We start from the raw sequence: 254,423 nt of genomic DNA, 5'->3' as shown, positions 1-254,423 counted from the left end.
GGGAGCCGAGACCTGGAGATACGGAAACTTGTCGCGGGACACGCTGTCTGCGGGGCGGCCCTGGCATGTCTCAGGAACAAGGTCGTATGTGTCCCCCCTTCCCCACGCGGGCTGTGCTGACCGGAACCAGCACCGATCCCCAGTGTGCGTTCCGAGACCTCCCGGCCCCCACCCCAGTCCTCCCAGCCCCAGCTCACCCCAGGGCAGCTTCTCAGAGCCAGACCCTCTCACGGATCCCGCATCTTGCTTGGGCCGCGGGTGCAGAGACAGCCCTCAGGGCACCTGGGCCCAGCAAGGTGGGCATCTTGGAGGAGGCAGAGCAAAACCAACATTCTGGTCGAGAGCGGGTGTGACAGACGTGGCCACCAAAACAACACGGCTTCTAGAAACCACAAGACAACTGTCCCTTCGATTCCCCAGATCTGCTGATTTGCCTTAAAGCCACATTTGGAAACCTGCCTCTAGGTCCCCAAGGCCATAGCCCCCCATTCTGCGGGGAAGGGCGGTTCTCTGTCCGCAACATCGTCCCTGCTTCTGCTGGGACGGGCCCGAGCCTGTGGGCCGTCTGCAGGCACCACGGGGCCTCCCGGCCTCAGCCGGCCCCGCGGTAGCCCCAGTCCCACCCTGGAGGGAGAGGTCTCACCCAGGGTGCGTTGTCTCTGGAAAATGAGCGCGGCCCGCGGACCCTGTGAACGGGAACATTCTCTGGGCCATGCGCTAACCTCCACCGCGGGGCTCCTGCACGCCCAGAGCCCTGAGATCCCACGCCTGGGGCTCCTGTTTGCACCAGTCTGGCTCCTCGTGTCCGACTGCTGCTTCCACTGGAGACAGACATCAAAGGTGGGGCGCCCTGATTTCATAAAACACTAAACCACAACATCTGGAAGTTAAGAGAAGAATCCGCACTTCCCAGTCCTCCTGGGAAGAGAAGAAGAATTATGTTTTCATCCCCCGCTGTGCGAGGCGCTCTGGTTTGAAGGCCCTGGGCGCGGGCTACTCTGCCACCTGCTGTCCAAAGTCCCCAGGAAGAAGTACTGCACACCCACGGGCACCCAGCCAGGAGCCTCCGTCCCCTGTCCCACGACCAGCGGTTTCTGATGGGACCCTGTCATCGTTCGTGTACAGATGGGCCACCTGCTACAGCAGTCGTGTCCCCCAAACAGATCCGTCAAGTCCTAACCCCGGGCCTGTGAAAGGGGCCTCGTCTGGAGGTGGGGTCTGCGACATCAGACAGGTTCTCGTCCAACGTGACCGGTGTGAGGAAGAGACGCGGGGAGACACACGGGGGAGGCGGCCGTGGGACCCCAGAAGAAAAGCTGTCGGGATCGGCTCCAGGCCGAGGGAGGCCGAGGGCCGCTCGCAGCCACCAGTTGCTGGGAAAGCCAGAAAGGTTTCCCCGACAGGCCTCCGAGGGAGGGCAGCCCGGCAGGCCCCTGGGTCTTGGGCCTCCGGGCTGCAGAGCTGAGGACGAGTCCTGCTGTGTTAGCCCCGGGGAGTGGCAGGTTGGGGAGGCCGCCCGGGAACCCTGCACCAGCTACGGGGCTCCTTACCCGATGCCGGCTCCACCCTCCCCCTGTGGTCCCCTGAACAACGGGCCCGCAGGGCGCCCCCCTCACCCACCAAAGGCTCAGGCACCCTGGCCAGCGTCCTCTCCTCATACCCGCTGCCGCCGCCATCCTGAGAAACGCTGGGCCCGCCGTCTCACGGGCGCTGGGCCCCCGCGTGCCCGGCCTTTCCTCCCACGACGGAGACTCGGGCTTGCCGCTGGGCAGAGCGTTCTGTTCTCTCTGTGGCTCTCGGTCCCAGCACCGCACTCGCGGCCCACAGCGCCCGGACGTCCGGCTCTCGCTTTCCCTACACGGCCTCGCTCCGGCGGGGCCCCCGCGTGTCACCCCTCCAGCCGCTGGGTCCCAGGCCGGCTGTGGTACGCGGAGCCGGGAGAGATGGAGAGTGGCCGACGCGCCGGCTGGGCAGGGAGCGGGGATGACGAGCGAGGGGACTTCTTCCCGAGGCTGGGCTTGGCCGCTGGGAGTCGAGTCGAGGCACCCCGCACCTGCTCGCCAGAATCTTAAAGTTCGGAGAGGCCCTCCGCGGGGCTCAGTCTCCGGTATCCTCGGACAGTCTCAAATCCACACTACCTCCCGGCCACGTCCCTGCAAGCAGCTCCCACCATGGGAACGGGGGGCCTAGCACACGTCCCGGTGACAGGGTAGGGTGAGGGCCAGCTCCAGGGACCACCGGCGGTCGCAACTCCCGGCCCTCGGTGACCCGTGACCGGCTCTCGCGATCTCGCGCGCCCCTCTTCCGAGGTGGACCCTCGGTGGCCAGCGAGAGGAGCCGCGAGCATAGACGTGGCTCATTCAGGGGCTCTCCGGCCACACCGCAGGCAGGGGCCCCTGAAACAGCCCAGGCCCACGCCAGAGAACACACAGGTTAAGACAGTCATTCCCGAGATAACAACCTTTTTCCAGCAAGAGCCCCATGATCTGAAGCCTGGGTTTAGTCAATGCCCCCAGCCGGCGGTCAGAGCACTCCGGGCCTTCACCTGGTCCTCAGTGTGACTTAACGAGGAGGACTCATTATGGGACTCATCAGGTCCAAACACAGGAACTCTGGCTGCTGGCGCGGGTGCCTCCCTGAGAGGCAGCGGGGAGGTTCGAGGCCTCCTGTTCCGGACGACGGCCCTCTCTCCGGGGCCCCACTGGCCTCGAATGCCGCGTGGTGCGTGAGTTTAGCGAGGCTGGTCCTGTGCTGTAGCATCCTCCGGGCCCAAGGCTGGGGCTGAACGATCGTTCTGTAAGCAACGGAGTGAGCCCGCCTGGCCTCACGGAGACGGAGCTGCAGCTGTGGCTTCAGGGCCTGGACTCGGGGGTGCCCACCACGGAGCTGGCGGGAAGGCAGCCCAGTCGGGCATGAGGAGCTGGCTGGGGCCGGGCTGTGGCCAGGAATCGGTGTGCGGTCCATGCCGGTGACACTGCGTTTCCTCAGGTTGAGTGTGTGGCCTAATAACGGGGCCCCCGGGAGAGCGAGCGGTGGCCCAGCCCTTCCAGCAGGACAGCCCGTTGCCAGCCCGGCCAGCCGCACAGCGTCGGTAAGGGTTGGGCACCTCCACAGGCGTCCCAGTCTGGGCTGGGGGGTGATGGATCTAACCAGGGGGTTGCTGAAAGGTATTACAACCTGGGTCGAACGTCCCAGCATCAGTGGTCGTACCTCAGTGGTCCCAGCGAGGTGTCATTACTGGTCAGTCACCTCATCTGACCACCCCTGCTGCTGCGGGTTAGAGGGACGGGGGAGCCCCCACGTCATGGCCTTTGAACCCTCATCACCGTCTAGGGGCTCTGCTTCTCCGACGGGGGCAGCCTGGCTCACGTGGGGCCGGGACAGTGCGGGTCGGGCCAGAGGCGGCGTCTGCACACGCCCGGGGCATGCGGAACCCTCGCTCAGAGGAGCGGCCAGTACGATCCACTTGCTGGGCCCCTGTGAGCTGGCGATTCTGGCCGATGGCCCCGGACTCCTCCAGCATTGCCCTGAGTCGGGCCACGGACACATAGGACCGGCTGTCCCTGCACTGACCAGGTCACTGGACTTCAAGGGCAACCCAGCATCCTTGGCGTCTGGGGGCTGCCACGGCCCCCGCCCCGGCTGCTGCAGCCACTGAAGCGTCACTTGCTGGGGCTTATCCCCAGGCTGGGGCGTCGTCTTCCTGAGGGGCCAGGACGGGGAGAAGAGTGAGGTCACCAAGGCTCCGGCCGGCCACCCCGTGTGTCTTTTCACATACCCTGACCCTACAAAGGCTTGTTTGGGATCACCACACCTCGGCTTTGCACTGCCGGAGCCGTGGGGTCCGTCCCTGTAGAACAGCCGCCGGCACGCAGGGCTGATAGCTGGGGCCCGTGAGGGATTGCCCGCCAGATCGCAGGCTGCTTGGTCTGTCCCTGTCGCCGCCCAGACAGGGTCGGTGCTGGGTAGAGCAGTAACGACAGGCCGTGTGGACATGTGGACGGACGGACGGCCTTGACAGAACTGCCTGCACTCCAGGCGGCGCTGGCCCCCACAGGCTGCAGGGGCCACCCCGGGGACAGGGGTGCAGGTGTCTGGAGCAGCTGCAGGCTTCCCCACAGGGCCTCGTAGTGTCTGCATTTCTGGGGACTGTGGGCTGCTGGACAGGGCGCGCCTCCGCTGCGAACAGGCGTGCCACATGGCCAGCGTGGGGCCCTGCGCCACAGCGGAGGTGGCCACTGGAAGATGGTCTCGCCCCCGCACTGGGCAGGCAAGTCCCCACCACGCCAGGCAGTTCATTCGCAAGAGGCTCCTGGAGGAGCGCCATGAGCACAGCTCGGGGCGGGCGCTCCACAGGGTCTGTGTGACTCCAGCCCCTTCCAGAGCTGCCATCAGAGTCCTCGGGCACCCCCTGTTGTCTCGGCCACGGCGACCAAACCGTACCCACTGGAGTCCTGGACGGCCTAAGCGCGAGGCAGCCCAGCTGCCACGATGCCCACAGCTCGAACCAGCTCCCCTGGCCTTTCTCCCCGAGGCCGCTGTCGGCCCCCGCGCACGTGCCCCGGCTTCCCCAGGCGGCATCAGGGACAGAGCGCCCACAGGTGGGGAATAAAAGTCCTCCCAGGCCCCCAAGTCCCCCCCAAGCCTTGCACCTCGTTCCTGTTCTTAGGGCACAGGCAGGCCAGCATCTTCTCCATCACAGATTCTGGGGACGTGTACATGTCACCTCACCGGACAAGTTCCCGAAACTTTATGGGGGTGCCTGGACCCTGAATGTTTGTGGTCCATCATGGCGACGTGTTCACGGTCCAACCTGCCCCCTCACAGATGCTCCAGCCAGGCCCGCAGAGCGTCTCACAGGTGACCACTGTGTCATCGATGAAACGCGCCCATTTCAGGAGTGTGGGGAGGGAGAGAAGGAACAGGCGGGTGGCGTGGGACTGGCAGGGAGCCTTGGGCAGGCACCGGAGAGACCTCGGTTCCGGCCCCTCCGGGTGAAGACACGTGGGCTGCGGCTACCAGAAGCCGGTCCTCCTGGGGTCTCTTCCATGCGTCTCCGGGAGGATGAAGCCCGTGTGCAGAAACACTCCTGCAAAGCAGCGGAGAGAAGCCGTGACCGTGTGCGGAGGAGAGAGCCCGGAGGGAAGGAAGAGCCGTGGCCAGAGAGGCGCTGAGAGCTGGCTGCGGCACTGACCGGTGGAGCGCGGCGCGCCGGGCACGCGTGTCTTAAAGTCACTGCGGCTGCCGTTATGCCTGGACACAGTGGATCCTTGGGGATTTATAGAAACGTAGCACAAGACAAGTTCGGGTCTCTTCTAGCTCGACTGTGCTTCCCGGGGAGTCAGCGTGTCCGTGAGCCTCCTTAGTGGGGCCTCGCTCTGCGAAAAGGAGAGAGAACGCATCTTTGGAGATGGTCCAGGGACCTCGGCAAAAACCCCAAACTTAGTTCAAGGTCAATAAGACTTATTTTCGAATTTGACTTTTGGGGTCTGAGGTCACTGGGAAACAATACCATTTAATCAAAATGATAATGAAAGGCTTCAAAGGCAAATCTAGAAGGTTACACGGATATTAAAAAACAACTGTTCTACTGGAGAAGACTCTGTTTTCTTGAGCAATCACAGACCCGATAGAGACAGTAGGAGGCCCAGGAAACAATTGTGATACAACACAGAAGCCATCTTCCTGGCAGATAAATTCAGAGGCTCTTATTTTTTTTTTTTAAGATTTTGTTTATTTGTTTGAGGGAGAGAGGGAGCACAAGCGGGGTGAGGGGCAGAGGGAGAGGGAGAAGCAGACTCCCGGCCGAGCAGGGAGCGGGTCTCAGGGCTCGATCCCAGGACCCAGGACCCAGGACCCTGAGATCATGACTGAGCCGAAGGCAGACGCTTCACCCACTGAGCCCCCCAGGGGCCCCAGGATGAATTCAAAGGTAAGGAAAAACCTTTCACAATCCCATCAAGAGAGACCAATAGTCCAAGGAAACCTTGTCCTGTTACCAGACAAAAGAAAACTTGCAATTTTATATACGTACATTATCGATATCAAAGCTGCTTCTGTAGGACAGTTTAGAAAGCCCCTTTACAAGTAAATTCGGGCAGCAGCCTCGGACGTCAGGAGACGTCGCCCGCCTGGAGCCCTCATCTGCAGACGTCCGGAGACACACAGACACGGACGTCCCGGGGTCACTCGGGCTCAGAGCCCCTGAGTCCGGCCGGGTGTCGCGAAGACGGAAGGCGTCCGGTACCTGCTCTCACAGCTGAACCTTTCCTAGTGCGTGTGGGGAAGACGCTTCAGATCCGTCTTTGCCCCTGAGCTGCTGTGGCCGGCGAGGGGGCCTCCGAGGCGGGGTCCATGAGGTTGAAGCCCCCTTCCCCTGCGGGGCCGGGCGACGGTGGGCAGCGCCCCAGTTATCCCCGGGAGCCTCCATTTCGGGCACGATGAGATTTACAACGTGAAGAGACAAGAGAACGCCGTTTGCTAGGGGTCTCGGCGTCTGTTTCTCTGGTCCTGGAAGTCTAGCGTAATGAGCGCGTCGAGTTCTCCGCGGTGCCGGCGTCGGACAGCCCGGGCACCTCCGTGCACGGTGGGTCACAACCCTCTCCCCCTCACGGGCCTCACTTTCTCAGGGATCCCACCGGTCAGCGTCCCTCTCGGGCTCCGTCGCGAGCGCCGGGACCTCCGTAGGTGGCGGCTTGTGCCCTCTAGCTTTGCCAGACCGAGGGTTCTCGTCTGCTGGCCGGAAGCCAGACGTGGTGCGTGCCCCGCACAGCCTCCCCTCTGCTCCCTGCCCAGCTTTCTGCCCAGACCCTCAGCCTCTAGCTGGGCCTCCCTGTCCCTCTAAAGCCCCCACAGGGGAGGCGAGTCCACCGCACAGCCCCAGGCCTCCCTCGCCAGCCGCCGTGCACGCCGCACCCCTTCCCCAGTGCGTGGGACCCACCGCGGATCTCCGAGCCTCCTGCACTCAGGAACCCGAGGCGGCCCCCAGGCGTCTCACGGACGGGTCCCTTCCCCACACAGAGGTCAAGGACGCCCGCGCAGGGCATCTCTCCTGTCCCTCCTGGTACCCCCATGTCTCCAGGGCAGGCAGAGCGGGAGAAGGAGGGGGTGCTGCAGAAGGTGGGGCGGCGGTTTCTGGAAGGGGTTGACTTCCCTGCGAGGCTTCTCCTGGGCGCCACCAGCCAAGGAGATCGCCACACCCTCTTGACGCTAAAGTTTGTTCAGGGGCCTTCCCGGGCTCCGTCACCACACCGCGATGACCTCAAGGCTGTGGTCCTGGAGGCGGCTCCTGCCATGGGAATGGGGGCAGAGTGTGTGTCCCAATGACAGGGCAGTGTGAGGGGCAGCTCCAGGGTAACCTGCGGTCACGTCCTCTCCATGACCTCCTCGGACACCTGCCCTGCCAGTCACCAGTCCCTGTCCCGCCACCGCCTCTAGCCAGACTGGAAACGCAGCCTCAAGGACCACCGCTCTGACAGTGCTGGACACCCTCCCCCTTGACCTTCCGGACACACCAGCAACGCCCAGCCCTGCCTGTGACAGTCCCCTGTGACCCAGGGTCTTCTGTCCTCTGGCAGCCTACCCTGTTCACTCCCAAGTGGGGTTAAAGGCTCACCCCTTGCCACCCTTGGCAAATACTCCCTCATGGGACCCGCTTTCCCGTCTCCCTTGTCCTGGACCCCAGCGACCCAGCGACATGCCTATTGCCGGATCTCTAGTCCCTCCCACGCCCAGTGGCTGCCGTGTGGAAGGGTTCGGTGCAAAGCCCCGAGGCCCCCAGCCGCCCAGGGACCACCTAGCTCCTCCCAGCGCCTTTACCCGAAGTGCCAGCTCCCCCTCCCCACTGGAGAAGAGAGATGCTCGTCCTGTCCCTGCCAAGACTCACTCCTCTCCACCTTATCTGTGAGCAGGGAGTGTCCTCCCGCCCGAAGCGCGCCCCAACCCCTGGGTCCCGGGTCCTGGTTTCCGTCGGGCCCTTGTCTGCCTTCCCCTGCCCTGCACGGCGCTTGCCGGCCATCCCCACGGGCTGAGCCGTCGGGGTACAAACGCTGGCGGAGGGCTGTTCAGACAGGTCCCCTCTGTCCCAGTCAGCCCCTGTAAGCCTCCGGACGACGACCTGTGAGCCAGGTTTTGTCTGTCCTACTTTCCAGATGAGAAAGGGAGGCGGGAGGTCCAGTGATGGGTCCACAGTCAGCCCTGAGCACGTGCCGACAGGCCAGAACTCAGAGCCAGGGCCGGCGGGGCGCTCGGGGCTGGTTGTCCACCCCCCACCCCCACCATGGGAAACACCTGCCCGCTGGCAGCCTCGTCCCCTGGACTTTGGCTCCCCTTCCCAACCCCCACGCTGGGGAGATGCCCCTGGAGGTCACTGTGCCGGGAACCCACTGCTTTGTCACTGTCTCAGTGGAAGGGCTCCCGTCTGTCTGCCCCCAGCACGGGACCCCCGGCACGGGAGCAGCCCGTGGGGGGTGGGAGCTCGGGCTGGGAACTTCAGGAGGTCTTAGCTTCTGGCTGATGCGTGGCCTTCGAAAAGTGACCACCTCTCTGGGACTGTTTCCTTCTCCATAAAAGGGGGAAACACTGCCCCCCATGCATGCGTGTTGGGAGCAAAGGCAGTATTTGCGCACATACGGGCACTTGGGACCAGCATGCATAAGGGGAACCGGTGAGACTGACGGGGCTCGAACCTGGGCCCGGTGGGGGGCCTGGACACACCACAGACATCTACTCATTTCAGCCTGCCAACAACCACTGGAAGTAGGAACGGCCATTACCCACACTCAACAGAGAAGGAAACTGAGGCACACAGAGAGCTTCACTGTGCCAGTCCTCGTGGACAGAGGTAAGAGGCGCCAGGACCCTGCAGGACCCCGCAGGACCCTGTAAGAGGAGGCCCAGACAGAGGGCCTCCTGAGTCCCTGGCTCTGCTGTGACTCCCCTCCATATGGAGAGGGGACCCAAGAGAGGGGTCAGAGGACACTGGCCCAGTGGCTCAGTCCCTCCGGGGCCTGATTTAGGCCCACCCCACAGGGACTGGGCAAAGAGGCTCCACCCGGCTCTGGCTGCCAGAGCAGAGAGGCTCTCTGCCACCTTCCGCCAGGGACAGGGCCCAGAGAGGGCGTCATGGGCCCCGGGGTCAAGAAAAGGCAGGGGCCTCTGTCCCACCCGACCTCAGCAGGCCCGAGCGGGTAGAAGCACTGTGCTCCCCAGGTTGGCACACCCACTCGGCATGTGTGAGATCTCTGTGTTCTTCCAAGGAGCAAGCCATGTAAACTCTTCCAGTATGGACAGAGCAGGCCGCTAGACGGGAGCCCCAGGGAGGCAGTGGGAGGCAGTGACTTCATGGTCCCCCCCCCCGGGGGCCGGCTGCCCCAGAAAGCAGGTGCCGGGCCTGGACTCTTCCTTCCAGCCCACAGGGACCCGCAGCCTCATTATACAATGTTCTTACTGCGGTTTCACCTTGGGGAGGGGGGGGGGGGCGGCCTCAGTGGCTCTGGCAGAAACCTTGTAGGGCCAAAAACTCTCCCCACCCCCCACCAGTAGGAGTCGTCCCTCAGATGACTGGACACAGCCTCCGTTGCCCTGGCTATGACCCACAACCTCTGGAAACAGAAAAATCCCAAATCCCCCCAGCGGCAGTGCCCGGCGCAGGTGTCCCCTCTGGGCCTGCCCGCTCCCCCAGCCTGAGCGTGTACTTGACGGACGGCTCTGGGCCTGCTCCCTCCTCCCGGCTGTCTTTATTCAAGCGCAGAACCCCGTGTCAGTCTCTGGTGGGGGATCCAGGACCCACGCCCTCCCACCGCACCAGGCAGGCTCTCTCCACATTCTGGGGCACCCAGTCTCTGTCGAGGAGGACATCCCGGGGGGGCGGTCAGTGGTGTTGAGGACCTGCTGTGGGTATCCCTGCAGCCCCCTTCCTTGGGGGAGGTCCTGGGGACAGAAGGTTGGGCCATCCTTGAGTTGTGGATCACCTGTGAGCGCCTCCACTCTAGGGCCCAGCCCGCCCCCAGCCCTCTCCAACCTGGGGGCGCACACTGTGGTGTGTGGCCATCCCGGGGCGCTGGAGAAACTTAACTCTGAAAGTGGCTATAAACCCAAGGCGCGAGCATCCGAGCATCCGTAGAGGCCAGCGCCCGAGCTCTCCTAAGGGGCGGGCGTGGGCACGTGCATGTCGCGTGGGTAACTGGTGCTCCAGGATGGACACAGCAGGGGTGAGGCCAGACAGCTCTGGGGGTGGGGGGAGTAAGTGGGTGGCACGCGTCAAGGCAGCGGAAGTCCCAAGTGACCTGCCGGGTGGGGCTTTGGATGCACAGCCCCTGGGTTCCCCGAGGGGGACGGTGATGAAGACGGCCTGGGGCTTGACCTGGGCCAAGACCACGCCCTGGGGGGACCGCAGGGCAGAAGCCGAGGGTGGCCCCGCTCCGGCCAAAGCCGCCGCCCCAGGAAGAACAGACGCAGTTCTAGGGTCTGGCGGACTAGAGCGGGCCTGGGACGCTTGGGGGCAAGAGTCCTGCTCTGACCCTTGAGTGGCGGGGCAAGCGGCCTGGGCCTCCGTGTCCCCTCCTGTGAGGGCCGCGTCCTGGGAGCAGGGAGGCCGCTGCTGCGCGGTCCGGAGCGGCCCCCCCAATAGCTCCGCGTCCGGGGCGCCCGGCCGTGCGGGCCTCGTGGGCAGCGCCTCCAGCACCCTCGGCCCCTCCTGGCGTCGGGTCGCGTCGCGTCGGGGGCCGGACCGCGGGCGAGGGGGGCGTCGAAGGGGGGAGCGGGGGGCGGGGCCCGGGGCGGGGGCGGGGCCTCGGAGGGGGCGGAGGGAGACGGCGGAGTGAGGGGCGCGTCCGGGCACGGAGACCGCACGGCGGGGGCGGAGCCCGCGGGCCGCTCGCGGGTAACCGGCGCTGGACGCCGCGCGCACCCTCCGCGTCTCCTTGGCAACCAGCCGCGGGGCCCCCCTCCCCGTCGCGTCAAGAGGAAATGGGCGAGCGCGCGGCGTGCGCTTCCGGCGCGGAGAGGGGCGGGAGCGATTGGGAACTGGCGGCGGGAAGGACCAATCGCGGAAGACGGCTGGCGAAGAGCCAATTGCCGGGGCAGGAGGGGGCGGAAGAGGGCGGAGTCTGAGGCGGGACCGACGCGGCCGAGCCAACCGCGGTGACCAGGGGGAGGGCCGGGGCGGGGCCGGCGCTGGGGCGGGGCCGGGGCCGGGGGCGGTAGCGGCGGCGACCGGACTGCGGCCTCTTCCGGCCGGGTCTGGGGTCTGCGGTGCGGAGCGCGGGTTCGGGGTCCGGGGCGGCGGCCGGCCTGGCCATGCTGCAGCTGCGGGACTCGGTGGACTCGGCGGGCACGAGCCCCACGGCGGTGCTGGCGGCCGGCGAGGAGGTCGGCGCGGGCGGCGGCGGCGGCGGCGGCGGCGGGGTCGGGGTCGGGGTCGGGGGGCGGCCGGGCGCGGGCACGCCGCTGCGCCAGACGCTGTGGCCGCTCAGCGTCCACGACCCCACGCGCCGCGCCCGCGTCAAGGAGTACTTCGTGTTCCGGGTGAGGCGGGCCGGGCGTCCCGGGGAGGGGCCGGGCCGGGGCGGGGGCCGCAGGAGGGGCCGGGGGCCGCGGCGGACGCAGCGTGACCGCCGCCGCCCGCGCAGCCCGGCACCATCGAGCAGGCGGTGGAGGAGATCGGCGTGGTGGTGCGGCCGGTGGAGGACGGCGACATCCAGGGCGTGTGGCTGCTGACCGAGTGAGCGGGGCGCGGGGGCGCGGGGCGCGGGGGCGCGGGGGCGCGGGGCCGCGCGGTGACGGGCCGTGTGCGGGCAGGGTCGACCACTGGAACAACGAGAAGGAGCGGCTGGTGCTCATCACGGACCAGGCGCTGCTCATCTGCAAGTACGACTTCATCGGCCTTCAGTGCCGGCAGGTGGTGCGCGTGGCCTTGAGCGCGGTGGACACCATCTCCTGCGGGGAGTTCCAGTTCCCCCCGAAGTCGCTCAACAAGTAAGTCCGCGAGCGGAGCCGCGCCGGGGCCTCCGCTTCCCGGCGGCCTTGGGTCTGCACCTGCGGGAGCCGCTGCGGTGGGCGGCGCGGGGGCTGCGGGCGCGGGGGCTGCGGGAGCGCTGGAAGGAGAGCCGCGAGGCTGGCGGCGAAACGGAGCAGACCAGACCCGGCGTTCTTGGGATGGGGCCCGCCAAACCCAGCACTTTACCTCTGGCCAGGAAGGGGGGACCGGGTCAGGTCTCGCCCTGCTCTGGCTGAGTTCTGACGGAAAAAGGGTCGTGTGTTATGTCCATTTACACATGTCCCTGCAGGTTAAAGGTAGAGCAGTTAGTGGCCCGTGTCAGGAGGGAGTGATCGTGACCCTTGTGCAGCCTCGACTGCAGTCGGGTTGGGAGGCTTGGGCTGTCCGCCTCGAGCCCGCTGCAGAGCCTGGGTTTGGGACGGCAAGCTGTGCCTGTCGAGGGTGCCAGCAGCGAGAACTTGGGGACAAAGCCCTTAAGTTGCCGGCCTGTCGTCCGTCTGCTCAGCCGCCCACAGAGTCTTCCCGTGGCCCCTTAACCTGCGGTAATCGTGGGAAGATCGGGGTCACCAGTTCTCCGTCTCTCGCGTCCAGAGTGCGCGGCGCGTGCTGACTGGCGACCGCGGTCACTCCCGGAGCCCGGAAGTTCTCTGCTGGAAGCGCCGCAGGTCTTGTCGGTGGCCGTGGAGCAGCGTCCCAGTGTCCGTCCCCATACCTGACCGGGCTGCGGGGGAGCGCTGGGGCCGGCGGAGTGAGTTCTTCGTTTCTTCTCCGTAGGCGAGAAGGTCTTGGGATTCGCATTCAGTGGGACAAGCAGAGCCGCCCTTCCTTCATAAACAGATGGAACCCCTGGTCCACCAATGTGCCCTACGCCACGTTCATCGAGCACCCGATGGCCGGTGCGGATGAGAAGACTGCCTCTCTGTGCCAAGTAAGACCATAAGAGCCGCTTCCCAGCTGTGATGGCAGTGTTCTCACGCTGCCCTGCTCACCGCGGCGGCCACATGTGGCCGTGGAGCATGGGAACGGTCATAGTAAACTGAGGAAACAGATTTACAAATTTTAGAAGGGTTAGCTTACGTTTAAATAGTCCCATGTGGCTAGTGGCTCCTGGTCAGTGGGGCTGTACAGCCTGGCCCCTTGTGGCCACCATCGCCTTGGAGGAGGGCCTAGCGGGGTTCCAGGCAGTCTGTGTTCACCAGGAGAGGACACCCTGGGGCCCTGGTAAGGCCATAGTTGGACGCCGCTCGGCAGCCGTGCACCGTGGCCTCCTTCCTGGCCTGGCAGGTGGCAGAGGGATTAGGTAGGTCCCGACTGCAGATCTGCTGTGACGTGCGGAGGGCAAGGCCCTGTGCGGCTCGTCATGTGTCCGCATGGCAAGGGACTAAACAGAGAGCCACATCATGAAGGTGCTGAGGGACTGAGGCTGTGGCTGGAAAGGCCGCTCACGCAGGGGCAGTGACGGGGGCTGGTGCAGAACTGGGTGGGGTTTTCCTGGTGTAGATCGCTGATCAGCAACATGTTTTCTCTCTCTTTAAAGTTGGAAAGCTTCAAAGCTATGTTAATCCAAGCTGTCAAAAAAGCCCAAAAAGAGAGTCCTTTGCCGGGGCAAGCCAACGGTGTACTGGTCCTGGAGCGTCCCCTCCTCATTGAGACCTACGTGGGACTGATGTCCTTCATTAACAATGAAGCTAAATTGGGCTATTCCATGACCAGAGGCAAAATAGGCTTCTAGACGCTGCCACAGGCAGACATGGGAACTTGGGGCGTTGGACATGCCGGCTCTGGTGCCCCTGCAGGGTCGGGGCTCTGAACCTTTAGGGGTCTGAGCGCGATTAGAATAGTCAAATGAATTCTATGCCCTAGCTGGGTCGTGGACATCTGGCAATAGGAGCTACGGACAAAAAGGAAGCTAGTTGTCCCTGTCTTGGCCGGTATTTTGTCTTCTAGAACCTGTTTCTGTGCTTTTCCTGGAGTGTCTGCATTTGGCTTCTCGTGGTCCTCCCCACCCCAGCGTGCTGGCGTGTTAATAAATGCGTGGTCCTGCCGGGACCTCCCTGCTGGCGCTGCGAGCCCCAGGCCAATGCTGTGTGGACTGCTCCGTCCAGGGAGGTCCCTGACCCCACTGCCCGTAGTTGCAAATACCTTTCTATTTGGTGTCCAGTTTTGTATTTTGAAATTTCATCCGTTTTCTTAAAGCTAATTGCAGAACAAGCCAGGCTGCTGAACTAAGCGAGAGACAGTCTGCCTCGCGCTGCCGAGTGAATAGCTGCTTTCGTGTGAATACGTGTTTGACCCAAAGCCACGCTTTTGTAGACTTGTACTGTGTAGTGCCTCTGGCATCCTTCCCAGGCCCGGAAGTCCGCAGGAAGTCATTTCGAGACAGTTCATTAATTTGAGTCACCTTCTTAGTTCTTTGCAAACAGTTTGACGACCCTGCCTAGTCTAGGTTTGTCTTCTCGTTTTCGTATTTAAAATGGGGGTCGCTTCCTTTGCTTTTCAAGATGCCCTTTTGAAAAAAGGGATCGTATTAGTCTCCTCTCATACGCTGCTGACCCCGGCTCGGTGACCACAACGCCCACGCCGACCCAAGGCCGTCCATTGGCCCTGATGACGCCTGAGCCGCGGCAGCCAGCAGAGCGTGTCCAGGTGGGAACCGCAGCACGCCGCCCACTCTCGCACCTGCCCTCCGCTTGCTGGCTCGACTGGGAGCACGTGTCCCCGGCCTGAAGTGCCGGCTCACCGTTTCTCCCTCCCCATCCACAGCTCTGGCGTGGCTGTAGTTGGCATGGCTGGGACCCAAACGCAGCAGCCTGTGCGCATCGAAAGGCTGCCTCCACGCCACCTGGGCCTCGAGCCTTCGCTTTTGGTCTCGTAGTAAAGACATTTACAATTGAACAGATGTCTTTCCTTCTTTGAAGCTGTTCGCTTTGAAAGCCTGCCAACTGGCTGTGCACATTCGGGTAAGGAATTCCTGTCCTGGTGCAGCTTGCTCAGAGAAAAACCTAGAGAGTGGCGAGCAAACCAGCCTTGAGCCTTTAGCTGGGCTGACGAACCCAGGTTTGGAAGCCTGCTTCCTGCACTGGGGCTTCTCCGTCCTGGCCGCCGTCAGACGCACCTGGACTGAGAGGTGGCGGGAACTGCTGTGGACAGAAGGCCAGGGGGGACTCTCTGCAGACCTGACCGTGACCCAGAGGCCCTGGGGCCTGCGTTCCCTGCCTCCCCCTGTGGCACCGCCCTTCCAGTGCTCAGGGCTCCCCTCCCTGCACTCCAGAACACGGCCCATGTGAAGCCCAAGCCCGTTCCCCAGAAACACCACCCAGTGATGGGGAATTGGGGCCCCAGAGCAGAGCAGGTGTCCACCTGAGGGAGAAACGGGGTCAGTTCCTTCCTGTTAGTGACCCCAAAACCTGAGACAAGGAGTCCTTCCCATAACCAAACCTTTCATGGACGCAAGCCATCAGCCATTTTATGAATTAGGAAATACTTACTTTAAATAAAAATTATTACCATACATATTTACAAAAATGCTATAGAAAAATAACAGCAAATCGTTTCCTGTGGGCCACCGTGGCTGGAGCAGCACCCAGGGAAGCCCATCCCTTCTCTGCAGCCGGCACATGCCAGCCGTCCTGCCTCGGTCTCACCAGGACCCGGCTGTGCACACGGCCTAGGTGTGGTCACCCGGCCGTCCGAAGGCTGTGCCAACTCTCTCCTCGGTCTCCAGGAAGCACAGACAGAAGTGGTCCTTACTGAGAAGGGCCAGTGAGTCCCCGCTGAAATGCCAGCACAGAGAAAGCACCTGAAAGTCACCTGGAGAAAGACAGGTGGCCCGAGGGTTAAAGGCTGAGAGCAACACCACACTCCATGAGCAGAGGACAGGCCCAGAGAGACCCAGCCACAGCCCCAGAGCAGCTCGGGGGGCCTTCTTACAACCTAGAGACACTGCGAGCCCCAGGCCACTGCCAGGGAGTGCACGCTGGGGACGGGTGGTGACGTTTACCCAAAGACACGGACAGTGACCCTCGCTTCACACTCAAGGCAGTAATGCAGACGAGCCAGGCTGTGCCCGTCCGCTGGAGTCCCGCCTGTGGCTGGCCAGGAGGAACTCCGAGGAACGCTGCACTCACCTTCCCCGGGCACCTGCACCGACACACAGCCCGCTGGCGACCACAGGTACACCTTGTTGCCGCCCGTGCAGATGGCCAGCCGGGGCTGCTGTGGGTCCCACTGGAAGGAGCGCACCGGGGACAGCTGCTCAAGCACCACGAAGAGTTTCAGCTTCTGTATGTCCCAGATCCAGACGGCGTTCGGGACGCTGTCTGAGGAGGGAAGATGCGGCAGGTGCCCGGTTCTTCACCGTGCCCCAGAGGCTGGGCCACGGGACCCATGGGCGCCGCTGCTCTGGGGTCTTCGTGGGCCGCACACTCCCCGCCCCTCCCTCCAGGCTCCCAGGCCTAACGACTGTTTCTATGCCCTGAAAAACCATAAACACCCTCCCTGTCTAAAACGGGCCCTCGGCCGTCCTGCTGCCTGGACCCTGTTCTTCACCAAACAGGACAGGGCCAGCAGTCGACCGGCTGCTGCTCTGCCAGACAAGGCCTGCGCCTCCAGAAGCTTCCGTGGGCGTGCCGTCCCAGCACCAGGGAGGACGCAGTACTCTGGGAAGCCTGATACCTGGTTTCTTCTCCTCGGCTCTGAAAGCCTGGGCACCCAAGGAAACCGGGAGAGGCCTGGTGCAGGCCTGTGGCCACTGACCATTCCTTGTCGCCAGGAAGTAGTTGTCCGGACTAAAGGCCAACGCTCCTATGCCGACTTTCGGGTTTGCTCGGTCAGCAACGGGCTTCAGAGTCTGTAAGGAAACTGGCACCGAGGCGATCTCGTCTAGAACATTGGAAGAGGGGATGCTGCGGGGTAGTCGTGGCGTGCACATCTGAGACCCCACCCTGGCCGCCCCCCCGGCCCTCGTGCAGAACAACACCGGCATGTGAACACGTCAGGCAAACGCCTATGAAATCGGGGCTCACCTGTGCCCCGCGTCGAGGCAGCAAATGCACCTGCAGGGGGGTCCGCAGGGCAGAGAAGCCTGGCCACGCGGGGCAGGGGTGTGTGGGAACTCGGGCCTTCCCCTCAACTTTGCTGTGCACTTAAACTACTCTACGGGAAAGTCTTAAACGACGTTGTAAGACCTGCAGTGAGAGGTTGTAAGAGGAAGAGAAGGCCGGGGGCGGGCAGTGTGCTCGCTGGGTCCAGGTCGCCCCACTGGGGGTGCTGACGGAGCCCGGCCTGGCCACTGCTCCAGGGCCCCCTCTTGTCCTAAAGCCTGTGTGACGCCGCACAGAAGCGGGGACCCCATGGCCGAGACCCACAAGCAGCCCCGTGGCTGCAGGCCCCCGGACGGACTGCTCCCACTCCTCTCTCGCTGACCGGGGGACATCTGCCCAGTCATTAGGGAACTCGCCCTCGGAGCCCAGCTGTCCAGCCTGGGTCCAGCACTTAGATGCAGTCGGCAAACACCTCCCCACGCTCTACCGCTCCCTGAGTGAGGGCTGCTGGCTGGGAGGGTCACAGGGAAGGGAAAATATACCTAAAGAAAAAAAAATCAATGTCCAGGGGCGCCTGGGGGGCTCAATGGGTTAAGCCTCTGCCTTTGGCTCAGGTCATGACCTCAGGGTCCTGGGATCAAGTCCTGCATCGGGCTGTCTGCTCGGCGGGGAGCCTGCTTCACCCTCTCTCTGCCTGCCTGTCTGTCTACTGGTAGTCTCTCTCTCTCTCTCGGCCAAATAAATAAATAAATAAAATCTTAGAAAACAAAAGAAAAGAAGAACATGGATGGCCCCGGCCCTCTGCTGCTCACATTTGCTCTCCGTGCTGGAGGCCGTGCCGGCCGCTGCCCTGGGCGGGGGAAAGGCCAGGCGGCCCAGCGCCAGCCGCGGGTTCTTCTCGGCTTCCTTATACACCACCTGGAACACACAACAGTCTTGCTGCCTGCCCGCTCGGCAGGGGCAGGAGCACAGGCGGTGACAGCACCTGATAATGGTGACGCCTGACCTCGTGGCAGGGGTGCCGTTCCTGGGGACAGGAGGGACCCTGCCCAGCAACACCCGCTCCCTCGTGGGGTTCTTAATGCCTTCCGTGTGTGCTGGCAGCGTACAAACCTGCATCACGCGGCCGGCCGCTCGGCCAGCACGCACAGGCGTTTCCCAGGGGGCAAGGCCCAGGAAACAAGGGGGCATCTGCGGACTGAGGCCTGACAGGCCCGTGCTTGAGGAGGTGAGGAGCCCCGGCCTGCCCTACAGCTTTAGAAGGCGCTGGGGCTGTGGCTGGAAGGACCTGCAGCACACCCTTCCAGGGCAGTACGGCCGGCCCGCTCAGACTCGGCCTCTCACAACCTTGCCCACACCTCTAGCCCAGTGCCTCCACAGGGCCCCGCCTGAGCCTCACTTCCCCAGGTATCCCCCTCTCTTCCTTCTGTTTTCACTCATGTTTCTCATCTGTGGGCAAGTTCCCCAAGGTCAGGGTCTGTCCGCCCCCTGCTGGGCTGCCCCTGCCCCCAGCACCTGCCTCAGGACCTTTGCACTTCCTGTTTCCACTGCCTGAACCGCTTATTCCTCAGATCCTGTATCACTTCTTCCTGGCATCTGACGCCGTAATCCCTCAGCACGCTGCCAGTCCCTGCCTGCTCAGGGACATCCACTCCCTATTTTTCTGGTCTGGTTCTCCAGCCCTAGATGCTCAGTGCCTGCAGGTGGGAGACCCTGGTTACAGTGCTGAGAGCAGGGGCAGCTCTGGGACATCTGGGGAGGGGGAGGGATAGGGCAAGGACACTCTTTCTAATCCTGCGAAATGTTACAGTGACAGATGTTTCTAGCGGCGCCTCCATTAGGCATCTGTCTTCAACTCACGTGATCCTGGGGTCCTGGGATCGAGCCCCACATGGGGCTCTCTGCTCAGCAGGGAGCCTGCTTCTCCCTCTCCCACTCCCCCTGCTTGTGTTCCCTCTCTTGCTGTCTCTCTGTCAAATAAATAAAATCTTTATTTTTGAAAAAAGAGAGAAGGGCGCCTGGGTGGCTCAGTGGGCTGAGCCTCTGCCGTCGGCTCGGGTCATGGTCTCAGGGTCCTGGGATCGAGCCCCGCATCGGGCTCTCTGCTCAGCGGGGAGTCTGCCTCCTCCTCTCTCTGCCTGCCTCTCTGCCTGCTTGTGATCTCTGTCTGTCAAATAAATAAAATCTTTAAAAATAAGTAAATAAATAAATAAAAAGAGAGAGAAGAAAAACAGTGACAGAAGTTTCTAGTGATGTAAGTGCCTGTATCACACAACGAACAGTGTGAAGAGAAAAGCACATTCTTCTACCTCCCTTCCCCACATACTGCCCTGATGGAGGCCTGCATTCCAGACTTACTATTTTGGGATTAGTAACAGTTGCTGGATGCCCAAACTCTGTGATCATTTTCCAAGTCACGTGATTAAGAATGCGCACCTGGGGAGAGAACGTGCGTGTGAGGCCCCCGCCTGCGCTGGGCCCTCGGCGTCCCCACGTGCACTGCTCTGTCCTCACCTTCCCATCGTAGCTTCCCACCGCCAGGAACTGGCTGCTGGGGCTCCAGGCCACCGACTTGACGCCCAGGGACCACTCGTAGGCACAGTAGGCAGACAGGAGCCGGCCGTCCAAGGAGTAGAGCAGGACCTTGTACTGAAGGAGACACCACGGCAGCTGAGCCTCGCGCTGACCTGAGCCCGGGAAGGACACAGACACCTGCCAGCGGGACTCGGACAGCGGGTGGGACGTTGGAGAGAAGACAGGACCTCCCCCGGCCAGAGGTGACAGTGGGGTCCTTGGCCACAAACGTAAGGACTTTGTGGTCCAAGGACTACGGCTCCACATCGGAGCCCAGGAGGCTAACCGGGCCACCGCGGAACCTCAGGTAAACACAGGTCACAGCACTTAAGTCACAGAGGTCTACCTGGTCATCTTCTATACCTCCAGACAGGTGTCCCACACCGCCAGCACACAGCCGTTTGGGGCCCACTCAATCCCTGCGAGGTCCTGGGTCTCCGTATCAAAGTGCTTCCAAAGGCAAGAGGGAGAAACATTACTTTTGAAAGTGTTTCCTTAAACAAAGGCACAATTTATAACTGAGGTTTTTATTTTACATGTTTAGTATTTAATTTCTTTATATAGAAATGGACAAGAGTATCTACAGCTCTGTCCTTCCATAATTAAAACCCTGCCGGAGCATCAAGGAGGTCCCAGGCGGCCAGCACGCGGCTACAGCCCGCTAGGCAGGACGGGGCCCAGCGCGGCCCCTCCCGCTGCCCTCCCCGCGCTCCCCCCCCCTCCTCTTCCCGCCTGCTCAGCCTCACTCCTGCAAGGCCGACTCAGGCAAGATCGGGCCAGGACCCTCCACGCCCAGTCAGCGAGGACTCCTTGGTGCTCTGATGGAATGGCCATTCCTATTCCAGAAGCTTCTCTGCACCTGGCCTCCTGCAGATGTAAGCCCAGCCAGGGCAGGGCTCTGTGCCCTGGGCTGCCCGGCACCCCGGCACCCTGGCATCTCGCCCAGAGCAGGCACTCGTCCTCCTCACACAGCAACACACACGCAAATGCCACTACACTAACAAACGGGAAATGGCTCCCAAGGACGGCACATCAGGTCCACCGCACACCAGGTGGGCCCATGCTCTGCACTGCGGAGAGACGATGTCACACTGTCACCCACTCTCCTGAAGGGGCCCCGGAGCTGCCAGGAATCCCCGTCTCGGCCACCCCCGTGCCCGCAGGATCACCGAGCAAGCCCTACCCGCAGCAGCTGCCAGTCGCTGCAGACGAAGATGCTCACGTGGTCCTTGCAGTCCCGCCGCTCAGCCAGCGCCAGGTAGCGGCCGTCCCGGGTGAAGGAGATCCCTGCCGAGAGGAACAGGGCCTGCTGTCCGCGGCCGAGCAGGAGGAACCACACCTTCGAGGAGGGACGGGGCATGGGAAGGGAAGTAGCGGCCGCGGGAAGGGACGGGTGCACGCAGCCCACAGGAGAGTCACGACGCAGTGACTGTGGTCCAGGCTCCACCGCCCGCTGGGCTGTTCTGCAGAACCCCGCAGACCCCGGGCCGGGACCTGCGAGAAAACCCGGGAACTGCGGAACGTTACTAAAAGGTGCGCCTCACACCTCACGGGACACGGGTCGTCACGTCTTTAGAAAATAAGTCACAGGGAATTCTACCGGTTTAAAGTCGGTTGTCATTACACATTGAATTTTTACTTTGAATTTAACTACTTGGAAGAAGTGAACTTAAGCAAAGAATTTGGAAATAGACTTTGGTTGAAAATGTTAAATTTCTAGTTCCGTATGAGCTCAAAAAGCCCTGGGCCACATCTCATGCGTCGTGAGCCAGAAGAACACACAGAAGACTTTGCTTCCACTCAGGAAATGTATTTGCCTTCCGCAGAGACACTGAGATCCAAGTTATACAGATAAAAACGAACGTGCAGTTGCATTTCATTCAAGTTCCAAACTGCTAATGGCAACAGAAAAAATGGAACAATATTCAAATCGTGTAAGGCTTCATTCTGCTCGTGCATAAGACTGCACGTTCAGGAAATGGTGCCGCGAGCTCCTGGCAGCAGCGGGACAGGCGTGCAGCACCTTCCCGAGGTCACCTGGCTGCACTTCCAGGCATGGTGACCACAGGGGTAGCCGCCAGAAGGCCTAGAGGCTTGAAGTTCAGAACTGGGGTGGGGGGGTGCTCCTGGGAGGGGCATGAGCTGAAGGCACCTGGGCCCCAGTCCTCCGACAGGGAAGGGGACCACGTGTAAACCCTACTTCTTTGAGGTCCTTTGATTCTACCTCGTCCTCTGAGACACACGTGGGACGTCACAGACGAGGCATTAGCAGGTCTGGGTGCAGAGGCAGAGGGCTGGCTACGCACGGACACGCTGCCAAGGCTACGTTTGCCCACAAAGTGTCCATGATAAAGAGGACACGCGCTCCCCGGACCCCACGCACGCGGAAAGGCTTCAGAGCCACTCCGGCCACTCACCCTGCTGACAGGCTTTCGGGTACTTGATGTAAGACACAGACTTTGTGCACAAGGACCAGACAGTTATCCGCAGCTGTCGAGGAAAAGGGGAAAGAAAACAGTGTCGACTTAGCAGTTTCCGAGACGGGCTTCAAGCCTCCCACAGTCTCCCACTCCATGGCCCGAGTAAGCCGTTTGCTGCAGAATTACAAACAGGTCGGGCAGCTGAAGGGGAAACGGAAGCTGGTCTGCAGCGGAGCGCACCTCCTACTGCCAGAGGGTCTGCTTGAGTCCTTAAAATTGTAGCTGAAGAATTTTTTTAAAATCTGCTTTCTGGGGTGCCTGAGTGGCTCAGTGGGTTAAAGCCTCTGCCCTCGGCTCAGGTCATGATCTCAGGGTCCTGGGATCAAGCCCCACATCGGGCTCTCTGCTCAGCGGGGAACCTGCTTCCTCCTCTCTCTCTGCCTGCCTCTCTGCCTACTTGTGATCTCTATCAAGTGAATAAATAAAAATCTTTTAAAAAAATCTGCTTTCTTTTTCTTTAAAACGGGGCAAAAAGATTACATAACGACACTGATGTGATTCTAACACTCTGATGACCTAAGCCACATGTCTTTCTCGGACGTGCACCCGCTTTCTCACCACCGCGCGGTTTCACAGCAACCATCAGTGACAGGCGCCTGCGCACTCACATGGAACTCGGTGGTGTTGAGGATGTGGCGGCCGTCCGGGCTCCAGCACGAGGCCACCAGCCCGGCCGAGCCCTCGTCAATTCTGCAGTGCCATTCCGGCTGCTCCAAGGACCACACCTGCGTTTGCAACACACACAAGTGAGCAGAACCACAGCAGATCAGCACACGGACCACGTGGAACCCAGCTCCAGACCCAGGGCAACTTTCCCAGTGTTTCCTGAGGGGCCGGGGCCTGACGGCAGCATGAAGCCACACCGCTGGGTGACCTCACTGGGCTGAGTTTTAAACAGGCTATTCCCTTTGCCAGCCCTACGAGCTCCTTCAGGAGACGCTGGATCTGTACACCACATGTGCGCTTCCCAAAACCCACGAAGTCCACGTTCAGTGTCTCTGTTACGGAACGCTTTCTGTTACGGAAGTCTATTTGGTTACAAATTAAGAAGATCGAAGTGTTTTCTTGTTTTGAAAGTACTTAAACCATTAAAACTAATAATTTTAAGACAAAACTAGCTTTGACCTACACTGCCCTTCCCCCACCCCCAAACCATGAGGGCAACAGAGCGTGATCGCCCTGTCCAGGCCGCGCTCTGGGAAGGCCTCGGGGCTGCGGGCCCTGTGGGCAGCGCACCTGCACCAGCCCCCGCTTGTACATGGCGCACAGGATGAACCGGGAGTCCGCCGACCACTCGGCGTGCTGGATCTGGTCCAGGCACGTGTACAGCTGGAGGACCTGGAGGGTGTTCACGTCCCGGACCACTAACCGGTACTGCACACAGGAAGCCTGCAAGGGAACAGAGAGGCCTCCGTGGTCTACAGTGTAAAGCCAGGGGCCTTCAGAGCATCTGCGCTCCGCCCCCCCCCCCCCATGCAGGAGCTCCCCTTCCTCCTCTCCCTTCAGACGGGTCTTCCATCGGGACCGCCTCCTGTTCCCGACTGCATCGCCCGCTCCAAACAGAGAAGCCCTCCCACGATACAGTCGAAATATACAAGCTATGTCTGAAAACTGAGACGTTCCAGGGTAAAGTACTCTGTTAAAACTCTCCACTTGAGTTATTTTCTACTCATGTCCGCGTGGGATGAGCACTTCTGTGAACTAACCAAGGGCGCTGCTGCTCGAGCCCCGCAGACAAGTCACAGGGAGTGAGGACACAGGTCTCGGGTCCTTGCTGAGAAGGCCCACTGAGACTAAGGATGCTGTGCAAACGCTCGCTGACTTCGAGGGAACAGAGCATACATACTGGCCTCTGCCCCGGACTCTGGCTCAGAACTCCTGGGAGCCCCTTGAAACCTCCTGGGTGACGGGAGAATCTTTTCATTATTTTTTTTTAAACTTTATTTATTTATTTGACAGAGGGGGAGAGATCACAAGTAGGCAGAGAGGCAGGCAGAGACAAAGGGAGGAAGCAGGCTCCCCGCTGAGCAGAGAGCCCTATGCGGGGCTCGATTCCAGGACCCTGAGATCATGACCTGAGCTGAAGGAAGAGGCTTAACCCACTGAGCCCCCCAGGCGCCCCAGGAGCATCTTTTGTTCTAATGAAGCAGCTCTAGGTGGGTTTCCTGGTCACCAGAAATACTGGCCATGGTTAGAAGCTTGGAATTTTCAGCCCCGTCCCATCCTCCAGAGAGAGGAGAGGGGCTGGCAATGGAGTTAACAACTGATCACGAGGAAGCTGCTGCAAAATGCCAACGGTATGGGGGTCAGAGAGCTTCCAGGCTGGCGAACACACCACACAGGGAAGATGACGCAGCCCACCCCCACCCATGGGGACCGAGGCTCCTGCACGCGAGGCCCTCCCAGACCTTGTCCTACCCATCTGGCTAGTCCCCTGTATCCTTTATCGCGTGCTTTAACAAGCCAGTGTTTCCCTGAGTTCTTTGAGTACCTGAAGGGTCTGTCGGGAACCTGAAGGCCTGCCACTGTGGCTGGCCTCTGATGTGGGGTGCCTACTGTCCACCTGTGGGTCTCCAGGTGGATCGTGCCAGAACTGACTGGAGATGTAGGACACCCCACTGGTATCCTGGGGGCTCCAAAGAGATGTGTGGGACGACACACAACTACGCTTTCCCAGCCCAGGAGGGAAAAGCAGGGCCATTTTTCCTACATTCCCAATACTGACTAGGAAGATGTGTAAGTGTCAGTGCTGTTTTCCCGAACACGGTTTATGGCCATTGTTGTTAATAATGCTGTATCTAAGCAAATAATTTGAATTTACTTATGTGCTGACTGTAGATTAGATTACAACTTAGCAATCAAGAACTGATTTTTAAATGTTAATGGCTTCCGTCTTATCCTTATCAATGTCAAACTAGATTACTGGTTTGTGTTTTATGAACTTTCATCTTAAAAAGGCCTCATGAGGGACGTCTGAGTGGCTCAGTGGGTTAAGCCTCTGCCTTCAGCTCAGGTCATGATCTCAGGGTCCTGGGATCAAGCCCTGCATCGGGCTCTCTGCTCAGTGGGGAGCCTGCTTCCCTCTCGCTCTGCCTGCCTCTCTGCCTACTTGTGACCTCTGTCTGTCAAATAAATAAATAAAATCTTTTTTTAAAAAAAGGGGGGCCTCATGAGTTTTCTTTGTCAAAAGGAGACGGGAGGGCAATTGTGGATCAGAAGAAACAGGGGTCACAGTGCAGCTTTCTGATCAGTTACAATTAACCCTTTATGAAATGCAACATCTGTATCGACACTTATGAAACTGTTGCAAGTTATCTGTCAAATCTGTTGCAAGATATTAAAATGGCAACACAGACCTACTTTCTTTAGGATTTAGGATAGACCTCCAAAGAACAGAATTCCAGTAACATTATAATGGAGTGTCCTGCAGTATTTTCACCAAGGCAGAGAAACCACAGGACAAAAAAAAGGAAACAAAGTAATACAGTGTTTCTTTCCATAATTTACTGGGGTTTTCAGAAATTATTTTTAAAGACCTAATTTATGGGGGGCACTTTGAGTAACATACCAAGGCTTCTGGGGTGAATTAAGCAGAAGACTTTATGTATGTGTTAGCTGAATGCCGGTTTACGTGATTTAGAGTAACACCTCTACAAAGGAGTTGTGTTCTCAAAGACCTAGACAAACACCAGGAATGTCAGTAAGTCTCCATCTGAGAAAGAACCATGGGGCATGGTTCAGTTCAAACACACAACTAAGCGCACTTTTATAAGGCATGATCTTTTCTTACTGGATTTCCAATGTCCAGTATCTTTCCGCTCCTGCCTCCCCACACAAGGGTCTGAGGGTATACACTGATGATACTGGCCTATTTCAAAGCTTACATTGCCCGGATGGAGTCACTCAGTGAGTTCAGCACCATTCTGTCACCCCAATAATGAACAATAATAATAATAATAATAAGTCCTAGAAGCTCAAAGGAGTGCAGACAATGCCGTGTGTCGGGACACAGACTGCTATTCCTCCCATCATTCATCTGGCCCGGGGCAGATACAGGTGAAGGCGGCAGGAAAAGACCAAGCAGCTGCACCACTGCACCCACCATTGCACCAGACCAGACCACAGCCGGCGGAGTCCCGAGTTTGCCTTACGTGTCAGCCGGACAATGAGCTGATACCTCGGATCCGCAAATGGGTGAAGCAGGACTGCCGTTGCCTGCCCCTGAGGGACGAAACCGAGGCAGGGAGGCTGGCACCTGCCCAAGCCGGGGCTCCTGCTTGGAGCATCTGCCCAAGTCCTCTGCCCCGAGCCCCTGCACAACTATGCAGCCGGGTCACCTGCCCCCCACTCGGGGTATCTGCCCGGTCCCCCGCCCAGACCCCAGCCTGAGCCCCGTGCCCCAGGGCCCCTGTTCCAGGCATCCGCCTGGGTCCCCGGAGCGAGGCCCGTATTCGCGGACCCCCGAGCTGCCTCCCCCCGGGCCCCGAGATCGCTCACCAGGTATTTGCCGTCCGGGGAGAACTTGCAGAGCAGGCTGGAAAGCTTGAACACCTCAGAGAAGTTCATGGCGGCCGCCTACCCCGGGGCCCGGGAACGGCAGACCAGCTCTGCAGAGCCGCCTCAACCGCTACCTCCCGGCCGGAAGTGACGGAGGACGAGAGCACGGCGCAGCCTATCAGGGCCCCGGGTGCCCGCGCAGCATTGTGGGGCTTGTAGTTCTCGCAGTCCCGCGCCTCCTGGCGCCGCTTCCCGCGCAGGCGGTCCCCTCCCGCGGGGGTGGGCGGGGCGGGGCGCAGCGCGTGCGCTCAAATTGAATTTCAAACAACGCATCATGTTTGCGGATAAATGTCTCCAAAACCGCACGGGACACACTGACACTAAAAGAGTCCCCGCTGTCTGAAGTTCGGGGACGTCCCGTTGGACGGCAAGTGCACCGACAGCGACTACGCGGGCACAGTCACACCGACACGCGCTCGCCTAAGAGACGCAGTCGTGTGCACACGCGCGTGCTGTTCCACGCGTGCGGTGTAAGTCCGCATTCGTTTGCTCTCTGAAGCTGCGTCGGCCGCCCTGCCTGTCGCGAGGCCCTCGCCCGCCTCGGGTGGCACCGGGATCCGGGGAGAACTTCGCGGACGCGGGCTCCGCAGGGCCGGGGCGTGCACACCTTCCGGTTCTCCGCACGCGCGCATTTGGACCCGCGCACAGCAGAGGGACCGGCCGGAGGCCCGAGGCGGGCCGGGAACCTCGGCAGGCGGGGCCGCGCGCACCTGCGTCAGCGTCGCGCACCTTGCTCGCTCCCCAGCGAGCGCCTTGACCTCTCGCCCTCCGGGAACCCCTGGTCCTCCTTCCCCGAAGAAGGCTTCCCGCAGGCCCTGCCCAGGCCCTGCCTGCGCCTCCCCATCCTCCCGGGGCGCGCGGAACCGGACACGCGCCTCGACCCTCCCTCTGGGAACCCAGACCCAGCCTGGCTCCCCCCAACGCCTGGGTGCGCACAGTCCCCCCGCCTGCCCCCCGCGGCCGCCCCCCAGCTTCCTGGAACAAACCCGTAGGGGTTGCGTGTTCGCGTCCGGGTAGGCGGTGCCAGCCTGTTCTGTCCCGGGCCAAATCAGTCCGTGCTCGTGATTCCTCTTTGTGTCCCCAACCCCCGCGCCTTCCAACCAGGAGGTGAGCCGCGAAGGTGTGCAGAAGTGAGCCAGGCGCGCCAGGTGAGAGGCGGACCCTTGCGGCCGGAGTACCCGGTCTGCACCAGCCCGGCTCGGACGCAGTTCCACAGACGACACTGCCGTGAGGGTCACGCAAGCCCGGGGACGGCGGTTCGGAGGCAAATAACAGGTCGCGTGAGCCCCAGAACGCAGCGCACAGCAGGGGCCTGCCGCCGAGAGCCTCTCCGAAAGTGACACGCGCGTGGGTTCTGCGGCCGAAGCCCCGCCCTGCGTGGGTTCCAGCCCCTGGAGCCGTAAATGTCACGGGTCCGAGGGAAGACTTGCCCTGAGGCGGGTCTCTGCGCGTAGAGAGCAATTCCAAGTGCACAATCCACGTGTCGCCGTGGACACCCCCGCGTACCTGCGAGAACGCAGAACAGAAAGCGGCGCCCAGGGCCAGCAGGCCGTGGCCAGGGGAGGGAGCAGGGTGCGGGCCGCGACCTGGGAGTGTTTGCGTCACAACCTCCGCCCAGGAAAGCCGTGGGCTGGGGCCAGGGTCTCTTCCAGAGGGTCCCCGACGTTCTGCAATGCCGGGCGGGGCCGCGATCTTGGGTCGGTGACAGTGTAGACGTCGCGCCCTCCTCCGAGTCCCCCTGGAGCCACCCGGGGGCAAACGGCCCCACCCAAACCACCCCTCCACCCCCGGCCCTGTGGTCGTGACCCTCACCCCTGTTCCCCGCAGCTAGGGCAGACCCTCGGCGGACCAAGAAGGCCCTTCTCCTGTTCCTTGGAGTCTGAGCGCCCGGCGCACGGAGGGACCCAGCGCCGGTTGGGGGAGGGAGGGCAGCCCCGGGTGCCGGGAAAATGCGGCGTCTAGGCCAAAACAAGGCTTTAGGACGCAGAGTCTGCTTCTCTCCGCCCTCGCTCCCGCGCGCCCTTACCGCGCCCCCAAGCCGGCGGAGGGTCGCGGTCCCCGCTCGTCGGCGGGAGAGCCCCCGCGCCCGGCCCGCGTCCCCCCCGGGTTAGGCGGCCCAGCAGGCTGCGCCGGGTCCACGCGCGCCAAAAGGCGGCGGGAAGGAGGCGGGGCAGAGCGCGCCCGAGACCCCGACTCGCGCTCGGCCAGCTGGGGGGGCGGGGCGCCGGCGGCCACCTCGGCCTCCGCCCGGCCCCGCCGCCCGCGCTCCTCCCGCCGCGCTGAGCGGCCCGCGCTGCCTTCCCGCCCGGCCGGCGGCCCAAGGCGCTAACGCCCGCGGCCGCCCCTGCCCGCGGCGCCTCCCCTCCCCGCGCCCATTTAACCCGCCTGGGCAGCCCGCGCTCGCCCTGCACCCACTACGGGGCCAGCGCCCGCCGGCTCCGGCGTCGATGCCCCCGGCTCCGACCGCACCAGGTAGGAAGCGCGGCGCGGCCTGCCAAGGCCGAGAGCAGGGCGGGGTCGGGGGGGGGGGGCACTGGGCTCCGAAGCTAGGAATTGCTAGGAGGGAGGCAGCGTGCAGGCGCAGGGAGAGTGGGTACCGTGGGGTGTCTCTCCCGAGTCCAGCCGGCTCCTGGAGGTTGCGCCGGCGGCAGGGAGCTGGCAGAGTTCAGCCCGGTCAAGAGATGCGGGGTCCTGTCCGAGTGCCTTTGGGGCCAGGAACAGCCGCGCTGGGGCTGGGATTCCCCAAGGCCTTCTCCAGCTGACCCCTGTCCACCCCAGCTTCCGAGGGAAGGCGATGGGGAAGAGGCTCGGGGGGAGTGCAGGAGCGGGTGGAAGTTGGTGGCGGTGCAGGTCGCAGAGGAGGTCCTCCCCGCCTCTGCCCACTCCGTGTGCACCCAGGAGGGCTGCGCAAATCCTGCGGTGTTACTCCCCCACTCTCCAAGGCTGAGCGAGACTCAGGTTCCCCTGGATCAGCAGAACTGGGCACGACCACCAAGCCAGCTCTGTGGAGTCAGTGACTAAGGGCTCCGGTTCCAGAGGGCCACCTCCAGGTGGTTCAGAGCTGCCCCCCCCGCCCCCGTGCCCAGCCTGTCTTCTGAGTGTGTCCAGGTGGAGAGAGGAGGGGCAGAGTCAGCCTCCCCCACCCCGGGGAAACAGCACCTCCATCCTGCCTCCTCTCCTTCTCCTGGCCTCAGCCTTTGGAGGGAGGAAGCTATTATTACCTTCCTACTCAGCTTGTATTGTCGCCTGGTCCCTAAGTGGACATGCAGAAAGCATTCACATGTGACATAAATAGATGGGTGACAGGTAGACCACTGTCAACCAGCAAGGGGCCAGGAGGCCAGGCATGGCGAACTTCTGACCAGAGGTCAGTCGGTCCAAATGGACTGTGTCTGTTTATTAAAGAGCTGGACATTTGGGAACGTTCGCACAACTGGCTTTGTTGCTGTCATTGTTGCTGTTCATCTGTTTAGCCGTAATACTTAGCTTCGGAAGAAAATGAGTGAAGCGAGCTATATCGCGTTGTCCCGCGGAGCTGACTATTCTGTCCGGCCGCCTGGCGTCTGATCTACTCATAGAAGCTAAAAGGACATTGCATTGAGGACAAAAAGACAGGATGTCTGAAATTTTGCAACGCACACATTTGCGGATTGTGCGTGCGGTTTTAAGAGTCTCATGCTCTACCGACTGAGCTAGCCGGGCACATGCGTGCGGTTTTAAAAGAGATTGAAGGGCTGCGCCTGCTCGGTCATCCGGTGGTCAGGGCTGCAGGTGAGCTGGTTTGGCCACTGCTACCTGGGCCCTGGCCCCAGAGCGCTTAGGCACCACTCCACTCGCTGACCTTCCGGTGAAGGCTATAGGGAACAGGGCAGTGTCTCCAAATCCGGAAGGGTAGCCCATGGGAGAGCCGGTCTGGTACAGACGTTAAGCAGGTAGATGTGGGAGTCAGGATCCTCAGGTCCAGATCCCCTCTTCTCCACGGACAAGGCCAGGCCTGGCATCCACTAACTGGGCCCAGAGGGACGGCTGTGGTCCTCGGTGCTGCTCCTGAGTTGGGAAGCTGCGGGGCGGCCACAGGTCTCCTCCTCCCCGCAGAGGGAGTGGCTGACTTGGGGGCAGCAATCTGCCCAGGGCTTGGGCGGACGCTGATGGCCCCAGTCCGGCATGGTAGGGAAGATGCCTCCGATCGGGATCTATTTCTAGACTATGCCCCACCCACATCCAGGAGTGGATTTACAGCCTTGAACACATGTAAGGGAGGCAGCTAAAATGGAGGCGGAGGCGGAGAGGCTGAGGGCTTACGGAGAGAGGCGAACGTTCACCTCGAGGTTCTGACACCTGAAAGGGAGCTCATTTTATTGGTGGGGGAGTAGAAGCCGCGTGGTCATCCGCATGGGAGACAGTTTCAAGGGGAGTCTGTCCTCTAGATACTTATATGAAAGTCGTGGCCAAAACAAAATAACGGAGAAAAAAACCATTGCACACATAGTGAACTTTGGGTTTGCAAAGAAGTAGAAGCATTTTCCAAGTGTGTTTATTCTATCCAGCCCCTGTGAAAAGGGAGGGCACACCTTTATTTCCTAGTTCGGGCATTTCTGTGGGAAGGCTGGGACAATATTTTAAAATCTGTCATTTTCTGGTGACTTAACTTCATACAACAAAAAAGGGGAAGAGACAGAGGGGCGGCTAAGTAATGCAGCAGCACTGCCTTGCTCTCCTGGGGGGGGGGGTCTTCCCTCCTAGTGGGAAAAGCTTTCTTGCCGACCCATCCCCCCAACCCTCACCCAGTACACTGTGGATCATTTTCCCATTGCTGAGGGCATCCGGTCCTGCCCAGACTTCTTTAACAAACACAGAACACACACCTGTAATTAGCAGCATCTACCTGTGTGTTATCAAAACACACAGCAATGTCGCCTTTGAAAAAGTTTGCCTTCTTAAGTAAGTTATGGGAGACTCCTAGAAAATCTTTTCGTCGTGTGTTCTGTAGCGGAACATGGGTTCTGGTTTAGAGATGCTTCCCCTGCTCATTGGGGTTCAAGTTAAAGACAAGTCATAGGTCTGAGAGATGAGCACAGCGGTTATAAACGTTTGGTCTGCCCCCCCCCCCCCCCCCCCCCCCGTCTCTGTGCACTCTCTGGCAGAGCAGACATTTGCTCATCAAAAGCAATCTTCCCCCCTCTCCTCCCTGGGACGTGCTGCCCTAAGTCAGAGACCAGAGAGAGAAAAAAAAATCCAGCCTAACAAGTGTTGGCTAAGCCCCTCTGGTACCGTCCCCTCCCTCCGTGGTGGCTCAGCCCGGTACTTAGCTGAACCCTCCGTATACTTGTTCCCAGTAACGTTCCCAACAGCCCACAAAGTAGATGCTGAGGGGAGGGAGGGGAGACAGCCTGTGCACTTGCCCAAGGTTAGAGCTGCAGAGCGCCTGAGCAGCGCCCCCCCCCAACCCCGTGGGACCAGAGCCTCCTGAACAGGAGACACAGCCCAGCCCTGGTCCTGGGAACTATCTAAAGCAGAATGTGGAAGTTCGGGGTGTTGTAAACTTGAATGGGGAAAATGGTGCCTCCTGCGGTGTTTGCCGTGAGTAAATGTCGGTGTCCCCTTTGCATGTGGATGCAGGCTGCAAGCCCCGCCTCAGGGGTACGTGTGACTTCTTCTCCAAGAGGAATCACCAATATTTTCATTGTGCATGACCATTGCAGCAGAAATCTCAATATTTCGTTTGTGCTTGTCTCCAAGTTGAAACTGAGTTATTAGACCTGTTGGGGACCTTGTCGATTTACCTGTAAGGAATCGTAGGCGGAAGTAGATCGCAAACTTGCTTGTAAGTCCTTTGATAGCTGTGTTAAGTTTCCTGGGGCGCCATAACTCACTGGCCACAGGGTGGGTGGTTTAAACCACAGAAACGCTCTCCGCCTAGGGACCAGACGTCCCACATCACCGGGGTGTGACTGCAGGCCGGCATGCCTGGGGCGGAGCCAGCACCAGTCAGGACCCTGAGCTCCCAGCCCAGATCCCAGCTTGGCCTCGCTCAGCCTTGGGAGTCTGTATGGGAGCTCGGGTCCCACCCGTCTGCCTCCCCACACTGTGCCCTATCTCACTAGGGAGGCTCTAGCCTTTCCCTCCCATGAGTTGCCGCAGGAATACACCGGAACCCTGAGGGCACACACAAAGCACCCAGGAACTCCTGCCTCCTCCACCAGGCAGGCATAGAACACCTGGGCATTGCCCGGCCTGCCAAGGTCCCTAGCCAGAGTGCAGGGGCCCAAGCGTGCAAGGCTGGGCTGGGTACCCTGTGTAGGGGGCTGACAGGCAACTCGGAGTGGCTGCATGTGGCAAGTTCCTGTCCCGGCTGTCCCCACCCAGTGCCAGCTGGCAGAACCACTCCCAGTGGCCCTGGGTGCCTGTGGGGCGGGGGCAAGGGGTACTAATTGCTCACCTGCTGCTCCAAGGTGCCGGGCCCTGGGGGGAGGGAGGGAGCTGGCAGCTGGGGAAGCCTTTGGCTAATTGGGCTGGTAGCTTCCCCTTGGAGGGGGTTGCATTGGGTCCTTTGAAGTGTGCAGGGAGAATGCCTGCCCCATTGCCTGGGATTTTAGAGGTGACTTTCCTGGGCTATGTTTTCTCCATTGTTCTGCACGACGACGTGAGCAAGACCCAGGGGATTCTCCTTTGCAGGCTCAGGGCTCACCTGGGCGGTGCACGCTCCAGGCAGGCTGTGTGGGGACAAGGAGGGAGGGTGGCCGCGGGACCCCGACGTGGTCCTGCCCTCCTGTGTGGGGAGACGGGGGTGGAGCGGCTTGCAGAGTGTGGGCTGGCCGGGGACACGGGTGTCCCCTCTGCAGAGGAGGGCACAGCCTTCACTGGCTGGCATTGGGGCCACCAGAGAGAAAAGTGCATTCCCCGTCTAGAAAAGGGGAGCAGCCGGTTAAATGAAGAGACGTGCCGCCGCCAGCGCTTCCCCAGGAGGCCCAGCAGTGTGCGCTCCGAGGACGTGCAGCTCCTCTTTGGGGTTAGATGGGAGGGAGCTCCTCGCTCTGACCACCAGGATCAGAGACACTCTGAAGGGCAAGCTCCCCTTCCCCGCGCTGCTTCCCCGCCCCGACCACGCACGAGAGCCCCTCATTAGCCCTCCCCTTCGTTTTCTCTTCTGCCGGAGGAAGGCAGGCCCCGACTTGCTCCGGGCTTCTTAATTTTTGATCAGGGATGCTCCTCGACTAATTACTTGGCAGTAATGAGGGAGGAGGTGCAGAGCGGGGAGCGTGTCCCTGAGCTTCCCCGACAGAGGTGCAAATGTACGAATGAGGCACCGGTAAACACGACGCTAATTGGATTAATGTGGAAGTGATGGATTCTGATAAAAATAGCAGAAAAGACGATGGTGAGATTGAGGTCAGTGTAAGTCCACGCACACTGTCCAGTCTCCCTCTGGTTGTTTTGGGGTTGGGAAGCCTGAGATCGGAAAGTCTCCTCTTGAGAGGAAACTGTGTGGGTCAGTAATTGGGGGAGCGCGGTCCGCGAGAAGGATGCAGCGTGGGGGGCCGCCCCGTGAATGGCTGGGGACCCCGGCAGGCTGCACTTTCAGAACTTGGGGCTGTCTGGGCCCAGGGTCCTTCTGGGCAGCAGAGCCTGGAGGGGTCGCCTTCCTTCCTTACCGCAGAGAAAACCCCTCCGGCCCCTTCTCCGCGGGAGCTGCCGGCCAGTGGCCCAGGGCCCAGAGGCTGCGGTGTGGACTCCTGCTGTGCCCTTTCCAACTTGCCCAATGTTTTGCATTTCCTCGACCAAACTTCACGATGGTAAAAGGTGACAAAAGTCGTGGTGAGGGTGGCTAGCTTAGGAATCATCCAGAAGTAGACTCAAGGAGAGGCTCCTGGGAGCTGAGGTGAGCACGCCTGGTCCCAGAGCACCACGCCCGCCTCCTGGGTGTCTCCTGGCCTGATCTAGGGATGCCATAGGGTTCCCAAAACTAAACAGAGGCTCACCATGCCTTATCCCACGTCCCCTTTAAAAGAGTCAGAATTCAGACTTCAAAAAAATGTATTTTAGAAAAGTAACACAGTACCTGAATCCTGTATTTTAGGACACCACCGATGGGTCTGTGGGAAATACCACACAGACAAGCTCTCCCCAGTTCCTACAACACAAGGGGATTTTTTTCTTAAGATTACTTTTTTATTGGACACAGAGAGAGAGATCACAAGCAGGCAGAGAGGCAGGCAGAGAGAGAGGAGGAAGCAGGTTCCCCACCGAGCAGAGAGCCCGATGCGGGACTCGATCCCAGGACCCGGAGACCATGACCTGAGCTGAAGGCAGAGGCTTAACCTACTGAGCTACCCAAGTGCCCCCGCATAAGGGGATGTTGACCCTAAATGGGCAGCAAGGGTCACGGAGAGCTTAGGAGTCTGTCCCAGAACTAAGGAAAATCTAGTTTTCCGAGCTCTCTGGATTTCAAAATTCACCAAAAGAATGCAGAAATAGGGGGCACCTGGGTGGCTCCGTGGGTTAAAGCCTCTGCCTTCGGCTCACCCCGAGTAGGGCTCTCTGCTCAGTGGGGAGCCTGCTTCCCCCCTTTCTCTGCCTGCTTCTCTGCCTACTTGTGATCTCTGTCTGTCAGATAAATAAATTAAAAAAAAAAAGGATGCAGAAATAGGCCATATTTCACTTAAGACTCTATTTGTGCGTTCACACAAGATCGCTGCTTATGGGGCACCTGCCCTTCCCTCGTGCAAGCGCGCCCAGGGCTCGCCAGACCTTAACCCCCACCACCCCGCCCCCACCACCCCCTAGGGTCCCGAGCAGCTTTCTTTGTTCTTAGGGGTGGGGATCAGTCTGGTCTGGACAGTGGGGTGGGGGCTGGGAGGCAAGAGGGCCTGTCCTCTCTGGTCACTCCTGCACCACCGGGTCCCTTGGCGTTTGGAACCGTGCCAGCAGGCTTGCCAAACGTGGCAAAGCTTTGGCCCACTTGGTGCTTGGGGGACACAGGCCCAAGGACTGTCCTGGGTGGTGAGAACAGAGACAGGCACAGCCCAGGCCGCTGGGCTCCGCAGTGACGGAGCCTCTGATCTCGGGGTCATGAGATCCACCCCACACTGGGCGTGGGGCTTGCCAGAAAACAGAAAGAAAGAGTAGAAAAGAGGAAACACAGGCTGCAGGAAATGTGTGTGTGCCCTGGGCGGCTCGGGAGGTCCTCCCCGTGGGGCTTCATTCCCAGGGCTCGCCTCACTCACCGCTGGTGTTGTTGAAGCCGCCTGACCTCGAGCCTTGCTCTGCTGATGGGCCCGAGGGAGGGGGTTTTCTCTCGGGCCTGCACCGTAGCCCGTTTCTGACCTGTGTCGCACGCAGGGGAAGCATGTGGTGGATCCGTGGTCTGCTGGCGGGGTGGCTTCCTGACTCGCTTTTGGGAGCCCATCCCTGGGTGGGGCTTGGGGCGGGGGTCTGAGGAGGGACCCTGACAGGAGTGAGTGCAGCCAGACCCCACTGGCGTCCCCCCACCTCCCCTCACCCGTGGCTGAAGCCAGGCGACCTCTGGTCTCAGAGGGGCGCGTGCTGTGTCTCAAGGAGCAGGACCGGGAGCGCTTCCTGTGCGGGGACGAGCAGCCACCCGACGCCAGCTGTGGTCGGCGTCCCCGTCTCCAGGCCAGCGTGAAGCTCGGCGTTGGCTTGGGGGGCCCCAGTGGCTTTCGCTGACTCCCAGCGACAGGGTGTGTCCCTGGGGTGTGTCCTTCGCTGACAGGGTGTGTCCCTGGGGGCTCCCTAAAGCTGCGGCTCAGAGCCTAGAGTCACGTTATTTCATGTGACAAAGGGACCTAGAGGTGACGGTGAGCCCCCGCGGGGCCCACGCCATGGCAAAGGTCCCGGTGAGCTGGAGCTTGAGGGCCGGGGTCAGAGGCGTAGAGGGCCGTGGGGGCAGAGGCCACGGGGCTCTTCCCGTGCTTGGGAAGTTTGGAATGTGGTGGCAAGGCCTCCTGTCACGCTGAATTACCTGAATTATCTGTCCATGCGTGTGCCCCGTGGGCAGCAGAAACACAGCTGAAGGTCAGCACTTGCCTGGCCGGACCCAACACTGAAGAAATCGGCTCCGCACTTGTTCGGATCCTCGGCGGACAGATCGCGGGTGAATGGGGCGACCCGTGGAAGCTTCTCCAGCCGGAGGACAGTCTGGGTTGAGGCTGGGGACAGTCGCGGCCTATGCATGCGTCCGGGGGTTTCTACAGGGAGCAGTGGGGCAGAGGCGTGCACGCGCGGGAGGACGCCCCGGCTCCCGCCCCGCCCCCTCCCCGGCTCCCGGTCTGCTTGGTGGTGGTTTGGGCCTGTCACCGGGTCACTGTGCGGAGGGCATGGTATCGCCTGCCGGCCTCAGGGCTCCCGGCCACGCTCCGCCCCGGCTGCCCTGGCTCCAGGCTGGCCTCCCTGCTTCCTTGGTTCCAATGTCATTGCCTAGGCGACCAGGACGCTGCTGCCACTGCCTGCCTGCCCAGCCACAGGTCGTGGGCCTCCCAGCTGCCTCCCCTCCACGCCAACCTCGACCCTTGGGGCCCGGGCTCCCGCCAAGGTAGGCTTGGGCTCAGCCTGGCCCGCCTCTCTCAGGCCTGAGCTTGGGGTCCCGACACCACCTCCCTGCCGCACAGCACAGCACAGCAGACACCCCTCGGGCCCCCCCAGAGATCAGAGCCCCTCCCCACTGTGCCCCCCACTCCAGCACCCGAGAGTAGGGGGGCACAGGTAGCAGACAGGCCAGCGCAGGGAGGCCATGCCCGGGCTCCTCTGATGGTGCTTGGGTGAGGAGGACCAGGCATGGTGGGGCGCTCCGTTATACCCCACCTGTTCCCGGGGGGCCCGGGCAGGGTCCGGGCTGGGTGGGGGCAGAAGTTATCCTGGAGCCTCCACCCACGGGCCTGCTGGGAACTGCCCACTTCCTGCCGAGGAAGACGCCACTCCCTAGCTTCTCGGGGTGGGGGGGGGCCTTCGTCCAGGATCCGTCACCTGCACGGAGCCCAAGAGCCTGTGCTGACCCACCCCTCATCTTCGCCCGGCGGCCTCCGCGGAGACCGGGACGGCAGGGCCCGTGCCCTGTGTCTGTCCCCTGCCGCCGCTGTCCTGCCCTCGCGGCTCGGCTCCCGAGGTAGGGATCCTGGGGGCCCGGCTCCCCTGCAGGGGACGGTGATTACCCTGGGCTCCACGTGAGGAAGGCGGAGGGAGCGCACCCAGGTGAGGGGTGCGGGGTGCTCCGCGGTCCTGTCCCCTCCCGTGTGGGAGCGCTCGCATGTGCGGGATGCAGGCTGACCCAGTGATGACTCTGTCACAGCTATGGACGGCCCCAGCCAGCCCAGGGCTCCTGCCAGCTGCCCGTGTGTAGCTCAGTCGTACGTGGGGGCTGTGACCATGGCCGCCCCACAGGTGGGAAGAGAGAGACCCCCACGTGTGCGCGAAGCTGCTAGCGGCCGGAGGCACCGGGTCTGGAGCTGGGAGGAGGTTGCTGAAGAGGGCGGCGTTCGGCGGCAGGAACGGGCTTGGAAGGGGTGGTCCCGGGCAGGACCCGCGCCCTCGCTGCCTGCCCCACCCTCAGACCGTCCACTTGTTCTGCCTCCCCCCGCCTTACCTGCACCCCACCGAGGCCTGCCTCAACGACCACCGGCCTCTGGCTGCCGGGCCCATGTGTCTGCCTGGGTGACCTTCCCCTTGGACGTCCCACTGCACCCCACATGAGCTGAACCCTGAACCCGGCTCCCCGAAGTCCATGGGTTCAGAGCTCTTTGGGTGCTCTCCAGAGGGCCTGTCCCTTCTCTAGCCCGCCGTCCAGTCCCGCCTCCCCCTACTCTGTGGGTGCCCACCCTCCCCTGGACCCCAGGCCCAACGTCAGCCTGGGAGACCTCCGAAGGCCACACTGATGTGGACCTTCGTGTGCCCTCGCGCTGACCCTGGCCGTGGTCTGCACCCGTTCAGACTGCCCTTCACACTGGGCGGTGGAAGCAGCTTTGTCTGTCCCCCAGTAGCGGGGGCTCCTGGATGGCGGGGCTGCCTGGTGGGGGCCAGAGCAGACCCCAACCTAGCCTTGACCTTCCAAGCCGTGTGGCCCAGGGCGGGAGACCCACCCTCTCTGTGCTGCTGTAAGACCGTCTGGAGAGAGCAGGGGTGCAGAGCGTCTCCCTTCCTGCTGCGTCACGAGGAGGAGTGAGAGGTCTCCGGGCCGGGGCTGGGACCGAAGGAGCGTGCAGTAGATTCTGGGCACCATTATCAGAAAGACGCCCCCAAGGCTGGGGACAGGGACAGGACGTGGGCAGTGGCAGCTCTGTGGACATTTCTGGAGGGAGGGGGGATGGATGGGCCGACATCATGGCAACTAGGATGAAGTCTTGTCAGCCGCGCGGGGGGAGGGGCTTAGGAGCCCTTGGAAGGGCGACCCCGAAACAGGGCTGCGGAGGGGCGGGAGGAGACAGATCAGAAGGACAGCGGTGCCCAGCAGTGCCTGCAGCCCAGTGGGCAAGAGGACAGTGTCTGCTCATTGGCGCCAGGCCCCGTGGCGACCCCGTCCCAGCCGGTCCCTAAGGTGGAGGCCCCTCCAGAGAGGGCAGCTCCCGGCCCTGCACAGACAGGGACCGGCTGCCACCTCCGTGTGCCACGGGCCTGGGAAGAGCGGCCACGAGCGGCGGGGGCAGGGACCTCTAGCGTCGGGAGCGGCTGGGGGCAGGCGTTGTGAAGGAGGCTGTTGTGACCGGACGCCGGCGTGTCTCGTTCTGCAGGTGCCTTGCTCCTGGACACCAGGGCGGGGCACGGGGTGGTGTGTCTAACGAGCCAGGGACAGGGCAGCGACCAGGCCCAGCCTCTCTCCATCGCGACCCCTGACCAGGGCTTGGCTTCTTCCTCCACTGACCCCTGGTTGTAAGGAACCGTCGGTCCGCTGCGGATTGCTGCTGATTCTCAGGCTCCCGGGATGTGTCGGGGTCAGCACCCTGCTCAGTGTGTCCCTTCTTCCCCGCACACGTGGCTCGGAATAGGCAGTACACCTGTCCAGGCAGTACCCCTGTCGCACTCTACAGAGCAGCAGAGGTGGGCTGTGTGGACGTGTACGGAGGGGGAGAGGGAGCTGGGGGTGTGTGACAGGGCCGAGCTGCCGAGCTGGAGACCATGGGACCGGAGCTGTGTGGCCAGGCGTGACCTGCACGTGGTTGGGGAAGGGACTGGAGGAGGGGCGCCTCTAGATCTGCAGAGGGCAGCGGGGTGGGGGGGTGTCTCGTGGCGGGTGGGGCCTTGAGGTGTTGCGTGAAGAAAGGGGTGGGCAAGGGGTTTCCCAGGCAGGATGCACGGTGTGCAGGCTGGGGAGGGTCAGGCCGGGTAGAGGGCGGGGTCAAGAGCAGGGTTCCCCGAGCCAGACGGCTGGGTTTGACTCTGGGCCCCAACTTGCTGGCTATCCTTGAGCAGGTGAGCTCCCCTCTCTGTGCATGTTTCTACCTCGACAGTAAAAGGAGCAGCAGATTTGCTGGTCTCCCCACCCACCTCAGGGTGCTGTAGCGGCTGGCGATGCTTGGGTGTTTCTTGGTTTACTTCCTCTGCGGGAGCTGGTCTGTGACAGCCCTTTCCTGTCAGGTGTTGGGGTTTTCAATTGTGGGTTCCCAAAACTGCTCAGCCGACTGCCTCTCCCGGCCAGGGCCAGACCCTGGAGCCCCACGGCCGCAGGCGTTCGAAGCCCACGTGCTCAGGGGCGGGCACGTTGCCGTGCGGCTCACACGAGTGCTAAGCCAACCCCCAGACTCACACCCGGACGGCTGGCGGCTCCTAGTCCTCCGCACCGGGCCCGGGTGCCGGACGAAGGCCACCCCGACCCTGCCGGCTGCAGGTGGCAGCCACTGGCCGTGACCGGGGTAAGAGGCTGGCAGGTGGGAAGGAACAGGGCCGGAGGGGGCTCTGAGGCTGCCCCCTGCCCTGCCTCCTTCCCGTGGGCCCTGGCCCGGGAGGGAGGGAGGCGGGGAGGGCAGCTTAATCAGGCGCCTCCAGCTGTTTTCTTATTTCACAAGTGCACCCTGGCCCAGGGTGCAGAGGCTAAATTTGGCTGTCACTGCGTGCCCCCCCCTTGGGCAGAGGGGCAACCGTGAGCCCGCGCAGGGTAACGGGAGGCCCCCGGGCGCGTCCTCCTCACCAGGCCCAGTGGGGCCCCGTCTTTCTGCAGGAGGTCCCGGGCGCAGATCGGGCCAGCCCTGTTCTGACCCCCCCCCCCACCAACCCTGCGTGGCCGGGGCTGCCCAGCACTCCCGTGGCCACGTGGCCTGGGCCACAGGCCGGCGGGGCGGGCAAAGATGGCCGCTGGCCTGGGTCCCTGAGGAGGACGCACTTCGGGCCGTCCGGGCCGCACCCCACGAGGCGAGGGCCACCTCTGTTCTGGGGGGTGATTGAGGCGGCAGAGGCCCGTCGGCGCCGAGGGCCGGGAGCTGGGCCCGGAGCGTCTGGCGGGGACTCCGCTGGGCCGGGGACAAGCGCCCTCCCGCAGCTCTGCCCCCTCGGTCCTCGCCTGCCGGCGGCCGGAGCCGCCACCCAGGTAGGGCCCTTCTGGGCGCCAGAGCGTCCGCAGTCGCCTCGAGGCCACGGGGCTGGTTGGAAGGGGCCCAGGAAGGCCCCGGGGTCCTCTCCTGCGATGCTCCGAGTGTGCTGAGCGCCAAGGGGAGATGGTGGGAAGGAGCCGCGTCATCCCCGCGGGGCCAGAGGAACGGCCGAGACGGAGTGTTTGGGGACAGGGTCAGAGCGGGGGCTCTGTGGGCGGAGGGAGCTCCCTCCCTCCCCGGACGCTGGAATCCCGATGGCCCCGTGTTGCCCTCCCTGCGCTCAGGCCAAGCGTCCGCTCCCTGTCTGGACTCTACAAGCAGTGGGAGCGGGTGGCCGCCGACGGGGGGGTGGGGACTGCCATCCCCCCGACACAGGGTGCTTCCCTTGGTCGAGTGTCGGCAGGTCACAGGAGCCCCAGCTTATCAGGGACGGTGTGGGGGCCCGGGGCAGGTGGAGGGGACGGGCACCATCTGGCCCGACAAGCGGGGCTCTCCTGGGGGCCACGCAGAGGAAGCTGGGCTCCACTGCCTGCTTGGCGATGGGAGGCAGAGAAGACGGTGTCCTGCTTAGTGATCGGGGCGGACAGTGGCTTCCTGGAGGACACTGGGGCCTGGCCTGGCCTAGGAGGACACGGGGGGTTGGGGGGACGTGTGGGGAAAGGTAGGGGCAGAGGAGACAGGATGGAAGGCAGGGACAGGGTACGTGGGGACAGGACGGGGACAGGGGACATGTAAGGACAGGGTAGGCAGCAGGGAGGGGACACAGGGACAGGACGGGGACAGGGAGGGGACACGTGGGGATTGGGCGTGACCGAGGGTGTGAGCTCCTGGAGGCCCTGTCCAGGGCTTGGCCAGCAGCACCGAGAAGCAGTGGTGTGGCCCCAGGTCTCCCCTCCAACTCTGACCCCAGATCTAGAACATTCTCTGTGAGGGGACCCCAGGGATTGGGGGGTGTCGAGAAGCACCCCTCCCCCACCAGGGCTGACGATTAAAATGTTGGCAGATGTTGCCAAGGGGCTCTGGCGGAGACCGCTGGGCTGGGGACTCGGGAATCCCGTGTGTCACATGCAGAAGTTGAAGAGGAGGGGGTTGTCTGCACCTCCACTCCGGCTCTGGGCCGCACGGTGCCCCCAGCCCACCCGAGCTCTGGGGGTCCTGGGGCCTCGCCGGCAGCCCCGCGACACCCCCCGAGTAACAGGAATTTGCTGGAAATTCCTTGAGGTGCGGCAGCGTCAGTAGAGCCCCCAGCAGGGCCCAGCGCCCTGAGAGCGGGGACACCTGCGGCACCCTTTCTGGTGCTGCCCCTGGCCAGGTGGTCCTGGGCCTCGTGGGCGCCTGTACTTCCCACACCACGGCCTCACCCCCCGGGGACCCTGCTCCCTGCGAGGCTGAGTGCCCTTTCCCTGCAGGGAAACCTGCTCTTCCTTAAAGGCCCTCAGGGGTCCGGCCGTGTCCCGCACTTGGACCTCGGTGATGGCCTCACAGACGTTTCCTAGGGGGCCTGTCCCCCGCCCACGAACATGTGATCTTTAAGGTGGTGGGCCGCATTTGCCAACTGTCCTTAGGCCCAGGAGCCATGTTTCCAAATTTAAAATGCGGGTCACTGGGGCCATTGGTGTTTCTGACAAGGGGCTGTCCAGGGTTTCACCTCTGCCGTCCTCAGATGAAACGCCACAGCGGGTCCAGGGATGACCCTGCCCCTGCCCCAAGGACAGAGGAGGGGCCCCTGGTATCCAGGGCCGGTGCCCAGTGAGGGCCCGGTCCTCGCCCCGACGTCAGCGTTGCTCGTCTTTGTGGCCAGCGGGAGCTCCCAGGGCCCATGGGACGGGGTCTGCAGCTCCCTTGACTCGTGGACGCGGGGGCCTGGGCTCTGTGCGCCGGCTCAGGTGGGGGGGGGGCCTCCCAGAGAGACTGGGAGTCATGGAGGCGGTAGCTTCCGGTCTCGGGCCCTGTGGCATCCTGTGAACAGGGCAGCGCAAGTCTCTGGACCCTCATTTTGCCAAAATGAAGATCCTGAGCGAAGTCACCAGTGGAGGCTGCGGCCGCCCTGCAGGTGGACAGGGAAGGGCCCTATGGAGCGGGGGTGGGGGGTGGGGGTGCTGAGGCCCTTTCCCTGAGCGTCTGTCCCAGAGTCTCGGTGAACCCCCTGGTGCCGCTTAAAGTCGCAGACTCCTGAGATCCTGCGGTGGGAGCCCGGGGCGCCCTGGGATGTTTTCCTTTTAAGATTCGTTTATTTATCCGAGAGAGAGAGAAGGCGAGAGAGGGAGAGAGGCGCACACAGGGGCAGAGGGAAGGGGAGAGAGAATCCCAAGCCGGCTCCGCGCTCAGCTTGAACCCACGACCCCCCCAGATCACACCCTGAGCCAAAACCAAGAACCCAGTGCTCTGCCCACCGCCTATCCAGCGCCCTGGGAATGTGCATCAAATCAGCCCTTTGAAGCCGGGGGCCCACTGCCGGGGTCTCAGGCCAGCAGGGAAGTCCCTTCCAGGCCCGTGCCCGTGGCTGAGTGGGGAAGCCCCATGGGCAGGACAGGACACCTTCCCTAACGTGGGGTTCGGTGGGGAGCATGGCGGGTGTAGCAGGACACGTGGGGTGATGGTGACAGCGGCCCTGCACGGGGGCACGCCTGGCTGCGTACTGCTGGAGCCCGCCCTGGGCCGGAGGCCCAGCGGGACACGAACAGGTAAACGCGGGCCACTGTGTCTCTGCGTCCTTCAGGCTGGACCTGCTTTCAGACAGACAGAAGGATGCAGGTAACGACAGGGTCGTGGCAGCTGTTTTGACCGGGTGCCGGGATGGCCTCTCGGAGACAGTGGCCTCCGACCCGAGCCCCAGGTGCTGGGCAGTACCCCCAGCCCAGGACAGTAGTGCGGAGGCCTGTGGGGGACGAGGGCGTGGGGGTGGGCCCTGCAGTCAGGGCCTGCTGGCCACAGCGAGACACTGGGGCCTTCTGTCTACGCCCAAGGGACAGCCCACTGGGGCGAGGGGTTAGGCAGGGGGGGATTGATGTGGGGCACTGCAGGGGCCGGGCTGGACCCAGGGAGGGCCTGGCCTGGGCAGTGGTGAGGGGCGGGAGCCGCGGGCCTGGGGTCTGCCGAGCAGAGAGTCTGCAGAGTCCTTGGAATGCCTCTCCGGCCCTCCGGGGGGCCCCAGGGACTAGGGGGTCACTTAGTTTCCTACTGCCGTCCAGTGTGGCCGGACCGGCTCCCTCTGCCCGGATGGGTTCCGTCTGCCCTGCCCCCTCCCCCTGGGTCAGAGGCGGCCTGAGCCGGTGCAGCTCGGGGCGAAACAGGGTGCGGGCTGAGGGCAGACACACCAGCTGTGTCCCCTGGCGGTTGGGGTGGGGGGACTCTGGGGTCCCATCTCCCTGGCTGTTCCCTTGGGAGGGAGGCACAGGGGCTCGAGGCGGAGTGTGTCCCCTTTCCCCGTGCCGGCTCCGGGACGCTGGGCCTGGGGACATGGGGAGTTTTCCCTTCTCTGCGGCCGATGGGCTAAGTGTCCAGCCCGTGCTCTGCGGCTCCGGGGCTCCCCATACACTACCCCAGCCTCTTCGGTTTTTTGATTCATTTTTTTCTTAAATCAAGGTGAAATTCACGTAACATAAAACTAACCCTTTGAAAGGTGAACCACACAGTGACGTTTCGTAGTCACAATCTGTGCAACGTCCGCCTCCATTTGGCCCCAGAACATGCCGCCACTCCCGAGGGAAACCCCGTCCCTGTCCCCTCCGCCCGGCCCCGGTACTGGGGACCTGCCGCCAGGGCCTGCGGGTTTGTGTGCGGGAGCGTCCTGCGTGGACCCTGACACCTGGTTCCTCGGTCAGCAGCGTGTCCTCAAGGCTCATGCAAGCTGCCACGAGGGGCCCCGCTTCGTTCCCTCCCATGGTCAAGGGACGCCCCACTGTACGGATGGACCGCATCTGTCCATTCGTGCAGGGCTGGTGTGGGCTGTTGGCGTCTTCCGGCCGCCGGGGTTAGATTGGCGAGGTCTTGCTGACCGTCTGCTGTGTGACGTCAGCCAAGTGTTTTCCGTCTCTGGGCTTGGATGGTCCATCAGCAAACTGAGGAAGGGGGTGCCCAAACGGCCTCCTGTCGGCACGCACTCCCCACCCCCAGAGGCCACTCCACGGACAATCCCCGCTCGCCCAGGAAGGGCCCCCCATAGCAGCGGCGGGGGGCAGGTTTCTACCAAGGCAGCTGGCGTTACGCCGCCTACAACGGCCACCACCCGGATTACCGGGTGACCAGCGCCACACCCAGCACTGGGCTCCACTGTGTTGTGGACAGCTTGGCCCAGGGCGGGAGTGACCGCCCCAGAACAGGAGGCACGCCAGCCCACATCGCCCAGCCCTGTTAAAGCCCGTGGGGGGTCAGGGCGCCTGGGGGGCTCAGTCGGTTGAGAGCTGGACTCCAGATTTCAGCTCAGGTCATGATCTCGGGGTCGTGAGGTCAGGCTCCGCGCGGAGTCCGCTTGGGACTCTGCCTACACTCGTATGCGCTTTCTCTCTCTCATAAATAAAGTATAAAAAAACCCTCGTGGGAAGATCGTGCGCTAAAGGTGTGTCTACAGTGACAGGGGTGGGGCGACTGATTCTGAATTCTGGGGAAACACCCTCGGTCACTCCGGTGCATACAGCTGTGCTGTGTGACCTCAGCCGGGCACGAAACCTCTCTGAGCCTGCAGGACAGTTGGTTTGGGGCCAGTGCTCTCTGAACTGCCAGGCCCAGGCCATCCTTGCCCAGCCCGCCTCAGCCCTCGGGCCTCCTGTCGCCAGTGCCCAGCCCAGCCCCTGAGGCCGCACTCCTGACTCGCGGCACTGCTCCCGAGACCAGTGGCCTGGCAGTGGCGGCCCCGAGAGAGGGCCACAGACCCCCACCAGCAGCCGCCCACCTGGGGACGCAGGGACACACAGTGGGTGCGCCCTCCCTCCCCCAGCGGCTGGGGGCAGGCCTGGACTTGCCCGCTGGGACACTGCCAGGCGGACGGCGGCCAAGCTGATTCCCCCGGCCCTTTGCCAAGGACCCGGAGGCTGGCTCAGGGGAGACACCACATTGGCCTTGGAGGGGTGGTAGGCAGGGCGGGCTCTGGTTTCCCTGCCCCTTCCCTCCACGGGAGGACGGGGGCCCCGGCTGTGCCTGCCCCGGCCCTGAGATGGCAGGCCCACTGCGGGGTGGGAGCTGGGTGTGGACGCTCTCAGGAGAGGAAACCCTGGGACAAAGGCTAGCCTATCTGGGCACCCCAGTCCCTGGACATCTGTGACAGGGAGCCCACAGTAGAGTGATCTTGCTCCCGTGACAGCGTCACGGCCTTGGCCTGGGAGTCCCTCGTGGGGTCCGAACTGCTTTTGTGTCTGGCCACAGGGGAGAACCCTAAGAGCGGGTCGGCTGGCTGACTTCCAACAGCCACGGGGCACAGCCGGCCTCGCCCCGGGCTCAGCTCCAGCCCCTGGGCCTGCCCTGTATGGGCCCTTCCCAAGAAGGGGGTGACCCAAGATCTGAGCTGTCCTCATGTCCTGGGGCATCAGGAGCCCCCAGGCCTGGCCCGAGGCCCGAAGACCGAACCTGGAGACACAGTCCATAGTGACAGCGGCCACACCGGTCCCCTTGTTTACTGTGCTCCAGGCACAGCAAGGACTTCCGATTCGAGCTCCCAAAGGGCCCTGCGGCAGCCTTGCAAGGGGGTGCTGTTTTAAGCCCCCCACAAGGGGCGGCTCTGAGAAGCCCTTGCTGCCAGGGCACCCTCCCTGACCTGGGTCTGGAGCCAGGCCTGTCCCTCTGCAAGGTGGGGTCCTGCCCGCGAAAGGGCAGGATGAAGTGGGGGGTGTCCAGGGGTGTCCGCCCTGCCCAGCCCCCGGGGATGCTGAAGCAGGGCATGGCCCGGCCTCCCCAAATCACCAGGGTCCTTCTCCCCTCCTCACAGAGCGAGCCGCCCTCCGGGCTGGGTGCAGAAAAGATGTCCCAGCCGACCTCCACAGACGAGGGGGCCACGTTCGAGCATCTCTGGAGCTCCCTGTGAGTACCGCCTCCAGCCACTGGGCTCGACTCGGGCTGGATGAGGGGGAGGTGGGGCTACTGGCCTAGGCTTTCTCCTGGGGATGTAGGGTACAGAGACTGGGCGAGGAGAGGTCCAGGGGACAGAGCTCCGGTGGGGCCGCCCCTCCCGGCTGGCCTAGCTCTGGAGAGGCTGGCAGAGGAGACGGACAGTGGGCCGAAGGGCAGGGCCCCCAGGAGCCGAGGGCCAGCCCCGAGCTCTGGCCTGGGTGGTCTGGGTCTGATGGCTCTGCTCCTGTCTTCCCAGGGAACCAGACAGCACCTACTTTGACCTTCCCCAGTCCAGCCAAGGAAACAACGAGGTGGTGGGCGGCCCAGAGGCTGGCATGGACGTCTACCACCTGCAGGGCATGACCACGCCTGTCCTGGTGAGTGGGGCTGCTATCTGCGGCCGTAAGCCCGGTCCTGACCTGGAGACTACAGAGTCGGGAAACAGGCACTGGGGGTTTATCAGGACGTTTCAGTGGCAAAGTAGGAAATGTACCAGCTCCTGAAACCGTTAGTGCAAGGGTAGGAATGGATTCAGGTGTGGCTGGATCCAGGTGTAGGAATGGATCCAGGTGTGGTTGGATCCAGGTGTAGGAATAGATTCAGGTGTGGTTGGATCCAGGTGTAGGAATGGATTCAGGTGTGGCTGGATCCAGGTGCAGGAATGGATTCAGGTGTGACTGGATCCAGGTGATCCAACCGCTGCCTCTGTCTCTTGCCCTGCTTCCTCCACAGTGGCTTTGTGCTTAGGCAGCCTCTGGTCTCTGTGGAAGGGCACCAGGCCCCACCGGCATCACCCTCCTTGCAGGGAGGACTCGTCTTTGCTGGTTGGCCAAGAGGCCTGCCTCTCAGCAGTCTGAACATGGTTTGGGGTCCAGATCTGAGCCAGCCTCGTGCTTCTGATGAGCCTGGGTCCTGTGGGACAGGGGCAGGATGGGGTGGAGCGGAGTGGGAAGGGGGACCCAAAGCAAGACTGAGCTGCTGCTTCAAGAGGAGGGATCGGGTGGGGGCGTGCAGGAATCACTGAGGCCCTGACACCCGTTGCCACGTCCCAGGTCCTGCCGCCCCGGGTGTTCGTCTTGGCGAGCAGGCAGGGCTGTGCAAGCCGGTGCACCGCCGTCCTAGGCCCTGTGCGTCAGGAGGAGGTCGCCGGGGGTGGAGCCTAAGAAGCAGGTGTGAGGACCGCTGGGCCCAGGGAGGCCGCGTGCCGCCTGCCGTCCCCAGCACCCCCCTGCAGTTGCCTCCTCGGGGCAGCCCCCGCTAGACCCCAGGCTGCCCCGTCTCCCTGGGGCACAGGGACTTTGCTGCGTCCAGCGTGTCCGTCTCAGGGGACCAGGCCAGGAGCCAGAGCAGTGCTGGGAACCCTGGAGGCCGGGAGGGCCAGGCCCCTCCCTCAGACAGTTGGAGCCCCTCATCCCCTCTGAGGGACCCTGAGCCATTGGCAACCAGCAAGGGCCGTGGGGGCTCCAGGCATGTGCATGGGCCGGGGGCAGGCAGTGGTGAGGGCAGGAGGGTCCCCTGTGTCCTTAGCTGTGTCCGTCGAGGACACTAGGCTGCTCCCACGCCACCTGGGCCGTGGCTGCCGGGTGTGGGGTGTGGTGGGCAGGGAGCTCCAGGGTCCCCGGCTTCCCCCGAGAACCCTTCATACTGGGTCTGAGAAACCTGACTGCCAGGCCCGGGCCTCCTGCCTCGCTCAGACCATCTTGGTGAGAGCAGCTCACGGCCACCCACCCGGGCCTCCTGCCTCGCTCAGACCATCTCGGTGAGAGCAGCTCACGGCCACCCACCTGTCGATTCCCATGTCGCAGGGGTGGAAGCTGAGGCAGACACAGGGGGAGGGTGGGGCTTGACAAGCCGGGCAGCCCCATCCCGGTGCTCCCCAGGGGCCAAGGGTCTGGACCTTTCCCCCCGGTCCCCCTCCTGGACATGAGCGTCCTCCCCAGTGTGTCTGTGATGTCACTGCCGGCTGGTGGTCTGGGGCGCGAGCCGCTCAGACGGCCCCTCACGGAGCCAGCGCCGCGGCTGGACCGACCCTCCTGCTTCTGATGGCGGCGGGACGTACGGCAGAGGCTTGGAAAGAGGCTTCGTCACTCTCAGGGCTGGAGGGCACGTGGCGGACCCCGGGGCACGCGGCCAGTGGCAGGAGGGGAGAGAGTGCAGAGGGGGGTTCTGCCTTTATGTGGGGCCAGGGAGGAGGACCTGGGGCTTGGGGGACTCCCTATCGGTGAGCTTAAAGCCTACGTGTGGCTTTAGAGTGCGGGTGGGTGGGGAGAGCAGGCTCACTAGATAGTCCTCGGTCCGGGTCCCTCGGGGCTTTCTGCGAGGGGGCCTCGTGGCTGGGGGGCCGGGCTCTCCCTCCAACTGGCCGCCGGCCGCGCAGTCATTCCACACGGTGTCTGTTAAGTGGCCGTCTCCCGGTCAGAAGACGACTGCCAGGCACTCACACCGTCCACTCTGCGGAGGGGCAGGAGCTCTAGGGAGGGCGGACCCGAGTGTGGTCTGAGCGTGGGGAGCCGCGCCCCCCAGCCACCCTGCTCACCCTTGAGGGCAGAGGGCCCTGGGCACGCCGCGGTGCCAGTGTCCAGAGGGGCTTCTGCGCTCTGGTAGGCGGAGAGGGCAGCCCCGGGTGCTCCCTGGGTGGGAGGCGCTCCCCTATGTCTGCCCGGGAAGATGTGGGGTGCCAAGCGTGTCTGGGCTAGGAATGGGGGGCTGGCCTCGCAGCGGCCTTGACGGAGCGAGGGTGTGGCCTCCCACCTCTGCAAACAGCAAGAGGGCCGAGTCGGTCAGGTGGGGACCCGCCTTCTAGTAAAAGTCATGCAGGGCCGAACTGCGGGCCAAGCTCCCTTCACAGGGCTGGGGATTCCCTGGAGCCACCTGGTCGACCTCCCGCGGACCCCTGCTTGCCCATCGTGGGCGCTGTGACTGGTCTGGGCCCAGTGACCGAGCAGACAGCCTGCCCACCCCCCACCCTCGCCAGGCCCCAGCACAGCCCAGACACGCATGTGGAGGCCACTCGGCCACCCGCTGCCGGACTATCCCACCCAAGGGCCTCCGTGTGCCCAGGGGCTGGGAGCCAGGTGCGTGCGGGGCTATTGGTCCTGCCCAGGAGCCAGAGGACACAGCTCCCTCCCCAGCCAGCTGCTTGGTCAGTTAGGGTTAGGGTTAGGGTTAGGGTTAGGACGGGGGAGACGGAGCAGCCCCACTCCAGGCTGGTGACCTTGAACAAGAAGCCAGGTCCTGAGGCCAGGCCAGGCAGGGACAAGAAAGCGGTGGTGGAGTCCGGTATCCCTAGGACCGGCCAGCCCCACGGCCACGACTCAGCCCACGGGCCAGGTGTGAAGGCTGGTGCGTACACTGTGGGCCGGCCGTGCCCTGTGTCGCGGGGGACCTGGCCCCCAGGCATGCCCTTGGTCCAGCAGCAAGATGCAACGTCGGCCCTCCGGGGTGGCATGTCCCGCTGTCCGGACCTTGGGTCTCCTCCGCTCGTCGGCCCTGCAGGCGATGGGGCAGATTCCTTCCCATGAGATGAGGGCTTCCCGCAGTCAGACTGCGGCCAGAGAGAGGCCACTGCGGGGCCATGGGATGAGCCTCTCCACCGCTTCCGTGGCCGGTGGCAGAGCGGGTGATGGCCGCCTGAAGGGCCCATCTGTCCTCTGAGTCCCTGCTTGTGAAGCGGAGGCGTCCACGTGGGTGGGGCCCAGCCCGGGCTCCCCCAGCCCTGTGGGAAGGACTGGTCGTTGGCCCCGGACTACCCCCGCCACACCGAGTCGAGCAGTAAAGAGGACGGGCCCCCAGGAGGCCCGCTGGCCCCTGAGCAGGCCTTGGAGGGCCCAGTGCATGGATTCCTGGGGGGGGGTGAGCTCCCTGAGGTCCTGGCCACCAGGATCCCAGCTCCTCGTACAGCTGAGGGGCGTAGAGGGAGGCCTTCGTGGGCATGGGGCACTCTGACCCATCCCATCTCTACCACCTTTTTGCCAGGTGAGGCATGGGGGGTGGTTACTTAACTCCCCAGGCCTCAGGTTCCTTGTCTGTACCTTGAGCCGGTGAGAGCATCTACGTCGTCAGCACGGCGAGGACAGGGGTGGTGGCTGGCCCACAGGCAGCGTGTGATAAAGCTAGGTGCTGTGCAGGGGGAGGCAGGGGGAGGCAGGGGGAGGCAGGGCGAGGCTCCGCGTTGAAGAGGGATCAGGGGCCTGGGAGCAGCTGTGCCCGGGAAGGCCCTGACTCCCCAGGGCCTCTGTGGCCACCCGCCCACGGTGGGGGGGGGGGGGGTCCCTGTAGGAAGAGCCCTTGCCCTGGGCAGTGGCCATGGCAGCCGACCCCACGTGGCTCACCGGCCAGCGCCGGCAGCTCTCCAGTCGCTTCCCCTCTCCTGCAGGCGGAGAGAAGCCTGTTGGGTCCCCAGCATCCCCGGGGGCTGAGGAGTAGTGAGCTGACGAGTGAGGAGGGCAGTCTTGTGGGGTCTGCGCTGGGCCTGGAGGCCCCCCACTGTCCCGGGGATGGGGCCCAGACAGCATGAAGTCCCCCGCCGTGGGTCCTCCAGGTGTCCAGAGCAGGAATCCTGATGCCCGCCCCCCTCGGACTCTGCTGCGGCCGGGTGTGGACTAAGGGCCTGTGCGTCCCCTCTGAGGGCCAGGCTCTCGGGGGAGGGGGCCCCTCCCAGCTCTGATGAGGCATGAAAGGGAGATGGCGGGTGCCCCGCTGAGCCTGGCCGCCCCCCTGCACCTGCTCCTTCCAGCTTCCCCCACAGAGTCTGTGGGGCTCCCTGCCCCCACACACCCTCCCCGAGCCTCTTCCCGCCTCTCCCAGCGCCTTTCTGTGGTGACAGCTGGTGTGGGCAGGTGGGCCATGGGGGGAGGGCGGGCTGTGGCCGCAGGGGCGGCAGGCGCAGCTGATCCGGGCTGGGGCCCACCACCACCTGCCCAGGGCTCAGGAGCCCACAGAGAGCCGCATAGCCGGGCAGACGCCTGGGCTCGAGACCCCCGTGATCACCCAGGGCAGACCTTTCTGGCCTGGGGAGGGGTCACTTCTGCCCAAGGGCAGGAGAAGGGAGGGCACAGCCCAGTGTGGAGCCCGGGAGTAGGTTCTCCGGAAACGTCTGGGCCTCAGAAGGGGACAGGTGTGCAGGGGGGCGGGAAGGGCGCCCGCTCCTCAGGGAGGCTCCGCGGCCCCAAGGAAGGTGTTGGGGTGGAGCTCAAGGCCAGGGAGGAGGGTCAGCTCCAGGACCCCCAGCCTGCCTGCCTCCCAGTGAGCCCCAAGCTCACGTCCTTCTACAGGCCATGGTGGGAGTGCCTCTAGGGGCACAGAGCCAAGCCCGGGCCAGCACCAGGTCCTGGGGTCAGCCCTGTGACCTCCCCTGTGGGGGGCACTGAGCCTGTGGGTGGTCAGGATGGCGTGTGAGGAGTTTGGCTCTGAGCAGGCACATCCCTGGGGCCCTTCTGTTGAGTCCTGTGCCCGAGGGAGGTGGAAGGCGCACCCCACTGCTTCTCCCGCTGCCTTGAGCCTGCGGGAGGGGCCAGTGTGCGATCTCTAGCGAGTTAGAATCAAGAGAGCTGGTGGGGCCACCTCGGAGGCGACCCGGAGGAAGCAGCTGATGACCGAGCGAGGAGGGGGCAGTTCTCGGGACAGAGTCCCCGGCTCCCGGTCCCTGTGCCCTGGACAGCCAGGACTTAGGACAAATGCATAGGACGCAGATGCTGCTCAGGCAGACACTGGGGCTCTGGCCCACATGGACACCTGCTCTCGGTCCGTCCAGGGCCGCAGCCTGGCCCGGGCTCGCTGTGGGGCTGCCCGAGCCTCCTCTGTGGTGCCCCGCAGTGTGGGTGGGCCATGGCCCCTCTGTCCTCTGTGTTCTATGCTCCCACCAGGGCTTAAGGGAAGACGCCTTTCTGGCCTGGTGTCCTCCCTCTGGGCGGCCAGCATCCCTGGGCCAGGCTTGGGTCCCCAGGCCTTCCCCGCGGCCTGAGCCACTCCAGAGCCCTGGCTTCCTCTGCCCAAGATCTCACCACCCACTTGGTGGCTTCAAACAGCACCCGTGGCCTCCCAGTCTCCATGGGTCAGGAGTCCGGCCTGTTTCCCCGTGTCCCTGCTCAGGGTCTCCCAGGCTGCTGAGTGTCATCCGGCCCAGGGCCTCTTCCAGACTCTGCTTATTGGCAAAATTCAGTTCCTTGCACCTGTCAAGCCCAGGTCGCGACTTCCTTGCTGGCTGTTGGCTGAGGGCCGCCGTTCTCAGCTCCTAGAGATTGCCCGCCCTCTGCTGCCCTGGGGTGCCTCTACCACCTGGCCGTGTGCTCCCTGAGGCCAGCAGGAAGTTGTTGGCCCACAGGGAGTGTGTTTGAAGCTAGGACGTTGTTGCCCTGACCTTTTTGAAGGGCTTACCTGATTAGGCCTGGCCCACCTGTATAGTTTTCCTGCTGATCGACTCAGAGTTGACTGGTTTGTAACCTAATCCCAGCAGCTGTCACCGCATTCACAGCACCGCCCGGGGAGGGGGTGCAGGACACGGGCCAGAGTGCGGATCTTGGGGCCACCTTGGGGTGCAGAGTCCACACAGGGTTCCTGTGTGCCGGACTCCTGGGGTCTCTCCCCTCAGGCTCTTCTCTCCTTTGCTCCTCGACAGCTGCGCTTCCCCAGCCCCAGGGCGAGATGTTGCCCTGACCCGAGGGGACACGCCTCGTGAGAGCCTGGGGAGGGGCCCAACTTCACACAGCGCCCTGTGGGAGCGGGGGTCGAGGCCTCCTGCTGCTGTCCAGCGCCGTGTCCTCCGTCCCCCCACCTGCCCAGCCCATGAGGCACCTGCACTTCAGCCTCCTCCAAAAGCGTGAGGACACTGAGGGGCAGGACCGGGCCGGGGGTGGCGATGGGGCTCCCCACCCAGGCCTTCCCATCTTCAAGCATTCGGGCGAAGGAGGCTCTCCGCCGCTGCCTCCAGCCAGAACTTCCAACTGGACCTCTCTGCAGACCCCCTCCTCGTGGTCTCATGATGCATGGGGGGCCCCCGGCACGCTGGGAGCTGACAGCCACGGGGTCCCGGGAGTGGGCTGTGTCTCTGCCTCCGGCTCTCCGTCTCTGGGGGTCTGGGCTGGTCAGCAGATGCCTTGCCGGGCCTTGGCTGGAGTCCCCTGTGCCCCAAGCCCGGGGCTCCCAGGCCCAGGAGCCGGGAGGTGGCTGGGGAGGTGGTGAGAATGGGCTGGCCATTCAGCGCCTTGTGGGTCTGTGAGCTCTTGTTGGGGCCTTGGAACTTGAGTGTGGCACGTCCAGGGTCATATACGTGATTTATCTGTGTAACCGACGCCCTGCCTGCTTCCAGCGAGGATTCTGGCCCCTAGGAAGGGCGTCATGGTGACCACGGCCACCTCCCTGCCAGGCGGGCCTCGGGGATGCAGGCCCAGACCTGGAGGTGGCGAGGGTCTCGGGGTCGGCACACTGTGACGGGCAGGGCCCAGCCGTCCCCCTTCTGGGCCACATCGCTGTTTGCAGGGGCTCGGCCCCTGTGGAGACACGGCCAGCATCAGGGACCAGAGCACGAGGACCCCGCGTCCCCCCGCTTAGTCCACGGCTTTGGGCCACGCCTCAGTGGCTCGTGCCGGGAGCAGGGCTCCCAGCGGGTAGACCAGGGACGCAGTCTCCAGGGTGCTTTTTCTCTCCACCCAGCTTCGGGGTGTCCCCGGGGAACCACCGTGCTCCCTGCACAGGAGGGAGATGTGCTCCGCCCAGGGCTCTGGGGCCACAGTGCCACGACTTCCCTCGGGGGTGGCCCGGCCTCATCTACAGAGGTCTCAGGGGTCCCGGGCCGGCCCCCTGGTGCTCAGGGGGGGAGGCCCACGGCCCCCCAAGCCTCCCAAGGGCGGCGTCTCTGGGGGCAGCCGGTCGTGGCTGGACGGCGGGCAGGCGCTGGCCCCGAGCGCCGGCCCTCCCCGCGCGGCCCCGTGGTGCGGTCCGACACATCGGTGGGCAAGCCGGGGCCTGCCTGGACCGTGATGAATAGGCAGGAGGGACGGAGGGGCGGGCGCCGGTCTTGTTGTTAGATGCGGCTGACAGAGCCGCAGGAGAAGGAAAATGCCAGCGAACGGCCCGCACGTCCCGGAGCATCCCGAGCTCCCGCCCCGCTAGCCGCGGCGCCTCCCCACCTGGCTGCGGCCCGCCCCGCAGTGGGCACCCCCGCCCCGGCCCCCGGCCGCGCAGACCCATGCCTCGCCCCGCGGCACGCCAGCCCCCCGGCGTGTGCAGGCCCCCGCGCACCCACCATGCTGTACGTCAGTGACCCCATGCGGCACTTCACCACGGTAGGGGCGGACCCGCGCCATCCTCCTCGGGGGGCCAGCCGGGGGGCGGGCGGGGGGCTGTTCTCTCTGCTGTCAGCTGTCTGCTGGCCGGGCGCCTGCGGCCGGGGGGGGGCCGCCATCCAGGGTGAGCCTGGGAGGCAGGACGGTTTGGGCAGGGTGCACGGTTGGGGGCTGGTCCTGGGCACAGGGGGCACCCGGTGGGGTTTGGGACGGGCGCCCACTGCCTGGGAGAGGAGGATGGGTGGTTGTCGGCCAGCGCTGGGTGGCTGCCCTGAGATGTGGGGGCTTCTGAGGCTTCCCCGCTTCGGGCTGGGGACTTTGTCCCAGGCTCAGGGGCCACCATCTGCCCTGCCCTGTCCCCGGCTGCCAGGAGCTCAGAGGACCCTGGAGGTTGCCCTTGCCCCCCGGGGGTTGGGCTGTGAGGCTGCCCTCACCTGCTCCCAGGTCAGGAGCGTCCTCTCCTGGGAATCTGCTCCTTGGGTCTAGGCTCAAGGTCAAGGATTTGCAGCAAGCCGGCCTCGGGTGTCCTGTCGCCATCTCCCAGAGAGGCAGGAGCCTGGCGGAGAGGAAGGAAGAGGCCGCAGGTTTGCTTGGTCTCCACAGCCTGCGCCCTGGGGACCTGGGCTCATCTCCAGACTTGCCGGGCCCCCGGGGCCAGCCAGGCACCAGGCAGCTAATTGAGCAGGTGGAGGCTGGAACAAGGGAGGCGGGCAGAGCGGGGCCCTGGCATCTGTGCCCCGTGGGAGACCCAGCAGCGGGCAGAGCGGGGCCCTGGCATCTGTGCCCCGTGGGAGACCCAGCAGCGGGCAGAGGGAGAGGACGGACCACTGGACAGAGTGCAGGCGCTCCCAAGCTGCACGGGCAGAGAACAGGAGCCCGGGGCCACAAGGACCTGGGTTTGCGGCCACCCCTGGAGACCCGCGTACTCTCGGCGGCATGTGTGAGCACACGCGTGTGCTTACGTGTGAGAGCATGTGAGTGTGCCCGTGAGTGAGAACACGTGTGCACGTGTATTGTGCTCACCGCGTGCCGGCACGGGCATGTCTGTGTTTGTGCCTGTGGGCGTGTGTCCCCAGCAAGGCCATGGGAAGAGGGACAGGTGTGTGTGTGTGTCCCAAGACGGGTGAGGGGTGGGCGTGAGGCATCTCTACGGCCTGACCCCGGCCCCGGCTCCGTGCGCTCAGGTTTGGAAACTCCGTCAACGTGAGCTCTTTGTCTGGAACTAGTGTGGGCAGCTGCTGGGCTGGGGAGGGGGCATCTTGCCTCTCTGTCCCCCTTCTGTCACTCACTTGTCACTGACCATTTCCCCACTACATGTGTCACTGGGCTCCACGGCACGCAAGCAGACTCGGACCCCCAGACTCTCTGTGCAGGTGGGGTGGGAACCCGGAGGGGCCGTGTCCCTGTCACTGAGGTTCTCACGCACACAACCCAAGTCAGAACCTGGGCTCTGGAGGCCAGTGAGCCTGCTTGGCCAGCAAGAGGCCTGAGCACACGGGGACTCTGGCAAAACCCTTTCTCCCGAATGAGGCAGGGCTGAGCACGGCTGCTGCGTGGCCTCCTTCCCAGGGGGCGGGGGGTACAGGGCTCTCTGAGGCACCGTGGAGGGAGCAGTGGGCAGCAGAAGGCCACGGGCGTCCACTCTGCGGTAGGGGCCCCTGACCCGGGGACCAGCAGGGTTGGTTCTGTGTCGACCACGGACATCTCGGGTAGGCAAACATCCTCTGAGCAGTGGCTCTGGGGTGTCTGGGCCCCGGGCAAGTGGACGCCGAAGCCTCTGCCCCCGGGGGAGGTGGGCACAGTGACTTGTAGAAGCGTCTGCTTCCTGTTTCTATCCCAGAGGGAGACAGAAGCTTCCCGCTGCGTGTAAATATCCTAAAAGAGGGAGGGGGTTTGCCCCAAACCAGCCAAAACCCCAACATGAACAAATAGGGCTGTTCAGAGGAACTGGTGGGGTCACCTCCCTGCTGCCCCACCCTTTAGGGGAGGGGCGCCCAGCCCAGTTTCCCATGTGGCCCCGTTCCTTGTCCGTGACCGCCATGCCATCCACTGCACCTGCTTGGCCAGCGCCGGGCTGTGGTCCGCTCGGGGCTCTGGGACACCCCCTCTCCCTGCCGTCTTCCCTGTACTCAGGGTCTGCTTCTCCGTCAAGGGCTGAACAACTCCTGCCTTGGTGGCTCCCACGTTCTGGGGCGCTTGGCTGGCACTGGGGGTGGGGGCTCCGCATGCGGCAGCTTCTCCACCTGCACCCGCCAGCGTCCCCACTCAGGGGCCCTTCTCGCCCGCGGCCACGCTGCACACGATCCGGAGCGGGCACCTGCGACGGACCTTCCCCGCTTGGACATCTCAAGATTTCCCATTCGCTGCTCTTGGGGGCTGTCCCACTATTTGCACGTCGGTCCCTGTTCGACCCCCTGGCTCTTTCCGTGCCTGTGCGTTGACTGGGGCCCAGGGCTGTCCGGGCCGCAGACACGGCTGGAGCTGGGAGGTGGGCATCGGAACCTGCCCCCGCCCTCCGTCCGCCGGTCGGGTGGGTCCCTGCAGGCGCGTGCCGTGACAACGCCGGGTTTTGCGGTCCAGGAGCCGCACGGGAGGCCCCAGCACTTAGCACCCCCGTGCCGTGGGGTCCGGTCACTCTCCGTTCCTGCAGACCGCGCGGTTCTGGGCAGGAAGGGCCCCGGTGGGAAGCGCCAACCGTGCATCAGGACGTAGGTACTAAGCGCCTCGGGTGTCCAAGGTACTAGCAGGGGGAGGGAGGAGACGGTGCTGGGGGGATTTTGAGAGGAGCCCCTGCTGCAGTGCTCAGGGCGGCCACCGGGGGGCAGGGCCGAGGCCGCTGCACGGTGCCCCACAGCCCTGGCACCTGGGGCCAGGCGGGAGCAGGGAGGAGGGAGCAGCCGGTTCCGGATGGATCCGCTGGAGGCTGGGCAGGTGCGGAGGGCAAAGGCGACCAAGGTTGGACCCAGGAGGCTGGGTGGAGGGAGTCACCAGCTGGGTATTTGGTTGGGAGACCGTGGGAGGGGAATTTGGGGTGAGGAGTGAGCTCGGCTGTGTGTGGCCGGCTGAGCGCCTGGCAGGGCAGAGGGCGGCCGAACACCGGGGGCAGGTGGCAGGTGCAGATGAGGGGGAGGGGGTCCCGGCCTGGGTGGGGCTGAACGGAGGAAGAGTCACCAGATAGGAGGTGAGAGGGGCCGCCTGGAGCCAGGACAGGGTGCCGCGGGGAACAGAGAGGAGGAGTCGCAGGCGGCAACACGGACAGGCCTCTGGGGACCAGGCGGGAGGGGCTCCTGTCGCAGGATGGAGCCAGACCAGAGCGGCTGGGGTCTGGGTTGCAGGATGGGCTGGTGGCCCCAGGCACCCTCTCCCTGACCTGGAGAAGGGAGAGCACGAGGCTCTGGGGGCCCAGGCAGGGATGGACTGTTCCGGAAGGGGCACACCAGAGCGTGCGTCGGGGGCACAGAGGGCTCACCCCCACTCGGCAGCTCACAGAAATGACCCTCCGCTTGCCCCGGCTCCGGCCCCCATAGCCAGGCTGTGGGTCTGTCCCCGCCGTTCCAGGACCCGCTGCCCCTCTGCAGCCCACCCCGAGCTCCCGCCTGCCCCGTGGGGGGTGTGTCTGGTCTCGGTGAGTGGAAAATTCACTCTTCCTTGCCTTGGCCAAAACCTGGAGCTGTTCTTGACCATCCAGCCTCCCACTCATGAGAAGCCCGTCCGTGTGTCCTGGGACCATGCCAGCCCCCTGCTCCGCTCCACGGCCGACGTCACGGCCTCTGGCTTGGGATCCCAAGGTCCCTTGGCCGAACCGTCCCCCTCAGCCCTTCCTCGGGCAGCGGGTGCTGCTCTCTGGTCTCGGTCTGGAGGCTTCCCTGTGCCCGGCCCGTCTCCCCCGGCGCCTTGCCCGGCTGTGTGTGTGTTCAGCCCAGCGTGAAGCCCTGAGCCCCTACACACGCGCTGCTTTGCCGGCCCCTGCGGGAGGCTGTGGGCCACGTGTGCGAGGTGCCGGCGGCTCCCAGTGCGCCGGAGGCCCCTAGGACATGTGTGGGGAAGGGACGGGCTACCCTCACCGATCGCCAGGAAGCTGTCGGGTAGCAGAACCGGTGGGAGGGGCTTGGGTCGGCCCTTCTGTCCACCCCAGAGCCTTGACTTGGCAAAGCAATGAGCCAGCCAGCGGCTGAGAGCCTCGCTGAGGCGGTGCGTGGCTGTTTCTCCATCCTGGGTCCCGGCCATTGAAGGGGGCACACTCGCGACTCTCCCTCCCTTCATGGCACTTGTCCCGGAGGAGAGCAGCAGGCCCCTTGGTGAGGTCTGGTGTGGGCGGGGCCTGATCAGCGCCTGCAGGATGGACAGACAGACAGACCAGGGAGAGGTGGGTGAAGGATGCCAGAGCAGACGCCTGGGTAAGGTCAGGCTCTGGGGCGCCAGGCCGGGGGACAGGAAGGCCGACTGTCCCCAGCGGTGCTCAGACCCAAGGGGTACCCCATGAGCTGTGCCTCACCTTTGCTGCAGACCCTGGACATCCTGGATGGGGCTGTGCCCTGGGGGTTAAAATAAAGCCTGTGTGTCCATGGGCCGCCCCATGGAGGCCGGCAGGGCACAGCCCAAGCCCCCGGGGGCCCTGTGAGGCTCTCGCTGCAGGCCGCTGCCCCCGTGTCTCAGCGGGGCTGAGTGCAGGGGGAGGCGGGCAGGGATGTCCTGGGGACACGCGCCCCGGCAGCTGCGGGAGCGGGCCTCTGGGGGTACGGTTCTCCGGCGCGAGGTGTGGAAAGTTCCACATGGCCCTGGCGGAGGATGGGGCAAGGCCTCGCCTCCGCCCCGGGTGAGGAGAGGAGACGGCGTTCATGCATATTTTCAGGAGAGGGCGCCTCCCCCGGCACGAGTTCGGTCTTGTTGGCATTTCCACCCGTTTAATCACAGACTCCGGGAGATGCTGTGGGAAGCACCGCGGGACGACGTCCTGCTCCGAGTGGGCTGCTTTCTCCCCCCAAAGCCCGGACGCGCACGGCGTGCCAGTCACTCACCTCCGGGTGGGGGCGCCCCCGAGCCCAGACATGCCTGCCGGAGAGGAGCAGGGGGTTTGGAGTTTCACACTCTGCAGAAGTCTTAGCACTTCTGGGGAGCTGGAGGAGGGGCGGTCGGAGCAGACACCAGGCAGAGCCCTCTCAGATCAAAGGGGTGTGGCTCCAGGTTGGGCCCAGAGCGCCTCCCCCAGTGCGGGAGAGGGGGTAGAGGGAGCCCGCACTCAGCTTCAGCCCCAGCCCCTGGCCGGGAGGGGCAGCAGAGCCGGGAAGCTGCCGGGGGAGGTGGGCTCTGTGTAGGGCCTGGAGGCTGGAGGACAGAAGCTGGCGGACGAGGAAGGGGCCGGGGAGCCTGGGAGCCCCACCGTGGGTTAGGCTTAGGGCTGGAATCAGGGCAGCTCTCTGCCGGGGGCTGCAGGGTGGGACCCTGTGCTGGGCCCTCAGTGAATGTGGGGTGCGCGGGAGCTGGCCTTGGGGGGGCCATGAAGACTGTTCCTCTAGGCTGTTCCCTTGGGGCTGTGAAGGGAGAAGGGTTTGCGAGGCTCTAGGGCTGCACGCGCGGCCGGTGGTGCCACAGGCTTGGGGAGCAGTGGACACAGCCAGGGGGCCTGGCATGGTACCAGTTCCCAGCAAGGCCTGGTGGGGAGGGTCGGAGGGAGGAGAGAGGAGCCCGTGATGCCAGCTGTGTCGTCACCTTCCACATCCGGAAAGGTCATGGGGAAATTTGCTCCGAGTGGCATTTGGGCCTCTTGGGGACGGATGGAGGACTCTGACAGTCGGCACCGGCCGGCCGGGCGTTCCCCTGTGTGATCCCTGTGAGCCCGGCTAATATCCCAAAGGAGAAGAGCCTGGGCAAGGCTGCAGGCCGGCCCACCCTGCGGGCTCTCTGCACGGGGAGGGCCATGGGCTTCGGTGTCCAGGAGGAACTTCCTGGGGCGTTGAGCTCAGCGGGGCAGCCGGGGCAGCCCTTTGCCGCAGGTTCTTAAACCAGTTGACCCGAACCCCACCGGCTTAAACTGCTGGAGTCCACGCGTGCGCGGACTCCGGGTGCAGCCCGGAGATGGGCTTCCTCTTCCTGAGCCTCTCTGAATGCGATTTCTCTCCTCCAGCTTCCTTCCTCGTGAGAACATCGTGTCCGTGATGCGCACGGCGCTCAGCGTCCGTGCTCCCTGACTTGACGTGATCCATGAGGCTTCTGGGCGATGGGCTGGTGGTAGCTCGGGTTGGGGGTCACAAACTGCGCTTTTGACCGTGCAGCGTGTCCATGCCCCAACCTGGTGCTGGTCAAGCTTCAGCTACTAGAGGCTCAGAGCTGGCTGGAAAGTGGACACCCCACGGGATATGAACCCACGAGGGCGTGCATCCTGATGTCTGTTACTCTACCAGGGAAGTGGGAGAGAAAGCCCCAGAACACAGAACACAAGTGGGAGGAGAGCCTGGAAGCTTCTAGAAGGAGGTGAGCCTTGGAAGGCTCTACCTGTGGAAGGAGAGAATGTGCCGGGAGGGAACCAGCAGGAGCAAAAGCCCTGTGGTACAGACAGCAGTATGCAAAGGAGGCTGGGAACGGGGTGCCCCCGGGCGACCCCATGTCACCACCCAAAGGTGCAGGAGCTCTGTCTTTGGAATCTGTGTGTCCTTGCGGCAGGGACAAAGGGGTGCTTCCTGAACTGGGGTTTGAACCCAGTGTCCCCGGCTGCCCCTGTGCGGCCCCACGCGGGGAAGAGGCTGAACAACCTCCCTCTCCCCCAGTCCCCTCCACGAGTGAGTGAGTCAGCCTGGAATGGAGCCTTTGGGGACACACTAAGAGTCGTAAATTTTAGCGACACGGTTTTCTGTCCCCTCCGGAGAGAGCACGTGTGACGCCTGTGAACACCCCTGCCGCGGCCGCCGCACGGTCCCAGCCCGCCTGCATTCTTGCTTTCCCGTCTCAGTCGCCTGGAGTCCGCCAAAGGGGGCCACAGGCGCTCTGAAGTGAGCAGGGCACAAGGAAGCAAGCCGGGCGCAGGCTTTCCGAAACAATTCGTTTTCCGTCCGTGTCCCGAAACCTCATTTGAGCTGGTTTATCAGTTTTATATAAACAAACACGTAACACAGGAATCTTAGGCAGCTGCATAAGCGCTGCTCACAGGAAGGGACAGCTGCCCCTTCTCGAGAAGTCCGGCTGCTGAGCACGGGGAGGGGCAGAGAAGGCGCGGTGCAGGGAGATGGCCTGGCCCCGGGCCGGCAGGCTGGCTGCGGGCTCTGTGGCCGGTTCTGCTGCGTGCTCCTGCAGGACCCGCATTCAGCCCCAGAGACGCCCAGAACAGGAGGGGGGCCGTGGCCCACGCGGGCCTTGGGGTCCGTCCGTGAGTTCCTGGCTCTGTTTCATCTGGCCCAGGGTTTCTGAGCATCCCCTCAGGGCCAGGCATGGCAGGACAGCAGGACGTGGCCTCTCTGGGACACGGAGGTCTCCTGCTCGCCCCTCATCTGTGCCTCGGGCTAGCGCTGGCCTCTGGGCGAGCGCATGAGGCCCTGGGGCAGCTGGGGCTGCCTCGTCTGCGGCCCTTTCATGGTTGGGCTTTTGTGCGGACGAGGAGAGAGGAGTGCATCGTGCACGGAGGGCTTCCTGGATCTGGGGAGTGTCCCGGGCAGGGGTTCTTCCTCCTGATGGAAAGTTGCGGGTTATAGCCTTTCTGGACGCTCCTGATCCCCATAACTGACCGATGGCTTCACCCCTACTTTACAGATGAGAGGTGGAGTGCCGGGCTGGGTCACACAGGTAGGGCGGGGACCTCAGCCCCTACGTCTCCTGACCGCAGAGCCCTGCTCTGTCCTGCTGGACCTGGGAGGTCCCTTCTGTCTCTCTGCTTTTGCCCCAGGACGTGGTCCTTGTGGGCGGCGCTCATCCTGGACCTGGGCACACAGATAGGCCTGTAGGCGGGCCGTGGGTTGGCCAGGAGAGCCCATGCTCTGAGATAGCCAGTCACCAGCTCTTAATCAGCTTTAGGGACCCCCAACACTGGCTTGGCCAGCAAAGGGCGCTGGGAGCTTGGGCTAGGATGTCTGGCCGTGGGGCGGGGCTGTGGGGCTGGGCTGAGCGGAGTTCCCGGGGCACGAAGACCAGTGGGCAGGCCAGACCCTCTGCTGCCTATGGGCTTGGGGGTGCACGGGAGGTGAAGCCTCTGCCTCCCCACCAGGCCCCTGTTCTTTGCCACCCCCTGGGCGTGGGATGGATCAAAGCAGCAGGGTCTGGGGACGGGGCTGAAGCCTGAGATGGGCCAGAGAGTCCCCGCGTGTGAGTGCCAGCACTCTCTCACTGTCTTCAGCTCAGGAGCTAGTCTCTGCTGCGGCTGCTGGGGAGACCCCCCAGCAGATCTGCAGGGGAGGAGGGGACCCCCGGCTGCAGATGCTGCGGCAGGGCCGGGGAGGGGCTGGAGGCCGGGACAGCGGCACCCCGGGGGTTCCCTCGTCCTCTGCCCGGCTGGTCCTCGGGGAAGCATTCTCCTTGCCCCGGCAGTCCAGCTTCTTTTCCAGAGAAGAGCAGGTGCTCAGACACAGCCCAGGTCATCCACGGAGCAGGGGGTGGGGTGGGGGGTCTCCACTCACCCTCATCCCATCCGGTGGCCCCTTCTCTTGGCGGCCTGAGGTCTAAGCCCCTTGCCCCATGCCCGCGTGGGTTTTGAGCCCTGCGTGTGAACACCCGTGAGCGCGTGGCCCCCCAGACCTGCGCAGGCCCGTGCCTGAGCAGAAATGGGCCCACCGGGGATCCTGGCCTGAGAGTAGCTGACCATGGGAACCCGGCTAGCCCCCCGGGCTCATGCAGAGCCGAACACCCTGCGTGTGTCCCGAGGGCAGGTTGACCTTCTCTGCCCTGCACAGTGTCCCCTGCAAGTTGGCAGAGAGCAGCAGAAAGCGTTTGTGGAGCGAAGGGACAGAGAAAGCCTTGGGGAGCCCATCTCCTGTTGGTGGAGGGAGCTCCCGGGTCCTCCCACTGACCCTCCGGCCCCCGCAAAACCATCCCCACCCCCAGCGCCTGACCCGCCTGCCGGCCTCAGAGGCAGGCCCGGCTCCTCGTCTGCCCCGACCTGGAGGGGAGGCCACCGCGGCATCTGCACCCCCGTCTGCTTGCTCGCAGCCCTCCTTGGGTCGGGCCCAGGAGCTCTGCACGCACATGTAGGCACATGTGGGCTGCCTGGGGCCGGGCATGTCCTAATTAGCCCACTCTCTTGGGAGTTCTGATTGAAAGCAAAACAAACCAAAAAAGTCCTGGTTTTGCCCGGGTTTCTCCCGCTGCCATGTGGGTCTCACCCCGGCTTCCAGGGGCCTCTGGTCTGGACGAGCTGCTCCCCAGCCTTCCGTGAGGCAGTGTCGGGCAGGCTTAGGAAGAGAGATGGGGAGAGAATGAGGGGCTGGTCCCCCACGGCCCTCCCCAACTCCATCAGGAAGGAATGCACAGTCGGGGAAGGGAGGGAGTCACACACCGGCCGCGCGTCCACATCCGACACACACCGGCCGCGCGTCCACATCCGACACACACCGGCCTGCGCGTCCACATCCGACACACACCGGCCGCGCGTCCACATCCGACACACACCGGCCTGCGCGTCCACATCCGACACACACCGGCCGCGCGTCCACATCCAACACATGCGCGTCCACATCCGACACACACCGGCCTGCGCGTCCACATCCGACACACACCGGCTGCGCGTCCACATCCGACACACACCGGCCTGCGCGTCCACATCCGACACACACCGGCGTGCGCGTCCACATCCGACACACACCGGCCCGCGCGTCCACATCTGACACACACCGGCCTGCGCATCCACATCCGACCAGCGCGGCCCCCACAGTCGGCCCCACACAGCACCTGGGGGTGCAGCCAGAGGTGTTCCTGGGGGGATAGGACCCCAAGAAGGACTCAAGGGACAGCTATCACCTGCCCAGTGACCCAACAAGGTGCCGCCATCCCCTACTCCCCTGGGAGGGGGGAGTTCCCCAGACACGGGGTCAGCGAAGTGCCCTGGGTCAGAGGGCTGTGTACTCCCGGCTGCGACGGGCTCTCTCCGTTGGCAGAGGGAGGGAGGGAGCCCGCAGCCCGGTCTGGGGCTTGTGTGCGCAGCTCTTCCCCCGCATCTCTGGGGGCCCTGCCTGCTGGAAGCCTGCCGCTCCCTCCTGCCTCGTGGCTCCTGCGCCCGCCCAGATGCTATCAGCCGGCTCTTTTGGTTCAGTGACTAATTCCCTGGCACCCACCTCAGATTGGGAAAGAGTGTGGACAAGTCAAAATCTGAACAACGTTGCCGTCATGGGCCTGCCCCTCATTTCTCCTGAACGGGGCCCTTTGCCCTGCCGGCCAGGGCTGTCCTCCTGTTGGCGATGGAGCAAGGGCAGCTCCGGAGCCGTCGGGCTGTCCTCACCGAGCCCTTGGGTGACACAGGGAAGCCGCTCGCTGCTCACTGCTCACTCCGTGGGGCCTTGCTTGTCCTGGAAGAGAGAGGTCACGGGGACTCTGGATTGGGGAGCAGGCTGGCACCCCGTCTTCCCCAGCCCAGGACCCATGGGGCTCTCAGCTCGGCCGAGCAGGAGGGCCGGTCCGTGCCCCGTCCTCCCTGCTGTCCGCTCCGTCCGTCTCTCCTTCCTTCCTTCCTTCCTTCCTTCCACTTCCGGGCAGTGCCGCTCACCCAGGAGGAGCCTGGAACCCAGGAAGGTGAGGCAGGGAGGGGGGATGAGGCCGGAGCTCCGGGCGCAGGTGCTCAGGGTCCAGCGCCCTCCAGCAGAAGGCCCTCGGGGTGATTTGGCACTTTCCAGCAGTAAAAGGAAACCCGTGGAAACAACGGAATAACGTGCGCCGGGCGTTGGGATGACGCACGTTGCCGTCGGTGCTCGGTGTGAAGCCGAGCGCGGATCCTTCCTTTTTACGCTTCCTCGTGGCACCGAGTGTCCGAAGTCCGGATGCTGCGCGCCCCTCTGGCTCGCCACGGCCACGCTCCATGTGCCCGCGTGGCCGGTGCCTGCGTACTGGATGGTCCCACGCGTGGGGACATGTGGCGGTCCTTGTGAGGCCCGCAGTCCTGTAGGGAGACAGAAACCAGAGGCCAGGACGGGACAGGGAAGCGACGTGCCCTGGGGATGGGGGGCGCAGGGCAGGGGGTGTCCGCCAGCGGGGCCCCACGTGGAATGGGAGGCCGGCTCCTCTGCCGCCTGTCTTGTCTTAAACTGCTTCATGGAGCCACAAGCCACGTTCTGCAGAACACACAACTCACCTATTCAAAGCCTGCATTTCCGCGGTTTAGACAAGGTCCCCAGCTCTGGGCTCTGGTCCCGCACTGTGACTCCTAGAGCACCTTCCTCATGCCCCAAGGAAGCCGGGCTCCCCGTCGCTGTGGCCCCCAGCCCCTCCCAGCCCCTGAGGCCACCGCCCAGCCTCTCTGCAGGGACCCCACAGCAGGTCCCCCAGCAAGAACACTTCTGGGCAAGGCTATGGTCCCCCGGGCTGTTTCATCACTCCTTAATTAGGGGAGGTGTCGGTACCGTTCTGACCGTGGACCTGCCAGTCTCTCCACTTGCCTGTCATTGGGGGGTGCTCCCCGGGGGACAGGAGAAGGCACAGGAAGCTAGGAAGGTGGTGGGGGGCCAGAGCGGGAAGGGGTTCTCACGGTGTCCTGCAGGGGTCTCCTGTCTGGCTGGTGGTGGACTGGGCCCCGCATTTATCAACCCCACCCCCGCACCGAGGGGCCCTCGGGATGGCAGCTTCAGCCAAGCCTGGGCAGGGGGCGGGAGCATCCAAGGAAAGCGCTGGCCTGCCCTCCAGCGGACCCCAAACCAGGGCTTCAGTAACAACGTCACCTGTCACCTCCCTCCCCCACGGGCGTCCCTTGTACTGAGCATTCCGTAGAAGCTCTAAAGATCCTTGTCACTAACAGACCAGACAGGCGGATGTGTGCCTTCCTGGGGGTGCCAAGCGGGAGGACCCCCGGCTGCTGATGGAGAAGGAGACCCCGGGGGTGGGGGCGGAAGCTGCTGAGCAGCGGGTCCCTCCGGCCCTGACGGACACACTCCTGTGCTTCGAAGCTTGCAGGAGGCAGGCGGGTGGAGGGGGCTGCAGGGCGAGATTTCCCTGGGCCCCGAGTCCCCCTACTCCCCGGCTGTCCCCTCTAGGGTGGCTGCCTTGAGGGTGGCTGGAGCCACCTCCTCACCCGGGCAAATCACTCCCCCTCCATGCCTCAGTGTCCTTGTCCTCATCTGGAAAATGGGATAATACCAGTGTCCGCCTCAGGCCCACAGGGAGGATTAAAATAAGCCACGTGGCCATCATGGCCATCCGGGCACAGAGGGAGGGCAGCTTACATGTTTGTGCCTAGGAGCCCCTCTGGCCAGTATCAGCAGCCCTGTACCCTGACCCGACCCAGCTCCGGTGGAAGCCTCCAGATTGGGAAAGATGCCTTCCCTGCGGGCCTCCAGGAGGGATCCGGCCAGTCCTCCCCCGTCCTTTGCTGGGGCGTCCTTAAGCTCCAGGCAGGGACGGACCCAAGAGGGCGGCTGGGGACGCATCCGCAGTGTGTTCCTGGGGGTGTGGTCCCGGGGGAGGGGCTGGGCTCCCAGGGCCAGGTTAGCGCAGAGGCTGTGGGTGGCAGACCCGGGGCCCCACACCCTGGGACCACCCCCTGCCCTGTCTGCCTCCCTGGACCCAGGGTCTCCCTGCTTCATGCTATGCCAGGGGTGGGGGGACCGGCAAGGGGGATTCTGCCCCCCAAGCCCGAGCCCATCTCCCCGCCAGAAGGTCCGGGGCAGGGAGCCTCCCCCACCAGCAGCTGCCCTCCGGGTGTGCTCCGTGGAACCCAGAAACCCTGGCGCGGGGAGGCTGGTGGAGGGGAGGGCGAGGTGAATATGTCAGTTTATCCCAACACAAGCAGTGACCTGTCAGGTTGGGGGGGGACGGGAAATATTTGGGATGACTGCGCTGCTGGCCCTTTAAGGCTCCTGTAACAGGACACCTCCGGCCGTGCTTCCACTCTCCAGCCTGACTGTGTGTCCCCTCCCTCCCCCTTCCCACGCTAGTCCCAGTTCAATCTGCTGAGCAGCACCATGGACCAGATGAGCGGCCGCGCGGCCTCGGCCAGCCCCTACACCCCGGAGCACGCGGCCAGCGTGCCCACCCACTCGCCCTACGCGCAGCCCAGCTCCACCTTCGACACCATGTCGCCCGCACCGGCCATCCCCTCCAACACCGACTACCCCGGCCCCCACCACTTCGACGTCACCTTCCAGCAGTCCAGCACGGCCAAGTCAGCCACCTGGACGGTGAGTGGCGCCCCTGCTCCCAGGGGCATCCGCGGGGTGTGGGGTGGGAAGGGCCGATCGCCCCCCGTCCCCGGGGCCAGCCGGCTGGGCAGCAAGGGAGGACCAGCCAGGTGTCCGCACGGGGCTCCCACCTGGCCCACCACTGCCGGGAGGAGCGTCGGGCAGGAGGCGGGTCTGGGGCTGGGCACTCTGGGCGTGCCCACCCCTCGGACGTGCGGCCAGAGTGGCCAGCCTCCGCGGGGCCCCAGAGGGGCAGACTCAGCTCAGCAGGGAGGTCCGTGGGACAGAGACGGACCAGTGGCATCCCCGCACTGCGGTGGGGCTTGAGTCCGGTCCGGGTGAGAATGCCGTCCCAGGTGAGCGGGTGAGCGGGCACGGAGGCTCGGCTGCCTCCTCCAGGGAGTGCCCTCGGCAGGGAGGTCTGCTGTCTGGTGGCTGACAGGCTGGGGCTTTGCCCGCCCGGCCTCGGGGCTGTCATCTGCGAGCGCCAGTGTGTGACCTGGAAGTCGGGGAGGCGGGGGGAGTCCTCAGGCGCTGTGGACCTGGGTCTTGCCTCGCCCCTGCGCCCGCCCTGCACGCGGCAGCATTCTGGCTTCTTGCGGGGATTCCGTCAGTTTGGATGCTGTGCTCCGCAGCCCCCCTGGGTGCTCTGAGTTTACCTTGACTCAGGAAAGTGGAGGGGAGGGCAAGCAGCGTGTTAGGCAGGTAGGAAGTGCTCGTCCCGGGGACTGGCTTTCCGGGTTGGGGCTCTAGGGTCCTAACGGAGGTGGGTGAAGCTGGGGACGGCAGGGCTGTCGGGGGCCGGGACTCTGAGACCCCCAGGGACAGGCCACAGGCTCGCTGCTGAGACTAGGGCACACGGGGCATTGGCAGGAAAGGCAGCGCGGGGGCCCCTCCAGCTCTCCTGCCCCCACACAGGAGGAGGATGGGGACGCTTGCCAGGACCCTTCCCCCGGGGACACCAAGCAGGTCCTGGCCGTGGGGCAGCCTCACCCCTTCCAGGGAACAGCAGCTCCGTGGTCTCCCCCAGCCTCTGGAAATGGCCCCTGGACAGAGAAGTCCCTGCGGGGCTGGCGAGCACAGAGCAGGGGACCCTGAGGCTCGGCCGCATGAAGAACAGGGTCTCACGACCCCCATTACCCCCACTGCCCCTCTGGCCAGGTTGTGGTTTTCCCACGCTCCTGGAGGGCTGGAGGGGCGTGGATCCACAGGGAGACCCGTCTGGCTCTGCAGGGGCCAGTCCGGGTCTGGGATCCAAGGCCCGGGGGTCCCTGCAGCTCTCTCTGGTTCTCGCTCTGGCTGGGCCCCCCTCCCGCTGACCCATCGCTGGCTGCGGGGCACCTGGTCCAGGGCCCCACCCTCCTCCTCATTCTGGTGTTTCCTTGATGCTGCTGTTGCTCCTTAGAGGGGACGCTGTCCCTACGGCTGGGACTAGTGCAGTAGGAGTGGCTGTGAGCGTCTCCTTAGCCACATGCAGGGCCCGGGCCGGGTGCCCTAGAGCTGGTCCTCCTGGGTGAGGTTGTTGGACAACGGCTATACCCACGGGGGGATTTTCTTATTGCCTGTACGGTTCGGGTCCCCCAACCCCAGATTTGAGGTTTGGCTTTCAGGAGATGCCTTACACACCTCTGGTGACAGGAGGCTCACTCCCTCTCCATGTCCATGCTCATACTGTTTCCTAAGCCCTTTCTCTGGGCTCTCGGGGGGGGGGGGGTCCCAGCCCCTCCCACACCAAAACTGGCACCAAGGCCTGAGCAGCTGGACTCCTAGGAATCTTAGCAAGCCTTGGGGGGTGGGTCCTGGCTCTTTCTCTCTGCTGTTTGAGGATGCTGGTGGGGTCTCTGCAGGGTCTTGGGGACTTGGAGTGCTATAGATGGTCTGAGCTGGTCCTCAGAGAGGGACAGGAGCTGCCCCTCTGCTGACTGTGCCCCTACAGCCTGCCTGGGGTCTCTGCCACCCCCCCCCCAGTTGCTTCCACCCCTCCTGTCAGAGGTTCAGTGTTAGGACTGGAGGGCCCATGGCGGGTCACGGTTGTCTGGCCCCACGTGGCTGCATGGAGTGGTCTGCCCCGGCCAGCCATGCCTGGGACAGGGGTAGGCTTACCTCTACCCAGCGGCTCTGCCCCCAAGCTCTGACCACCCCTTACCCCATCCCCCACCCCCGCGTCTGCTCTCTTGGAGCTGTGCTGGGGGAGGGGAGAGTGAGCTGCTGGTGCACAGCCCCCCCTCCCAGCCCCCATCAGTGCAGGGTGGAGGTGCGACAGACATTGATAATGAGATTTTTGGCTCCTCGGCTCTCTGGGAGCAGACGCCCCGCAGGCTCCTTTCCCTGCCCAGGGAGGGGGCGGGCAGGCTCACGGTGCCGGATGGGGACCACCGCCTGCTCCCAGCTCTGGGGGTCTGGCTGCGCGGGCGCTGCCCAGACTTGCTTCCTGGCCACACGTCTGGGCCTTGGCACCCCGCCCCGCGTGGCCCCCGCCGTGCCGGCCGGCTGGTAACTGATAGATAATTCGTATTTTTCTCAAGTACAATTCCAAACCGACTGTTGCGTTCACTCCTCTCCTCGCTCGGGAAAAACACCCTCTCCGGTCCTCACGGGGACCACAGCTGTTAATGGGGTCTTTGGCCTCTGCCTGGCCGAGGCCCCCGGCGAGTGCCCCCGGCCCCAGGCGGTCCCTCTGCGCCCGGATCTCACACGTGTGCTCCCTGGGCCCCGAGGCCAGCCCTCCGCTCACAGGCCAGCGTGCTCACACGAAGCTCGCACACGAAGTGCCTCGCACACCTGTGAAGCCATGCACGCACTCCATGCACACGTGAGACTACATACATGCACACAGACATGTGTGCCGGGTGCCGGCCGCTTCTGGTCACCACCCAGGGCTCGACAAAGGCCTCCTCCCCCACAGGAGGCCAGGACGGCCTGGTGGCGCATCGCAGAGCATGGGAAGGGTGTGTGTTCAGCCTCCGAGCTTCTAAACCAGGCAGGGTTCAGGCCTCGGATCTGCTGCAGGACTGTGGGCCTGGGTCTGAGAGTGGGCTATAGCCCGACCGGTCCCTGTAGACAAGCGCGCTGGCTCCTGGGACCGCTGTGGACAGGGCCTCGTGCCTAGGAAGCACCCACACGTGGCCGCTCTGGGGTTCTGTACGGGGCTTGTCCTGTGTCCGGGGCTTTGTGGGGAGACACACGCTGGATGGCCAGGGCTGTGGGCGGGGGCTGGTCCCCCAGGGCAATGATGCTCTTCGGCCCAGTGGGCGGTATAGAGCCTGGCCAGGGATGGCGGTGTTCGTGCCTTCGTCCCTGTCTCCAAACCCAGCACAGTCCAGCCTGGCCTCTGGGCCCTGACGGCCACTCCTGTCCTGGGGTCCCCCAGGGGCTGGCAATGACACGGCCAGCCGGTCCCAAGAGTCCTGAGGAGCAGCCAGTGATGGGACATCTGGATGCTGGCCTGCTCACTCTGCTCCATCTCCTCCGGCCCCCGGGTTGGGCGTCGCCAGGGAAGGGGAACTGCCCTCGCATTTTGGGAGGTGTGGGAGGGTCAGCCAAGAGGCTTGTTTGGCTGGAGCCCTGGTCCAGCCAGGCAGTGTGAGGCAGGCCAGTGAGGCTGGACCAGGGTGAGAAGGGCTCAGGGAGTCCCTGGGGGGCTCCCCGTGGCCCGCCCCCGAGTGGCCTCCAGCTGTCCCACACGTGACCGTGGGTGAATGCCAGCCCCTCCGTCCCAGGGGTGAACCAGGGCACGCAGGGTGAACCCCTCCCTCCTGGTGGGGAAGGGTCCCGGGAAAAGCAGGCAGCGGGGAGGCTCAAAGGCTCTCCCCGGGGTTCTTGGCAGAATGTGGCTGAGTCAACACTAATGGATTCAGGAGAAAACTTTCCAGCCCCTCGGAGGTTTGCAAGCAGGAAAATAATAGCGGAGGTGTCCCAACACGATCACGGTATCAATTGCGTTATCCTAAAAGTTTATGGAATGCATAAGTGGAATTAATACCTTTTACTGGCACCAGAAGCAATTACACGAATTTAAGGCCCGGGAAGGGCTCTGTCTGTCGTGGAGACGGGTGAGGAGTGAGCAGGGGAGACTGCACGGATTGCACTGTGGGAAGGTCCCGGGGCGGCCCTGTGTCCTGCAGGCCGGCCGCGGTTCCTGGCCTGAGCCGGGCATCACTTCTCTCTCCATCTGTGTAGCTGGAGCCCCAGGGCCCGGAGGTCACAGAACTTGGCCTTGGAGGCCCCAGTGGGGCCGGGAAGCCCTGAGTCCCAGGGGCTGAGGGGTGCGCCCAGGGCAGCCTGTACCCCTCCCCACCTGGGCTCCCGTGGGGGCCTTGAGGGAGAGCCCCCTGGGGGGTAGGTGTCCATGCGTTCTGATACAATCAATGTTTTATGAAGAATTCTATTTTCTAGGACTGGTTCCCAAAATGGATCTGGCTCCGTAGATTCTAGAATGTCCGTCTGGCAGGGCTGACTGTGACAGGGGCTGACCACCCCCTCACCCCCACCCTGGTGCGCGGGAGAGGCCCGGCCTCCCAGCAGTCATGGTAGGGACACCGAGGCCCAGGAAAGGCAGGAGGGGAGGGGGTCCCGAGCTCTGGCTTTCGTCAAGCAGCCTGAGGGGAGCATCTGTGCGCCCCTGTGAGTGTAAGGGTGCTCTGAGTGAGCAGTCTTCTCCCAGCTCTGGGGACGTCCCGGGACCCCCAGTGAGCTGCCGGGAAGACAGGCTGACCCTCAGAGGCCCAGAGCATCCATCTGGGCCCCAGGGTTCCTTCTTGCCTGCGAGTGAGTGACAGCTGCCACCCCCCAGGGAGGGTCGGGCACCTGTCCTCCCTGCCTGGTGTGGGGTGACAAGTGACCGTCCTCCAACAAGCTGCTCTACGGGACACTCCTGGCTGACCAGCAGAGGGAGGTGTGGCGTGCATGCTGGAGGGGCTGGGGCCGCCACCGGTCCCCATGCCTCCCTGTGCTTCTCCCAGCCGGGCTCCCCAACCCCTGGGCTCAGTAGCCTCTCTGGAGTAGCAAAGCTTCTCCTGGGCATCCTCCCCTCTGGCCCCGGGGGCCTCTGGAGGAGGGTCTTGGCCAAGCAGCCAGGGGAGCTTTTCCATGGTCAGTTGTGGGGGAAATCTATGTCAGGATTTTCTCAGATCCCAAACTTGGAAGCCAAGCTCAAGTTCATGGATCCCAGGCCTCAGAATTCCCATGGCCACAGGCCCCCTCGGCCTCCAGGTAGAAGCCCCTCGGCCACACCTGGGCTTTGTCCAAGCAACCCCAGGAGGAGGAGGGGGCAGGAAGCCTAGGGTGTCTGAACTAGAAAGAGGAGCTGCTCCCTTGAGTGGGAGGGGCAGGCCCAGGCTGCATGTGAAAGACCCCCTACCCCCAGGGGGGCCGCGGGGCTATGACCCTATGGTTCATGTTAGAGCCCGAGAGCCCCCTTGAAAAAGTGGCCAGCACTCTGGGCTTCAGTGAAGTAGACGTTCAGAGGTTGTTGGGGGACCCTGCAGTGGCCATAAGCCCAGGTTCCCCCTGGGGATCGTAGACCTGCCTCCTCCACCATTGCCGTGGGGCACCGGGCACGGTGCCCTCTCCCCACTCCTCATGGGGGGAATGAAGTCAGGCCATGTGGGCCCATCCCTCCTGACACAGGAGCCACTGCACTCTGCAGGGGACGAGACGTTCAGGGGCCAAAACTCTCCTTGCCCCACGTCCATGCCTGGATATTTACAAGGTTCAGTGAAAACTGGATTCCAGCCAACTGTTGTGTTAAACGCTAGAAAATGACCCCCCACACACACACACACATCTGGGGTGTCCCGGAGCTCACTAGAGATGCCACGGGCTCCTCTCCTGCTGGCTGAGTGCAGTTTTAGACCGAAGACACTGCCGGCACGGCTTCCTGGTGGGAGGGCACCTCCTGAACTGAGTTCTGGCAGTGGAGACACGGCCTTCAGCTTCTGTGGCAGGAGGGTCAGAGGCACTCGGGCCCTGGCTCTGGGTCCCCTCCTGAACACCAGCTCCCGCGGTGGTGGCCGGTGGCTGCAGCTTCCCCTCTGACACACCTGCCACTGGAGCCAACCCGCCCCGGCTCTGGGTCCCCTCCTGAACACCAGCTCCCGCGGTGGTGGCCAGTGGCTGCAGCTCCCCCCTCTGACACATCTGCCGCTGGGCCGGCCCCAGTCCCAGGCGATTGGGAAGCTTCAGGACACTGGGGGAAGGAGACGGCCCGTCATGCCTGCGCTCGCCAGACCAGCTCGCCAGACAGTGTGCCCGCGGCAGAGGATCTAGTGACTGGTCTTTGAGCAGAAGATGCTGTGGACAAGGCCAAGCCCTCTCAAAAGGCCACAAGTCGGGGGGGGGGGGGGCGACTCTTTCCCCTGGCAGTCGAGGGGACTCTCTGGGGCAAGCAGAGCCCCGTGTTTGGCCGGCTTCCCTGCTCCGTCCCCAGCCGTCAGCTCTGTGGGCTGGCTCTCAGCCCTGCTTACTGGGTCCTGGCCAGAGTGCTTTCCCTGCCGGGCCAGCCAGTGGAGTGTCTGCCTCCTCCAGGAGGCCAGGACATGCAGGCACGAGCTCTCCAGCTGGCAAAGCTTGAAACCGAGTTCAGAGGCAGAGGAACCCGGGTTTGCGCCTGGCCGAGGCAGATCTCGGTGCTGCAGATGTGGCCACCGTCTGTGCCCTTGGAGCAGGAGGATGGCTCCTGGTGGGTGTGCTGGGGCTTTCTGCAAGCCCAGCTGTGTCCCCGACCACTCTATCCCCAAGGTCCCCTGTTTGGGGCCCAGGGGAAGCCAGATGGCACACCTGGGTTACAGAATAAGGATTGGACGGAGGCCCAGAGTTTCCCACAGTGCCTGGCCCGGATCACTGAGGCCAAGGGCAGGACCCCACCTGTTGGTCCCCTTGTCCCTGACCCCAGGCCAGAGGAAGAAGTGCATCACATCCAGCACCATGTCCAGGCTTTGTCCCCCTGCGCACCTCTGAGTCTTCCTGGACTGGGTCACGCCTGGTGCCCACAAATGGGGCTCAGGGGTCTCAGTGCTGTCTCCCCCTGCTGAGCCAGCAGCTTTCGGAAGCAGCTCTCTGGTGTCAGCGCATGACCTTGAGGGTGGAGACCAGGAGTGTGGACCCAGCGGAGAGGAGGTGTTGGTGTGAGTGCTGGCCTCGAGGGATACCCTGGGAGCCCTTGAGAAACAGGGTAAAGACACCCTGTCTCAGGGCTCACTGTCTGCCGGTCTCTCCTGCAGCTCACACAGTGTCCCCAGAACCCCGGGGCCCTCCCATGCCCTCTGTGCCCACTGCGTCTCTCAATGCCCAGGCGGGGGGGAGGGGGGGTTCCCTCCTGACCTGTTGTCCTCCCAGGCCTTCTTGCCTTCTGCACGGCAGACCTGGTCTGGTGTCCATGCACCTCTCTCCCGGCTCAGCTCCATGCACACAGCTGCCCACCCTGATCTTAGCCCAGGACGGAAGCCACTGGAGGGTGTCCCTCTGCATGGCAGACCTGGTCTGGTGTCCACGCACCTCTTTCCCGGCTCTCTCCATTTCCCGGGGCACGGTACCTCCAGATCCCGAGAGTCCCAGGCTCCTGCCCTCTTGTGTGGGACCTGGCTCTAGGATGTGGTGGGACAGGCTACCTGGCTCCCGAGGGGTGTCCCCGCCAGCGCCACACCCACCTCTCCAGGTAACAGCTTCTGGGGACACCCCTGGACAGTGGTCAGGGTCACTCGGTACCTGCAAAGCCTTGTTTCTGCCTCCAGTTTATCCTCTGGGCTCCCAGCGAGAGGAGCCCCCGCTGTCCAGTCTGTCGGCAGATGCATCTGTCCCCTTGCTGAGCCAGGAGCTCTTGGCGGATCATGGCAGCCTTCTTCATCAGACACGTCTGCTAGCACTGGCTGTGGGTCGGCTCCCCGGAGCCTCCAACCAGGAGGCCTGAGGCCAAGGTGGGGTGTTGGCTGTGGTTTTCCTTGTGCCCAGACTCTCATTGCTTCCTGACCCTGGGGGCTCTGAAGTGGGCTGGGGTGATTGTTACCAGGCTGGCCACTTCCCTGTTGTCCTGTGCAGGCCTCCTTTACATGTATCAGAACCCACCCCGTGCTCCCCGCTCCGTGCGATGGGAGAGAACACAGGACGGGGTGCAGCAATGTAGCTCGTGAGGCCCCTCCTTATCTGGAAAGAAGGGGACCCAGGAGGTCTGTCAATGGGGCTGTGGGCCTAGGCTCCCTGTGGATCTCGAGGGTCGCCCTATGAACCCACAGAGCTTCTCTAGGGAGAGATGGGTCTGTGGCCTTGAGCAGGTCCTCAAAGGAGCCTGTAGCCAGAGAGAGGACAGAACTGTGCTCTGCACACTCCCAGGCACGCACGGGAAGCAGATAAAAGTGGACTATATAGAAAAAAAATAATTAAAAAAAATAAAAGCTCCCCCCCACCGCAGGCTCCATCTTCCAGAATCTGTTGTAACAGATTCGCCCAAGCTGGTTAACGGTATTTGCGGTTTGCAAGACGCTACACGTCCCTGGAAAATGACAGACAACTTATTATCACCTCTCTGCTCTCCCCTGCCCAAACCTGCCCGTGCCGGGCACCCAGCTGCCGGGAGCGGGCGCGAGGAAATTAACGCCACAGAGCTGCCCGCGCCTGCCACCCGCAACCCCCACGCCAGCCCCGCCAGGCCCTGGGCTCCTAGCCAGACTGGGCCATCGCGGACTCTGACGGGGGGAGGGATGGGGAGGGCCCGGGTGGGGGAGGGCGGGGGTGGGCACACACCAGCATTCGGGCAAACCATTTCCTGCAGGCGCAGAGGAATACGCACATCCCGGGGCAGGCAAGTCCAGACGGCTCTGTGTCAACAGCCGAAGATAAATAAGATTTTATCAGCTCAGAATCTGTTGAAACACATCCATCTAGCGGTTCTAGGGAAGGAGAGGCAAGAGGGAGGGCGGGAAAGGAAGTGTCTTTACGTGACCTTTTCTGTACAATAGATGGGACCCAAGAGTCTTCCTCCCCACCTGCCCAGTGCCTGGGGCCCAGGAGCTACCAGGGGAGGCGAGATGGAGCTGTCAGGGGTGGGGGCTCACGCCCTCTTCAACACAGACCTGGTTATCTGAGAAGGCTTTCATCTCTTACAGGCCCCCACCTGGCCCTACCCCAGGTCTGGCCATCCCAGGGCCCCCTCCTGCCCCTGTAGCCCAGCCACACGCTCAGGGTATAGGGAAACTCTATACTCTTGGGCTCAACCCCTGCAGAGATGGGGCTGGTCTGTGCACGTGCCCAAGGACATATCAGCAGCCAGCTGGGGATGGCGGGACAGGACCGGGACTGGGGACACCCCTGTGGGAGTGGGGCCAGGCCCAAGGCCGGGGGTGGCCTTGCCGGGTACTCAGAGGGAGAAGCCGCGCGCTCTCTCCTCGCCCAGCGTCTCCGGCGTCGGTACCGCGGACAGCTCCCGGCGGCTCCTCCCCGGGGCGGGGCGACCCTGGCGCGCCCGTCCCCTGCCCACCCGCGCCGCCCCGGGGCTCGCCGTCTTCCCGGGAAACCTCCGCCCCCAGAGTCTTGACACGAAGAACACCCCTGGGGCACCCCTGCCCCACTGGGCTGCAGGACCTCGAGAGGGGGGCTCGGAGCCCGGGGCTGCACCTGGAGTCCTGCTCCATTCTTTCTGGACGGGGAGCCAAGTCTCCTGACCCTTGTGGGGTCTACAGACCCCTTCGGGGCAGCTGCGGAGGGAGCAGGAGGTCGGTGACTGACTGACGGGGGCCGCTGGGTGGTCGCTCCGGGGAGGGGACTGCAGGGTCTGCACGCCCCTGGGGGCACTCTCAGAACTGCTCGCAGAGGGGCCAGGGACCCTCTCCCGTGGCAATGATCAGGGCACAGAGGAATCCATGGGTATTACGCGTGGTCAGTCAACGCCCCACCAAAGCCTGGGGAGGTTGGTCTACCGGTTTACAGCGTCCCAGCGGCCAAGCACGAGAGCGGGACCTCAAAGGCCATTCTCCCTCTGCTCACCTGTGACTATGACCTGTCCCCCTCCCAGGCCAGGCCTTTCCTCAGTGCGTCTGCCCACTCAGCCCCCACTCAGGGATGAAGCAGGACCCTCTCTGAGGGTCCTCTGTATGCCCCCTGCAGCCCCAGGTCACCCCTCACGGAACACCTCCGTGGGCCCTGCTGGGGTCCCTGCTGACCCTTCAGGGGACAGGGATGCCCCCGGGAATCCACAGCTGCCTCAGAAGGGCTCGGACCCACTAGCCACTAGCTGAGTCCGGCCAGTACCAGGCCGCGTGGTCTCCAGGTGCCTCCAGTAAGTCTGGATCCTCTGCAGCTGGAAGGAGTGCTCAGCCCATCTTCCCTAGAGAGTCGAAGGGCCTGGCAGGCAGGAGCCCGCCACAGCGCTTGCGGGCTTCACCGTGTCATCCGTCGTGCTCAGGAAGGTCCCTGCCATCCAGCTGAGGCTCGGGGTTGCCTGTGGGGCCCTCCTCCACCAGGAAAGTTCCCTGGGTGAGTGCTCTCCTGCCTCCACGATGCTTGCCAGGCAGTTCCCTGCCGGACACTACCTGAACGTTGTGTGAGGGTCAGGGACCCGTTCTGAAGCTTCGCTTGGGGATGGACCAGAGCTGGTGTGAACTGACTGGCACCCAGTGTTGCTTTGGGTTGGGCTGGGCTGTTCTGGACACAGTTTTTGGGCAGGGTGCCAAGCTTATGGCCCATCCTGGTGCTTTGGGGAGTGATGGGGATACTAGAGGTCAGTGGGCACCCCTGGGAAGCAGGGCTGACCCCCACAACAACAAGCAGGCGGCCCCCCACTCCTCTTGTGGCCCCCCAAGCCCACCCTTAGGCAGCCCTGTTTTCCGCTTTCCCAGCCGTGCCTCACCCTTCCGCCTTACAGGGCTGTGTGGAATCATTCTTTCCTGCATTCGAAATAGGTCTGGGGACTCTGCTTCCTCCCAGAGGTGGGGTCTCAGGTATTCAGATATAGGGTGGCAGGCTGCACTGGGCTCGGGGGACCCCAGTGAGTGGGGCACCAGGGGCATCCAGTTCCCATCCGTGATGGGGGCGGGAAGGGCACGTACTGAATTCAGCACCACAGGAAAGTTGAACAGGGCCCAGCACCCCAAGGATGCCATTAGGGAGACCTCAGCCCACGTGTCCCCCCGTGTCCCCTTGGACTCCACTCTGGGGGTGGGTGAGTGTTTCCGGGAGGGAGCCCTGGCCAACTCGTCAGGGGAGGGATGGCTCCCACTGTGGGGCCCAGGGCTTTGAGGGCCCTGGAGTCCCCCTGGTCTCAGGCTGTGGGTCAGCCTCATCGCCCTGCGTTTGCCACCGCTTGTCTTTTGTATACTTGGGAGCTGCTAAGGGTATGAGTCCCTGAGGGGCCACAGTGTCCCTTGATGACCGGAGAGGGAGCTCTGGTGGCCAGTGGGGGTCTTACCTTTGCAGGATTGAGGGTGTCAGGGCCCCCAGCTTCCTTGGGGGCTTAGACCAGCCCTGCCTCTGCCCAGCAGCTCCGGCACCCAGCCTGTGCTGCCCGGACTACACCGTGGTGGGTACAGGTCCCGCCGTAAACTCTAAGCCCCGGTCCATGGTCCCAGTCGGCTGCGATGCAGCACATGGTGGTGGCAGACCCCAGCCGGAAGCCTCTGTGCAGCACTGTCTCCTGGTTCAGTACACTTTCCCTGGCTGTACTGCGGTGGGGTGTGATGGGCAACTCCGGGTCGCTGGAGCTTTGTGGGGGGCGTGGGGATTAAGGGGCAGGAACAGGAAGTGTCCTGCGAGTCAGAATAGGAGCACGTGCCTCCGGGAAGGAGGCATGAGCAGCCTGGATGGGTCCCCAGAAGCCAGTCTGCTTGGAAACCCGTGGGCACCCTGTGACCACCATCAGGGTCATCTTTGAACTCACGAGAGCTGGCCAGGGTCCTCAGGTGGGGGATGTGGTCCCCTGGGCGCTGCTCCTCCCTGGAAAAGGATCCAGAGTGGCAGGGACTGGAGCTCTGAGGTCAGAGGCCCCCACACCAGTGGCCCCTGCTGAGCTGCAGAGCTCAACCGCTGACACGCTGCTCTAGGCAGTTCCTTCCTGAAGCTTCGGGGCACAGGGGCACCCAGCCTGTCTCACACACGTTTTTCATCAAAATGCCAGAAAAGCCTAAGTCTGGGTTTTTAAAAACAAACGTAATGCTGCAGATTCCCTCCTTCAAACCCCTGCGGTCTGGGGGCTGGAGGTTGACCGTGGGGCGAGCCGGGCTTGGCACGGCAGACCCGCCTCCCAGCCCCCACTCCCCAGCAGCTCCTCGCTTCCCGGCCTTTACCGTCCTCGCCCCTAAGAGGGACGCAGTGGTGCTAACCTCTCCAGCCAGAGAGATCCAGACAGGAAGCCCCACTGCGCCCCCTGCACCCCGGCCGGCCAGGTGCCAGCAGGTGGGTGAGGGGTGCCCGGAGGAGGCCCTTGGAGGAAGGATGGCTGGAGGCATTCAGCGAAGGGGCCGGCGGGTCGCCGGAGGACCGGGGTCGGGGCTGTGGACTGGGGGCGCTGAGCTGGGGCTGGGCCTGAGCCCTGCCCCCCACCCCCACCAGTACTCCCCGCTGCTGAAGAAGCTCTACTGCCAGATCGCCAAGACCTGCCCCATCCAGATCAAGGTGTCCAGCCCGCCGCCCCCGGGCACCATCATCCGCGCCATGCCCGTCTACAAGAAGGCGGAGCACGTGACCGAGGTCGTGAAGCGCTGCCCCAACCATGAGCTCGGACGGGACTTCAACGAGGGTGAGATCTCCAGCCCCGGTGCCCAGCGGCTGGGATGCGCCGGGCACCCGGACCAGGGGAGGGCTGGCCTCGGCCCCCGGCTGGAGGCAGCAGTGGCGGGCAGTGCGGGCCCCCCGTTTCCTCTCCCCAGACCCCAGCCGGGCACCCCTCTGAAGCGCTGTCCCCTCCCGGCAGGACAGTCTGCTCCGGCCAGCCACCTCATCCGCGTGGAAGGCAACAGCCTCTCCCAGTACGTGGACGACCCCGTCACGGGCAGACAGAGCGTCATGGTTCCTTACGAGCCCCCGCAGGTAGGCCGGGGCCCCTGCAGCCGGCACGGGGGCTGGGGCCCGGCGGTCAGAGAGCAGTCACGTCCCCTCCGTCTCCTCCGTCAGCCTGCCCAGTGGCCCCAGCGTCTCCAGTCCTGCCAGGGAGCGGTTCCTTGCCCTCACCCACCGCCCCGGCACCCAGTACCCATTTCTGACCACTCGTGCGCAGGTCTAGGTGGGGCCCCCTCGGACCCTCTCTGGCTGTGGGAGAGAGATGGGTAGGGTGCAGGCAGGGTCTGGAGGGAAGGGGTGAGGCCAGAGTGGGAGGTGGGTGGGGTGGAGAGCCCCCCACCCCTGCCCGGGGCTCTGCTGTGACCTGAAGGCAGCAGCAGGTCTGGGGGCTCCTGTGAGGGTCTGGCTGCAGTGAAAAGCTGGTGGTGGAGTCAAGTAGGGGTGGGGGATAGGATGGGGGGGGGCTGGGTCACAGCCCTCCGGCCTGTGCACCGTGTTCCCCAGGGTGAGTGGGCACCGGGACCCCCACCGTTCTTCTGCCTGGCTCTGGCCCCCAGACCACGCTCAAACCTCATCCCTGTACTGGACCCCCCAGGGCCCCCACCCGCCGTCCCCACTCCCATGGGCCGGAGCCCCCAGGAAAGCGGGGCTCTCCCGCCCCCTGGTGGCTGCCGTGTGCCAGCAGTTCCGTGAAAGGCCAGGTTTGCCGACCCAGCGGCTGAGTTTTCTCTTCTGACCCAGGGAGACCATGACAACTGCCCATTTTGTGGTCCTGGGATGCCCAGGGGTCAAAAGTCCTGGGTACATGCCTCGGCTGTCCGCAACTCCCTGGGAAACGGCGCAAGAGCTGGAGATGGGGGTCCACTCGGATGGCTCTGGTCCGTCCCTCTGCCAGAGCAGGGCCGTGCTCCCTTCTGCCCAGGAGAGCCACAGCAAGCAGAACACACACTTGTGCCCACAGAAACCTGTGCACCTGCTGCCCACACCCAGCCTCCAGGGCTTGACCTCCAGTCTGTGTTATGGGAGATGCTGGAGCAACCAGACCGCAGGGCTCTGTGCCGGGAGCCTGCGTGGCGCATGGCGCTCTGTGCACTGCATGGGTGGACGGACGGACGGGCGGGTGGGGGGATGCACGGATGGTCTGGATGGTGGACGAGTAGGTGGGCGGATGGTGGGAGTGGGTGATTTGGACAGACGGATGGACGGACGGATGGCGGTGGACGAGTGCGTGCAGGTGAGTGGGTTGGACGGGTGGGTGGACCGACGGTGGACGGGTGGGTGGATGAGTGGGGGGCGGACGGAGGTAGGACAGGAGGTCGATGCAGGCAGGAGGGTGGGCAGAGGACCACAGGGCAGGGACCACCTCCACCCCGTGCCACCCCAGTCAGGACCCAGCCCAGGAGCCCCCGCCGGTGTGGTCTGGGGCCCGCACGCCGACAGCCTGGCCCTGGCCCCCCGCCCTGCTCTTGTGTGCAGGTGGGGACAGAATTCACGACCATCTTGTACAACTTCATGTGCAACAGCAGCTGTGTGGGGGGCATGAACCGGCGGCCCATCCTCATCATCATCACGCTGGAGACCCGGGAGTGAGTCTGCTGGGCACGTGGGCGAGGGCGGCTGGAGCGGGGGCTTGGGGCAGTGCTGCTGGGGGCTGCACCTGAATCCAGGGCATGGAAAGGGATGGCGCTGGCCCTGGAGGTGAGTTTAAGGAGGGGCGGACCCCCCCAGCCCCACCCCGGGCCACAAGGGCTCCCTGAGCAGGAGCTGGGCTTCGGGAGGATGGCAGGGGACCTGGTGTCTCAGAGCAGCCAGGAGCTCAGGCGTCCCCTCACCGGCTCATCGAGAGCCCCCTGGATGAGGTGGCCGGGGAGGGTGAGCAAGGCTGGAAGGGCTGGAGGCAGGCCCCCGAGGCTCATGGTCCTGGCTGTGCCCCCCGCCTGGCCCCCCGCCAGTGGACAGGTGCTGGGCCGCCGGTCCTTCGAGGGCCGCATCTGCGCCTGTCCTGGCCGAGACCGCAAGGCTGACGAGGACCACTTCCGGGAGCAGCAGGCCCTGAGCGAGAGCGCTGCCAAGAACGGCGCCGCCGGCAAGCGCGGTGAGGCCCGGGCGGGGGCGTGGGGGCGCGGGGGCCGCCCCGGCTGTCAGACAGAGCGGGACAGCCTCGGGGTGCGAGCCACGGGGTGCCCTGGCTCCAGCTCCATCCGGCACGACCCCACCCTGGGTCGGCCCCTCTCGAATGGGTTACTGGTCTCGGGGCCCGTCCACGGTCACACGCACGTGAGGGTCAGCTCGCACCGGGTGGCGGGTATCCTGCGGGCCTGACCTGCGTGTGGCCTGCCTCCCTTGCAGCCTTCAAACAGAGCCCCCCTGCCGTCCCTGCCCTGGGCCCCAACGTGAAGAAGAGGAGGCAGGGGGACGAGGACGTGTACTACATGCACGTGAGTGGCCCTGGCGTCCTCAGGGCTGAGACCCGGGGCTCTGCAGGCAGTGGACGGGGCGCCCGGGGAAGCAGCTCCGAGGCAGCGACTCTGCGGGCTACCCTGCCCACACATGAGAAGTCCTGCTGACAGGGGGTGGGGGGCGCAGACCCCTCCAGGGGACAGTGCGTCAGGGATCACGGTATCTGTGACCCCACTTTAAATGGCCGCCGCGTGGGTCAGAGCAACACGAGCTCTGCCGGGACGGTTCTTCTGTGATGTGACGCTGATTCCACAATAGGCCCCGGGTTCTCCCAGCTCCCTCCCTGGTGCGTGCCCGCCCGGCACCCTGAGTGTGCAGAGCCCCGGGGACGGGGAGGGGGGCACGGTGGGCGCTCACCGGGCTGCTCCTGGGGAACGGGGGCTTCCCGGGCCGCAGCACGCTAGGGGGCTCGGTGAAAGGCCCCCGCGACCCCGCAGGCACCTGTGCCGAGGGTCCCCGTCTGTGCTCAGGTGCGGGGCCGGGAGAACTTCGAGATCCTGATGAAGGTTAAAGAGAGCCTGGAGCTGATGGAGCTGGTGCCGCAGCAGCTGGTGGACGCGTACCGGCAGCAGCAGCAGCAGCTCCTGCAGCGGCCGTGAGTGCGCCCCGCCCCGCCCCCGCCCTGCTGACGGGGCAGGAAGGGCGACGAGCCCATCCTCCCACCCCCCACACCTTCATACCCCGGGGCCCCCACCTGGTGCCCCCTCCTCCAGGGAGCCTTCTGTGCACCACACTGTCTGGGCCTCCCACGGGGGCCTCCTAAGTGTCCACTGACTGGGAGGCGGTGGGGAGGGGGCTCAGCACGGCAGCCCCACCGGCTGGTTCCCGCGGCAGGGCCGGCTCACCCTTCGCTGCTCTGGAGGGCAGGCGGGGGCCGTCCGGCCCAGGTCTGGGTGGGAACGCGGGTGAGGAGGGGGCGCCCAGCACCCGGGCGTCTCAGGGAAATGACCAGGCGCCGTCTCTGTCTGAGCAGGAGCCACCTGCAGCCGGCGCCCTACGGGCCTGTCCTGTCACCCATGAGCAAAGCGCACGGGGGCGTCAACAAGCTGCCCTCCGTCAACCAGCTGGTGGGCCAGCCGCCCCCGCACGGCTCAGCGGCCGGACCCAACCTGGGGCCCATGGGTGAGCACCTGGGGTGCGTGAGTGCGTGGCTCGGGCAGGGCGGGGCCCGGAGCAGGCTGGGAAGGCACAGAGCGAGGGTCCGGCTGCGGACAGGGCCGCCCAGCTCGGGGCCATCGGTGGCTGCCTCACACCGGCAGCTGCTGTCCACGGGCGGGAGGCACAGCCGGGACAGTCCCTCTGTCCATTCTCCACTCTCCACGGGGGAGGTCCGTACTGTGCGCTCTTCCCAGCCGTGCAGAGCCAGGGAGGCCCGACCCGACGGGCCCTGACAGTCCCCACTGCCACCTGCCTAGGCCCTGGGATCCTCACCAACCACGGCCACACCCTGCCGGCCGGCGGCGAGATGAACGGCAGCCACAGTGCCCAGTCCATGGTCTCGGGGTCCCACTGCACCCCACCACCCCCCTACCACGCTGACCCCAGTCTGGTCAGGTACGTGGGCTGCTGCCGGGTCCTGCCACGGGGCCACGGACCTCAGCCCCCCTCCTGCCTGTCCTCGTGCCCATCCGCTGCGCCAGCTGGAGCCCAGACAGCGGCCGGGGAGGGCCCGGGAGGGAGCACCCAACAGGGGCTTGGGAGAGAGCATGAAACCCAGGGGCTCGTGGGGCGGCCGAGGGCAGGCGGGGCGCCAGACCCCACAGCCGAGCGTGTGCTTGCAAGTTAGAGCCGGTCCACACGGCCGTCTCCCCGCAGCTTCCTGACGGGACTGGGGTGTCCGAACTGCATCGAATACTTCACGTCACAGGGCCTGCAGAGCGTCTACCACCTGCAGAACCTCACCGTTGAGGTAGGAGCCCGCGCGCAGGCCGGAGCCCACAGGCCGGAGCCCGGCGCCCCGCCCAGGGCCCGGCCGTCCTCTGCTTGCTCCCAGCGCCCGGTTTCCTGCTCTCACCAAGGGAGGGGAGGCGGGGAAATCCAGGAAAACACCTCTTCTGAGACCAAGCCCGACCTCCTCTCTCACGTCTGGCTTCCTAGTGAGTCAGCCTTTGAGGCGGGGGCGAGGTCAGCTGCGCAGGCGGTGGCTGGATGGGGCCCCCACTCTCCCTCCCCGGGCCCCTGGCAGGGCGTGGCTCGTGTGGCTGCGAAGCCGCCCTCATAGGCAGCGGCCCAGCTGCCTATGATTTGGGGGACAGGCTGTTCCCAAAGCACAGAGAGTTGCCAAAGCCAGAAGGGTCTCGGAGCTGGTGTAGCTGAGTGCCACTTACACGGGGAGAAACTGAGGCCCACAGAAAGCAAGACAGTCCTTGCTGTGCGCCCACAACCACGGTGGGTCCTGGGTTCAGACGGTGCCAGGCTAGAAGCAAAGGACCATGGCCGACCTCTGGGTGGGACAAGAACACTAGGAATGCCAGGGAGTCCCTCCTGAACTGTGAAAGACGCCACTTGCTCGCAGCCTAGGGCTGTCTTGAGCTGGAATGTGTGGTTAGCCAAGGGAAGCTCAAGCCTCGGGAGCCTCAGATCCCAGGGGGCTTCCGGCCAGCAGGGGCTCGGAGCCCCACCCAGGGCTGCGGGCCTGTAGCTTGGGTGAAAGCCCTCCCCCTCCCATCCCCACCCATTCCTGCCCGGGCTAGTTCCGGACCCGGCTTGGCGGGGAGGGCGCAGGGGCTGGGTGGTCTGCTCTGGCCCTTACAGGGCCTGCTGCGGAGGCGCTCAGCCGGTCCACAGAACCCAGGAGCCCAGGAGCGATGTCACCCCTACACGCACATGCCCCTTCTCAGCTCTCCGGGGTTATGGTTACGGACGGCCTGGGCCTCGTGCGTGTGGCACTGGCTGCGCCATTTCTGCCCGGCGCAGTCCACTGCTGGGGGGCGGGGGACTCCTGAGCCGGGGCCATTAACAGTGGCCCGCGGCTCCCGCAGGACCTCGGTGCCCTGAAGATCCCGGACCAGTACCGCATGACCATCTGGAGGGGCCTGCAGGACCTGAAGCAGAGCCACGACTGCGGCGCCCAGCAGCTGATCCGCTCCAGCAGCAATGCCTCCACCATCTCCATCGGCAGCTCCGGGGAGCTGCAGAGGCAGCGGGTCATGGAGGCCGTGCACTTCCGCGTGCGCCACACCATCACCATCCCCAACCGCGGGGGCCCGGGCGGGGGCGCAGGGCCAGATGAGTGGGCCGACTTTGGCTTTGACCTCCCAGACTGCAAGTCCCGAAAACAGTCCATCAAAGAGGAGTTCACGGAGAGCGAGATTCACTGAGGAGCAGAGCTCCGCAGGAGAGCGGGCGCCGAGGGCACAGTGCAGGGCGGGCGGTGGCCCTGGCCTGGACTGCCCGGGAAGCCTGGCTTGGTCTCCTCTTGCTTTTGTCCAAGACCGCCTGTGGAGGCGGGGCCCGCAGGAAAAGGCGAGGCCCACCTCGCAGCACCCTGGACAGCGGGCGTGATGTGCCAGGGCCGGGACCTGTGCTCTGGGTGCTCCCGAAGGCCGGCGTCACCCACCATGGGCCTCGTCCTCCTTAGGGCTCCGCGGCTTCCCAGCGGGATCCTTCAGGACACGAGGATCGCCTCTGCTGACGGACTGCCAAAGTATTTTTCGATGTCTTTTGAGTGGCTCCAGGATTGTATCTAAAACGTGTTTATTTTGGGTCGATGCTTCAGACCCTGTCTCTGCCCGAGGCTGGGCCCTCTGCCGGACTGGAGGGTCCCAGGGGCCAGTGCGTTTGCCACGGTCCCTCCCGGGAGGCAAGGACCCTTCTGGTCAGTGGCCACCAGCCAACACCCACGCCAACACCACTGGCCACAGCCGCCTCCCTTCGGCGGACAGCATGCTCGTCGGACTACTGGAAATTGTCCATATTTGATAAAATGATTCTCTTTGTACTTGGTGGGTCAGCTTTCATTTTATTTTTTGCTTTCATCCTTAATATTCCCTGCAAAGTTCACCCTACATTCCTGGCTCCCCAGGTCTGTACAAACAAGCTGTGCTAGAACAGAGAGCAAGCCAGGCGAGGGTAGCTTCTCGCTCCGACGCTGGACGGGGCGGTGGGGCGGTGGAGGGGTGGGCTGGGTCCACCTGCCGTGTGGCTGCGAAGCTCTCCACATGGGACAGCTCCGCTCTGTTGGCCGCCCTGGCAAACGGGGGGCAGGGCAGTGGGTCACCTTTCTCAGGGCCGCGGGGAGAACCGTTCCCAGGCGGAGGGAGCAGTCGGCAGGAAGGTGCACCCGTTGTGGGGCTCGAGGAAGCCCCGATTGGGGAGGGCCCTCCTGTCCTCCTAGGGGTGGTCCTGAGGCAGGCAGTGGGGCTGTAGGCCTTCACAAGGACCCCCGGGGGCAGCAGACTGGGGGCTGGGGGCGGTGTGGGGCCATTTTCATTTGCAAGGAACCTCATGAGCCTTTGTAGCCAGCACAGGATAGACCGAGCACCGTGTCTGCGGAAGGACATGCGGCCACAGAGATGCCGCCTTGTTCCAGCAGGCAGGAGAAAAGCCAGTGTGTGGCTGTTCCCAAGCTCAGCCGCCCCTGCCGCGCCTGCAGAACATGGGTGAGCCCCTCCTTCCGCGGGTCCCCGCCGACGCCCCACGGTGGCAGGCAAGCCTCCAGGCCGGGGAAAGTGGACACGCAGCCCTCGCTCCCTTTAGGTGTGTTCTTGCTGCCCTGAGCCCCGCGGGAGGCGCCTTTCTCTTCAGGCCGCGTGTTCACGGGCGTCCGGGATTCCAGCTCCGTCCCGCTCCGCACGGGACCAGGAGTGGTGGGAAAGCGCCAGCTCCCCTCTCTCGGGTCTGCCCTGGGAGGAGGGGGTGTGTTCCTTGCTGCGTGGTGGTTCAGAGCCCGGCCAGCAGGGGAAGGGAGCCCCAGAAGAGAACCCGGGCCAGCCCCACCCCGAGCCCACCCTGGGGGCCACCTCCAGACCAGGACTTCGCCTTGGAAAGCCGTGTCCGTTCCTGTGGCCAGTCTACACTGACCAAAAGCATCGTTTGTGCGGATGTGAGCGGCTGCGTCTGGGGTGATGCCGTCCACCCCCGCCCCGCACCGTGCCCTCGAGAGACCAGCTTCCAGGGCTGTCCGCGCACCAGGAGGCTCTGACCCTCAGCCGGGGCCAACCAGGGCAACAGAACCTGCTTGTTCCAACGTGCAGCAGACTCTGCTCCCTAGCCCAGGGGTGCCCTGTGCACATGGGGCTCTGCCGTCTCCCCAGGGCGGTGTGCACTGCACTAGAGGACCACGGTCACGGGCCGCGGACTCAGGGCTGCTGGGGGCTGTGTGCGGCTGCCCCTGCCACCGCTTTCTCATGTCATGCCTCCCCACAACCGCGAGACCGGGAAAGAAATACACTGTCGTGCTCTTGCCTTGGGCGTCAAGGCTGGGCTGGGGTCTGGCAAGTGCTCCTGTGGCCACACCCTGGGGCTCCCCAGCGGTGCCCCCTTGTTCCACCAACCCGCTGGGGTCGGTCTGCAAACCTGGCTGGAACCCGGCTGGAGGGGGCAGGCCCAGGGCTCCGCTGGCTTTGTCTCCGAGGCGCTCCTGTGGGCCCAAGTCCGGCAGGAAATGCCATAGGGGCGCCACCGGGCGCCCAGGAAAGGGCTGGTGTGCGGCAGGCGGAGCCCGAACATCACGAGGGGAGGGAGGAGGTCATCCTCCCGCGGAGCCCCAGGCCGCACACGCCGTCCGTGCTGCCGAGTGAGCACCTTTGGGGGCACAAGGCACGAGAATCAGTTGAGTAAGAATCGGGCCTACCGAGGAGACGGTGCCAACGGTCGGGAGCAATACCGCGCGGGTCTGAAACTCCGGGTCTGCAGAACTCGAAGACCAAGAATAAGCCTTGACGGGGGGGTTTCCAGGGGCGAAGGGGCAGGAGGGACACTCTGGCTGGGAAGTGGCCTGGAGAGGGAGGTGGGCCGCGCGCCCACACGGACTCTGGCCGGCCTGGGCTCGGGCCAGAGAGCACGCTGTGGCCGGGGGGCCTGCGCCCCTCACGGCTCCCCCAGGCTTGGCTACGTGTGAAGTTCGTCGCCAGGGCTGGGGCACAGGGGAGCGGTCATTTCCATGGCCCAGGCCCCCCGCATGCATGGATCAGGGACAGGTCTCAAATGCAGACGGCCACCTCTCTGTTTCCATAGGGTAAAGCACTTTAATGCTCTAAGGTTACAAAACAAAACAAAACAAATACCACCCATTTTTTAATGTAATTGATGCTCCTTCAGGCAGTATTAATGGATCTACTCCAATGATATTAACTTTTTTTGGTAATGTAATCTTGGGAAAATGTGTTATTTTTTTAGCTGTGTTTTGTGGGAAATTTTGTTTTTGTAACATAATAAAGAGCACATTCCGAAGGCGGTCTCTGAGTCACTCAGAAGAGAACAGCACGCATGCGCCAGTGGCTTCCCGCGGGGGGGGGGGGGGGGGGGGGGGGGGCTGTGGCCTGCAGCAGCCCCTCTGGGCAGCTCCGGGGTTTCCGGTGGCGGGAGGCCGTGGGTACCGCAGAGCCGCAAGCTCAGGCTGCCTGGTCCCAAGAGAGACCCGGGCGCCCACACGGGGTTCTGTCGACGCAAAAGCTGCCTGACCTCACCGGCCTGACTTCGGCCTCGGCCTCACGACCCCTCATCCACGGGGCGGCCGGAGGTCTCGACTTCGGAAAGCTCACGCGCGTGCGGGCAGGCCTCTAACAGCCCCCCCGCTGCCTGGAGCCCGGCAGGTTCACGCTTCTCTGCAAAACTTGGAGAGCTTCCGTCTGCCCCTCGGGCCGGAGCCGCGCGGGCCGGGCTTCCCTTGCCTTCTCCCGGTTCTTAGCTTCCTGCCCTTCCGGGCTGTAGGAGACGGGGTGATGCCCCAGCAAACTAGGCCTCGTGAGTCCGCTCAACCTGCGGGGGCCCATCCCCACACTCTCTGGCACTCATGGAGGCAGGGAGAGCTCCACAGGGACCCCACAGGCGGGCAGGCCCAGAGAGGTCAGGAGGGGCCAGGAGGGGTCTGGAGAAGCCAGGGGGTGCCAGCAGAGGCCAGGAGGGGCCAGGAAGGGCCAGGAGGGGTCTGGAGAGGCCGGGGAGCGGGGTCAAGAGGGGTCTGGAGAAGTGGGGGGGCCAGGAGGGGCCGGGAGGGGTTAGGTGTACCAACCGGGGCCCCAGCCCCACCTTTCTGGTTGGGCCCATTGATTCACGCAGGCTCCTCTGAGCCAAACCTGCTCATCCCGTTCCCACAGCTGTTGTCTATCCCAGGCCCACTGTGGAGGGCTGAGCGGACCATGCCCTCACCCCATCACTGGGACGGGAACCCCAGCGACAAGCCCACTGACACCTCTGGACTGGATGGGAAACGAGGAAAGGTAGCGTCTGAGGAACAAACACGGTAACGCTTGCAGCACAAGGTGCTTCCGTATCTTTGTTCAGAAACATTTTTTTAAAGTAGGATAAGAACACCACAGTTAGTCACTACAGATATATAAAAACGTCTCTCCCGTGTCCACTGCATGAGGCAAAAACGATGATCCGGGTAAAAGGACACTGGCTACTCGACAAGGCGTGCGTCCCGGCGACCGGCACGCAGTGCCAAGAGGAGGAGGAGGCCTGGCGGCACGTTCCCTGGCCCCGGAGGAGAAGGGCGTCCACTCCTCAACCCCCCAACCTCCGAGGACCAAGTCTGCACGCCGGCAAGAAGAAGACGGGCTTTGACGGCGCGCCGGGACATCTCCTGGACCTGGAGGAAAGGTGCCCTCCCACGCCTGCCTCCTGCGCAGATGCTTCCAGAGGACTGCCTGGTTCTAAGCACCGCTGCGCTACAACTGCGCCAGACACCCAGGGAACCCTGCAGCCTGCTTCTTGCATGTGACCTTTAGCTTGCAGTGTGCCCAGCCACCTCCAGCTCTGCGCCTCCCCCCGAGACAGCTTCAGCTGCCCCTGCAGAGCCCACCCAGCCAATCCTGCCCTGAGCCCCGGGCCCCACGCTGCAGGGGCTCCTGCCGGAAGCGCCTCCCTCACACATATCCAAGTTCCTCCTGTGAACTTCCCCAACCTTGAAAGGTTCTGAGACCGTGACCGAAGAGCTCTCGGTACCCCTCCCAGCGGGGCCTGGCCGGGGTCTAAGAGAGCGGGGAGAGGCCAGCACCCCAGCCGGAGACGCCCAGGGGGTCTGGAAGGTGCCCAGAGAACCGTGCACCTGAGGACGCGGTGGCCAGACCCGACCGGAATGTGCGAACACTGAGAAGGCACCGTGTGTGTGCAGTGAGCTACAGTCGGCGCTGCACCGAGGCAGGGCCAGGTGCTAAGCACGCAAGGCAGGCATGAGTGGAGCAGAGCACTAAGTCAGGTCAGCAAGAGACCTGCGGGATGACATCCGAGGAAACCCCCAGCAGGACAGCAGAGCCTAGGACAGACGCGTCCAGGCAAAGCAGAGGGCGAGGGCAAAGCTCCAGGGAGGAGCCCGCAATGGCAGCAGATGAGCCGCCCGCTGCTTTGGTTCTCTTCCGCTGGCCAGGGTGCGCCCGTCCTCACCCGCCCCTGCTGCTGACAGGTGACCCGCTGCTCTGCGCGTGCCCTGCCTGGCTGGGATTCCCTCCCCGACATTCAGCTTTGCGACTCAGAGAGTAGAAAAGGGCCTGTCACTGAGGAGGCGTGAGAGCAGAGCGTATTAAAATACTGAATCTGAAAGTCCACTGAACACACGTTTCTGTGTGACGCCTCTTAGCCTTCGTCAGAGCGGAGAGATTCGATACGGCCCCCGTCATCGTCAGAACTCCTCAGACTTTCTGATCCGAGTTTCACATTCCTTTACTTGCTCCTCAAACTGGGGGGGGGGGGGGGGGGGGGCGTCCTGAACGGACCCCCAGCTCTTGGGGGGGAAACACCGCGGTCTGACCTGCACAGAGGGCGCTCCCCAGGGCAAACGCTGTGTCTGGAGGGACTTCTCCCAGCGGCGAGCTGATGACATCCATGTCACATGTCACAGGTGAGCCAACGCTGCCAACGCCGGCAGCCAGCCTGGGGGTTGTTACCGGAGCATCACTGCAGGGCCCTCTGGCCAGAAGGGAAGTGAGGTGCACGCCCACGATGGGGGTCCTCATCTGACTTCCTCAGGAGATCCAGGAAGCTGCTGGGCACAGACCGCTGAAGGCAGAGCCGATGGACCTTCCCCAAGGCACGCCCGGCGGGTCTGCTCCGGTGAGAACTGCGGAGCTGGCTCAGAGCGCCTGGGAGGGAACCGAGCCTGGGCTTGCCCTGGTCCCTGCCCCCTGCACCACAGTGAGAAGCACATCTGGTCTGCCAAGCCCCGGGGCCAAATCCTGCATCAGAGTCTCTTGGGGACCACACCCCTCCATGCCCACCCAAAGCTGGTAAGTTCCAAGGCCAGCAGCCACGCGGCTCGCTGCAAGCAGGACAGTGGCCCGCCACGCTGTCGTCTGGATGCTAACGCCTCAGGCACGTGTCAGTTTTGTAATTAGGTATCTGGCTGTTCACCTGCTCGGCAGCCATCCCTCTTCCCAGATCCTAAGCTCAGCAGTGCAAAGGCCATTCTGTTTTATCCCTCAGTAAACACCCCAGGCCCAGCCCGTTCCTGCGGAACTAGGAACTAGGAGCCGTTTGGTCAAGACACAGTAATGGGACCCACACTCCCTGAGTCTCAGAGAAAGCAGAAGCAGTTCGGAGAGGCTGGGCCCAACGTCACAAAGCCATTGAGGGGCAGAACCCGGCTGGACTGAGCCTGAAGCCTGAGCGGCGCCCGCCCCTCGAGACCCCGCTGCCAGCAGGCGTCTTCAGAACATAAAACACTCGGACAGAAAAAGCCAGTGAACTCTCGCTTCTGGAAATGAGAGATCATTTCGAGACTGCAGGGTAGCTTTTTGGAAAAAAGTACCCTGAGTATGAGACATCGTTGTATGTCCTTGAAAACAAAAGTCACTAGGAGGCTGCTGGGGTAGCATCCGCAGACTGAAGGCTGGCCACCGCCAGCGCCACCCGAGCAGGACAGCGGTCCGCCCGTCCAAAGCAGGTCTCCCGCAGAACTTCCCTTCCCTGAAAATCGCCGGCACACCCGCAACTCACAGCACGGGGTACAGATCGGCCTGGAAATCCCAACCGTGTTTTTCTCTACGGTCACGGACCACCCTCAGGCCTGGCAGCTGGCGCTCAGAGCCTTATGCCTGGAGACAAAAGGGGTCGGGCACGTGCCTTTAACAGGACAGCACAAGGCCCAGAAAAATACATCCACCTCCAAGTCTGTCAGGGCAGATGGGATCTCTATCGGTATTTCTCAAACTTGAGTAACATGCAAACACCTTCTGAAGGCAAAAACTTCCTGCGTTTCCAGCACTGACTTCAACTATTCTGAATATAACCTACATAACATAAAAGCAGGTATTAATTCCTCACGTAACTATTAAACCAAAACTAACTTGTAAAACCAAATCCAAAAATCGCAATATCGCTAAACGCAGAACACGCGCACTTGACACTCTGTGGCAATGAGCAGCCCCGCGGAGAGAACGCCTCCCAGCTGCTGGTGTCCCCGAGAGGAGTTCCCAGGGCCACCAGCTGAGGACTCTGGCCCGCGCCCCCACTCCGCCTTCTCCGTTCCCACCGCCACAGGTGTTCCCCTCACAGCACAACGTCAGGCCGATCAGAGTCCATGTGTCGATGCCGGCGGACGCCACCCTTCGGTCCCTGGAATCACACCACAGGACTGAAGGCCGAGTGCTCGCCCGGCGGTCAGGAGCTGTGACAAGACGGCCATTTGTGACCGAGCACGGACTCTGAACGCGGCGCTGCAAACCAGCAGGAGCTCCCACCTCTGTAACACGGCGGGGTCCCACGGCTCCAAGTGGCCAGGCCGGGGCAGGACCCCAGGGGAGTGGCCTGAGTCTATGCGGCCCCTACAGATGACCAAATAAGGTCTAATATTCTCAGATCACCAAAACATAAATGCGGAGTTAGGAAATGTTTGCAGAAAAATCTTAGATCTCAAAGGACACCCCACCTCGAGAAGCACTGTGGCTCCTTCTGTCATTAAGCCTTCCTGTACCTGACTGGCCAAGAGGTCAGTCCCGAGGTGAGGTGGCCCTCTGGGAGCAGCACTCTGTGTGTCCTTCAGAAACGGCCCCGGAGTGTTTGCAGAATTCCTTCCCATAAGTAATGGTCAGCCCAGTTTCTGAGTAAAAAGGCTATGACTTAAGCGCCCAAGCCTCTCTTACGGAGTACTGAAGAAGTCCGCTTCAGATAAAAGTTGGTGACCTCACGGCCACCGTCGGACGCGAGCACCGGCAAACGGGTGTTACAGGTTTGTGTCCACTCACCCTACGGAGCTCAAGATGGCTTTTGATGTGCTTAGAAATTAGTGCCCGATCATCAGGTCCAGGAAGCCGGAGGGGCTGGGGGTGGGGAACACGCCCAGCTTACCCGGTGAGGCAAACATTACCCTGAAACCCAAACCACGTGAAGACGCCATGCAGAAGCTACAGAGAACCCTCTCATCAACACGGAAACATTCTCACCAGGAATTCAGCAAATGGAACCCAACAATGTATAAAAAGGGTAATACAGCACAATCAAGCGCGCTTCTGGGCGAAGGCAAGGCTGACTGGGTATTCGTTCGTCTGAACTGAGGCAGAAAATGCATTTGATAAAACTCAACATCCACTCATCACAAAGACGCTCAGTGAAGTAGGAACAGAAGGCGAACTGCCTTCTCGTCCACGACCAAGGCCGCCACCCTGCCGGGCACAACACGAGGCTCTTCACATGCCAACTCCACATCACAGGGCAGGTCCCTGCCAGCGCCACGAGACAAGAAAAGGAAAAGCAAACCAGCTAGGAAGAAAGAAGAAAGTCGTCCCTACAGTGAATCAACAGAACATGGGGATTTAGTGACGTCGTAGAATACGATTTCTTACACGAAAATCAATCAGATTTTTATACACTAGCAATGAAACAATGAAAAAAGAAAATTTAAAAAGTGTTAACTGTAAAACTAAAATGGCCAGCTGCTTTTACCGGCAAAGGATAGGTTTTTAGGGGTGCCCGGGTGGCTCCGTTGTTAAGCCTCTGCCTCTGACTTGGGTCATGATCCCGGGCTCCAGGAATCGAGCCCTGCATCGGGCTCCCTGCTCAGTGGGGAGCCTGCTTCTCCCTCTCCAGCTCCCCCATGGCTTGTGTTCCGTCTCTCACTCTGTCGTGAATTGAAAAAAACAAACAAACAAAAAAAAAAAGATGGGCTTCTGGAACAGCCACCTGGGACAAGCATGTGATGGGGAAACCACCGGCAGGTCTGGGAACAGAAGAGAGGTACACTTTATAGGGGAATGGGGAGCTGGGAGGGCTGTGCTAAAGGAAGGGTCCACTGTAGCAAACTGGGAGCTCAGGGTCTGCTCGGTGACGGTCTCTCACTGGCTGGGCTTTGGGGGTGGGGGCGCGAGGAGACCCTCCTTCTTCCTGGGGGGCAGTAACTCAGTATCCGTGTGGGGGAGCAGTAGGGTGTGGGACTGCATTTCGGCGAGGTTTCTCTTTATCAATCTCCACCAAAGTACAGTTCCAATGGCTCCAAAAACATCTGACAAGACGTGCAGGAGATCTAGACACGGACGAGTACAGAACAGTAAAGAAGAAAATCCGCGAAGACCACAGTAAATGCAGAGCCGGGCGGTGACCCTACGGTGAGGGCGTCCGTTCTCCCCTGATGTAGGGACTCAGAGCGATCTCCGTCGCAGTGCCGGCTGCGCACCGTGAGGCCAACGATCCAGAGCAGCCCCAGCAACGGGGAAACGAGCCGGAGGCCTCGCGCCCTTACTGGACACCCCAGATATCCGGGTGCAGTGCTGCTGACAAAGTAGGGAAGCTGATCCGAGCAACGCGGGATGGATTTCTGACGGTCACCTCGGCAGCATCCCAGTGTCTGCCCTCAAGGCAAACGACTGGCCCCGGTTAACCTGCCGCCGGCCTCTGCGGAAGCACAGGGCAGGGCAGCCCAGCATGCCACGCGCCCAGCAGACGGTCAGTAACAATCTGCTGAGCTCCTTCCGCAGCCGACAGCCGTCACCCTTGGGTCTGAACCGGCAGGGGACCCGAGGGGGTCTTGGGGACAGGGGAGGGGCCTGGCCAGACAGGTTGTTCAGTTCACAGAAAGGCGTGGAGCTCGGGCCCTTGTCCGTGTGTGGCTCTGGAGCAAGGGTGTTCATTCCGCGTGCGCTGGGCTTCAGTGAAGCCCGGGGAAGCTCGCGGTCAAGGGCGTGCAGGGAGCATCAGAGCAGTCCACAATCTCCGCTTTGCCAGCTGTCCAGAAACGCGCCAACTTCTACATTCATGGACGTGCTCAGGCGGCAAACAGCCCTACTGTACACCATCCAGCGGGACATTTTCAGGATGGGCTGTGTGTCAGGTTGGGATCACACCCTCCTAAGGGGGTAACTGGGATCCGATCTCCCGAGCAGTTCCGGCTCCGGGGGACAGTCACCGGTGGACAGGCGCCGTCACACCTGGCAGCCAGGCCCCGCGACGGGACAGGCTGGGAGGGCCGGCCCTGCTCCCGCGCTGGCCGGGCTGCACCTGACAGCACCGGGGGGCGCCCGCCATCCTGCCGGACCGCTGCGGCCGCGCGTCCCGAACGCCGCCGGCTCCCAGGGTCCGGCTCCGCTGCCGGCCACGGCTACCTGAGAAGGGCTCAGGTCCCACTCCGCCGGGCGACGGACGCGGCAGGGCCTGAGGAACTCAGCAGGCCTCCTAAGCTCTCCATTCCGGACACCCCAATCCAACTCCGCGGCCACTTGCCCCGCCCCCACCCCGCGTCTCCCGCCTCCGCCCCGCCCGGCCCCCCCCAGGGCGGCTCCCCCAGGGCGGCGCTCGGACCCGCGGGGCAGCGCAGCACAGCGGCCGCCGTCCACGCACGCCGCGGGCGCCGGTCAGGGCGCTCGGAGCACGACCCGCGGCGTCCGCGCGCAGCCCTCCGACCGCCGCTAGCCCCGACCACCCGCTCCCTGCCCTCCTGCCGGCTGCGCCGCGCGGCTACCCCCGGAACAAGCCCCGCGGGGTCCCCTCGGTCCGGCGGGCGCCCCCTCCACGCGCGGCCCGCGGCGGACCCGGCCCCACGCGGCGCGGCCACGTGCGCGCCCCGCGCCTCTCCAGCCCCCGCCCCCGCTCCCCTCGCTGCCTGGCGGCCGGGGCCGCGGCCTCCGCGCATCTGCTCGTCTGACTGTCCGTCTGTCCTTCCCCCGACCCCGGCCCCGCCCGCCCGCAGACCGCCGTCCACCGCGGCCCGCGGACCCCGGCCCCCGCCTCCCCGGGCCACGGCCCCGCGCCGCCGGCTCGCCCCACGCCCGCCGCGGCCCACGGACGGCCGACGCCGGGGCTCCGCGGACACCGCCGGGCGAGCGGGCGCGTCGGGTCGCCGCAGGGGCCGGCGGCCGTTCCCTCCGGGAGCCGGGACCACGGCCGCGCGGCCAGGAGCCCACGGCGCGGGGGCGGCGGGAGGGCAGGGTCCGCAGGCCGGCGCCGTCCCGGGAGCGCGCGGAGGCTGAGGCCCAGGCGCGCACCGCCCCCCGCCGCTGCCCCGCGGATGCGCGACCCCGCCCCGACCCGGAACCGGAAGCGCGGGGGCGGTAGGGCGCCGGGTCCTGCGTGGGCGTGGCTCTGGGCGCGGGGCGAGGCCGGAGTGGCTCTTGGAGGGGCGGGGTTTAGGCGGGGCCTTGGGGCGCGGTCGGAGCGGGGCGGGGCCGGAAGGGCTTCGTTCTGGGCGAGGGGCGGGTGTAGAGGCGGGGCTGGGGAGCTGGGCTCCAGCTGAGGGGCGGGGCTATGGGCGCGGGGCGGAGCCGGGGCCCTTCTAAGAAGGGATTGGTTCTGGGCGAGGGGCGGGACTGTAGGCGGGGCCTGCGGGGGTGGTCGAAGCGGGGCGGAGCTGGAGCGCTTCTGACAAGGGCTGGGTCGGGGCGAGGGGCGGGGCCTCGGGGGGTTAGGGGCGGGGCTCCTGCTGAGGGGCGGGGAAAACAGAAGGTGCAACGACCGCCCCTGGAAACTGAGCGAGCCCCTGTCCGTGCCACGACCTCCCTGGACACGCAGCGCCTTCCTTCGCGCCGCTGAGGCCCGTCGTCTTAGCACGACGCCGGGCCCTGCTCAAGGACGGGCGGGTACCGGCTAAGCCGCGGCCCGCTCGGGATCCGGTACCGGCTAAGCCGCGGTCCGCTCGGGATCCGGTACCGGCTAAGCCGCGGTCCGCTCGGGGTCCGGTACCGGCTAAGCCGCGGCCCGCTCGGGGTCCGGTACCGGCTAAGCCGCGGCCCGCTCGGGGTCCGGTACCGGCTAAGCCGCGGTCCGCTCGGGGTCCGGTACCGGCTAAGCCGCGGCCCGCTCGGGATCCGGTACCGGCTAAGCCGCGGTCCGCTCGGGGTCCGGTACCGGCTAAGCCGCGGCCCGCTCGGGATCCGGTACCGGCTAAGCCGCGGCCCGCTCGGGATCCGGTACCGGCTAAGCCGCGGCCCGCTCGGGATCCGGTACCGGCTAAGCCGCGGCCCGCTCGGGATCCGGTACCGGCTAAGCCGCGGCCCGCTCGGGATCCGGTACCGGCTAAGCCGGGACCCGCTCGGGATCCGGTACCGGCTAAGCCGCGGTCCGCTCGGGATCCGGTACCGGCTAAGCCGCGGTCCGCTCGGGATCCGGTACCGGCTAAGCCGCGGTCCGCTCGGGGTCCGGTACCGGCTAAGCCGCGGCCCGCTCGGGATCCGGTACCGGCTAAGCTGGGGCCCGCTCGGGATCTGGCCTCCTTCCGGGGACTCAGGAGGCCGTCCTGGGTCACGGCGGAGTCACAAGGAAGGTAAAGCCAATGTCCGCGGACGGACTAAGTTCTGCAGGTCACACGTCACCGCGCTGTCCCCAGTACCCACGAGGCGGGCACTGGCACCGGCCCTGACAGTTTACGGAATCAAGTATGGGAAGAAGCTGGAGCGCCCTCCGCGTTTACTGCGTTTCTCTTCCGGGTCCGTGAAGCCAGAAGTGGTGCATCGTTCAGCCCCGCGGTTTTCAAGCGCCTGTTATGCCCCTGGCGGGTTTGCGGCGCCCTGAGGCTGCGGAATCCGGTCTGGAGAGCCTGACTGACATACAGTGTATTGTTCATTCCAGAGCTAGAGTTCAGGGGTCCACCAGGTGCAGGGGACACCCTGTCTCCTTACATCACGTGTCACCCAACTACCCCATACCCCCGCCCCAGGGTTGAATTGTGTCTCCCCAAAATTCACGTGTTGAAGTCCTAACCCCAATATCCATGAACATGACCTTATTAGGAAGCAGGGTCATTGCAGATGGAATTGGTTGAGTTAGGATGAGGTTTACGGGAGTAGGGGGACCCCTCATCCAGGACGACTGGCGTCCTCATGCAAAGGGGAAGTTTGGACACAGAGGCACATGCAGAGAGGACCCGTGCCAAGAAGAAGCCAGGGTGGGGAAGAGGCCTCCCCTCCCCCCTCCACTCTTGCCAAGCCGGGTTCCAGCAAGAATCCTAGACCCGTGTCCAGAGAGTCCCTGGAGCCCTGACAGTGACCAAGTGCCTCTTGCGCGCGCCCCAGTGCCAGGCCCTCCGTCTGAGCGCTCAGCCTGTCCTGAGTGAGACTCCCCCCGCCCCTGCGGTCCCCTCTTAGCAATCTCCACCGGCGACCTCTCCTGCTGCTCCTGGGCTGAAGCCCCCGCCCCCCACCGTATTCAGCGTTGAGTTTCCGTCTCTGCCCCTGCTGCAGTCCTGGAACAGTCTTCCCTACGCGTCTAAGCCAGGTCAGAGCAGTTGCTCCGGAATCCCGCCAGCAGCGGCCCTGCGAGGACAGGCCCTGTGGTCCAGAGAAGCCTGGGTCACAGCGCCACGCGGGCCATCTGGGCGCCTCCGTGGTGCCCTTGGGGCCTCGGGCAGTGCCTGGCGCCTGGCAGACGCTCCGTAAGGGAGAACTCAGCGAGGAACCAGGGGCGTCGAAACGACAGGAAGGCAGGCAAAGGCAGCGGGAATTTGCTTTATGGCTTCCACGGGATCCAGATTGCCGGCGACGCGCACCGGTGAAGCAGGAGCCGGCACGGTGCGTTCTCACCCGTCGCCCCCGTGGTTCGCAGCCTCAGCCGCCGGGTGCTCCCGGTCACCCAGACAGGGACGAGGTGACGCGGAAGGAGGGTGAGGACCGCAGTGGTGAGCGCAGCCGGCGTCGGGCCTCTACTGACCAGGTGCCCCTACACCTCTCTCTCTCTCTCTCTCTCTGTTTCCCAAGTAAATCCGCACAGCGACTCTAGGAGATGGGTACCACTCGCACCCCCACTGCAGAGATGAGTAAGCTGGCACAGAGGAGTGGGGGGCTAGACAGGGACGTGCAGGTCCTAATATGTCGGCGCTGGGGTCTGACCTCCGGCCGCCGGGCTCCAGCCGCCTTGCGACCTCCCTGCCCCGGATCCCATCATCACCAAATGTGCTTTCACAGCTGAGACGGGCTGGGCTTCCTGTGGGACTGTGTGCACAGGGGAGATGTTCGCACACACGTGCGTGTGCACCGTACAGGTAAGGAGGACTGTGGGCAGATGCCCGGAGCCACGTCCACACGGAGTACCAGGCGCATGTCACCGCAGGCTAGCAAATTCACCGACGTTTGGCGGGACACAGTGGGTTGCACAGGTGCTGTTGTCAAGGACTCCGCAGTGTGGGGGTGCAGAAGGTCAGACTGAGGGGGTGAGGACAGTGGTGCCCGTGCCAGGGGTCTTCCCCAGGAGCCCAGGGGACCACCTCTAACCTCACTCAATCCCGGGTGCCTAGCACGCTCCTTGTTCCGGCGGTGACACCCGAGCCCAGCGTTGGGACAAGGGGACGTGCAGGGGAGGGAGTGGGCCGGCTGCTGGGCACAGGCGGGGACAGAGGTAGAGGGAGTGAACGTAAATTAAGAGTGTGTCACACCGGACGCCTGGGTGGCTGAGTTGGTTAAGCAGCTGCCTTCGGCTCAGGTCATGATCCCAGCGTCCTGGGATCGAGTCCCACATCAGGCTCCTTGCTCGGCAGGGAGCCTGCTTCTCCCTCTGCCTCTGCCTGCCACTCTGTCTGCCTGTGCTCGCTCGCGCTCCCTCTCTCTCTCTGATAAATAAATAAAATCTTTAAAAAAAAAAAAAAGTGTGTCACACAAAACTCGCGGGGAGATCACTGCAAGGGAAAGGTGACAGAGTCGAGCGGTGACCGTTGCATCAGGGATACGGGTGGAGAAACGAGGTGGAGTACTTAGAAGACACAAGTCCCGAGACGTGGACAGCTGACCCCGAGGGGAGCCAGTGGTGCAGGTGTGGGCTGCGCACTGCCCCAGAGGGAAGCAGCCCCTCGCACGGCTGAAAGGCTGAGAGATACGCCTTTCTTCCCAGTGAGGACAGGTCCCAGCAAGTTAAGTCGGATGACCCGTGTGGTTGCTATGGAGACATCTGTGATGCCACACGCGCTCCCAGGATCCCACAGGACGTAGAGCTTCCGAAGTTGGTCGTGTCCAGGGCTGTGCCGGGCAGCAGGTCCACGCTCAAGCCCCTGCTCCCCTCGACACCTTGCTCTAGGCAGAGAGGCGCACAGGGGCTATCCGTGCAAGACACCCCCGTTCCTCCCGCCCTGCCCCAAGGATGTTGCCGGTCGGCAGAGCCAGCCCTCCCGAGAAGCAGAGCACGGTGCCCAACCTGATGGAGAAGGGCCTGATGCTGCTCCAGTGCATGGCCAGCCGGGACAACCTGGTCCCGGAGTGGAAGCTCCGCCGGAGACAGCAGTCCCTCAGCAAGTCGGCTCAGGCCATCAGCCGCTTCTACAGGAAGAAGGTGCGGGGTCTGGGAAGGGCGACAGCCGGGCCACGGCACAGCTAATGCGGGGCTGGCCTGCTTCTCGCCCTTGACGGAAGACCTCAGGGCCTGGGCGCCTCACACAGTTTTCCGAGTAGGCTTTGATGATGGACAAAGATGGGCTGATTCCGGCCGTGCAAAGAACTGGCAGCCCGGAAGCCTGGGAGAGAAGGTGGCCTTCCGCCCTAAGCCTTCGGGGGTGGGGCGGCTCGAAAAAGAGCCAAGAAGGGGGAGGAGAGGAGGAGGACGGGACAGAACAGCTGGCCGGCTCCCGAGTCCACCGTGGGCTCAGGCAGACAAGAGTCGGGCCCCAGATGGATGCCGGCAGTTTCTCCAGTGGGAGCGTGTGCCTGTCCTGAAGTCTGCGGTTCCTGGGGACGGGGGCCGAGGGCTGTGGTCGGTGCACATGGCTTCCAGGGTCTTGCTGTCCCCACTCCAGCAGGGCGAGTACAAGCAAGCCCCCAGCCCCGAGGACACCAGCTTCACGGCCAAACTGAATGAGCTGAGAAAGGCGTTCCTCGAGCGCCCTGGCTGCCCTCAGTTCAGCACCAAGGCCACGTCCATGTCTCATTACGGTGAGAGCCGCCCACGAGGGGGCCCCGTGTGGAAACGACCTCCCTCCCAGGAGGAGCGGGCTGACCTTCCCGACCCCGGTCAGCCGGAGCTGACTGGGAGTGGTGGGAACTCCCTGTGCGCGCAGAAGCAGCAGCCGCAGCACGCCCACGGCCGGCGGCAGGGGTGGGGGAAGGAAAGGCTTCTTGCTTTCCTCTTGTCTCTTTCACCAGACTCAGTAGGATTGGGAGCAGGGGAGAGGGAGGAGCTTCAAAATTCCAGAAGCTGCAGGAAAGAGGTCCTGAGGCCAAAGATAGGAACAAACCCTGGTAAGGGGCCCAGCCACCGTCTGGGGTGACCTCACGTCGTTCCGACCTGGGAGAGCAGGAGGCTTTGAGAGCAGCCAGGCACTCAGAGGTCACAGGGGACAGTGGCCAGGCCGGGCAGTGTCCCACGCCTCCCAGTTCCTGGGCCTGCACTGGTCCACGTCCCCACACATGGCCTTGTCCTCAGGGACAGGGACATGGAGGCTCAGCGCCTGTGGCTAGCGATGGGGGCCTTGCTCATGTCAGAAGCAGGAGCCCTGACCTGTGCAGGCCCTGAGCCCCCCTTTCTCAGGGCTGGAACTTCAGAGAGCAGCCAGTATTCCCGGTCCATGAATTCTGGCAGCGTTGGGATGGGCCGAGGGGCCACATTGTGTCTTACACGCAGTCCACGGGGCCCCCGCCACTGGCGTGATTCCTGATGGCTGGGGAGAGATGGGGTCTGCCCCTCTGGGTCGAAGGGCCTTCTGGAGACTTTGGGGCCGAGCCATGTTTCAGAAGGGCACTCGGGCTCTTCCAGGACCTTCCAGGAGGACCACGAGTTTGCAGAGATTAAGTCGCACCTGGGCTGTTCCCGGTGGGCACAGAAATGGCAGGCAGGAGGACAGAGCCGTGGTTCCACTTAGTCGCAGGGTTCAATCCCGTACATCCACGGAGAAAAGTCACCTTTAATCCCACTTGAAGTTTAAAAAGAAAGGAAACCGTCTTCCCTGCCCGGGAGTTCTTGGGAAGATGTGGCCTTCCCTGTCCTCAGCAGGTGTTTCTAACCCTCTGCAGGCTCAGCCACCTCGGCCCAGGTGGCTGAGGAGTTGTGCACGGGCTCTGATTCCTGGAAGGTGACCCAGGACCCGTCCTGCAGCCAGTGGGCCTCGGACACGAAGGTGGACGGTGAGAGCCGGGATGAGCATGGCCCCGGGGTCCTCTCCTTGGCACACAAGCTCTGAGGCCTCGGCCTGCACCTGCCAGGGCCGCTGCTCCCCCCGGGGCTCCCTGATCATGCCCGCATGGGACTCCCTTCCCAGGACCCCCTGCCCGACCCTACGGCCCTTACAGAGGATGCGTCCCTCCGCGAGTAGAACGTGCTGTTCCCACACACAAATGGGCTTGCTTCGGTCTATCCAAAGATGATCTCCGCACACAGAGGTCTGAATGCGAGGAAACACAAATGTCCAGGCCATGAGCGTGACCCCCGGTGTCCTGGCTCCTACCCTCTGGGGGTCTCCAAGGGCTGTTTTGACCATCTCCCTCCCTTTCTCCAACACACACAGGGACAGATGGGGAGGGACGGACGTAGACGGCCAGCAGGAGGAGGTGTGGAGGAGCCCAGCTGGGCAGTGAAGGGTTTCCTTTCGGGGTCTTGCGAGGAGGACACCCCCGTGGAAGGCTCCAGGGCAGCTCAGCCCGCAAAGAGTCTGACACCCATGGCTTCTCCACAGGGTACCTCCTTCCCTTTAGTAAGAGTGCCTGTGAGTTCAACTACTTGCGGAAGAGGAGCGAATCCCAGACCATGAGCCCGGTGCCCAGCAGCCCTGTCCTGGCGCGGAGTTACCCAAAGAGGCGGCTACCCTGGTACATCTCGGTCATCCACGAGAAGGTACGGCCGCGGGCACAGAGCCCTGAGCGGCAGCGCGACCCTGGTGCCCCAGCGGCGTGTCCGGCTTGAGAGGAGGCCCGGCCAGCCCTCTTGTTCAGGTGTCTGCTTAGCTGTCCAAGCAGGTCCCCAGACGCGGCCGAAAAGGACCCCCAGGACCCTCCTTAGGTTCCCACGACTCGGCTCTTTTCCAGACCTTCGGGCCTTCTGGCAGGCCGAGCCGGTGGGGTCTTGTCCCCGCCGGCGAGCAGGGGCCGCACGTCTCATGACGTCACCATCCATACCTCTGACCCACCATTTCCACTGAAGAGGATATATTCTTGGAAAGAGTAGTGATGGGCTCCATGAGCAGAGGCCCGCCTGCGAGGTCACCGGCCGTGATATCACACTCGGCGTCACTGTTGGCGACAGCCCGGCCCGCCGGTCCCCCTTCGGTGTCAGAGTCGCTGTGGCCTTAAAGCGAGCAGTCAAGACGTGGGCGTGGGAAGGCGCCGTCTCCTTCCTGCTGTTCTCTGGAAGAGTCTGTGTGAGGGGAGGCATGCGGCCCTGAGGCCCCCACGGGCCGGGGCTGCCGACTCAGATTCGCTTCCTTGGAAGAGACTCAGGCTTCCCCCTCCCTCTTGCTTCAGTGTAGATAAGCCATGTTTTTCAAGTAATGCGTCTGCTTCATGTAAACTTTCAGATGGATTCGCCGGAGCCTGTGCCCGACGGTCTCTTCAGACCCGCTCCTGGCTGCGGGGGTCAGGGGAGAGAATGACGGGCGCAAGCGAGCGCCGCGCCATTTGGGGCCAACGGTGGGTGCGCGACGCCCAGGCGTGGCTCCGCCGGCCTAATGCCACCTTTACTCCTGACGCTCTGCATCTTCTGACAGACGTCGCCGTTTCAGAAGTGCCGTATCCTGAGACTGCTTTCGGGAACGCCCGAGGCTAGAGTGAGGCGGAGACACGCAGGTCTCTGTCGACCGAAGTTCTTGGCAAACCGCGGGAAGGAGAACGCCCCCTCGTGGGAGGGCCGCGGAGGGGCTTCAGGCTTGGCTGCCTCCAGGAGCTTGGAAGCTGTCCTTAGGGTTCTCTTTCTCTGTCTCCACCTGGTCTGAGCCGGCAGAGGGAGCGCGTCTCCCCTGGTTGCAAGACAACCACCCGCAGCTGGGCCGATGTCCGCTCAGCGGTCTGCCGCGAGGCAGGTGCATGGGTCTGGATCACCATGGCCCCGGGGGAAGGAGTGTGCTTTCTGCCAAGCTATTTTAGCTTAGTCGTGTACATGATCCCGTGCACCCGTGAGGTCCCCGCGGTCCGGCCACACCTGCCCCTTCCCCCTCCCGCCTCCGCCTGGGCCTCTGCGCCCCTGACCTTGCTGCCCCCTCCCTTCTGCCGCAGCTCGTTCCCGGATCCCTCCGGTGGATGCCCAGGCCTGGTCTCCTTGCCTGCCCTGGCCCACGCGTGGGCGGCTGTGAGTCTGTCCTCACCACAGCTCAGCCTCAATACGCGGCGTTGATATCTTGAAGCTGTGGACTTGACTCTTGATCGTGTTCGTTATCGTTCTGTTTGAGCCGTTTTCTCTCTTCCTCTGCGCCTTCTGGTTCTCTGATGCACGGGCCTCCCAGGAGCCTCGCACTTCAATCCCAGATATCTGGAGGAGTTCCGAGTTCCTTTCCTTTCCCTCCTGGGATGGTGTGGTGTCCACCTCCGGCCCCAGGGTCTTCCTTTTCTGTGCTCTCTGTTCAAAGTGCTGATGGCGAGTCCTTGTCTCCCAACACGTCAGACCCCAGTCTCCACCGCTGAGAGTATGAGATTAGAAGGGGGAGGGGCAGAGGGTCTGGCTCCCTGACCCGCCGCAGGAGGTGGCTCTCAGAGGGTGCTGCTGGCTCGGTGCGGGGCCGTGCGGAAGAACGGTGTCCCCCGCTGCGACTGGGGGCTGGCCGGGGCCCAGGCCTGAACGGGAGGTGGCTCGAGCCTCTCCCGGCGAGGATTTGGGCCCTGCCTGTGGGCAGGAGTGGCTGGGATGTCAGGGTCTGCTCTTTGTGGGCTCGGAGATGTGGCTGTGCCGGTGCCGAGAGAGGGCCGGGGGTCTGGGGAGCCCGTGCGGCATCCAGGGGCTGCCCGTGCTTTTGTGCCCAGGATCACTGCCTGCTGTCGCTGGGGGAGGAGGTGAAGCGCCTGTCCGAGCTGGAGCTGCGGCTGCGGAAGAAAGAGGAGGAGGTCCTGGCCCTCCAGGAGGAGAGGGAGGCCTTGAAGAGGCAGCTGAAGTGCCTCCTGAAAAGCGAGGGCCAGGAGACATTTGTGTGCCGGCGCGTGAGGGTGAGTAGCAGCCGAGCCGCAGGCTCTGCTCCCAGTCGCCCGAAGGTCCTGGTGGCCACAGGCCCCTGGCTAAGGCCCCAGCATCCCGGGAGGCTGCCACGTTCTCGTGGGAGCTCAGACCCCTGTGCTAGGCTGCCAGCTTGCTCTCACGCCTGGGACAGGTCATGCCGCTCTCTGGGCTCGCTTTCCGCACCTGTAAGATGAGGGCCGGCCCGTCTGAGATCCTGGAGGTCGAAAGGCCCCCAGCAGCTGAAGTCTCCAGCCCTGGCTTAGCCATGGTCCCTGTGGGCATGGTGGCCCGGATTCACCCATCTGTTCTGGCTGCCGGGTGCTCAGGGTCCTTGCCTATAAAGCAGGGAGAGGGGAGCTGCCCCTCCCCAGGTCTGGGCAGAGGACTGAATGAGGCAGGTCCTGGGGTGGGGGTGGGGGGCAATCGGTCACCTGGTCTTTCTAAAACCTGATTTCCTTCATACCTGGGGATACACCCTGGCATTAGGCCAGGGGCACACATGAGGTGGGGTGGGGCCTCAGATCACCACATAATCCCCAAGATGCCACCCGAGAAAGCTGCCGCACACACGGATGGCATCATACGGGGCGGGGGGCAGAGGTAGCAGGCGTTTGAAGAGGCCTGGGAGCATCACTTGCCTTCACTGTTTCCGGGCCTCTGGGGGCTGTCAGAGAGGCGTGAGCCCACACTGGGCCTGCAGGGACAGGCAGCGGGGCCATAGCAGGCTGGCAGGGACAGGCAGCGGGGCCATAGCAGGCTGGCCCTCCATTCTTGGAACAAAGCAGGGCTGCCCGCTGCTGCAAGGCTGTTCTCTCGGGCTGACCCAGCAGAGCCAGAAACCACACTGTTCCCAGGGCTGCCCCTTGGCTGGTCACCACCCCCCCGGCAGGGCCCATCTGTAGGTCAACACCCACTTTCTCAACAAGACAGTGCCCTTGGGAGGAAGACACCGGGTCCCCCTTTCCCTGGCAATGTGGAGAGGCTACTGTCTCCTTGCAGAAGGACAGGTCTCAGCAGGTCACCTGGGGGAGCTGAGGGCGCACTTCGGAACCCTGGGGCTCATGCGGACTCTTCCAGGACCCTGTGCCAAAGCCCGCTGGGAGGCTGAGCATCCTGAAGACCTTCTTCAGAGATGAGGAGTTGCTGCAGCGCTGGAGGCAGGTGCGGGCCGGCTGGACCCTGGGCGGGCAGGCGGGGCCCCGGGCTAGCTGTCCGGGGCTGCTGCGCGATGCTGGTGTGCTCCCTGCAGCTCCGAACATCGGCCTCAACCACGCCTGGGGGAACCAGATGCAGGGTGGCGGGGCAGCTCCCAGAAAAGGGACTCCAGCCCTCCTGCCCCAGGGAGGCCGGGCAGTGGTGGTCTCCAGAGACTGTCGAGGCAGTGGGCAGTGTGCTCCCTCGCCCCTGCACTCCTGCCCAGGACCCCCTCCCTCTCCCAGTGTCAGGCGGAGTCTGCCCTGATCTGCCGAGGCAAGGACCTGGACAACATTGGCGGCCAAGAGGAAGAGGCTGCAGGCGCGGAGGCAGAGGCAGCGGAGGACGAGGAAGGGAAGGGCCCAGCAGGCAGGAAGGGGGCTGCACCCAAGGAGGGGGGTGAGGAGCAGGAGCAGCTGGAGGAGGAGGAGGAGGTGGTGGAGGAGGAGGAGGAGGAGGAGGAGGAGGAGGAGGAGGAGCTGGAGCTGGAGCTGGAGGAGAAGGAGGAGGAGGAGGACCAGTGCAGGCGGAGCTCCCGCTCCCTGGAGGAGGCTTTTGAGCAGGAGCTGATAGCCCAGCTGGAGGGGTACGAGCAGGTGATCCAGGAGTTCCAGGCAGACCTGGAGATCACCAGGACCAGATACTCGCTCGCAACAGGTGGGGCGCTGGGGGCCCGGGGGCCCCCGGAGGGAGGGAGGCCCAGGGGACTGAGGGGCACAGGCAGGAGGCAGCCGTCCTCCGCCTGGGGCCGCGGAGCCCGTCTGTCTCGGCGTCCCAGCCCCCGGCCCTCTCTCTCCTCCTCCCCACGCCTCACGCAGGGGCCATCGCATCTTTACAACGCCAAGTGGATTTCCAGGAAGCCCGGCTGCAGACGCTGAGCACGGAGAATGAGAGCCTGCGGAAGGAGCTCCGGGAGCGGAAGGAACAGCTACAGGCCATGTCCAACAAGGTGGCCGTGCCCCCGTCACGCAGCGGGCACCAGCAGCCCCACCCACCCCCGCCATCCTGAGCCGGGACGGCCCGTCCTGGGTTACACATGCCCCCTGGCCCTGCACTGTCCACTGGCCCGCACTGTCCTCCCTGGCCTGCTTGGCTCTTGGCCATCTCACCAGCATCCCCGCATGCTCGGGTCCCGGGGTTAAGCACATGCCGGTCCTCCGAGCCCCACCTTTGCTAAGCATTTTGTTTTATCGAAGTTATTCATGAGCACAGCCTAAAAAGTGAAATAATCTCACGGGTTTGTCATCCAACAGGGGCGTGTCCCATCCTGGCCCCTCTCGTGTGCCCAGCCCCCTGGGCCGACTGCTCTCAATTCTTCCTTAGGAATCACTTTGCAGGTCTCCAGATGGCGTGCTTCTAATGTCCATCCTGGAATATTCTCCAGCCTCGCACGGTCTAGTGCTTCCCTCCCCCTCCTGGGGCCCCCAGCACAAGGAGGTCAGCCTCCCGCCAGTGCCGTCCCACCACGATGGGGTGCCCAGGGTAGGGCTGTCAGCCGCTGATGCCCATCTGGGACTCAGATACGGGTTTTGCCGAGCAGGATTAAGGTTTCTTTTCTTTTCTGATCTACTCCTGTGTTTTCACTGGAGCGCATCCTGCACAAGTCTTCTGACGAAAGAATGATTGTGTGTAAACTTGGGGGGCACATATTCTGCTAATGTCCTTATTGTACACATCAATAGAATTTGGTGGGATACCAAACCGCAGCTGGGAGAGCATTTTGCATCCGCAGTGAAGGCACTGCCCGTGCGCCCTCGCAGCAGGGGCTGCTGGGGGAAGCCCTGCACGTTCCCAACTCTGGCTTGCCTGGGATTGCGGTCTGGGTCCGCTGCTGCCTCTACAGAAAACCGCGGGGCTCTGTCTTTGTCCCAGGTGTCCTGAAACTCCTCTCTGGAAGTTTACATTGTTTATTTTGTTTTTTCTTCCCTCTGTCTTGTTTCTTGAACCCTCCTCCTGGAGTCCCCGGGCCCCTGTACCTCCTCCTCTTGCTGTCTGCTCCCTCCTGCTCCCCATCTCCGGGTCATCTGCTCTACTGCCCATGTTCCCGGCACTTTACCCAGTCAACTCCTGGGCTCTGCTTTCTCCCACGGATGGCTTCTGAGCTCTCCCTGTTCTCTGAATGTCCTTCTTTCATTTCACGATTCAGTGTCTTGTCTATCCCTTACGGAACACTCACCATAGCTGGGCTCAACCTCCCCAACCTTTGTAATCCCCTGCAATTGCCCTGCGTCGCTGTCTTGGTGTCTGTCATTCCTGAGAGAGCCTCACTCGTGCCAGAGCTGAGTGGGGTCTCTGAGCACATGGTAGTAAGTTTGTGCTTCACACACATGGGCACGTGTGGGCCGACCGTTTGAAGGTCATCTTGTTAGTTCTTCTGGGAACCTGGAAATTTCTTGCCTAGAATGAGAAGGCCTAGCTACTGGTGTTCTGGGAGCCAAAATGGGAAGACAGCATGGGCGTCCACATTTGGCACCTGCATCCCCCCTCTGGAGCCTGGGGGGTCCACCCTCCCCTGAGCCTGGCACCTCCGCAGCCAGAGACCCTCTGCTGTGCCCCCAACATCCAGCCTCCTGATACGTGACCATGGTGCAGGCTCCCGGCCGTCTGAGGGCAGGGACCGGTCGGCAGCTCTCAGTTTCTGGAAAAGTCTCACCAATCCTCCCCACATTAGACTCCAGTTCCAGAAGCACTGGGATTTCTGAGATTTAGGGACCAGAAGAGTGAGCTGGGCTTGTTTTCGACTCCCGCCCCTGCTGGCTGAGGATCTGGCCTTCCAGGCCCTGCTCTCCAGCTCTCCACGTGTTTGCTGTCTTCCCCTCTCCCCGGCCGGCAGAAATCCCGCCGCTTTCACCGAGCTGAGGCTCAGGGAGAAAAGCTGGACGCGAGCGCTCTGTGTCCTCTTGCGCCCAAGTCCCCTGAGCCAACCCCCGTCTGCCTTCCAGTTCTCCAACCTCAGGGAAGACAAGAAGCTCAAAGAGATGACGGGCATCATCGAGAAGCACAACCTTCTTCTCCGCCAGGTGACCGCCAGGTGACCGCCAGGTGGCCGCCAGGTGTGGTTGAACAGCCCGGTCGCTGTTCTGGCCGTCAGTCCTGACGGCGGGCCGGCAAGACGAGCCGGAAAGCCCTTGGCAGTGAGTCGGGCCCGGCTGCGGCAGCCCCCCCGGGCCGGGAAGCGCGCGCTCCCGCAGCCCCTCCGCCGTCGCTGGCTCCAGACCGACCGGGGGTCCGTGACCGTCGGCTGCCTTTTCTCGGAAGGGGCGGGCGGGGACGCAGGCGACCCGTTTGGGCCGAGGGGCCAACTCCCTGGCCCTCCCCGGCTCCCTGCAGCAAGTGTCGGAGCTGCAGAGCCAACTGGACAAGCAGGAGCGCGCCATCGCGGAGTACGACGCCAAGGTCAGCCAGCTGCAGGCGCAGGTGAGCCAGAACCAGAACCACCTGCAGAGACGGAAGTGGCTGCAGGAGGAGATGCTGAGCAAGAACGAACTGATCCAGCAGGCCGAGCAGCAGGCGCGCGTGGCCCTGGAGAGCGCCCAGTCCCGGGTAGGCCCCGCCCCGCCGCCCCGCCCCTCCGCCCGCCACGCCCCTCCGCCACGCCCCGCCCCGCCCCGCGGGAGGCCACCGCGCGCCGGGTGGGCGGGGCCGTGCGCGGGGAGGGCGGGGCCTCGGCGCGCTGCTCCTCCTAGCCCCGCCTCCGCACGGGGGAGGCGCTCCGGGAACTCCCGCAGGGAGCGCGAAGGGGTGCTGGGGCTCGCACAGCTTGCGGGGTGGCGGGAGGGGGCCCCGAGGCCGGGCGGACCGCGTCCGGCTTGCGCCGTGAGGGGCACGAGGGTTGGGGTAGCCGGCCTGGAAGGAGCGCTCCGGGACGGGCGCGCGGGGCAACGCCGTCTGTTTGTCGTCCTCGGGGAGCGCGCGTGGGTCCGGGCGGCTCCGGGCAGCTTCCCGACCCGTCGGACGGTGCTGGGAAGCCGGTGTTCGTAGCGTCCTCGCTGCTCACACAAGAGCCTGCAGCTGGAGGGGCGAGGAACCCTCCAGCCCCCTGGAGCTGCGCGGGGGTGCCGCTGGCGTGCGGAGAGCCCCACCCCGTGTCGCAGCCCCCATGCTGCAGGCCAGCAGAAGCACAGACAGAGGCGCAGGGCCGTCGGGCCGGAAGGAAATCAGCCAAGAGCCGACCCGATCCAGAATCCAAAAACCAGAAAAGAGAAAGTCCTGTGCCCGGAGGTTTTTGCAGGGACACCTCCCCCTCCAGTGCCTGCTGTGGCGGGCGTGATTGCCCCACTCCCGCAGGGGCCAGCCTCCCGGTGGGTAGCTTGGCAGCATCACCCAGGGCCCCCTCGCTCTCCTAAAACTGTTTGGGATCATCCGGTGGTCCCCCTGCCAGAGTGTGGATGAGCCGTGGTGGCCCCCTCTGGTTCTCCCTGGAGTCTGGTAGTGCCTGGAAGGCCGTGTTGAGAAAGTTTATGGGGCAGGTCTGGGGGCTGCAGGGAGTGGTGCCATGCCGTGACCCATGAGTAACGCCTGAGACAGCCCGGGCCGTGGGGCACTGTGGCTGGACACCCAGGTGACCGTCACCCCTGCCCAGCAGGAGTCACCTTCCAGTACAGGGGGCAAGGCCCCCATTCCCTCGGTAACCCCTACACCCCATAGGGAAATGCTCAGAGCTAGCCTCAATCCACACTGGAAAGAAAGGAAGCCCCCTCCCCACCCAAGATCCAGGGGCTCCTAACACGCCCTCTGTCACTTCAACGCTGTCCCGGGGCAAAGTGGACTGGCCTTCAGCCCTATGGAGGCGGGGCAGGCTCCCTGGAGGCTGGCTCCCACGTGGCACTTCTGCATTGTCAGGGCTTCTGTTCACGAGGAACTTGGGGGACCTGTCTGAGTGCTTCTGGGGCACAGATTGGAGGAGGTGGGCTGGGACACGGCACTCGCACGACGATGCTGTCGGCAGCTAGACTAGACAGCTTTACCTCTGTCCTAGTTAACGCCTGGTTACCGCCTGGCTCCTGGCTGGCTAATGCAAACAGGGTTCTTTCACTGACCCCAAGCACGAACTGTCTCACCCTCCCGAGAGCAGGAGGAAGGGCTTGCAGGACAGTGGGAGGGCCACAGGACAGACGACCGACGGAGGGCCGCTGCTAACAGTGAGGGGCTCATCTGCAGGCAGGGTGTTCCTTGGGGGCACCACAGAGTCTCCCCCCGGGGCAGGAAGGGCCGTGCCAGTGCCCTTGGGGACAGGATGGCCTGGGGACGCTTTGGAGACCTTGTACTGTTTTTTTCTTTTTTTTTTGTACAGGTTTACTTCTTCAATTAAAAAAGAAAAAAGGTAGTAGAAAGTCTTAAAGACTGAGTGCCCAGTGCCCTGGGTCTGGGTTTTGATCGGGCACCTTCTAGCTCACAGGCGGACCTGCGGCCCCTCCAAACACTTCCATTTCCTAAAGCTGTGAAGAGTGAGGACAGATCTACCGTCTGGAAAGCTTCCCTCAGGGGTGGGCTTGACTGGCTCCCCCCTTGCCTTTGCTCACAGCTTGAGAGACTGAGAAACAAGATCATCCAGGCCACCTTCAGCACCTCCGGGGCCAAGTCTTTTGCTACTGAGATCTCTGACAATGACATTCTAGAAGCTTTGCAGGTATCCCCAGCACTGGGCTGCCTCCTGGTCCCTGAGGCTGTCTCCAGGGTGCCCCTTGCTGATCTGTGGCTGGGGACTGAGGGGACCCCCATTCTTGTCCTGGCTGTTTCACCATTCATTGCGTAGCCCGGGATCATCCTTGCTCTCTGCTTGGGGAGAGGGGACCAGATCACCCTCTGGTGAGGCTGGACTGCTCTCAGCATTCAGCTCCGGGGTGCTGTGGGGACGGGGCCAAGCTGCTGAGGTCCTAGAGATTCGCCAGCAGCAGGAGCACCCCCCCACACACCAGCTTCTGTCCTCGTTGGAGGGTGCTTCTTAGGACCTCAGCAGGACCCGGCCATGGCCCCCCCTCCCTGGCCTTGGTTCAGGCTGTCATCTCGCTGACCCCAAGCACAGGCCTCACAGTGGGAGGGCGGTAGGAGAAACAGTGCAGGCTTTGGGGCTAGCAGGAGCAAGCCCCCCACCTCCGCGGGCCTTGGCTGACAAGCGGTGGGCTGCCTCTTGGGTTCGCTGAGCCCTAGAGCCACCCTCTGCACATGGGAGAGAGCCTGTCTGCCTTCTGGGCACGGCGTTGGGGGCGGGGATCTGGGAGAAGAGCCCCCGACTGTCACGTGCTCTGCGCAGGGCCCCGTGGATTCTCCTGAGGGGCCGCTTCTGTCCCTGTGCTCCGAGCCTCCCATGGCATGGCCTGTGCCTCACTCAGCAGGTGCCTATGACCTTCCAGCACCCACATTTCCGCGAGCCCTGATTTCCTTCCTCTGTGTCATGGGGTAGGGCCCTGTAGGGTAGCAACAGCCTGGTGGGGGGACCTGCAAGACGACCTGGGGCGAGGCCTCTGCCGCCCGGCTCCTGTTGCTTGGTGTGGAGTGAGGGAAGGAACGAGCGACGGGAGGAGCCCCCAGGAGCCCCCAGTAGCCAGGAAAGAAGCCCTTCCCCTGCTGGACACCAAACAGTGATGCGCCAAAGCGGGAGAGGTGAGGGAGGGGCCGGCCGTCTCCCTGTGTGCGGGACAGACTCGATGGCCTCTGAGCTCTCTTGGTCTGGGCGGCTCCACATTCTTGGAGGACGTAAGTGGAGCTGGCGCTGCTTCAGGGGAGAGGGGACCCCCGCCCACCTGTGGCAGCCATCTCTTCCCAACTCCGAATTCTGTGGCTTCATCTCGGGCGTGGGCTCAGCCCCGGTGCGGGTGTTTCCAGCCCAGAAGTTAGCAAACACTACAGACCAGAGCTCTCCCCGCTGGAGAACAGAGCCACGGTCCGTGCACACCACTGTTGCGGGCCGGCCGCCCTCGTGGGGGAGAGGCAGGGTCCCTGCAGCCTTGGGCTCATCTCTGTTGCAGAGGATCATCTCTGAGAGAGCCGACTACTACAATCAGCTCAAACAGAAAGGCGTCAGAGTGCCTCCCCTGCAGCAGACAGAGGCCCTGTCCTCCCTGAACAAGTCCAAGAAGACCACCTCCAAGTAGATGCAGCCCGGGCCCCCAGACGCCGCCTGCCCGCCCAGCGGACCTGGGGACCCAGCTCAGGGCCACCCCTGTGTGGCCTGGCCTTTTCGCTTTAGAATTAAACTCTGTCCTTGGCCATGGACTCGGCTCTTCCTTCTCTGGGGACTCATGGGGGCCTGGGGGACAAACACATTGCCCCCCTTCCTGGGGAGACCCCCCCACTGAGCCAGGGCCCACCCCCGAGACCCCGCGGGCTTGGGAGGCCTGAGACTCGGTGCCCATCCGCTCTCCCTCCCCCTGCTGCACAAACCCATGAGGTGGGGGCTCCCCTGGCTGGGGCACGGCTTGGACCGGTTTGGAAGACGGTGGCGGCCGTTTTCGACGCCTGTTCCCGTCACTGCTGCGGGAGTGAAAGCTCTAGGAGGCCACGCACCCTGATCTGCGCGTTCGCCGGGTCTGCGTCCCGCACCTCGCAGGTTCGCGGCCCCGCGACGCGCTGAACGCAGGCACCCGAGCGCGGCGGCTTGTCTCTGCCCCCACCTCCACCCGCCTGTGCACGCAGCCGGCCTTTCCCGCTTCGCGCTCGCCCCGGGCCCAGTGCGGGAGCCGAGGAACAGCGGGGACCCCCGCGCAGGCTCCCCGGGGCGCCGGGCTGGGCCGCCTCGTCGGTCGGAGCAGAGCCGGGAGGCTCCAGGGCCCGCTTCTGCACCAGTGCCCGGCACCCGCGCGGCCCCCTCACCCCGGGACCCCCGAGGGCCCTGCTGCCGGCAGCCCCCTCCCCTGCAGACCCCAGCCCACGGGGGCCCCCCCCTCCTCTGCCGACCCCTCGTCCCCGCGGCACCCTCTCCCTCGTGGTCCCCGCTCCCCCGCAGCCCCGCCTCTCCCCTGCAGCCCCTACAGCCTTTCCCCCGGCAGCACGCGCGCCCTCCCGCCGCGCCCTCCGAACACCTCCGGCCTGGGGTGGGCGCCCGGGTGCGGGCTTCGCCGCTGCCCCGCCCCCGGCCGCCCCGCCCCCAGGCCCCGCCCCTCCCTCCGGGACACGTCTGCGCGGCGCGGGGGACCGAGGGCGGTGGAGCGCGCGTCCGGGGCAGCTTCGTGGTGAGGCGGGCGGAGGAGGTGGGCCTGCCGCGTCCTCCCTGCCGTGCGAGGGGCCGCCCGGGGGTCCCGGAGCTGCGGGGTGGGCGGGGGGCGAGGCTCGTAGCGCTGACCCGGCCGGGCGGCCGCGTGCGGGAAATGTCCGCCGGCTCCTGCTGGCAGCGGGGACACCCCGGCGCCCGCTTCCCCTCCCGCTGCTCGCAGGGCCGCTCACCTTCACCTTTTCTTCATTTTGTTTCTTTTTTTTTTTAAATTTTGAGGCCTCGGGGATCCGCTGCACGTCGGACCTTGACCTGCGGCCTGGGAGGAGGCGGGCGAGATCCACCGGCCGGGCTCTGACCGCCTGACCGCCTTCCTGGGCGCCGGAGTCCGGGCCCCCACGCCAGGACTCTCCCTGCGTAAGCTGTGGGCGCCTCAGGTGCTTTGGGGGAGAAGGGGTCTGAGGTATGCGGTGGTAGCCCCAGAGGGTCCCCAGCTTGGGTGTCTCCAGGTACCGGGGGATGGGGGCTAGAGAGCCAGGCCCTCAGGATCCCCGCTCTGAGCACCTCCCCAGCTTCTGGTGGCTCCGTCCAGAGGTGGCTTCAGAGCCACCACCTAGTCTCCGTCAGACGGGAGTGCTTTCCCCTGCCCGCCGCAGGAGCCCAGGCTTGAGCAGGTGGGGTTCACTCTTCTCAAGAAGCCCAAAGTGGGTGAGGGCTGGTGCTGCAGGGGTATCTGGGTTGCAGTGTGGCTGCTGCAGCTCCGGCCATCGTGCGAGGGCAGGAGGAAAGTGGTTGCTATTTTTTTGGTCAGAGTGAGAAACCGTGAGCTCCGCTGCGCTCCAGCCCTTTGCGGGCCTCCTGGTGACGTGGGAAAGCAAGAGCCAAGGTATTAAGCTTGTCTTCGGCCCCGGCTGTCATTTGGGGTGGCACATTGCTGCTGGGACAGAATGGGGACTCTGCCCACGGGCGGCAGGAGGGGACGTCAGGTGGGCAGCCCCAGAGTCGGCCTGGAGCCCGTTTCCCACGCACACCTGGGGAAGCGCAGCCCACACTGTGCAGACACGCGGCCTCCCTTGGGCCTGAGAACAGCCACGATCTGAGTGGCTGCAGCAAAGCAGGTGCCCCGACCTGAGACGACCTGAGAGGCAGGTCTCGTGGTTCGGAGACAGGCTCCCTTCCTTCCTCCCGCTGGCCTGGGATGGGGGAAGGGTGGACGCAGAAGCGCGTTGGGGGTGGGTACGAACTGCCATCCCGTGAGTTTCTGGGTTAGCCTGCTGTGCCTTTAAGCCTCTCTCCGGGGTTCCGTGGAAGGGGGTCCCTAGCAGGGAGACCCCTGCATCTCCAGCTCCTGCACTCCTGGCAGGCCCAGGGACCCACAGGCTCTGGCTTTTCCTGTAGGCAGTGGCGGGGGGTGGGGGCTGCCCCTGGGTCCGGCTGGAGGACACAGGACACAGCTGCCGGTGCTCTGGACGCTCCAGCCTCCCAGGAAGGGTCTGGCCCGTACCAGCCACCGCCCTGTGCCTTGTCTTCCCAGCCTCTGGAGACGCTCCGGGGCCTTATCAGTCAGGAATGGGGAGGGAAGGCAGGCAGTTACGAGGTCAAGGACCCATGGTTTCGGCCAGGGCGGCCTCAGCTCTGCCAGAGCCCCCTCTCCTCCCCCTGGGTGGGGACAGCCTCTAACATTCCTGAGGGAAGGGTGTGCAGCCTCCCGGGGTTGGAATTCTGCCTTGGCCTCCTCCCATGTGACCCTGAGCAAGTGGCCCCACCACTTGGCGTCCTGGTCCCCTGGGAGGCCAGGTGAGAAGGTGGGGAGGGGGGGAGCCAGCCCACAACCCCCCCCCCAGACCCTGGCCTTCACCGCAGCCCCACCCAGAGCCCCAGCCGCTGCGCTCACCGGGATCATGGGTTACGGGGAGTCGGACACCCGCACGCCTGCCTTGGTCTCCCTGCCCTGAGTGCCTCGGCCCGCCTCCTGCCCCTCCTTCCTCCTTCCGCAGCCCTGCAGCATGCAGCCCCAGGAGAGCGGCATCCAGTACAGCAGGTGGGATGACCGCAGCCAGGACGAGGTCCACGTGGCGGCCGGGTCCAGCGCAGAGGCGCCCTGGAGCTGGGAGCGGTGAGGGCCCACAGGCCGGCGGGAGGAGGCTCCTCGTCCCCCCTGGTGGCTTCTGTGCTGCAGGGCGCCCCACCCCAGCCCCGGCAGTCCCGGCCAGCCCGGGCCCTGCACCTCCCTCGCTGGGGTCCCTCCTGTCCCCCAAGTCGGCAGAGTGCACAGGCCACCCTCCTTCGGGGTCCCCCTTCCCCAGGGCCCTCTCCTTTCCAGCCTAGCCCCCCAGTCTACTCGGGGACGGGCTCATGTGTGGGTGCTTCTCTCCCTAGGATCTCCCAGAAGCTGTGCTCGGGCAAGCTGGGCATCGCCATGAAGGTGCTGGGCGGAGTGGCCGTCTTCTGGGTCATCTTCATCCTCGGCTATCTCACCGGTTACTACGTGCACAAGTGCAAATGAGGCTGCCCAGCACGGACGCTCGGGGCTGGCTGCCCGTGCATGGGGACGTGGGCTTGGACGGGCCGACCCCTGTATGCCAGCACCCTTTTGTGTACAAAGAACCCCATATATACAGTCCTCGTGTACAGAAGACTCTTCTCTCTGGACAGACGCCCCCCTGCCCCCCGCCGTGCTGTGGTCACTGGCCAGCACGTGGGCACACAGGTGCACATGCCTGGTGGCACGTGGCTAGCCAGGACACGCATGGCTGGAAGAGGGGCTCGCTGGAGCTGGGACTGCAGGACCCGCCCCCACAGCCCCTGCAGGGAGAGGTCCTCCCCGGGCGGGCCTGGGGCCCACGGCCCAGTCTTCCATGCTGTGAAGGGGGTGTCCCTCTTGAGGGAGTGGATCCAATGGGAAGGCACTTCCCCGCCAAGGCAGCCATTAAAAGTCTGTTGAATGAAGGATGGGTGACAGCGGCTTCCACCGGGACCCAGGCGCCTGCCTGGCGTGAGGCCAGCTAGAAAGCACTCGGACCACAGTGGGAAGCTTGTGGGAGGGGCCTGTCCTCCCTCCCACTCTGCTCTGGGCCTTGGAATGTGTCTCTGCCTGGCTGGACCTTCTTGTGGGACGTGAGCCCCTGGGGGCAGGCCCGAGGACTGGCCACTGGTGGGACCTGTTCCTGCCTCACCTGACTGGCCTCGGACAAGGCCTCTCGGCTCAGGGCTTCCGTCCAGTCCCCCTGCCTTGTTCCCAGTAGGTGCCCTCTGGGCCCTCTGTTCACCCCTACCTACAGACTATAAGTTCACAGCTCAGGCCCCAAAAACCTTTGCCAGAAACACCTTAGCAGAGTGCTTCCCAGACAGCTGAGGGCAGGAGATGCCAGACAGTCACTGTCCTCTTGGGCCCCGAGACTGGAGGTCACAGGGCAGACATGGGTGTTAGATGCCAAACTGGCAGGGGCGGACAGAGACCCCTCAAGACTGGCCTGCCTACTAGGGATGGCTGCACCATGCCGGTGGCCCCTGGCTCTGCCCACAGGAGGGAGGGGTGCCTGGTGGGCCTGGCCTGGGTTGGGGTCTCCAAGCGTGATGGGAGCCGGCTGTGGGGTAGGGAAGCTGGTTAAGGGGCAGAGGGGCTGGTCCAGTTAGCCCTAGTCTCTGGGCCTCGGCACCTGTCTCCAAGACCCGTTTCCCAGCCCTGTTGGGCCACACTCGAGGACGGAGGGGTGCCAGCCGGCTGGCATGTACCCAGCCTTACCCTGGAGCCACCACTGGGGGCGCACTGGGGGGGGGGACTCGGCTGGGTTGCACAGCCTCCATGGGCTCTAGGACATTGGCAGTTTCCCCAGAGGTGCAGGGGCTGGGTCTCCCCAGGACTAGGTGCAGCCTCTGCCAAGAGCCTGGCCAGGGCGCTGGACAGAAGAGGAGGGCCCTGGCGGCTGCCTGCCCAGCACTTCTGAGGTCACTCTACCCCCACACCCCGCCCACTTCCCAAACGCCCAGCAGGCCTCAGGGCCCCCCGGCCTCAGCAGCCCCAGGCAGAGCCCAGTGAGTGTGTGGGACAGGTCAGACTAGAGGGGCTGGGGGCAGGGCCCAAGCACAGCAAGGAGGGGGCACAGAGCAGGTGGGGGCAGCAAGCACATGTGGTCCACATGCAAGGGGCACTATGGGGAACCAGTCCCGGGACGGTGCCCTTGGCCCCTCCAGCTCAGCCCAGCACTGCCCAGTGATCCCTGTGGGTCCTCCCTGGCTTGGGGGAGGCACCGCGTGGGCTAGTTGATGACAAAAGCCATTAAGACCCGGCCTTCATGCTCCATGCACCCCGAGGCCCAGCAGGTGTCAGGACAGCAGGTGCCGCGGGGCTCCCTGGCGCACGCCCATGTTCCCTGCCGTGGGCCCCACCAGCGCCGAGCTGATGTGCTGGGAGGCTGCAGGCAGAGGCCCTCAGGCCACAAGCCACCTTGTGAGTTGTCTCTGCCAGATGTGGGCCCCGGGGCCCTGGCCAGGGAGGGGGCAGCCCCCTGCTGAGTTGTCAGGCGATCTTTCCTCACACATCTGACTCATGAATGAGACCTGCCGGGGACAGGTGCCCCTGTGAGGGCGTCCAACACCCACTCTAGGCCTGGAGGGTCCAGCAGCCTCCCTGGGCAGAGCCCGTGTGATTGTTAAGTGCCTCTTGCTTTTTGCTGGCAAGATCTGGGCTGGGAAGGGGGTGTTCAGGTCCTCTGTTTCCCCCCAGACACTACCCTGAAATACTGCCAAGGAAGGAATTGCTGGGGAGGGGCACAGATGTTTTTATTAAAGGACTTTTATTAGCGGGCTGGACCGGCAAAGAGGAAGGATGTCTGGTTTCTGGTCGTAAGCTCAGTGCATCCGCACACCTCACACAGGGCTGGGCTGCGTCCGAAAGGCACCAGGCTGGCAGTTCTGCCCGTGTCAGCGAGGTCACAGCTGACGGCATGTGGCCCGCCCAGCCGCAGACCCACGCCAGCCAAACCAACCCATAGCAGTCACTGCCCTGGGAGCCCAGGACGCATGAGATAACAAGCCAGAGCCACCAGCGCAGATGTTGGTTAGGTCTGGGGTTAACAAAACAAAGAAAAGCCACCATCTGGCACCTTCAGCCCAGGGACCGAAGGGAGGGCCTGGAGATGTCCAGAGAGCCCGCTGGGTCCTCGAAAGCAGCCTGGCTGAGCTCTGGGAGAACCTCGTGCCTCTGTGAGCTCCCCTGCTTCCCTGTGTCCGGTTTTGATGGCTAAATGCACGGGTTCAGTGAGCCTCCCGCAAACACTCCCCAAGTCAGCAGAACACACGAACTGTCTCTTGCAGGTCACAGAACGTGACACCGATGGGGTCACGAAATACCAAAAGCCAGAGTCGGTGTTTTGTAACCCAGCCCGGCCACCAAGCAGGGAGGTCAGTGAAAGCCCCTACCCTGCGGCCGGCTGCAGCCTGGGGTTCCAGGAAGGGGCATGCACGTGCACTTGCACACAGAAACACACACACACTCACGCCGTGGTGTGAGGCCCAAGACATTCAAAACTGGAAAGAACCTAAAACAAAACACTGAAGAACCATTCACCGGCCATGTTTTGTGGTTGCTGGCTTCCAACTTCGCCTTCTGCGCACACCCCTGTCTGTCCTCGAGCTGGTGGACGGCAGAATGGCCAGTCCACGGACACCGAGTCCACTACAGGGCGCCGCGTGCGAGCCCCGAGCCGCGTGTTCTGATGTGGGCTGCGCCCTCCGGGCTGCACTGGGGGGGGGGGGGCCTGTGACACTAACCCAGACACGTCCAACCACAAGAGCAAGAAAAAAATGCTGCTGCCAATTCTAAGGTCACCTAAAAGATTTTTTTTTCATAAAAAGAGAACGATTTGGGGCCAACTAGTTAGGGATGGGGCGTCTCTCCACACCTCGAGGCTGCGCCCCCGCACGCTGAGGTTTCCAAAGCCGCCAGATCGCAGAAAAATCCCGGCGCAGCCCGCTGAAACACGCGGTTTAGGTTCCCGGGTTGGAGCTGAAGATCCAGGCCAATCCGTGTGTTTCCTCCCCTGAATGAAGGTAGTGGCCGAGTTCACATGATTTCAGAATGTTTTGAACAGTTAATTCTGATATTTGAGAATTTTGTAAAAAGCCTCAGTAAAACAGTTTGGTGGTGGAAAGGCAAAACGATTCAAGTCCATGGCAACGTGGTCTCGCTGCGGCAGGACGGACTGGCTGGACGGCCGCAGGGGAGGCGCAGGTCTTGCAAACCACCGGGGAGACAAACGAGGGACTTAACGTCCGCACAACTGGCAGAGCTGAGGACCCACGCGGCTGGCTGGCGCAGGCGCCAGGGCTCAGCGGATCACGGTCACATGGGGCGCGGCGAGGCCCAGGTCCGTCTTGGAGGGGTACACCACCTTCAGGTGCCCGTCCTCGTCCAGCACCCGGACCTGCTCCACGACCAGCGTGGTGCTCCCTGCCTTTTCGGCACCTGAGCTCCCGCTGGGGTCCGGGGGCTGCCCGGAGACCGCGTCGGCGTCGGGATCTGAAAGGGATCCGTCCTCTTGATTTTCTAGCGTGTACTTGTTGATTTCTGCCATTTTCTGCAAAGGAAAAATACCATTTCAGAGGCGACCGGGGGTGGGGGCTGCGAGGGGCGGCGGGAACACGGGGGTCCGACCGCGCCTGGGGACCGGAGTGCCGACTGGGCAGGACGACTCACCAGCACGAGGGCGTCCATGACTTGCTTACAGGTCTGCAGACTCGCAGCACTTGTTACTTCCAAAAACAGAGCGGAAGTTGTTTTCTTAATCTTAAATCCGAAGAGTTTCAGAGAAGAATAAAGTTACCAGAGACATCAGCAAATGCTCGGAGGAAAAACCTATGAAAACCAGCGCCACGCAAACCAGGCCCGTCCCCTTCCCAGAGGAGAGGCGGGGACGCACACGCGGTGACTCTCGGTGCAGCACCACGCGGGACAGGGACCCAGGCTCGGGGCCTGCACGGTCCGGGGGTGGACGGGACGTCACCGTGCCGCAGCCACCGATGCAGGGAGCGCACGCGCACGGCCTTACCTTCGTCTTCTCGCTGTTGGTTATCGGTGGGAAAGAGATCACGTCGCCATCCGCGTCCACAAGGCAGGGGTAACTGTCCTTCCCGTCCAGTAAGTGCAGGTATCTGCGGGCAGGAAACGCAGAGGCGTAACTATGGGAGCACCGGACCGATGCCAGCTCGTGAGACGGATCCGTGGAAGGTCACGACGTCCGAGGGCCGGGGAGGGAGACGTGCTGAAGCCCGTGCTCACGTGGGTCCAGGGCAGTGGGCCACCCACACCCTGCCCCAGCGGCGGGGGATGTGCGCAAGACGCTGTTGGCCGGAGGGCTTTCCTGGCGTCAGGTGACCGCATTTGCCCTCCCCCATCCCCGTGCATGTGCTTTGGGCAGGAGGACCCCCGTCCCTCCAGGTGAGGGCCTGCGTGCTTAAGAAAGTCTCATCCCCCCAGAGCAGCGCCTGAGCCCCAGCTCCGCCAGAGCAGAGGCTGTCTGTCACGGCCGCTGCCCCACGCGGAATCCCTACCAGCACAGCGAGCGACGTCCGTGAGGTTTCACTTAACGCCCGTAAGGGCAAGTCGCAAGTTGGGGCAGCCTAGGGGCGAGGCCGGAGCTGCCCGTGGGGCGGGGTCGGAGGGAGGCGCGCTGACCTGTGCAGGCCCGACAGGTTCTGCCTCTTCTTCTGCTTCCTGTGCTCCTCCGCCTCCAGCTGCAACTGCCGCACCAGGTCCTTGGCCTTGACTTCTTTGCGCCCCAAGGGCACGATCTGCGAGGTGGACACCTGCTGGTGAGCTCAGATGGAGACAGGCTCCCCTTACAGCCACCGCCACCACATGACGCCCGTCCTCCGCTCATGGCACGTCGGCTCGGTGTCCCCTCGGCTCCCCCTCCATTCTCCTGTGACGGCGGGGTGAGCACGTGGGGCCCACGGAGGCCGCTCAGAGACCTGACGGCCACACATGCCGGTCCTCTCCAAGCTGGGCTGAACCTTCACCATGCCACACGTGACGACATCTCCCAGGCCTGTGGCCCCTGGAAGGCCAAGATGGGAGGGGCAGGGGCTGGCACCGGTCAACCAGGCGTGCAGCTGGGCACCAGGGCTACGGCGGCCCCCGGGAACCCTGGACGCCACAGGGAGTAACAGACCCGTGGAGGGACTTGGACCACCCAAGCTCACGCCTGTCCACTCCAAACGAGGGGTTCCGCAATCCGTCCACAAACCACAGGGTTTGGTGGAAGCTGAGGAAATACAGGAAACCACTTTCTAATCACTCCCTCCTCCGACAGGCGGACTTCCAAGGAAACTATAAACACGGCCCGTGTGTGACCCGGGAGTGCTCGCCAGTGCCCGACCTGCCTCGGAGCACACGCGCGGCTGCGTCCCAGGAAACTGCAAACAGAGCAAACAGAGGGAGCGGGGGACGTCACCTTGAGGTCCTGTGGTGGGCGGGCGGTATAGAGCAGGGGCCCGCGCACGGCCTGGAGGTCGTGGGTCGCGATGGTGGCCGCCGTCCTCTTCTCACAGACGTCCTCATGGAGCTTTGTCTGCAATGGCAGACCCGCGGAGCTCAGAACCTGTGCGGCCCCCCCACCGCCTCCCTGGCCCAAAAGCATCCTGCGGGTCCTGCACTGGGAAGCCGTCTACAGAATTCCTTCCTTCGGTAAGGGAGGCTCTGAGACAGAGAAGCCTCCCCGAACTGAAATGTGAGCCTCAACAAACGACAACAGGCTTCCAAAGTTCTTCTTGGAAGCCCCGACGTTTGAGCTCTGAACTCCTGGCTGGGGGCGTGGGAGACTCGGACGTGGGGGGAGCTGCGTCACCCCGCGGGCCACGTGCCGGCCTGCAAACTTCGGAGATGGGGCCCCTACTTTAAAAGCTGGGCAAGCTGCACAGGAAAACAAATCAGGATGTTCGTCTAGTGTGGGAACAGCTGGGAAGACATGACCGTTTGTATACCACCGTGCAGGGGACTGTGCAACCCATTCCAGACATGAGAAAATCCCCCAAGCCATCAGAAGCTCGGGAAATGCCGATCTCAGAAACAAGGCAGGACCGGAGAGGCGTCTGCGGAGTAGCAGGCGGCACCCATCCCTGCGACCGAGGCCCAGGGCCGGCCCGCTCCGTGCTCACGCACTGTGACACCGCACCAGCCCCAGGGCCGCCTGCGCCAGCCCCTCGTGGGCCGTGGGCACCCACCTGGGAGGTGAGGAACCGTCTGAGTGCGTTCCCAGGCTTCAGGTCCATGCCTCTCACGACGGCCCCCACGATGAACGGCCGGACGTCCCTGACCGTGGGGCTGACCTGCACGGTCAGCGGGGCAGGGTTCTCAGACACGTGCAGGACCCGGAGCAGCAGCCTGCCGGCGTGGTCCGCCTCCTCCTCCTCCCCCTCGCCACTCTCCCTCCTCCGCCTCTCGCGCCGCCTCCTGCGGGCCTCTTCCTTCTCGGGGCCCTCGGCCTTGCCCTTGCCCCGGCCGCCGCCGCGGCCTCCGCTGCGCAGGTACTCCAGGATGGACTTGGTCTGGCAGCCGTGGACCATCTTCTCCAGCCGCCGGTCCGTCAGCTTGTTTCCCCGGAAATTGACCTCCTTGAGCTTGGGGCAGTCAGCCAGCTCCGCCGGGACCTCGCTGAGCTGGTTGTTGGACAGGTCCAGCGTCTGGGAGGGAGGCGGAGGGCGCGTGGTCACAGCTCGCCCCCCGGAGCACTGCCCCACCCCACGTGGCCTGTCCCCAGCTCCACGCCCAGACTGACACCTGCTACCGTGCCCACGTGGCCGCAGGGACGGCCGCAAACAGCCCCCCACGAAACACTTCCTGCTCCCTGCAAGGTTCCTTGTGGTGACGACTATCCCGACGGACGAAGGGAGCAGAGAAAGGAGCTCGGGACAAGGGACACACGTGGTTACAGACAGACAAGCACCCGAGATGAGAAACAGGTTCCCCACAAAATGGGGCTCACGTTCTTTAAGTGAGTTGGGAAGAACGCGGCGCGAGTGACAAGCGGGACGCTCCGCACGGACACACAGGGCCCCCAGCAGCACCATGCGCTGCGCCAACTCCACTGCCGGCCGCCGGGCTCCGACTGGCCTGCGCTCTCCGCCCCCAACCGTGACCCGGAGAGGGTGCGGCGCCACTGCTGACTGCGCTATGAAGAGGTTCGTGACGCCCTACGGCCCACGCAGAACCTTCCAGCACTGTGAGCGACCGGGCTCTGACAAAAACGCACGGCTGGCATCAGACTCGCCGAGGACGGAAACCACCGACAGCCACCTCGCAGGGCCGTCTCGCCAGAGCCTGGTGGGGCAGGAGGGACACTAATGGAGCGGTCTTCCAGCGCAGGGGCTGGCGCAGGCCCGTTTCCCCTCCTGCTGCTGTGGGGAGGAGGACCGGCCCCCCAGGAAGAGCCCAGCCACCCTCCGCCCCTTCCCAGCATGCCCGAGCCAGCGGCACTCGCGGCCCAGGCGGCGCGGGACACTGCACACGGACGGCCGTTCTGGGCCTCCTCCTGGGCCAGCGGGGCGCCCTGCACTGGCCCTGCTCGGCGCGGCGCAGACCAGGCGGGGGCAGCCGCGGGAGAAGCCCGTTAGCCGGTCAGCTGTGAGGAGCACAGGGGAAGTGAGGCGGCGAGCGGCGGCCGGGGAAGAGTCTGGAGCAGAGGGCGCCTGTGTGCCCGGTGCTGGGGGCGCCTCCCCCTGGCCCTCCCCCCGCCTCCCCCTACAACACATGCACCGCTCGCTGGGCGAGGTCGGCTGCAGCCCGGGGCCTGACCAGGACCGAAAGGCCCAGCCAAACTGGTGACAGACTCAGTCGCGAACTGAGAAGGGAACAGGGGCTCTGGCGATCCAGACGAGGCCGTTTGCTCGGCTGGCGGAGGGGACAAGTCTGAGCCCCACTGTGGATGAGGCTATCCTGTGGCTGCTGAGACGGGGGAGACTCCGCGCAGGGTCACACCAGGCCAGGGCCCGATGTCGCTGAGGAGCCTCTCCCAGAGCTCAGCAGAGAGCGAGCAGCTCCAACAGGCTTCCGTCTCGCACTCAGGACCGGGGACGAAGAGAGGAAGCCAGACCCGGCCGTTGGTCACCCTGGGGGGTCACCAAGAGGCCCCAAGGGGCTGTGGGCAACACGATTTCCTACACCTGTGGCCATTTTGTGCCTCGCCAGGCCTTTCTCCTCACCCAGTGGGGACTGGGAACGGCGGGGAGACGGACGACAGGAGAGCCCTTCCAGGGCCACCATCGGGGCTTGTGAGCCACAGCGAGGGCTGCCGTCCTGAGGTCAGGTCTGGCGAGGCCTGTCCTAGCTCCACCGCACACACCGGCTCCGAGGTCCGCCACGCTTTGGTCAGCCCGAGGGCTCCATCGGGGTCACCGTTGCAGCTGCACGGAACAGGCCAGCCAGGTGGATGCCATGTGCCGGCCGCAGAGGAGCAGCGAGGAGGGGCGGCCGGGGGGGCTGGGCCTCCCCGGCCGCCGCCCCCACCCCGGCGGCCAACAGTGCGAGGGTCCCGGGTTGGGGGGCTTCTCTCAGGGGCGATGAGCACATCGTGGACATCTCAGAGCAGTAAGCTGGGGCAGCGGTCAGAGCCCAGAGGGCCCCTCAGGCCCCGAGCTGGGCCCCGTGGGAATGTGGCAGGGAGGGGAGGCGGCAGATCGGGGTTCTGGAAGCTGGGAGCCCTGTGGCGACGTGGGCACCGGCAGGTAAGAGCAGCGGACTCAGTGCGGGTTCACGCCTGGGAAAGAACGAGAAGGGACCAAGGGAGCGGCAGGAGGAGCCCTGGGGGGGCGGGGAGTGTCCTGCAAGATCGCCGCCTGCAGGAGGGCAGGTCTCTGGCCCGGAAGCCCAGCTCACATCGCGCACGTCAACCCCCACTGCTATGACACACGGAGCGGAATTAACTGCACACGACGCGTGCCCCGAAACCTGCCTGCTGCCCGGAGCCGACTCATAAAGACCCCATCTACCCCCTTCCTGCAGGTCACACAGATGTCTGAGCTGGCCGTGGCCACTGAGTGCCTCTGGGAACACCACCGCTGCGGACCGTGTGCTGGGGAGGGGGTCCTCAATCCTAGCTGTGCGACCCTGAGACTAACACGCCACCTCGGCCACCTCGAGGGGAGCTAGCAACCGTCTTTGTTCTAGCTTCGTTCCAGCGGGCATGCCTGGCGGGGGCACCCAGACCCCACCCAGGCACCGAGCAGCCCGTCACCGCTGTGGCCACGGGGGAAGGACTCCTAAACTGCAGGGTCTGGGCGCTGGACCAAAGTATCACAATCCAAGTGGAACTTCTTTGTGAAGCCTGACCACAGGGGACTCCCACCTGTGAGTGACATGGGTGGCCCCAATGGGTGTGGGCACCGGTGCGTGCGGGAGGAGGGGAGGAAACCCTGGGGACATCTGTCAGCCCTGGCTGGGGTGATGTGAGGGCTGCAATCCTTGGCCAGCCCTGCCCTGGCAGCTGAGCCCCACGGGTGACAGAAGCCTAGTGCAGGGACAGATGCCCCCGGAGAGAAACCCCTCCCCACGTTCTGGGGCCTCCCGTGGGGCGCCCTGCTGAATGGCCAGACACCAGGACGTCGACGGAACCCGGCTCAGTCAGGTGGCTGTCCAGCCGGCGAGGCCCGGCACGGTAAGTACTCCGTTTTCTCTTGGGCTCCCTTGTCCCTGCGCGCGGAGTGGGGAGGAGGGTCAGGCCTTCCCCAAACCTGGGTCTGGGGCAGCTCCCCGGGGGCGGTGGTGGGCGGGCACCAAGGCACTTGTCTCCCCACTCGGGAAGTGAGGGGAGGGACAAGCAGAAGCACGTGTGTGGCTGCTCCGGTGGCCCCGAGGGACCGGGCGAGGTCTCCCCAGGGACGTGGACGGGGCTTGGCTCATTTCACCTGCCAGGGTGAAATGCCTGGCCGCCACTCCAAGCCTGCCCTCAGGGAGCGCTCTTGCGGTCGCACTCTCAGGAGCCCTGAGCCGCCCCGTGAGACGTGGACTAGCCTGCTGGGCCGGGAGCGGCACCAGGACATCCCGGACAGAGCGCAGTCTTCGGAGCATCGCAGCGGAGCCCAGGCCTGACTGCCCGCCCGCGGACCAGCGGCACTCGTGAGCGAGCCAGCCCGGGCGGAGACCCGCTGCGCAGGGGACAACTGCCGCGGTTCTGGCCCAGGCCCGTAGTCCGCCCCGTTCACGGCACCGTTCACGGCTGCAAGGACGCACGCAGGAGCCGGCGGCACGGCCACCGGATGCTGGGGGAGCCCACCCTCCTGCCTCTGAGTCAGTTCTCCGCACCCCAGCCTTCCCACAGCACGAGCAGGGACAGGATGTCTGTCTGCACAGCCCCAGCGCACGGCAACGCGGCTTCCCACTGTTCTCGGGGCACTGCTCCCGGGGGCGTCAGTGCGGAAAGGCCCCTGGAGGACATCGAAACCCAAAGGGGATCTCAACCAGCTGTGGCACCGCACCCTCCGCGACAGACAGGCTCTTCAGGTGGCAGAGATCGATGGAAGCCGGGCAACAGCGCGTGGGGGTTCCGCAGGGATGACACCCGCGAATGATGGTGTCGGGACACGCGAAGGCCACGGACGTCCGTGGTGGGCACATGTCGTAGAGAACATTGAAAATAAACCTAACCGCCGGGAAGACATTCCGGATCTGGAGAGAAACAGAGCAACCATCTTGCGCTCAGGAGAGCCGTCCTCGGCTGCGTGTCTGGTACACGGACCTCCTGGGCAGCCGAGATCGGACAGGTGGGAGCACACGAGGCACACGAGGCAAGCACACGAGGTCGCACGTGGCCTGTCACACGTCAGCCCCAAAGCGAAGCCTCCCGCCCTGGACAACCACGGCGCCCGGCGTCACCGCACAGCCTCGTCTGCAGACGCCAGCAAGCACGAGGCCCTGCGGTCCTCACTGCACACACGTCCCCCCCCCACACGCGCACACACTCAGATCTGTGCAGACGGACGGACCCGCGAGGTCAGTGGACGATACCGAGAGGAACCTCTGTGACACAAGCCCATACTTTACCGCTTCACGACGTCTGCGTTAGAAGGATGAAAACTAGGAGGAACCACCACAAATCTGCCTCTTTAAGGCTGAAAGGGGGCGACGGGGAGGCAGGGCTCGGCGGGGGCCTCTGAGCTGGAGGTGGGCGAGGCCGGGCAGTGTCCGGCTCCCCCAGGCCGCCTGGCCTCACCAGCGCCGTCTGCCCTGCATTGCGCTGGGGCCTGGGGAGGGGGAGGTGAGCGGCCCCTGGACCGTGGGGTCTAGAGGAAAACCCGAAGCACTAGTGGACTGCCCGCAGCCCCGCCGGCCTCTGAAGGACTAATAACCTCCTCCCGGGAGCGGCACTGCGGGACAGCTGCGGCCTCACGCGGAGCCGCGCCTGGGGCCGACCCCCGCCACGATCACAAATGTCTGCAGCCAGAGACACGGACGCGGGGCTCCGCTGCTGGGCTGCTCGCGACCGCGGCCCGCGCCGGCCCACTCCCGCCCGGCTCGCAGGCTGCAGGCCCCGGCCCGACGGTCCCTCCCCGCCGCGCCGCGCCGCGCCCTGTCTCAGGGCCCCGGCCCGCGCCCAGCGGCCGCTGACCTTGAGCGAGGCCAGGTGCGCGATGTCCGGGCTGAGCTCCCGCAGGCGGTTGTCGGCGGCCGCCAGTTCGCTGAGCAGCGGCAGCGCGCCGGGGCGGAAGAGCTCGGCGGGGAAGGCGTCCAGCCGGTTGCCCGTGAGGTTGAGGGTCTGCAGGCGCGGGGCGCAGCGCGCCAGGTCGGCGGGCAGCTCGCGCAGCCGGTTGCCGCTGAGGTTGAGGCTCTGCAGCTGCGGCAGCCCCGGCGGCTCGGCGGGGCCCAGGCCCTGGCCCGGCGGCAGCGCCTCCAGGGCGTTGCCCGACAGGTCGAGCACGCGCAGCGCGGGCAGCGGGCCGAGCTCGGGGCTCAGGCCGGGCCCCAGCGCGTTGCGCCGCAGCACGAGGCTGTGCAGCTGCGGGAGGCCCTGCGCCAGCCCCGGGCCCGGCTCGCGCAGGCTCCCGCAGCCGCTCACCTCCAGGTAGTGCAGCAGCGGCAGCGAGAAGAGCCGCGGCGGCAGCCGCCCGCCCGCCGCGCGCACCCGCTGCTCCAGCCCCGGCCCCGTCAGCAGCAGCTCGCGCCGCCGCTCGCGCTCCGCCAGCTCCAGCTCGGGCCAGGCCTCGGGCGCCGGGGCCGCCGCCGCCGCCGCCGCCGCCGCCGCCGCCGCCATCGCGCCGCCGCTTCCGCCGCCGCTCCCGGGGCACTTCCGGGGCACTTCCGGGGCACTTCCGGGGCACTTCCGGGGCATGGCGCGTCACTTCCGGCCAGGACCGGAAGGGGCGGTCCCGCGGCGGCAGCGTGTGGGAGAGGAGAGTTCCGGGCACGTCCGGGAGAAGGCGGCGGGAGGTTCCCGGTGCAGGGGAAGGGTCTACGCGGGCGTTTGGGGCTGCCCGGGGTTGGGGGGGACGGGCCGGGACCCGCAGCCCGACGGGGTCACCCCTCCCCCACCCCGGTCCGACCCCGAGCAGTGCTGGACCCCCTAACCCGGGTCCGACCCCGAGCAGTGCCGGACGCCCTAACCCGGGTCCGACCCCGAGCAGTGCCGGACGCCCTAACCCGGGTCCGACCCCGAGCAGTGCCGGACCCCCTAACCCGGGTCCGACCCCGAGCAGTGCCGGACCCCCTAACCCGGGTCCGACCCCGAGCAGTGCCGGACCCCCTAACCCGGGTCCGACCCCGAGCAGTGATGGACCCCCTAACCCGGGTCCGACCCCGAGCAGTGCCGGACCCCCTAACCCGGGTCCGACCCCGAGCAGTGCCGGACGCCCTAACCCGGGTCCGACCCCGAGCAGTGCCGGACCCCCTAACCCGGGTCCGACCCCGAGCAGTGACGGACGCCCTAACCCGGGTCCGACCCCGAGCAGTGCCGGACCCCCTAACCCGGGTCCGACCCCGAGCAGTGACGGACGCCCTAACCCGGGTCCGACCCCGAGCAGTGACGGACCCCCTAACCCGGGTCCGACCCCGAGCAGTGACGGACCCCCTAACCCGGGTCCGACCCCGAGCAGTGCTGGACCCCCTAACCCGGGTCCGACCCCGAGCAGTGACGGACCCCCTAACCCGGGTCCGACCCCGAGCAGTGACGGACCCCCTAACCCGGGTCCGACCCCGAGCAGTGACGGACCCCCAACCCGGGTCCGACCCCGAGCAGTGCCGGACCCCCTAACCCGGGTCCGACCCCGAGCAGTGACGGACGCCCTAACCCGGGTCCGACCCCGAGCAGTGCCGGACCCCCTAACCCGGGTCCGACCCCGAGCAGTGACGGACGCCCTAACCCGGGTCCGACCCCGAGCAGTGACGGACCCCCTAACCCGGGTCCGACCCCGAGCAGTGACGGACCCCCTAACCCGGGTCCGACCCCGAGCAGTGCTGGACCCCCTAACCCGGGTCCGACCCCGAGCAGTGACGGACCCCCTAACCCGGGTCCGACCCCGAGCAGTGACGGACCCCCTAACCCGGGTCCGACCCCGAGCAGTGACGGACCCCCAACCCGGGTCCGACCCCGAGCAGTGCCGGACCCCCTAACCCGGGTCCGACCCCGAGCAGTGACGGACGCCCTAACCCGGGTCCGACCCCGAGCAGTGACGGACCCCCTAACCCGGGTCCGACCCCGAGCAGTGCCGGGTCCGACCCCGAGCAGTGACGGACGCCCTAACCCGGGTCCGACCCCGAGCAGTGCCGGACCCCCTAACCCGGGTCCGACCCCGAGCAGTGCCGGACCCCCTAACCCGGGTCCGACCCCGAGCAGTGACGGACGCCCTAACCCGGGTCCGACCCCGAGCAGTGACGGACGCCCTAACCCGGGTCCGACCCCGAGCAGTGACGGACCCCCTAACCCGGGTCCGACCCCGAGCAGTGACGGACGCCCTAACCCGGGTCCGACCCCGAGCAGTGACGGACCCCCTAACCCGGGTCCGACCCCGAGCAGTGACGGACCCCCTAACCCGGGTCCGACCCCGAGCAGTGACGGACCCCCTAACCCGGGTCCGACCCCGAGCAGTGACGGACGCCCTAACCCGGGTCCGACCCCGAGCAGTGACGGACCCCCTAACCCGGGTCCGACCCCGAGCAGTGCTGGACCCCCTAACCCGGGTCCGACCCTGAGCTGTGATGGACCCCCTAACGCAGGTCCGACCTTGAGCAGTCCAGGGGCGCCTGGGAGGCTTAGCCTGATGGTTAAGTTTCTGACTCTTCTTTCGGCTGCAGTCATCATGATCTCACGCCCACCAGGTGTGGAGTCCACTTGGGGTTCTCTCTCCCTCTGCCCCTCCCTGCTCCCACAGTCTCCCGCTCTCTTAAAAAAATAACTAAAAAAGGAGGAAGTTGTCTTCATTTCGGCAGCCCCTAGATCGTCATGCACTGAAATTAAGTTCTCAGTCAAGGATCTGAGCGTGGCGCCAGGCTGCCTCCGGGAGAGACGGGGGCTGGATTCTGCACGTCGCTTTTGATTTTTATCATAAAGCAAGGACAGATGCCTCCGGGCATGGCAGAGGAGTACAGAGAGAGGGCACGTGTCCTGAAGCCATGAAGTGTGCTTGTGTAGGCACGCGGGGCGTCCGTCACGGGATAAGGGAGGAGCAGGGCGTTCGTGCTGGTCACCGTCAGGTGCAGGAAGGGGACCCAAGGGTTATAGGTGTTCAGGGCTCCTCACCTCTGCCCCTGGGGATCATGGGGTCCGGTTGCTTCGAGGCCATTGTGCTCAACAGCCCGGGACCGGGAACCCTGCTGACGTTTTCAGCGGCTCCACACTCGTCCCTTGGGGCTTACAGTACACTTTCTGAGAACTCCACATACATGTACTGAAAAAAAAATACGGTTTCATTTGAGAATGGGTATCACTAACCACATTTTCCCACTTGCATATTTAGTGTATTTAAAAAATATTTTTGTAAGTTTTATCAACTTATTTTATCTATTGAATGATTAATTGCACTCAGTCTTTACGTTTATGAATTTACGGTTCATTCCATGTTTTGTGATTTGTTTATATGTTACTCTAAATGCATGGGCTGTTAGTTGCCTTGGTATTTGTATCATATGAATTGTGAACCATTTTTAGTGCAAATACTGTTTTTATGTGACATAAATACTGATAATGCTAGTATTGTTCTTTTTTTCCTGGTATTGCCATCACTCGTCTTTGTTAAACTTTCTCCGCATATCTTCCAGGTGCTGAGGGCCTTTTGGAAAACCAATGTACGGCACCTGGGGGGCTCAGTGCTTCTCCCTCTCCCACTCCCCCTGCTTGTGTTCCCTGCTCTCGCCGTGTCTCTGTCAAATAAATAAATAAAATCTTTAAGAAATTCTATAATACGAAAGATAGTGTGTTGCATATAAAACTTACTTTCTATCACTAGGGAGTAAACTTGTTGCTACATTGTCACATTTTAACTTTCCACTTACTGGAATGCTTAATGTCCCATTTATAAATATTGTGAAGTAGTTTAAAGTACCTAAAACACGAAGCATTCAGTAACATTCTTAATGGTAGAGTTCATTTTTCTCTAGATTTTAGAAGAAAGTCTAGAAGTTTTCTACAGTCACTTAAGAACTAGAAATCCACTTAAAATAGGAATTTTCATCTTCAAAGAGCAAGTTTGGGTGAAGAGGGAACATTATGCACTGGAGATTAAGCCCAGTTTGAAGAGATGTGATGGGCAGATACTCAATTAGATAATTTACTGGACTGTAGGGTAAGCTTTGTTTTTAGTTTGAAGGTGTTTTGGAAGTTTTTATTTTATTTTATTTTATTTTAAGATTTTATTTATTTATTTGACAGACAGAGGTCACAAGTAGGCAGAGAGGCAGGCAGAGAGAGGGGGAAGCAGGCTCCCTGCCAAGCAGAGAGCCCGATGCGGGGCTCGATCCCAGGACCCTGGGATCATGACCTGAGCGGAAGGCAGAGGCTTTAACCCACTGAGCCACCCAGGCGCCCCTGGAGGTTTTTCTAAGTGTCATTCCAAAAGCGGAATATTGAATGATAATTGGAAGTAATGAACAGGATGAAAAAACCTCTTTAAAGATTACTGTGGTGATTTGATAATAGCATGTAGTAATTGGTAAATTAATAGTATTTGGGTGATAACCATCGGATTTTGGCTTTAGATAGCTGGCAAATCTCTCAACACTGGTGCATTTGATAAAACAACTGAATCTTGACCATTTGAACTTAGTTCTCTGAATAGGCTTTCTTCTTATGAAGGGGAATTCATCAGGCAGCTTGGAACTGTGGCAAAAAGCAGAGGACAACCTGGTAGGCAAACAATGCTGAGTGAAATGCGTACTGTAGCAGCCACAGGCAGGAAATGACTACAGTTGAAAAGACTGGCATTTTCTAAGGTAGGTAAAATGGTCTTTTAATGATACTACCAGGAGCACTGATATGGCCTGTAAATAAGAAACTAATAACAGGTTCTGTCCACAGCTCAAAAAAAAATATTATTAGGAGCCAAAATATTAAAAAAGAAAAGCAACATAGATGTTAGACAGATGGCGTCCTTACAGGTGTGTTGGGCGGAATGACGGCCCCCAGAGAGGTCCACATCCTAATCCCAGAACCTGTGAATGTGGTAGGTTTTAGGGCACAGGGAACTCGGAGTCTCAGAGGGACGTTGCGATGGGGAGATCGTCTAGTGGACCCGGTGAGCTCACAGGATCCTCACCAGTAGAAGAGGAGGGCGGAGACCAAGGACCTGAGGAACGGCCGTGTGGGGCGCGGGGCTGTCCTTGAGCAGGGAGGGAGAGGCCCTGAGCTCGGGAAAGTGGGGGCCACTGGAAGCTGGGATTGTGAGGACTGGATTCCCCTGGGACCCCTGTACCTGGCTGAGCCCTGGTCTTAGTCCTGGGGGCCCTGAGTCCCGGCACTCATGATAGCTTGTCGCCGTGCCAACAGAGCCCTGCGTGCTGTGTTCTGGAACTGGTTCCCTATTTGCACTCCCAAAGCCAGGCCGGAGGCCCCTTGGCCTTTCCTAAGGATGTGTAGAGATTCTGTGTCTTTTGGGCACCAGCTCTTTCTGGGTTGCATGTTGTGAATAAATGTGTTCTCCTGGTTTTCTGTTTCTATAGAGACGTCATGATTGTAACAGAGTCAAATGCTCGATCGTCTAGCTGTTGTGTTTGCGTCTGGTTTCACAAATCTCCACCTCATTCAGGAACAGAAAATACAGGACAGCTCCAGGTCGGTGGCCGCGGGCAGTGTGAAAAAGCAAACTTCTAAAACTTCCAGTAGGAAGAAGACAGATTGTGATTTTTTTTTTTAAGATTTTATTTATTTATTTGACAGAGAGAAATCACAAGTAGATGGAGAGGCAGACAGAGAGAGAGAGGGGGAAGCAGGCTCCCTGCTGAGCAGAGAGCCCGATGCGGGACTCGATCCCAGGACCCTGAGATCATGACCTGAGCCGAAGGCAGCGGCTTAACCCACTGAGCCACCCAGGCACCCCAGGTTGTGATTTTTTTCTGTTCCTGGCCCTGCTCCTGGCCTGGCCCCGCCCAGAATGAGGCTTGGACCCCTTCGGGCTCGCCCTCAGCCTCCCCCAACTGCTGGGGAACCCCTACCCCAGTCTAGGATCACGGAATTTGGGAAACGGGCCTACTCCAAGGGGAGAGAAAGGTCTTTATCCAGGCCCCTGGCACTGGTTCCCGTGATGACCCCACCTTCAGGCAGGACACCACCCCTCCCTCTCTGGACTCCCTCCAAGACACTGAGAGGAGCCAGGGCACCTCTCCTGGGGAGTCTGCAACCTGCAGGACCCGAGCCAGACAAGAGCGTTGCTTGTTGCTTGGGGGCGAGCTGCTTCTGTGCACAGGGAAATTCACTCCATGGGGCATCTGACCTCCGCCCTCCCCACTCTCCCTGCCCCTCCCCTGCAATCCCAGCACTTGCGGGCTCAGGTGGGTGGGCCTGGGGCCTGGGAAGCTGGGTGGAGTTCTGAGGCCTTCTGGCTGGTGGTGGTCCCCGCCTCAGTCTCTCCTCTTCCTACCCCCTGCAGGCACCGGCTAATGCGGGATCAAGGGCTTGGGGGCACCCCTCAGCTTAGGGGCCAGCTCCCTCCCCGAACTTGCAGACCCACTGGCCAGGCTGGGCCTCATCAGCACCTTCTCCTTGGCTCCACTCCTTAAGGGGAAACCGAGGCAGGGGCTACGAGCTGTTGTCCACAGGCCTCCTGGGTCTATCAGGATCCAGAGTTCTCATCTGGGGCCACTGACTTCCAGGGGGCCGGTGTCCCCGCCTGCCACTGACGATAACCTCACTGGTCCTTGCAAGGATTCCGGAAGACCCCAAGGGGGACGCCCTGACCCTGCAGGAGCAGTTTGAAGGTCACTCCAACTACATCCCAGATGCAGGGGGCTCAGCTCACGGCCCAGCGGCTGGGGAGGGGGCGTGGAAGCCCTCCGGAGCGGCGAGAGCCAGGAAGGCTGCAGGGTACCACAAGCTCGGCTTTCGGGAGAACCGACCTGGTTTTTAAGAGCAAACATGCAACGGCACAAAAGCACACCCAATTCCAGCAGCTCACGGAGGGAGGGGCTCCTTCTTCTCCGACACCCCTGCAGGGGTGAGTGGAGCGCTTCTCGGGAACGTGCGCTCTTCCACGCCCACCCTGCGACTCACACGCCTGGCCCTTCCGTCACGCAGGGCCCTGGTCCCCAAACCAGGAGGAAACACAGTGCCGTCGGCTTTACGTGAACAGTATTCGTGGAAGGGAAAACCTGCACATTGTAACTTCAAAACGGAGGCAATTTTATGATTCCCCAGATTGATAAAAGCTTTAAGTCACTCCACAAATGAACAGAGAAAATACTGCCTTTTTGCTCATTTGAAAGCAAGATCTCCGTGCTGGCCGCTAAGTCCCTCTGGACAAGGGGCGCAGGCGTGCGGCCGCACGGCGGGCACAGCGAGACGGTCAGAGGGACACTCCGACTCCACCCGCAGGCACAGCTGGGCGACCACGTCCTCCAAGTCCCAGGGAGCTGACTGTCTTTCACCTTGTTCAGCAGGGAGCTCGTGGCCACGCATCCCCTGCAGCGTGGGGCCAGCTCTGCCCCGTCCCCGCAGCGGACTCCCTGCCCCTCCCACGGCTCCCCCAGCCGCGCCCCTGGCCTTCGCGCCAGAGTGGAAGACACTCCGTTTGCCTTTTAATGGTAAACTTGAAATAAAAGTGACAGAACACTGAGTGACCTTTTTATTATGTTCATATGCTCAGGGTGAGGGGACCCCTAGGCCCTAAAATAACAACAAAAATATATTAGTTAGATATTATAACTCTGGTACCTGAAATAAAGACAAATAGAAAACTATGTTAAAACATTAAAAAGTTGCAAATTCTCATTAACAGTATTTACATGTGTATTCTGGTGCCAAATTTATAGACACATTTCTTTTAAATTAGCTTGATAAAATATCCTGAAATATGAAAATAATAGAAATAAATAGTTAAATATGCACAACATATTCAGGAGTGAAAAGTCAATTATTAATTCCTGTCCCAAATTTACAGATTTATTTATAAATGGCCAAGGGATCTTACAGTTCCTTCCAAATTTTCTGTTTTTTACTTGTGGTTCCTTACTAGTCCGTAGCTCTGCAAGGCTTTCAGCAGCCACGAGTCCCTGCCCGGGTTCATTTCAATCCCACCGCTCGAGTCTTCTGTAACTGGCAGCGCTAACTGGTCTTAAATGCACCTGATTTTGCTTGCCAATCACTAAAATTAAATATCTTTACAAATGCTTTTTCAAGTTACAATATATAGAAATAAGACACCTGTATTTGGAAGTGTTGGTCGGAGAGGAAGGAATGGTTCCTTCACTAGCTCGCGTGACGGAAGCGGCTGGTCCGCGCGTGGAGGACGACGGGCCGCAGGTCCAGCCGCTGTCCCCGGGGCCAGAAAGGCCCGAGTGCCATCTGCCGGCATCCAGGCTCTGCGCTGCCCACTGGAGGTCTGCGTCCTCTCTCCCCGGGCGCTTTCGTGGCTAGGTTGGGTCACTGGTTTTGGTAATTCTCTCGGTCTCACTCTTGCTGCGTACGAGAAGGTATTAGCCTTCCCGGGACGGAGAGTGAGTCGTGCAAATTCACGGTCTCGGACGGACTCAGGGAGTGCACTGCCCCGACAGCTGTTAAGGGTTTTCTAAGACACACTTTGTGGTTTCACGTGGCCGGAAACTCAATATTTATTTACACACTAATCACCCAGCCCACTCTTCATCTGTCACCCCGGGTCTCAGTTGGAAAGGCCGCCGGGCGCTCAGGAGGAGGGGGGAGCACGTCCCGGCTGCACGGTGGGACAGGAAGGGCCAGCCGCCTCGGGCCCCCAGGAGATTCGGCTGCGGGGAGACACAGGGCCCTCCCTGCAGACCCACACCGGCCCGTCAGCCTGGCCACCTGCACGGGAAGCACGTGGAACCGCTCCCCTGCCCAACGGCAGGTGGGGAGCTGGGAGGCGGCTGGACTTCGAGGTCTGGTGTCTTCGTTTGAAATGACGTCTGGTGCGTACGTATCATGGGACGAGCCGAGCAAATGAACGTGGAGCCCCAATTCCAACGCAGACGAGCGAGGGGCAGGCCCGAGGCAGACACGCTGGGTCCGCGGGGCCGACTGGTGACATGCGTGAAGAAGCAGATGCCCCACGCCGGAGTCAAGAGCGGTGCCATGTCTGCCTCTGGGGTTCAAGAGCAGGGCGCTCCGGCCGACACTGTGGGCAGGCGAGCACAGGACCCGTGACAGTCACCTTGTAGTTCTGCTGAGGGCGGCACGCAGGTAACGGATGTGAGCACCCCCGGCGCGGCCCTGCCTTGGAGCCTCACAGTGCCCACCTCAGCTCCTCCAGGGGACTGCCGTGGGGGTGACTGCTGCGGGTGGGGGGACTGCCGCGGGGGGACGGCTGCTGGGGGGCTACCGCGGGGGGGGCGCTGCCGCGGGAGGGTGGTGACAGCTGTGGACCGCGCACTCCTCATGGGCCTCTGGCTGGGCGAGGGGCACAGGGGGCCCATGCCCAGTGACCTGTGACAGCGGGGAGCACGGGCTCTGCAGACACGGTGAGGAGGCGCACCGGGCAGGGGCAGGCAGAGTGCGCCCCGCTGGGGTAAGGCACCCGGGGACACTCATGGTCACCGCTGCTGGGGGGCCACGGCCCGGCGGGAATTTGGCCACGTGTGAGAGAGATGAACAGGCCCGCGGTTTCTGGGGAAGTCTTTATGGGAATCACTGCAAGCACTTGGGAAGAGGGCCTGCCCGCGCGGGCATCTCGTCGGCACCCCCCGAACAGACGGGCGCTCTCCTGTGCGTGCTGGGCTGGGGGGGCAGACGCCTGGCGGCTCGAAGCCGCGGCGGGTCCAGACCTGACCCTGGGACGTAGGTTCTCCGTCGGCCCCACGGCCGGTGCAACAAGTCAGGACCAGCACGGCCGAGAGCCGAGGGTCAGCGGGGGTGGGGGACGGTCACCATATCCAAGGGTGGATTTTAGGAGAAATGGTTCAGTCAGGAAACTTGCTCCGCTCCTTGTGGGGACAAAGGAGGCAGGACGCGTGTCGTGTCACCGCCAAGTCACCGCTTCGTGTAGGTCCTCCCGGAGCTTTTGCCCAGTCCCTTCGGGGTAGGGATCTTGCTTCCGACCTTTGATCCCGCGGTCCCTGCCTTGGCCACGGCTGGGCCTTTACCTGCTGGACACACACACACACACAACACAGGCCCTGCGTTACGAGGGAGACAAGACGTGAACAGAGTGCGAGGCCACGGGGACGCCACAGTGGCGCCTCGGTCCGCAGGTGGCCGCACCGGCCGCGGAGGACGGGCTCGTGAGCCGGCAGAAGAGGACGGAGAAGGGCTCAGGGGAGGAGGAGCCCGACGCCAGGGAGGGACGGAGGACAGCGGGGCCGCTCGCCGGCTCGGGCTTCGGGAACTCAGCGCCGGAAATGAAAAGGAGTGGCTGTGTGACAAGAGCTTCATTTCCAGGCTGACGACCCTCAGGCCGGCCCCTCCAAGTGCCGAGTTCCTCCTTTATGGAGGAGGCTGCTGCCAGGCGGCGTCCGTCACCGGCACCCGGCACGGACACAGCCCAGGACCCACGTCTCGTCACACTCGTGTCAGTGACTCTCTTGCTTTCACACCAAGGTTCCCTAACGTAAACCTGTGCCTCCAGCCGTGCTTCGGCCAGGACTAGTTTTCTAATGAAACATGTATTTTCCTGAAAGGCACTCTAAATCTGACATAAAAGAGAGAATATTACGATTCATGGAACGGGGCATTATCTGTGCATCCGCTATTTCATTTGGCGTTTCTAAATACTCTGGTCGGTGACGGACAAAGATGCCGAGAACCGGGCTCTGTAGCCCGAGGACACTCAGGGCCTGGCATCTGCCGCCTCGAGGACGCCCTTGGGGAGCCTCCGGGAAGGGCAGGACCCACGGCAAGAATTGGTGCGGAAAAGGCAGTTCTGGTCACACAAGTAGCCTCCTCGGCAAGAGCCGGAGCCAGAACACAAGGACTGAGTGCCATGGGGAGAGGGACGCTGCCACGCGGGTGCTGACGTGCAGGAGGGCGCGGGCCTTACCCGGCGGCGGAGCGGGCACCCTGTGCAGCACGTGGGTCTTACGCAGGTTCATCGTGCAGCCGGCCGGGCCCATGAGGTGAGCTTTCCACGCCTGAAACAAAGCAGGAGGCACACGGTGTCAACCAGGCAACCGAGGGACAAGGGAGGCGAGTTCTGGCCAGAGCCGAAACCAGGGGCAGCCACGACCCCGGACCGACCCGGCAGCTGGAGCGCTGTCACAGGAGTGCGCGCCCTTGTGCAGGCCCACGGGGCACAGGGCTGTGAGGGCCTCCAGGAGCAGACCGCAGCCCCGGTTGACACCAGCAAGAAAGCGGGGACTTCGGTCCCTGCGTGACAAAGAGGACTTCTGCCGGCCACCGGGTGAGTCTGGACCGTCCCCTCCCCGCCCGGCCCCACACGGGAACGCAGCCTGGTGAGACCCTGAGCCACAGAGACGTTCTGCTGTGCCCACAACTCCTGACCCCAGAAACCGTGAGCCAGGAACAGGGTGCGGCCACACGCCAGCCGGCACGGAGGACCGGACGCTGAGGAGGCAGAGGGGAAGGAGAGACCTGCCGACTGCCTCACAGCTGGGAGCCAGGAGCCAGGCTGCCGCTCCCCGGGGACTGGAGGGCATGGCAGGAAGAGGGGCCAGGGGCCGCGACACTCAGAGCCGGCACAGCACATAGCAGCCAGAGGAGGGGCGGGTGTCCCAGGGCAGCGTCAGTGCCGTGGGAGGCAGCGGAGCACAGACGCAAGGGCGTGAGATTCTAAAATAAACGGCGAGAGGGAACATGTGCCTGTGCGGACCACTCAGGCACCCTTTAACCAGGCCAAGCCGTCAGAAAGAAGCCGGCCCTGTAAGGTGGGAGGGGCAGGGACAGCAGCCGCTCTCGGTTCCCCCATATGTCCTGCTCTACAGAGCCTGGAACGAGCCAAGTACTTCAAGTCGTCACAGGACTGTTTTCAGAACCCGCTAGCTACGGAAGAACGCACCACCAGCTACGAAAACCGCAGGAGAAACTAAGTTTTAAAACTCGAAGGTGCATCTGACCCGGCCAACCTCCAATTCACAGCAAACGGAGGGGACGAGAGCCCATCGAACGACAGCAGGGGGGGCCACCGGCAGACCCGGCCACGCGAAACCCTGCGGGCCAGCAGCGTCTCCCACTGCGGGGAAAGAGCTGGACGAGGAAGGGCCCGTGTGCGGCGTTGGCCATTGCGCCGAGGCTGGAGGCGTGAGCCCCGCGGGAGCGCGTCCGCACCTGCTGCTGCCGCGTGCAGAGAAGGGACGCGCTGCTGGCTGTGTCCCCGGGCGCGCGAGAAGGCGGCACACGGTGGGTGCAGACGGAATGTGCGCCCGTCATTCAAGCGGGGGGTGGGACGCGAAGCCTGCCCGCGGGCGCCTGTGCTCTGCTGTGTGCTTCCTTACGTCTCTGGCATTTTCTGAGACGGAGGGACACCAGGTACAGGGCTGACTGCGGGGTGCGCGAGATTTCTGCCGAGCGCAGCTGGGTCTGAGCTGTCTCGTGGTGCCCCATCCCAGAGGGCTGGCATAGGGAGAGCCCAGCAGCAGGACACCGTGGTGGACGGCCGGTGGCAGAGGTTAAGGGTGTCGGAGCCGAAGTGGCCGAGCAGAGGCAGGCCTCCGAAGCCGCACTACCTGGTGGCGGATGGCCCTGCCCCGGTGCACCAGGCGGGAGTCCGCGTGGCGGGTAAGGGGGCACAGGAGGACAGCCCGCATTCACTGTGACCTGCAGTTTCCAGGCTGCACCGGGCTTGGGCTCAGTCACGACAAAGGACTGGTGTGCTGTGGTCTGGCCGGGACGCCATCTGGGACCCCAGCACCCAGAGTGTGGAGACTGGACAGAGGCCAAAGCCCCTCGCACTCACCACCCCAGAGCCGAGGGCCCCCGCCCCCGTGGGTCTCCCGCCCCCGTGGGTCTACAGTGCTGAGGGAGGAAATCACCTGAGCGGACAGGTAAGCACAGTAGCCGTTCCAGCAGCGTGGGAACAGACCGGGAGCTCCCTGAACGCTCCCTGGGCCCTAATCACGGCCCGGCCTCAACAAGCTCGCCACTGCAACCCATGTGTGGCTGGCCACCCCCGCGCCGGGCCCTTACCTCCTCTCCCGGGGAGAAGTTCTCATGGCACAGCGGACACCGGTTTGCCAGCTTCTCTGGTTTGGCAGCTGCAATGGCGTCAATGAGACAAGATTTAGTCCCTCCCGTGAGAGCCGTGCAAGCAGCAGGAGACACCTGACCAGACACCCCATCCCCGGCAGGGCCCCTGGGCAGGGCACCGCGGACACGGACGGCACCACGGAGGCGGAGGGCACCACGGACGGAGGGCGCCGCCCGAGCCTGCACTCACGGTTACACTCCTTCGTTTTTATGTGTCTGGGCAGCTCTTCCTTCAGCACGGCCTCGCTGCAGCGGTAACACTTTCCAAACCCATCTTTCCTGTCGCACTCCGTCAGCAAGTGCTCCGTCAGGCTGGAGATCTCCACCACCTGCGTCCGGAAACGCAGAAGGAAGCGCGTGTCTGGGAACACGGGAGCGGGCCGCCCCCGCCGGCCTGTGCCCCCCCAGCTCACACACGCCACCCCAGCAGCCCGCACGGCGGCCGCCATCGTTCCCGGGGCCCTGCTCCGCCCCTGCGTCCCCTCGTCAGGTTCCTGCGCCGGCACTAGAGGCCACGGCGAAGGGTGCGCTGGAGGAGCGGCGGTTAGCTCCAGAGGGCGCGGGGGTAAGCGCAGGACAGCTCAGCCGTGTGGCCTCTGCGTTCAAAGTCCCCACTCCCTGACGTGAGTGAGGACGTGCGGATGCGCGCAGGACCCCAGGAGGAGCGGCAGGAGGCGGAGGTGGATTTCCTTCTCCTCGGCTCTCCTCTGTCATTGAAAGAAAGGCCGCTGCATCAGGAGAGATCCAAATTTGGGGGATAAGAGAATATTTCTTTCTCTTTTTAAGGTTTTATTTATTTGTCAGAGAGAGAGTCAGAGACCGTGAAGGCACAAGCAGTGGAGTGCCAGGTGGAGGGGACGCAGGCTTCCCGCCGAGCAGGGAGCCCGATGCGGAGCTCGATCCTGGGACCCTGGGAGCAGGATCCGAGCCGAAGGCACAGGCTTAACCCACTGAGCCACCCAGGCACCCCCAAGGTAGACAAGGTTAAACTCAAAGGACACATCAGGACGACGAGCAGGCCGGACCCCAAGCGGGAGAGGCCGGCTGTGGGCTCTGAATCTGGCAAGGACTGTGGTGCGGACACATCACCAGTGACCACAGATCAGGAGAGCAAGGCCGGCGAGCTATCTAACTGAAAACACGAGCCAGAGGGCGTCCGGGTGGCTCAGCGGGTGAAGCATCTGTCTCGGCCCGGGGTCCCGGGACAGAGCCCAGCGTCGGGCTCAGCAGCGAGTCGGCTTCTCCCTCCGCCCCCTCCCCTCGTTCTTGCTCTCCCGCTCCCCCGTGTAAACATAAATGAATAAAATGTGTAAAAAACCTCAGCACCGGGAGACTAGAAGGTATTTTCTAGAACAGGACAGCTGAACAGTCAGCAGACAGACAGCCACGTGCCGCACCTCACCAGCGGCAGGAAGCATGGAGGTGGCCCTGGCCGGGGCGTGGACGTGCGGCCCCTCCGAGCACTGCCTGCATCAGCCCTGCAGCCCCGCGGGTGCGCCTGGCCTCTCCACCCCCAGGGTGCACCCCAAACAGAGCTTTCACAGGCGCCTCGGCAGACGGACACTGGAGCGCCCAGTCGAACACTATTCATGGAAGCCTCAAACGGGACACGGCCCGATTTCCAAAAACAGCAGGGCGGAGGGATGGGCCCTGGACTGTCAAACAGAGCCTGCGACAAAGCAGGAAGACCAGCAGGACACAAGATGGTTACGGTTTGTACGGTTCTGTTTGTATCAACTCAAGAAGCGAGCAACACCGACTTGTGGGGTCAGGAATCGGGACGGTGGTGACTCTGCGGGGAGAGGTGGTGGCTTTGAGGGCCAGGGAGCTGGCTTCCGAGACGCGGAGCTCGGGCCGCGCGGCACTGACCTGCTTGCAGTAGCCGCACCTCGTCAGCATGAGACAGTGCTTCCAGTAGTGCAGGTCCAGCCCCTCCTCCGTGAAGGCCTCACTCCTCTCCCCGCAGAAGATGCACAGACTGGAAGAGAACACAAGCCGCAGACGCAGGCTCGGGAGTCGTCCAGGAACGCGCACGCCCGCCCTGGCCGCGGGTCCGCGGGGGCACAGCCTGCTCGCACGGCAGGAGGAGCGGGTGTTGGGGACAAATAAGCTCAAGGTCCCCTCAGCTTCTGCCCTGCCAGCATGACCTAGGAGGACAAGGACATCTGACTCAAAGGGGAAAGTATCTGCGGTCACAGTGCTCGTGTCTGACAAACGGGCTGCTGACGTCTCTGGGGGCAAAGGGGGCCCGTGGGTCGGGAGGGCCGGCGCTCTTCCCTAGGGATGACGGATGGCGGGGAAGAGCCCGTCAGCTGACAGAAGCCGGCCGCGCTCGGGGAAACACTTCCCTGCGCATGGGCCGCGCTAGAGACACGCTACTCACTTCTCCAAGTAGTGGTTGTCTGGGCCTTCCGCAGCCGGCGGTGGGGCCGCTTTCCCTCCTGGTGTGTCTGAAACGAGACAAGACGGCATTTGAAGTAACTTCCTGTCAATGTCTCCAAACGGGTAGTAGCCGCTCTGATGGGAAACACGTTCAGGAGCTACGAGTCGAGGGGCGTCTGGGTGCCCCCATCGGTGAGGGTCCGACTCTCGGTGTTGGCGTGGGTCATGGTCTCGGGGTTGTGGGATCGAGCCCCGTGTCGGGCTCTGTGCTCGGCCTCTCTCCCTCCGCCCCCCCCCCCCCCCCCGCCCCCGGCTCCTGGGTGCGAGCTGTCTCTCAAACCAATGAATCTTAAAACCCCAAAAGCACACTGGGCGACAAGGGTTGTGTTCATCTTCCATCCCCGGCACCTGCTCGGGGACAGAGGCGGCCGCTGCCGGGAGCCCCGTGCCCGGTACCTACCCTGACTGTCCGCCTCCACCGGGGGGGCTCCTTTCCCCTGAGAACAGAAACAGAGAGGTCAGGGACAAACGGCTGCACGCGAGAGTCTGTCCAGGAGAGGAAGTGCTTCTGTTTTCCAGCTTTCCACCAACAAGTAACAGCTCTGCGCGCCGTCAACGCCCAAACGTGTGCTTTCTCCTCACAAGCCCCGCCACGGGCTCCTGCCCTGCTGCTGCTTCCCAGCGGCTCACCGTCCTCAGTGCCCTGGGCTCTGGGCAGCACATGACTATCACCCTTGTCCCCGGATGCCTGGGGCGCCCCACGAGCCCCATCTCCCTAGCTGCCTCCCCGTTCCTGGCTCTCACGCTAGGTATGCTCTTCCCGGTTCTCAGGCTCACAGCCCTCCGTGGGGGTGACCAAGGGTTCGAGTCCTCTCTCCTTGAAGGTCCCAGGACCCAGCCTCTCCTGCCCAGGCTGAGCAGCTGCCCCAGCCTGCCTGGCTGCAGATCGGGCTCCGGAGCCCCCGGCGCACACTGTGGGAGACCACGGACGCCTCCCATTCTCCCCATTCAGGCCAGGCCTCCTCTCACCAGCTTGGGGGCCCTGCTTCCGGGAGCCCTGCCATGCAAGGGCCGGTGGGCCCGTGAAAGCCTCGCCAGGCTAATTTACTCCTGCTTGAGACTCCCAGCCGGCTTCCTGAGTCACCTGTCCCCTCCTCTCGTGTCTGCAGTGGTCTCTGGACACCAGCCACCGGGCTCCAACCGCCCCTCCAAGGACCCTGGCACCCAAGCTCCGCCCTCTCCTCCTCTGGCCCGGTCTCGCCCCACCCCAGTCCCCTGAGGGCGAGGTGTCAGCCAGCAGCCCCTCCTGGAGCCCTTCGTCGGCCCTGGCCGCTCTCACACACTCCCTTGTGTGTCCTCGTCACTATCGGACGCCACTGAAAGAGGTGAGGGTCCCCGACAACAGAGATTTGTCTGTTCTGTGCTCTGGCACACACAGTCCCCAGCGCGCTTGGGGACTCAGCGGGTAACGTGGCATACTAGCGTCCCCATGCTGAGACAGACACCGGGCCGCGAGGCAGCCACCGGTGTGATGGGCCTTGCTCCTCCCGCCAGGCCCCTCCCTGGGTCAGACAGTGTCTGGGGTGCTAAGCGCGCCGGGGAACTCCAATGCGTGGAGTGGGCAGAGGGGTCCCTCACGAACAGCTGAGTGTCACTACGGGTGGCCAGCTGCGCAGGGCTCAGGCCTTCCCCCCGCAGCTCCTGGGCTGCCCACAGTCCTCCCCCGGCCAGAGCTCTGGGAGCCACGTTAGCATGTCTCCTCCTCAGCTCTCTGCACACGGCTATCGTCCCTACAAAGACTGACCATGTCGGGAGCGCCTCACAGCACCCTGGGGACCAACCGGCCTGGTCTGGGGCAGAGGTTGAAGGCCTTCTTGGACTCTTGGTTTCAGAGAAGAGGGACAGTGGGCGGCCCTACACTAGCATGTGAGGGACGGGCTACAAACATGGCTACAGTCTGCCGCATCTGCAGAGAATCAAGCTTCGCATCATAGTAACGGACTTAGGTCACGGCCAGGCCCGGAGAAGAAGACACAGCGCAGAATACGACCCTAGAGCTGGTGAGGGACAGCAGACTACGTGAGGCCGGCACCTGGCTCACACGATTTCGGTGCCGACACAGCAGGCAAACTCAGGGGCACTGGATTTTAGGCAGCAAAACCTCTTAAGAGAGATGGGTTTGTGCGTTTTGCAGGGAGACAAAGTAAACAATGCTGAAAGCCTAACTTTAGTTTCAAGTTTTACCTTCTTGGTGCTTCGAAGAGCTTAGGAAACCTATCAGGAACTTTTAGATCCTTTTTTCTGAAACTCTGGAGCAATCAGATGGTCTAAAAATTCTCTGTCATTCACGGAAGTGTTGGAGCTGGATGGTGGGCCTGGTGCTAACCCCGTGAGGGCACTGAGTGGCACGGAGTGTACGTTTGGATAACATGGGTTAAAACATGCTATGAATATTTTACGGCGATAAAAACAACAGAGAAAGACATCCCAGCACGGTCGGCGACCGTTTGAAGACAGCGCGCTGACGTCCGCGCCCGCTGTGTGCTCTACCCTGTGCTGCACTTTCTTTCACTGTCTCTGCCCCTTGGAGCCGTGGCCCTGGGGAGGGGACAGGACTTGGTTTTGTTCCCGGCTTATTCCCGGAGCCCAGCACCATGCCTGGCACCGAGCAGGTGCTCAGCAAACACGTGACAAATGGAGAAGAAGTGATGAAGGTGCCGGGAAGGCTGAAGGATGAGGTTACCCGGCAGCATGTCCACAGGTTCCTGTGGGGCGCACGTGGCCTCAGTGGAACCCGCACCATTGGGTGCGGGACTCCCTGTGACTCAGTGCTGTGATGGGGAGGGGCCGGTGAGCAGCACAGCCTGGCTGTCCTGGCTAACCCCTGAGAGATCTGTGCTTTAAGTCACTTCAGTTTTAAAAATTTGCTTCCCCACTGGGGCGCCTGGGTGGCTCAGTGGGTTAAGCGTCTGACTCCTGATTTTGGCTCAGGTCATGATCTCAGGGTCGTGAGATCAAGCCCTGTGTTGGGCCCTGTGCTGGGTGTGGAGCCTGCTTGAGATTCTCTCTCCCTCTCTGTCCCTTCCCCCACTCACGCTCTCTCTTCCTCTCTCAAAATATAAATAAATTTGTTTCTTCGTTTGTATAACATTAGAAGTTGGACCTGCTTTGGCAGGCGGCCGTGAGAATCGGAAGAAACATGGATGCCCTGAAGGACCATGCTTGAAGGGCGCCTGGGCCGGGGGTGGTCAGTCATTAAGCATCTGTGTTCGGCTCAGGTCATGATTCCAGGGTCCTGGGAATGAGCCCCGCGTAGGGCTCCCTGCTCAGCGGGAAGCCGCCTTCTCCCTTTCCCCCTGCCTTTCCCCTACTTCTCTTGCTCAAAATAAATAAAATCTTAAAAAAAAACCCCAAAACCACGGTGACTGCATGGTGTGCGGCGCCACCCCCAGGAGCCCCTCCCCCGCAGCCCCTCCTCTCTGTCCTCTTCTTCCCAGTGGCCAGCGCCTCCCGAATCGCCACCACGGCTCCGGGCCACGGCACGCCAGCACGCACTCCGCTGCTCTCTCTCTGAGCCGTGGCAAGAACCCTCACCACGAGCTCCGACCTCCTAGCAGCCTGTGTGGGCACAGGGCGGTCCCGTCACCAGGGACGGGCCATGCAGCACACTCCAGAACCTTCTCTCCCTGCACCCCTGAAACCTCGTGCTCCCTGATGGGCTCCTCCCACCCCCTCCCCTTTTCTTTTGACTTAAGGGCCTGAATGACCAAGTGAACATCCTGAAACTGGTGGAAATCCTAGAAACAGGGCAATCACTCTCTGACCCCCTGGACGACTCTCCCGGAGGCTGAGGACCCGGGACTTCCTGAGGGGGAACAGATCCCTGAAACCTGCCTTCTTCAGTGCATGGAAATCGGATCTTCACTTACAAGCTTCTTTTGGTCCTTTGCCTCTGAGGGAGGCTCGGCGCTACGAAGAGAACTCTGTCCTGCACCTCCTGCCTTTAGCCCCGGAGTTTCCTCTCTAACCATCGCCGGCAGCTCACGCCCTCCCTGGAATCAGTGCCGAATCCCAACGAGCTGACGGACGGTTCCTTTTATGCAACCCGAAGCTCGTTTTTAAAAAGCAACATAGCCTACGGGTCTCATCTACATTGCCCTGTGAGAGGAAAGCAGGCAGGCCGTGTATGTGTCTGTGGGACAGCAGTCGGGGCGTCCGCGAGCGCGTGGGTAGGGGAGACGGTGGCCTTCCCGACCTGGGTGTCGACCTCGGCGTCCTTGAGTGCGGCCAACTGCCCTTGCAGAGCTTTGATCTCGTCTTTCTTTCGTTTTTCAGCTTCTTCTGTAGCTGCTTTCTTCTGTGCCTGGTATGGACATTAGAATAGTAGAATTAGAATAAAATGCCATTAGAAGAGCACTTTAGGGTAGCCTTACCAATCGGGAGAGCGCTATGGCACATGAATTACGTTTCTTACACGGTACGGCAGTTACTGAGACCAACGATACAACTGGGCTCAAACCACCTCGCCCGGCTTCCCCGATAAACGGGCAAAACCACACACGTCCACCCGGCCATCACTGTTCCTGTTCGGGGACGGGGAGACGGAGTCTCCTAGGCAGGGTGTGCAGCAGCCAGGATCTGAGCTCGGGAGACGACCTTCCCCTGGTCTCCTGCACCTGAAGCTCCTTGAGCAATCTGTCGGGTTACTGGGTGACCAAACAGCTTCAACAGAGGATTAAGTCGTAATTCCATAGAAGTTGACTTACCCTAATTTCAGCATCTGTAGGTCTGCCATCGATTTTAGCAAATCCCTCAAAAATTGTTTTATAGAGAACATTCTTGCGCGTGGTGGTGTCGTCTGGAGGGAGGTAGTCCAGAATAAGAGCCCGGTGCTGCTTATACATGTCCAAAATGACTCGAACCGCGGCCTCCCGGACCTCATACACTCTGTGCTCCAGGGCGCTCACTGAAAACTGAACACGGGTCGGGAGGGGTTCTTGTGGTGACGGAGTCTGACAACAGAGTTTATTTTTCCCCAGCATAAAAGAAATAGAGGCGCATTACACAAGTTTGAAAAGGAACAAAAAGACCACCACCCACCGAATTCTGGCTATCACGACACCGAGTTTTTCCCTGTTTGCCTCACACACGCCGCGGAGCTCACGCCGGCTGTACACGCGCAGCTGCGCTCACAGCCAACAACACCGAGTTTTTCCCCGTTTGCCTCACACGCGCCGCGGAGCTCACGCCGGCTGTACACGCGCAGCTGCGCTCACAGCCGACAACACCGGAGCTCACGCCGGCTGTACACACACAGCTGCGCTCACAGCCAACAACACCGAGTTTTTCCCCGTTTGCCTCACACGCGCCGCGGAGCTCACGCCGGCTGTACATGCGCAGCTCGCTCACAGCCGACAAACATTTTCCAGGTCCCATCCTCGCGTAGACGCGTATTAAATTATATATTATAAAATCTCCCAGTCACAGAGAAGAGGAACAAGAACCTTCACGTGTCCACCACCCACGTTAACCGACGTTGTAATCTGGCCATGTCTGCTTCGGATCTTTAAGAAACGAAACACGGCAGCAGAAGCCTCGGGGTCCGGCCCAGACGCGCGCTCACTAGTGTGCGTGTGCGCGTGCATGCTGGGAGCACACGCGGGGTTTTGTCGGATACTCTAAGCAGAACACCGGCTTGTCCTTCTTTGAAACCTCCCTTCTCCCTACCCCACGTTCCTGTCACGGACGTTTGTCGGCCACGCTCCGCTTCGGCTGCTCTACGGTGCGGTGTCACAAGGACCCGCCGCGACACCTTTGTCCCATCCTGCGCTGTCCCTAACATGCTCAGAAAGTCGACCTCTGCCCGTGGGGCTCTGGGCACTGGCCTCGCACTGCCCACCATCTCGGCCGGCTGCAGGCTCCTGGTTCTACCCCGGGCCCGGCCTCCCGCTGCGGCACTGCACCGAGGAGTCCCGGCCTCCAGGAGTCCCGCCCTCTGCAGCTCACCCTCTGCCTGTCCCACTTCTCTGTGGGACAACTCCTCAGCCCCACTGGGGCCTCTGGTCCGCTCTGGACCCACCACTGTCTTCTCCCATCTGTCACCTCCAGGCTCTCCTGCCCCACGTGTCCGTCACTAAGTCACTTCCGGGATCCCTTCTTCCTGTGTAGTCACGGGCCAGACGGAGCGGGCCCGCAGACCCGAGAAGCATGCTGACTGGCCCCGCGCCACACTTGCCCCAACAGGTGCCACGGGCGTCCTGGGCAGCGCACAGTGACCCGACCTGAGGCATTTCTGGTCAGTTCAGCTTCTCGGACGTCAAGGGGCAGTTCCATATGTCGCTCCTGTCTCTCAAACTCCAGTGTCCAGTCAGGCTTCAAGCGGACCTCGTCCGTGGAGAGGATGCACTTTCCCCACTCCGCATGCGCCAGCCCTCCTGCCGCTACGCCAGAGCCCGATCCCGACGGCCACGCGGGGACTCCGCTCCTGCCGGACCCGGGGACTCCGCTCCTGCCGGACCCGGGGACTCCGCTCCTGCCGGACCCGGGGACTCCGCTCCTGCCGGACCCCGGGGACGCCGCTCCTGCCGGACCCCGGGGACTCCGCTCCTGCCGGACCCCGGGGACTCCGCTCCTGCCGCACCCCGGGGACTCCGCTCCTGCCGCACCCCGGGGACTCCGCTCCTGCCGCACCCCGGGGACTCCGCTCCTGCCGCACCCCGGGACTCCGCTCCTGCCGGACCCCGGGGACTCCGCTCCTGCCGGACCCCGGGGACTCCGCTCCTGCCGGACCCCGGGGACTCCGCTCCTGCCGGACCCCGGGACTCCGCTCCTGCCGCACCCCGGGGACTCCGCTCCTGCCGCACCCCGGGGACTCCGCTCCTGCCGCACCCCGGGGACTCCGCTCCTGCCGCACCCCGGGGACTCCGCTCCTGCCGGACCCCGGGGACTCCGCTCCTGCCGGACCCCGGGACTCCGCTCCTGCCGGACCCGACCCTCCTTCCAACTTCCATTTGCTTCTTTCTCCGCTTCCCTCCAGCTGGATCCGTCCTTCCCACGTGCAGGGGACCCAGACACAGCCGCGCCTTCACCAGCCGGCTGCCTTCTTCCACGGGCACAGCTATGCCACGTGTCCCGGGCCCAAGTGCCCGTCCGGGGAAGGGCAGGTGGGAGCAGCCCGGCCCATAAAGACTCCCTCACCACCCCGACTCACTTCGTCTGTTCGGTGACCTCTGAGTCGTGGGAGAAGCTGGTGGTGTCCTAGTGGAAGGAGACACGGGGGCCCGAAGGCCCGCGTGGGGCACAGGGACCGCTCTCCTGGCAAGCTGCATGGGACCGCCCAGAAGTGTGACCGACGCTCCCCCATCTACCCCGCTGAGATGTGTGTTAGCCGCTGCAGCGCACTGGGACGGACGCCAACGCCGGCATCTCGAAGCAGGGCGCTGTGTAATGGGAACAGACCGGTGCGGGGCAGGCTTCGTGTTCTGTGCTGGGGAACAAGGAACTGCACTTGGAGGCAAGACAGAGAGTGGTCCACGTGACTCAGGGCGAGTCAGGAGGAGAAGTGCACTGGGGAGCCGGCAGCGGCGGCCAGGCGAGTGATGACGGGGACCGGACCTGAGGCCAGCAGGGGAGTGGGGGCGCCCGGGCAGCATCTGGGTGTACCCGCAGGCAGAGCCCACAGCACTTGCTGAGCGAAGAGAAGAACACTGCTGCCGTTCACAGAAACAGGGACGGCTGAGACGGAGCAGGTCAGGGGGAGGCAGGCGTCCGTCGGGACGAGGGGCCGACACGGCTTGCCGGAGGAGTCAGGCGTCCGGGGACGGCAGGCGCAGAGACTGTGTCTTCCACGGGTGGGTCACCGAGCGAGGGTGTGTGCACAGAAATGACAAAAGGAGGCCTGGACACTCCACAGTTAACGAGATCGGGAGGATAAAGGAAAACCAGAAGAGGGACCCAGACGAGGCCACACGTGGGGTGAGCGGGGCACGGAGCTCCAGAAGCCAGGGGAGGGACTGTCCGAAGGCATCTTTACTTCAGTGTCTAAATCACACTTTGGTAGAGAAAACACAGGGATGGAAGTGGCCTGACTTGCTCCTGCCTCTCCTGATGGCACATGTGACTCCATGAGGACCCAGTCCAGGCTTCCGAGTCGCTGCACACGTGGGATCCACGGAGACCCACCCCTTCCCTCACGGACGGGAGCGAGCGCGGAGCCCTCGTGGGGGGGCTGCCGGGGACGAGCTGTCGTGAGAGTGTCACAGCTCGGCGTCGGGCCACGCGCAGGCCGCGCCCCGCACTCCCTTCCCACACATCTGAAATTAGGGAGGGACTCCTTGCGCTGGTGCTGGTGGTCTCTCTCCCAGAACGTCCGTGCTAGTCTCGCTGCACCATGGGGCGTCCTCAGGGACTCTGTGCTTCTCTCTTACGGACACGGGTTCTCTGCAGTCTGTCCACCACCGTGGACCAGCGTCCACATGTGTGTGCCGCCCCGCGGCAGAGTGAGGAGCCGGAAGCCTTGTGGTGCCCTCCTCTGCTAGGTGAAGCGGCGGCTACTTCTCTGTAGCCGTTGACGCGTTCGCTCACTCAACAGACACGGACGGACCAGACACCCCCCCGCTCCAGGCCCGTCGCCAGCGCCCAGGCCTCGGCCGCAGGGCACCGGAGGAGCGCTCACCTTCATCACGTTGTCGATGGAGAAGCCCGAGCTGCCGGTGCCCAGGTCTTTCAGAAGCCGGGCCAGGAGGCCTACCCGGCTCATGGCCAGATGGTTCGAAGTGTTGGCTTTTAACGGCTGCACCAAGTGCGACGGGATAATTTGGAGAGCCTTGACTTCCTTGAACAAAGCCATTTCCTATGAAAACCAACATGACTGTGTTAATCTGGACTGGAAGATGCTAGAAGCAGCTCAGTTCAGTCCTTGAGGTCAGCGTCAAAGGAACAAATAGGGAGTAAAATGTGGCGGTAAAATAGTTTATCTCTAATGCGCGTGTATTCTATTTAAGATATAATGATTAAAAACAAAACCCCAAATCATAAAAAAATAAAACATGATCACTCACAGACAAATGACGCCTTTACAAGAAATGTGATCTAAAACTAAAGATTTCACTCCTCACAATTTCCCAACTTCAGGAAAAAGGTTTTCTAGTTTCTAAAGTTCTAAATCAAATGATACCGTGTCACTATTTATGATCTGTCGGCCTAGAGGGTAGCGGTGCACCGTCTCTGGGTGGTGAGACCCCTCTGGGCTCACAGGGGTGTGGGAGGCCCACGGAAGGAGCAAGTCTTCCCATGAGTAAGGTGTTCAGCCTTCGGGCACCGGACGCAGGAGGCGCACTGATGAGAGGCCCAAGCACGTGGGCCGCGACACACCCAGAAATCAGTCTTGGGAGCTCCCGGGTGGCTCAGTCGGTTGAGTCCCGACTCTTGATTTCGGCTCAGGTCCTGATCTCGGGGTCACGGGATTGAGCCCTGCACTGGGTCCCTGCTCAGTGGGGAGCCTGCTTGGGATTCTCTCCCTCAGCCTCGCCCCTCGTCTCCACTTCCTCCTCCTCCCTTAAAAAATACATGAGGAAACGGAGGAATGACACACCCTCCTTTTCAATGGGCCTGTTGAGAGGCGCCACCTCCCCCAGACTCGGAGCCCCACGGAGCGGGAGCCCCTCGTAGGACTGGGGCACCGCGTCACCTCCCTGTCAGTCTGGCCCACTTCCCCCATCCTCCCCCAGAGCTCAGGTTAAAGGAAGTGGGAAGTGCTCTCCACACTGGAACTGTGACCCTCCGAGACAGCGGGAAAGCTGCGGAGTCCTTCCCCACAGAGTGCCGATGGAATCGGGAGGAACGCGGGGACCTGCTGAAGCTGGCGCTCGGGTCTCACTCAGGGTCCGAACCCCAGAGCGCTCTCGCTTTCCACACAACACCTGGCCTGGAGGAGGCACGCCTGTTGAACGAACAAAACTATTCAGACGGAGTCATCCCACAACTATCTCTTTACCCCTAGTTTTCTATTCCCATTTGGTTTTCCACGTCCTTCTGCCGGAAGCTCCCAGCGCGTCCAGAACGGAGCGGCATCCGACGCGTCAGGCTCCCATCAGAGGCGGACTCCGGCTCTCAGAGCACCAGGCGAGCAGGACGGGGGGTCACGAGGAGCATCGGTAACGCTCTCAGGAGAGCAGGAACTGGTAAGGTATTCACACAAATAGCGTCCTAACGGGCCCCTTACTGACTGTTTTGAAGTTTACGACGAAGTTCGTACCTGAATAAAATTCGAGGCGACGACTCGGAGGCGAGCAGAAGAGTCTCCAGTCCTGGTGAGCAGGACGGGGATGGTTCTTTCCACACAGTGAGCGGTCTCAAGCTTACTCAGTTTGTGTTTAGGAATGTACTGCATAATCATCATTTTCAACAATTTTAAAGAAGCCTGAAAAACCTAGAAAAAAGCGGTCAAAGCAGAGAAGTTCCCGGACTGCGCTCCAGCAAGGAAAACACTGACCCCGGTGACAAACACAAGCGTCACGCTGGACCATCCGCACCGCCCCAGAGGCTGCAGACAGCGAGCTGGAAACCACCTGCGGAACGCGGTGCCGCGTCCGGAAGGGGCGTGCTCTCATCTCGCGTGTCAGACGGCGGCGGTGGCCTGGAGGCCGCACCCCGAGCCCTCCCAGCTGTGGCTGTGCAGCAGTGTGCGCCGGGTATGCTCACTCTCACGGCCCAGGGAATCCAGAATAAAGCCAAGCTCCTCAGGTTCCGCGAAAAGGAAAATTGGGAACCGAGCATTTCATCGGTCCTCGGGAGCCGGGCCTCTGCGGACCCTGGCTTCTAGGGCGCGGGGAGGCTGATGGCGGTCAAGGGCAGCGCACATGGCCAACTGAGGACAGACGGCACAGGCTCTTCGCTGACCACGTTTCTTGCTGGAGAACCTTCATGCCTAGTGACACGCTGTGCTACCCCCGGGCCACCCGAGCCCTTGGGGCACCGCAGCGGGGACTCTGAGGGTGGAGGGCACTCACCGGGGTCACTATGTCCCTGAGGGCCCTTCTCACAAGGAAGACCGAGGCGCGCAGTGTGCTCTTCAGCTCTTCCTTCGGGGCCCCGGTGGGCGTCTCCATCAGCCGCTTGTACAGGGCGAGCAACGCGTCCTCCCGGTAGGACCACGTCCTGGAGTAGGCCCCTGCGACCTGCCACAGAGCGGAGGCCGCCCGACTCAGCGGGCACAGCAGCGACACTGCCCCCCCGACACCGCGCAACCCGACACGCCGAGAAAAGTCTCCGCGAACAGAATAAGCGTGTGTGTTTAGGGAAGTGATTTCTCTAACACTGAATGCTGAAGCCTGAAGCCTGTTAAAATACGGTAAGTTCCGTGAAGAGAAATCCTGGGAACGAGGGGAAACCCACTGGGCTCGTTTCTGTGCGGAGACACCTCTGTCTTCTGGTCTCTCTGCCACCATCTCCCCTGGGACGGGCCGGTATTCCGGGAGGGGCAGATGTTCAACCCCAGCTCTGTCAGTACGAGCAGAAACCCCCAGTCTAGAAGGAACATGCATTCAGAGAATCTTAAATTCTAGCCTGTTTCTGGTATTTTATAGAATTAATAATCACTGAAAGACTTCGGCTGAATACGGAGGCCAAAGGGAAGCCAACGATGTCACAAGGCCCAGGGTGCGTCCCTGGACATTTCCTATCAGCGGACCCGCCCGCAGCGCTCGGCCTACCAGGCTTTCTCCCAGCACATCCACGGCGGGGCCGGCCTCCCGCAGGGCCTTCTCGGTCAAGGGCTCCGGCTCTCCAGCGGCTCCTCCTCTGGGAGCCTCGCTGATATCAGTGTCACTCTTTTCAGGTTCCAGGGCGGCCGCTGCCGGCTGCTTCCGCGAGGCAGGAAGGGGCCGCTCGTCGTAGGGCATAGACGGGAGCTACGGGACAGGAAGGGCGGTTGCAGAGCTCGCCGGGCTCCCCGCCTGCTGCCACCATGTCTACACCGCAGGCCTCCTGCTCCGCACGACAGCAGGTGCATCAGATCAGAATAATTGATACGACAGAATTCAGCTGAAAACAGATCACGGTTTCCACACCTTTCTGAGCGCACTGCAGACCCAACGGAAAAGCGACCCAGACTCAGCCTCGGCTGCCACCCAGCACTAGTGACCACAGTTCAGCAGACATGAAGCTTAAACAGTGGTAAAGTGATTATGTTTTCTTCCCTGACAAGACTTCTGTTCTTTTCCTTAGTCTGTGACTTAGAAATAGGTATCAGGCCTCATTTTAAATGTGATCGTTACCTGGCAGATGGATACTAAAGCAGACAGCCAAGCTCACGAGCCTTCCTGTGCTCTGGGTGGACGGCAGTCTGCCACACGCACCCCCCAACCCCACAGAGGCTCGCTGGGCCCCCGCCATGCGATGGGCAACACGGACACCCCACCTCCTGGGGCTTCCATCCCCAGGCCCTCTGACACGTACACAGGTGGCAACCTTTCGGGAAATTAGGCGGGAACAGATTCCAGAGCCCTTTTCTGAGGCAGGTGTCCCAGCGACACTCACAATGGACACCCGCCGAGTTATTAACTGGGTGCGCAGGTGAGTTACTCGTGTTCTAAAATCTACTCTGCTGTAAAACAAAACAAGCTGACACGCAGACAAAGGGAAAATTAGAGCATTTTAGAGCAAAGGATTCAACGTGACTCGGCGTAATGATGTTCCAGAGGAGATGCTCCCAGCGGGGAAGACGGGGCCTTCAGAACGGTGCCCTGGGAGGGCAGCAGCGCCAGTGCCGTCTTCGCCGGCTTTCCCGGCCTCGGGCTGCAGCACCCACCTGCCCCTGCCCACCCAAGGCCCGTCTCCCTCCCCACAGTCCACCGGCCACGCCGCCCTGCACGCCGGCTGGGGCTCCAGCGAGGTCCTCCTTCGGTCCTCGTCCTCGCCTGGAGGCGGGCACGTGACGGACAAACTCAGACTCTTGCTCAGAGTGGGACGCGCTCCCGCTCCGAGGGGACAGTGTGCAGACGTGAAGCTGAGGGCGTGGGGCAGCTCCAGCGCCGGGGAGACTGGGAGCCACGGAAATGGACAGGACGGGCAGGACGAGAACAGCTGCTGAGGACACCGCGGAGCTGCCGAGCCCGGAAGCCTACACGAGCTCTGACGTCCCGAGCGGCCCCCGTCTGAGTGAGGTGCTCTGGGACTCACAGCACAGAAACCCTCCAAGCATGGTAACCACGCGTGACTCGCGTGGAGGTTCTCCTGCAGCCGGTTCGTGCCGGGCACCCTAAAAACACGGTCTCGTTTGTCCCCGGAAACAAACTTTCAAGCAGATGCTTACACATTTGTACAGAGAGGAAAGCAGAGGCTCAGAAGGATGGGGTGTCCCGGACGAACGGCTGATGGGACAGAAGCAGGGGGGCCTGCCACTTCTGACTGCAGACAGGACCTCCAGTGACATGTTACCTGCTGGCTGCGTCTGCCACCACGCTCTGGCGTCAACATTTACCCTCCCCTGGAACGCAGGCCAGGACGGTTCTGTCGTCGTGCACCCTTGGCACCACATGGGTCCTCCCCGTGTGTCTGCTCAATGAACCGCGCACAACCCGAAACCGAGTTACCTACGTGGGTCTTGAGATGGGGGTCTGCGGCGGGCGGTGAGAGGTCCACTGCAGAGTGCTGAGAAGGGCCCCGGGGATGCGCTGGAGGCTTGTCCTGAAGGCAAGGCTCTGCAAACTGGCTTTCTGGCGCACTTTCTTCTTGCGGTAGAGACGGCACTGGCTGTGGGTGGCGGGGACCGGTGGAGTGAGCCAGGGGGTGGAGGGGCAGGTCAGAAGCCCTCCGCATCTGGGGAAAGACGGGACGCTTCCCTCTCAGTGCTGCTGCCACACCCTTCAGGGGGAGAGGGGTGACACAAGCATTTAGGAAGGCAGAGTGACAACCTGCATCCATCGTGCCCCCAATCCTATCCCAGGCTTTCCACTGTGGCGGCTGTGTGCCCTACAGAGCACACCCGGGCGCCGGCGTTGATGGCAAGCCTGGGGCCCAGGTCACCCAGTGTGGAAGCACGCACACACACCTGTCAGCAAGGACGCGGCACGTGGGGTAGGAAGCACCTGGGCGTCCCCAGCCCTGGCGTGGCCGTGTACCCCATGGGGGCAAGAGCAGGCTGTTTTGGGTCATTGCAACATGGCTACTGTGTGCCTGCCACGGTAGTAAACGTCCCAGACAGATGTTCTCGTTTAATGCACAATGTTACCCCATAAATGGGAGAAGGAAACTGAGGCAGAGCGGCTAAGGAAGGACCCTGAGATCACACTGCCAGCAAGGGGGCCACATCAGAGCCCAGGCAGCGTGGTTCCAGGGTCTGTCCTGTCCCGCGTGAATGTGCCATGCGGGTCGCACACCTGCTGCTCTGGGGCTTCTAGAGTTCAGTGGCGGAGCGTCTCCCAGGACACATGGTCTTGACAAGCCGAGACTGTTAGGGTTCTCCTCACACACGCCCCCCCACCCCCACCGTGGCCACTCGTAGGGTATACGTGGGGCAGCTCTGCCCTCAGGTCATCTTACAAACGAGGAGGGCGAGCCGGGGAGGAGAGGCGAGATCCCGGGCCTGTGCCCTCACCCCCCTGCCGAGTCTGCCTGCGAGCGCGCGCCCAGCAGCGCCTCCGACAGGGGTGCCGGAGCTGCCGCCGCCCGTCGGAACCGTGGCCTGCCCGTGCCGGAGCCGTGTGCGCTCCCCTGCACCCTGGGAGGACACAGGGGTCGGTGGGGCGGGGCCGGGCACCCACCGGCTCGGCGTCCACGAGGCTGTGCCGCCGCAGCTGCTCGTACACCCGGCTGCGGAAACGCTCCATCTGCAGCTTCTTCTCCTTGGCCAGGTCGTAGTCCTCTCTCTCCACCGCGCAGCGCTTCTCCACCTCGAACCGCCCGAGCCGCTCCCCGACCTGAAGCACACGGGGGCCCTGCCGCTGCAAACGTGCCTCCGCCCCCCGCCGGTGTGCAGCGAGGCCCGGGGCACGGGGCTGCCGCCCGCCCGCGGAGCCTGCTTGGGGGGGTGGGGGCGCTGCGCCCAGGCCCCGCGACCGCGGCCGCGCTGGCCTGCACTGCGCAAATTCTCGGGGACAGGAGACGTCTCAGCGCGTCTATCCCTTTAGGACGGCCGTGTGGCATCTGAGGACGGCGTCGAGACAAGCTAAGCGTGGGCTTCACTCACGTTTCATCCAGGCGCTCATCCGTCCCTAACTTTATTCTGCTGACCTCCTCGGACCCACACTAGTGTCTAAAGCTTTCAGCGACCTACGCCTCTGCTGCGCCAGTGGTCAGGACCACTGGGCACCTTCTCCCACGCCCGAGCGAAGACCGTCCTCTCCAGGAGCAGTACCTTTTGCAAATCAGCAATAGCTTGTTTTAGCTTCTTGGCGTAGTCGTAGCGCTCCTTCTGGACAGCTTCACGTTTCCTCTCATCGAATTTCCGGATGATCTGGGCTACTTCTGGATCTTGGTACATGTCAAAAGCTAAGTCGTCGAGTGGAGAAATATAGTCAGATTTCCTAAAGGAAAAAAATGAAGATTTTAGAGCTAACTTTGCCGTGGGGGCGAGGGCGGTGGTAGAGAGAGCCCTCTGTGCTCCTGCTAGGGGTTCGGTCGCAGCTGTAGCAGCCCACACACCTGCTCCCGGGGCATTCCTGCCGAGACAGTGGAGGCTCAGAAAAATCAGGAAGGGGCCTCAGGCCACCCAGCTCTTACGGGCAGGCATGTCTCCTGGACATTAGTTAAACAGCCCCAGGGGCATCTGAGCCTTTGGTGCAGTCATTCTTCCGTAAATACTTTGAGTGTGAACTCTGCCCAGCTCTGTTCTGGGCATCAGGGATGCAACCGTGCCCATGAATCCCTTGTAGGCTAGGGGAAAGCCCAAGCCAAAGCAGACTGCCAGGCCCCATCCTCAGAGAGGCTGACTCGGTGGGTCCCGGGTGGTCCAGGCGTCTGCATTTGGCACCAGCACCACAGCGACTGCACCAAGATGCAGGCAGGCTACACCGCGGCCTCAGCTCAGAGGTCAGGCTGCGCAGTATCCCAAGTCCTGGGAGAGCAGAAAGGTCCTCCCAGCGGCCGCAGCGCTACTTAGTGACCCGAGCAGCCCGTTCCTCATCGTCTCATTCCTCCTTCCAAATCCTACAGCGGCCGCAGCTTTCTCCTGGGCCTGACGGCGCAGCGCCCGGCTCAGCGCCCTACAGCAGTGCGAACCGAGGACGCGTTCCAAGTCTCCGCCTGCCGCACCAGCTGCACAGAGTAAGCCAGTCGTTGGCGGTGACGTGGATACCTTTAGATACCGGCAAGTCTCCACGGCAGTATTACTTATCACAAAAGATTCGGTTGTCTAAAAATGAACTGAAACAGGACCCAGGGTGACATCGTTTCTCGGAACGATCACACGTTCCCCCCAACACTTCCGGACTCCTAGAGATCAGGACATGCATTAGAGCAGCTCCACCAGGTCTGGTGGTGGGCTCAGCCTCCGCAGCTCAGAACATCAGTTAATCTCACGAGGACCAAAGAGCAACACACTTGGGTACTGGCACAAGGTTAACCATTTCTACCAGAACACACACTGTACTTCTCAGTCAGAGTTACTTCGCCTTCAAGTCCTAGGGATGAGAACAAAGACTTCATTATGAAAACGCTGCGCAGGAAAACGCGTCATCGTCCAGCCTGGGACGCACAGTTCCAAGGCCTTGGCAGCTTCCCCAGAACAGGTCTTGCTCGACTCACGAACGCCCCCCAGCGGTGGCCCTGGCTGGGCCCCACACACAAGCCTTCCACAGCCCTGCGGAGGAGTCAGGACACACAAACCGCAGTCGGCCTGTCCCAGGGGCCAACTTGATCAGGAACTCGTGGGGCATGTGTGGGGCCGCACTGCCCTCAGCTCATTTAATCAGAGTCCGAGTGACCCGAATGACCCCCACGGGAGACCCTCAGACTGGCTGCTGGGTAGGCTGCCCGCCGTCCGCCGCTGGAGCTTCTCTGAGGGCAGAGCCGAAGAGCTGTCCCAGGGGTGGGGCTGACAGACGGTGGGGACAGTGTGGCGGTCCCCACCCAGACAGGTAAGGAGGGCACTGCTGTTACTGCCAGGCACAGGGAGAGGCTGCGGGAGACCGAGGGCTGCGTAGGGGAGAGGTCACTCTCCTCACCATTTTATACACGTTCAGGGACAGTCCCTACTTCTCAAGCCCTCCCTACTGACAGCCACCCGTGGTAGCCAGGCTGGAGGCCCAGGGAGGCTCCACAGGAAGCAAGACCGTCCAAACCAATGGCAAGGTGATTCACTCTGAAGCCGGGCTCTTGCGCTTGCAGAAAACATGGAGAGATTCTTTCTGCGGTCATTCTGGAGCCACTGGCTGTGCCAAGTGTGCGAGCCAGTGGACAGTGAGTCCTGCTTCCGGGGGAGCCTCCCCTGGGCCTGCAGCCCGGGCTTCACGAGGGCACCAGCCCGAGGCAGGCAGGAGCCACACCATCACGGGGCGGAGGAGAGTGGGGAGGGCTTAAGTGGACATCGGATGACGCTCTAGTGACTGATGATCTGGGTTCACCGATTCCTTCCATTCTTGCCTGTGACGGGGCTGTGCCAATAAAATATCACAGGATGGCAACAGACCTCTCACCCGCACGGAGGAGCCCTCAAGCAGGACGTGAACACACAGGAAATGGAGCGGTCTCCGCTGGGCCATAAATGCAGCTGTGCTAAGTCCAACAGTGACCTTAATCTTTAAGAGTCTTTAAGGCAATCCCATCAGTGGCTTATCTAGTTCCAAACGGAATTCAGAGAGTCTCAAACCCGCAATCCTCTGCAGGTGACTCACACTTCGGCCCCTCTGAGGAGAGTCCTAGGAGCGATGGCCTTGTGGGGAGACTCTTACCCAGTACAAGTTCCTTCCAGAGCTGGATCCTCGCTGTTGTGCCCCAGGTAATGGTCAATCAGCTTCTCTCTAGAGGTCTTTGGGAGAAAAAACTCTGCTTAGTGTCTCAGAGGAAAACAGGAACAATGTGAAACCTGAACCAAGAGGTGGTGTGTGATATAAAGACATCTGCAGGCTTCAAGAATCCTAGTCTTTGGAGACACAGTTAAAATTTTTTTTTTTTTTTAAAGATTTTATTTATTTGACAGAGATCACAAGCAGGCAGAGAGGCAGAGAGAGGAAGGGAAGCAGGTTCTCCGTGAGCAGAGAGCCCGATGTGGGGCTCGATCCCAGGACCCTGAGATCATGACGTGAGCCGAAGGCAGAGGCTTAACCCACTGAGCCACCCAGGCGCCCCGACACAGTTAAAATTCTTGAGTAAAATAAAGCTTAATACGCTACAGCTGCCAAAAATTATCAGCTAGTTAGTCAACCATTTCATAAAGATTTTCACACTTTTTATGACAAAAATAATCAATCCTCTGTTTTTAGGAATACATTTTCTTCTTTAAGAATGAAACTCCCCAAACTTACAATGTTGCTTTCATCACCAAAGTCCGCAGGGTCTCCGATGATATTCACTGCAACCAGAGCGACCTAAGAGAGAGGGAAGCGGGGGAGATTAAGTGTGAAATGCTCGTGGTGACGCACACCTTTACTGCACGCCGTGTGCCCCCCCGTCGCAGATGGGATGACGGGCACCGAAGCGCATTACCTGTGAAATGTCACGTTAAACGTTTATCGTTACTAGTTCTCGTAAACGATGTAAGTTAATGTTCTAGCGCCTAATCGGATGGTTATTTCAACATCTAAAGTACGTTAAGATGGTCACGGCTCACAACCTCTCCGGTTTTAACAGAGCATCGCATGGAACCGTCGCCGCAGAGTCCAGCATGGGGTCCCATCTGTTCCACGTCGGAAAACCGGACAAGGGACCGAAAGCCTGCGCCAGCACGGCTCAGTCTGTCTGGGTCTGTGGCTCCCCTTGAAGGCGGAGGACTCCCCTTCCCACACGCTCCCTCCCTCGAGCATCAGTGCGGCCAAAGTGAGTGACGGTGTGTTACTGTGGGGCCGACAGTCTTCGGGGTTGCGGTCGCGCACTGCGGCGGACCGAGCCATGGAACCGCACCTCAGAGCTGTCCCCAGCTCACATGCTGGCTGTGCAACTCTGGTTCGGGGACGGCCCTCCTCTTACGGGGGCGGGGGGTGCTGTCAGCGGGACGTGACTGAAGACTCTGCTTCGGACACGACTGTTTCTACCACGTGAGTCGTGACGAAACAGAACTGAACGACGAGAGAAAGGAACGGAAAAGTGGCGCAGGAGGCGGGGAGAGACAAGAGTGAGAGCCCGGAGCCGGGCTGCCACCGTGAAACCCCAGCTCCGAGTCCGTGCAGGGGATTCGTCTTGTGGAGCGTTAGCGGGTGTGTCCAGAAGAGCGTCACGTCACAGAAACACCACCAGCTGCGGAGGTAGTTCTAAGTTTTCAAGTGGACACGGTACAGAATTGTAAAAAGCAGCAGAGGATGTGACTTGAAACCTGACATCACCGTCTCACGGCAGATCGGATCCTGTCCCTCACGCGAAGGCCCTGGGTTGGGGCGACCCGCCAGCCTGAGCGCCCCCCGCACCTGGGTCGGCCCGGCGCCCGGCGTGCCCCCTCGCGAGGGGCAGCGGCTCGTGGGGGCACGGCTCCCAGACGGCCTCTCACTCCTCCACAAACGCCAGCAACTTAACCGAGATCTGCAACGCCGCTGGCTCCCCGCGACGCTGTGAGGAGGTGGGTGCGGTCACGGCGAGGGCGCGTCTCACCTGGTTGTATACGTTGTACTTGTTGACGTGGTTCTCGTGAAAAATCAGCTTCAGGAACTGTCCCACCGCATCCACGTAGACGGACTTCAGCTCCCGGGCTTTGCAGCCCGTCTTCTCGTTGTCGCAGAGAGAGACGTAGCTGAAAGGGACAGCACACGCCCGAATCACGCGGGCGGAAAACGTGCGCGCAACGGAACTGAACTCAACCGGTTTCAGTCAAAGTCAAGTCCAGGACGGAAACGCGTGGGGAAAAGCCCGGAAACTGTAGTCTACCCAGCTTTCCGGCAACAAGTTCTGCATCTGAAGAGCAGAGACGGACGCTGCGGTCACCGACAGCGCGGCTTCCGAGAGCGTCCCCGGAGGCAGCGGCTCAGACCCACCCGGGAGCCTGGCCCAGGACTGACGGCACAGGCGGGCCCTTCGCTCCCGCCGCTCGCACATGCAGCGTCAGGTTAAGAGTTCCCGTCACGAGCCTTCCGTGTCACCTACCCGAGTCTCCGGAACCGCTCGGCCTGGTAGGGCACGAAGTACTCGGGCAGGCTCTCGCTGACGTAGAACTCCACCTTGCTCGCGATCATGTACTGGTGGGCCAGCAGCTGCAGCTTCCTGATCCGACACCTCTCCACCATCTGAAGAACGATTTCTTGTGGAAACTGGCAAAACCTGAAAGCAAACACATGGGGTCTCTCGCAGTCCGCGCGGGCTCCCAGCAGCGGGCACGGCGCCCCGCACGCCGCCTGGCCGTCTGCAGGGGCCGAAGCTCCCATTCGAAGTGGATCTGCCTGCCCCACCCCCGAGGGGAATCAAGCTTTGGGCAGCTGGAAAATGGTCTGAAATGAAACGGTGTGCAATGACGTTCAGCACGAGACAGACACACCGTGTTAAGTGGCTGTAGTGGTGGGAAGGGCAGAGCCAAAGCGCTCCGTGCAGGAACCCACCGGTTCCGGAAAGCCACTTGCTCAGGGACTCCGAGTGGGGGTGTCTACTGCGCGAGCTCAGGGGTCTGCAGGAGAAGGCCGCGATGTGCACGGGCGAGCTAGTTCCGCCCCCTAAGTGACAGAGCACATTAGCAGCCTGCATGAGAACGGGCTGGACAGCCAAAGCGCTGGCTGCGGGAGCTGATCATGGCTGAGCCACAGAGCACAGCGCCCACACGGCGGCTGCTACGCGTGTCGAGCTGGCAAACGCCGCATTGTTAGAACAGTGGGGCGCTGAAGGCCCGGGAGGGGGCCGCAAAGGACAGAACAGCTGCCCAGGGCCCAGCGGCCTCGTGGGGGGGCCCACTCCGGCCCACTGGCCAGGCTCCCTCCCCTCTCCCTCCACCACCTTCCCCAGCGGCCCCCGCCTCCACCGAGAATCCACCGAGAAAACGAGAAAACGGGCCTCGAATGGGGCTGCCTTCACTGCTCCCTGAACGGACCAGCTTTCCTGCCGGTGCCCCATCCCCCGCTCCCTCCCCTGGACGGCAGCAGAGCCTGCCTACCCCCACCGGGGCTTTTCCCTCCCCATCACACCCATCAACACACAAACACACTCTAGAAACCCCACTTTAGGAAACCCCTCCTGTGAGCCCACACCCTTCTCAGTCCCATGCCAGCACTTGGTTGCCCTGGCAAAACCTGCGCTGTTCTGTCATGCACCCCCTCCCCAGCCCTCTCCAGGGCACTTGGCCTGTATCTCCACAGCTTACTCTTGCCAAGGCCACCGCTGCGCCCCACGATGCTGTGTGCAAGTGTACTTCCTGGTCCCGGCTTCACGTAGCCCACAGGCCTGAGCCCGTACGACCTCTGTCCAGGCCTGCACTGCTCCTGGGCTGGGTTCCAGGCTCCTTCCCCTCCCTACACTGACCCTGGCTTTAAAAACCTCCTGCTTGTCTAGGAACCTCGACTAGACCCCAGGTCCAGGCCCATCACTGAGCTGGTGACTGCCATCTCCGTGCGGACACCTGAGAGGCACGGGATGTGACAGAAAAACAAACTCCTGGCACCAGCCACCCTCCTCCACCCGTGGCAGCCCGTCTCCTCATCCCCCTGCTTTGCCCACTGGGCAGTGGCCCCAACAGCCCCCGGGGCCCTCGTCACCCACTGCTGCCCAGCGAGTCTCACAGCAGCACGACAGAGAGGAGGGGAGAGCGCACGGGGACACCAGGCTGAGCGCAGGACGGTCTCTGCAGCCGCCGCGTCTAACCGGGAGTGCGCAGGGGTGCTGGGGGAGGGCGTGCGGTGAGGAGGGGGTGGGTGAGCGCAGATCAAGTGGACTCTCACCCCAGAGGTGGGGCTGCCTGGAGTTATCAGAGATGAAACGCTCCTAAGAGATGCGCCCGGGGCAGGAGGACAGTGAGGACAGGCTCGTGACACGAGCCTCCTCAGTCCCCACGGCGGTCAAGCGCAGCCCCAGGTGCATAAGGTATTTGCTGCCCTCGAATGCTGCCCAAGTCCGGTACGACCGCCGGTGAGGTCACTCCGGGCACGAAGACACTTACGGATCCCTCCAAAGTGGTTCAAAGAAAACCATGGACAAAATTTGGAAGTTGTATGTTTTTTAAGATCCTTCAAAAAATGGGTCTAGGACTGTTATTCAAATGTCATTTGAAGAGCTCAAGCATGCATCACAGCTGTCCTTCAGGGACACTAAGAGGTGACAGGACGGTGGGGAACATGAGAAGCAGGGACTGGGAGGGACCACACCGGGACGGGGAGCCGGCCTCACGGGCGGGGAGCCGGCCTCACGGGCGGGGAGCCGGCCTCACGGGCAGGGAGCCCGAGCAGGCCCCTGGGCTCCTGAACACCCAGGACTCTACCCTTGGCGAAGACCGAAGACCTCTCAAAGAAGGCTTACTTTCAGAGAAGGTCACAGAGACATACTAACTAGTATCCCGTTACTGAAGCCGGGGGCATTTGTAAAGGCATACAAATATTCCAGACAATCGCTAGAAAGAGACGCTCTTGGTTGAAGTTTGGGGTTCACAAAATCTCACACAGGAGCACAGCTGTGACACCGGGGGGCCTGGCACAGAACGTGCATGGGACAGGAGACCCAGTGGGCCGCCAGGGAAGCTGCCTAACAGCCGTGTGCAGTCCCTTCTCCCTGTCCTCTGTGGCATATTTCTTAAGTGAAGGTCAGTTAATCTTTTAGGGATAAAGCCCCCCGAAATTTTCTTTAGAAACATATAAAGATGGAAACAACTCAGCCCATCACCGCACAGACAGCGCGTGGTTCTGAGGCCCGAGTTGAGACACAAAGCACAAGTCTCAGAGGAAGGCAGCCCGCCGCCCCGGCCCACGGCCCCAGCCTGGCCCACCTCGGTGACCTCCACCCGCTGACGGTTGGCGCGTGGATCATTAGTTCCCGGGCGCTGAAGCCGTCTTCATGTCCAGAGGAGCTGACGACAACGAAGCCAATCTTGTGAGGCATCCTGGGCACTGGGCTGGGTACAGGACAGGAAAGACTTCTTTGAGACAGAGGAACCCGGTAACCTTTTACAACAAACACCGAATGTGTTGGCTCAGCCTTGCTCAGAGACAAAATCATCCCCAACACACCAGGATTTTCCCACTGCTTTGAAAAAAGCCAGATTTTTGGTTTGAGTGTTTCTCCTAGGAGCCTCTACCTCTACTTAAGGTACCATTTATCTTGACTTTTTCCAAATGTCTGTCCTAAAAACTTGACCAGCGTTGTGGGTTGAATGGTATCCCCTCAAACAGGATGTAGTCCTAACTCCCACCACTGCGGGTACGAGCTTTGTCGGAAACAGAGTCTTTGCAGACGTAACGGGGGGAAGACGAGGTGGTGCTGGAGTAGGTGGGCCCTGCCCGGAAAGCAGGGGTCCGTCCGAGACACAGACAAGGAGACCAGCCCAGGAACAGCCAGGACTGCGGTCCGCACCAGAAGGGGGACGAGGCAGGAAGGACGCTCCCATGGAGCCTTTACAAAGAGCAGGCCCCGCGGACACCTGGAGAGCAGGTTTCTAGGCTCCGGAGCACATTTCTGACGTTCTAAGGCGCCCACTTTGTGGCACTTTGTTATGGCAAAACCGAAGAGTTTTGTTAAGATATAAGCACCAAGTTTTTTACGTTAGTTAAGAAATGACCGTAACCAGTGTGCTAACAAGTTACACAAAAATAAGGAGGAAAGGAGTTTAATCAACAGCACGGTAGCTGCTGGATGCAAACGCGCAGCCCGAGCAGGGAGGGCGCGGCTAGGGGAGCTCCGTGCCGGGGGAAGAGATGGGCACCCGGGGCCTGCGTGAGGCACTCAAACACCGGTCGGATGAGTTTTCTGTGTCATTGCACCCGTCCGGTCCTGGCTTGAGAACAGCACCTCAGTGGCAGTTTCCGCCGGCACTGCTCCCGGGCCGGGCCAGTCTGCGGGGTCCGCGTCCCACCTCAGCGGCTGGTTCAGGGGTGGGAGCGCGGGAGGAGGACCCGAGCTAGACCCGTGTGGCTCCGCCCCCTGGACTCCGCTGGGGCTACAAGGAAAGGAGAAGCCTTCTTCTTCTTCTTTTTTTAAACAAGATTTTATTTATTTGACAGACAGAGACCACAAGCAGGCAGAGAGGCAGAGAGAGAGAGGAGGAAGCAGGCTCCCCGCCGAGCAGAGAGCCCGATGCGGGACTCGATCCCAGGACCCTGGGATCATGACCTGAGCAGAAAGCAGCGGCTTTAACCCACTGAGCCACCCAGGCGCCCCAAGAAGCCTTCTTCCTGCTGAGGCTGGAGCTGTAGAGTATTTCTGGGGGGCGACTGGCGGCTACCAGTGGGGGGGTCTTGCCAGAGAGCAGGCTGACACGGGGAAACAGCTGCCTTGGGAACCCTGAGGTTCAGCCACATTTAAGGCCCAAATTACTTGTAAACTTCTGGTTATTTTCCAGTTCCTGAGCCAGTCAAATCCCCTTCAGCAAGCCAGTTTGAGCTAGCTTTGCGTATCTGCAACAAGAAGAGCCCTCACTAAGACAGAAAATAAAGAATTTTCCAGCACCTTCTCTGGGATAGGCCATACCATCAACTGAAATCCTGAATAGCAGGGACCACAGAAACTTATCCTGCACGATTCTGCTTATCTTAATATCCCTGATGCCTGATCTAGAACGTTCCCTTTCATCCAGAACCTCCAACGACCTACACCAATACATGAGTTCCTGGCTGGTACCTGCCACGGCTTCTTCGAGCGTCTGAACAAAAGCATTACTAACAGAGTAACAGCCCGTTATTAAAGGCGGTAATTCCTGACACAAGCGGGACAGTGTCACACAGAGCAGAGGAACGCGGAGGTAACTGCACTCGGAACATACAGGAACGCAAGCACCGAGAGGGAACAGTGAGGCTGTCCACAGGCGGGCTGCCGAGCCCCACCCGTGCTCCCAAGGGAACGGGATTTGTCCTCCACACCCGCAGCTCCTCCCAGAGCCTGCTTTCAGCCCGGACGTACCCTGCGTCTCCTCCTCCCCACGTCCACCCACCACGAGCCAAGTCCCCTCGGTCCTGCCTTTCAGATGACGGATTGTGACGGAGCCCACCGTCTTCTCTAGAGCATGACCACCACCGTGGCCAGGTCTCTGCACCCGGAGCACCCCCCCAGTTGTCCTGTGTTCCCTCTCAAGCCCAAGCAGGGCCGGCCGCATCCGTGTCGTGACGCAGAGCTCCTGACGGGCTCCTGCCCAGCGCTGAAGGGCCGACTGTGTCCCAACCCACCTGCTCTCGGAATCCCCAACGCCTGCCAACCTCACGTCTGTCTCTCTGCTCTGAGTTTCTCAAATCCTTCGATCGCCTTTAAGAGCAGGGCCCACTGCCTCCGGCCCACCTTCAAGTGAGTGGGCGTCTACTAATATTTTCAACTGCAGGGGACGAGGTCTCTTGGCATTCTAGAACCTGAAATACCACTCGAGTCGCCCGCTCGCGTGTGGACACATTCTCTTACGCCCACTCTGGCTCGCAGGTGGTGCTACCTTTAAAGCACTTACCGTGCGCCGGGGACGGCCCTCAGCCCTAGACACCCGCTAACACCTTCGTCACGGCTCTGACACAGGTCTGTTGTCACAGGACCCGAGAGATGTGGGAACGGAGGCCCCGGGAGGCCCTGTTCGGGGGGAACGGCTGGGAAGCCCCGCAGGCACAGTGCCTTCAGCGGACTGGGAGCCAGGGTCTGATCCTGACCAAACACTCAGTCTAAGGTTCTCAGACTCAGAGCAGGACCTCTGAAGTCCCAACAGAGGCGTCCACGGGATCGCGCCCACGAGAGCCTCCTGCCTCAACAGTTCAATAACAGAGAGCGGGCATCTGGGAGCCCGGCAGGAGCCAGGCCTGGGCGCCGCAAGCACAACCTTTCCGCCTCACTTTAAGCAGCCGGGAAGGATTCCTCTCTGGCCGCCCTCTTCCAGACCCCTGCCACCTGGACCCCAGCGTCCCTTTTGGGAGAGCCTCGGGGGTGTTGCAGGCCGCTGGCCCGGCACCGGAGGACACCGCCGTCGGGCTATAAAAACCACCGCTGACATTTTGGGAAAAATCAAAGCTCTCTGGCAGACTCAGCGATTAGCCAGCGGCCGGCAAGCTGCTGTCCACGACGTCCTGGCTGCCCTGCTCGCCCCTGCTCGGCCTGCGCCCACCGACCGGGCCCAAGGCTTCCGTCGCGCAGGCGGCGGGCGCCGGTCAGTCACGTACCAGGACGGGGCACCCACGAATTAAGCCCGAACACCCCCGCAGCTTGGCCACATTTGGCTACAAGACGAGGAGACAAACCCGCGTCCACTCTTCTCTTTGCGGAGACCCGAACGGGACACGAGCGAATACCGTCCGGTCAGTGGCCGCCGAGCCCGGCGAGACGGGGCCCGCCGCAGGGCGTGCGGGAGGAGCCGGACCCGCACCCGGCGGAGCCACACCCGCGCGCGGCTCCGCCGGGGTCTGGGTCAGCGGAACAGGGAGGTCCGGACGCGCTGACCCGACCCGACGCTGAACGCGGCGCCCGCTGGAGGCCTCGGCACACCGGACCTGCGGCGGCGCTGGGCGGCGCCCGCCCCCGCCGGGCTCCCGGCCCCCGACCGCGCCCCGGGCCCAGCCCCCGGCCCCGACCCCGCCGGCCGCGCCCACCCCGCCGGGCCGCGCATCCCGGGTCCGCGCGCGGCCGGGGTCCGGGTACCTGTCAGGACCGAAGGCCCGCCCGGACCTCGGCGCCTGCACCGTCCCAGGGCCCTTCGCTGCCCCTCGGCAGCGCCTGCCGGAGCTCAGGAGGCGCCTCCTCCGCCGTCCTGTACCCCCGAGCCGCAGCGGCGGTGGCCGCCGAGGAGCAGCCCTGGCCTCCCGCGCCCAGCGCCAGGGCCGCCGGCGCCGCTCTCATGACAACCAGGCCAGCCCGGCCCGGCCGCGCCTGCGCACAAGGCGGAGCCGCGCCTCCGTTTCCCCGGACCTTCTGGGAAATGGAGTCTCTGGGGGACGGCGCCTGCGCACAAGGCGAGGCCGCGCCTCCGTTTCCCCGGACCTTCTGGGAAATGGAGTCTCTGGAAGACGGCGCCTGCGCACAAGGCGAGGCCGCGCCTCCGTTTCCCCGGACCTTCTGGGAAATGGAGTCTCTGGGGGACGGCGCCTGCGCACAAGGCGGAGCCGCGCCTCCGCGCTCCCTGGCCTTCTGGGTAATGGAGTTTCCGGGGCACTCCGCGCGCCCTCGGTCCCGGCAGCAGAGGCCCCAGGTCGCGGGACCCCCGCCGCTCGGCTGATCTCCGCGGCGTGCGCGCGGACCCGCCGGCGGGGTCGGAGGCCCTGAGGATGTCTGCGGCGTCCCGGAAGCCCAAGACGTTCAAGCTGCGCGCCCTGCACGGCCCCCAGAAGTTCGGGGTGGCGGGGAGCAGCTGCCAGGACGTGCTGCGGAAGGGCTGCCTCCTCCTGCAGGTGCCCGCGCGGGGGGACGCGGGGCCGGGGGCCGCCCCGTGCGGGGGCCCGTGCCCTGGGGGCGTGTCCCCGCCCCTGAGCCCGCTGCGCGGCGGTGCGTGGGGGCTCCCGGGCCGCGCCTCCCGCTGCGGGCCGCGACCACGGCGGGGACGGCGGCGGCTCTGCCCGAGGGTCTCGGCGCGCTCCCCGCGCGCGCCTGCTCGTCCGCCGCGTGCGCCTGCGCGGGCCTCAGTTTCCCCTCCGCAGCAGGCGGGGCGGAGCTGCGGGCCCCCGAGAGGCCTCCCGGCGCCCCGGTCCCCGCGGGTTCGCCCGTCGCTCTGCCGGCCCCGACCGCCGCGGTTCTCCCGGCCGGCCCCGGACCGCCGCGGCGCGCGGGTGGGTGTGCGCGGCGCTGCCGGCCTGAGCCGACCGCTTGCCCGTGTCCGCCCGCGGCCCCGAGTCCCTCCCGGAGGAGCCGACGCGCGCCGTGGCCGCGGAGGAAGCGGGGTGCGCCGAGCGCGTGTGGCCGACGCCCGGGGGTGCGTCCTGCTGACGGGGTGCCCGCGGGCCGAGTGGGGGCCTCAGGCCTTGTTCTCGGAAACAGCCTGGGGTTCGGGCCTCGGGCGCTCCTGTCCAGAGGGCGAGCGTGGCGAGTCCCGCACGGCGCCCCCGCCGCGATCCACGGCCCCGTGGCTTGTGCGTTGGAGCGACCCGCACGCAGGGTGCCTGTTTCCGCACGCGGCCACTCGGGACCGCGCTCCGCCCGGTCTCCGTCTGCCGGTGGCATGTGCACGGCGTCCCGGCGATCCTTCGGGGCCTGGGGAAGCACGGCGGACGGAACGGGCCCCGGGACCCGCCACCGAAGCCTCCCGCCCTGCCTCCCCGCAGCTCCCTGTCGCCGGCTCCCGCCTGTGCCTGTACGAAGACGGCGCGGAGCTGACCGCTGATGACTTCTGGAGCGTCCCCGACGGCTCGGAGCTGGTGCTTCTCACCGCGGGCCAGACCTGGCAAGGCTGTAAGTGGCGCGGATGCGGGAGCGTGGCAGGGAAGCCGGACTGGCCTTGCAGGTGCTGGGGGGCAGGGGGCGCGGACACCGACCTGCCGGGGGTCTTCCCGCACAGAACTCGGGAGGGGGAGCCCCCAGCATCAGAGAGAGCTGCCGCTCCTCTTGTCCAGGAGCCCCGATGTCCAGTTGGGTGTTTCAGGTGACCTTTTTTCTTTTTGACATTATTTAAATTTTATGTTCATTTGACTGTCCTAGTAACTCCCAAGGGCAGAAGGGAGGGACTGGCGGGCTGGGGCCTGCGCTGCTTTGCCAGGGAGGCCCACCGGAGAGAGGGGCCGTGTTCCCCGCAGACTGGCCAGCCGTTCAGTTCCTAGGGAAGGGGTGGTCGCTGGGGCGGTGCCCAGTGTCTGGTCTGTGTTGGGTTTGCCAGTGTGCCCCCCTGCCAGCAAAGTTCTCCCGCTCGCTGCCCCTTTGTAACCATGCCTGCCCCTCCCAGCCCTGCTGTCCCTCCTCTTGGCAAGCACTGACGTGTTCTTGTCTCTGTAACATTGTCATTTCGAGAACATGAAGGAAATGGAATCACACGGTGTGTGATCATTTGAGATGGGCTTTTCTCACTCTGCAGTAAGCCCCTGAGAGCGAGCGTCCACGTGCTGTGAGTTCCGGTGGACCGTTGCGTGGCGCTCCGTGTCGCGGCTGGGCCTGTTTGTTTACCTGTTTGCCAGCTGAGAGACGTTTTGCTTTCCAGTTTTGGGCTATTACGTATGAAGCCTGCGTGGCCAGTCACGTACAGGTTTTTGACTCAAGATAGGTGAGTGACCTTAGTGCAAGAACTAGAAATCTAAAACCCTCAGAAGAAAACAGGGCAGTCACTGTTCATGACCTTGAACTTGACTAAGGGTTCTTACACGTGACACGAGACACGTGAACACCCAGAGGAAAAAAGTAGATACATTTGCCTTCAGAATGCAAGACTTTTGGGACCCCATCAAGGCGGTGAAAAGATCACCTGCAGGATGGGAGAAATGAGCAAATCGCGTATCTGGTAACGGGCTTGTACCAGAGTAAATGAAGTCCTCCAGCCCATCGGCGAAGGGAAACCCAGTTTAAAATCGGGCAGAGGTTGTGAGTAGACATTTCTCCAAGGAAGATACTCCGATGGCAAACAAGCACATAGCAAGATGCTCCACAGTGTTCGCCCCCCGGGAAACGCAGACTGCACCGAGGGGGGCACCCCACACCCCACGGGGCTGGGCACGGGCTGCTGAGCACCTGGAGGGACTGGGATGCTTGCCCGTTGCTGGAGGGCGTGAGGCGGTGCCGCCGCCCTGGGGGATGGGCTGGTGGTCCCCCGATGATCCAGCAGAGTCAGCTGTGACCCCGCGGCCCCACTTTTAGCGTGCACCCCAGAGGACCGAAAGCGCAAGTCCACAGGAAAACTGGCGCACAGTTGTTATTAGATGCTTTACTCATCGTGGCCAAAAGGTGCAGCCCCAGATAGCGCCCCCGAGAGACAGGGGGAGTGTGGTGTGTTCCCACGGTGGAGTATGTAACCTTTGCCTGTTTTTCGAGGACTAGGAGACACGGGGTTGTGCCTCTCACGTGATGGATTGTGAGGGGCGGGGACCCGTCTCAATGAAGTGGTTTTGATCAAACAGAGGAAGCAGAGCGGTGGCCCCTGTCCCGTGTCCAGCTTCGGGCGGTGTGGCTGTCTCCCGTGCAGCCGCCCCGACGGGTGTGCAGAGCTGTCTCTGCGCGGGCGACTTTGCGCTCCTGTGGGACGTGCGGTTGGCTCCTTCCCTGAGCTAGTCGGCGGTCTGGCTGTTCTCTCTGGGGAAGTGTCTCTGTGCAAGTGTCTCTGTGCACTGGAGTTTGCCACTGTTGGGTTTTGGTCTTTTCCCACCATGCGTTCTGCATGCGTGGTGGGAGGCGTGTGGCTCGTGGGCGTTTCCATTTCCTGCCGCTCTGTCGCTGGTCTTTGCAGCCCAGAGCCGGCTCCATCACGGAGCGCAGGTTTTCCGTTTTGACGAAGCCACGTTCTCTGCGCTTTCCTCTTGTGCTCATGCTCTCCATGAAGTCCAGAAACTTCTCTCCAAGCCCTCATCCTGGGAGCGTTTCTCTGCAGTCTTTCTGCAGCAGCGGCTGTGGTCGGGGATTTTTTTTTCTTTAGCCCATTAAGGGTGGTTGATACCGGTTGATTGTCGTGCACCGAACAGCCTCTGGTTCCGGGCGCGACGCTGCTGGGCGGGCGCGTCCTGGTTCCCTGTGCTGCCGTCTCTGCCGGCCGAGGCGTCTCCGGTGCCCCACGTGCTCAGTGCTCGCTCCGCAGAGAGCAGGGGTGTGAGCAGGGGTGTGAGCAGGGGTGAGAGCAGGGGTGTGAGCAGGGGTGTGAGCAGGGGTGAGAGCAGGGGTGTGAGCAGGGGTGTGAGCAGGGGTGAGAGCAGGGGTGTGAGCAGGGGTGTGAGCAGGGGTGAGAGCAGGGGTGTGAGCAGGGATGAGAGCAGGGGTGAGAGCAGGGGTGTGAGTAGGGGTGTGAGCAGGGGTGAGAGCAGGGGTGAGAGCAGGGGTGTGAGCAGGGGTGTGTGGGAGGCCCCCCGGGGCAGCACCGTGGCGGGGAGACCCAGGGCGAGGTCTAGAAGGAAGCCCAAGGACGTGGGAGGTTTTGTGTAGGGAGACAAGGGCAGCCACTCGCTTGGCGTGGCTCCGGCCAGATCCGACCTCGCACCACCTGCGGGGCAGGTGCACAGGCCCAGGCGTGGGCAGCGGCTCGCCGGTGTCTGGGCAAGGACCGGGACCCAGGACATCTCTGAGGCTGGGCAGTCCCAGCAGCGAGGCGGGGCTGGACGGCCGGCAGCTCCGTGTCTCCCCGGCACCGTGCTCGAGGGCTGCGGGCTTTTCTGTCCTCTTCTGCCTGCAGACGTGAGTGATCTCCGTCGCCTCCTCAGCGCCTTCCACAAGCCGCAGGAGGGGCTGATCCAGGCCGCGCGGCAGCTGCTGTCGGACGAGCAGGCCCCGCTGCGGCAGAAGCTGCTGGCCGACCTTCTGCACACCGTCAGCGAGAACATCGCGGCCGAGACCAGGGCCGAGGACCCGCCGTGGTTCGAAGGTAGCTGGGGGTTGGGGGTCGGGGGGGGTGGGTGGGCTCAGAGCCCCGCACAGGGGGGACTGGATCCCCACTGCAGCTCCCGGGCCGGGGCCTTGCTGGGCTCCCCCGCTCTCACAGCCCTGGGGCTGGCCTTTCTATTTCGGAACTGTGGGGACGTGTGCGCAACATGAAGTTTTCCGTGTTAACCCGTGTGAGTGTGTAGTTTCTGGGGGTTGGGTACGTTCACCTTGGCGAGCAGCCGTCATCACCGTCTGTCTCCAGAACTTTCTCAGGTTCCTCCACTGTAGACACTGTCCCCCACGTCTGCCCCGGTGCCCGCGCTTGCCCGCTTTGTCTCTGATCTGATCCTCCTTGGGCCTCACTCACGGTCACACAGCGGGTGTCCTCGGCCTGGCTGGTCTCACTCTGCACCGGCCCTTAAGGCCACGTGTGCTGTCTCCATGTGTCCCAGGCTCGCTCCTTCTTCAGGCTGGCTCACATTCTACTGCGTGCCTGGACCCCATTTGCTGGTCTGTCACCGGCCTGTGGGCGGGTTGGAGCAGCCCCAGGAGTCTGCAGCCCTGTGCATGAGGGGGCTGTGGGGCAGGAGCAGCAGGCTCTCGGTGGCGTCCGGATGCCCATGTGGGGGGTCTGGGGATCCCCTCCCCAGGCAAAGAGAACCGGAGCCTGCGAGCAGGACACTTTTCTCAGACGAGGCCAGCGGTGCATACAGGCTGCCGCCGGGAGGGCAGGGCCGCGGATCCCAGAGTGGTTGGGTCTCCTCTCGATCCTGGCAGGTTTGGAGTCTCGGTTCAGGACTAAGTCTGGGTACCTGAGGTACAGCTGTGAGAGCCGGATCCGGAGCTACCTGAGAGAGGTGGGGTGCGGGGGCTGCGGGGCGTGCAGGGGTGCGGGCATGTGGGGCGCAGGGTGCGGGGTGCGAGGGGTGCAGGGGGCACAGGGTGTGCAGGTGTGTGGGCATGTGGGGCGTGGGGTGAGGGTGCTGGGGCATGGGGTATGCAGGTGGACGGGGGGCATGGGGCGGGGGCCGTTAACCCCCCCAACTGTGGGCTTTGGGGTGTCGTGTGCCAGCATCCAGCAGGGTCCCCGGTTTCTTCCAGGTGAGCTCTTACGCCTCTGTGGTCAGCGTGGAGGCCCAGGAGGAGTACTCCCGCATCGTGGCCGTCATGGGCCGGGAGCTCAGGGCGGCGCAGTACCACGGCACCTACTTCGACAGAGGCGCCAAGGCCGGTCGGCGGCTCTGCACACCAGAGGGCTGGTTCTGCTGCCAGGTGCGCCCGGGGTCCCGGGGCTGCCCAGGCAGCAGCTGCGCCCGCCGTCCCCTGGCTTCCTTCCGGGCTTCTCAGCCACTGCTCTCCAACTGCAATGGCATCGGAACCCCTTTCCCTGCCTGACGGCTGTCGCACCACACCCCACTTCCCGGCCCTGCTGCTGGTCCAGCAGCCCTTCCGACAGCCTCCCCGGCCCTGCCACTGCTCTGGGCCCTCCTTTGAGAACCACTGATGGGGCTGGGAGTGCACGGCTGCGTCCCGAGTGGAGGCCTCTCCTTGGCTCCCGTTGGGAGAAGGGGGATGGGTGCATAAAGACAGTTCCCAGCTTCTGAAACCACTTTCTAGGTGGCAGCTCAGATTTTAGGATTTGCGGCCAGACATGACCTGGGCTGGGGTGGGGGGGGCGTGTGACAGCAGCCAGAAGCAGCATCTGGGCCTCTTCCCAGAGACCCGGAGAAATTGCAGAAGCACCACTTTCCAGTAGGGGCTACTGAGCAGGGTCACGAGTCTGGGGCTTGGAGCTGGGGGCCTCTGCAAGGACGGGCAGGGGACTCCTGGCCTCTGGGGCTCCGGCGAGTACCTGGGCCCCTTTGCATTTCCAGCACAATCTCTTCCCCCTGCTGGTGGCTGGAGGGTACACAGCCGGCCCTGGAGGCAGGCGCGGCCTCCCGGCCTCCCTCCCACAGACGGGCTTCCCGTGCTTCTGCCTAGGCAGTTGCTTGTGCAGGTGATGGGCCCTGACTAGCAGAACACTGCTGCTTCCAGCCAGCTGTGTGTGGGGCTCCGAATGACCTCAGGTCCTCTCCGGGGGCCTCACCTGAGCTCAGGTGCTCCACGGGGGAGGAGCAGAGACGAAAGGCTTCACCCTGTCCTCATCGGGAGGCTTGAGGCCCAAGGTCTGTATGCGAGCGAGGACAGTGGGTTTGGAGCTGGGAGCTGTGCAGGCCTTTGGGGGACAGGCCAGCCCTGGGTGGGGCAAGCTGGGGGCTTCAGGGAGGAGGTGATGCTTTAAAGCCAGGTTAAACGAGACAGTAGGAGAGGACAAGTGACCCTGTGAGGCAACAGGGGTGGGGAAGTGGGGGCCGTGGGCTCTTTTGGGGAGCCGCAAGCCGTGGGGTGACGATCCTAGGATGGTGGGGGGCGCGTGTGCCACGGCCTCTGGCGTGTGCTCAGCCGACATCTGTGAAGGAGTGACTGAAGTGGGGCATGGCCAGGAGCGCCGACAGACCGCCACAGGCATACTGACGCCGGGCAGTCCAGACTCTTCGACGTCTGACGTTCCTCACAGTGGCAGGAGCTTGACAATATGACAATACCTTGTCCCTTGGCCAACGTGGAGTGTCATACTAAGGGTGATGAGGGAAAAGGGACCTTTCCAAAGATGGTGCTTTTTAAATTTATTTGTTTAGCTAGTTGACAGACAAGGAAAGAGAGCCCACAAGCAGGGGGAGCAGCAGAGAGAGAGAGGGGGGGAAGCAGGCTCCCCGCTGAGCAGGGAGCCCGATGCGGGGCTTGATCCCAGGACCCTGGGATCACGATCTGAGCCGAAGGCAGACGCTTAACGACCGAGCCCCCCAGGTGCCCCTAAAGGCACCCCCAGGCAGCAGCCGCCTACTAGGACTGAATCCTCCTGGGTGGGCCTTTTCAGCCCCTCCAGCTTGACGTGAGACCAGAGGGTGAGTGCTGAGCTCACTCTGTCGACCGTGTTCTCTTGTGACCTAGGGCCCTTTCGACGTGGACGCCTGTGCATCCAAACACTCCATCAATCCCTACGGTAACAGGGAGAGCCGTGTCCTCTTCAGCACGTGGAACCTGGACCACATGTGAGTACGGCTTTTGGAGAAGTCAGGACTGTTGTTGAGAACTGCGTTCGCGGACCCCAAGAGCACCTGCTGGGGCCTGTCCCTGCCATGGTGTCCGTGGCTGGCCGGCTGCCTCGTGTTTGCTGTGCTCAGCTCCTGGGTTACGGGCCCTGCCGTGTCCTGGGTGTGCCGGGTGGGCGGGGTGCCAGCTGTGCGCTCCTGACCTGCGGGGATCGGTGTCCTTTCCCGTGAGGGGCTCTGACGGGCTGGCCCAGATCCCCATCCACGTCATGGGACCTGGCACATGTCCCCTGTGTCTCGTCCAGCTCCCATCTGTGGGGCCCAGGAGGCGCTGTCCTGCATTGCACTCGGTGGCTGTGGGAGGGGGTCTCTCCACCTCCATCAGGACGAGCCCAGAGCGGGGGCTCCGATGCAGCGGGGGCTCCGATGCAGCGTGCAGGGCGTCCCTGCTTCCACCTGGAGAGCAAAGGCCGCGGGTTGTTCTGTGTGTAGGAGCTCATTCCAAGAAAAGGGCAGAAATAGAGTTGTGTCATCTTAGGGGAGACACTTTCCTGGAATATAGTGACGGCCTTGACTCTCCTTGTTGAAGACCGAGGTCTTCCCGTGCCCTTCAAGGAGACGGCCCCCCTTTACTGAGTGTACAAGGGACGTTGGGGGCACAGTGGAGGCTGCCTTCCTGCCCTTTGGGATCCACCCGTTCCGCCCCCAGGAATTGCTCCTCTGACCTTTGTCCGTGCCTTTCTGACAGCTGTTGCTGCGGCGGGTCCCTGGGGTCTGAGTTGGAGAAGGGACGAGCGCGGTCCCTCGTGGGGACACCACGCCGCGCCTCCGCAGCCTCCCGGACCCTCACAGGATGCGCCTGTAGCTCGGGGGCGTGTGTCTTCCGGTGCAGAGCGGTGCCCGCGTTCCCGGGCTGGAAGGCGTGTGTGGTCTGAGTTTCCACGTTACAACGCAGCCTGGGGCGAGCCTGGCGCGGGACAGGCCTGCGTGGTCTCCCCTTCCAGGCCGTGGCGGGGCGGGCCGTGGGCAGGTGGCACAGCCGCTCTGGGGACTGGTCAGGAAGGCCAATTCTCGGGTCCCGCCTGCAATTCCCCGGGCTCCGGGGACGGGGGGTGCACATCGCAGGGAGAAGGGCCGTCCTGGTGCCTGGGCCACGGGGAGGGTGCAGGGTCTCACCCCTTCTGACGGGCACCGAGCGCCTAAAGATGACGTGTGCCTCTTCAGCTCATCGGCTGCTCCTTTCTGTGACTCGCTGCGGTGTGGGGACATGGGTGGTGGGCTCGGTCCCAGGTTTAAGGGGTGGGTCCGGCCAGCCTGGAGCAGAGGGCAGGCCAGACGGCAGAGGCGGGAGCCCTGTCCCCCAACACCGTGGCTTCGAGCATGTTTTCTCAGTAAATACGGCTCTTAGGCCTTCCAGCAGGCCGGTGGCTTCCCTGTGCGTCTGACCTCCGGGCTCCTTTCCGATTTCCGACGCCTGGTGTCCGTGCGGGTCCGTGGGCGGCCCGCGCTCTCCCGCCTGGGAAGACGGCCCTGTAGCCTGGACTGTCGCCTGCTTCTCTGGGGCATCAGGGGTCCCCCTTCAGGCGTGGAAGGCGGGATAGCACAGTCTCCGAGCGTCGGCTGCTCTCTGCCTCTTCGGTGGCCGTGGTCCAGCACCTTTGTCCTTGACCGCAGAGCGTGTGCGGGCTCAGGCCTTTCCCTCTGTTCTGACTGGGACTCAGCTTCTTTGTTCTGACATCCCCCAAAGGGGGTCTGTGCCCTCTGTGGGGAGGGGGCGGCGGGAGCTCTGCACCCGGGGCTTTCCTGGACTCTACCCTGTGGGCCCCTGTCCTTGGCTGATTTTCACTTGCGTCCTCGTGACCGTAAACCTCGGCTGGGAGGCGGAGCCTGTCGCGCACTCTCAATCCTGTGGGTGGTGTCGGGAGCCCTGGGCCTTAGAGTTGGCATCGGCAGAGAGGGTGGTCTCGGGAGCCCTCCCGAGTTGTCAGCTGTCTGTTTCAGAGGCTGTGGCCGGGTCTTTCTCGGGGGTCCTTGCCCACTGCCGTGCGCTCCTCGTGATGTCGGTGTGTCTGGGTTCCGAGTTTCCTGTCAGCGGGATTGTTTTTTGTAGATGTTCTGTGTGTGCTGGCGTGTCCTGTCCCCACAGAGTGGTTTTGCCTTTGTTTCTGCCGCATGCCCAGAGCTTTCAGTGGCTCCGAAACCACGGAGTATTGACTTCCTGCTTGGCTCCCACACGAGCGGCGGCGTGAGGTCGGACTGTGTGTCCCTGAAGGGTGAGCCGAGGGTCCTGGCTTTCTGGGTGACTGGAAATGCTCGTGTTGTTGGTGCTCCCGCATCCTGTCCCCCGCTGCCTGCCCCTTGGGAACCCCCCAACCCCACGTGGGTCAGGCTCAGCTGTGTGGCTCCAGCAGATGCCTGACATGCCCCTGCTCACCGAGGCCTGTTCCCTGGGGAGAGCGCGGCCCCCAGGCCGCCCTCCAGCCAGCACAGCCACAGGAGTTTCAGGATCAGCGGGAGCCCGGCCACACCCACCCCCACAAGCCCCCGTGGTGGGGCTGGGGATGCCACAGTAGGTGGCCGATGGGGTGGCTTTTTCTCCCTCCCCAGAGCCCGGGGCTCCCCGCCACTCCCCTTCCCGCACTCACGGCTGCAGTGGGGTCTCAGTCCCACCTCCCGGCTCTCCCCTTGGGCCCCATTTTGGACCGTGGCCCTGGTGCACAGCACGGTGGTGGCTTACCCTGCGGGTCAAGTGTGGACGTCTCTGTTTCTGGCAGTGGGGCCCCCTCTTTCTTGTGATCTCGAGTATCCACTTCTTCCTTGTGTTTGGCGTTTCTCTGTGCTGTGGGACACGGGTCTGTGCAGTTGGTCCGCCAGCATCCCTCCTCATCAGCCCGCAGGCTTCCGTCCTTGCTAGTGCACGGGCCTCGAATGGCTGGTTTGTAAGTGAAACAGTTTTATGCCAAGCAGCATGGACACACCCAGCATGAGGTTGGAGCTGGACAGACATTCGGCCCTTCTCCCAACGCTCTCCAGGGAGGACGAGGGGAAGCTTTACTTCTGGGGTTCCGGCAGGCAGGCGCTCGCTCCGGCAGCACCGTGAGGACGGGCATTGGTGGGGACCGAGGCCACCGGGATCTACCCCTTCCCCTCCTCCTTCCCGGGACTTAAAGAGGTCGTGGTCCCAGCTGTCCTGCGGGAGACAAGCCAGGCTGCCGCTTCCAGGCCGGGCCAGCGTGCGTGGCTGTGTGCGGTGGTGCCCCAGTGGACCGTCCCCCTGTTCTCCTGCTGACGGTGAGATGAGGTGTCCCTGCCACGCTGCTCCTCCGGGCTGTTTCCAAGTGTGGCTCCTTGTGAATTCTGAACCGTCGCACTTGTGTCTTTCCCGTGAGCCCCCCACGCTGGTTGCTGGCTCGGCCGAGGTGGCTGGCTCGGCCGCGGTGGCCGGCTCCGTCGCGGTGGCCGAGGAGAAGCCAGGCGAGCTGTCTCTGCACTGTTGTGACGGATGTCCTGGCAGGGGCCGCGGAGGGCGCTGGCGCCCCGTGACCGGCTCTCCCTCACTGTGCAGAATCGAGAAGAAGCGCACGGTTGTCCCCACGCTGGCGGAAGCCGTGACAGCGCGAGACGGCAGGGAAGTGGCCTGGGAGTACTTTTACGACCTACTCTTCACCTCGGAGAACCTGAAGCTGGTCCACATCGCCTGCCATAAGAAAACCACCCACAAGCTCAGCTGCGACCCACGCAGGCTCTACAGACCGCGGACGAAGCCGAAGAGGCGGCGACCGGCCCGCAGAGGCCAGTGACAGGCGTGACAGGCGGCCACGCCTCCTCCCTGGGCGCGATGCCGTTGTTTGTGTTCATGTCACTGCGTGGCTCCTGGAGACTTCAGAGGTCCCCGCTACGTCTCTGAAGCGGGTTTTGCACCGCTGAGCTCCAGCGCCAGAGGACCTGTTGCTGCACAGCCAGGACATGTGTGGGTGGGCAGGAACGAGGCATCGTCCTCAGCTCGAGCCCCGCCCGCCCCAATGGCCCCACTGCCGTGCACACACAGAGTGGCCTCCCCACTGGCCCGGAGTCAGGCCAGACGTGGCCACGCTGGCCTGAGGGACAAGTGGTCTGTGTCCGCGCTCGGCGGGGTCTGCCCTCCCGCGACACATGCAGAGCTCTGCCCTCTCGGCTTTTCTGATTGCTCCCAAGGGTTGCAGCCCATTTGGGGTAAAACGTTTGAATTCGGTAAAGCACGTGCAAGGACTGTCATTTCTGGTGGCAGAGAGTGGGAGACCCTCCAGCATGTCTTCGTAGGGGAAGGGCTGACTGTGGTCTGGTGCCGGAGCACAGGACATTGCTGTTCTTGTCAATCAGAAATGGTCAGGCATCTTCCCCGTCGACACGCTGGTGTGTTTCTGTGCGGAAACAGGGGGCCGTGTGGCAGGGCACAAGGCGCTCAGTGGCTTCCCCACGTGGACCGTGACCTGATCTTATAACCGCCTTTGTGTGTGTCACACGTGCGTGTTTCTGCACACGGAGTCTGTGAGGAAACGTGCCTTCTGGACAGTAACCCTGGAGACGTGGTGGGGGTGCTCCGGATTAGAAAGGGCTAATTTTCTAAATCTTGTGTTTTGTAAAACCTGAAGTTTTTGAAATAAGCACTTCTTTCATAATTTTTTAAAAGTGACTTCTTAAAGTCCTGCAGATTGTAATACCTGAATTTTTACTTTTGTATAATCGTAAAAACCAACAAAGATTTTTCAGAAGTGACCCATCGAAAGTTGGCACTCTCTGGGAATGATAATATAAGGATGAAAATAAAGGGTCAGTGATTTTAAAAATACGACACACGTCATTGCATTTTCTTTACTGAAACAGGTGTCGGGACGAGCCAGCCCCACGCGGGCACCGAGCACGTGCTGTTCAGCCGGCCGCTTGGGGAAGCGCACAGGCGGGGGTGCCGGAAAGTCCGCCCGGCCCTTGTCTGCCTGTCGAGCTGTCCTGTGGCCCCTCCTTCCCCAGCCCAGCAGCAGTGCGAGGGCCTCCTGCCGGGCTGGGATCTGAGATCTGATATGCTGGGACTTCTGCTGCCGCCCGCACGGCCCTCTGTGAGCTCCTGCTCACCCTCCTGATGGGCACTTACGTCCCCTCGGGAGGCAGGACTCGGAAATCCAGTCTTCGGCTTGGAGCAGCAGCTGCAGGGCTGCCGCGGTTGCCGTGTGGTTGTTTGCTTGTGTTGGGGCCTGCAGCCTGGGTGCCCGGTTGAGATGGGAGGCAGGGGGGTCATCACCTGGTGGTTAGGGGACCCTCAGGCTCCCAGGTGAGTCGGTGGCACAACCTCTTTGCAAAATAGGGGTTCATTGTTTTCAACCAAAGAAGGGAGGGAAAACTCTAGGAGCTGGGAGTGTAGGGTCCCCGCTGTGGGTGTGTGACTGCGGTGACATCGGGGCGCCGGGTCCCTGGTGCTGGCAGGGCCTCCACTCGCCGCGGGCTCTTGGGCCAGGCTGCCGAGGGAGGAGCTCCAGACCGCGGTCCTGCAGGCGCCTCTGTGGCAGCTGGGATGGGCAGCGGCCGTGCAGAGTCCAGGGTCAGGGCTGAAGGAGCCCAGTGAGGGGTGCGAGCAAGGCAGGGGCTGAGGAGGTGAGACCGGGGACAGCGGGGGGCGTTTCAGTCCCAGGTGGGCACTCCAAGCCTGTGTGACTGACCCCAGTAGGGCCCGGGTGAGCTTCCCGGGTGCCTGGAGGATGAAGCCTGGGTCCGTGCTGCCCCGAGAACCACCGCAGGAGGCTGTTCCTCTGGCATTTTCCCTGCGGGTGGCCTCCCTGTGATAAACAGGCCTGTGAGCATCGTGGCTTCTCTCCTGAGTCCTAGGGGAGTGGGTCTGAGGGTCCCCTGCACAACGGGCGCTGGGGACAGCGTGGCAGGACGGCTCTCCTAGTTCCGACACTGCTCCCCCAGCCACGGGCACGTCATCGTGCGAAGACCTACATTTGAGTGTTTCTAGAAATTCATAGGGTTAAATTGAGCTGCTGTTATTACTAAGTCAGAAATGTCTGTTACTGGCGGGGGGTCCCTTCCAAGACCCCCAGTGGCTGCCTGTGCGGCTGGTCCCGAGCCCTCCACGTGCCAGCCCCGTGCTGTACACACCCCTGAGGTCACCTGGCACCGGGACCGAGGCACAGGAGGGAACGAGCAGCCACAGTGAGGCGCGGCCGTGAGGTTAGAGGTCCGCGGCCTCGGCTCTCCCCTCACGGGTGTCACCTCCCCGCAGTGACCGGCCCGACACCCGGAAGACAGGATTCGTGTCCTCCAAATCTTTGGTTTTAAAAACAAAGATTTCTTTACAAGTATTTTCAAAATATATTTTATTTCTCTATTACATGTACTTTGCACGTTTCCGAGGTAAACCGCAGCCCCGTGTACAGGGTAAAGGAGGCTCCAAGAGCCGGCACTGACTCAATCACAAGAGTGACCCGCTTCTGATAATGGAGAATAAACTCACGCCTGAGCCAAGCCAGAGAGCCGAGGGAGGCGTGTTCTTGGGAAGGGTCTCTCCCACGGACCCGGGCGGCGGGGCCGCAGACTCCAGAAAACGCGTGGAGCCGCGGAGGCCAGTCTGAGAGATGGCTCCAGGTCACGAGTGTCGACGCTCCAGGCAGCCGTTGTCCTGCCGAGGACCTTCATGGGTCCGTCTCAGCATCTGGCTAAGAACACATCTTCGTGGGAGACAACTGATATAAACCTCGTCACTTGCTCAACTGCGGAAACTACTGAGGGTGTTAAATGCGCAAGGGACCGCCGTGCAGCTTCTCTACATCTCGGCTCCGTCGTCGTCGTCGTCTTTGGCTCTGAAGTGCATCTTCCGGAGCTCCCGTCTGCTCCTCGAAGGACAGGACGAAGACGCCGGGGGAAGGTCCTGGAGGAGAAGAGTCACCGCAGCCGCCGCCGGCCGCCGCACCGGTGAGCACCCCGGGGAGGGCCCGCCCCTGCCCCCAGCTGATCCGAGGGAAGAGGACAGCCAGCAAGTGGGGGGGGGCTGCTCCCCTCCCATGACCGAGCGGGGAGGCCCAGAGTCCGCACCAGCCCCCACCCCGATGGCCGAGCAAGGAGGGAGAGGCCTCCCAGCAGAGGCTGCGCCCTGGCAAGGATCCCCTGCTCAGGACAGGGAGGGGCTGCTCCCAGGTGCCGGTGTGTCCCCTCCTCGCGGGGAATGGGGCCTGTCCTGAGGCAGTGCCACACGCAGGCCGTGAGCTGACCCAGTGTGCAGCCCGTGCGGGGGCGCCCATCTTACCTGCATGAGCTCCACGTTTCCGAAGAACCGGCCCACGGGCATGGGCTGGTTGCTGTCCTCGTCCAGAAAGACGCTGTCGTCTGTCGGTAGCAGGGGCCTCGGCGCCTGCTCCGCCGACCCGCCCCGTGTGGCGTGGCTGCCGTAAGGCTCCTCCCCTGGAAGGACCCCGGGTGTGGGCAGGCACAGGCCATCTTCAGTCTCTGCCGGGCTGGCGTCGCCCACGGCTGTGCGGGCCCCGAGGGGGGGCCCTGTGGCCTCCGGCTGGACAGGAGCCCCAGCTCCCTTTCCTGGAGGTAGCCCCTGGTCTTCAGCGAACCCCAGAGACTCATTGTTACAAGGGCTCCTGGGGGGGATTTTGGGCAGCCCAAGGCTTTCACCCTTCGGGACAAGTTTCTGTAATTCTGATTTCACAAGATGGCCTCTGTCATACTTGAACTTCTTGGAAATTCGCCTGTCGGCAGCTTTGCGTGACGAGGCCTGTCAAGAGAAAAGTGTAAGAGGAAACCAGACACACCTAGGATTACCGGGCAGGAGAGAAGCCAGAACGTCTCGGTCCCAGAGGCTAGTGTTCCTGAACAATCCAGATGCTGTTGCCACACCCTGGAGGACAGGGTTAGGTCACGGCCTCCAAAGGCACAGAATTTAAGCCGGCGGCTGGGAAACCGCAGACACACCGGCCTCGGCTCCCATCCGTGCCGGCTCACCCGCGGGCCTGGGGAGTGCCCGAGGGAACCTCCGAAGCAGGTATGGATGGAGCATAAAATGCCAACAGACATCCAGTTCCCACACAGGCCTGCTAGAACGTAAGCCGCATGAAGGCGTTCTGGGCACAGAGCAGGGGCTCGCAAACACCACTAAAGGTCTTTAGAGCAGCACACGACGCGGAACCACGTGAGCTGCGGGAGTCAGACCGAGTCGAGCCAGACCCCTGAGCAGGATGTGGGGGAGGTCGGCCTTCCAGTGACTTTGGGCACCAGGGCTGCAGGGCAAAGCTTGCTCCCCAAGACTGCAGGGGGGATGGGGCGTGGCCCTGTGCCAGCCGACCTCAGGCAGAAGGCTATAAGGCTGAGTTCCCAGAGTGACTGGAAGAGAGGCGTGTGGGGACAGAGCGTGAGCCCCGTGTGTCCCCTGCCGGGGGAGCGCTCCAAGGACATGGCCCCAGCCCACAGAGCGCAGCTTTCTCAGACCGTGATCACAGCGCTCGAAGTCCCTCTGCGGGGTCAGCAACCCCGCTCTTGCCCACACACCTCAGGACCAATGTTTTGTACGGGAACGGACCCCAGTCAAGTCCCGGCGTCTCTGTGCTGGCGAGGCTCACCTGGCATAGCGTCCCGGCAGACGTGGCGGGGCCGGCTTCCTTGGCAGAGGCCAACCTGGCTGAGCAGCGGCGGGCTCGGAGGCGTGCTGAGGACCGCACGGCACCTGCGAGCTAGAGCAGGTCCCACAGCGTCAGTCAGTGCTCTTCGGGGACGTGAGCGCGGGCACGGGGCGTCCCCACCCGAAGAAACCGCTGCGGGGTCCCTCCCGCCCCATCTCCTCCTCCTCCTGGAAAAACACTTGGGGCCGTGTGCAAACGGACAGAACTGCTTCGGGTTTAAGACGCACATCTGTTCTGGGGCGCCTGGGTGGCTCAGTGGGTTAAGCATCTGCCTTCAGCTCAGGTCATGATCTCAGGGTTCTGGGATCAAGCCCCGCATCGGGCTCTCTGCTCAGCAGGGAGCCTGCTTCTTCTCCCCACCCCCACCCACCCCCCTGCCTCTCTGCCTCCTTGTGCTATCTCTGTCAAAGAAATAAATCTCTAAAAAAAAAAAAAAAAAAAAAAAAAGAAAAAGAAAAGACGACGCACATCTGTTCTTCGCTACCGTCTTGGAAGCTCGGGGCGTGTGTCCCCTTCACGGCACACATTTGGAGGAACCTCCACTTGGGAGTTTGTCGGCATTAAGTCAGCTTCAGATGTGTTCAGAAGGCACACCTTCCCTTTCTCAGAAGGTTCTCCAACTTTTATACGGTGTACGAGTTCTCCGTAAAAGGGGACAGGAAAAACAAAGCCCCCCCCGCCCCACAGAGGTGGAAACAGCCCGACTCTGCTGGTTTAAAGCAGTGAAGTTGTGGCTAATGTGACCGACTGGGCAGTCTGTGTCCGGTTTACTCTGAATGCAACGCAGTCTCCTAACGACAAGGAAGGAATGACCCCGAACACTAAACACTGAGAACCCACGTGCCTCTGGCCAAACCAGGTCACCCTGGTGCGGCCCTCCCCGCTCCCCAAAGCACACACCTGCCTGAGTTTCCCCAGTTTTCCACTCATTCCTTTTTCCGTTCTGGGACGGATACCAAATGCATTGAGAGGACGATCCGTTTGAAGCTCAGCCTGAAGCCTGACAATAAAGGTTTGTCGCGCAGCAGTGGGTGAGGACCCGTGGGCATGCGGGTGGGGGGCCCACGGGCTCGCGTCCCAGCAGGCCCCAGATGTGCGGGCCCCGGGGCTGGGTCGGGGGTGGCAGGTTCCACAGCGGAGACTCATCAAAGGCCAGCGTAGAGCCTCTACCGCGCTGTCCTGCCGCCCCCCACCCCAGCCATGGCTTTCCAGAGGCCCTGGGAGGTGGCGGCTCCCCCAGGCTGAGAGACAGCGGGAGTGGTCCCGGAGGGCGTTCAAATGCAACGAAAAGGCGAGGCAGTGGCCCGCGGAAGGACAGGTACCCTCCCGGCTGTGCGCACAGCAGGGGCAAAGAGCTCGGGACCAGGTAAAGGGCCTGGCGCGTGGGAGCACTGGGCCTGGACCCGCGCCGTGTCAAGAGCGTGTTTGCTGAAGCCCGGCAGCCGTGGAGGCACAGCCACGTGCAGGGAGCGGAGGCCGCAGAGGCTCTGGAACCGGCCCCCCCTGCCCTGTACCAGCACACGGCCCGGAGCTCTCTCCCTGGGAGGGAAGGGCCACGTCCGTCCCAGGCCACCAACCGTCTTCTCTTCTGTTACAAGTCCTCCTAACACTTTCCCACGCGACTGTGCTTGGCTGGGCGCAGTGGGGGACGGACGGACGGACGAATGGCCCTGAGGACAGCTGCTGCTGTCACTGAGTGTCACCGAGTGCTGACGTGGCAGGCGCTGTGCCTGCCGCTTCAACAGCTTTCAAGGAGCAGCTTTAAGACGAGGATGGCTCCGCGGAGGAGCCTGTGTGAGGTCAGCCGAGTGCTGTGCGGCCTAAAGTCCTCCTTGCCCTGTGTCATCGCGCACGGCGCTCACGTGAGCTCCAAGAGCTGCCGCGTGAAGCTGCTCGGCAGCTCCGCGGGGGCTGAGCAGGGGTGGGCGGCGTCCTGGCTCGTCTCCGACGCCGTGCGCTTCCAGAGGCTTTCTGTCTTCATCTCCGAGGCAGGGACTGTCTGTCATCGTAGGAGGCACCAGGCTCCCTGGGTGGGCGTGTTCATCTTCAACTTTCCAGGCCCCTGAAGACACACCCTGGTGGGTCCAGGCCAACGCTCTGGAGCTGTGGTGGTTCTGGTCCCGCCCGTCAAGCATCTAGCAGCTTCTTCTGCTTCGGGGAGCCGGCGGCGCCCGCGTGACCCCGGAGGAAGAACTTCCCGCTGCTGAGGCCGTCCGCCTTCCAGGCAGACCGGTTGGAAACGGACGCCAAAGGCAAAAATGTGGTTTCCCAAAAGGGCAAGACAGCATGAGGAATCCCGCTGACCCCTATAAAACTGGCAGAAAGTATGAAAAACCATTTAAGCCTTTTGGAAATGGGCAAAGCACAAACGAAGGAGCACTCACTCAGGACCACCGGCAAAACTCAGCGGTGTGTGAACTCCAGACCCCACGGCCGAGGAACGGGCGCCCACACGCTCCCGGACAGAGGTTTCCTCCCACCCGGCGCGGGATGTCAGCCTCTGTGACTCTGTCCTCCTCCCACTGTTCCCACGCTAAGTCCCGGGAGTGTGTGTGGGGGGGGTGCTGAGAAGAGGGGGCTTCCTTCTGCCCAGACCACAGCCGTGGGACAGCCTGGGCAGAGCACCAAGAAGACTGGGGCCCCCTCACCCTTGCCCTGCTTGTGGAGGTGGTTCCAGGCCTGGAGAAGCAGGCCCAGGGGGGCTCGGGCTGCTGCACCGCCGCTGCTCCGAGAGCGCTCTGGGTGTGACACAGGTGTCTTGCAGTGAAGCCTGTCACGGTCCCTGGACGGAGCGTTTGACTCTGAGACTGCCCGCAGGGGAGGCAGGCGTTACAACAGAGGGCTCTTGTCTGTCCCCTCAGAACTGACTTCCTCTGCAGGAGTACGGAGCTCTCAGGAACCTTAGGAGCTCTCAGGAACCGCAGAGGATGTGGAAAAAAGGCAGCTACGACAGAACCAAGATAAACTTCAGGCCAGAAAGTCTGCGGGAGAGACGCGGGGAATCCCGCAGCCGGAGGAGCCCTCCTGGGGTTGGAGCAAGCGCTCCTCCTGGGGTTGGAGCAAGCACCAAACACAACTCGGAAGCCAGGCCTCAGCCTTCAAAGCCGCCACCCAGTGACGGATTAGTTTGCAGAGCAAGTTAGGCCCCAGGCGACTCTGGCAAACCCAGCAATCCATGGGAGTTTAAGCGCCAGGTGTGGTCTGTGAGCAGCAGGAGAGTGTCCCCCAGGGTGAAGGTGCTGCCCGGGCAGTGGACTGACCGTCACCTGGGGAGAGGGGAATAAAGCGTCCGACAGAAGCATCAGCCCAGTCACTAAAACAAAACACCTACCAACAGCCACAAGCCGTGGGGAACCCAGAACTGCTACGTTCTCTGAAAAGCCCAGATGTGACAAAAAGTTGTGGAGCATCCAAGGAAACGGGAGAGCAGACCTGTACCCTGGAACACAGCCGGCGACAGAGGAGCCTGCGGGAGTGGCTGGGTTCGACTTTATCCGGAAAAGACTAAGAAGTGGCCATTTGGGGCCTGTTCAAGAGCTACGAGAAAGCACAAGTAAAGAACTGGACAGAGAAAAGAGAGTGAGAAAGGAAGTCTTCGAGAATACCCTGGACACACGTAAGGGCACCAACATACGTGTAAGGGGCGTACCAGGATGGAAAGGAACAGAAAAGACAGAGAAATAACGGCTGAAGCTTCCCAAATTTATTGAAAAATAGCGACCAACACAACAGGAATCTAAGGACTCCGTTCCCAACAGGAGAAATGCAACGAGGTCCGCCAACGCACACGGCGCTGAGTCCGGAAAGCCAGGGACCAAAGACACCTGGAAGACGGCCCGGGAGAACGACCCTCCCTTAGCCCGGAGCTCCAGAAATCCGTCACTAACTTGGCAGCATCAGTGGATACAGTCGCACAACTCCAGGATCTCTAAGAAACATCCCCAACCAGGAATCCCGCACTGAGCAAAGCCGTCCTTCAAGAACGGCAGCGGGACAGGCACTGCCAGGTCAGCGGGGGGACCTGCGGCCAGCAGCCCCGTCTTACAAGGAGTACTGAAGGACAGTCCGTGATCCCTGGTGAGCGAGCACCGGGGAGGTCATACTGTCCTTGCAGAACCCCGTTTCCGGGCGAACGTACTCCTCTCTTAACTGGCGTAGGAAGCAGCTGCAGACACGCGTAAAGGGATGTGCTCTGGAGGCACCCGCATGAAGGGCACCGGGATCCGGCTGCGCTGGCTGAGGAAACGCCGGCAGGGGACAGAGAACCCGGCAGGACTGCGGCTTCCAACACTCAGAGGGACAGGTGTACGACCCCGAGACAGCGGGCCAAGGGAATAAAGGTACAGGTACGCCCCACCGGGGCCAGGCAGCCACAGACCTGCGCGGATTCCGTGTGGCAGAGCCCAGAGCAAGCGCTGGGAACAAAACGTTAAACAACAGCGAACGAGTCACTGAAGTGCTGCGTTACAGAATATCCACTGCGAGAACCGAAGAAAGCGGACTAAAGTGCTGCGTTACAGAGTATCCACCGCGAGAACCGAAGAAAGCGGACTAAAGTGCTGCGTTACAGAGTATCCACTGCGAGAACCGAAGAAAGCGGACTAAAGTGCTGCGTTACAGAGTATCCACCGCGAGAACCGAAGAAAGCGGACTAAAGTGCTGCGTTACAGAGTATCCACTGCGAGAACCGAAGAAAGCGGACTAAAGTGCTGCGTTACAGAGTATCCACCGCGAGAACCGAAGAAAGCGGACTAAAGTGCTGCGTTACAGAGTATCCACTGCGAGAACCGAAGCCGACGAGCTTCAAGGCCACGGAAGCAGAACGGCCCGCGGGCGTCCCAGCCCGTCCGGAACCCTGCGAACGGGCCCAGCAACTCCGCGAAAGGAGGTCAAGTTGCTGAACCCCCCCCGCACCCCAACACCCAGCGGCGGAGCCCCGCGGGGTCCCCAGTGCGGGCTCCGGCGGCCCGGCCGGTGCCCTCCCACCCGACGCGGCCCCCGAGCTGCCGGCCGCCTAGACGGAAACCAAGGGCTGCGGCGGTGGCAGCGGTTCCCGGGGTCCAGACCGGCTCCGGACCCTTTCCTGGGATGAGACCTGGCGGCCCTCTGTCCGGGGCCGTGACCCAGGATGCCCGCCTCGCAGGCCGCGATCTGGGAGCCCCTTACCCGGGGGTGGGGGGGCGTGACCCAGGATGCTCCCCTCCCCCGCCCCCCCACGCCCCCGGCGCGGTCTGGGAGCTCCCTACACCGAGGGCGTGACCCGGATGCCCCGCCCCCGGGGGCGCTCTGGGAGCCCCCACCCCGGACAGTGATCGGGCTGCACCGGACCCGGGGGGGCGTGGCCAGGATACCCCCGCTCCCCGGGCGGCGTGGTCTGGAGGCCCTACCCCGAGGCGGCCGAGCGGGTGCCGCCCCTGGGCCCTGGGCGCACTGCGGTCTCTCCTTAGCTCCCCAGACGATGGGTGGCCGGAGCCCCAGGCTCTTCGGCGCGGCCCCCCCGCCGGCCTCGGCCCCTCACCTTCCGGCTCCTCATGGGTGTGAGCGGCGCGCTGCCGCCCCCAGCACCGCCCCGAGTCCCCACGTCGCGGCCTAACGCTTCTCAAAGGAGCGGCGACCCCGCGGCCCGCGCCCCGGCGTCTGACGCCACCCGAAGGTTGACCAATCACAGCCCGGCGTGCCCTGCACGTGACCCAACAAAGTCCGCGCCGTGCGCAGCGGGCGGGGCGGCGGCCATGTTTGTGAGGGGCACCCGCCGGACGGCCTCCGCGGTCATCGCGGTTAGGCGGGGCGGCGGCCATGTTTGTGAGGGGCACCCGCCGGAAGGCCTCCCGGTCATCGCGGTTAGGCGGGGCGGCGGCCATGTTTGTGAGGGGCACCCGCCGGAAGGCCTCCGCGGTCATCGCGGTTAGGCGGGGCGGCGGCCATGTTTGTGAGGGGCATCGCCGGCCGCGCCGGCCGCGTGTCCCGGGGAAGGCGGGAAGTGCTTGTTCCCCGGAGGCCCCGGCGGAGGTCGGTGTCCAGGCTCTGGGCCCCGGTGTGTGACCGTCGCGACTTTGCCGCAGTGCGCTTGGCCTGGGGGCCGGCGAGCCCCCGCGTGGCCCGGCTCCGACCCCGCCCTGCTTGTCCCCCGCGGAGGTGGACCTTCCTCCCCGGGGCTCACCTTCCAGCACGCGGTGAGGGTCCGGCGGCGCCCGCTCCCCTCTCCGGGGTCCCGGCTCCTGGCACCTCAGGGACCCTGCGTTAAGGCCAGTGGCCGCCGTTGAGTTTTAAAGACAGAAATCCAGCCTTGCCTTTAAGCACGCCAGGCCCCCAGCTCTGGGGTCGAGGACCCCTCCCCAGCCCCGCGCCCCCGACTGAAGGGCGCCAGCCCTGTCCTCTAGCCCCTCAGTAACCCCCCCAGCCAGGACTGAGGGACGCCAGCCCTGTCCTCTCGCCCCTCAGGCCCGAGGGACAGCAGCCGGACCCCGCGGCTCCCCCCGGGGCAGCCCCCGGCCACAGGAGGGCTTTGCAATCAGTGCAAACCGTGCTTACGACCGTTTTTACAGGTGAGAACGTCCAGGTCAGGCAGTTTTGTCGGATGCACTAGATTCTCCAGTTCAGCTGTGAAAGGCTGAAAAGTGACCCGTGTTGAGCTTCGGCCCCGTGGCCGATCTGAGGGTGCCCGTGTGCGTCGTTCCCCGGCAGACAGGGACTCGGACCCTCCTGCGGGAGCGTCCGTGTTCGCTGCTCCCGCAGATCGACTCCCTCCGAGCCTGCGAGCGCCGGATGGGCATCCCGCCGGCGCCTCCCTGCGGTGCTGACCAGCCCGAGCCCCTTCAGGGAGGCCGCTTGGCTCTGGTTCCGGCCTGCACGGGGCTGGTGTGCACGCTCACGCGCTCGTGTGCCTGGCCGCCTGCTGGATCCTTCTCCCTTCTCAGGGCTGCGTTGCCCGCGGCCTTATTTTCCACGGCCTGCGTGGAAGGGCGAAGACGAATGGGGCCTGGCAGGAAAGTCCGTTTGGAAAGGAAACTAATCTAGTCACTGGCAGCCGCTGGAGGGAAACCCAAGGCCGAGCCGTGTTAAACACCTCACCTGTCCCACTTCTGCTGAGACTGGTTTCCTAATAAGCCGGGTTCCGAGCTTTTATTCCGGAGCCCTTCAGAACTCCACTTCTCGTCGGTTGGCACTTGACGACCACCGGCCAGTTTCTGGCTCTCCAGTTGCTCTGGCGTCAGCGGATGCCGGGCCCCCTGCTTGGGCACGCCTGACTCAGACAGGCCGGAGAACTGGGTGCCGCTGGAGTTCTGCCTCTCCAAGGGCTTCAACTCTGGTCGCAAAGGTGCCCTGTCCACCGGCCGGTTGTGTGAACGGTGTTTCTAGCCCCGCAGCTGCTCCAGCCTGACGCCCAGGGCCTCCCGGTCAGCTAACCCTCCTTCCTTGTCCGTCTCCGATCAATGACCATTCCTGGTAATTCTAGACCGTGCGGCGGGTCCCCCTTCTCCTCTTGCCCACAGTGCCCACAGCAATGAACTGGTCACTCACCAGTGGCGGCCTGACCCCCTCCTGAAGCTCCGGGGGCTGCCTCACTGCTTCTAGGATCAAGAACCGGACGTCACATGGCCTGGAAGGCCCAGCACACAGCAGGAGCTCCGGGAATGTTCGCTGAGTGAAGGTGGCGCAGGTGAGGTGCCCCCCACGGCCCTTCCTCCAGACCCGTCCAGCCCGGCTGCCCTCGCCCCTCGCCTTCTGCTGCTCCCACTCTCCCCTCCTGGCTCCCAGAGTGCAGCGGGTCCCCTTCCCCACCTGGCGCTGCGCTGTGCCTTCTGCTTTCCCCAGCCCCCATCCATCTCCCTGGCTAACCCCCCTGGAACCTCAGATCAGCCTAAACTGGGGGTCCTTGCGGGGAGGGGCATCAGCAGCCATCTCCCGCTGCCCACACGCTGCGTCTCCTCCCCACAGCTTTAGTTAGCCTTCTGCTTTGCCTGCAGCTCACCTCTCTTCCCTCCTGCTTGCCCACTCCCTCATTCGGTGTGTTTGCTGAGCTCCTGCCCACTCCCTCATTCAGTGTTTGCTGAGCTCCTGCCCACTCCCTCATTCAGTGTTTGCTGAGCTCCTGCTCTGTGCCTGGGACTGAGCTAGGCCGAGTTACAATGGTGGTGCACCTGCCTTTGTCGTGTTTGTAGTGCAGCTGGGGGTGGGGGTGGAGGCGGGGGGGGGGGGATGGGCGCTCAGGGGATAGCGCACGGGGGTGCGGGGGTCCGATGAGGCTCATCGTAGGAAGTGACAGCGGGAATTATTCAGGGTCATTGCTTCCCTCCAGGATGAAGCCCCTTTCAGGTCCAGCGGGAGGAAGCCGGCAGGAGCCCCCGCCTGGGCCAAGGCCGTCCCTCCCTGCGAGGCGGGAAGCCTGGAGCTGCTGCAGGAGATGCTCTTGGGTTCTCTCCCTCCTCCCATGTGCCTCTTTTCCCTCTTCCAGACTAGCTGCGCCCCCGCCTTCCAGGTCCCGGAAGCCGAGGCCCGTGTTTAGCTCACAACCGTGGCCCCAGAGCCCCGCTGAGTGCCCGGGACATGCTGCCAGGCGCTCAGCAAATATTTGTTGGAGGGATGGCTGGCGGGAAGAATGCATAGGAGGGGGTTGAGGATTGAAGATGGGGAGGAGACTCTGTGTTCTCACCCGTAACCCAAGCTCACCGCCCAACACTCCGCTATGTTCACAGCTCAGTGTTTGCCTTCCACAAACACTGCGGGGCTGGCGAGAAAGTTGGAGAGAATTTTCAGTTGTGAAAATTCGGTGGTTTCGTCCTGTCCGCCGGGCAGACGAGCTGGTCGGTGGTTTCGTTAGCCGGGGTCCTTCTGGCCTGGAGCGTGTCTCCTTACCCACAGATGGTGGCCTGTGTGACGAAGGATCGTTTCTTACATGCTGACCCTTTATGGTTAAAAGACAGAATAGTTTTCCTAAAAAGTGAGGGAAAACCACAAGCGGAAAAGGTCACAGAAGAATGTGGAGCAGCAGGAACTCTCACTGCTGGTGGGATCCAACACGGCGTGGCTGCTTTGGAAGACAGGTCGGTGGTTTCTTACAGAACGGGGCGCCTTCCTACCGTGGGGTCCGCAGCCACGCTCCCTCAGGTCCGTGCGAAAGCCTGCACCAGCACGTTGCTACCAGCCTTATTTGTAATTGCTAAAACTTGGAACCTATCAAGACGTCTTTTAGAAAAGGCGAGTGGATAAAGAAAATGGTCCATCCAGACAACGGAATATTATTCAGCGCTGAAAAGGCACGAGCCATCGAGCCGTGGAGAGACGGGAAGGAACTGTGAATGCGTCGCGCTAAGAGAAAGGAGCCCGTCAGAGGACTCCAGCCGGGGACGTTCTGGAAAAGGCAAACCTAGACAGGGCATCCAGGTCAGTGTTCCCCGGGGACAGGCGCGGCAGGCGGATGAGCTGAGGACATGGGACCTTCAGGGCAGTGAAGCGACTCTGCGTGAGCAATTTCTGTTTTTGTCCAAACCCATGGGATAGACGCCACCAAGAACGCACCGTGGCATGGACTGTGGACACTGCGGGATGACGTGTGAACGTAGGTTCATCGACCATCACGTCCGTCCCGCGCTGGGCGGGTGTTGGGAGTGGGCGGACAGGGGACTTGGGGAGATCTGAGTATATCCTCGGTTTTGCTGTGAGCCTACACCGCTCTGGAAAACAGATCTGCTTATAAAGGGACGCCATACATGGAAGCATTGATGAGAAAAATAAAGGGAAAGCTCGCGGCCTGGTTTTTCAGCGTCCGTGTCCGGACGAGCAAAGCGCTGCGGCCAGACAGCCGTCTGCTGGTGAGATAGCTCTGCTCCTCACGTGGCTGGTTCCACCCAGACTCGCCGGGACCCGGCTTGGGGTAAGGAGGGTGTGCGGCTCCAGGCCACAGAGGGCACGAGAGAGGAAGGGGGAGCTCCTGCTGCGAGCACCGGGAAGAGCCCCGGGCTTCCTGAGGGCTGACAGCCAGTGTTGAGCAGGATGGGGTTAGGTTAGGCGAGAAGAGCTTCCTGGAGGAGGCAGAGGAGGCAGCGGCGTGCAGAGCACGTGTGCACACAGAGCTGGAGCCGGACGCGGAGGGGACAGGTGCACATACCTGTGCAGGGGTGAGGGGCTGCGGGGGGTGGGGGGCCTGGTGCAACCTGATGCTGCCCCTTCACAGGGCTCGCCCCGAGCTCAGCACGGATGGGATCTTTGTAGCTCACTTTGCAGGCTAACCAAACAGTCTGTGGCATTAAAATGTTTGGGAACAATTGGCCGTATTCTGCGGCGACTCCCCCACACCCTGCCGGGAGGCGTGTGGCCGCGTGGGTGATCACACGTGCTCATGCTTCAGTGAGTTCACGGTCAGCGGAAGGTCGTCATCCAGGGCCAGCCTCTCCTCTGGCCCCTCGCAGACTGGGGAGCCGGTGCCCTCCATGCTCGCCGCTGTGGTCACCTGGGGACGGCACCCCCACCGCCACCCCCACCCCCAGGGGTCCTTAGTCAGCATTCCATGACGCTGTTCTTTCCGTCCACTTGGCTTTCAGTTCTTGCCTTCTGTCTTTTCTGCAATTAGGTGTGTGTCCTAAAACCCCACAGCTCTTCTGTTATTGAGAGCAGCTCAAAGTCACTTTGGGAAGGAGTCGGATATAAATGTGCACGAGGAGAATCCTTACGATGCCTCCACATTCCCCCAACGTTGGGCCAGGGAAAATCGGCTGGAATCAGCCAGGAATGTCACCTTACAACTCTTCGGCTCGTCGTGACTGCTACCCCGTTCGCGCGTTTCATTCAGGACACACTGACGGAGCCCTGCGTGTGGGCCTCGGCACCGTGAGAAGCATGGCCAGCCCACCGCTGGGGCCCTGGCCTCGGGAAGCTGTGGGCGCTCTCCGCTAAGGGGAGGGGGGCGGCTGCGGTCTTGGGCGGACAGAAACCCTCGTAAAGTGAGCAGAGAAGTGTGCTAGTTTGCTCTGACAACACAGAGACGCACAGAAAACAGTCCTACGGGGTGCACATGGGCTGCCGTCCCCGTGGACTGTTCAGACCCCGAACCCCGACGTCCCCCTGGCCTGGAAGCTTCCAGTGGCTCGCTGCACGCGGTGTGTGTATGTGTGTGGGGGGAGGGGACCCGCAGTTACAATGTCCTTTGACTAAAGAGCCTGGGATTTGCAGAGCCTGGAAAAGGCGAACTTCCCAGTGAGATGAGGAAAATGCTGTTTTATGAGAACCTTTGGGCAGGCGGGAAGGAAAACACAAAGATGAAAAGCCCCATTCGAGAGCTGCCTTGCCCTCCAGCAAGCAGGGTGGCGATGGTGGAAATCAGCTTATGAACATATTAACCGCCAAGCGAGGTTCGGGCTGTGGAGCCGAGATGCGTGAATCAGGCGCTCGCGGCGGGCTGGTCCCTGCCTCCCACGCACAAATGCTTCCGTGTCCCCTTGCCCTGTTGGTTCATTCGGCTGAGCGTCAGTGACACGTTAGGGACGGCTGCCAAAGAACGAGATTTGTCCACAAATGGGATGATCGCTGATTGGTGGTGGTTTTCCCCTCCCTGACCACATGGTGGTCTGTGGCTGCCCAGGGATGAGTTCTGTTGGAGTGGTCGGAGCTCCGGGCAACCAGTCCCGAGCGCTGGTAGGACTCCACCGCCACCCACCCGGGAGAAGGCCCAGCGGGGGCCCCGCCACGTCGCACCGATGTCCCATTCTGGCAGGGCATGGACCCAGCAGCACCAGGAACAGCTGACCATGAGTGTAGGTCGGTGTCTGGCAGTGGCCTCGAGCACCCGAATTCCATCAGATGCCAAATCAGCGAGTGAGTTTCCTCTGGTCTGCAGAGACGGCATCAGGTGCCCCCCACCACGGCTGTCAGATCAGGGGATGAAGCAAGGGCAGCTGGAGGGCAGGCGGGGGAGAGCAGCTCAGGACAGCAGAAGTGCCACCCCCAGGGGGCCCGACCGTGCAAGAAGCCCTTCCTTCCCGTGGCCTTTCAACAACACCTAATTCACGCCGTTCCCATGCCCAGTCCTGCCTTCCGGGATGTGGGACTGGAGAGGTTTTGCATCAGCGGTATTTACTGGGAAACACGGTGCAGTCTGGGGGAGCCCCGTCCTTCCCCGTAGCACACAGGTGGTGGCTGGCACAGGGGAGCAGGGAAGGGTATCCGACGGAGGAGGCTCACTCTCAAAACCATACCTGACGTGAGGCTGTAGGTCAACCCGGGGAGGCTGTTCCCAGTCCACCACAGTCCCGAGGGATGCGGGAAGGGCCTCCGCGCCCCCACCGGCCCGGGTGGGTCACTGGAGGTCTCCCTCGCTCCCTGGGCACGGGGAGCCGCCCGGCGCATGGTCAGCCTCCGCTCACTCTGGCGGGCTCCCGGGCACGAGGAATCCCCCGCTCTCCTTGAAGGGCGCCAGCCTCGTGGTGTCCCGGCGGCTGGCATCCCTCTTGCCCAGAATCCAGAACAGATGCGGGTCAGCGCGTCTGGAGGCAGCTAAACGCCAGGTGAGTGACACGGTACGATGTTGAAGCGGCGCAGCCGAGCTTGCCGGTGCCCTCGATCGCAGCAGCTAGCAGGTGCGAGCCCATGTCCGCGAGGTAACCTTGCGTGTCTGCCGTGCTGCTGCCAAGGCTGGATCCCTCCCGGCCCCCTCCCGGCGGCGCGAAGGAGCGCTTCTGCTCTGTCGTGCTCCAGCCGCCTTGGCGACCTCCGGGCGCAGAGCGGAAGGCGGCGCCGCTTTGTTATCTGGTCTCCACACGCGTCTCCGGGTTCGTAGGGTGGCTGGCTCACGGACGGGGAGCGGCTAGCGAGGTTTGTACCTTGTCAAGGGTTTTATGACTGAACCATCTGGAACTCTTGGACATTTTCAAAGTAACACAGTTGGCGTGAATTTAGAGGTGGAAAGGTGGGGGTCATCTTCTCCCTTGAATCCGCCAGTCCCGGGATAGGGATAGAACTTTGGTATTCCAGAAGACGCCGTCGTCCCGGACGAGGGGCTGGGGGACCGAGACTCATCCTCTCTCTCTTGCTCTGGCTGTCTGTCTGTCTCGCTCACACACATGGCGCGAGTTAGCTTCAAAGTTAAAGGACGCAGTCCCGGGAACCCTGGGTGGCTCAGTTGGTTAAGCAGCTGCCTTCGGCTCAGGTCATGATCCCAGCGTCCTGGGATCGAGTCCCACATCGGGCTCCTTGCTCAGCGGGGAGCCTGCTTCTCCCTCTGCCTCTGCCTGCCATTCTGTCTGCTTGTGCTCACTCTCTCTGACAAATAAATAAATAAAATCTTTAAAAAAAATGAGTAAAGCTTATTAAAAAAAAAAAAAGATGCAGTCCCCACAAGACCTCACTTCAGCTGCTTCAGCTGCAAACTTGGGGTTCCCCAAGACTACCCTCAGGTTGGCTTAATTCTCTAGAAGGAGTCACGGAATTCCCCAAGGGCTCTCCCAAGGAAAGGACAGGGAAAGGACACAGACTGACCTCAGCCCAAGGAAGAGACGCATCCGCAGACTCCTGGCAAGTGCCCAGCGTGTGTTCTCGTTGTCCCCTCCCGCGGGGTCAGGACCTGTCACCGTCAGCATTGCTCTGTGACAACACACAGGAAGGATTGCTTCCAGGAAGCCCTCCCGAGCCTCACTGCCCCACAGGCTCATGCGTCAGGGCTGCCTCACGGAGCTGTGGTCCGTGAGCGATCACTGATCATTGACTGGTCGGTCGCCGGCGTTGCTGGTCTCAGTCTCCCGGTAATGGGCACCTGGGACCCGAAGCCCCACCCTACATCTCAGGGCTGGTGTCTCCGCACAGCCGGCCCTACGCTGAGCCCACCGCTCTGCGTCTCCCTGTTGGGTTGCCCAGGGCGACCCAAGGCCTCCAGGAAAGCAGGACATTGTAGAGGGGACTGTCCAGAAGTGGGGGACAAAGACCAGATGAAAAGCCCCCTCCCCACGGAGAAGATGAACTAGAGTGTCCCGGTGGGTCTGTAACTCCCCCCCTCCCCCCACCATAGGCTGGTTGGACCTTTCTTATCTCTTTTCTCTCGATTTCTGCTGAATTCCCCGGAACTAATGCCCATTGTGTGCACCTGATTACAAAGGGGGAAGGTTTTATAGAACATTTTTCCTCTCAGGAAAATGAGAGGCACCCTGCCTTTTTCTTGGCGAGAGAGAAATGTTCTTTTGAATAATTTTTTAATTTGCTAAAAATTTTTGATTCTGTTGCTGTGAGGACGCAATCTTCCAGCGGAGAGGCACACAGATAACGATGTTTTAATATTTGCTCTGCTCCATGGTGAGGCCAGCGAAAGCCCAGGGGCTGCCAGACCGCAGTGAGCCGTACCACAGCTCCCGCCAGCTCGCTGACGGGATGGCGCACGGGTCCCCGGGCCGCGGGGGAGGCACAGCCCTGCCGGGACCCAAGTGAGGCTCTTCTGCCCACCCTGCCCACAGCGACGCCCCTTATGCCGCCCCGGAGGCCAGTGGTCTCCACCAGCTGCAAACTGATTTTCTCTGTGTCCAAAGGGAAGATGTTGTCCTCGCTGTTCACTTACTGCCTGGAGTTTTAAGCAGCGACGTGGTCAGTAAACCTTTGTTGGTTCCGTGCCCAGTAGCACCTGAGCTGACGGTCACCTGACGTGGCCCAGGGCATCGTGCTGTGTCAGATGGTGACATTTTCAGCTCAAGAGTCTCCATGGGGGCTTTCCCCAGCTTTTTAAACTTTGCAGTGGACGTGTCCAGCTTTCTGATAAAGCTGCTGCTGAGGCCTGGCGGTCCGGGCCCGGACATCCATTACCTCTCAAGCCTTCTGACTTGGGCAGCTCTCCTGCCGTGGGACCCCAGCTCTGCACCGTCAGCCACCCCAACTACTGGCCAGCACGGGGGTGGTCACCGTTGTGGAGGAAGGGGTGTCCACTCGCAAAGGTGGCTAACGCAGAGGTGGGGCGTGCTGGGACAAAGCTGGGCCCCTAGCAGGTCCCCGGTGACTGGGGATGGAATAACCAAGTCGGGTGACCCTGGGGATGCTGGGCATCTGAGCCCCACGCTGATGCGCGAGTACAGTGACACACGGGCTGTGAGGGCCGTTCCGTCGTGCCTGGCGTGGTTTCAGACTTCGTGCATCGGCTCGTTTGATTTTCGGAGCACCCTAGAGATGGGGGTCTCTCCCTGCACCTTCTACACCTGCGGAGACGGCGCGAGGAGGCCAGGTCACGGGCCCGAGACCCCATAGCAAGGAGGGGGTAGCGTCCGGTTCTGGAATTAGATATCCTGCCCCTGCCGGGACTTGCCCACCACGTGGGGAGCTGCAGGGGAGCAGCCCCCTGTCCCCCAGGGAGGGGAAGTGCCTTGTGTCGCGCTCTGGCTGAGGAGAGGGCGGCTGGCTGGGCGAGTCGTCCCTGCCGCTCGCCCGGCAGAGGCTGGTGTCCGGTCCCGACAGCAGGGGGCAGGATGAGACCGGGAACGGCCGCCGCCAGAGCCGCTCCTGTGGGGAGGAGGCTGGGGAGGAGGGCGGCAGGTGCAGGGCCGGGAAAGTGGCTCCGTCCCTGATGACCTTCGCAACCCATGGGCCAGGGTCCAGTGCAGGGAAAGTTCCTCTTGGGGTCCCGGCGCCCCGGCGGATGCGGGGCGTGATGTCAGCGTGTTGACCTGGAATCATGCAGAGGGGGCAGCGGTGCTCAGGGCAGGTTCACGGCCTTGGAGCTCAGCTCTGTGCCCGCCTCCAGCAGGGTCCGCCCTTCCCCCACCACCTGCACAGCCGCCCTGTGGGCCTGGGGGCCACGCTGATCTGATCCTCCCGGAGGCTCCTGGGGGCCTTCTGTGCTCCGAGTCCTGGGGACGGGTGGAGTTGGCTCACCCTGCCCTCCCCCACACTCTGCGGCCCCAGCCCAGTCCCGCTGTGAGGCTCTTCTGGGGGGTGGCGGGGGTCACTGCGGGGCACCATGCGAGGGGTCCCCCCCCCGCCCCCCGGCCCCACGCCCACGGGGCCTCTGCCACTCAGACCCAGAGGGCAGAGCCAGGACCCGAGACCCAGGTCAGGGTTGCAGACTTTCCCTCTCTGCGTTCCCTGCCCCGCGGGTGCCTTCTGGAAAACCTCTCTTCCTCTGTGGGGTTCTGAGGAGTGCTGATGGCGGGAGGGATGCGCCGGCCCAAACCGCTCGGTCATGAAGGAAGACACGGAGGCCCAGCGTGGTGGAGGTCCTGACGGCACCCAGAGGCCGTGGGCTGGCCTGCTCCTGGGGGGCTGTGGGTCCAGCAGCCGCGGCCCCGAGCAGCCGTGCCCTTCAGGCCCCCCGGAGAGGCCAGCCTTGACTGAACGTGGACAGTCCCCACAGGCACTCCGCCTTGGGGGTTCCCAGCCCCCCACTGCCCCGGGATACACACCTGGCAACTTTATCCCAAATTTCCAGTTAACCAAGGCCAAGAGACGGGGCAGGACCTGAGCACCCACACCTTTCTGTCAGACCAGCGGGCACAGGGGTCACCCGGGGCCGCGGGCATCTCTTTGCCAGAACCCAGAGGCCCATCAGAGGCACAGGGTTCCTCTGGGTTGTGGTCCTGAGCTGCTGCCAGGACCCACATGAGGACCAAGGGTGAGCCTGTGCCCCTCGTGTTTCTGCGACAGTCTGTCTGGGGGTGAGTGGAGCCAGAGCAGAGGTGAGATGTGGAGGTCTGCCTCTGGCCTGCCGTCCGGGGCCCGCTGCTGGCCGTGGGGTCAGGGTGGCCCTCTCTTGTACTCTGCCGTCGGACTGTTTTGGGGCCTCCAGTGACCCGAGTGGGACCCTCTCTGTAGAGAGGAGCTTGGGAGTGGGGCTGAGGAGTAGACGTCTGGCACAAGCTTCTTTCTGTCCCGGCCACACTCCCAGCTCTAGACCCCACGGCCCCGGTGAGCAGCACCTGTAAGCAACACGGCCTTTGGTGCCCGGGAGCCGCCGGCCCCGCGGGTGTGGACGGAGGCCAAGCAGAGAGGACTCAGTGCTCCGGACGCGGCTCCGAAATTCACTCCCTCGCAGGTGAACCAGCACAGGGTTGCCCAGCACTCGGCGTCCAGCTCCTGCCGGTCAGGCTTCTGACCCCGAGGAAGGGAGACGCGACGGTCGTGTCAGGGTCGAGAGTGGTGCACGGAAAGCAGGCGGCCTGGGCTGGGGCCTCGATGGGACAGGCTTAGGACAGAATACGGTTCATTTAACACGCATGGATGGCGCGTCCATTCTGGGCCCGGTTGTGGGGTCGACAGTGGACGTGAGCGGCTCCCGGGGCCTGCCCTGGGAAGGAGAGGGTCTGGCCGGGGGGACGGACATCAATATCGACAGGCAGCTAAGCGGACTGCACAGCGCGCTGGGCCCCCCTAAGGGCGATGGGGGTGGCCGGGGTCAGACGGGGACAGGTAGGAGGTCGGCGGTGCGGGAAGGCACTGGGCGTTCACAGCCTGTGGTGCGTCGGACGCCGGGAGTCTGGGTCGGAGCACGAGGGGCTGGTGAACCCGCCACGGACGAGTGAGGACCGGGGAGACCGCGGCCCCGTGGGGTTCCTGAGCTGTCTGGCCTCTGAGGGTGGCTCTGAGGCCCAGAGGCAGCCATCCTACTGGGCGCCCCACCCCCACCGTCCTACCACTGGTATATACAACCGGTTCCCGACTGTGGCCCAGGAGTGGCAAAGACCGACACGCGGGGCACGGTCTTAAGAACAGACATGGCTGTTTATTTCACGTGTTAGGTTGGCTGGGCCATGGTGCCCGGGTAATGAGTGAAGCCGACTGCCCTCCATGATGTGGTGGGCCTCATCCAATCAGTTGAAGGCCTTGCCAGAACAAAAGACCCGAGTCTCCTAAGCAACAGGGAATTCTGTGGCAGACGGACTTGGGTCTGCGGACTCCTGGCCAGCTCACAGACCTGGGGTTTGCAGCTTCCCCAGCTGTGTGACCAGTTCCTTGAACCAAACCTCTCCCCACATGTACACCCGTCATTTTGATTTTGTTTCTTTGGAGAGCCCTGCTTGCTGCGCCAGGGCAGGGCACACTGGGCTTCTCTGCGACGGAAGCCTGGTCACTGAGGCGGCGCAGCCAGCAAAGGAGCGTCCCTCTGGACCCGGGGAGTCTGCTGGACCGAGGCCGTGCCCACTCACCCACACTGTCCCCAGGAAAGCCTTTCCTTTACGGCACGACACACACCACGCATGCCCTCTGCCCCCCAGCGCTATTCTGCCCGGTGCCCCAGCCCCCGCTCTCCCCAGCTTCCTCCCCTGGCCTGACCGACATGCTCCTGCTCTGTGGTGCTTCTCGGCCGCCTTGGCTCCCGAAGACCTCCAGAAAGGGAAGGAAGAGAGAGCCTGACTGCCGTCCTGAAGGGTCCCTTGGCCTCTGTGCGTGCTGGGCCCTCCACTGCGTGTCTCCCTCCTCCCTGGTCCCGTACCTCCCCAGTCCCTCCCCGGTCCCGTGCAGCCCCCGAGAGGCATGGACTCCCTCCATTCCCCGGAATTCAGACTCCTTTACGTCTGCCACGCCAACCGGGGGGCTGGGGCGTCTCTTGTCCCCTCCCTGGGCCCTCCCGCGAAGGCTGGAATCTGCCTCTGGCAGATGGAGTTGGCCAGTGTGCGTCCTGCGGGAGCAACTCGGCCGGAGCTGTGGCTCTTGGGGGGGCCCTGGCGGCCACATGTGGAGGGGCTCAGACACGGCATCTTTGCTGGGCTCGGCCAGCCCCCCGCAGAACCTGTGTGCGGCCCCTCTTGGGGCCGGCCTCTCCTGGCCTCGGCTCCGGGGACCCTGGCCCCCCTGCTGCTGCTTCTCCCCACTCCCCTGCCTCGGGACATTCACTCCCCAGCCACTCCCCACCCCACATTCCCAGAAGGCGTAATTCCCACGAGAAACTGCCGGATGGTACTTCTGCTTTCTTGACCGGCCCCACGGGCTCGCAGAGAAAGCCCTCGGCGGAGGTGAGGCCTCCTCTGCGGAGAGGGCGCTGGCCCGGGCAGGGCATCTCGTCGTTCTGTAAACCTGTCCAGGCTCACGGGGCGCTCTGGCCGTCGTCTCTGCATCATGGGGAGGCCTGGGCGTCTGGGGGGGTCGCCACTACCTGCTCCTGACATTCCTTCCGGGGGACAGATGTCCCTCCATGGAAAGCTCGGGCCTCCTGTCCTTGCTCTGTCCCTCCCCAGCGGAGCGGACCTCCTGGGGAGAGGGGTCAGCCCTTGGCCCGCCTTTGCCGGTATGCAGACAGAAGAGGACTCGCCATGAGCCGAAGGCACTGGGTCCCCTCCCTCGTTCCTCTCTGCCCAGACTGTGGGGGGCAGGGGGCGGGGAGCAGGGAGTCTGCTGGGCTCCTCCACAAAGCTGTGCCCCAGCCCTTCGGGACCATGGTGAGGTTTTGCTTCTACGCACACTGGCTCGTCCGTCTGATTTGGTGTTCAGTTCAGAGCTTGGGTGGGAAGAGGGGTGGTAGGGTCTGCCCATCCCCCTCGGAGACCCCCCCCTCAGAGACCCCCTCCAAAAGCTGGATGACCGGGAGTGCTTCAAAATCGGCATTTTTAAGGCACTTCCTTGCTCTCTACATCGGTATCTCCTTGTGCTAAGCAGAGAGCTGGGGTTGCAATCTGGGCTCTGCCACTTACTTACCGCGTGGCCTGGTGTCGGACACTTCCAAATCCCGGGTCCTCGCAGTAAAGTGCAGATAAAAATGCCTTCCGCTGAGGCTCTCCTGAGACTCAAGGGAGGCAGTGGACGAGCCCGTGTTCCGCAGACGACAGCACACCGGGTAGACGAACTCCGGGGCACGGAGTTCCCCATCCCGGGATGCGGGGACAGCCGGTGGGGCAGCCCGGCTGGGGTCGTCCCCGGAGGCTCTTGTGTGGACGAGGCGGCTGCTCTGGCACCGGGAGACCCCAGGCCACAAGCCACACACGACTGTGTGAGGAAGGAGCCGAGCGCACCCGTGGCGGGGACCCTTCTTCCGACACCTCGCACAGACATCTCCCTTTTGAGGCGTGCTCACGGGGGCCGGAGGTCATAAAACCCCGGCACTAAAGCCACAGCCCTTTGGATTTCAGGAGTTCTAGGATCGACTAGAAGTGACCAGAGAGCACAGGCGGGGGGCGGTGGGCAGCACCCTCCGTGCTTCCTGGCAGCTATAAAACCCTGCGGCCTGGGGTCTGACGACGTGTGTGATTTATCTCGGGCAGATTCCCACCCATCTCAGGGAAGAGCTTAGCCCTGCAGCTAAATTGCTGTGTGAACTTGACCTTGCTACTTAACCCCTCTGCGTCTCAGGTCCTCTTCTGAAAGCAGGAGGGCACGGGTTAGGACACTGGGATTCAGGCGGTCCGGGGAGAAGCCACCACCATGGGCTCTGGCCCGGGAAGCAAGGGTAGATCCCGGAGCTGCGAGCCCCAGGCCTGGCGGCAGACTCTGGCTCTGCTCAGCTCCGAGGATCGTGCACGAGGACGGGGCTGCCAGCGTTCTGGAGGGGGCCCCGGTCCTGGCTTTCTTCGTGCGGTTGCCTTGTGAAGGTCACACGGGAAACCATCCGGATTACATTGCGCTCTTGGCCCGGGAGTGGGAGTCGGTGCTTAACCTCCTTTTGAGGAATAAGCAGAAGCGGAATCAGCTCGTGGGGGCATGGAAGCCTCCAGACCTGGTTCATGACATTCATGTGGCAGATTTCCTACGAAACCCCTGAGCTAATTCCAGGTAGCATTCGCATCCAAAAACACCCACTGCAAACAGCCGGGGTGGGGGGAGTGATGTCGGATTGTGGCTACCGCCGAGACCGCAGCCCTGCCGCGAGGCTGCTTAATAGGACTGGGACTTCTTTCTAGGATCCCCGCCCCAGGGACTCGCCAAAGAGGAGGGCAAGGGCCGCTGGGACAGAAGCGTGGCGCCTGCGGGATCCTGAGCCTTAGCGGCAGCACGCCCCCAGTTGCCTCCTGCCCGCCTCTGGACCCCCGTCAGGCGACTCACCAGCGACAAAGGGCTCCCCCTCTGCAGGGCTATTTGTGGCTTCGTGGCTCACGCAGGGCTCCTCCTCAGTTCAGAGGAAGCCTTTGTGTGCCAGGAAGGCCCGCGTGCAGGGCAGCTCCTCCTGCCATTGACTCCCAGCCCACAGACATCAGCTGCTTTGGCAGGGACAGTCTTTTTCCTTTACCAAATAGGGCTTAAAAGTCATCTGTGTCGAGACACCCCGCTTCCCAACAGTGACAGCGGATGGCTAGGGTCTTTCCTGCTCTGGAAAAGATGCTCTGTGAGCGGGCAGGGACAGGGAGTGGGGGCTGGGCTTATTTGCAGACCCCCATGTCCTCTGCCACTTTAGCTTGCTAGCAAGGTGGCCGGCTGGGACACCAGGAAGCAGGGGTAAGTCACCCCCGGGGACAGTGCACCTGCTTCAATTCCAGGGACGTTTCGATCAGCGGGTAGAACTGTTGGAGAAAGATCCACTTCCACTCACTGAAACGGGCTGCCGCCAGCCTGGGGGGAAGGAGACAAAAACACCGACTGTCCCGTCCCACTGGTGCTTCTGACCCTGCAGGAGCAGCTCCCCCGTCCCTCCCTTGTCCCGTCCCACTGGTGCTTCTGACCCTGCAGGAGCAGCCCCCCCGTCCCTCCCTTGTCCCGTCCCACTGGTGCTTCTAACCCTGCAGGAGCAGCTCCCCGTCCCTCCCTTGTCCCGTCCCACTGGTGCTTCTGACCCTGCAGGAGCAGCTCCCCGTCCCTCCCTCGTCCCGTCCCAGTGGTACTTCTGACCCTGCAGGAGCAGCTCCCCGTCCCTCCCTCTCCTGGGATTGCTCCGCGGTCTTCCCAGTCTGCTGCCTGGGGCTGTCCTGGTTCCCCTTGAGGCAGGTGGGCTGGGAGACGTCTGCAGTCAGAGACTGACAGGAACCTGTGTGCCAGCCCCTCTGCCCCTGTTCCCTGGAGTTGGCCGGCGGGCATTTCTTCCTGTCCATGTTTGTAGGGTTGGGGGTGACAGTGGGTAGTGACGTGTCAAGGGCCTTGGGGATGGCAACCAGGCCTGACCTCCACTTTAGAGACCGCAGACGCCGGATTAGGACAGATCCTCCTGGATCAGGTGTCCCCAACAGGAAAGCGAGGCCTCTCGGACAGCGGCGATGAACGGGGATGGGGCCGCAGGGACTTTCTGGGCTGACAGAGGAGACCAGTGCTCTCTGCTCTGGGGCGCTGGTGGCGTGAGTGGATAGCGTCGCCCCACTCTGCCCTGAACACCGAAAATTCATTTCCGTGTGTGGATCGCGCATCAGCCGACAGCTTTCCAGGGTGCCAGCCAGGACTTCCTTTGTTTCATCCACATGCGGGGGGGTGGGGACAACGGAGACACCTGTGGTGGCTCCTGGGAAAGGACATGCCAGGACGGGGTGATCGTCGTCACAGGCTAGCTGCTGCCTCTTCCGAGCCTTCCCACGAAGCAGAATGCATTCTGTCCCTTTTTAAAAACAGTACTTATTTATTTATGTGAGAAAAAGAGCAGGAGTCGTGGTCGTGGCTGAGGGGAGGGGCAGAGGGAGAAGCAGGCTCCCCACTGAGCAGGGAGCCCGATGCGGGACTCGACCCCAGGACCCCAAGATCATGACCTGAGCCGGAGGCAGACGCTTCACCGACTGAGCCCCCGGGGTGCCCCTGCACTCTCTCTTCAGTGGGAAAGGGGAACGTCTGCGCGTTAATGTCCACCCGAGGCTTCACGTGCTGCCTGCAGACTTAGGGCCTCCCCCCGTCCCAGCAGCTTGGGCTTGGGTATGCCGTTATTGTGGGGTATTACCTGGATGGATGGTGACCTGTCCACCACCCACCTGCCCCCAGTGGAAAGTTCTATGAGGCCAGGGACCAAGCCGGCTTTTCTCATCCCCAACTGCACCCAGCGCAGTGCCAGACACAGGCGACTCTTTGGAAATATCCGTGGAATGATTTAAGGTTGTGATGACGGGTATGGAGATGATGGTAGTTGTAATATTAATTAGAGTAGTTAACTTTAAAAACCTTTTCATTGTAGGGGTGGTGCCTGGGTGGCTCAGTCAGTTACACGTCTGACTCTTTTTTTTTTTTTTTTTTAAAGATTTTATTTATTCATTTGACAGAGAGACAGTGAGAGAGGGAACATAAGCAGGGGTGGTGGGAGAGGGGGAAGCTGGCTTCCCGTTGCGCAGGGAGCCCAGTCGGGGGCTCGATCCCAGGGCCTTGCGACCATGACTGGAGCCGAAGGCAGACGCTCCATGGCTGAGCCACACAGGCGTCTGACTCTTGATTTCAGCTGAGGTCATGATCTCAGGTGGTGAGATGGAGCCCCGTCCCGTGTCGGACTCTGCACTCAGCATGGAGTCTGTGAGATTCTCTCCCTTTCCCTCTGCCCCTCCTTGCCCACCTCCCCCAAACCGTTTTCATTGTAAAACAAAGCACCTGTACAGAAAACTAGTTTTCTACAGCCCTGACGTGCCAACCCATGTCAACAAATGGAATGTGGTTTAGTCTTACCCGTTATTTTAAAGCTGATCTATCTCCGTGCCTTTTGTAACAGACGGGCTCCACATCTGTCCCTGGCTTTCCCTTACACTTTGTCTGTGAGGGACTGGGGCCCCTGAGCTGGGGAGTGACCACACTCTGGGTTCGCTGACTGCGTCCTCATGGTGTGCTTTGTCATGTTCCTCCGTCCTTGGGACTTCCTGGTGAGTGACTGCTAAACCCGGAGGCACAGTTGGACTCCGGTGCTGTCCCTTTGGTGTGGTGCCAGGTTCTTTCATCTGGAGGTTTCACTCTGGTTTGATGTTCCTGGCTATAGGGCGCTGAAGCCCCCGCTCCCCCCAAACAGAGATGCTGGAGTCCAAACCCTGGTACCTGTGAATGTGAGCTTATTTGCAGATGGCATCAGGTTATGGTGAGGCCAGCAGGGTTAGGGAGGGTCCTCATCCAGTGACTGCTGTCCTTACAAGAAGAGGGAGGTCGGAATATGGACCTCCTTCTCCCCAGTGACGGGTCAGGGTTTGGGCCACATCGCTCAACATCACCTGGCATGGGTGAAGGGGTTGGCTTGGCTAGGGGGTGGTGGGGGAAGACCCCACCGTGTGCCTGGCAGTGACAGCGGCGTCCCAGCTGAGCTGTGTCCCAGAGGAAGAGCCCGGACACAGCGCCTCCCCACACACCTAGCTTTTTATCGTGCACGTGAGGGAAATTGGCTGTGTCTGGAAACACTGGCTGCCCCGTAACCCTGAGGACCCTGCCTGAGGACCCTGGGCCTGTGGGTCCATGGGGAGCCGCAGCTGGAAGCAGACTGTTGGCCACGAGGAGCGGGAGCCTCTGTCCCAGCCCACCTGGGGTCCAGACAGGTCAGGGTCACTTGTGGACGTGGCACCCCACATCCCTCCGTGGTGGAGGGGCGGTAAGGCCCTCTCAGAGTTGGAGGATGAAGAGAAAGCCCGAGGCCATTACGGACACACAGACAGCTCCTGCTGAGCCGTGCACCGACTTCCCCGGTGGGCCTGTGTGATCTTTCCCGTCTCCGGGGTTTTGCCAGAGAGACTGGCCTTAGGATATCTCTGAGGAGCAGAATCAGGCCATGCTGCCCCGCCCAGGAATGCCACACCTGGCACCTTCCTCCTCCTTCGTCTGGCAAGGGGCCCCTCCTTGCCTACGCCCACCCCTGAAGGGAAGCCGCCCCCACACATTCCCCGGACAGATTTTCAGGCAGGGCCTGTCACTGTGGGCGAGGACAGTGACAGGTGTGTCTCCCCTGCTCTCAACCATGGGGAGAAGAACAAGAGATGGGAGATGAAATCTCGCATGGGAAGAACGGGGTCTGCTCTCCGGAGAGGGCTCCTGGCTGGAGGCCGGCAGGCTCCTCCATCTGGTTCTGACTCTTCCCTGTCTGCTGAGCAGACCCCAGGTGACAGCGGCCCATGTCTGCCCGCAGATGTTCTGCCTGGTCCTCAAAGTCTGTGGTCCCAGGCCCGCGTCACTCCTGGATCCCCCAGCCCAGCTCTGACCTTCAGCAGGCCCTCAGGCCTCTGTTTTTCCAGGCCCCCAGGCCAAAACCAGCCAGTCCCTTCAAGTCCCTACACTTCCTGGCCCCTCAAGGAAAGCAGCCTCTTGGACCTGCTCCCTCCCTCGGCCCTCCACCCAGGGTGGTCCTTAGCACCTCTCATGGGTTCCAGAGTCACAGTGAGACGCAGACACATCTGTCTCCAAGACGACGGCAAACACCTTTCTTAACTGGGACTGTTTGGAGCAGTGTGTACCTAGTCACCCTCTCTTCCAGGAAGCCCTCCCTGACTGCAGGTGGGACCCTCCCCAGCATTCCTGCCTCCAGGAGCTCACTGCGGCCCAGCAGTGTGCCTCCACCCCAACCTCCGACCTCAGGCTTCCGGAGGGCAGGGGCCCTGTCTGCTCCCCGCATGGCTCAGAATGAATCGAAATGTTCCGGGAGCTCAGTTCTCTCTTTGAGGCGGTGCTAGGCTTGGGAGGGAGGTGGAGGCTTCCCAGGGTGTTGTCCTAGACCGTGACTCACAGCGGGAGCCACCGTGGGATTCTGGCCCCGATCCTCCCTCCGCCGGGAGCCCTGTCGTCGACCTCCCGCTGTCATCACTCCTAACGGGGCGTGGGAGCTCCTTCCTCCGTCTCTGCTGGAGGTGCTGTCCAGGCACACGGACAGCACCGATGAGGAAGGCATTCCCACTTCACATGTGACTCTCGGTCCCCTCCATCCCCAGGCCGCTCTGAGAGGGGGCAGGACTGTGGGTGCTGCTCACAGCCCGTTCTGGCCGCCCAGGGATCCGGCATTGTCTTCGAGAGAACTCAGGCACCTGCCCGAGGCCCAGGGCCAGGACACGGTGGGCGGTGGGTTTGAAGCCCGGCATCTGCGGAACCGGGGTGGCCGGTGTGAACCAACTGGTTGGGGGGCGGTTGGAAGAGAGAAACTCATTGTGTCGTTTCCTACTACTGTCATGGCTGATGACCACGCTCGGAGGGGCTTGGGCTGGAGGTCAGAAGTCTCCAGCGGCCCGCAGGGCTGTGCTCCTTCTAGATGCTCTAGGCCAGACTCTTGCTTTGCTTTTCCCCCATTCCTTGGCTTGCAGACCCTTCCTCCATCTGCAAAACATCTCCTCTCTGTGACACACCCCTCCCTCTTCTAGGGACCGTGATGACATTGGGTCCGCCCACATGCCGCACGGCCATCCCCACCTCGAGGTCTTTACTCAAATCTGCCATGTCGCCTTTGCCACGTATGGGGACACGCTTACAGGTTGTGGGGATGAGGGTGGGGGCAGGTTTGGGGGCCATCATTCAGCCAACCACAGCCCCTGGGGGCTCTGCTTAAGCAGTGACCAGCGCCCCTGGCGTTCTGAGAGGAGGGGGAGCAGTGAGAGGACACGTTAGCCGACTTGGGACCTGCTTTGACCAAAGGCCAAGCTCCCCTCTGGCCTGGGGCAAGGCTTCTGCAAACGGTGCATTATTCAGCATTGTTTGAGGAGGGAGATTAAAATTGCATCGGGCTGTGGAAGCTCCTGCCCCGACACCTGACAGAGACAGAAGGGGCTGCTTTACAGAAGGCTCATTAAAAATGAAAACATGATGCTGATTTCCAGCAAACTTAAATTACTTAAGCTGGTATAAGTGGATAAATATTTCATGCCGCAGTTTATTAAGTTCCCACCAACAGTACCTCTCGGAATGCCTCCCAGTGGTCTCAGCAGGGAGGTAGGGGAACCCCACTCCCGGGGTGTGCTGACAGGCCTCTAGCTGGTGACCCTCGGTGTTTTCGGGGTCGTGCTGGGGCCAGCTGCGAGTCACCAGGGTCCCCGGGCTCCCTCTGAGGCGGCCACCAGCGCCGTGGGTAATTATCAGAGCCAGAGACAGACAGTGAGAACAGACAATAAATAACCCGGGAGCCAATGCCGGATGGCTTTGTTTTTCTTGGCAAGGGAAATTGGGACCCGGATAATTTGGGAGCTCAACTTCTGGCCTCCTCCTCTTGGCAGATGTGCAGAGGCTGGCGGTGCCCCGAGGCTGGGCTGGCGGCCGGGGAGCCCACCTGAGCGCTGTTGGTAATGTCTGCCTCTGCCGGGCGCAGAGTTGCCGGGACACTGGCTCCCCGCGCCCCTTCTCTGCGCGACTCCCCCACTCCCAGAGCTGCAAGTATCAAGAGGCTTCCCTCTGCGAGGACAGTGGGCAGAAGACAGGCACAGCAGGCAGCTCGGGGGCCACACGCTCCCTCAGCCCACCTGGGGCCTGGCCCGGCTGCTGTGCTCCACCTGTCCCCAGGTCGTGGCACTCGGCGACGCGAGCACCCTTCCCCTTCCGCACCAGCACACACGCGGGAGAGGCAGCTAACCCAGAGCTGGCGGCAGGGGCACGGTGTCCCCAAATCCTCAGGCTGAGGCCCTGAGGGTCTATCTCAGAACAAGATCCTATTTAGAAAGAAGGTCTTTAAGGAGGCGATCCAGGTTGGCCGAGGCCCTAATCCAGTAGAACGGTGTCCTCCTAGGGGAAACCGGACAGCGAGAGCGCTACGGAGATAGGAAGACGGCTGCAAGCCAAGGGGAGCCCACCTGCCCACACTGTGATCTTCTTCGAGCTCGGCCTCCAGACCTGGGGGTGAGAACACGTCTGGGATCTAAGTCCCCTCCCCACGCCGACTGGAGAAGAAGTGGGCAGAGCGGAGTCCTCACTGGGGGAGAGGAGGGCAGAGAGGTCCTTGCTGGTGGCAGTGACCGGGGGCGGGGAAGAGCTGGTCTGTACTCAGCCACACTTTCTGGTTGAGAGACCGAGTCTAGGGGACAGTTTCTAGAAGCCACTGAGCGTTTTCTGGGTGGTCAGCACTGTACGAAGCTCTCCGGTAGCTCACTGGGTGCTCAGACAAGCGGGCACTGCCATTTCCACGTGATCGACACGGGCAGGGGGACACTTGCCCACGGTCCCACAGGGGGCAAGTGGCCGAGCTGAGACTTGAACGTCAGATGTCCAACTCCAGGGGCCGGGCTCCCGCTGGGAAGAGTGAGGGAATGTCAAGGACATTGCTCGCCTCAGGGACAGGACACTTGGCAGCCAGGTGGTCCGATGGTCCCCAGCCTGGGCCCCTGCTTTACCTGGAGAGCCGTCCAGTATGAAACCGTGGGGACATGGTGCCCAGCGCTCCCACTCCTGCCCTCAAGGTGAGGTCGCCTGGGGACCTCCACGCACACAGACCCCAGTTCCTTCCCTGCAAGAACTAGACACCTGGGGACTGCCTCGGGGGGAGAGCCCCGTCTTCCCCACAGCAGGCTGCTCTGTTCTGAGGTCCCTCTAGCCACTGCCGTCCGTCCCCAGCTGTGTATGTGGGTGGCCTCTGGAGGAGCCCACCAGGGGCCGGATGACCCTCCTTGCCCGTTCTACTTCAATCACAGACTAGAAACAAGTCCCTCCAACTCTGTCCTTAATTTGGGGGAAATAATGCTCCACAAGTGCGTCAGGGTCTGCACAGTCCGGGGCTCGAGGGGCAGAGGGCCTTGTCAAGCTGATGGGACAGAAACATGCCGCTGCTCCCTGCTGGGGAGGCAGGGCAGGAATCCTAAAGGCCTTCCCTCTCCAGCTGGGGTGGGGTTTTCATTCCCGAGTAAGGATAAGGTCTCTTGGGAGGGAGGGATGGGAAGTCATGCCAGCCCCCCAAAGGGGCCCCAAGTCTTGTACCTGTGGGGTTCTTCATGTGGGCGGGGTGGGGGGGACGGACTCTCGTGGATTCCCTGCTCCGGGAGCTAACCCTGCGGGCGGTGGTGTTGTGCTTTTCTGCCTGAACGTGTGGTAAAGCTGCGGCCGGCTGACCGACCAGCCTGTGGGCAGGGCAACACCCCAGACCCATCCTGGTTTCCTGCCGAGCCGGACTGGTGATGAGGGTGTGATTCCGTCTGCGATGTCAAGAGAAAGAGGAAGCGGAGGGTCCCCAGGGTTGGGTAAGGTGCTGGGGCGAAATTGCATGGGAATTGCTAGCCAACCGAAAGGTGTGGTCACTCGGCAATACCTGGGCCTCTCGGCTGTCCCCTGTAAATGAGGAGGAGTGGGGGGTGGGTGAAAGCTGGATGTTGGGAGGGGTTGACACCAGCAGCCCGAGCTGTGCTCTTCTCCAGACCCGAGGCAGACAGGACTGAGTGGGCTGAAAACATTACAAGTGTGTCTGCATGTGGCTTTCCCCTCCAGGCAGGAGGAGAAAAGGTTCAGCAGGTCCCAGAGCTGGGGTGGGGCTGCTGGGGGCCAAAGACAAGGGCAGCTGAGCCATGAACAGCTACGGTAAGTCAGTGTGTCCCCCACACTGGCCTGGAGACACTTCCTCTGCATCTCTCGGATTCCTTTGTCGTTTCTGACCTCAGCTGCTTTACAGGTTAGGGGTGGGGTCAAGGTCTCTCTGCCCCCAAGGAGGAAACCAGAGACCCTGTGCTCTGGTCCAAATATGCTAGGGTCTTCGGGGAGGAGAGGGGCTCACACTGTTCCTAGTTCTGTTGGATACAAGCACCCAAGTCACCATCCTGCACGGTCTCACGGGGGAAAAGGGGCGCAGGGCACACGTGTGGCTAAAGGTACCAAGAACTGTGGGATGAAGCCATGGTGGCATGTAAGGGAAGCAGAAGGAATCCAGGGTACCTCTGGAGGCTGGGGGGAGCCGGGGGAGGGGAGGCGGACCCTGGGATGCAGCGCCAGAGTGGGAAACACCCGTGGCGGCTCTAGCTTCTCTCAGTCCTTCCCCGCCCCCAGCCGGAAGGAAGCTGCCGGCACACCTGTCCAGGTGCTGGATCTGCTAGAGACGGAGAAGAAAGCTGCAGGAAAGGAGAGAGGCCAAGGTGACTCGAGCAGTGGCCTGTCCCGCGACTCAATGTGCTGCAGCGGCTTCCCCATCTGGGTGTGTCCTGGGAGCGGGAGAGCCGTGTCTGTTCGTCATTGCCCGCTGCTAAGTACTGGCCGAAGAGAAGGGAGTGTCTCTGGGCTGGTCCCGTCTGTGGTCCACTGAGGTTCTGCGGGCGTAGGTCTATGTCTCTTGCAAAACTCGAGAAGCTCCCAGCCGTTAAATACTCTTTCCGCCCTGGGCTCTTCTTCTCCTCCTGCGGGGACCCTGGTGACAGGAAGGGTAGACATCCTTTCTTAATTGTCACATAGATCCCTGCATTTCTCTTTAGTTTTCCAACTGTTATTCCTGCATTGTTATGATCTGATCATTTCTGTTGATCTATCGTGATCTTTACTGACTCTTTCATTTGCTGTATCTGATCGACTCTGGCCCTGTCCAGTGAGTTTTAACATTTCAATTTTATTTTTTCAGTTCTAAAGTTTCCATTTGGTTTTTCTCTATGTCTTTTACTTTGCTAAGTAAGACCTTGTATTTTCCCTTTTGTTTTAAGAGGACTCGTGTTTGCCTTTTCGAGAATTTTTATAATAGCGGCTTTAAAGTCTTTGTCAGATCATCGGAACAGCTGTGCCATCTTGGCGTTGGTGATGATTGTTGATTTTCTCCATGTGAGTTGAGATTTTCCTGGTTCATCATATACCATGTAATTTTGGGTTGTATCCTGGACATTGTGAATATTATGACATTCTGTGCTTTGTTTATATACTCTGAGGAGTGGTGGTGTTTTTGTTTCAGCAAACAATAAGCTTGTTTGGGTTCCAGCCACGTGTTCCAACGCATCTTCTGCAGGTTGTGGCTCCAAGGTCAGTTCAGTTCTCAAAGCCTTTGGAACGTCCTTCGAATCTGTCTCATGTGAGCTCTGCCATGGCCAATCTTTGAGCTAGAGGTGGTTCAGTTCTCCAAGTGTTTGGTATACCATCTAGAATCAGATTCATGCCACATGTGGCTGGGGAGGTGAGACCAGGGGTTCTTAGCAACTTTATGGCGTTGCTTTCCAGAGCTTTTCCCTCTCCGCAGTCTTATCCATAATCCCTGGCCCTTTTTAGTCTCTGGCCAGGAATTTAGGGCTCTAGTGACCCTGCCCTTATGAACTTCTGTGACTATGTCCTTACCTGGTGCCAGTGATGGAGAAAGACAGAGGAAAAAGATCAGTGGGTCTTCCCCTGCCCTCTTAAGATCCTACCACTAACTGGAGAGGACATTTCCTCTGCCTCAGAAGTTTGGCTCTTATTCATTTCTAGTGTGGTCCTGCCAAAGGATCACATGGGGACTGGGGCATGAGAAAATAGGAGAGAAAAGATGTGGGATGTCCGTGCTTTCTCTGAGCATCAGGAGGCTCTGCTCCTTCTTCTTCAGTCAGAATTAGAAGGCTTTCCTTAAGTTCCCTCTGTACCTGTGCCTGCTTTTGGTACTTAAAAAGTCTGGTTTTCTTTCTCAATCTGCCTGCTACTATTTACTTTTGGAAACTCTTAAATAACTGGTCCATATATGTGTCCAGGTGCTACAGTTGCCTTTAGTGGGAGAGACCAGGTGGAGTGTGCTTACTTTATCTTACCTGAGGTTGGAATCCTTGCCTTTATTTTTTAAAGATAATTTCACTGTATAAGACTTCTGCTTGGGACGCCTGGGTGGCTCAGTTGGTTAAGCAGCTGCCTTCGGCTCAGGTCATGATCCCAGCGTCCTGGGATCGAGTCCCACATCGGGCTCCTTGCTCGGCAGGGAGCCTGCTTCTCCCTCTGTCTCTGCCTGCCTCTCTGTCTGCCTGTGCTCGCTCCCCCCCCCCCCCCCGATAAATAAATAAAATCTTAAAAAAAAAAAAGACTTCTGCTTATGGAATGACTGAGTCACGGGGATGAAAAGGTACAGCATAGGGAATATGGTCAATGGTATTGCAACAGTGTTGTGTGGTGACAGGTGGTGGCCACATTTGTGAGTGTAGCACAAGTTACAGATTTGTCTAATCACTATGTCGTACACCTGAAACTAATGTAACATATTGTGTCAACTATATGCAAATACAAAAAAGAATTCTCATTCTTAAAAAAAGGTAATTCACGTGTAAAATTCCAAGTTGACAGTTAAAAAAAAAAATCAGTAATTCAGAGATGTTGATACATTGTCTCCTTGCTTCCATTGTTTGCAATAAGAAATCTGCTGTCATTCTGACCTTTGTTTCTCTTTGTGTAACATGTCTTTTTCCTCTGGATAATTTTGCAAGTTTCTCTTTATCATTGAGGTTAAACAAATGATGTGCATTTATGTTTCCTGGGCTGGAAGTTCATTGAGCTTCTTGAATCTGTAGGTCTATAGTTTTTTTTTTTTTTTTTTTTTTTTTTTTTTAATCAAATTTGGAATATTTTAAGCCATTATTTCTTTAAATAGGTTTGGTGTTCCTCGTCTTTGGTGAGTCCAGTTATACCATATTAGGGCTCTGTGAAGTTGTTTCTCAGCTCGCTAATTCTCTGGTCGTTTTTCGAAATTATTATTTTTTTTGCTAATTTTAAGATGGGATAGTTTGTCTTCTTATTGTTGAGATTTAAGAGTTTTTTTTCCTGGTATATTTTGGGCAAGAGTCCTTTATCAGATGTGTGTTTTGCAAATATTTTCTCCTGGTCTGAGCTTGTCTTTTCATTCTCTTGACATTGTCTTTCCCAGGGCAGAAGTTTTTAATTTTAATAAAGTTCAGCTTTTTAATTAATTCTGTCATGGATTGTGTCTGTGGTGTTATCTCTACAAAGGAATCACCCAATCAAAAGCCAGCTAGGTTTTCTCCTGTCATCTGCCAAAGGTTTTATAGCTTTGCATTTACATTTATACCTATGATTCATTTTGAGTTCATTTCTGTGAAGCGTGTAAGTCCTGAGTCTAAATTCACTTTTCAGCCCGTGGATGTCTGGTTGTTCCAGCGTAATTTGCTAAAGCAGTCTTTGCTTCATTGTAATGCCTTTGCTCCTTGTCAGAGATCAGTTGAGTATCTTCCTAGGGCTCTGTTTCTGGGCTCTTTATTCTGTTCCATTCATTTATGTGTCTTCTTTTTCACTGATGCCACATTGTCTTGATTGCTGTAGATTTATAATAAGTCTTAAAGTCAGGTGGTGTCCGTCCTCCAACTTTTTTCTTCTCTTTCAATATTGGGTTGGCTGTGGCAGCTCTACTTCTTTATTTGGGAGCAAGGACCTTTGAAATCTGTTAGGTTTCTTTTCAGGCACACAGTAGTTTTTTTTTTTTTAATTGAAGTGTCATTGGCATACAGTGTTATATTAGTTTCAGGTGTGTAACATCATGATTCAACAAGTTCTGTACCTTCCTCCATGCTCACTACAGGAAGTGTGGTTCCCATCTGTCACCACACAATGTTATTACAATGTCATTACAATGTTATTACAATATTAGTATTGACTATATTCCTTATGCTGTACTTTTTCTCCCCCTGAGTTATATGTTTTATAACTGGATGTTTATATCTCTCAATCCCCTTCACCAATTTTCACCATTCCTCCATGTCTCCATGTAATAAATGTTCTTGTCTGTGAATTCTAACAGATATGTCAGCTCTGATTTCATTGATTTTTCCTTTTATCATGAATCACATTTTCATGCTTCTTTGCATGCCCAGGGATTTTTGATTGGATGCCGGACATTCAAATTGTACGTTGCTAGTTACTGGATTTTCTTTTTAATAGATCTAAAACATCCCCGAGCTTTGTTCTGGGATCCAGTTAAATTACTTGGGAACATTCCGATCCTTTCAGATCTCATTTCTAAGATCTGTTAGTTGGGGTTGGCAAATCAGTAACGGTTCTCCCCAGCAATTACCCCAGAGGAGATCAGTCTCTGGTCTAGGGGGTAACAGATCCCCCATGGTGGAGGTAAGACCCTTCTGGTATTCTACTCAGTGTCCTGTGAATTATGGAATTTCCCAGTCTGGTGGTGGGAGCAGTAATTCTCAGCCTTGTGTGAGCGCTGGGCACGGTTCCTGCTAATCCTTTTTGGGAGCTTCTTTCTCTGGCTGTGGGTAGTTTCCTCACCCACACACACTTACCACTCCTTGAAGGGGGTCTTCTCCAGTTCTCCAGAGCTCTCTCTGCAGCTTTCTCCTCTCCAGTGCTGTGTCCTGGCAACCCTGGATGCCTCTTAGCTCTGTCTTCTCCACTCAGGGTCCCTAGGGCTCCACCTGGGTTCCCTGTGCCTATGCTGCCGTCTGGAAACTCACCCAATGCAGCAAGCTGGGGAGATCTTCAGGCTCACATTGCTTTCCTTTGTTGCCCGATGTCCATGGAATAAAAACTCTTGTTTCATATATTTTTCATTTTTTTTGTTTCGAGTCAGGAAGGTAAATCCCTGTTATACCAACTGGCCAGATGGATTAATCCTCATGGATTGACCATTAAATTAGAGTGAAAGTGTCTAGAAAATAATACACTTATTGAGCACCCTCTGCATACCAGGAACCGTGCTAAGAACATTGTTTATCTTATCCGTAGATTCCTCACATTAACTAGAACTTCTGTCATCCCATTTTCCACAGGGCATAATTGAGTCTTGCAGAGGTCACTTAACTAGTGAGTGGTGAGGTCATTCCCAGGCAGTGCGGGTCTCGGCCACTTCAGGGCTCTGCCTCATTAGAGGATAGGTTTAGGCTTCAACAGGGAGACCCCCTGCTTCCCACAGGAAGCTCTTCTCATGGACCTTTCTAGGATGGTGAGGGATGAGTTTAAATTAAATCTGAAAGTACTTCGTGTGGGTCTTCGAAAACAGAAGTGAACTTACTCAAAGCTTAGAATAAAATTCTGGCAATAACCTTAATCTGGCCATTCCTCTTTTCTCCTTTATCACCTGTGCTCCTTTCCTGACTCACACTTTGCCGAGGCTTGGACATTTGAGGGGCCGTGGAGGTCTGGCCATATTTGAGACCCTCTAACTTTAGACATGGGGGCATTTCTCAGTAGTCAGATGGTCTGTCTGAGGGACTATGAGGAAGGAACACCAGCACGGCTCACAGGTCTGCCTCTGCTGAGAACTTCCCTGACCCTGTTCCCCTGGCCCCTCTAGCCAAGCTTGGTCAGACTCTCCCTCATTGTCCTTCACTCACCTGGATAGCACCTGCCTGTTAACTGTCCGCCTGCCCTCCTGTACTGTAAGCACTTGGGGCAGAAGACTTTTTCTTACTTGCTTTTTTAATTCCTTGCACTAAAGAGAGAGTCCCCCAGTGTGCTGGATTCTCAGTGAAGGTGGTGTGACTGAATGAATGACTCTCAGACTTGTGCCAGTGAGGACAGCTTGGATCCTGAGTCATGGAAATGCCAGCCCAGGATGGGTTAAGCATAAAGGGATGCATCATCTCATGCAAGCATGGGTTCAGAGGTGATGTCAGCTGCAGGCATGGTGCCATCAAGGCTCTGGCTTCACTGTTGTGTGATTCCCTTGACTCTGCCTCTCCCTGTCTCCAGGCAGCCTCCCTCATGGCCTTCAGATATGTGCTGCCAGCTGCTGACTGGACAACACCCAGAGGGAGAAAGATCGAGTTCGAGTTCTTCTCATCACTCTGATTGGCCAGCCTAGACCATGTGTCCCTGCCTGTACCTATAATAGTCACCAGCAGATTTCCTGTGCTGATTGGCCGAGATAATCACTGGTGAGGTTGATGGCATACTGTGATTGGCTGATCAGGATTCAGACAGAATGACAGATGGAATTGGCTACCCAAGTCTATGGGCAGTTCAAAGGAGAGCTGGACATGAGACCACCTGTAGGGAGCACTGGGGAAGGCCACAGGTGACCTGTCCCCTAGTGACACACTGAAGGATGATCGGAAGTCGCCTACACTCTAGGTGTCCCTCCTTTCTCCCCAGAATAAGCATGTGCCACCACCTACATTTCTTTAGTGTACGTCTGGCTCTACATTGGCGCTGTGCCTTGAGCTCCACAGGCATGGCCCCATCGGAGACCCTCCCAATGTCCATTTGGGAAGGGACTGCAATCATTCCATCCTTGAGATGAGGGAATGAAGACATGGAGAAACAAAGAAACTTGCTCAAAGTTGCCCAGCTGGTCAGCAACGCAGCTAGTTGCTACTCCGTGTCCCCAGCCAGGTCACCATGCCTGAGGATGACCACCAAGGTCTTTTCAAGATGGGGTGTTTCTGTGGCTTCTAGGACCCCAGTGACCTCCCACAGTCCCCCATCTTTGCCCCTCTCTCCCACCAGGGCTGTCACTCCTCAGTGGGCAGAAAGCATGGGCTGCTTAGGGACCCTCAGCCACATCCAAGAGTTCTTGAAATGCTGGTGGTTCTGGCTGTGTGGAAACCAGGATCACCCCCCGCCCCCGGTTGGGGTGGGAAGGGCAGACCCCATGTTCAGAGGCCCCCTGGCCCCCATCCCCTCCCCACACCCCCAGTCCAATTCCTCTGGACTTGCACAGAGCCAGGAGACCGAGAGATCCTCAGGAGGACATTCAGTAGAACAGTAAAGAATCCATGAATGAGAAAAACAAAATATTAAGAATGCATTAAAGCTGAGGCTCCATGAACTTCGGGGGCAGCAAGTGTGGGGGTGAGGGGCACCCCTGCTTGCTGCAGTGGTGTCAAGACCAACCCTTCCTGCCCACGGAGACAGTGACAGTTCTCAGTGGTGGCCTGTTCAAGGCAGGTGCTGGGCTACGCACATCCGTGTACCCGTCCACCCGACAGACATCTGCTGGGCTGGCCACACTGCCCGCATCGCTTCCTTAAGACCCGCTGACTTCCCTGGGGGCAGTGAAAACTCCGACAGCCTTGTAACCCGGTGAGGGGAGGGTCTGAACCTTCTCGGAGGCCTCCTGGCCAAGCCTGCACCGGGGCGCTGTCTTCCCAAACTGACTAACTGGCGTGCTCAAGCCTCGTGCCTGCCCCACCGCGCCCAGAAACCAGGTGGTTTTTTCCCTCCTCGTCCCTGTCCTCCTTGCTGTGTGCAGGCAGAAAGCCCTTCCTCATGTCCCGCTCCCGAATTCGGGACCCCCCTTCCCTGCTGGATCCAACGGGAGCAGCTGCGTTCGTGGCCCGTACCTCGCAAATTCAGCACCCCGCGAATGCCTGGAAAAATGCAAATAAAAGTAAGATTATGATATTTTTCGTAAATAAGCAATGTAGCAACTCAAATCTGGTTTGGGCTGTCAGCCGAATCCACCAGAGAGAAATTGATGTTGAAATGTTTGCGTATGTTCTCATGGAGCATTTACTGTGCAACGCTGGGCTCCAATAAAGCCTTTATATAAATTATTCATCATGGAATTCAGATGCAACGCCAAAAACCCTCCCACCGAGGGGCTGCCTTTTTTTATTTCAAATTTTTTTTTGGTCTTGTTTTGTTACCTCCGAAGAGCTGGTGTCTTAGCGTCTTGTGCCGCCGGCCAGGCAGGCGGTGTAATTAGTGGGGAGACGTGGGTTGGTCGGATACCAGGTTTCTGACCTTACGCTCACCCTCTTCAAGGGAACTTGGCTTTTCTTGCAGGGTTTTCTCTGCTGGTCGAGCACCCGCTAGCGTCCACTCCCCGCCCTGCCAGACAGCTGTGCTTTCCTGTCCTAGGCCAGAAAACTGCTTACGCGCGTCGGCAGGGTCCTGCCAGACTCTGGGAGGGGGTTGGAGCGGCTGCAAGGACCGCCAGGCTCCGAGACAGTTGCCGCGTGCCCCTAAATCCACGTGCCGGTGCACTAACCCCCAGCATCTGCCAACATGACCGTATCTGGAGATAGGTCTTTACAGACGGACCATCAAGAGGAAACGTGACCCAGTAGGGCCTGGGCCCTCAGAGGTAAGTTGGGACAGGGCATGTGGCCAGGGAGAACTCTGTGTGGACAGGGAGACAGCATCCGTCCCTGAGCTGGGGAAAGGGACCCCTGGGGGAACCAGGCTGCCAACACCTGCACCTTGGGTCACCCGTGTCCCGAGTGCTGAGCGAAGAGATTTCTGTTGCTTTAAGCCACCCAGCCTGTGGCGTTTTACCCCAGCACACTAGCACACAGATGCAAGGTGGAAAGGCAGCGGGTCGGGATTTGAACCAGTGGCCTCTGTGTCCAGCCTGCTGGTGTCTCCGGGCTGGAGGAAGCAGGAGCACACTTCGCAGATGGCCCCACGGCCTCCTGTGAAGCCTGAGTCAGACAGAGGCCGAGACAGGAACCCGGCCAAGGGCCTTCATTTTCCCCTGCCGAGGGCTCGCAAGAGCTGTCAGTATTTGCAGAGTTAACTTCACAATTCACAAATGTGAAATGACGGAGGGAGCATGGGAGTCCCGCTTGCTGGGACGGCGCCCCAGAGAAGCCTGCCAGACGCCCGCCCGTGTGGCCACCACAGGCCATACCCCCGGACCCCAGTGGTGTCCCGTTCTCCAGGGCCGTGGGGTGAGGCCAGGTGTGGCCCGAGCTTGGGGGCAGAAGGGTCTCCTTCGAGAGAAGTCCTGCCCCACGGGCCGTCTCTGCAGAAGAGGAGGCCTGGGCGGCTGGGGGGCTTGTGTCCCTCCAAGACCTTCTCGGTGCAGTGAAGTCTGCTGGTCTGATTCAAATCCAAGTGCGGCTTGGCAAGGCTGCAAATGATCTTTGGGGGTTTTCCGTTTTCATTGTTAACGTTATTAATCACTTCTGTTCTCTCAGGGAGGAGCAGGCGGTGCATTAAGGAAATTGTTTGTGAAATGTATTGGATTTATGTTGGAAACAGTTAACATCTCACAGAGCAGCGCTGGGTCCTGAGAACCTTCCGGATCCTTCGTGCTTCCCAACACCCCCACGGTGGCTGGGAGCAAAGCAGTCACCAGAAAAGGCAGGTCCTGGCGCGGGGCCAGTCGCGCCCTCTCGCCCCCCTTCCCTGCGCCGCCTCCCCTGCCTCTCTCCATCCCGCCTGCGGGCGCGCGTGTGGTTTTGTTTTTCTGCTTGTACACGCTTTCTGTTTCCGTGTCGTTCACAATTTCTAGCTTGCTTTGAAGACTCAGCCGTGGAAGACTTCAGAGTCCTTCGGCTGTCCCAGCTTTGTCCCCTCTGTCCCTCCACTGTACTTACACTCCAGTCCTACCCGGGTAGACCTCCTGTCCACTGGTCCCCGCCCCGGCGTTGGGGTCTCGCCTGGCCATCTTGCCATCCTCCTGTTATCCAGCATCCCCGCCAGCCCCCAAGTCAGGCCAGAGCCCGGTGTCCACCTACTAACGCACCCACTACCCCCCAGCTGCCGCCCCGAGGCCGGGTCACTCACACGTGGCCTCCCTCCGCAGGTGCGGCTGGATTTGCTGTGCCGTTGCTGCTGCTCTCAGTGACAGCCCCTCAATCACCCTGCGAAGGAACACGCTTTGTAACACCCATCCAGGGGGTAGCCCTTTGTTTCCCCCTTAAAAGAGCAGCGTCTGGGCCTCAGGAGGGCCGTGCCTGTGGGGCTGACGAACCGAGGATGTGTGTCTTGGCCGGCAGATGCTCCAGGTTTTGGTACACCTGTTCTCATTTGCATAAAGCAGAGTGACCCGGGGAGGGGGTGCTTCTCTCCTTCCTCATTGGGCTTTGCTGTCTCCCTCCGTCCGCCCCTCCTCCCACAGCGCCCCCACCCGAGCTGCACTCAGGCTCGCCTCCCGGACTTGCTGTCCCAGCATCTGGCTCCCCTGCCCCCATAAACAGCTGCACAGGGTGGCGATTCCCGCATCTCTGACTCGGGGGTCTTGGATCCCTGAGGCTGTGGCTCTGACGGCCCTGCAGGGAGCGTCAGGGGCTGAGGGATGGTCAGAAGGGAAGAGCGTGGTGGATGGGGCCAGCTCCCGCCACCTGTCCCAGCCCCTCAAGGTGGAATGACAGGCAGCCGGCCCTTCTGGAACCCGTCTGCTCTTGGCTGTTCAGTGATGTGTTATAACATGTTCCTGGAACGCTTCTTTGCCATCTGTCTCGTGAGCTAGATTACCGTGCGCGCTTGGAGAGACGAGCTCCAATTTGCAATTGTAAATTGTTTTTTTTTTTTTCCTTTTTCTTCACTCCCTGTGCAGCCACTCTGACGACTTCAAGGGGCCTCATGGCTTGTGGTGAGCAGATTGTTCCGGAGAGCATGGGACGTGGGTTCCGGAGTCCTCCTGGAGCCCAGGACCCCACTGTGGGAAGCCAGGTGGGCAGGATCCTGGGAGGGGGGGGGGCAAAGACATGGCCTGTCCCCAAGGTGACCTTGGGCTGATTCTGGGCACTGGCCCTGGTCTCCAGAGAGGGGACCCAAATCCCAGGGCCCACCCTGATGAGCTCATGTGTGCCGTGTGATGAAACCACCCACCACTAATACCACCCCTTCCCCCCACTAATACCCACTTGGCCTCCTAGTCTCCATTCCTGTCCTGCCAGACCTTCCCAGCCACGCTGGAAGCCGGGGGCTCCTGTACCGCGCAGACAGATGTGGCCGCCTCTCCCCGCGCCATGCACGCCCTCCTTCCTGTGGCCGCTGGGCCCTGCACGCACCTGCTGCTCTCTGCCCCCCAGTGACACTGACCTCCTGACTGTTCCGCCTTGAACACACCACACAGGCCTCTGCCCAGTAGCCTCACTGCTGAATTCTGCCTAACACTTAAGGAACTCATAGCAAACCTTCACAGTTTCTCCCAAACAAGGGAAGAGGAGAAGACCCTCCCCCACCCCGTGTGTGCTGTTCCGCGGACACGAATGGGACAGAGATGCTCTTGTCCCGGCTCAGTTCCAAAATTCTGCAGGCTGGAGGCTTGAACCTGGACACTTAGCTCTCACGGTTCTGGAGGCCGGGACGTCTGAGGTCAGGGTGTCTGCACGGCTGGGCTGCGGTGAGAACCCTCTTCCTGGCTTACAGACAGCGGCCTGTCTCGCCCACGTGGGGAGAGACCGAGCCCTGGTGTCTCTCCCCTTCTTACAAGGACGCTAATCCCATCACGGGGTCTGCCTCCCATGATCTCATCTAACAGTAACGACCCCCCAAGGGCCCTACTCCAGTATCACCCCACTGGGGGCTGGGGCTTCCGCACAGGAATCTGGGGGACACACCTCAGTCCATAGCCCACCGCCAGGGAGATCTGCAGACCCGTGAACATCTCACCCCCTCTGTCCGGTCCCTCCCCGCGCTCAGCCCGCTCCTCATCCCAGCCCCCCGCTCCAACCCGGCTCCCTTCCGATGGCGGTGATACTTACGTCCTGCCTCTGTCCTGTCCAGAAGTAATTCGTCTACATTACAAACGGACCCCGCTGTTTCTGTTACATCACACTACATTGTGGGGACATGAGCGACAGTGACAGAGACAGACGGATGGATGGACAGTTGGGACCAGTGGATCGGTGCCAGCCCAGGGGAAGGGGAAGTTGGTGGTGCGTATGCAGCAGGTGGGAGCAAGGCCACACACGGGACTCCCCAGAGCCCCCAGGTCTGCAGGTCCGAGCCTGAAGGCTGACCCGGGGCAGGTGGTCTTGAGTGCTTGTCGGATGAAGCGGTGGTGGGATGTGGGGACCTCTGGGGGCTGCTGGAAGGACAGATACAGGGGTGGGTGGAGTGTCAGTGGAGGGGGCAGAGCCCTGGCAGGGTTGCCCCGAGGGTCACTGTCCCCTGCAGAGCCTTTGGCAGGGCAGCTCCTAGGGAAGTCGCAGCTAGAGGACCTCGTGGGTGCAAACGCAGCTTCCTGGTAAGCAAGATGGGGCTGAGGGTGGCCTATGGGGGGATCTCTCCCTCTAGAACTAATTGGGGCCCAGAACGGAGGTCCTGGGTCATGACCTTGAGCTCCTGTCCCCTTGGCCTCAGTTTGTCCCCCTGGGACTTGATGGTGTGTGTCCAAGGGGGGGTCCACGCTACCCTAACTGCCACCAAGCTCTGGGGCAAGAGCTCCAAAGGCCGGCTCAGTCCGCATGACAGCAGCTCGACCAGCCTTCTCTACCCCACGTCTGCGGGGGCCCAGGGACTCTCGCTGCCCAGCTTCTCCCCAGTTTATTCAGTCCCTACCCCCTGGAATTCCTTCGCTTTGTCTCTGATGGGCTGAGGAGCTGTGCTCGGCCCTGAAACCTCACTTAGCTCAGTTCTCCCTGACCTCGGCATGACCTAGGGCCTTATATTCAGTAGGCGCTCAGTGCACACATGTTGGTCCCATTTGACGAAAAACATGCATTCACTCTGGAAGCCACAGCTGCAAGTCCTGGGCTGAGCCGGATGGGGTGGGGGACACGGTAACGGACAAGTAGCTGTTTGGGGTGGAGCGTGGGGGGGTTTACTGCTCAGTGGTGGGGGGACAATTGGACCCTGTTGTCCACTGGTGCACCAGGAGGGGCAGGTGTGGGTCCAGCTCGCCCCCCCATGCCCAGTGTCTCGCAGAGCCTCTTGGATGCAGCTCTCCTTTCGTTTTCTCTGTGCGCAATGCTTGCCTGGGGACATCTCCTGGAGAAGGTTCACCTTGGCGGGGCCAGGCATGCGCCCGATGCCCGGAGAGTGCCGCCGGCACACGTGGCTGGCTGTAAACCATTCTGCCTGCTTTGTTGCACCCGAGCAACCATCTCCCTGGTCCTTTAGGAGGACGAGTCCCTGCTCGCACACTCCGAGGACGCCTCCCCCATTTCAGGGCGTATGAGAGTGGTGGGGTGGGGCACGCGGAGTCAGGGTCCTGCCTGTCAGCTGTGCTTTCTTGAAACAAATCGGCCACTAGAATCCACGTTTCTACCAACCCTGTGGCCTGGGATTTTACCCTCTCAATGGAGGCTCAGCAAGGGTTCCAAAGCTTCCCCAAAGTCACATTGCTAGTACGGGTCAGCACCAAGATTTGAACCCTTGTTGCAAAGCCTGTGTGTATACACATGCACGTGTGTGCACTCGTGTACCCACATGTGCCTGTGAACACCCGTACACGTGTGTGGGCAAGGGCACCTGTGCATGCATGCGCACTCATGGACCCAGAAGTGTGTTTGCACACACGAGCACATTTATGTGTGTGCATGCAAGGGCACGTGTGCACGTGTGTGCACTCATGTACCCACATGTGTATCTGCATGTGTGCACAAACCCACATATGTGTGCACGCAAGGGCACGTGTGTAAGCACATGGACACACAAGTGTGTCTGCACACATGAGCACATTCATGCGTGTGCACATACAAGGGCACGTGTACACATGTATGCACTCACGAACCCACATGTGTATCTGCATGCGTGCACACACCCACACATGTGCAAGAAAGGGCACGTGTGCAAGCACATGGACACATGGCCACGTGTGCATTCAGGTGTGTGCACACCCACGCATGATTGCATGCAAGGGCACGCGTGCTCATGCATATGTACTTGTAGATCACGCTACCTCCCCTGGTACAGCATCCCTTGGTGAGCAGCTAACCGACAGCACGTATGTGAACGTGTGTGAGGAAATTCAGTGAAGCCGCTGAATCCTGAAGGCCTTGGGAGGATGCTCAGGAAGTCTGCCAGGAGGAGCTTGGTGGGGCGTGTGCCGTCCGAGTCAGCTCCTTGCCCTCCTCGCCCCCCTCGCCCCCAGGCCGTGGCACACGGGAAATCCCCTCCGTCTCCTTAGCCCTTCTGCGGCCAGGAGCGCCTGTGCGGCCTCTGACCTGGTGTGAAAGTTCTGGCCTCCCCAGGGCCCAGCGGAGTCCGCCAGCTTGGCTCCCCTGCCAGTGTGAGTCCAAGCATGGCGGCACAGCCTGGCGTCTGCGGAAGGACCATTCCCTGTCCCCAGGTACCACCACCCAGCAAAAACCTTCCCAATTGCCCCCTTGTTCAAACGTGCCCTGGGGCTTTATTCCTTTGTGTCTTTCAATACATGACTAGTCTAGCCACGCTGAGGGCTGGTGCTTTCCGTGGGCCCCATGGGGACAGAGGCTTAGGGTCACCAACTCCAGGCTCTGAGGACCCACTCAGCTGGCCCTGGGCTGCATCTCTGAACACATCCCTCCCATCCCCAAGGCTGTTATGATTTCTCTGCTGCATTATTTACAGGAGAACATCCATTCCCACCTCCTTGGGCTTGAATCCCAGCCCTTGGGGACCAGGGCAGTGGCCATGGGGCCCGCCTTCAGCTTTGTGTCCGAGATGTGGCTTCCTCAGACTTGGGGGAGAAAGCCTGGTCTTCTTGCTTTTGTGTGACTTCACTCCCCCACCCCCTGCCCCTGAAGCCAAACATTTAAAATTATCCTTCTTTAATTGGGCTAATTTAGGAGGAATGGCAGCCGTGATTTGCTCATGTTGCTGAGTCTCTTTGAGAGATACATTAATATTCTGATTCCAAGAGGGATCTGTGAATTCCTCAGTTACAGATAATACAATTATATTTCTAAATTCTTCCCCTAAATTAGTACAGATGGTTAAAAATACCCTCGCCTTTTAATTAATCTTCTCGGCAATAGTTTTATGAATACAAATGGATCATTATTCCCTTCCACAGATGGGCCTGGGGTGTGGGGGGGCAAGTCATGAGCCCGACTGTGGTCACGTCCCCAGCAGATCATGAGGCCTCAGTGAGGTTCTGGGGGTGCAGTCCTGGGGGTGAAGACGGGGGTACCCAGCACATTCCTCTCATTCCTGTGGCCTCCTTGGGTCTGCTGGGCTCTCCATGGTGACTTTTGTTTCTTAGGGGGGCTGAGAGAGACACCCTTTGCTGGCTGACAGTCCTAGGGTCACTTTGGTTATGCAAGGACCTAGGTGTTTCCTTAGCTATGAGGCTGTGTTTGTGTGCACGTGTGTGTGTGTGTGTGTGTGTGTGTGTGTGTGTGTGTGTGTGTTTTCTAGAGCACATTGTGTTGGGTGCCATAACTGAGGCATGACAGTTTGTTACTGTCTCTTTGCCAGTCTGTCCACCCTGCTGACTGCAGACAACACTGGCTCTTTCTTTGGGCACCAGAACCTACTATGGGGCAGGCCATAGTAGTTGAAATTAGCTGTGGTTTGAAATTCAAAGCCAAATTTCCTGGACTGTTTCAAAGTAAAAATCCTTCTGTGCATCAAGGGATGCTGTTGACAGAGTAAAAGGACAACACCCAGAGGGGGAGAAAATATTTGCAAATCACAGATCTGAGAAGGGGTTAATATACAGTATATATAAAGAACTCCTACAACTCAACACCAAAAACCCAAACAATCCTATTTAGAAGAAGGGCAAGGGACTTGAATAGACTTTCCTCCAAAGAAGACATACAGTTGGCCAACAGACATATGAGAAGATGCTTCATGTCACTAATCATCATGGAAATGCAAATGAGCTTGATGAAAGATTGCCCCCCTCACTGGGATGGCTCCCTTCTCAAAACCACAGAAAACAACACGCGTTGGCAAGGGTGTGGAGGAACAGGGGCCTTGCACTGTTGGTGGGAATGCACACTGGTGCAGCCGCCGTGGAAAACAGTGTGGCGGCTTCTCACAACATTAAAAACAAAGTTACCCTACGATCCGGCATTTCCACTTCTGGCCCTTATCATTCCGCAAATAATTAAAAGCAGGGACTTGAGCAGGTGTCTGTACACGTGTGTCCATAGCAGTGTTACTCGTAACAGCCAAACTGTGGAAACAACCCAAGGGTTCGCTGGCAGTGAGCGGACACACAAACCAGGGTAGAGCCACACGGCAGCGTATGGTTCAACCTAAAAAGCAGGAAGAGCCGACACCTGCTATAACATGGATGGACCTGGAGGACACCAGGCTTGGTGACAAAAGCCAGTCCCTGAAGCATGACCCCACTTTGTGAGGACCCCAGCGTGGTCGGATCCATAAAGATAGGAGGTGGAAGGGTAGGTGCTGGACCTCCGGCAGGGCTCGGTGTTTAGTGGGGACAGAGTTTCAGTCTGGAGATGGTGGTGGGGATGGTTGCAGAAGAGCCTGAACGGGCTTCATGCACCCGAGTTGTGCATTTACAAATAATTATGCTGGTAAATTTTATTATACTGTTACCAAAATTTTAAAAAAGCCAAATTCTCTTGTCAGGAAAGCCCACCACTGGGTCCAGCATGTCCAGCTGGACACTCACGTGGGGCCCTGGGGGAGGCTGCCCCGGGCGGCAGTGCGGGTGGTAACATCAGATTTTATTCCTGATCTCTGCAGTAGGGAAAGGAGAGCTCAGGGGAGAACTGGTCTCAACTCTGAGGACAGCAAGGGCACGTGGGGACAGGCCAGGGCAGTGCATGGAAATTACCGAGAGGGACTTCAGGAGTGAGGATGATCTGGTGAAACAGACCAGACAGGCTTCTGCTGACGACGGGCAAAGGTGTCCAGATATCCCCTGGGGATGGTGGGGTGTGGGAACCCTATCAGATGTCCAGATATCCAGGGTAGGAGTTCCCTCCAAGCTGATGTTGCAGGATTCCTGCTACGACTGGACGAGGCGGGCTCTGCAGGGATGGTTGAGGTCGAGTCATATAGACTTGGGGGAGGCAGACAAGAGTTTGGGCAAAGAGAGAGTCTTTGTCAAGGCACATCAGCTTGAAAGGAGCATCTCTGGGCTGCAGGTGTGTCAGCCTATACGCACCTGTCTGCCTGCCTGACCGCTAGAAGCAGGTGGGTCCACAGACGGAGCATGATACAGCTTCATGCAGAAATGAGGGTTCCTCCTGGTGACTGGTCCCATACGACAGATCCTGCCCCCAACCATGGGGACCCAGAGCCTTCAGCCAGCCTCATAGAGACTCGGGTTCTGACATTGGGTCCTGCAACCCCACGTGGTTGAGGCCAGTGACTGCAACATTTCTAGGACCAGAGCTGAGCTGTTGACCACAGAGAATGAAGGCGTAAGGGTCCAGAAGGTCAAGGTTGGCCATGCTCAGAGTCAGAGGTGTGCTGATGACGTATAACAATTAGCTCTCTGAAAAAATGTATGCACACCTGTGCATACAAGTCGATGTGTGTTTTTACTGACAAAGAGGATACACAGTACACAATTTACAAGTACTAATAAAATATACAATACTCTTTACTGTAAATTCCATATGGTCAATTGATTCTCACAGATTGCTCTTGTTGATTTTTGCCAAGCTCTTGCATCTTTCAGTCAGCCAGTGCCCGCCATTGATGAACGAGTGTGGCTCTGCCATGAATGTGAGCTCGCACTTCTGTTTATGCTGGTGAGTAAGACAAGTAAAACGACAGAGCTGCATGTCTGGACATGGACAGTTTCTCGACGATGTGGGTGACTCCTTTGCTGAACTAGATGATGGTTTTCAAATATTGGGAGGATATTTTCTGCATTGTTTGTGTTCTCTGCTGTGTATCCAATGGCTGCACACAGAACGCACTTTCAAGTTTGATCTGCCTCCTTGGCACTGATAAATCAAGCCTTGATTTATAGTGACGGCTGCTTCCCATGGTGTAAATTCTGCCATGGTTCAGCGGCAGCTCTCCTGGGGGTACATCGGGAGAAGCAGAGCTGGGAGGAGGCGGACAGTGAGGCACGGCCCTGGAGTGTCCCCAGGAAAACACACGGTAACCTCAGGGCACAGAAAATAGTGACATGTGGTACACTCATCAGGGAGTGAGGGATCTTGAGTCCTTATTACCTTTGTTTTTATTACAATTCATTGAGTTGTGAATTTGCATACTTTAATTTGTAATATGGCTATGTTTGAACAACTGCCTCCTAAAATCCCTGAAGCTTTAACATGAGCTCCTCCTGGGCAGAATGAGCAGGCTCCATCCCCTGCAGACTCCCTCTAACCCTCCCACTGCCTCCTGGAGCAGTCTGAGCTAGGGTGATACTCCAAGGAAGCTGGTGGCTTGTGTAGTGACCAAGAGAAGAGTGTCTCCCAGGCCACGAGCGCCCCAGGCTGCAGAAATGTGTGCACGTGTGGCCCTTCACAGGTTGCTGAGTAGTGAGGCTGGGTTCACAGGTCTGACCGCTCAGGCACGGAGAGCACACACGTGTCACTCAAAGCCACACAGCAAATGCTCCCATTTCAGAGCCCTCGCTGGGGGTGCTCTTGCTGTATCTTGCTGCCTTCCTTAAGAAAAAATGGGAAAAGAATATGTCCTTTTGGAATACATTAAAAGTATTCAGAAATTTAACACTGTCAATCTTCCTGGCGGGCCTCAGCTGATGTGCAGTGACTGGCCTGGGGGTTGCTGTTCACCTGTGACAGACCAGGTGCCCTTGCTGTCCCCCTGGGGCAGGGTGGTTTGGGGGTTGTGCTATGGACTGAATGTGTGCCACCCCACCCCCCAGTTCACATGTTAAAATCCTAAGGGTGATGTTTTTAGGAGGGGGGTGCCTTTGAGAGTTGATTGAGTCGGGAAGGTGGAGCCCTCAGGGGTGAGGTTCATGTCTCTTTCAGTAGAGAGGTTACTTTCTGTTCTGCTCTTCACCATGTGAGGACACAGCAAGAAGACAGCCATTTGTAAACCAGGATGCAGGCTGTCACTGGATACTGGATCTGCCGTGCCCCCAGCTCAGACTCCAGTTGCCTGGTCTGTGGCATTTTGTTATAGTAGCCCCAAAATGACCAAGAGAGGGCGTTCCCAAAACTTTCTGAGCCTCCGTTATTCATCAGGAATGTGGTTGTGATAATAAATAGGAATATTGGGGAGACCATTCAGTTCACAGCAACTGGTGTCCTCATAAGAAGAGGAAAACACTATGAAAAGACAGAGACACAGGGAGAAGGTCATCTGATGACAGAGGCAGAGATCGGGGTGATGAGGCTGCAAGCCAAGGAACGCCAAAGATTGACGGCCAGTCCAGGAAAAGGTAAGGAAGGATCTGTCCAGAGCCTCAGATGGAGCATCTGCTGACACCTGGATTTGGACTTCAGGTTGCCAGAATTATGAGAGCATTAATTTCTTTTGTTTCAAGCTAGTCAGCTTGTGGTGCTTTGTTGTAACATCTGTAGGAAAGTAGCACATTCTTGAGCTGACTATAATGACACTTGTAGGTATGAGTCTTTTGGACCAACCTCTTCCTAACGGTTATTTACTGAGCACCAGCCATGTGCCCTGAAAAGTGCTAGATTCTGGGGTTATAGGAGTAGGTGAGACATAGTCTTTGTTTTCATAAAGCTTATAGTACTGTGGTTTATGTGCACAAGTCAGTAGATCACATCAAAATACTGTCATAATTATGACATGTGGGCTAAGCATGACAAGCACTTGGGAACATCTAGGAGGGATACCCAGCACATTCTGGCAGAGGGGGTGTCAGGGCAGCTGAAGAATAATTAGGAATAGACTCAGGTGAGATAGTCTTCCTCCAGATGGCTAAGTCCTGGGGCTTTGGCCAGAAGGTGAGAGGGAGCGTGGGTCCCCTAAGAATGGAGTGGACATGTAGTGTTGGGATGGGGATATGTGGTCACAGAAGTCAGGAGGAACCTCTTCATGGGGGACTTTGTTTTTGTTTGTTTGTTTTTGTTTTTGAATATTTTATTTATTTATTTGACAGACAGAGATCACAGGTAGGCAGAGAGGCAAGCAGAGAGAGAGGAGGAAGCAGGCTCCCAGCTGAGCAGAGAGCCCGATGTGGGGCTTGATCTCAGGACTCTGAGATCATGACCTGAGTTGAAGGCAGAGGCTTTAACCCACTGAGCCACCCAGGTGCCCCTTCATGGGGGATTTTGTAAGCTGAGACAAACCGAGGTAATCCAAGAACTTTATCCCCAGCAAATGGCAGAAATCAAGAATTGTCATGATTTAATGTATTTCTGTGTTTTAAATCACTGACAATTAATGCCAATTAATGAAAAGTGATCATTCCTGGACCAGGCACATATCCACATGTGGCCTATCCAAGGAGAGTATAACCTACATGAAGCCTCCTCTGTCAGGGGCAGCCAATCACACCCAGACTTGAAGTGGATGAGGGTCACCTGCTTACATTAAAATGTGGATCTGAGGGGAGGCATCTAAAGTAACACATGTGTCTAGCAGTGTTCTACTGGAACACTCTCTGGGGACAGGGCTGGTGGGTGCCACCTTTCTCTCTGGGGACAGGGCTGGTGGGCACCACCTTCACACTTTCCCCTCCCATGCTCCAGAGCATCATTACCTCCTGGAAGGGACCCTTTACATGTGCTGCTGCCTCAGTCATTGCAGACACTGCCCAGGGGGCTTCTCTTGACTGCCTAATGCTGGGGGTGGGCAGGGGGACTTGTGTTGTCATTCCATGGGACTGTAATAATTGGTGTCACCCAGAACAGATCTCAGACCTCTGGTGCCCTGATTTTTGCAGGTGCTGCCAGCAGACACCTCTACAGCACCTGGTTATGGTGGCCAGTGGGACTTATACTTGTGGGTCCCACAGGACTGCAACAAATGGAGAAAGAACTCTTAAACAGCTATGACCCCCAGGACACAGTAAGAGGCAACAGATCCTGATCTGTCTTTCTGTGAAGGAGGCTTGGAATAGCTAGTTATCCTGGCTGTGGCATGAAGGGCAGTCTTCTAATTAAACAGACATTTAGGGGCTGACTGTTATTCTCTCCAGATGCCTCAGAATGTGGGTGTTACCTTCATTCTCCCTCTGCTGTGCTCCAGAGCACCAGTGCCTCCTGGAAAGGAGTTCACATGCACCTGGTGCCCTCACTTTTATGTCTGCTGTCCCTGTTCTTGTGGCTGCTGCCCAGGGGGGCATCACCTGGCATTGGTGTGCCTGGTGGGGTTTACACTTTTGGTCCCACAGGACTATACATATTTACACATTTAAAAAAAGCTGCTTCCAAATGGTCTGGCCTCCAAATAGCCTGGATCCAGGTACTGAGATCCTAACAGGTCTTGGCATTTCCTCAGCTACTGGGAGCTGCTAAAAATATAATAGGCTACTTGGACAAGCACAGAGATTTGACAGACAACAAAGAGCTGGGGCAGGATTGAATGACAAGCTTCTTCTCCTACATGAAGCCACTCCTTCATGACTGGGAAAGGAGGTTTGTCATCTATTGCTTAGAAACTAACATAGAGAGTCAAGCAAAGTAAGGAACAGAGGAATATGTTCCAAATGAAAGAACAAGAAAAAATTTCAGAAAAGACCTGAATGAAATGGAGATAAGTAATTTGCCTGATAAAAGTTCAAAATAATGGTCATAAAAATGCTCGTTGCCTGCCAAAAAGAATGGTTGGGCATGGTGAGAACTTCAGCAAACAAATGGAAAATATTAGAAAGTACCAAATAGAAGCTGCAGAACTAAAGACAATAACTGAGATGAAAAATGTACTAGAGATGTTTGACATCAGACTAGATGAAGCAGAATAAAGAATCAGTGAATTTGAAGACAAGGCAGCAGAACTTACCCAAGCAGAGCAACAGAAAGAAAAAAGAATGAAAAAAAAAAGTGAAGATCATTTAAGGGACTTTCAGGACAACGTCACACAGACTATCTACGTTTGTATCATAGGGCTCCTAGAAGGAGAAAAGAGAGAAAAAGAGGTAGAAATTTTATTTGAAGAAATAATGGCTGCAAACTTCCCTAACCTAGGAAAGGAAATAAACATGTAGACCCAGAAAGCCAGAGAGTTCTAATGAGAAGAACCCAAAGAGACCCACACTAAGTCCAAAATTAGAGACAAAGACATAATATTAAAAGAAACAAGAGAAAAACAACTTGTTACATACAAGGGAACCCCTATAAGGCTACTAGCAGATTTTTCAGCTGAAACTTTGCAGGCCAGAAGAAAGTGGCATGATATAATCAAAGTGCTGAAAGAATAAACTTCCAACCAAGAATACTCTATCTGGGGGTGCCTGGTGGCTCAGTGGGTAAAAGCTTCTGCCTTCAGCTCAGGTCATGATCCCAGGGGCCTGGGATTGAGCCCCACGTCGGGCTCTCTGCTCAGCAGGGAGCCTGCTTCCCCCTCTCTCTCTGCCTGCCTCTCTGCCTACTTGTGATCTCTGTCTGTCAAATAAATAAATAAAATCTTAAAAAAAGTTTTAAAATAAAAAGAATACTCTAACCTGGCAAGGTTACCAGGTAGAATTTAAGGAGAGATACATGTTTATCCAGACAAGCAAAAGCTAAAGGAGTTCATCACCACCAACCCAGCATTATAAGAAATACTTTAAAAAAATATATTATTTATTTATTTGACTGAGAGACAGAGATCACAAATAGGCAGAGCAGCAGGTAGAGAGAGAGGAGGAAGCAGGCTCCCCAGTGAGGAGATGTGGGGCTCAATCCCAGGACCCTGAGATCATGACCTGAGCCCAAGGCAGAGGCTTAACCAACGAACCACCCAGGTGGTTCTTAATTCATAAGAAATATTAAAGGGATTTCATTAAGTTAAAAAGAAAAGGTGCTAATTAGTAACAACAGAATAAACTTCAGTGGAAAGGGAAATATATAATAAGGACAGTGGATTAATCACTTATAAAGCTAGCATGAAGATTAAAAGACAAGAGTACTAACTTTTGTTTGTAACTAAAATTACAATAATTAGTTAAGGTAAGATAAAAAGATATACAATGTACAATGTACGTCAGAAACAAAATGTGGGAGAGGAGTGAAAGATGTTGAGCTTTAGAATGGGGTCAAACTTAAGTCCTTATCAACTTCAAATACACTATTATAGATTTAAATTATTATATGTAAGCCTCTGGTAACCACAACACAAAAACCTATAGTAAGTACACAAATGATAAAGAGAAAGGAATATAAGCATACCATTAAAGTCATCGAGGGTGCCTGGGTGGCTCAGCTGGTTGAATGTTGGACTCCTGATTTCATCTCAGGTTGAGATCTCAGGGGTGTGAGATTAAGCTCAGCATCAGGCTCCACACTGATCATGGAACCTGCTTAAGAGTCTCTCTCTCTCTCCCTCTGCCCCCTCCCACTTGTGCATGCGTGTGCTCTCTCTCTGTTTCTCAAAAAAAAAAAAAAGGGGGACAGTCATCAAACCACACAGGAAAAGAGCAAAAAAAAAAAAAAAAAAAAAAAAAGAAAAAAAGAAAGGAACAGATAGGAACTAAAAAAACAAAACAAAACAAAACTTGCTAATAAACAATTATCAAATGGCAGTAAGTACATGCTTATCAATTACTTTAAGTGTAAATGGACTGAATGCTCCAAGCAAAAGACATAGAGTGACTGAATCGATTAAAAAAAAAAAGACCCATCTATAAGCTGCCTGCAAGACTCACTTTAGATGTCACGACACACACCAACTGAAAGTGAAAGGATGAAAAAAGATATTGCATGCCAGTGGAACCCAAAGGAGAGCTGGATATAGTTACACTTACCTCAGAAAAATAGGCTTTAAAGCAGAGAGTATAATGAGAGACAGAGAAGGGTGTGAGATTCGGATGATGATCAATTCAACAAGAAGATGTGACACTTGTAAACATACGTGTGCTCAACAATGTGCTCAATGAATATGTAAAGCAGATATTTACAGACCTAACGGGGAAATAAACAACAGGGCAATACAGTATGGACTTTAATACCTCATTTACATCAAATAAACCCATGCGTATATAGTCAATTAATTTATGATAAAGGAGCCAAGAATATATAGTGGGGAAAATTTATCTTCAGTAAACGGTGTTGGGAAAACTGAAAAGTCACATGCAAAAGAATGAAATTCCATTACCACCGTCCACCACACAAAAAAATGAACTCCAAGTGCGCTAAAGACTGGAACATAAGACATGAAACCATGAAACTCCTAGAAGAAAACAGAAAATCCACCCTTTGATGTTGGTCTTGGTGATGATTTTAAAAATTTGGCACCAAGAGCAAAAGCAACAAAAGCAAAAATAAAGAAATGGGAATACATCAAACTAAAAAGCTGATGCACAACAAAGGAAACCATAACAAAATGAAAAATCAACTTACTGAATGAGACAAAAGATTTTCAAATCATATTTCTGTTAAGGGACGAATTCCAAAATTTATAACAAATTAGTACAACTTAATAACTCAAACAATCTGATTAAAAAGTGGGCAGTTCTGAGTAGACATTTTTCCAATGACGACATGCAGATGACCAACAGACACATGAAAAGACGCTTAACATCACTCATTGTCAGGGGAATGCAAATCTAAACTGCAATGAGATGTCACCTCATACCTCTTAGGATGGCTATGATAAAAAAAAAAAAAGACAAGGAGTAACAAGTGCTGGTCAGGCTATGAGAAAAAGAAACACTGTGCACGGTGAGAGTGTAAATTGGTGCAGCCACCATGGAAAACTCTGGGGGTTCCCCAAAAATTGAAAACAAAAACCACTGTATGACCCAGCAATCCCACTGCTGGCTATTTATCAGAAGAAAATAAAAACAATAAATAGTAAAGATATATGCACCTATCTGTTCATTGTAGCATTAGTTTTAATAGCCAAGATGTGGAAGCAACCCAAGTGTCCATTGATGGATGAATGGATAAAGAAGATGTGGTGTATATATATATGATGGAATATTACTCAGCCATAAAAGAATGAAATATTGCCATTTGCAACAACATGGATGGATCTCAAGGGCATTTTGTAAGTGAAACAAGTCATACAGAGAAAGACAAGTATCATATGATCTCTCTTATATGTGGAGTCTAAAAAGCAAAACAAGCTCATAGATACAGAGAACAGATTTGTAGTTGCTAGAGATGGGGTTAGGGCAATGGGGGAAACGAGTAAGAACAGTACAAAGCAAAAAGGTTCTTAGTTGCAGTCATCCAGATATCTCCGCCCTTGGCTCAGTGTTCCACTCCATCAGCCCAGGACCTTAGAAACCTCTCAAGGCTACACATTCAGTCCCTTATAGTTTTCTGACCTTCAGAGTAATTACATGCCTGGTCTTGAATCCCATCTGTCCTCTTGCTACGGGGGTGAAGGTCACTTTAAATGCAGTCATGGAGGCTTTCTGTCTTTGATGGCATACCCTGAGCTGACAGTTGGCTGACCTGAGCTTGTCCTTTTCTTTCGTCAAGTCTAAAGCAGTTAACAAAAGCCAGCAAACTCCCAGCCTTACAACTACCATTGCTTCCACACACTACCAGGGCTAGTTACTGTATAAGCCAGTGCTGCCACCTGTAGCTTATTCAACGCTCTACAGGTGAGAGTGTTCGTAGCTGTGGTGCTACTGCCTACCAGGAATTGTCATCACTCTGTCACCCTCAAACGGGGTCCTTGTTGCTGTCTTACAAGGGAGTAATCACATTCCAGGATTCCATTCTGAGGGTCAGCTTTCTAAGTTTGGTTTGGAGTCCTCAGAAAGGGTATGAGAGCTTTAATGGAGAAGTGATCCCAAGGAGTAGGAGCAGGGATAGTGGGAATGAAACAGGGCAGGAGGAAAATCCGATGAAAGAATTTGCTACGAAGATCATTACCGTTGTGTTCAGCTGACCTTCCATCCCACTGGGGACCCTGTAAGTGTCGTGCAGAAGGCCTTTTGTTATTGTGCCTCTGAAGAGAGTGAGACAGGGCCATTTATCCATCCACTCTCATCAGAATTTTTTTAAGGTTGCCTTAAAAAGGGTGATCTTCCCCACACCATGGGCTGTGCTGAAGCCAGGGCAGAGAGCCCTGGTGCAAACAGGTCTGTTGGAGGCACGGGGGAACTGTCCACAGCCACAGTGCTGAAATCAGGTGTCCTGAGGGTTCGAAGACCCGGGAGGATAGACAGGGGGGAACTGTCCACACCCCCAGTGCTGAAGTCAGGCATGCTGAGGGGTACAAGTCTGGGGGAGACAGGGGATCTGTTCACACCCACAGTGCTGAATTCAGGTGTGCTGAGGGGCTAAGGTGTGGAACACCACCAGGGTCTGCTACTCCTGACAAGTAGATTTGGATCCAAAATGCTTCCAAAACATTTGCCTATGTCACCAGTCTGACGATGCACTATGCCTTGCCTGCCGTACACTGTGCATTTGCCTCAGAAATTTTATTTCCTTTACCTATGGTCTTGTCACTTCAGCCCAACCTCTAAAATCCCTATGGATTTACACTAATGGTGGCACACAGCATCTGTGCCAGGAGAGCAGAGGGCAGTACACCAGCTGGGAGTCTGTCTGTAACTTGTTTGTCAACTCTTGTTTGTGGCGGGGAAAAATCAGACAACCAGCTGTTGCATCTGTGAGTGGAGAAAACATCATGTCGATTCTGTTTTTTTTTTTTTTTTTTTTTTGTATTTTGGTCGAGAAGTCTTCTAGAACCTCAGGGGGTGTCAGGTCAGGACACTGTAATCTCTGGCTGGGATAAGTAGTGGCTGCTCCATTTTTCTCAGTTTGGGCTCCTGGAGACAAACATCAGCTGGTTCACCAAAAACAAAGTGTTCCCCTGTGGGAGAGTTTTAACAGCTCACCAATAAAGGGTATTACTTTTTCTTCCACTTCTGAAGTCTGCCCAGGTTTTTCCTTCTGCCTGCAGCATCCTTGAGTTATAGGTCTACGAGCTATAAAAGAGACATAATGTTCACCTTTCATGAGTGAGGGGCCCTGGAGCACCTGCTAAAGGCTGCATGTGGCTCTATGAAAACTGTGCAGTAGCTTTGACCTTGTTACCTGCAGAAGACCCATTATGAGGGGACTGAGCACCCAGGGTGTGGGTGGATGTGAAGACAGAGGGATGTGCAGGCAGAGGGAAAACTTGTGAGCAGGTGGTCGCTGGGGTGGGACATCCTGAGCACATCATTAAATGCAGGGGTAGCCGGTCATTGCTTCTTGGCTCTCAAGCCCCTGGGACCCAGCAAGGAAAAATGAGGGATATGGAGTTTAGGAATGTAAATAATTCCCAATCTGTTTTTCACTTTCCTCAGAGCTCAGGATCGAAGGCTATTTCTGCAGTGGGCAGTGGGAAGAAAGTGTGTGCTGGGGGCAACCCTGGAATGGTCTTGGCCGGCCATTAGTCAAGTAGCGTGACCTTGAGCAAGTTATTAAGTCTCTCTGAGCACTGGTTTCCTCATTTGAATCAAGGGCACAATACTCTTCACCTCATAGGGTTGTCATAGGGATTAATGAGGTGACACAGGCAACATGCTGGCCTCGTATGGGGCACACAACTGAGTGCTCAGTGAAACTTTGTTCCTTTCCCTTTTCCTAATTGTAGGGAGAAAGCCAAACTCTGTGGTTTCATCACTGGGAAAGTCCACGGGTTTGGGGACGATGAACCACGCAGTCATCCGCTGACCTCGAGGCAGCCTGAGGAGTGATTATAAGGATGGCTTCAGATGTTGGAAGCACCAGGAGCTACTGCCTCTTTGATCTGTCTGCTTTAGAAGTTCTATCCTTACAGTAGCCTCACTGTAGGCTTTTTCAATACTGCAAGATTTCCTAATCCCCTTTAAATAAAGATCAAAAAGGAGCCAGCTCTTGGCAGCATCTCCCTTTTCCTGCTGGTCAGTATCTTGTAGAGGTTTGGGTTGAAAGTCCTGGTGACTGGCTCATGAGAACTGAGAATAGTATATCTGGGCTCCAGACCAGTTGGAAAATGTGTTCACCTGGTACCTGATCCAACCCCTGCATTTCTGAAATAATAGTTATAAAAGCTTATATGCTCTAAGGACAGTTTGAAATACCTTTTTTTAAAAGAATTTATTTATTTACTTAAGAGATAGAGAGAGAGATAGAGAGACAGTGAGAGAGAGCACAAGAGGGGAGAAGGTCAGAGGGAGAAGCAGACTCCCCATGAAGCTGGGAGCCCGATGTGGGACTCGATCACGGAACTCCGGATCATGACCTGAGCTGAAGGCAGTTGCTTAACCAACTGAGCCACTCAGGTGCCCTGAAATACTTTTTTAAAAAAATATTTTATTTATTTATTTGACAGATAGAGATCACAAGTAGACAGAGAGGCAGGCAGAGAGAGAAGGGGAAGCAGGCTCCACACGGAGCAGGGACCCCGATGTGGGGCTCGATCCCAGGACCCTGGGATCATGACCTGAGCCGAAGGCAGAGGCTTTAACCCACTGAGCCACCCAGGCGCCCCCAGTTTGAAATACTTTATATGCATTAATGCATTAATTCCTCACAATAGCTTATAGGGTAGGTGGCAATTCCTGCCGCCCTATCACACAGATGGGGAAACTGAAGCACATGGAGGTGAAGTGCTCACCTAAGATCATGCGGAGGGTCAGTGGTATTTGGGACCAAAGCTCTATGGACATAAGCAGATTGCTGAAGTATCAGGGACTTAACCAATGACACATTCTCAACTCTACTGTCCAGAACAAGTCCTTTTGCAGAGAATGTCTCTCTCACCTCAGTTCAGAGACCCCCTCACCACCCCCCATGCTGACCAGACGTTTGAGATTCCTAGCACATTTCTGGGAACAGCTTCCCCACAGAATCCAGGGGAGACTCGGGGACTGAACACATAGTAATCCACAACTTGTGATGTCCTGGGGAATCAGTTGCTGTGGGGCCCGAGCACCCACTGTCATTATCTCAGAGATGCTGGGAAACTCCTGCTCATTGAGGGCCAGGATTGGCTCTAGGTTAAACACAGAGCTGGGAAGCATTTTTATTCAGACTTTAAAAGAAAGGCAAAAGGGCAGAGTGAACCAAGCTTTGCTGCCCAGAAGCCCATCAGGCGTGTTGTTATTTCTGTCTCAGGGGGGCAGGAGGGCTCCCGCTCTGGCATGCAGTGAGCAGTTGGGGCGAGTGGGGACTCTGATGGAGGAGGCCACCATCAGCTGTGAGGTAAGCAAGCATTTGTCTTCAAAGAGAGGACGTCACGAGGAAGACCTGCCTCACTGACCAGAAGTGTGTGTTGAGTAGAATGTGGATCCTACAGCAGGAGGTGGGCGGAGCAGGAAGTGGGTCCTGCGGCAGAGAGTGTGGCCAGAGTGGGCATCAGGCACCATACCCACAGCCCAGTGTGGCCAGTGCGGGAAGTGGTTCTTATGGCAGGGAGCATGGCCAGGGAGGGCAGCAGACTCTTTTCTCATGGCTCCAGAGGACAAGGTACCTTATAGATCCATCCCAGGATGGGGACAACCAGGATGCCTTTTTCCCTCAGGACTGTGACGTGGCATGAGGACAGTGTGAAGCCAGGAATGAGTAGGGGCAGGCTGCCCTCTTAACATCCGACAGATGCACACATGCGTGCACACAGGAACCTGCGCACACCCACACGCACATATGTGTACAAGAGCGCACGCACACGTCTGCACACGCACGCCTCCCCTTGGCCCAGACACCCAGGGCAGGGCAGGAGGGCTTCTAGGGCTTCTTTACGGCTCGGTGACCTTGCCCGGCTGCTGGCAAACACTCCAGGACCCACACTGGGAGCTGGGTGGGGCTGAGCGTCTGATGCCCTCGGTGGTCAGGCTGGCTGGCTGAGCCCAGGGTTACAAGAGGAGACAAACCCGGGAGGTGGAGCCAGCGAACCGCGCCAGCTGGCCATGGTGCGTCCTCGAAGGCTGGGAGGAAGGCCGCCGGCCACGCTTCTAGCCGGACGGTTCACTCAGACATTCATTTCTCCGTTTCGTTTAGACGTTACCGAGTGCTACTGTGTGTGCCAGACACTGCTGTCTAGGACGCAGCGATTAGCAAAACAGACAAGTCCCTGCCTTCGTGGAGCCGACATTCCGGCGGGGGAAGAGCAGCTGTTGAGAAGGTCGGTCTATGCTCCTGTTCCGCGGTGCGCCCTGCGCGGAAGCTGGGGCGCAAACGCAGGCAAGCAGGTGAGCTGCGGCTTAAAACGAGGCATCCGAGCGGGGCCTTTCTGGCAAAGCGTGGTTAAAGGAAGACCAGAAGGAGGCGAGGAAGGAGCCATGCCGACACGTGGGGAGACGGCATTCCAGGAAGAGGACACAGCAGGTGCAAAGGCCCTGAGACAGGACCGTGTCCGCCCAGTTCAAGGAGCGGCGTGGAGGCCAGGTGCTCAAGGGTGGTTTTGGTGAGCCAGGCTCTTCCTCCGAGTGAGCCGGGGAGCCACGTGAGGGTTTGGAGCAGAGAGAGTGACATCATCTGACTTCACTGTTTGGGCTGGCATTGCTGAGAGATGGAGTCGCCAGTGGCCGCGATGGGGAGACGGTCAAAGGACCCGTTTTGGGGATAAGGATGAGGAATTTGGTTTTGGATATGTGAAAGACGAAATTCTTGCTTAACATCCAGTACAGTTACTGGACAATTGGCAGGAAAGCATTTGGGGAAGATCAAGGCCTGAGGATACATATTTGGGGTCCTGAGGGCAGGCATGAGGTTGCACAAGGCCGCCCTCAGAGTGAGGGTGAGGAGAGACAAGGAGCGCTCCAAGAATGAAAACCGGGGTCCTCCAACGTTGGGACAGGAGGGAGCGGGCAAAGGCAGGGCATCCACGTTGCCGAGCACATTATGCCCCTGGAGTTGTGCAGTGCACAACCTGTGCGGCCACACGTGGTGGTCTGGAGCAGAGCAGACCCTGAAGGAGGGAGCAGAGAAGCACTGGGAGGCAGGAAGGGTTGGCGTCCTGGTGGCCAGGGTGAGGAGAACATGCCGAGCTGGTGGGGGCCAGGGCTGGGTCACGTTCTGCTGACGAGTCACAGAGCGCCAGGACCGGGAGTTGACGGCTGACCCGCAGGGTGCAGGTACCGAAGCACCATCACGGGGGCAGCTGTGGTGGAGGCGTGGCTGGAGGTGGTGGGCTCTGGACAGGAAGGCAGGGGAGGTGGAGAGGCTGAGGGCGGACAGCTCCGGTGGCCCTCCTCGGTGGAGGGGAGCAGACAGGCACGTGGAGTGGAAGGCAAGCTTTCTCTCTGTGTGCTTGTCAGTTTTCCGAGCTGGGGAAAAGGATGCCCAGAAAATTTCCCGTATTGTCGGGAATAACACAGCGGAGAGGAGTCACTGACGGTGCAGAAAAGAGGAGAGAGTTTTGCTGAACGTCTGATGGGGGCAGGAGGAGAGTGTGCAGACCGAGGAGGGCTGGCGTTGGAGGGGGACGTCCGCGGTGACCGGAGAGGAGGTGGGACGGAGCGCAGCCACCCACGCAGGGAGGTGGCAGGCGTGTCTGCAGGTTCCCCCTGGGTTGCTCTGACTTTTGTAGCGATTTGGATAGTGGTCATCCCAGCGGAGTGGGCAGGGGGTGGTGTGACAGGCCCCCGCGGGAGACACTGTCAGGGGTTAGGGGTCCACTCGGCATAAATTCCAGTGAGGTGTCTTCACGGTCTGTTTTTCTACATCCTCTCTGAGCCACATGATGCAGAGTCCAGAAAGGTCAGGGGGCAGCATTTGCCTTTAACGAGGACACGGTACTTGAAGAGGATGGTTTTGACCCAGAGGAGGGAACAGGGTCTCTGGGCCAGGCTGCTCGTAAAAGAGACTCCAGGAAATCCTCTTCCTGAATCCATGCTCTCGGTGGGGTCTCCATACAGACACTGGGCTTGGCCACGTGACTTAGCAGCAATGGCTAGAAATACCATTTCTAGGTGAGTCTTCTCTCTGTGCCCACAGACCTGAGGCTGCTGCCTGCACAAGCCAGGGTCAGCCTCTGGATGACGAGGTGCGGTAGGAGGAGAACCAAGGAGCTGGCAGACAGTCTGCCGGATATCAGACGGGTGAGGAGGCCACGCCGGGCCATCCAGGTGCTAGCCAGCTACAGACCTTCGCGAGAGCCCTGCAGCAATCAGCCAGGAAGAGCTTAGACCACCAAGTTCGCCAGGCACAGAATCCCAAGAAAGAACACACGTGTTAGTTCTAGAGCCACGAGGCTTTGGGGTCACTTGCTACGCAGCCAAACTAACTGGTATCTTCAGAAAGCCACAGTGAAAAGCAAGGAGGCCACCTCCCCTACCTCCAGGTGTGTGGTCAGAGGGGGTGGGGGGGAGCAGGGACTGCAAGGGAGGGCCAAAACCCCACAGAGCAAGAGCATGAGGGGTCTCCAGACAAGAGTCTGAGGATATGGGGCATTCCGGGGACGACTGGCTGTGGGCTCCGAAGTCACAGCGGGAGGGTTTTAAGAGTTGGGGTAGAGTGGGCATGGGGGTCAGCAAAGGGTGCAACCAACCTCCACGGGGGTGAGGAGGGCAAGGTTGGTTAGCTGGGTGTGCTGGGACCTGTGCTCGTTGCAGTCCATCAATACGTCCTGAGGGCTCACTGGGCGCAAGGTGTCGGGCCCAGGCTGACTCTGTCCTTGGTTCTGCTGGGAAGCAGAGTCTCTCCTTGCAGGGGCATGTCCTGTAGCCCCCACCCACTCCCACTCCCACCCCCCGCCCTGGCTAGGCAAAGACCATGCTGCTTCGCCAGCCCTAATAGTTCATGCTTTTCCCTCTCTGTGGGAACATGTCCTGTTTGTATTGTTAGTATCAAAGTCAAAAGGAAATCAGATTCACCCAACCAATCTTCGTTGCTAGAAATGAATCTGTTCCACAAGGCGAGGGCTACCTGTGGGGTATACGTCCAACCGAAAGAGCACGACTCCCCTGCAGTGAGCCGCCAGGCCCCGGTGGCCCTCGGTGGGATGGGAGATCCTGGGACTTCCTCCTTGCCGCCTCTTCAGCGTGTAACCCGGCTGTTACCGGATTTCCGAGCCCGTACTTATGTTTTATTAATCTGGTATAGTGAAGTCCCTTCTCGCCTGAGGGCCATCAACGAGGCGTTAGTCCAGGAAGGTAGAGGACCTGCTCTCAGCAGGGACTTGGCCCTAACGAGAACCAAGAGCCACGTCCATCCAGGCTGGTGGAGGCCTTGGTCAGGTGTGTGACCCTGCATTTTGGGGTCCCCTCATGTCTGGAGGCTAAGCCCCCAGCAGACCTCCTGGAGGGGAGCCGCTCCCTGAACCAACCTCAGTCCAGTTGCTTCTTGCTCTGGAGTGGCGCTGGGAAGGTTCCCGAACTACACAGTCTACAGGGATAAGGGGACCCAGAGGCCAAATGCTAGCATTTCAAGGAACTGGAGTGACAGCCTTTTTGAGTCTCTGGTTTTGGAAAATGAAAACTTGTTTAATTTGATCATTAAATGACTGGACTTTACAGCCCATCAAGTCCCCTGGGAACATCCCTGTGGGCATCTGAGGCTCACAGAGGACTAGGGGTTTGCCCCGTGTGCTTCCTTCTCTGGTGTGTCCTTCTTGGGCAAGCCATGTCTTCATGGGTGAGAGGGCGTTTTCTCTCGCTGCTTTGCTCTCCATGTGTAACAACTACAGTATTTTATTTAAACAAGTTTGTGTTTCAAGGGCAGTGTGGTATGTGAGGAGATCCCTGGACATCCATCCACCCATCCATCCATCTGTCCATCCATCCATCCGTCCGTCCGTTCGTCCGTCCATCCATTCACCCACCCATCCATCCACCCATCCATCCATCTGTCCATCCACCCATCCATCCGTCCGTCCAACCAACCATCCATCCATCCATCCATCCATCCGTCCGTCCAACCATCCATCCGTCCATCCGTCCATCCGTGCATGCATCTGTCCTTGTGGATGGGGTTAGAGTGGTGAAGGAGATGAAAGGGTCCCTGCCTCCCGGAGCACACAGGGCCCTGGGAAGGCTAACACTGGGTATCTTAGGCAGGATGGTCAAGGGTCAAGGTAGGGTTTCTCCAATCAAGTGATTAGCTCTGAGACCTGAAGCATGAGGAGGTACCACTGGAGAACAGAAAAAATCCCCTGATTTCTTCTCAGGCCACATCCCAGAAGATCATTTTTGAGCGCTGGACCCTTTTCCTCCTTGTTTCTGGTGTCATCTTTAACTCCTGACTGGTTTCCCTCCCTCCTTGTTGGCTTCTGAGTCTTGTGACAAGAGGTCCAGAGGAAGGCAGTGGAGGGCCGGGACACAAACCAGGCTCCGTCCCTTTTCCCGTTCTACCGTCCAGAGAAGACGCCCTTCATTTTCAAGGCTGCAAGAGGGCTGCCATGCTCCAGGCATCGTGTGCACATCCTAGGCAGGAAGAATCCAGGAGGGACAAAATCATCTCTTCTTGAAGGTTTTTCTTTTGATTTGGAAGGGACACACT

At 61.4% G+C, this 254,423-nt stretch overlaps 9 protein-coding genes, 4 long non-coding RNA genes and 1 pseudogene across 43 annotated transcripts; 8 read left to right on the top strand and 6 right to left on the bottom strand.

Annotated features, from left to right (window-relative positions):
- The first annotated feature begins 11,190 nt into the window (after positions 1 to 11,190).
- On the top strand, positions 11,191 to 14,893 carry TPRG1L (tumor protein p63 regulated 1 like). Of its 2 annotated transcripts, XR_004289778.1 has the most exons (6): positions 11,191 to 11,526; positions 11,631 to 11,722; positions 11,800 to 11,976; positions 12,773 to 12,926; positions 13,536 to 14,035; positions 14,108 to 14,893. XR_004289778.1 is itself a non-coding variant. In XM_032360977.1 (5 exons), exons 1-5 carry the CDS (start codon positions 11,299 to 11,301, stop codon positions 13,728 to 13,730), a joined length of 846 nt encoding a protein of 281 aa, XP_032216868.1. In that variant the 5' UTR covers positions 11,191 to 11,298; the 3' UTR covers positions 13,731 to 14,893. The 2 variants fall into 2 exon arrangements, 1 of the variants encoding a protein (XP_032216868.1); XM_032360977.1 differs by having other exon boundaries at positions 13,536 to 14,893.
- Positions 14,894 to 15,023: 130 nt separating this feature from the next.
- Positions 15,024 to 26,777, bottom strand: WRAP73 (WD repeat containing, antisense to TP73). 3 transcript variants are annotated; one of them, XM_032360975.1, is made up of 13 exons: positions 26,592 to 26,694; positions 26,246 to 26,315; positions 23,331 to 23,483; positions 22,703 to 22,819; positions 22,032 to 22,104; positions 20,798 to 20,901; positions 19,978 to 20,064; positions 19,555 to 19,689; positions 19,399 to 19,476; positions 17,853 to 17,958; positions 16,754 to 16,879; positions 16,126 to 16,317; positions 15,024 to 15,808 (listed from the first exon to the last, which is right to left on the bottom strand). In XM_032360975.1, exons 3-13 carry the CDS (start codon positions 23,352 to 23,354, stop codon positions 15,666 to 15,668), a joined length of 1,185 nt encoding a protein of 394 aa, XP_032216866.1. In that variant the 5' UTR covers positions 23,355 to 23,483; positions 26,246 to 26,315; positions 26,592 to 26,694; the 3' UTR covers positions 15,024 to 15,665. The 3 variants fall into 3 exon arrangements, with proteins under 3 accessions (XP_032216866.1, XP_032216865.1, XP_032216867.1); XM_032360974.1 differs by lacking the exon at positions 26,246 to 26,315 and having other exon boundaries at positions 26,592 to 26,770; XM_032360976.1 differs by lacking the exons at positions 15,024 to 15,808; positions 26,246 to 26,315 and having other exon boundaries at positions 16,154 to 16,349; positions 26,592 to 26,777.
- A 936-nt stretch (positions 26,778 to 27,713) lies between these two features.
- Positions 27,714 to 90,455, top strand: TP73 (tumor protein p73). Of its 8 annotated transcripts, none has more exons than XM_032360972.1 (14): positions 27,714 to 27,799; positions 47,103 to 47,194; positions 47,481 to 47,601; positions 68,562 to 68,804; positions 81,339 to 81,525; positions 81,700 to 81,815; positions 83,262 to 83,371; positions 83,738 to 83,880; positions 84,135 to 84,223; positions 84,716 to 84,840; positions 85,219 to 85,367; positions 85,661 to 85,799; positions 86,061 to 86,154; positions 87,227 to 87,565. In XM_032360972.1, exons 2-14 carry the CDS (start codon positions 47,136 to 47,138, stop codon positions 87,563 to 87,565), a joined length of 1,914 nt encoding a protein of 637 aa, XP_032216863.1. In that variant the 5' UTR covers positions 27,714 to 27,799; positions 47,103 to 47,135. The 8 variants fall into 8 exon arrangements, with proteins under 8 accessions (XP_032216863.1, XP_032216861.1, XP_032216859.1 ...); XM_032360970.1 differs by lacking the exon at positions 27,714 to 27,799 and adding an exon at positions 28,987 to 29,123; XM_032360968.1 differs by lacking the exon at positions 27,714 to 27,799 and adding an exon at positions 37,119 to 37,200.
- On the bottom strand, positions 31,748 to 35,148 carry LOC116600730. 2 transcript variants are annotated; one of them, XR_004289781.1, is made up of 3 exons: positions 35,108 to 35,148; positions 34,704 to 34,782; positions 31,748 to 32,567 (listed from the first exon to the last, which is right to left on the bottom strand). It is a non-coding gene; the product is annotated as an uncharacterized LOC116600730 (long non-coding RNA). The 2 variants fall into 2 exon arrangements; XR_004289780.1 differs by having other exon boundaries at positions 31,748 to 32,618; positions 34,711 to 34,782.
- Positions 35,868 to 36,722, bottom strand: LOC116600731. Its single transcript, XR_004289782.1, has 3 exons — positions 36,631 to 36,722; positions 36,151 to 36,421; positions 35,868 to 35,975 (listed from the first exon to the last, which is right to left on the bottom strand). It is a non-coding gene; the product is annotated as an uncharacterized LOC116600731 (long non-coding RNA).
- LOC116600729 lies at positions 36,744 to 37,774 on the top strand (annotated as a pseudogene).
- A 10,944-nt stretch (positions 90,456 to 101,399) lies between the features above and the next one.
- On the top strand, positions 101,400 to 116,282 carry CCDC27 (coiled-coil domain containing 27). 6 transcript variants are annotated; one of them, XM_032302801.1, is made up of 14 exons: positions 101,765 to 101,802; positions 102,645 to 103,079; positions 103,540 to 103,675; positions 104,753 to 104,863; positions 105,412 to 105,569; positions 107,684 to 107,863; positions 108,951 to 109,034; positions 109,313 to 109,466; positions 109,886 to 110,016; positions 112,010 to 112,087; positions 112,398 to 112,484; positions 113,162 to 113,368; positions 114,592 to 114,696; positions 116,036 to 116,282. In XM_032302801.1, exons 2-14 carry the CDS (start codon positions 102,891 to 102,893, stop codon positions 116,159 to 116,161), a joined length of 1,746 nt encoding a protein of 581 aa, XP_032158692.1. In that variant the 5' UTR covers positions 101,765 to 101,802; positions 102,645 to 102,890; the 3' UTR covers positions 116,162 to 116,282. The 6 variants fall into 6 exon arrangements, with proteins under 6 accessions (XP_032158690.1, XP_032158689.1, XP_032158692.1 ...); XM_032302803.1 differs by lacking the exon at positions 113,162 to 113,368 and adding an exon at positions 112,563 to 112,610; XM_032302799.1 differs by lacking the exons at positions 101,765 to 101,802; positions 113,162 to 113,368 and adding an exon at positions 101,400 to 101,424 and having other exon boundaries at positions 109,313 to 109,724; positions 112,398 to 112,610.
- Positions 116,283 to 117,134: 852 nt separating this feature from the next.
- SMIM1 (small integral membrane protein 1 (Vel blood group)) lies at positions 117,135 to 120,165 on the top strand. Of its 7 annotated transcripts, none has more exons than XM_032302786.1 (5): positions 117,135 to 117,238; positions 117,496 to 117,633; positions 118,030 to 118,102; positions 119,214 to 119,332; positions 119,596 to 120,165. In XM_032302786.1, exons 4-5 carry the CDS (start codon positions 119,223 to 119,225, stop codon positions 119,720 to 119,722), a joined length of 237 nt encoding a protein of 78 aa, XP_032158677.1. In that variant the 5' UTR covers positions 117,135 to 117,238; positions 117,496 to 117,633; positions 118,030 to 118,102; positions 119,214 to 119,222; the 3' UTR covers positions 119,723 to 120,165. The 7 variants fall into 7 exon arrangements, with proteins under 7 accessions (XP_032158677.1, XP_032158680.1, XP_032158679.1 ...); XM_032302789.1 differs by having other exon boundaries at positions 119,080 to 119,332; XM_032302788.1 differs by having other exon boundaries at positions 117,496 to 117,653.
- A 1,816-nt stretch (positions 120,166 to 121,981) lies between these two features.
- LRRC47 (leucine rich repeat containing 47) lies at positions 121,982 to 132,470 on the bottom strand. Its single transcript, XM_032302779.1, has 7 exons — positions 131,817 to 132,470; positions 126,439 to 126,897; positions 125,670 to 125,786; positions 124,892 to 125,007; positions 124,266 to 124,368; positions 123,914 to 124,003; positions 121,982 to 123,794 (listed from the first exon to the last, which is right to left on the bottom strand). Exons 1-7 carry the CDS (start codon positions 132,456 to 132,458, stop codon positions 123,546 to 123,548), a joined length of 1,776 nt encoding a protein of 591 aa, XP_032158670.1. The 5' UTR covers positions 132,459 to 132,470; the 3' UTR covers positions 121,982 to 123,545.
- A 3,690-nt stretch (positions 132,471 to 136,160) lies between these two features.
- Positions 136,161 to 139,361, top strand: LOC116567621. Its single transcript, XR_004276278.1, has 3 exons — positions 136,161 to 136,792; positions 137,354 to 137,465; positions 138,280 to 139,361. It is a non-coding gene; the product is annotated as an uncharacterized LOC116567621 (long non-coding RNA).
- A 96-nt stretch (positions 139,362 to 139,457) lies between these two features.
- On the bottom strand, positions 139,458 to 174,525 carry CEP104 (centrosomal protein 104). 4 transcript variants are annotated; one of them, XM_032302777.1, is made up of 22 exons: positions 174,246 to 174,523; positions 170,416 to 170,541; positions 167,604 to 167,777; positions 167,115 to 167,253; positions 165,839 to 165,901; positions 165,266 to 165,342; positions 162,733 to 162,901; positions 162,140 to 162,295; positions 160,974 to 161,195; positions 159,089 to 159,286; positions 158,387 to 158,554; positions 157,633 to 157,806; positions 156,052 to 156,228; positions 152,144 to 152,350; positions 151,633 to 151,740; positions 147,838 to 147,874; positions 147,379 to 147,445; positions 146,865 to 146,973; positions 145,186 to 145,324; positions 144,936 to 145,003; positions 142,834 to 142,924; positions 139,458 to 141,940 (listed from the first exon to the last, which is right to left on the bottom strand). In XM_032302777.1, exons 2-22 carry the CDS (start codon positions 170,526 to 170,528, stop codon positions 141,828 to 141,830), a joined length of 2,769 nt encoding a protein of 922 aa, XP_032158668.1. In that variant the 5' UTR covers positions 170,529 to 170,541; positions 174,246 to 174,523; the 3' UTR covers positions 139,458 to 141,827. The 4 variants fall into 4 exon arrangements, with proteins under 4 accessions (XP_032158668.1, XP_032158667.1, XP_032158666.1 ...); XM_032302776.1 differs by having other exon boundaries at positions 139,458 to 141,943; positions 174,246 to 174,522; XM_032302775.1 differs by lacking the exon at positions 174,246 to 174,523 and having other exon boundaries at positions 139,458 to 141,943; positions 170,416 to 171,613.
- Positions 174,526 to 174,706: 181 nt separating this feature from the next.
- On the top strand, positions 174,707 to 186,997 carry DFFB (DNA fragmentation factor subunit beta). Of its 6 annotated transcripts, none has more exons than XR_004276277.1 (8): positions 174,708 to 174,991; positions 175,859 to 175,985; positions 178,894 to 179,082; positions 179,859 to 179,938; positions 180,183 to 180,353; positions 182,076 to 182,176; positions 184,357 to 184,449; positions 185,742 to 185,830. XR_004276277.1 is itself a non-coding variant. In XM_032302783.1 (7 exons), the coding sequence occupies exons 1-7, from the start codon at positions 174,869 to 174,871 to the stop codon at positions 185,474 to 185,476; spliced, it is 921 nt and encodes a 306-aa protein (XP_032158674.1). In that variant the 5' UTR covers positions 174,707 to 174,868; the 3' UTR covers positions 185,477 to 185,635. The 6 variants fall into 6 exon arrangements, 4 of the variants coding, with proteins under 4 accessions (XP_032158674.1, XP_032158673.1, XP_032158672.1 ...); XR_004276276.1 differs by lacking the exon at positions 185,742 to 185,830 and adding an exon at positions 185,144 to 185,444; XM_032302783.1 differs by lacking the exons at positions 184,357 to 184,449; positions 185,742 to 185,830 and adding an exon at positions 185,347 to 185,635 and having other exon boundaries at positions 174,707 to 174,991.
- A 1,512-nt stretch (positions 186,998 to 188,509) lies between these two features.
- C10H1orf174 (chromosome 10 C1orf174 homolog) lies at positions 188,510 to 196,495 on the bottom strand. The gene is made up of 4 exons (XM_032302785.1): positions 196,349 to 196,495; positions 190,771 to 190,881; positions 189,453 to 189,929; positions 188,510 to 189,077 (listed from the first exon to the last, which is right to left on the bottom strand). Exons 1-4 carry the CDS (start codon positions 196,361 to 196,363, stop codon positions 188,973 to 188,975), a joined length of 708 nt encoding a protein of 235 aa, XP_032158676.1. The 5' UTR covers positions 196,364 to 196,495; the 3' UTR covers positions 188,510 to 188,972.
- A 34,180-nt stretch (positions 196,496 to 230,675) lies between these two features.
- Positions 230,676 to 232,325, top strand: LOC116568159. Its single transcript, XR_004276528.1, has 3 exons — positions 230,676 to 230,769; positions 231,829 to 231,980; positions 232,222 to 232,325. It is a non-coding gene; the product is annotated as an uncharacterized LOC116568159 (long non-coding RNA).
- The last annotated feature ends 22,098 nt before the right edge of the window (positions 232,326 to 254,423 follow it).

Source organism: Mustela erminea, chromosome 10 (assembly GCF_009829155.1).
Source record: "Mustela erminea isolate mMusErm1 chromosome 10, mMusErm1.Pri, whole genome shotgun sequence".
NCBI classification, from domain to species: Eukaryota; Metazoa; Chordata; class Mammalia; order Carnivora; family Mustelidae; genus Mustela; species Mustela erminea.
The sequence above is the reverse complement of the archived record's forward strand: the minus strand, read 5'-3'. Positions and strand labels throughout refer to the sequence as shown.

Excerpts from the sequence above, each read along its gene's own strand:
- TPRG1L (XM_032360977.1), top strand. The coding sequence starts at position 11,299 with ATGCTGCAGCTGCGGGACTCGGTGGACTCGGCGGGCACGAGCCCCACG. Across the intron at positions 11,527-11,630 it reads AGGAGTACTTCGTGTTCCGG|CCCGGCACCATCGAGCAGGC; the intron begins GTGAGGCGGGCC and ends CCGCCCGCGCAG. Across the intron at positions 11,977-12,772 it reads CCCCCGAAGTCGCTCAACAA|GCGAGAAGGTCTTGGGATTC; the intron begins GTAAGTCCGCGA and ends TCTTCTCCGTAG.
- WRAP73 (XM_032360974.1), bottom strand. The coding sequence starts at position 26,660 with ATGAACTTCTCTGAGGTGTTCAAGCTTTCCAGCCTGCTCTGCAAGTTC. Across the intron at positions 20,902-22,031 it reads CCCGAAAGCCTGTCAGCAGG|GGATCTCCTTCACCCGGGAC; the intron begins GTGAGTGGCCGG and ends TCCTCTCGGCAG. Across the intron at positions 15,809-16,125 it reads GGTGCAGGTGCCCGGGGAAG|GTGACTTTCAGGTGCTTTCT; the intron begins GTGAGTGCAGCG and ends GTCTTTCTCCAG.
- TP73 (XM_032360972.1), top strand. The coding sequence starts at position 47,136 with ATGTCCCAGCCGACCTCCACAGACGAGGGGGCCACGTTCGAGCATCTC. Across the intron at positions 47,195-47,480 it reads GAGCATCTCTGGAGCTCCCT|GGAACCAGACAGCACCTACT; the intron begins GTGAGTACCGCC and ends CTGTCTTCCCAG. Across the intron at positions 47,602-68,561 it reads GCATGACCACGCCTGTCCTG|TCCCAGTTCAATCTGCTGAG; the intron begins GTGAGTGGGGCT and ends TTCCCACGCTAG.
- CCDC27 (XM_032302799.1), top strand. The coding sequence starts at position 102,891 with ATGTTGCCGGTCGGCAGAGCCAGCCCTCCCGAGAAGCAGAGCACGGTG. Across the intron at positions 103,676-104,752 it reads CACGTCCATGTCTCATTACG|GCTCAGCCACCTCGGCCCAG; the intron begins GTGAGAGCCGCC and ends AACCCTCTGCAG. Across the intron at positions 114,697-116,035 it reads ACATTCTAGAAGCTTTGCAG|AGGATCATCTCTGAGAGAGC; the intron begins GTATCCCCAGCA and ends TCTCTGTTGCAG.
- SMIM1 (XM_032302786.1), top strand. The coding sequence starts at position 119,223 with ATGCAGCCCCAGGAGAGCGGCATCCAGTACAGCAGGTGGGATGACCGC. Across the intron at positions 119,333-119,595 it reads GCGCCCTGGAGCTGGGAGCG|GATCTCCCAGAAGCTGTGCT; the intron begins GTGAGGGCCCAC and ends TTCTCTCCCTAG.
- LRRC47 (XM_032302779.1), bottom strand. The coding sequence starts at position 132,458 with ATGGCGGCGGCGGCGGCGGCGGCGGCGGCGGCGGCGGCCCCGGCGCCC. Across the intron at positions 124,004-124,265 it reads CCAACAGCGAGAAGACGAAG|ATTAAGAAAACAACTTCCGC; the intron begins GTAAGGCCGTGC and ends TTCGGATTTAAG. Across the intron at positions 123,795-123,913 it reads TCATGGACGCCCTCGTGCTG|AAAATGGCAGAAATCAACAA; the intron begins GTGAGTCGTCCT and ends TTTCCTTTGCAG.
- CEP104 (XM_032302775.1), bottom strand. The coding sequence starts at position 170,645 with ATGATTTTGTCTCTGAGCAAGGCTGAGCCAACACATTCGGTGTTTGTT. Across the intron at positions 145,325-146,864 it reads GGTGCGGCTACTGCAAGCAG|GTGGTGGAGATCTCCAGCCT; the intron begins GTCAGTGCCGCG and ends TTCCGGACGCAG. Across the intron at positions 141,944-142,833 it reads GGTGCCCGCTCCGCCGCCGG|CAGGTAAAGGCCCAGCCGTG; the intron begins GTAAGGCCCGCG and ends GTGTGTGTCCAG.
- DFFB (XM_032302781.1), top strand. The coding sequence starts at position 174,869 with ATGTCTGCGGCGTCCCGGAAGCCCAAGACGTTCAAGCTGCGCGCCCTG. Across the intron at positions 175,986-178,893 it reads GGGCCAGACCTGGCAAGGCT|ACGTGAGTGATCTCCGTCGC; the intron begins GTAAGTGGCGCG and ends TTCTGCCTGCAG. Across the intron at positions 179,083-179,858 it reads GGACCCGCCGTGGTTCGAAG|GTTTGGAGTCTCGGTTCAGG; the intron begins GTAGCTGGGGGT and ends CGATCCTGGCAG.
- C10H1orf174 (XM_032302785.1), bottom strand. Across the intron at positions 189,930-190,770 it reads CTGCCGGGACGCTATGCCAG|GCCTCGTCACGCAAAGCTGC; the intron begins GTGAGCCTCGCC and ends TTCTCTTGACAG. Across the intron at positions 189,078-189,452 it reads GAAACGTGGAGCTCATGCAG|GACCTTCCCCCGGCGTCTTC; the intron begins GTAAGATGGGCG and ends CTTCTCCTCCAG.